Source organism: Lissotriton helveticus, chromosome 1_1, assembly GCF_964261635.1.
Source record: "Lissotriton helveticus chromosome 1_1, aLisHel1.1, whole genome shotgun sequence".
In the NCBI taxonomy this organism is placed as follows: Eukaryota; Metazoa; Chordata; class Amphibia; order Caudata; family Salamandridae; genus Lissotriton; species Lissotriton helveticus.
Genome location: NC_136057.1, coordinates 1,216,225,950 through 1,216,514,307, shown reverse-complemented (window position 1 = coordinate 1,216,514,307; position 288,358 = coordinate 1,216,225,950). Strand labels below are relative to the sequence as shown.

Genomic DNA, 288,358 nt, shown 5'->3' with positions numbered 1-288,358 from the left:
CCAAATCGGTAGCAGGCCAGGAGTGGTGTCCTACATCACATGTGCAACAGAACTTCATGACGCATACCTATTTACACACATCTGTGTGGACACATTCTGTGAAGATATACGACATTGCTCTACATGGTCAGAGGTTGGACACCATACTCACATTGTTGGAGTCACGTAAGTGCCCATGTCAGCCAGCACTTATCTAAAAAAAATGTTTGGCTCACAGAGGTTGAGCTTCAAATGGGACACCCCAATAGCACATGCGTCAGTCAGTTCCTCACTGTGTAGGGACAATGCTCATTGTGGCACATGAGTGGACAATGAACTCAACAAACCTCATATTTAGACACCAGTGAGATGGGATAGACTTTATTGGCATGTGCATGTCAGTACGGACGAGGCAACAGCCACAACAGGCAGGGACATGCTTCAGACACCTACACATAGAATGGGTACATGTTGATGTTCAGAAAATGTTGGTGCAAACATGGTCAACAATAATCATGGATGGCAGCACTCCCAGCCCACCTTGCCTTGCTGGATGAGTCATGTGTTGTTTGGCATCTGCCCATTGCCCCGTGTGAGGGTACATGACTCACTGCCCATGGGATCTGATAGTGCTCTTCCACCAGAGTGCACCAATTGTCTGCTCTGCTGACAGTGATCAAGTGAAGGGGTCCGACAGGTTCACATGTCGTGCTACATTGCCATGTGTGTGCTCTACCCCAGCAGTGTGTCCGAATTGGCAACGTTGCCACACAATGTTGTGTTGCTCCAACCATGGACCTGCATCACCTTGCACAAGTGTGTGTACACACACCTTGTTCCACGCACATGCATCCAGAGTCCCTACAATGGCAGGCGCTGTTGTGGTGGGATATGTGAGCAATCCCCATGATGCAACAGATTGTTGGGACCTGTGCTGTGGGTCACAATCGGATGTGGCTGCAGGAACATAGTTACTCTTCCATGAATGCCCACACAGCTTCATGTGCAATGTGTTCCAATAGTATGTCGTTGTCGTGTTCAATGAACACCAGGGTGAGCCAATCCATTAACTGGTCCGGGCAGGTGTGCTCAGCCCATGCCATTTCACCAATCTGCAACACAGCCCAATAGGGGAGCTCCTCGGTGTGGTCACTGCACATGAGGAATTGTGCAATCTCCCATGCACAACTGGCAATACATACGCAGTATATCAAGGCATCCCATGAACGGCTGTCCAACATGGGGGCAGACACAAGTCATAGTCCAAATCATCTACGGTTGCATTGGATAGGCAAACATCCATGGGACACTCAAATGTGCATGTTCGGCAGTGGAACCAGGGCTGGACTCAGGTGACGTAGGTAATGCAGAAGCTGAGGCAGTAGCTGATCCGCAGCACTGCCAGTGGTACTGTGCCCAGTAAATGCATCATATGTGCATAGTGGTGTTCCACGTAACGGGGGTTGTGCCCGGTATGGCTTGCCATTGCCTTGGTGCATCTCGTGGAGCCGACACTCTTCTGTACTGCGGCAGTTGCGTGGAGGATAGGCCACAGTATTGAGCAATGATTCGAATGTGTGTGCAATGTTGGGCTGAATGGGTTGCTGTTTCCTTGAGTGTCAAGGGCATCCCATGCAGGGGTACCTCAGGCAGGGGCTTCTGTGTGTGGGTTGTGGATAAGTCGGATAGTTCATTTGTGCAATGTGTGGTGTGGGAGTCGTTCCCATCTGCCATGGCATCTCCCCCAGGGTGTTCCAGGCGCGTTCTGGACGAAGGTCATAGGTGCAGGTGTCCTTCCGCCTTCTGCATTGGAACAATGGAGGATTCATCCCTGATGTTTGTCTGACCACTACTTGCGTTTTTGAAATGTGATGTGGCTTTGGCGCTGAGACTGGGACACAGCCTTGGGCTCATGGTGTACGGATGGCAATGCACACACACATGTTGGCATGGTGCCCTGCAAGGCCTTGCGCTGCTTGTGCAATATCACTCCATCTCTCTCTTTCGCTCTCATCCTCTTTTTCCTTTGTTGGGCGCATGGCACACTTTCTTCTTTTGGATTTAGTCTTCCAGGCTGTGTCTTACGTATTGTCCAGCGAGGACCCGCTAGGACTCATCCAAATGGTTGTTTTGGCTTTTGTTTGTATGGTGTTTTGTGTTGATGATTGCATTGCGACTGATTCTCCATTTTCTGGCCAAACATGTATATTGACGTGCCTACTTACGGAACATCAGGCAAAATATTTCTTATGGGATTTGTGGTGTTGGTGTGCAGTTTCTTAGTCTGGGGTTTGGGGATGGGCTCGGGGGGGGTGTTGCGGGTCTGGCTGTGGTGTCAGTGGGTGTTTTGGTCCTCTTGGGTGTCCGTGCTGCATGTTCAGTTGCTCGGGGGCATCTGTTGTTCTTCATGTGTGGCTCTGGGTTGTGCTTCCTTTTGTGGTGCAGACTGTCGTCTGACTTTACACCAGGTCTGAGAAGGTGTTAATTTCCTGCTGCTAACGTGCCCTATTGCAAGTTTTGTGTTCTTATCACCGATCTGGCTGGTCGTTGTGAATGTTGAGGTGTCGTGTTGTTGCGGGTTTTTGCACGTGAACGCCTACTCTGCATCTCATTAGCGATAGTTGCGGTAGTGCTCTGTGGCGATGTTTTTTGTGGCTGCTAGCATGGGTAAACTGGTGCTGTGGGCTGTTAGCACCAGCTTGTGAATGGGGTGGTAAATTTATCGCTACTTTGGCTGCGATAAAGTGCCATTGATTCAGCAATAGCTCCTTGTGACTATGCCCCATAGAAGTTACAAAACAGCATTTAAAGATTGCACTATGGTGCAAGGGTGCCTGTGCTGGTGCTAGGCAGTTAAGATTAGCTCCAGCACAGGGGCAAATGCAGGGCTGCACAACATTCCAGTAAATATGGTGCAGCCCTCAGTTTCTAAAGTGACAAATCATGTTGTTAACCTTTTTGGCTTAACAACATGCTTTGCCACTTTATTGTAAATATGCCCCTTAATTTCTAAGCGATCTGAATATAAGGTGTTACTACTGTATAATTTGATCAATGTTCACTTTGCTGACCTTTCAAAGATACAAGGCTTTGTTTTTCTCACTGAGCTTCATGGGTCCTAAAGCAGGCATGGAAAATGTTGTGCAGGGAAACCCAGACATAAATGAAACCCAGACATAAATGGTATGTTGTGTGCCACTCACGCCCCCTGTCTACGGTGCCACCTGAAGCAGTAATGATGACCCGTAGAGCTACCTTGGTCAAAAGATGCCCTGGCTATATGTACTTTGGATCAACAAAACGTGAGATTCTGCAGAGAGCCAAGGGAGCCTACAGGAAACAGAAACACTGTTTTAAACTTTTAACTATAACGTTATTGTGGGTGTTTTGAGTAATGCAACATGTATTAGCTAAAAGGCTTAACGTGGCCTGTTTCCCTTTAACACACTGCAGTGCTGAGTGTTAAAGGGAAAGGTCAGAATACTGTTCGCCGTCGGATTGAAAATGGGATATTACACAGCTGGAAATCTCATTGCCTTCTCTGATCGATCCTTTCACCTCCAGAGTCACCGAAGGAGCGCGAGGGTGCATAAAAAAGAGCATTCCCCATTCCCCCAGTTGTTTCTTCTTTCACATATACATCGCTGGGCTTTTCCTTTCGCCAGACACATATTTTATTTTTTAGCATTTAAATGTTTGTAACATAAGCGATAAGTGAGAGAAAGGGTATTGTATTCAAAATTAGAACGATTGAGTTGCAAATGGATTTCACCCATGTAGTACACCAGAATGTTTTGTTTTTTTGCATGCCAGTATTTGGACTTTTACTGTGGGCGAGTGTCATTACCTTAGTCTCACTCATGATATTTGAATGGTAATTAGACAGCACATGTTTACCACCAGTGTCTGTCTTTTTGGATAAGGCACTGCGACACAGATAGAGTAAGGGTATTGGACTAGTTTCACATAAACTTGTGTGCACACGGGCCAAGTATGTGTGCGCACTGCACATGAGAGACTACACTGCGTGCAGTGTGGTAGCTGCACACAGTTATCCTTCCTGTGGCAGTTTTTAACTGCAAATTCTGCCTGTCATAATAACCCTTTTGACAGGCATCAACCTCCTTTCTAAATATTAATGTCACCCATATTTATTTTGCCATAAAGGAAAGGTGCATGATATTTAAAAGTAAAGCATTTAGGAATTAATGTTGAATATGTCTTTCTAGTGAAATATCCCCAAAACGATTCAGATTGGTAGCAGATAGATAAATACTTATTTAACTCACTCTAACTGTAGCTTACCATCCTCTTCCTTGGTATGGTCGGATTTATTTTTAAGAAAAGTCACTTTTAGAAAGTGGGCATTTTACTGACTAAAGTTTCTGAGGCCTTACTGTGAGTGGTTGCATGGCCTGATGATGACTCTCCACCTGGGAAATGTGTATAGCAGCCAGACAGTGAACAAAAGGGTCCTGGGTGTAGAGGGAGTGGGTCTTCCTGACATGTTGGCTGGGGAGCAGTTTTTCCCTGAACTAATTACACTTCAAAGGAACATGCGGCCAGCACACACAAAGCAACCTGACACCAGTCCCTCTTTTGCCTTTGTTTTACTAGCTAGGCTAGAGCCAAACTGAGCAGAAAAGGGAGAAACTGACTAGCCTTAGCGTTAAGGTTAATACAAAGGAGAGCCCCCCCCCACAGACTGGAAAAGGAATAAAAGTGGCATCCAAAAAAGATGACGGCAAGCAAGACCCTGGATTTGAACTGCGAAGGAGGCAACACCATGGACAGGTGAGAGCACAAGCCCTTTGATGCTGACTCTGAGGACTAGCGGGTCTCTAGTGAAGATGCCCCCCCCCCCAGTAGACCTCCTGAGGACCAGCTGAATGGAGACCTGGATTTCTGTGCCCCAGCAGGAGGAGAGGAGCTCCAAGAGCCAGAAAATGGGGAAAAGCTGGTGCAGGCAGCCAGTGAAACCATCTCTTTCACTGCACCCTTTTTGAGGACAGGAAGCCTGGAAAATCTGCTCCAGGTTGCTAGGGCTTGCCACCAGGAACAAATGGACCCACGATTGTTAAAATCAGCCCAACGGGGCCTGAGATATGCATGAGGAAAGAATTTGACCTTTGACTATTGCTCAAGCGGAGCGCATGGGGCTTCGCCACAAGTTCCAAGGAAACTTTCAGGGCGAGTCATTTCTTAGTGCAATTTTGGCTTCAATATTTCATGGGGAGAGGAGTGAGTGTGAATCCCCACTCCTCATTCACACACCCATCTACCTAAGGGCTGGACCATTGTTTTAGTTACAGTCCAAGGAGCCCATTCTTCAAACTGGCCAGTGCCCAGTAAGACTCGGTGTGTTGTCTCCCCCTGTGCCCATGTTTGGAGATAGGTCTCGCAGGCCCTCAGCTGCCCTGCCAACGCACCTCATTAGCAGGGAAACAAGAATGCTCTTGCTGAGGGTGAGACCTAGGACCAAAGCTGCTCCTGCCGGTGAAAGCAGAGAATGATGCAGCCAGCTCTTGCTCCCAAGGTGGAGTGTGTCAGGTGAGCCAGCTGGAGCTGGAGCTGCAGGGGCTTGGAGCTCCCCCGCAGCCTTCACAATGAAATCTGCCCAAGGGTGTCCTGGCAGAGGCCAGTTCCCCCATTTAAAAAAAAGGAAAAGCAAAAGAAACATTGCACTGCAAAGCAGCTTACTGAGAGAAAGCCACCTATAAAGCATTTACCTCCTGCAGCTGGGGAGAGCCCCATAGTGCCCCAAGTAGGCTATTTCCAATATGTTCTTCTGTTCGTGGTGGACCTATGTTGGCAGGAACCCCATCAATATAAATATTAAATAATGTAGGTGCTGCAGAGAGTGCAGCTGCCTCCTTTAGAATGGATTTATAGATTAACTTTATGTCTCCAAGCAACACAATACATGACTTGGGTAGAATGTATCTTACTTCTCAAGCATTTCCTAGGCTGACGATTTTGATCCTTAGGTTGGAAGTACAGGAAACTCAAGTGGTTGGTCCTATAGCTAAATTCGAAGTGGTTTAAAGACAAAAAAGTAAAATTCATGCCCATGTTACTTTGGTTTTCAACGTTTTATCAATAATATGTTGCCGACAGTGAATTTTGATAAACATTGCAAAACATTTATTGACATGAATGATTGAATTTAAACATGATTACTGATTTCTGTTACATGATGTTTATTGTTAATAGGTGGTAATTAGTCTCATAATATACGTGACCCCTTGACAAAACCAAAAGGTTTACCTTATTTTATTAGCATGATGATCCCTGGAGAAAGCCAGTAGGTCTGCTTAAATATATGTTGATACACCTTTTATATTGCAATGTTCTATCTAGCATAGGTGGGGCATTTTGGGATGGGCCCAGTAAAGGTCAAATGTGATTTCAGATGCCACCAAGAGTAATTGTATCTGCTTGATTTTTACATTTGTAAATTAATGTGTAGTATTTAGTAGTGTGTATGCAATAACTGCACTTTTCATTTTCAAACATAAATCACTGACTGGGCAATCTTTTATTGAGCTTAATTATTGCGTGCCAGCGCATGGAAATTACTGGCACACACCATTTCCCCTGAGTAGGCTTGGACTACCCTGTTCGCTACCATGAGGGAGTCAAATGCTACAGAGCTAAAAGTGTTTCCACTACGGAGGCAATGGTGGACCTATTACGTGTGCAGGCTTCACATCCTGCACAACCAAAACCCACATTTCTTACAGAGGGGTGTACAGATAAAGGCAGGTGCAACCACAAATAAATGTCCCCAACATTTGTATTTGTGTGCTGAAGTAAATGCTACTATATGTTACATGGCAATAGAATGTATAATGTATTATCGTTATTAGTTGTGATAGTCAGACTGCCTGTACATTTATTTTGTGTTTGCAATTATCAATTGTGTGATGACACCATACTGGTTTCATGTTGATATGTTGCATGACTGGTGGTGAGATAGTGGTTGGCTTTGTTTTTGTTGATCTCGTAAATGTGATTTGTGACAGTTGTGGCCTACCTCAATGTTGCTGTATGTTTTTTCAAACAATGGGACCTATTCACAAACTATATTTTATAATGTACCTTGGACTGACCACTGGCCTTGCTGTTTTCCGCTTGCCTGTGCAGCTTCTCATGGACATATTCTGCATGTTGTGCCTTGCTCTTCTCTACTCTTGTTGCCTATCTGTGCAATATGTGAATAAAGACAGTTGCTCCTGATGTCTGTTTTGTCAGTGTCCTTACTGAATAATGTGTTTTCTCTGTGTATATGGTTTACTGTGCCATATGCTCTGTGTGACACTTTAACATTGCCAATGTTTTGACTTATTCTATTTTTTACAGGGGTGACAGGGACTTCAGTTCTTCCTGACTCTGATACTTGTGGGTGCAATGATGTAATTTGTATATGGAATGCCGTTATCATGTTCATAATTTGTTCATATTGGCTATATTGTACACATGTCAGGTTGGGGGGCACTGCCAGCAAAGAGTGGGATTCTATCCACAGCTTTGCATGCAGGCTGGTCGGGGTCATCATGTATGTGTGTTCTTACTTCATGTGTGACCAGCAGTATAGGTGTATGGTCATCTTGTGATGGCCAGTCATCCTAGTCACATGGGTTACTTTCAATGTGTGCACTTGGGTGGTCAAGAAGTGTGCAGTGTGAAGGGGTGACTTTGTTGGGAGTGTTGATGTGTGTGTGCCCCTGCATTGTCAACTACACACATGTTTCACCCAGGAGTAAAATGCCTGTTGTTTGGATTGTTCACCCCTGTGGATGTGGTTGTATGCACATGTGTGAGTTGTATGTTGTGCACTATGCAGTGTGTTGGTGTGTCCTTGCAGTTCTGGCTGACTCCTACTTGTTGTTTTTGTCAATTGTGAGTATACAGAGTGTGTGACTGGCAAGTCAGTGTTGTGTTTTATTGATCATCCATGTGTCTTGATACTATTTGTGGAGACTGTGCAGACCTGCTGATCCACACTGCCAATGTGATTGTGTTTTCTCATGCATTGACGTCACATGGTGCTTTATTGCCTGCAATATGGCATGTTGTGTGTGGTGTCATAGCATCCCCTATCTGTACTTCAGATGCCTACCCATTGTGAGTCTGAACTCCCTCTATTTGTGTATGGTACACTCCTGCCATATCCACTACTGACGTGCACAACACTTCACTTTGATGTCAGCTGTCCCCTTGGTTTGCATGTGTGCGTGCCTCCCCATCACTTCATTTGTGACACAGTTCTTTGTGGTGCAGTTATTTGCCCAGGAGCAATGTGCCACTCATGACATTTCCCCAATTGGTTATATGTGATTATACTGCGTGTTATGCATGCAGTGCTGTGGGTGTATTTTGCCTTGTTATTGCCTGGTATGCGTCCCCTAATGTCCTGCTGTGTTTGTTATGTGATTTTTTTTGCCTGTGCATCTGTTGTTTGTTTGATGTGGCTGTGTTTTTCTGTGATGGTGCACTTTTTGCCTGTTTTGTGGTATGTTGTCTGTTCATTGTTCCTGACTCATGAGGTTCTTCACTCCTGTTGCGTGTTCCTCTGCAGCCACTCCTGTTGTGGCTGTCTCCCTAGTTGTTTGGTGTGTGGTGCAGGGTGTGGATTCTCCTGGCTTGTTGTTGTGCTTGGGGGTGCACAGAAGGGGCACATGGCATGTCCCTTCACAGGAGGGCTAGTGTGTGGAGGGTGGAGGTGTGGCCCTGTGATCTGTGTGCCCTGCCCATGCCTGGTGCTGGCCCTGCCTTTGTTAAATATTAGATTATGATATGAAAATTACCGGCGCCATCTTGTCCCGCTTAGGCCTTTGCGAGCGCGTAAGCGGCAGCCATTTTAGACTCTATGGCCAGTTCATAACATTGCTGATCGCCTGCACTTCTCCCCGACCTCGCAATCATCCTCCACGACCTGGCAGCCCCCAAACGCACATGCTAGAATCATAAAGCATCCTCAGCGTGACCCTGCCTCGGAGCCTCTTCCCGTGCCGAGCCCACATACCCTTTCATCCCTTGCAGACGAACAGGCCCTTCGACAATCTCCTCCCCTGCACCTGGCTGCTCGATCCGATCCCAGGCCATAACCAACCCCTGCGGATACAGTTTATTGCCCCATACAGTAGGATTCCGCCTCTCATCAAAGGAGCCAGAATTAATCAATGCCACAACCCCATGAGATCCAACCGATTGTGCGTATTTCAGCTCCTGCCGGAATGCCCAGCTGCGCGATAGCAATCACCTACTGAGACCGGGGGTGGGGGTACAGTACTGTCGATACGTGTGGGAACGGGCCTGAAGCGGGGATTCCAAAGATGGTTTATAATGCAAGAAATATCAGGAATGTGTTACACTGTAATAAGAAATAAACCTGTGTATAAAAGGCCAGGCCACAGAGATGCAGTTAGAGCACCTCGAAACGACGTCCTGTTCGTCGGTCCTGACGTGTTTTCCTTTGAAGAATAAATCCGTTTCCTGCTTTCCAATTCCCAGCGCCCGCCTCTTTATTTGATAATCACGATTGAACTAGAGGCGACTAATGCCAAGCAGTGTTTGAAGATATCCGGGGAAAATCTGCTTCGTTTGTCACCTTCTGCATGTTGCACAAATATTCCCTTGTCTTCACTGGTGCAGTGATGTGACCGGGACATTAATGCAAGATCACGGAAAATATGTGACCTGGATACGGAGGGGTGACTTGGTGGCAGGTAGGACATGTGTGGGTACACTTGTCGATGTGTTCCTGTCCCCACCAGGGTGTCTGATGTGCATAGGGACCATGTATCAGCCCATTAGTTGTGTGTTGTGGTTGTGTGCGGGGTTGTGTTATTACGTATCTGCGGCGGCCTCCGTGACTGTCCATGAGTTGCTGGTGATGTATCAGGTACAGCACTAGAAATAAGTGTAGGGCTAGGTCCATTACGGTCGTAACCGGGTGGAAGGGACCGGGATTCTTGTTTCACGCTCCCCTGTTGAGCTTTCGAAGTCTCTGGTTAGGCGTTTTCTCCGCTGCAGTGCGACTGGTTGTTTGTGGCATCCAAATTTGTGGAGCAGAGCAGACGTAATTCCCCACAATGATGAGTCTCCATTGGTTCACACGGCCGTGGTGGCGGGCGCACTTTGATGGCCGTTTGCGTCGCACCACGGCATACGGGAAATGGGCTTTGTTTGGCCATACTAATATGGTGGACGTGAGGACCCCAGCCGGCATGCTGTAAAAGGCATTTTCCGCCACTGCATGCTACCCGATGGTGCCACCGCCCACCATACTAATAGGCCCTACATTCCCAAAAACATAACAGCCAACAATTTAATGTAATTTGAAATAAAAACATATAACACAATTAACATATTAAGTAATAAATAAAACACTTACTAATGAATGAATACATCATTTCAAAACTTCCTACCCTATTTTCCTACAAATACAATAACACACACCAAATACAACATAAACAACTTAAACAATCAAATAAATACATAATTAACTAAACTATCAACAAATTAAATATTTCAATAACAATTATTAGGTAATTAGAAATGAATTATTACTTGTTTAACTTCCCATCCTACTCCTCTACAATCTAAACAGCCCACACCTAAAATGTAACTTAAGAATATGATAATCCCACAATTTACATAAGTTATCGATTACATATTTAATAACAAATTCATAATTATCAATAAATAATTTCTTAATTAACTTCCCAACCTGAGCCCAGAAAAACCCAACAGACACAACAAAAATATAGCGTAAAAAATAAAAGAATTGCACAATTTACACAATTAAGTATCAATGAAACAATAATACATCAATAACTATTTTTTAATTAATCATATTTAATTAGCTTCCCACCCTTTACTCCTACAAACCCAAAAACTGGCACCTAAAATATAACTTAAAAATATAGTAATTATACAATTTACATAGTCAATTATTATCAATTATTCAAACCATTTATAACATATACAATTAAAATGTAAACTAAACTATATAAAGATAAATAAAAAGCAATATTTTTGCAACTGTATTTTTATGAACAATATTAACAATACAGATATTTTGACAATGATATTACTTGCCTCAAAAATCGATGTTTTTGTAAACGATATTTCTGCAGCACAACATTTCTGTATTACGATATTAAAAACTTGGGGGCATATTAACAAGGGCCGGCGATAAATATCGCAAAGCACGCTTGCATATTCATCGCCGGCTATCTCTGGAATTAATCGCCCGGTTAGCACGTTATCAACAACGCACATCGCTGAGGCGATAAAAATTCCAGAGATAGTGTGGATATCGCCGTTTTCCATGGTGGAAAACTGAGGTTCCTTAATTTTGATTCCATTTTACATTCAAACTCCATTTTGTGTTGCCTTTACACAGGCTGCATGATTCACAAAGTGTTTTTGCCTTTTGGACTGCAACGTGTTGAAAAACCCCTCTGTCCTTGTTTTGTAACTCATCTCAGACACCAGCTGGCCTAACTCATTCTTGTCTGGACCACCTAATCCCTGTATCAACTATCTGTTCGCCTTTAGCATTCTTCTCGTGCTGTATCTTATCTTTTGGCCTTCGCTATTCTCTCCCTGTGTTTTCCTATTCCACAACCTTTTCCTTTGAAGCACGCAAACATGTTCTGCCATTACTGAATGACCTGTAGGTGCTGTCATTGATTGACTTATGGGGTTGGGCAGAAACACGACTCAAGGGGGATGTTCTGGTTACATGATGCCTTCATCTGAATGTTTTCCTATTCGCTAATATTTGGCAGATCTTGTATGACCATATTAGGTATTTTGCATGCTTGCACAAGCTAGGACTGCCCCTTTCTTTTATGCTGAGTTTGTAACCCTAAGCATATAAAAGGCCTCCGTGTTCTGTACTCTTTAGACTACCTCATTCAGTTGCTTCGGCTTCTGTGTGACATGGCCTCACTTATACGTTTAATAAAGATGTCTTTTCATATTTCAGCTTCTGTGCCAAGTTCTTCTTTCTATTAGTGAGTATTCCCTGAGAATGAAGATTTCAGTTTCTTCAAAACGGCGATATCCTAGATGATAGGGCCTGTGGTCTTAGCCACAGAATCCACCACCCATGTTCAGTATGCCTTAGTCAGGAATTTAACAGACATTAAATTCCTGCGTTAAGGCATACTTAACGCGATTTAAATAATCGCCACCCTTCCTTGTTAATATCGCGAAGCTGCCTTTGTGATATTTTCCCTGGTTGGTTTCAAAGCCACGCCTACTTTGCATCTCATTAGGGATGCAAAGTTAGGCGTGCTGGAAACGGGCGCCTCGTCAGCAAAACATGAGATAGCATGTCTTTGCTGATAAGGCGATAGAATTATCGCTGTTTTTCGGCCGAAAACAGCCGCAAAAGCGGCGATAATTTTATAGCGCCGTCTTGTTAATATGCCCCTTGATATTTGTTTGACTCGTATATAACTCGATATTTTATCTAGGTATCTTTTCTTCTCTAAACGTAAGGCCCCTGAAATAGAATATGAAATGCTGAGTAGTCGAACCACGAATAAGGGTAATATACTCCAGGATAACATAGGCATTCAATTTGTTCAAGAATCTCGAATCTTCACAACAGAGACCCTTCATGTAATATGGAAATATTCAAAAACAGCTGAGCCAATGTTTCTTTTTAAACTACTCTTTGCCGATTGGGGGATTAGGGGCTATAAAAAGGAGATCAAAAATATCCTAATGTTCTGGCATCACACAAAAAAAAACGTGCACTAAAATAGTCATCATTGTGGCCTAAGAGAAACCCAAAAAGCTATCAACAGGTCATGCAACATAAACAATGTGATCTAAATCACAATGGTTGAGAACAACTGTCGACCTTGTCATGTGGGCTTCAATCATGAGAGAAAAAGACTAGGCTGGCTTCCATCATTTCTAGGGTCTGGCATAAGCCAGTACTCCTGAGGCACCAGTTCAAAAAACGGTTCAGAGGTTTATGCATGCCTCAAACTCCATACCAATTCTATGACGAATTTAGAAGGTCTAAAAAGAGACCTCCAAAATATAAACACAAGCTTCTTTTTTTGCATTATTATTTTATTGGAAATTTTATAACCATAATGTGTAATTCGCAAACTGATCACCCCCCACTATCGGTAATGCATGCTGACAAACACCATAGTAGTAAATTCAATCATCTAATTGAATAAATCAATACACACTGCGTTATTACATCCATATAAAAGTCTTCAAAATCGAGTATGCATACATTTCACCCACACATAATAAACTCAATATCCTTTGGTTAGAGTTGCCGATAATGGAGTGTAAAGGGGTATGGAAGACAAACGCTCACCGTTCAAATAGAGTTAAGAAAGGGTGGTTGCTACTAGAAGAAACGGGGAAAAATATGCTCGGAAACAGGTGTTTAGTCCATTAAAATGTAAATGGTTTGTTCATTGAATGTGGAGAAGACCATGTCCTGCATTCATCTATGTGGGAAGGGGCTCCCTTTGTTTCCATCATCTGAGAATAGCTATAATAACCACCCATAGTGCATTGTCTGCCCACCTTCTGTGTGATGGTTTAGATAGGCACCTCCAGAGTGTCATGAAGAAAAATCAATTCTGCTGATGGCAGTAAATTAAGATTATTGCAAGAGTTCATAATGCCTATGACCTGCGTAAAAACATTTGTAATGACGTATAGGACCACACTAAATGCTTGAGTTTACCAGTATGCTAACCACACCAACAGTAGACTAATGTGGGGCTGCCTGCATCTTGAAAAAAGTAAGGGGCATATTTACAATGGCATTGCGGCACCAGAGCATCACTTTTTATGACACTCTGGTGGTGCTATGCCCTTGCTCCATATTTACAAAGCAGCGTTAAACCACTTTGCTTGGCATACTGTCACTTTGTGAATTTTGTAACCTTTTATGCCTGTATCTGCTTAAAAAGGGCATGAATTGGATGTTGCTGTGGGTATTCCACCGCAACACCCATTGCTTTTTGACTCTGCCCCAGATTTACAAGGATGTGTAAATCTGAGGCAACGCCAAAGCTAACACCACTGAATAGCAGGCGATAGAGTGGTGCAACAAGGAAAAATACTATTATTTCTTCTAGATTTTGCTCTTTCTATGTGTGTTGCATTTTGCAGCACACAGAGTAGTAGCAAATCACAGTTAATGATTCTTTATGTGCAGGAATGTATCCCTTCCTGCACATAAGCAATCATCTCTGCAACACAGCCACCCTTGCATCATGGGTCAAGGGTGTCTGAGTTGGCGCTAGGCAACCTTTGTGTTTAGTGATGGTGCAAAGGAAAACACAGGTGTGCTCTGTGTTCTTGTGAATACCATGCATCCCTGCATTTTTTAAATGACACAGCACAGCACTGCTGTCAGACCTGGCACCTTGGGGTGAGTCTCCCTTACATTTTTGCTGTTGCCTCATGTGTTTTTGCTGGTGTTAGCTGCTTTGGGCACTGTGCCACTGCTGTCCAGTGCCACAGTGCAAGTGTTCCCTATTGTAAATTGATGTGTGAATTAGTGATTCCACGATTGGCTGGTTTGGTTTACCTGTCAAATCCTAGTACAGTGCACCAGGAGTGCCCAGGGCTTGTAAACCAAAAACTGCTGGTGAGCTTGCAGCACTGGCTGTGCCACCCACAGAAGCAGCCTGTAAAAGTGTGTCTAAGGCCTGCCATTGCAGAGCCTGTGTGAAATCTGATACTGCCATGTTGACTGAGCATGTGCACCCACTTGCCAGTCCCTAAACCTTCCCTTTTCTGCATATCAGACACCGCTATTGTTGGTCCAAGGGCAGGGTGCATTGTAAGTATAAGCTAGGACAAGCCCTGACGTGTGTGGTATGTCCTAATAGTGAATTACAGCCATTTTCGTTTTTCACTCTTGCAAGGCTATCTATTCCCCATAGGCCAGAATAGGCAGTTAGATGATTACATTTTATAATCCTAACTGATTCAGGGAACATGGTATAAATTTGAGTTTAGTATGCCTGAAATCAGAATGATAAAATACATATTTTAGTAAAGTTGGTTTTAACATTCTGTGTTTGAAAATACCACTTTTAGAAAGTAGGCATTTTCTGGTATAACTATCCAAGCCTGCCTCTGCTAGGTTGTGTATTCACTGTCTGGAGTTTGAGTGAAAGGGGTTGGGGGATTCCAGGAGACAGGGTGAGTCAGTCCAGTGGTGGATAGAGAGATCTGCATCTAGATGAGAGGGAGGAGTTGCACCTGGGACCTGAATAGGGCTGTGCCTTCTCTCCACAATGCTGGCTCCACCTCCTGTTGTGCGTCTGATGTCTCTGCCCTGCACTGTGAAAGGAAAGAAGGAGTTTTGTAAACAGAGTGCTCCAGGACTGACCAGAACTGGTTTGGACTAGGCAAGGCCTCTCTGCCTTCAGAGAACAAAGACAATCTGGGTATAAAAGAGGGGTCCCAAACCACCGAAAATTAGATCACTTTTGGACAACAACAAGAAACCTTTACTGAGGAGAGGAACCAGAAGAAACTGAGGAGAGACTATCCATAAGCTGAAGTGCTGCTTGGGGGATTGGCCTGCAGTGGTTGCCTGACTGCCAAAGAAAGGAGAACGGGTCTTTGTGTACTTTCATCAACGTGTAAGGATCTCCAAGGGCTTGAGAGAAGAGCTTGCCTCCAGCTGAAGTCTCAGAGACAACAGACTTCAACCACCAGCTCCTCAAGAGTTCTTTGGAAGTGCCTGCTGCTGTTTTGGGCCTTCTGAGGGACTGTGTAACGCAAGGAGCTGGAAGCGTGACTCACGAAGAAAAAGCGTGTCGCAGCTGCTGCCGTCGCATCTCTGAACAAGGGTGTCGCTGCTGTAGCTGACGCATTGCACCACATCACAAGAAACGTATGGCAACATCGAAGGAGCATGTTGCCGTTGCAGCCGCTGCATTTCTGAACAAGGATGTCGCTGCTGTAGCTGACGCATTGCACGGCTGAAGCGCCTCTCATCCACGGAGAGGCGTGCCGCCATCGTAGCCGCTATTGTCGCATCTCTGAACCAGAGTGTCACCGCTGCAGCTGTCGCATTGAGCGGAAGCGTCTCACATCGAGGGAGAAGAGTGTCGCTGCCAAAACCGCTGTCATCGCATCTCTGAACAAGGGTGTCGCGCTGCAGCTGACTCATCAAGTCGAGACATCTCGCAAATTCAGAGAAGCGCACCGCATCAAGAAGAAGACGCCATCTTTGTTTCTTTGCAACAGATCTTCAACGCAACACCATCCTTGTGTGCCAGGGACTACCGCATCACCTTTCCTGTAACACTTTCATTGCCCTACGTGTCGCATCTTAAGGTACATTGACTCAAAGTGTCGCATTTTAAGATCTAAAGAGAACTAAGCCAATCCTACCATTTAAGTACAGTATTGTGGATTTTTGTCGTTTGTGGTCTATATAAAGAATACTTATTTTTATATAAAACCTGTGTGGTGTCCATCTGTAGTGTTGTCACTGGATTACTGTATGTGTTCACAAATGCTTTACACACTGCCTCTGAGATAAGCCTGTCTGCTCGTGCTAAGCTACCAAGGGGTTGAGCAGGGGTTATTTTAGGAGTGTGCCCCCTTACCCTGACTAGAGGCAAGGGTCCCTATTTGTCACAAGTACCTACCTGCGCCACCTAGAGACCCCCAAATCTAACAGCTGCTAAATTGCTTGCAGCTTTGCACTGCTCTATATCTTTGCAAATATGACCCTAAGTTTGAGCCTCATTCAATGGGGGCTCCTATCATGTGTGTCCAAGATCTCGAACCAATCTGCATCAGAGCATTCTTTTTGAAAAATCATTTACCATTTATCCTGAAGGTATGTTTAAATGAAAAGGGAATGTAGTTCCTCCAATAACACTTTGTATTATACGAAGATAACTCCTGTAAAGGATCTCCATTTTTGTAGAAAATCGTGTACATCTGATTCAGGTTAGGGAGCTTCCAATGACAGTTTCGCAATTTACATAAATTTCCATTCTTGATGTGCCTCTAGATGGAATTCTTGTTGCAGGGTCTCAAAAGATTTCAGGCCATATACTTGTCATAGTTGTCCCACTGTAAAGATAATTTGAGCGACCCATATTGAGGCTTTATCATGGAGGTAAGCATGTACCTGAAATTACTTTTGTGTTGCTTCCTATGTACAAATAGATTCTCTAAGAACTGGGATCTCCTTCATATTAAACATTGCAAATGTATTGTTGGGTAGGTCATATGTGTTTGTCTATCTCAGAAGATGTTGCTCTATTGGCATCCATTCAGGACGTTTCAGATCTTTAGAAAAGAAATCGGGCAAATGTGCTTGATGGTGCACTCTGTAAATAAAGCATCATGTCAGCTAGGTGGAGGGTTCCTGCTCCTTTGTCAACTTGCAGCTTGCAGTGGCGGCCGGCACGGATCAGGTGTAGTGGGTTGGGGGTGGGGTTGAAGGGTGGTAGTCGGAAGGGGAATGTAAAAATAAAACATTTACCTTATTCATGTGTCCCGTGTCTCTGCTCCATCTTTCTTCCATCGGACGTGGGCCAAACAGCAACCAGGAAGCACACCCAGGCACCCCAGACCAATTACAACACTGCAATGCAGCGTTATGGTTGGTAAACATCCAGGCTCCCTTGACCAATCACAATGCTGCAATGAAGTGTTGTGATTGGCCTGAATAGTTTGATTTGGCGCTCAGCCAGGGAATGGGGGCCTGGGCATGTTCTCCATGCAGGCTGTGATGCAGCCGACATGGAGAACATGCAAAGTGCACATGAATGCTTGGCCGGTCCAAGAGGGCTGGCCAAGCATTCATGCACACTTGGAGTGGGCATAACATTCCTCCCCTCGCCCTGCTTTGAGAGCAGAGGCGCCCTCCCCTCCCGCCCGCAAAACAGCTGGAAACAATAAAATGATAATAACAAGTTATTATAATTTTCTTTTTTCTTTTGTCACACTGCTTAAAAGCAGTGGGGCAATGATCTTCCGCCTTAGCGGAGGAGCCACCACTGGCAGCTTGTTGATTTTTAGTTGTGGCATCAGGCCGTTCCAAACACAGGGGCACTCCAAAGTTGCTTTCATGCATTGAGGGATAGAAGAGAAATTCACTATATTTGCAAGAATATGGAGCATTTCTTCACTCCTTGTGCTGGCACTCGGTGTGCTGCCTCGAGCCAACACAGTCACCTTTGCACCAGAGTACAAAGTTGCCAGTGTTACAGCAGAAAAGTTTTGTGCAAGAATGGAAACCTGCACACAATTAATCATTAGAACAATGTTCACGTCTCTCTGTGTAGTTCAGAATGCAGTACATGTGAAAAAAGGAAATCTTGAAGATGGGGAAGAGGGAGGTCATTAAATAATGAATATTCTTCTAGCAATAGAGACACAACATCATTAGATCACTATACCTCCTTATGAAAGCTCGCAAACTCCTATGCAATTGGTACAGGGTTTTTAAGCAGCTCCTGGGTCATACAAATGATCGAGATGGAGCGGAGGGTCTCCTTCTGTTTCAACTGTAAGGCAATAATGAGTCGGTCTGCCTTTTCTCTGTATTCATAGTGTCATTGTTTTATCCTACCTCGCACTTTCTCTGAAATCGATGTGAACATTGAGTTGAGAGGCATTTTTGCCTGAGGAAGGCATTGAAACTTATCCACCAGATAGATAGATAATATTTATTTGTTTTTTTTAAACCATAAAATATAACACTTTTTAAAATGTTGCTACAATGTATGTTAAAAAACGTATCCACCAATGAGCCACTAGAGGGCTGATATTCTGTTTTAGTTGCTGTCTAGTCTCCGAGCGTTGTCTATGGCAGCGTGAAGATTTCCTCCTGAGTTAACCATGTATACAAGCATTGCCAGTAGACCATATGATCTGAGTAGAGTCCACAGAGCCCTCATTCATCAACATGTATGTTTGTAGATGTCGCTTTAATCTTTGCTTTGCCTCTGGATTCTGTAATCCTGCCATTAAAATAAGTCAATTCTAGTCGCTGCAGTTTGTAGATTCGAATGGAATGAGAACTCTTGGGGGCATATTATCAAGGGGGTTTATCTCCGCTTTTTTGGCTTTAAAATCTCTAGGGTGTAGGAGGTGACACAGATCTGTGACAGCCTGACCCTTTATTAGATCTAAAAGTGTCATACTGTATTTATGTCACTCTATCTCTGGTGGACCTGTTCGATCCTGAATTGAGGCTTGTGCTATATTCCAGTCCCCCCAGTATAACTTTTGTTTGGCCAAATCCCAACAAAACTGAACGCAGTTTGGAAAAGAAGGTACGTTTGGAACCATTAGGGACAGAGATACACTTCCTATTATGAGTATCGATGTTTGAATTTTAAGTTTTTCCAAAATGTAGCCTCCATCTTATTCTGTCCAGTTTTTGCTTATGCGAACCTTCACTTATTCGTGGATCAGTATATCAGTACCTTCCTTCTTATGCTGAAGTCCAACTTCAAAAATCACCCAGTCATTTTGCATTTTGGAAGATTTACTTGATTATAAATGAGTTTCTTTTAGGACGGCCACATATGGATTCTTTGTCACTAAGTAAGCATCATTTTTTCATTTTATATAGTCCGTTAACAATCAATTTTACAATTTTAGACCTTTGGGGGCTGTTGTTCATGGAAGAACGGCTCAAGTGAATCACATAGAGGTATTCTCCAAAAATAGCTATTTGTCTCAGAAAATAAAGACAGTGATTTCTGCATGTATTGACCTTACAAGCTGATGCAATCAGAGCCGATCAGTGTGTTGTAACCTTTAGTCAAGGCCTCAAGGCATCCTCTGACCCGGAACTGCCTAATATCTGATGACGAGCTGAAGCATCGTTCAGATGCAACTTATCTGTCTTTTAGGGTTTTAAAAGTGATCTACATTCATCTCAATCCCTTGGAAATTAAAATGGGTACCCGTGTTGCTCGTCGTGATGTTTTGGGAGTCTTTGGTGTAGGCGTCTCTTGCCTTTTGCAGCTTTATTCATTCACGACCCAATTGTGCGTTTACCGCCAAAAAAGTCTTTGCACTTGTGTACTTCCACTGATGGGATATTCACTACTTATTCTGTATATATTTTCAGGAAGGATTCCAGAGACTTCAGTGTCAGTGAATTCACGTTTTGCGGTCTGCCATACCAATCATTGTGGCTAGGTCCAAAACGCCAAGACGGATGTCTCTGCTTCAGTATCAGCGTTAGAGCAAGAAACGCTTTCCTGATCAGATTTATTGTCGGGGGCGTGGCTTAGGCACCAGTGGGAATGGCGGCTTTTCCGAGAGGCTCCATGACGCCGTAGCCGACCGGATCTTTCCCGGGTGCTACCAGCGACTGCAGGACCTGCCGCACCGCCTCTACTTACGGCGGAATACTTGCTGCATCTTTGAAGCTACCTGCCAGCGTATGGGGTGAGCGGAAACGTACTATTTCGGCATTTTATTATTTCAGAATTCTGCGTTTTAACGCGGCCGCCATTTTGAGATGCTCCTCACCTCACAAGACGCTGCTCTTCCTCATTACTTTGGAATTTGAGCGCCTTTTCACCAGGAGGTATACCTATTTATTCAAAACTCCTCAATGTCTGAACTTTACTTTTCTTCTCTGCACCAGATATGTGAATTATTGGATTTGAAATCTTCTTTTGGTTCCCTTCAGCCCACATAATTACTATGGCTGCCATTTTGAGTTGCTGCTCTCTTCGTGACTCTACAGCTCATCCCCTCTTGTGAATTCTCCTCTCATTTTAACTCAAACAGCCTTTGTAGATTTCTTCATTATTTTTTCCAGCATTTTTTACCTGCGTATTTTTGTAATTCCCCCCTCTTCTCTGGTCATTGTAGTTTGGTGCCACTCTTTTTCTTGTATGGTGATGATTGCGATGTAAGCTTCATTACTCACACCTTTTGGCTCTCAGTTAAGAACGAATTGCGTACCTAGTGCTTTTTACTTCCTTACTGACAATGGCGCGCCAGAACCGCACTCAGCCTCAACCAATTCCACAATCCCTAGCTGATGTTAACCCCTTTAGTGTTTTGCAGGACACTTCTGAAGAAGTCACAAATAATTCTCTTCTCACGAAAAATTCCCCTGTACCTTGTTCTCGCCCAAATGCAAAACCCATTACTAAAGGGTCTTCTATGACGTCCTCTACTGGGAAGAGGGTGAAGGCGAACCCGCCATCACCCACCAACACGTCTTCGTCAATTTCCATGGAACGCTTACTGAAACCTTTCATGGAGGAAATCCACTTTCTTAAACCATATACGGCTGATACCAATACTCGCCTTCAAAACTTGGAAGATAATTGGTCCCATACAGAACAAAAAGTGGATCACTTAGAGCAATCTCTCTCTTCAGTCCAATCTTTTACAGAAGTAGTGCCTGACATGCAGAAGGAAATTCAGACCCTTAAACAACAGGTGGAAAATTTGAAAAATTGAAATAGACGCAATAATCTTCGCATTTATGGTCTTGCTGAAGGACTTCAAGGATCCAATCCTATAACCTTTTTTCAATCCTTTTTGCCTCAGCTTTTGGGCCTTTCGGTCTCTCCACCACTAAACATCCAACGAGCACACCGTTTAGGTCCTCCTTCTCGCATCTCTACTTCGTCATCATCTACCGTAAAACCTAGAGGTGCCATCTTGTATTTTTTGCAATACACAGACTTACTAAAAGTTCTTCAGTCTGCTAAAAAGAAGGGTAAGATCTCCTGGAATGGCTGCAATCTCTTCTTTGCACAAGACTATGCTAAAATTACGGCGGACCGTCGCAAGAAATTTCTGGAGATGAGACCAGCACTTCGCTCCTTGAATGCTCGTTATGGTTTATTCCATCCGTGCTTGTTGAAAGTGATTCACAACAATAAGACGACCACTCACGAAGACCCAGTCCAGCTTCAAAAGTTTCTTGACTCCTGCAGCACCAATTCTATGGACATTCCTCATCAGTAATTACTATGCAGGCTGACTGATATGAAAGCTATACCCTGTTTGTAGAATGTCTCTCACCAAGCCGTTAGCTTCCCATTTTTGTCCCCTTCTGTATCCATTTTGTACCGTTTGTATCCCTTTCTTATACTTATGTGATAGTTTAACAATATTTTCTTTGCTTCCCTCTAGATGTGGCTAATGGTCCCTCTCATTTCTTTTACCTCTTGTCTTCACCTGGAGATTGTTTGGCCCTGCGTGCGTCTCTGTGATCCCTCAGGTTTGGCCCTGTCGTCTTCCCTTATGGCTCCATCCCCCCCACCTCCTTGTTTTCCTGTGGTATGTCTTCTTCTCGTTTTCTTCCAAGTTGCATATCATATTTCTTGTACATTTTTGTTCTCTGTTTCTCCTCCTTCTCCTTTTTTCCTTTTTCCCTTTTCTTCTCTTCTCCTCTTTTCTCATGCTCCCTCTTTCTGGTCTTTGATTACCCTTGTCTCTTTTCTTTCACCCTATACATATCTTCTTTTTTCTTTTTTACCTAATTATACCTCTTCTTCATTTCCTTACTATGTTCTTTCTACTTGATGTTAGTGCTACTGTTTTGCTCTGTTTTATTGTTCTCTTCTACATTTCTTACAATGTAATTCATAGTTCATCTTCATATGTGTTTAGTCAAGTTGCACATATTTTTGCTTCTGATAACAATTTTAGTATTTTAATACTTATACATAAGTACATATCCTACCTTATTATTTTACATTTAGAGTTTTAACTTGGAATGTTAAAGGAGTTAATAGCCCTATAAAACGGCAACGTGTATTAAGTCATTTAGCTAAATTAAATGCTGATATTGTTTTTGTCCAGGAAACTCTTTTATCAGAGAATGAAGCGAATAAATTGAAGAGAGGTTGGGTGAGTCGTGTCTTCTCTTCTCCTGCCCTTGGGAGGAAAAATGGTCTATCCATCCTATGCCACAAAAAACATAATATTACTGTGCTACATCAAGAAAACATCTAGAGGGTCGTTGGGCCATTGTCAAATTACTTATTGATCAAATACCTTTAGTTTTGTTTAATATATATGCTCCTGTTTCTATTGACAATTTGTTTTGGACTTCAATTCCTGATAAGCTTTTTACATTTAACGATGGTTATATCATCTTTGGGGATGATTGCAACCAAGTTTTTGATCCCGTTTTAGATAGATGCTCCACAGTTAAATTCTCCAACACTAGAATGCACTCACAATTTACCTCTACCATTCGTCGCAAAGCCTTGTCTGATATCTGGAGGCTTTGCAATCCTGATTTATAGGAATATACTTTTTATTCTCCCCCTCATAATTCAGAGTCCAGAATAGACTATCTTTTCTTCAGTAAACCTCTATAACAACTTGTCTCACACTCTGAAATTGTTTCTATCCTGATTTCCGACCATGCTCCCGTCTTTGTGGACTTTGATTTGCTCCCCTTCTCTCCTCATTCTGGCAGATGGCGTTTTAATAATACATTACTTTCAGATCCTAACTTCACAGGCCAATTCACTTCCTTTGAGACTGAATTCTTCTCTCTTAACTCTTCCCCAGAATCCTCTCCAGTAATGATATGGGATCCTTTCAAGGTGGCGGCTAGACGTTTTATTATCAACTTCGTTTCGCGGAAAGGAACATTTTTTGAGAAACAAAATAATCGACTGTTAGCTGAAATTAAACAGCTGGAATACTTTTATTACCGTACGAATTCCGACACTTCCTTAAAAAAACTTATTGCAGCCAAAATATCCTTTAATAAATCGTCCACAGAAGCTGCTTCCTCTTACCTTTTGAATAGTAGTGCCCGATACTATGGTGGGCAAAACAAAATGGGCAAATTGCTTGCGAACTATTTAAAAATTCGAAAAGAACGGACAAAAATAGAATCCATTCGTAATAATGATGGTGACTCATTTTTTAAAGATGAGGACATTCTCAATGAATTTGTTTCTTTTTATAAGACCTGATACACACCAGAACAACGCCCTTCTTCTGCTGCGCTCTCCTCATTTTTTGACTCCCTTCTTCCCCCTCCACACTCAGCCTTGGATTTTTCCTCTTTGGATTCTGACGTCTCTTTATCAGAAATTAAAACAGCTGTTTCCAAATTAAAAAGGGGTAAAGCACCTGGTCCTGATGGCTTTACTATTGAATTGTATCATAATTTTTCCTCTTTATTACTTCCTCATCTTCTAATACTCTATCAATATTTTATACAATGTAACTCTTCTTCTGGTTCTTTTAAAAAAGCAGTGATTTGTTTGTACCGCCCAATCTCCTTGGTTAATTTGGTTTATAAGATTTTTGCTAAGATCTTTGCTCTTCGTATTGACCCCATTCTTCCACATAATATTGGACCGGAACAATCGGGTTTTGTAAAAGGTCGTCTGTCTTCAGATAATTCCAGAGTCTTTTTTAATATTCTTAGTAAAGCCTCTTCCCTTGATAATCCCATTGCTGCTATAGCATTAGACGCTGAGAAAGCTTTCAACAGAATTGGATGGAATTTTATGTTTCAGGCTCTTAAATGGATTGGTTTTCCTCCCAAATTGATTTCTTTCATCTCATTACTATATTCAGATCCGAAAGCCTCTATATTTGTTAATGGGAAAACTTCATCTTCCTTTTCTCTATTTCGAGGTGTTCGCCAAGGCTTCCCCCTCTCCCCTCTTTTATTTATAGTTGCCCTAGAACCTTTCTTAACGAAAATCAGACTAGACAATAGAATTTCCGGTTTTAAACTTGGTACTTCTCAAGTTAAATTGTCGTTATACGCTGATGATATTCTTCTTTACTGCTCCAACCCCTCTACTTCTCTTCCGGCTTTCCTCTCCCAAGTCGACATTTTTTCCCAACTCTCTGGGTATCGTCTGAATTCAGACAAATGTGAGGTTCTCCCCTTAAATGTTCTTTGCCTAAAACAAGATTTTATTTCAACTGATTTTTCTTGGAAAACTACTAAGATTAAATACTTAGGCTTATGGTTCTCTTTTTCCATCCCTAACACCCTGAAAGAAAATGTTGATGCTCTTTCCAAATCGTTATCTTCTTCTATTGACCGTTGGCATCCTCTTTTTCTCTCCTGGTGGGGACGCTTAGACTCTATTAAAATGATGCTTTCTCCACTCGTCCTTTATCTCTTATCCATGATTCCAGTTCACATTCCTAATTTTTATTTTAAAAAGATTGATTCTATTTCAAACAAATTTCTTTGGAAAAATAAATCTCCTCGTATTTCTCTTGCTGCTCTTAAGGCTGATAACATTTCTGGTAGTCTTAAATTTCCTCATTTCAAATCCTATCATCTCGCTTTTTCACTTTGCCAAGCCTCTCATTGGATTTCTTCTTCTGATCAAGTTACAGATTCTCATCCTCCTCTTTGGTTGGAAATTGAAAAACATTTCATAGCCCCTTTCCATTTTGATGAATCTCTTGCTTTTACTAAAACCATTGCTTCCTTTCATCCTCAAGTTATTTCCCATACTCGTAAAATACTAATGCCTTTTCTTCCATCCTCTTTCCCTGCTACCTCATCACTGGACCTCCAGCCCATTTGGAACAATAATTTACTACGCATCAAAGGTAGAACCTTTTTACTGGAAAGTATGGAGATCCAGAGGTTTACAATGGATTTCTCAATTGGTATCTAATAATCTTCCTCGTTTTTTTCTAGATCTTCAATCGTCCTTCTCTCTACCTTCCTCTTGTAGATCTCAATATAATTTACTCCTCTCATCCCTTCAGCAATACCTTCTCTCCCTACCTACTAATCCCACTATTCCTAACAAAAGAACAATACTTTTTCCTTTACTATCTTCCTCTACTTCTGCCTCATCACTTTATCATATCTTATTCTTTTCTTCGGATAGACCCAAAAGTAAATGTGAATTGGCCTGGGAAAAAGACCTTGCGGATTATTGGAGTACTCCCTTTTGGGATAAATTATAGTTAAAAATTCATAAGACGTCCAGAACAGCCAGCACTTTATACTTCCTATACAAACGCCTTCTCTTCACTCCGATGAAACTAGCCTCCTTTTCTTCTGACCTTTCCTCTCATTGCTGGTCATGCAAACATCCCTCATCAGATTTAAAACATATGTTGTTTGATTGCCCTTTCCTTTCCCGCTTTTGGCTTTTGATTTGGTCCCAAATGAATAAAATCTTTCACACCCAAATTTCTTTTTCCATCTCTAACATTTTTCTAGGCTCCCTTTCACCCTTATGGCCGTTCCATTCCTCTACTCCCATACTACTAGATTTACTTATCGCAATAGCCTTACACCTAATTACCTCTAATTGGAAACACGCTGAGAAACTCACTTTCAAGGCCTGGTGGAACGCTGTCTGTTTTCATCACAGATTAGACACCAGTAATGTTTCCCCCATTTCTTTAGGTATTAAGAGAGATCTTTTATTGCTTCCTTTATCATCCTACTTATCCTCATCAGCTTTGGCATCCACTTATCTCCTCACCTCAGAAGAGGTTAGGAAACCTCCATGACTTCTAATTTTGGCTATGCTTACATATGTTTTATTATATGCTTTCTGTTATAACTCCCTTTTCCTTATTATGACTATTATACCTTGGATGTTCATTTTCATTTTATTGTTCCATTTGATACCTCTGCTAGACTTGTACTTTGGGTAATATTTCGACCCCTCTTTTCTTCATTTCCCTCTTCTTCCCCCCTCCTTACTCTCCCCCCTCCCTTCTTTTCCTCTCCTTTTCTCTTCTACATATTATGGTTACTATTGATTTCCAATGTAGAGTATGTATTTTATTGCACATTCTTTCTTGTACTGTTTATACTTTCTTCAATAAATTTCAAACTTAAAAAATTATATATTTATTGTCTGGGAAAAACTTGTAGTTTTAGTAATTCGTTTTCCATTATATTGATATGAGCCATTTTGATGGGAAATTCAGATGATAGTTCGAACTTGACTGACTCAAAAAGCATGCCACTATGGGTCTAGAGGTTTCTAAAGAAGCCTCCTGGCATGAACGTAATCTATGCGCCCTTTGAAACTCGAGAGGGGGTGATCAAGTTAAGCTTGTGGATACCCTGGTAACCAGTTTTTATTGAGCTTAAGTTCAGACCCTTGTTCTTCCTCTAAAACTCACATAAACTGGCATTATTGCTAGCTGTGATCTTCCAGGCCTACCAGTTTACATTGGAGATTCTAAATGTCTCTGTCCAATCATCTGATTCACTCGCTGCTCCTTACCAGTCAGCCTACCCTCCACAGACTGTGTCTGAAAGGGGCTTAGATACGTTCAGAGAAACTTCCATGGATGTTTTAAATGTACCATTGTTCCATATGGTAATGGATGATTTTATGGCTTTCAGTTCCAATAATGTCGATTCCTGGCCATCAGATGACATTTCTGGTTCTGGTACCTGTGTAGTGGATTGCTGGCAGCCTGATACTGTCTTAAAAAAAGGTGTCGCACAAGTCCTTTGTCTGGTAAGAATAGTTTAATCTGCTTGTACTGCATAGGTCACTGGGAAGAAGGCTGGTTGATGTGACACCTCCAATCTATGGATGCCCCCCCACCCATGCAGAAATTAGGTTGAGACAATGGAGCACTTCACGTTTTTTCAGAATGCGCACAGTTTTGAGCAACTGTGGAGGTATTTTGTGATATTTCTCATTATAATAAACTATTATGGTTACTGCATTCGGTTGTCCAGTCTGATATTTTGTTTACAATTCATGGTCCTTAGCAGGCATGGTTGGTGAGAGAAGTGGTCAGAAGATCTGCTTGGATAGACTTTGTTACTAGCATAGGTGAACTAAAGGGAGGATTGCTGTGATGAACCAACTATACGGAACGCATTATGGGTGTTTCAGCCATTTAAAATATGGAATCAGACTTTGCTTATGGGGGCTTCACAGAGAGTAGCACTGGCAGACAGAAGTCACAAAGGGGCTTTTCCCTGCAGCTTTCTTAAAAAAGGCACTGTTGATACACTATTATATAGTTTAATCTTGATGCCTTTCAGATTGCCACAAACACATGTTGGTTCTTTATGTATTAATTGTATGATTGAAACTGTATTTCTTTTCACTTATCCCCTGTATCCTCACTCCAATCACGATACACACCATTATTCTCGCTCCCCACCTGGGGCACTACACTGTTTTGATATTTGTCCAAGGATGCTATGAATTGATTTACGCTCAGTGTGATTAAATAACACTGTGTTCAAACCACCTTATGTGTTCTCTATTGTGTTCTTTATCAGTGCAGTTGCAAAAGCACTGCCAGCATTGCTGCGGCTAAAAAGAACACTGCAGTGACTATTTGTGTCTGAAAGAACTGCTTATGCAGATGTGCTTTCACATTAGCTCTGATATATGCCTGACTGCTAGTGCCAAGCTACTACAGAGGTTATCTTAGCTGTGTAATCCCCTTACCCAGAGTAGAAGGAAGGGTCCCTATTTGGACAGGGTGCAGGCCACTGCCAACTAGAGACACCCTTTTCTAACAATTCTGTTATACTTAAAACTCTACTGTTATGACAACATCTCTACGCATCATTCCAAGTCCAAAATTCTTTATTACTTTCTGCACATTTCAGCAAAATTCTTATTTAGGTACCAAACACTATTGTCAGGGTTTTTCTGTTGCCTACATTTATAACAATGACTTTCCACTACGATTTAGCACATTTCAAATGTGTGTCAGGTTTACCATTAGATTCATACTCTTTTCAGAGCATTTAGCATACTATATTAATTATCTTTTCCATTCTAATTTTAGAATCTATTTACTGAATGATTTCTATTTGCTATAGAGTTATTCAATGGACAAAAGTTGCATTTAAAATTGTCTGCACGGTCATAATTTGTGCATCATAACTTTTTACTTAAATGTTTTATTATCAAGTGTTTTTGTGCATCACCTGTTGTTTTGAATGACCTTGACTAACTAGTCAAAGCACTAATAGAGACATCTAAATATGAAAAAAGAGACACACTTTCTCTATCCACCAGCACATCATCCTCATTAAAGAGAAGCCAGGGATATATAATAAAGAGATGGAGATAGATTTCACCTGGAACAACTTGCCAGATAGCAATTAATGGGAACAAGAAGCAGCACAATCTCTAAATAGAATTCAAAATTATTAATAATATGTCAAAGGAAATTTAATTATGCGATGACCTCTTACTTTATTTAAACACATGATAAATAGTTTATCTTAGCAAGCATTGTGCATGCTCATTTTACTTTAAGAAATGGGTGCTGCAGCCAAAGGAATTAAACACATTAATCAAGCAAAAGCCTTTTCTGGTATGAAATCACCGAGTGTAATTGCACAATTTAATTTAATGTCAAAATTGATGAGATTATACAAAGTACCTCAAGATATAATCATCATCATTTCAACAATGTAATTTTTGGGAATGCACTTTTAAGGAGCTTGGTGCATTGCACTGAGAGAACCAATTCTCTTTAAAATAACTCTCATTGTCAACTTTCTAAAATATATGGGAACATGCTCACATTCTGTAATTAAGTTTAATTCTGTCTGTAATCCTTTGCTTTATGCTTGCTTGGATATCTTTTATTAAAAAGCATGATACATTTTATTGAGCTTATTGCTTTCTGTTTTGGTTTAATCATGGCAAATGTTAGCATGGTATAACATTGGCGAACCAGTTGTTATTCCTTCAATGCATTTCATTGTTTTTTACAGTGTTGACCAGCAATCAGGTTTTCTTTCCTACAGTATATTTGGCCCTCTGTTGTTTCAATTTTCTAGAATGGCACACTGTATTTGTTCATGGGGTAGCATGCTTTAAGCAGTACACAGTTTCCTTCAGTTGATGCACCAGCCGGGCACTTAGTGCTCAATGTGTTTTGTTTCAAAAAGTTTTTGGCACTTTGAGATTGCTAACATGCAATACAATGCGTGCTAATACATGTGTTACCACTGAGTGGTAGATTTACAATAAGTGGCGCATCTCTGCATATCAGTAGGGATGCTCTACTTATTGTGCGCCGCGGCTCCAACATCATTGGTGCGCCGCTTTTACAATGCGGCGCACCATCGGGCAAAAACGGCACAGATGCGTGATGCATCTGTGCCATAAAGGCGGCGCATTGCTGGAGTTGCATCGGAAGCGCGACGCAGCTCCAGCAATGCTCTGGGGGCCCTATCTGTCCAATGCTGCATCAATCCTTACGCCTGCTTCAAGCAGGCGCAGGGCTTTGATGCAGCATGGGCACGAAAGTGACTGAGTGAAATCTTATAGATTTCACTCAGCCACTTTTAGGAGGCGTTGCTGCGCCGGAACGCCCCTCCCTGTGCAGGAACGCCTCCTTCTGGCGCAGGGCTTTACAACGTGACGCATCACCCAGATGACAAAATAATTAAGGGGCAACTCTGTTTTTCTGCGAAACTGCATAATAGATCAACTTCAACAATATGGGTTTCCTCAGAGAAAGCTATAAGCATGTGCTTCCTTGGCCCCAGAAATGGCGTCAACATAAATAAAGATACACACAGTTATATTTATTAGTTATACATCATCATCAAATAACTTTATTTTTGATTACAAAGATCTTACAAAGTGTGTGATACAGCTCAGGCTAAGACATTATAACATAAAAATCCATTTAAAAAGTAAATAGAATAACATTAATAAAAAACAATGAAAGGATAAAACAGATTGTTAAGAGCGGACAAAAATTGCATCAATATGAATTAAAAGATATGAAAAAGACAATTCATATAATGCATTTAAAACGTTTGATCCATAATGCATGCCAAAATCTGGTCAATCCAAAGAATACCACCCTGCGGGAGTCAGTGGCTAAAATTCTCAAAACCTTGAGGCAATGGTCAGGTCCGATTAGTTTACACAACGGAACATTCCACTTGACCTTCAGGCTTCTATAATGAGGGCAAAAGAATAACAAGTGGACTATGGATTCAGATCTAGCCTTAAACGCTGGACACTGATCATCAGGGGGAGACTTGCTACACCACTTTTTGCAAAATAGTTTAGAGGAAAGATGTTTATATCGAAATTGTATAAATAATTTGTGTGACATGGGTGGAACAATTTCATCAATAGTTTCCTCATAAAATGGGACCATTTTAAAACTCATAAAATCCTTGCTCTGTGTACCCACTAGTTTGCCTATCTCCTTCTCCTATGTGGTTTCCCAGTATATTTTTTTTATTCCCGCACTTTGGTATAAGGGACAGTCTTTCTGGACTGAACCAGAACTCCTCCATCCCAAGTCTCCTAAATAGATTTTTCAGGGAACTAAACCATGGCATGGAATTTACCTGAGGTCGCTTCAGGAGATAAATCATCACCGCTCGATAAGGGGCAAGCTCTTTCACAGATCACAAATGATGTCAAAACATTAGCAGCTTATAGTCCAACTTATGTCCCCATTGTTTTTGGCCCAAATCAAAAAACATAGGAGCCAAGGGGGTACTAATGGGAAGATTCAAAAGTTATCTTAAAAAGTGGTTTTCTATACTCCACAGTTCAGCCATATAAAGAGCCTCCCCACAGTGCTTTGATATTATAGATTTCCAGTACTGGGGGGCACTTTCCTGGACACTGTATTTCTATGAATATTACTAGCGGTCTGCTGAATTACCGACAATATGGGGAGCCCAATTTAGGTTAAATTTCAGGTGGATGCCCAGATAGTCAAAGGCAAATACTTGCTCTAGGGGGCTACTTCCTGCATACATAGGTCTTTTAGATGATTTAGTATTCCCTTTGGGAAAGATCATGTATTTTGGCCTCATTCAATACCAGGCCATGCCCTTACAAAACCTAATAAACTCATTCAACTGTTGTTGGAGCCCTTGGGGGGATTTGGAGATTAATAGAGTATTGTCCTCAAAAAGTAATGCAGATACTCTTCTTTCGCCTACTTTTAGGGTGTCTCATCATCCCTATCTAGGTAATCTACAACCCCATTGATAAAGAGAGAGAATAAGGTGGGCGCTAAGACGCATCCCTGTCTCACGCAATATTTAATAGAATATCGCTGAGTGAGTTGGTTGTTTTCCCCCACCTAACTTGGGTTGTGTTTTGTGAATGTAATCGAATGAGAATTTCTAGTAAATTATGGAGTAGGCCCATCTCTGCCACCACTCTCCATAATTTAGCTTGTGGTGCTAGATCAAACGTAGTGCGAAGGTCCACAAAGGCAACATATACCTTACCCCCTTTAATACTAACCTCCCTCCAATAAATACACTGAAAGGACATGGTGCTCTGAGATCCAATCCTGTACCCTAGACAACACCTGCTTGCAGAATATTTTCTGCAGTGAATCAATTAGACGTATTGGTCAATAGCTAGCTGGGTTTGCTCTATCACCGTTCTTATAGATAGGGATTATTTACGCAATGTTCCACGAGGGGGGAATGTTCATCCCTGATAAGATGGCATTTGTTAGCATAATAATATAGGGAGCCCAAACAATTACGTCCTCTCTATACAAATCACTTGGAATTTGGTCAGCACCTGGAGCTCTGGCCAGAATACTGGAATGAAACACCACCTGAATTTCTTCCAAAGAGAACTCCAAGTCCTACTTAGCACCCTACAAAGCTTCACCCACGGTTCAATTTGGCCCTCAACCTCAGTACTAATGGTGCATAGGGACCCACAAAGTGGATCACCCACTCTTCTGGTTGTACAGTGAATTCCAATTTAGTATTTCTACGATTAAGTCAAGAAGTCGCTAGTTTCCGGAAAAACTTTGAATCCTTAACTATTAATGGCTTTTGCAGAGAGGACCAAAGGGAGCTTTCCCATTTCTTCTTGGCTGACTCTATTGCTTTCCTATATCTTTTTCTACAAGTCATCAGGTCAGAGTAAACAGTAGATTTTTCACCGCGTACAAGGTCGGCCATGGTTTTCCTATAGTCCTGATTATACCAAACTCCCTGAAGTTCTTGCTTTGGCTGTATCTTATCATGCTCAGATTTCTGCTCCCTACGCGCTTTACCCAACAGATCCCTAATCTCATTAAATAGGGTTAATTGCTGGGTGATCAATTTTTCTGCTGCTTTATCTTCGGAGAGTTTAGACATCTCTTCCACCTCCAGATGTATTTTACCTTTAACTACTTCCAGGGCCTCTGGATGTTCCTCCACCCAGTCCCATCTGATTGTTCTGAAGTTGTTCATAATGGACAATTCACGCAGGTCTGTCCTACCCCTGATATTGGTTTCCTTATCACCCTGGTTTATAAAAGAAATCATCAGATCGTTTTGGGCACTATCTGATTGATTGGCGACTGCCATATCATAAATCAAGGCAACCAGGCAATAGTCAATCCTGCTAGTATAACCAGGTCTGTTGAAGGTTAGGTCTGATTTGTTCTCCCATAGGTGGCTCTCAAGTCATGTTGCAGTGTAAGGGCCAACCCCTGGCTTCCTCTTTTTGTCCATCTAACTGGGGGAAGATCTAACTGTGGGACCTGCCAAGCACTATCCCACTCCTCAATCAAATCTCGGGGGGTCAGGGCAAATGGTTCGAAGGTACGATTAAGGTTCCCAGCTACCAAAACAGGGACACTATCAGTGTATTCAGATAACACATGATCTAACACTTTGATGGTATTAGATCTTCAAAACCCCTAGAAACTCTGTACTAAACATTAAAGAGCCTAATTTTCAGAACACTACATAGATCCAAATCTATGGCTAAAATATCTGGGGAATCTACATGGACCAGCCTAAAATTTGAACCAGGAGCGTTTTTGACCCAATTCGCCAAACCCCCTGATGATCTCCCCTTCTCTTTCCTTGTGGCACTTAAACCATAGGTAGAGAACCCACTTCTATGGGAGGTATGCAGACTCCATGTTTCTTTGAAGCCTACTCCGCTTCTAATGAGAGGAGGTCTGGCAGGATGTTTTTTTTGCACTTTCTCTATTATATGTATGATTCTACATAGATTATCGTGAGTCTGTCGCCCCTTGATGAATCCCGATTGGTCTGGATGAATTTGGTGCAGGTAGTAAATTTTCTAGATGACTGGCCAATATTTTGAAGTACAATTTGTCATCTGGATTTAGAAGGGCACACTTTAGGGTCCTTTCCTGCTTTAGGGATTGTGTTGACGAGAGCCTCCCCATGGTGGCTGATACCTGTTGTGTGGCCACTATGTTGTTGAAGAGGTTTGCCAGGTGAGGAGTTAACTCAGGCGCAAATGTTTGATAGAATTGAGCATTTAGCCTATTGAAGCGCGTTTATTGCCTTTTGAAGCTCTTCTATTGAGATAGGGACTGAGTTCCTCAATACTAGTGGGAGAGACCTGCTGAAGGCCCAGGCCTCAAAGTACCCTATTTGATCATGGAGCAACAGGGCATCAACAGTATAAAGGGTGCGATAAAAATTCCTAAAGGCGTTCACTTTCCCCTCTTCACTAAAATGGGAGACGCCAGCATTATCCACTATGGGTTAAACATATTCTTTTTCTTGTTTTGCCCTGAGCCGACGTGCCAACAGTGTGCCTATTTTGTTTCCCCATTTGTTTCAGCTCTTTTGGTGTATATGGCCTAAAGCTTCCCCTTTAATATTATTCCCTCCAAAGGGCCATCTTTGTGCACTTTTTGGGCCTTCTGCAATTCCCCCTCCAGTAGGAGTCTCTCTCACCTCTGCTGGCTTTTAAGCATGGTGGCCATGGTGATGCAATTGCCTCTTATGACTGCCTTGAAGGCGTCCAATTATTCGCGTAAGATGTAACTGTGGGATCGTTCATGTCGAGGTATTTAAGCGATTTCCTCAGTTCATCCCTGAGGAGGCTGTCTCTGCTAAGGAAATTAGGATAGTACCATCTAACATGCCTTGAGGGAGGGGCTGGTCAGTTAAATACTATCTCGAGGGGGGCATCATCCGAGAGGCAGATCGGGTGAAAGTGGGTCTCTGAGATTGAATAAGCAAGCGATTGACTGATAAAAATATGGTCAATCCTAGAATAAGTTCTATGGGAGTGGGAAAAAAGGTATAGTCTTATGTTGTGCAGTGGAAGCCACTTCATGTGTCTATCAGACCCAAATGTTGTAGGGAAGCCTTACGTTATTTACTGAAGACCCCTCCTGCTGATCTGTGTGGGTGCATCTTGTCGAGTGTTGGGTCCCATATTAAATTAAAGTCTCCTAACAGTATTATATCTCCCTTGGTGAACCCCCCGTGTCAATAGATATATGAGGAGGAAGTCAACTTGCCCTGTATTGGGTGTGAACATCAGGAATCTCCCTGCTTTGTCAGCTGTAGTGGCATGAGGGTGAAAGGGAACCGAGGAGTGGCAAAGGAGGGCTACCCTATTCTACTTAGTGATGGACGAAGAGAGAAAACATTTGTGGGTATGATTTATGTTTCAGGTGCTGCTCTTCCCTTTTTTTCTGGTGGGTTTCTTGTAGGGCTACTACCCTAATGTGATTATCTGCTAAGAATTTCCATAGGTGTTACCTCTTATTGAGGTAATTAAGCTCCCTAACATTCCATGACATGCAATTCACCACAATTTAACATTGGGTCGACAAAACCTCCGCTTGGGAAGGCCAGACAGTGGCTTGCTTCAGAGTCATCTCCCCCCACCCCTCACTCCCCCCCCCCAGTATCCCTACCATAGTAGGCATAATTTGGAACACCATGATAGAAAACATACAGAACAAACACAAACAATAACTTTGAGCTAAGAGGTCCCCCCTCCCAGATGAGAACCTCACTTGAAGTAACTCCAGGGGTGAGCCCACTTCCACTCCTAGAGCCCCGCTTGCAGACCTTCTAAGATGCTCAACGCCTTTCAAGTCTTCATCTTCTAACTTGAAACAAGATTAAATATTACAAGGGAAATTGCACTAAATGTGTTTCCCTATTAAAGTCTCGGCACATGATTCATCGGGTGAAGGGAATCGCCACAGTGTCTGTTATTTTCTGCGCTACCTTACCATGTTGCCGGTAGAGTCAGATCCACGGGAGGAACTGAATTTAGGATGAGGCAAAAGTCCGAAGTCTCCACGGTCAACACTTTGCTTTCTTGTCACCTTGTCCAGTCGTCTGCCAGGGGCATAAGCCGCGTCGCTCTTTTGGTTGATCCAATCTTTCATGCCCTGAGGTTGATGCCTGTCTCAGAGGGGTGATATTGAGTTTCAACAGATCCATGGCTTCAGCTACTTCTGTGCAATGGAGTTGTTTATTATCAAGTAGGAAGGCTATGCCGAAGAGGTAGGTCAACCGATATTTTATGTGGGGTTCTCTCAGGGGCTCAGTGATCGGACGAAACTGCTGCCTTCATGCTAGGGTTGCTTGGGCCATGTCCTGAAAGAGGTTGCACGTAGTTCCGTGGAATGTGATCCTATGCCTTCTTCTCGCTCTTTGGAGGACCATTTCTTTCCCTTTGAAACAGCTGACTTTGGCGAGAATGTCTCTGGGTCGCCTGTTATCACGCCAATAGTTGTGGACCTACTCTGTGGACCAGCTCTAAGCTGAACCTCTGGGCTTCACTCTCCCAAGACAGTGGAAAAGAGTCCCACCATGAATGCCTCTAGGTCAATTCCCACGCAGCACTCCTCCAGGCCCCTTAGCCATATGTTTTCTCTGTGGTAGTGATTTTCAGGATCTTTGCATTTGAGCACAGTGGTGCACAGTTGTGCAAGTAGGTGGAGCTTTCCTCCAGGGGCATCATGCGGTCTTCTAGCTCTTGGCATTTCATTTCAAGGTCTAGTACGTGGGAACCAACCAAGTCTACGTCCGCTTGTAGGGCCAGTAGCTTCACCTCCCTCTATGCACTGAATGCATCAAATGAGGCTCCTATATCTGCTTTGATGTCCTCCTGAAGCTCTTTCTTGAAGTCCCTTGGCAATGCCAGCAAATGCTCTTATGTAAGGGCCATGCGCCTCTAGCCTGCCCTTCTCCCTCCTTGTCCACCCAAGGCCAGATGGGGCAAGGTAGGTGGAGACTCTGTTACTGAGAGCTTTCTTCAGTGGCATAGAGAAGACGGCATTGTACAGCGCAGAGCCGCCCTCCAGCCCACTGGACGTGAGGCCAATGCGGAGCTCCCCGGGGTGCCCCCGTGCTTTACATTGCAGCAGAGGGCAAGGGTGAACGAGGAGCCCTCAGCGAACCACCCAGGGGGCTGAATACGGTGTCAGCACTTTCTGCCACTCACAAGATCTCTCTCCTGTGGTGTGTATATATTGTAGGTGGGTGCCTTCCCTGCTTGAGTACATCGAAGATAGGGTCCTGCCCATGTGTCGACCTGCTCAGTTCTTTGCCTTGGGATATGGATATTATGTGACCTGTGCTATTTTGAAGTCAAGTATTGTCTGTGGAGGTCAGGTGTCTAGACCAGTAGAGCTCAGGGTCTCGCATCAAATGGGCGCCCACAATAGTAGCATTCCCCGTGCCTCCCCTCCACTTGTCTCTCATCTCCCCACCTGGCAGCCGGATCTTCGGTCATTTACTCTACCGCGTCATCTCAAGAGGGCAGGATATCTCTGCCAGGCTCGTTCAATTGGAGTCACTCCTCTGTCCCACCGCCGCCCTCGTTCATCAATCGGGCAAATAGTGAGTCCTAATCTGTGGGTCGCAGCTAGCACCCACACAACCCCTTAGTCCAGGGGAGAGCAATGCCACTCTTTTCTTTCGCGCAGATCGGAGGAAGCCGCCATCTTGGGATGTGCCCTGTCGCACAGGCTCCTCCGATCCAAGCCTCTGCCGATGATTTCTGGGCAGCAGGCAAGAGTGGTAGGTGCCCTCATGATGTCTCCCACTCAGGGCTTCATCATGCCTTGTTTTGGCAGCATTACAGGCTCCCTGGCAGCACCATGCTCAGGGCCTGGAGCGGAGCCGATCAGATTGACGTCCGAGCAGCCATGATGGCTCGCCATGCCCTGGGAGCAAACTTAAGTATAGTTTTACACTCAGTGGTTAATCTGCCTTGCTCAGTATTAAAGAGATTGCCAACCCCCTCTCCTCTTAGGTTCACATTTGAATGCTCACAATTAGCCTTAGTGTTTATGGCCGACCGAGTTATACATTGTCTGTTCATACATGGGCATTCAATAATAAGGTGCTGCTAAAAGCGATACAAGAATTGTGAATAGAGCCAAAGTTAATAAAGGTGGGCTAGTGGTCTTAACAAGAGATAAAGACCTACACTCTAGATTGATAAGAAATACAATTTCTTGAAGAATGACTCAAGAATCAGAGTAAAATTACCGGGCACTACAATGAACGACACTAAATAGTTACATGTGCAAAATCAATCAAGGAGGGAATTAACCTGATGCACATATCACCCCAAAATGACTAATTTAGAAGAATGTATCTCAACATCTTAACATGAATTAGGTATGCCATAAAGGATTTTTGTCAATAGGTGACCCGAAATTCAGGACACAGGTATTGATCTAAGGGTACAACAGTGAAAGTTTCCTGATGAAGACCCTACAAAATATTTGTAAGGGTTGAGACATTGAAACATTCACCTATTGACTGTCAGTCACTTTAGTTTTTGGAAATGTTACTCTAATTTTTTTGTCATTATTCTAGAAATTGTATAGCATAAGCATAGTGCCTTGTATTTCCCAAGCAGGATTTGTATAGTTCATTTGGGATGTAGTGTAAGGAGTTCATTTGGTTCTGAATGCTGGTTGTACTCCTCTCAACACCACAATATTTACACTACTTGAGGGTAGAAGACAATGCACTACTTTGAGTCTTGAATCTCCTACTTGACCAAAGTGTATTATTTTTTGGAAGGTATGCCATGCTAGCAAGGGAGAATGTTGATCTGAAACACGGCAACCGTAAATATTTGTTAACTTGCAAAGGCCAAAAATTAAACTGAGGGGAATTTGGTAAACTGTGCAATCCTAACTTTGCACAAAAAGGACAATCTACATTTTCAAAGTGTTTAAAATTGAGACATGGGTAAATCTTCAGATCTCCTAAAAATAGTAAATGGTGGAGAGCATTGTTTCTTACAAAACTTAAAGGGGGGCTCAAAATGAGGGCTATGATTAGATGATATAAATTGAAGAGTGTTTGATCTCAACTTTGAATCTTTTGGCAAATGTAAAAATTGTTATGTTAATGACAATCTTCATCAAGGTGCAATATAGATTCTACATCTTTTGCAGCAACCTAGGAGCTTTCACCTTCTGAATCTTTGGGCTCTTCTCATGGCATTACAAGGAAGATTGACGTTACTTGTGAAATGTATCGAGTTTTGTAATTGGAGCAATAAGTTCTTGTCCTTCCTTTCCTCCATTCTTCCCCTTGTAATCATAAAACGTATCTGTGCCATAATTTCATCTCACAGTTAGTTCTATTTTCTGTCTTAACACCTGTTTATAATGTAATATTTTAAGTGTCACGTCAATTGGACCAGGTTGATATATTGGATGTTGCTACATAAGTAAAGGATAGCCGAGGATGTTCACTGGCTGTGTGAGAATATTGTAGTAAACCATGGATATTTTAACCCTTTTAAATTAGCAAATTAGTCACCAGGATGTCACTGAAATACTAAAGTTCCTCAAAGCGACTTGTTATGAAGATGAAGTCACACACTCGTCCTTCATCAAAGCTCTCTCTGGGGATGCTCTCTCAACCCTACTCACTATTGGCAATGCCTCCCTCACCTACGGTATCTTCACAGAAGCTCTCAAGAAAAGCAAGATTCCCACTCCCTAAAAATCCTACGTCAAGCCATGATGGCCTCACCAATTACTGGTCCATCACTTACCTACCTCTTATTGGAAACATCACTTTTATTTAAAATCCAAGATCCAAGGACTAACTCTCACCTACAAGACCATCAGTATGGCTTCACATCACTCTGCAGCAAGGAGAAGGCTACCTTACACATAATACCTCTTGATTATACATTAATATTACCCCTGCCTTCTCATATTGCTGGACCACTCTCTTCCTTCTGCAGAGTTGACCATCACACCCTCATATACACCCTGGAGTCTAAATGGAATTCACCAGGAAAGCCCTTCACCTGTTCTCCTATCTTTCCAAACAACAATAGTTTACCCACAGGGGCACTTCCAGGTATCAAAACATCCTTATCACCAGAGGAGTCCCAGGGGTTCCACACAGTCTCCTGGCATCTTCAACCTGTGCAAGGAGTCATTTGGTGGTCTATTGTAAAATAACAGCATAAGAATTCAGCACTATGCTGATAATACACAACTCTACTTAAAAGTCTACTCTGCTTCACAAATCCATTGCCATTAACACTACCTGCACATCATCCAGACTTGAAAGTAAACCTCCTACCTGAAACTCAACTGAACCAAGACAGAATTGAGGTTATTTGCCAAAAAAGCAAACTAGAAACAGTACAAACATGGCTCAATGACATGAACTTTGTATCCTTCCGATGCCAACTTTCACCTAAAGCCAGGTAACTTGGATTCCTCTGGACACCAACCTCACCCTCAAGGAACCCAATCTTAATAACATGACCTGGTGTCGACACTTTTCTCTACTAATGAAATTAAAACCATTTCTTACAGAGAGTGACTTCAGAACTGCTCTTCCCGACCCTGTAGTCTTGAATCTGGATGTTGCAAACTCCACGTTGGCACACGTTAAGGCGATTCTGCACATCTAATCAATTATCTGAAGAAATATGATCACATCACCCCTATCCTGGAGGAAATACATTGGATTCCCTTGCTGGACCACATCATCCTCAAAACCAGCTGTATTATTCACACAGTCAGCAAAACTGCTTATTTTGTAGACAAGCTCATCATTTCTGGTGGTTCTTGTCCCACCTGCAGCCAAGACACCATCACACTAAAGACTAAGAAGTGTAAAAAATGAAAGAAATGCAGCACACTCTTCAATTTAACCACCCTGGAACAACATCTAAGTATCTATCACAACAGCCCCAATGCTGTAGATATCTCCAAAAGTATGTTTTGTATTTTAGGGAGACAGAAGTCCTTGGCAAGGGCCTTATATGATACAAAGGGGTCATCAGTAAGTGCTTCATTTTAGTAATATCTTTCTCCTTCCAAACAATGCCAGTAAGAAAGGGTTTACCATCAATAGTAAAGGCATCATTGTACCACAAAGGGGCTTTGGGAGATAGTAAGCATGCTTCCTTGGGTAACAGATGTGCCACTGTCCAGACAGCTTACATTTAACGCAGGATGAGGTATGGAAGGTCTCTAGAAGCTTTTCAGCCTGCATATAAGACCACGAGACCCTGTGTAGTTCTGTACAAGCACCTCTCTATCTTAGCCTAGAAGGGTGTGTCCTTGTGCAAATTCAAGTGGTAGGTTAATTGCGATATGTGTGATAGGTCATGCACCCCGTAGGAGGTCTGAAGGTAGGGCATTTGTATCCCTCCAGATGTAGTGGCTCCATAGAGCTTAGGGAGGGTAGTCCACGTGGTGTTTGCCCCAACACACATCAACAAACAACAATATCTGCTGGTATCTTGAAGGGAAGCATTTTTTTTAAAAAAAGCTTTATTAAAGCAATTTATTAACATGTAAAGACATCAGCAGAAAGGATAAAACATAAATTCAAGCATAATGTAAAAATAATAATAATAACAATGCTGATATCAATATTAAGACACAAACAGCTTTTTTTTTAAAGATAAAGAAGAGGGAAAGAATGGAGAAAAAGGAGGAGGGGGAGGGGAGAGAAAAATCTGAGTTAACAGTCTATAAACAACAAACTTGAAATAAAAGAGTATTAAATACGGCATATATATATAAATGATATAAAACATTTTAGTACATAATAATCAGTATGAGAATAATGTGACAAGATAATCCTATAAAAGATGACAAGAAAGAAGGGAGAGAGTCAAATCCTTCAAGGAGGCTTAAAGTTTTCTGAGTTAATATGTGCAGTTTTCTGTAACGCCACGTGATCCAAATATGAGGTAAAGGGTAACCAGAAAAGATCAGTGTTACGGATAGGTTTACAGGAAGACGCAAAGGCAACATCCAGTCTGTGAAAATGACATAGACTGTTCCACCAGCCTTGTATGGAGATGTTTGTGAGGGATTTCCAATTAGAGGATATGTGTTGAAATGCAAGAGCAAGCATGAGATCAAAAAGACCGTGTGAATGTGTAGGGAGGTAAAAGAATCAGAAAGGCTTCCTAAAAAGTGAAGAGAGTTAGTATAAGGAACAGTAAGTGAAAAGATATTTGTAAGATATGACCACATCTTTCCCCAGAATTTAGAGACAACAGGACAGAGAAAGAAAAGGTGAAGAAGATCAGCATTAGGAGTGCCACATGTCCAACATTTAGAGTCAGAGGAGGTTGAAAACCATGACAAAGTAAGAGGAGAAAAGTAAAGCCGATGATAAAGATAAAATAAGGATTGGGTGAGAGAAGCGGAGCGAGAGATTTTTAGGGATCTGGACCATAATTTATCCCAATGGGCAACAGACCAGGTACAATCAAAGTCCGCTTCCCAGGAAAGTTCCAATTTAGTTTTTGTACGATCTGGATTGGGAGAAATACAAAATTTATAAATGAGAGATGCTTTAGGAAGGGTACTGAGAATCTTATGTAGAGGAGAGTAAGATATAGGTGTAGTAGAGGATGGAAGAGAATAATAAAGGTCAAGAATTATCGCCATGAGAGTAGTAAACCTCTGTAAAAAGGAACAAGGACAATGAAATAAGAGTTGAAAACGGGGAAAGGAACAAGGTAATACTCCATCGAAGAGTTGGTTAACCCACATGATTCTCCTTAATCTCCAAGCATGCCAAAAAATTGGTCTATTGTTTAGAAGGATCAGTGAAATATACCAAATAGGAGAATTTAGAAAAGTTTCACGTGTGATAGTGAGAGGAGAAACCAGGGGTTGTAAAAGAGTAGAAGTGTGTTTGAATAAGGGAAGGGAGGTATGAGGAACTTTGGCAGAAAGTGTATAACTTCATCAAAGAAAAAGGGTAGCAGCACTGTTTGTTCAATTAAGAGCCAAGGGGGGTAAAAGGGGTGGGTTCTGATGAAAGCCATCTCGATGCGTGGCACAAATAAAAAGACTTATGATAAAGGCGGAAATCTGGAAAGTTGACTCCACCATTAGATTTGGATTTTCGAAGAGCTGCAAGAGAGATTCTAGATTTTTTGCCCTTCCAAAGAAACTTCGTAAGAGAAGAGTCAATATGCTTAAAATAAATTGCCGCAATACGGACAGGCAACATAGAAAAGTTATAGATTAGAATAGGAGCAATCATCATCTTAATTGAATCCAATCGACCCCACCAGGAAAGATAAAGAGGGTTCCAAGCAGAGAAGGATTTATCAATGCGGGACAAAACGGAAGACATATTTAGTTTAATTGAGGAAGGGATAGAATTAGAGAACCAAATACCTAGATATTTAATCTTTGAGCTATTCCATGTAAAACCAGTAGAAGAAAAAAGATGAGGAAAACAAGTTTTGGTTAAAGGAAGGATTTCAGTCTTATCAGAATTAATTTTATATCCCGAGACCTGCGAAAATAAATCAAATTCAGATAATAAAGGGGAAACAGAACGTTCTGGATCAGAAATAAAAAGGGGATTATCGTCCGCATATGCAGAAAGTTTCAGTTGATTATCACCATATGGAAAGCCAAAAATGGAAGAATTATTACGGATGGAGGACAAAAAGGGTTCTAGTGCTAGGACAAAAAGGAGAGGGGATAAAGGACACCCTTGACGTACACCACGCTGTAGAGTAAAGGATGAAGAAATCTGACCATTCACAAGTACCGAAGCTTTGGGTGCTGAATATAAAAGGGAAATAAGGGAAATGAATTTGGAACCAAAGCCATGCCATCGCAAAGAAGCAAGCAAGAAAGACCAATCCACCCTATCAAAAGCCTTCTCTGTGTCAACAGAGATAGCAGCTAAAGGAATTGAAAGAGAGGAGGCTTTATTCTGCCTTTAATAAAGCCACATTGCTCTTTACCAATGAGATGGGGCATGAAGGGATCTAAACGTAATGCAAGTAATTTAGCAAATAGTTTATAGTCCACATTGACTGAAGAAATCGGGCGATAATTTTTTCAAAATTGGGAGTCACAATTAACCCTGGGCGTAGTGTGCGGAGTGGGGCTCCGCGGAGCTACGCGAAGTGGGCGCAAAACTACGCCCACCCGCGCACTCCGCGTAGCCCCACTACGCGCCGCCCGCCTCCCTCCCGCCCTCCCTAAATATTTAAATAAAAGGATAGAAAGCTTTTAAAAACACTGACCTTGTCCGCCGCGTCCCCGGGGCTCCCTCTCGCCGTCCCTGGATTCGCGCCGCCGCCATTTCAGATACTAATGCACATGCGCGGGTGCCCGCGCATGCGCATTTCCCATGAGAAATGCGCATGCGCAGCCGCCCGCGCATGCGCATTAGTATCCGAAATGGCGGCGCGAATCCAGGAACGGCGAGAGGGAGCCCCGGGGACGCGGCGGACAAGGTAAGTGTTTTTAAAAGCTTTCTATCATTTTATTTAAATATTTAGGGAGGGCGGGAGGGAGGCGGGTGGCGGCCGGCTACGCACCGTCTGCGGAGCGCGCGTAGTGCCGCCTGGCTACGCCCGCTACGCAAAATGCGTAGGAGACGGCACTACGGGCACTCCGTGCACGGAGCGTAGCTGGCCGCCCACCCTAAGTCACAACCATCCTTAGGCATAAGACATATGGTAGCGTCTTGAAAGGTGCCTTCCGCTTTACTTGATGAGCAAAATGATTGGAAAAGTATTAAAAGTCTAGGAAGTAAGAGATCGGAAAAGTGTATGTAAAACTCAACTGGGAATCCATCCGGACCAGGTTTTTTTGGCCTTTGTGAGGGATGTCAAAGCTATCGAAAGGTCAAGTAATGAAATATCTAGATCAAGGTCCGGAAAGTTAAGATGAGAAGAAGAGGGTTTAGGAAGCCTATCAAAGTAGGATTGAATGAGAGAAGGGGTAGGAGGAGATTCCGGTGTATACAGCTGTTGGTAAAATAATTGGAATTGATTAAGTATGTGGTTATCCTTATGAAGAAGGATATTATCGGAAGAGAGAGTACGTTCTTTACGGGACTTAAGATAATTAGCTAGAAGTTTCCCTGACTTGTTACAACCACCATAGAAACAAGCACTACTACGAAGAAGTATGGAAGATGCATTATCCGTAGTAGATTTATTGAAGTCCAATTTTGCCTTTAAAAGTTTTTAAGTTCTCCAGGATCATGAAAAGTCCATGTTCGATTTTGGTGAGTCACTTTAAAAGTACATGGATGAAATAAGCCATAGCGAGCTCCAAGAGATCGCAGAGGGGCACGTAGGTTCAGAAATTCTTTTCTTCTCACTGCTGTAGCATTGGAGACGTCTTGAGATAGGAACACTCTTTGGCCTTGCCAAAATATTTGCTGTTTAGATCTGGCTGCAGAAAGAACTGAAAGAAGATCTATGAATTTCAAGAAAAGAATGATGACACCACGCGGCTTAGTTGAAGTAGAGGAGCGCGGGCCGAGCCGATGAGTTCTTTGGATACTGGGAAGAAAAGAGGCAAAAAATGACACCGGATCATCACCCTCCAGGGATTCCGGTAGGCCATAAATACGTAGGATTTTCCTCCTGTTTCTGTTTTCTTAGTTCTCCGTATGTTGTCGGAGAGCAAGAACTGATTTCTCCAGATAAGAGATGCGTTGAGCATTGTCTTGTACACCTGAAATTTGTTGTTCCATAGATGTCACTCTACTGTCCATATTTGACCACTTCTCCTCAAGAAATTGCATTTTATTATTGGTCTCCTCTACAAATGGGCGTAAAGCGCAAATCTCTTCTAAAAGTAGCTCCATAGAGACGAGAGAGGACGTTTTGTCTGGGGAAGGAGGATCCAGTTTCAAGCGTTTAGTCGAATGCATAGGAGAAGAGGTCTTGCTCAAGGTAGGCTGTGTTGAAAAAGAACGATTGGGTGAAGCACCAGCCATTTGGAATGTGTTGGAGGAAGAACCTGATATCGAAGAAACTGAGAGAGACGACCCTGAAATACTTGTGGACGGTGTGAAAACAAATTTTGGTTTACTTATTCTGCCCATAAAAAAAAAAAATTCAAGTGCCTCCAAACAATGGAATGAGTCAAGAATTATGGTATTGAACGAGTAAAAATAACCACTGTAAAACAGGCAGGCAAATGAATGAATACTGCCACAGAGAGCAGTTCCGTAAACGGTCAGAGCCTTCACCACAAGAGAAGAGTAAATACGCAGCTACGATGGAGCCAACATTCTTGAAGGTGATAGGGTAAGTAATGTAGCACCATCGCACGCAGCAAGCGTCAATAATGCCTTCAGATAACTCTGTATGTCATTTTGCTTCCAAATATATAAATATAGTGAAGGAGAATATGCCCGCAGATAACAGGCTACGCTGTAGAAATGGGAAGAGTTCCCAAATAATTGCTGTCACAATGTACTTGAGGCGACATTTCAAGAAGACAGTGTTCTAGATGTAGGTGCCTTCATAGTGATAAACACACAACAAGCGGAGACCTTAATAGGGTTCTTCAGACTCGTGTTTACAGAAAGCTGAAAGTCATGCAACCGGCAAAAACCAGCTCCTAGTAGTACAAAGCCATAGTTTCTTTGTGGCTAGAACTGTGGTAGAAGATGAAAAAATTAGGGCATTTTATGAAGAAATTAAACATTCAGCCTACGTAGGACATCGTCATGTAGGAGCGCTGAATGCCGTGTGGAGAACTTGCGCTCTTAAAATGGCGACCGTTATGACGGAGCGTATGCAGCAGTTCCGATATCTTCGTAAAGCGCGATGGTTAAAGATTGAAAATGCGCTCACCTGATGCTGGAAGTATTCCGATAAGTGGAATTTACATTTTGAAATGGATTGCTGTGGAAAAACCGCAGCGGAGATGATCTCAAAGATCCAGAGCGGCGGAGCAAGCTTCTCAGGCGTCCATCTCGTGCGGCGCCGTAGCCACACCCCCCGAAGGGAAGCATTTTGAAGAGGTAGTTGAAGCTGGGGCTGTAACCATGTTGACAGTTGTAAAGCTGAACTCTTATTAAAGTCAAGGCCAGTTTATTGGTCTCAATATTGGCAGCCAAGTCCAAACGCACAACGATCCCTTAGGTATTTTCATCCTTTAAATTGCATTTTAGGAATCCAGCATTTTGGGAGGTCATTAAGGAAGTGCATGAAGATGTAGGACATCATTGGCAGAAGCTCCATCTTGGTTCAATGTATCTTATAGCCCGAAAAACAGGAGAACCTTTCAATAAGATCCAGTATGGCTGGGATGGAAGAATAGGGTTTACTTAGTGTCTGGAGCACAAAATCCACATAAAGCAGAAGTTTTAATTCACCCGCTGGGGTTATTCTCATCATGTTGGGTAGGGACCTGATAGCAATGACAAAAGGCTCCAAAGCAAGGGGGAAAAGCCAAGGAGATAGTGGGCAAACTGTCTGGTATTACGCTTGATGGGCAGCATTTTCAGGATAAAGCCCTTGCAATTTATCTTCAGTATGTTCTGACTCCCACCAAATATGATTGATTTCTCTCTATGCATAGACACAGATATGCGAAACTCTACCCCTAAGGTCCAGGAAGTTTTTAATATAACTCTGAGACTGAAATAAGGAAGACCTCGAACAAAGAATAAATGGTGTATACTATCTAGAATATATCCCAAACAAGATGATGTTGACTCATGTTTTATTTTAATCAAAAATTGATTAACATCTGGATGCATCAAACGATCATTATATGACTAATCAGGCATCCAGAATATTGATTTCAACAGATTAGTACTGTGTTAAGATTGATGTTGGCGTATATTGTGTCTTCACCCTTTTTGGATTTAGTTTTTTTTTTTAAACAAACATTTTTGTTTTTATTTCTCTAATTGTGGTGGTTTTTTAATGTATTGCACATTGGGGATTTTAAATTGAGATAAAAATTAAGTAGGCAATTATTCTGTGACAATTTTACAGTTACCTGATTTTCAATTGCTATGTGTGGTTGACACATGCAACATTAAAGATCTGACACATTTTAAAGTTCATGTCACTGAACTTTGAGTACAGCTGGAATATTGATGAAAACCATGAATGATTGGTTGAATGTATGCAATTTTATTTGAGTTTTCAAAGGGAAATTTGGTCCCATGTCCCTTTGGTTGTGGTGGGCCCCTCTCTATTCATTGTAGTCAACATCAAATATGGCCAGCATACAAACAATATAATGCCATTCGACACAATTGATTCTATGTTTAGCATCCAGGGAGAGAAGTAACTTTTCATTTCAGTCAGATCTGGTCTGCCAAAGGTGTGCCAATGTGTGCATGTAGGTCCAGGAGGATCGGTGTGACACAAAGCACACTTGATTATTGTGCATTAATAAATGGATCACACTGCCCAGTCTAGTATTATTACCAATATCTTCATGTTGTAATTCAGAGGGAGAAGGGATGGTAACTGTCACAAGTGAGGGCTTCTTTATCAGTCTTGAGGAATAGACAGATATGTTCTCTGTTGAATTCTGAACGCACATATCCAGAGGACGTAACATCCCAGAACATTAAAGTAAGAAGCTGGCCTATTGAGGGCTTCATGGCTTTGTAGAATTCAAGAGGAAGGTGGTCTTTCCCTGGAACCTTCCCTGACACCATGGACCTAATGGTCTCTCTCACCTTCAGATATCAACCTCAAGCTCTTACAGAAGGTGTTCAGGGAGGGTAGGTAAACAGGTACCCGACATACAGAGGTCCTTGTCAATCATACCTGCAGGGTACTCAGAGGAGTACAGTGCAGACTAGAGCAGAATGATGCAAACTCATGCACTTTGACTGTGGGGCACATGAGGATCTCTCCTGAGGCTGTACGAACAGCTGGTATTGTGGATCGGCTTCCCTCTGCTTTAATTGGAACTCCAGCAGTATACTCACTATCTCGCCATGTTCATAAGTCATCTGCTTGATACATTAGAGAGCCTTCACAGCAGTCAAGATGTAAAGGCAACTAAGTTCACATTTGTTTGCCGTCAAGGATGACAAGCTTTCCCGCGGGGGAACTCCTGATATATTGCCTGTAGAGTCTGCACTTCTGCTTCCAAACATGGTACTTACTCTATGCTGCAGATCGAGTGATAGGTTGTCATTGAGTGATAGGTAGTCATTAAAGAGGGACAGCAGTCTCTTCTTTTCCTTTGGCAATTTGAATCTCAGTGTTTTCAATCACCATGTAGGAGCCCTTAGGGTCAACATCTGGAGGTCTACAGTCAATAGGGCTGTCTCATTCATTAAGAACAAGTCAATTTTGAATTCCATGCTGGGGACAAATAAGTAAAAGTCTTATTCAGTAGGTTGCAACAGACACCAGATGTAGAGATGGGAGTGGTCCGGCATAATATCATGTAGGATAGCTCTGTCATTATCCCATCTAGTGTTGTGTAGCCTGTTTTGTCCAGGATAGGGTCAGTGACCATGTTCTAGTCTCCAGATTCAAAATCAGTCAGCAGACCAGTATTCAATTTGTAAAAATATAGGTGCCCGGGCCCAGTGTATTCTATGGCCACTGGCACCACCTACAGCTGATGACACTGCTATCAAATGGTAGTTCCAACTTTACCTTCTAAACATCACACTTAAAGAAGTGTGAAATTGTGGACTACTGCAAGTCACCCTAAGTGGTAGGTATGGACTGGAAGTGAAAGTGTTATCATATTTTGGCATGCTGAATGCTGAACACTCATGGTGTGTTAACAAAAATTAGGCTGAAAATGCTGCCATTTGATGTACACTCGTAACCATGTACTGGTGTTTAAAAAAAGTTGCTGAGCTCTGGCAAAAACGGGCACAAATTAAGCACTGCAGGAGATGGTTGAGGATAGAGAACCCATCTCTTTTGCATCCCACCAGGGCATAGATAGAACCAAGGATTAACATCTGGTCTGATATTTTGACACAAGCAAAGACATAGATGCCCACACTATCCCACCATGTATTTTGCATTTGCTCCACCAGTATAGCTACACCATTTATTCCGGGTGCACATACAGGGGACATCATCCAGGCCTAGGAGTCATCTCAGCCAGTGGAGAATATAACCCTGCTCACTCAGTTGCATTTGAGTTTGGCAGTTTCAACAGCATTAATGTGGATCTCCTGTATCAAGAAGGTTTTTCTGAACCCAGAAAAGTCAGAGTCTTTTTAAGTTTAATAAAATATATCAAAATCGCAGATCAGTTGGGTAGTTTTGGGCCATATGTCTGTGGCAGCAATGTTCAGGTCTCAGGAAGGAGAAAGGTGGGCATCCAGAGAGAAAATAAACTATGCAAAGAATACTTTGCAATATTCACTCCATGCCCTGGGTAGAGCAAGCCAGTTAACTGTCATTGCAAAGAGAGCTTCCACTTAACATAAGAACTGTTTCACAAGAATCCAATATAGTGATAGAATGGTTTAATGGAAAGAATCTACTGGAGGGGTAGTATATCAAGCAAGACAGGTCACACAGGAGCAGTTTATTGTTTGAGGAGAGAGTGTGATTTATCCTGATCTGTAGAGCAGGGGCCCAGTTGGCTGTCTCCTGCGGTGTTTCTTCTATGCCCAAATGCCTCAGAAGTGGTTTTCGATTCCTGGTCAGCTGAAGATTGGGAGACATCCATAGCTGCGTAGTGGGCTTCTATGCCTTCTGAACAGAGCTCCATGTCCGACATATCACAAAATTCTTTAGTATTGTCATTGACACTAATGAGCATCAACACTGGTACCAATAGACCAAATCCCACACCCAATTTATTTCCTAAGCATGGGTTATACTGCCAGAAACTTCCTTTATAGAGCATATGTTTCAGAAGAGAAATTAGCTGAAAAGGAAATCTTACTGTCCTGGTGTGGGCAGTGTTTCTTGACTTCAGAATGGATGTCTCTTGTCTGCGGAAAAGGAAGAGGGCAGGAAATGGTCAGACATGGCATAGTTCTAGATGAAGTGGAGCATGCTATGGTCCTGAAGGCATGCTGTAACTCCAAGGGCAAGGTAAAGGACAGACTCATTAGCTTTGTTATGAAAGTTTGCAAGGAACTTGAAACGTCTTGTGTCTCCTTCATCTCAGCAACAACAAAAATCCATATTTTATTTATATGCCTGCAATCTTCCAATTCTGTAGCCACTTTTGGTGTTGCACAATTCAACGCTTCGGATCACAGGGGCTGATTACGATGGAGGGTGGACTTGTGACTTCCCCCGCATCGATGCAGGGACTGGGACCGCCCGACTCTAAGGCGGCAGTCCCCCACCCCCAATCATGATGTGACCGTCACAATGGTGGTCGCAACCAGCACGTTTAACATTGCTGTGGGTGGTGCTGGCTGCAGCACCCACCGCACTGCTAAACAACCATGTTGTGTGTTTCCCTGCACTACGTGACAGGCACCACGGGGTGCCTGCCACCTGGTGCAGGGAAATTTAGGGCCCAGTGCACCACCACCTCCCCCACAATGGGCCCCTGAATCCAAACCCTGCCAACCTTTCCATGGCGGTTTCACCACCATGGAAAGGCTGGCTTTCAGCAGCATCGTAATTTGGCTGACAGTGGCTGCTAGGCACCTCCACCATTTTATGTATGCTGGCTGGGTCGGTCAAGCAATCGGAACGATTGTCTGTGGCAGACTTTGAGTCCGCCAGCCCGCCACCCTCCATAATATGGGGGGCGGAAAGGTGATTGGCAATGGCAGTGAAACCGCCACTGGCAGCCTGCCGGTGGATGTTTCACCACCATCGTAATTGGCCCCATAGTCTCTTTTTCCTTGTGGTCATGGTCATCTACCCTGTGGTCTGTAGACTTTAGCCTGCATTTTTTGGGTCAGTTCTAGAAATGAACAGAACTCGCGGTGTTTCACTCCATGGAATTTGCTTAGATACTTAAGATCTTTGCAGGATTCCATGGAGTAATGGCAATGGGCAGAAAATAAGCATGTCATGCTGCTCACACAGCAATTTAGCACCAGTAGCGTGAGCAGCACTGAAAAATCAACATAAACAGCACCACGTAGTGTGCAAAAGTGCAGCCACATTAAAGTTGATTTTGCTGCCACTCGGGTACAAAAGCTACTAACTGTGACCACTCATAACAACCCGCAACCGCCTGTGTTAGAAAATAGTGATAGATTGATGTCAAATCTCGCTCGCATTTCTGGAGCTTTCTGTGAAAAAAGCCTCCAAGTGGCGAGTGGCTGAATTTGGCTGGAACTCTACGTAATGCAGAATCACCAAATTCCACAATTCCGTGGACAGAATTAAACATTCTGCCAACCCCTAGTCAGTTCATCCTTGAGCACCTTGAGGTCTCTGTTCATATCCATAGTATTCTGCTCCACTCTAGCCATTGTGGTTTGCATATTGTTTAGTTCTGCCATGATAGAGTTTAAAGTCACATGAGGTTCTACCATGGCAGAGACAGTTAACGGGTCTGAGTTGCACTGGGTGGTCTCCACAAAAGTAAGTTGGCAGGCATTGAAGCTCCCAGGTCCTCTATCAGCACCAAAAACTGGTTAGTGTAAATGTCTCAGCCCCCTTAGGCATGCAATTAGATAGGGCTCATTACATCAAGGTAAGCAGCAGCAGGAATACCCATTAGCATAGTGGCAGGAAATAGAAGGTGGCAGATGTCCTCAATGAAGGTATTGTGAGCGGGAAACATGAGGAAAGAAAACCAGAAGCCCACCGGATCCAGCATAGCACAGTGCACAGTTCGATTCAGGGGGTGATATGTCGCCAGTCAGTGCCAGGCACTGCAAAAAAGTAGGCTAGGTATGCCACCCACAGAACGCCAGGGCCAAGATTTACTAAAATATCACACAATGCAGCGCAGCAGACATAAATGCTGTGCTGCATTGCGTGAGAAGGAGAGAACAGGAGAGCACCATATTTACAGAAATATGGCATTCTCCACTCCTCGCCCTAGTGCCGGCACTGAAATTTGCTGCCATGCCCCACGCACACACCTTTGCCCCATACATAGGTTTTTACTAGAAGGGTACCATTCCACTACAAAATACTATGCTTACACTAACTTTACAACTTCTTCCACTTTGTATGTGTGCTGTACAGTGCAGCACACATACAAATTCAGAAAAAAGGAGAAATGAAAGCATTTCTCTGTGATAGCACCCATTTGAAATTGGTGCTGTTTTTTAACAAAAGCCCCTGTCTATTTTGTTCAGTAAATAGGGTTTTGCAATCACAAACCTAGGGCGGTTTCTTGAAAATGCCCATGCACCACCCAGGGAATGCCCCCATGATGCTAAGTAATGTAATGCAGCGCCAATGGCTGCTTTGAATTACTTTCAATTGATTTTCCAGTGAAAAACAAGTTTTGTGCTGGAAAGTTAGGGGCAAATTTATAAAGAAGTGGCGCAGTGCAGTAAGTCACTTTGCTGCTGTGCACCACGTCACTGGGAAAATGCAAGAATGCATCTATTTAAGACTTATGGCACATTCCTGACTTTTTCTCCTGTGCTGGTGATCAATGGAAATGCCCATGCACCATCCATGGAATGCCTTCTTGACGCTAAGTAAATCAAAGCAGTGCTAAACACTGCTTTGCATTACTTTCAAGGGATTTTCTAGCGAAAAGCAAGTTTTGTGCTAGAAAGTTGGGTGCACATTTTTTACAAAGTGGCGCGGCAAGCCACCGTGCTGCAGTGCACTATGTCACTGGGAAAAGGCAGGAATGCACCTATTTCAGACTTATTCCCCTACGCTGGTGCACAATGGGCTGCTTAGTGCCAATGCAGACACACTTGCTCCACAGTGCAAGGGTGCCTGCGTTGCATGCAAGGGGCACCTTCCTGCACAGGCTAAGAGGCTTTTTCCTCTTTCTATGTGTGCTGCAGAATACAGCACGTATAGAAAGAGGAATTAACGAGGAGAAATGCAAATATTTCTCCTCGTTACACCTCTCCTGGGAAGGCATGTCATTTTGTCATGCATTCCCAGGCTTACAAATATTGCAAATCTGAGAATCCCTCAAACCATGGGAGTTGCATGGGAACCGCTTCTCAGGGCAAAGCAACAAACACCAGCATATTGCACTGAGTTGAATTACTCTAGATTTTTGGAGCCACGCAAAGTGGCGTTGCATGGTTTGCAACATCTGACTCAGAGGTTTGCAGCACTTATGTACCACATATGCCTCTATATTTTGCATTGATTTGTTTCATTTTTGTGACACAAACCACACAAAATCTTAATAAATATAGCTCCAGGTATTTTACGAACGCCAGATGCCATGTGGTAATGCTGGAAGTAAGGTGGGCATACATAGCGGGGAGGACACAGTGGCAGAAGGCTGCTTGCCACGATTGATACAGGTGACAGCACCTCCTGAAAACCAGGTGGGGTCTACGAGCCGTAGTGGAGGAGACTCCCCAAATGCAGAGTACTCCATCAGTGCCCACCATTGCTCCACAGGCCAGGTATGCTGTTTCAGGATAAAGGCTGCAGGCAGTGCATGAGCAGAGTAGCTGAATCCCATGCCCCGTTCCCGTTCGACCTCTCTTCTGCCCCATCAAAGATCTCCGTCCCGAGGGGTATTAGCAGTGGGGCGGCAAGGAACTATTACGCCAAATGATATCTGCACCAGATGATAAGCTGCAGAGCTGTACTAACGAGCCATAATTACCATATCAGTGTAGCTCCACTGCCTCTATATTAAATATATTTTTTAAATATATACAACATACATTCATTTTAATTACATGAAGATCATTTTGTGATTTTATTTAAATAAATGTAGTAAATAAAATTATCTCATCAATGTGTTTGCACTATATTTTTGTTCATAATATTTTGTTAATTCAATGTTATTTTGTGGTAGATGTTTTTTTTAACATTAGATATTTTTTCAAAGCAATGTCTTGGAATCCCTAATTCTGTTATTTAATTACAATATTTTGGTAGTCATTTTTTTACCTCTATATTTTGATTGAGGTGGCAATGCCAGTTACATCCAACCACCTGACTAATTAAATGAGTGTCATTATAACTATATACTTGCATAAATTTCATTTTGTTTTTTAAAAATCAGTTCCTTGTGAACAAATGTATTTTGGCTGATTAGCTGCACTCAGTTCACAGGGACATATGGGTCGCTCTTGTTTTTGTTATAAGTGCGTGAAGTATAAAGCCTGACAGGTGAATAGTTGTGCAGCACGCACGTAGTGGGTGTGGGTGCTGGCAGTGCGTGTGTTTTAAAATAGGAACACCCTGGTTGAATGTAGGAATGCTTCAGTACTGAACAGCACACACAGATTGAGTGTGTTTACTGAATGCATGTGTACAGATAAATGTACAAGGTATAGAAATATTACTGCTGGACAATAAGTGAGCTGAGAATGTACACTGAGTAAATATGTCTGCTATGGTACATTGTATGGAGGGCCCTGGGTTCCATATGGGGAAGCCCAGTCCTGCCTGGTGAAGACATGAGTAGGAGAGGAATCCCCCAGACAGATATGTGTACCGCTTGAACTGCAATTCTAATGTAGATGAAAGAAATCAATACTACTTGCGTAAATTTCATATTGTTTTGACAGAATGAGTTCCTTGTGAACAAATGTTTATTGTACTTCATACAAGCACACATACACCCCACACATATGGTTGCTGCATGCATGCACACTGCACAGCACTACATCTCTCATGTAATGCATTCCTCTCAGGTATACATACACCCGGCACATGCACTTACCACACATGTACTTCACATTACTGCACCATCCTTGTTCTGTACTCTCCCAGGCCTACATACAACCAACGCAGAGTCACCACTCCTGTGTTATTAGCTTTCCACATCTAATTATGTTGGCAAAGTTTGAATTAAGCAAACAACAGCAGGACTTTTAAAAAGGTGAATGAGTCTGTAGGCCTCAGTCCAGTGACACATGGTAAAAACATATTTTTTATTACTACTGGTAAGCTGGCACCATCACGCTTGTAACCTTCCATCACTCTGAGGGTAGTGCTTTGGGCGCCACTTCCGATCAAACAAGACCACAATCTGTGAGACAAACCTATTTCATGGCATGCATGCATGATCGTTGTACACCTATAACGGATAAGCAACAATAGAAATCCATTCAAAAGTACCGTTGGGCAGTCAGGAGTAGGGATGCACGTCTTTTACCCTGCACAGGACTTTTCCGTCACAACAGGAGCATTTTGGCAGGACTACATCTCCCAATGAGCTGTAATTGTTTTTCATTTTATTCACTGAGGAGAGGGAAATATATTTGTAGACGCCTGCTAGGAAGGTGACAAGTAGAAATGTCCTTGTCTGTCATAAGTGCTGAAGGCAGAGGTTTCCACTAACACACACATGAATCCATAGTAAATAGCCAAAGCGTCGAAAGACAAGCATTACCTCAAAAAGCCATACTGCTATCAAATAATCTTCATATTAAAATAAAAGGTGAATGCTGTGGCCAAGGTTTTCTGGGAAGAAATGTCGTCTTGCACGTAGGTCGATAGCCGTTTAACATAGCCACCATTCCAAAACAACTCTGTTCAGCATTGTGAATGAACTAAATTGATTTAAAATCAACGAGGCCAAGAATGGGAATCAAATCAGTTTACCATGGGGATACCATTTAACACATCCGACGTACTGCATTCACTTTCAAAAGCTGAGAAGACTCCTCACAAAGGGGCATATTACCAAGGGCCATTATCGCCGCTTTAGCTGGACTTTTTCCCGCTAAAGCGGCAATAATCATATCGCCCTATTACCAAGCTGTCGCTAACACCAGTTAGCGACAGCTTGTAGGTGATAGCGGGCACTTTGAGGCCGCTTTGCATGTCAGCGATAATTTTCGCTAATGACATGCAAAGTGGACGTGCCAAAATGTCAGCGACTGAAAACAGTCCTGCAATCGCTATCGCCTATGATCAACAGAGGCGTAGTTTTGGAAATATTCGCGCTAATCGCGAATATCTCCAAAAGCTAACGCCTGCCCTGACCAGTTCTTAGCCATGTTATCCAATGAGAGGTGGATAACATGGCTAACAGCATTGTCACGGTAATGGCTGAATATTGCTGTATTGACAGCGATATTCATGCATTTCTCCTGTTTTTTATTGTTCCTGAGATAAACCGTGCTAATAGCAAGGTTTCTCAGCGATAAATACAGGTGAAGGGCGGCGATAGAAATATTCCCGCTAAGCCAACTCAGCGATAATTATCGCTAGTTGTTGGTAATATGCCCCAAAATTCTCTGACTATCTAAAGACGTACTGAATATATACAAACCTAACCACTTAACTCCCGTCTCCCCTGGTTTAAAGCTTACAAATGCAAAAGCTTACATTTTACCAGGCCCTAACAGACCTGCTAGAAGAAAATGATATTGTTGTACATATAAATCAAAGCGTCTCACTCTCTGGGGAAACTGATGACAAAAAATAATTTGTAAATGTTACAGGAGAGCAATATTTTGTTTGGCTCTCCTATTCCTACTTAGCCCCACCTCCTCTCTTATATGTTTGTGCATAATAATAATTATTGTTCAAAATTGATGAATTTAGTAAAAAATGTCTTCAGTCTGACGCTGGCTAGACTGTCGCTATCCAGAATAAAAATGCTCTTAGCTTTAAAAGTAAATAGAAAGATAGGAATGGCCTCCAAAGATAGCATTTCCCAATACATATTTGAAGAAGCATAAAACAAAAGAAAGAAACATGTATTTAGAAGATGTATAGGTGACCTAAGCATTTCATCTGAAAACTCCTATACTGCATTTTCTCCTTTCGTACATTGGATTCCGGGGGGGAGCACAGCACTCTCCCAATTTCCTCTTAGCAAGGGAGGCCTTGCTATGATAATGGTAGTCTCCAGCAACCAAGCAGAGTTTCATCTATGGCCATTTTAGACGATTTTTTTATGACTGGGTGGCAATTTAAATAAGCACATGCTCATTTTTGAAAGTGTATGTACGATATTGATTTTTGCTTATGTTAAACCACAATGGAAATCAATAGACGCTAAACAAACTGGTAAGGTAGAATTCACGGGTTTATATCCCCCGGGGAATTAAAGCGGAAATTAAATTCTGCATACTTTTTTGCTGTATATAAACAGCTACTCCATGTTATGATTACGCCATCTGTTTGAAAGTGAAATTGGATTTCAACGTAAGTACCATGTTTTGAAAAATGCACTTTACAATAGAGGTAGAATATTTCATTTTAGTAATGACATGCTACTAAAGCTAGTAATTTCATAGTTTTTAAGGCCTAGCACAATATCATCTTTCGCTGCTTTGGAATTCAATACAATTCTAAAGGTTTATAATAATAATTAGTATTCACTTACTTTGATAGACAATCAGAATAATGTAATCTCATTGATAAAATGCACCGCTAATGAATAACACTAACTTCATTCATGAGCAAACTATAACATTTCTAGAGAAATAAACATGTCAATTGCCTTTGAATTGCGCTAACTTATCTGAAGACTGCAGATTTACAAAAGTAGATATTACGAAGCTATGACAGAAAAAACAATTTTCACGGTTTAAAAAGGATACTCATATGCAACTGGTATTATCATTAAAACATGCTAGCATGGTAGCACACATTGAGCAATTTAATAAAACTGGAAATCTACAAGCTAATCACAAAAGGAAATTATCTGTACCTATTTTTTCTTCTATACATTTACTACTACACCTAGGTTAGCTTTACTACGTTTGCTATTCTCCTTTTCTCAGCTCAATGTTACTCTTGGGGGTAAGACTTACATGTCTCAGCCATCCTGGTGGGTTCTCCTAAAACTTTTTGCAACTCCTAACTATAACACCACTTTAACCTTTGTTTTTTTCAGTGCTTTTTTTGTTTTTTTAAAACATTAAAGTTTGATCTTAATACCATAAATAACTCGTAATGTACATATGGCAGATATGCCCTGCATCAAACACAATAAGAGATGGCTAAGCCCTCACACCCTCTGTGCACGGAATGCCAATGGGAGACCTCATCGCAAAATAAAGGATTGTCATTTTAAATAAGTCAGATCTACTGGCTTTGACAAGGGGTCAGAACATCAATATATAAATGGCAGGCCTATTAGCTTTATCAAGGGGGACAATACCATTATACAATGTAACCCTATTGGCTTTGTCATGGTGTCACCATATCATTATATTAAGGTAAGCCTACAGCCATTGTTAAAGAGTCACCACATCTTTATATGAAGACAAAACGATTGATTTTATCAGAGGATGACCACATTAACCCCTTCGCTGCTAGGCCTTTTCCCCTCCTGTGCTAAGGCTTTTTTTGGCGTTTTGGGGTAGTGCGTGCTTAGGCCCTTGTAACTTTTTGACCACATAAGGTATCCACGCCAAATTTGCGTCCTTTTCTTCCAACATCATGTGGATTCTAAAGGCACCCAGGGTTTGTGGATTCCCTTGGAGGGGTCCCAGAAATTAACCAAAATATAGTGATATTTTTGTTTTTTTCAGAAAAATGGAAAAAACGGGCTGCAAATGAAAGCCTCTGGGTTTTTCCCTGAAAATGTTATCAAAAAACGGTTTGTGGGGTTGAAATCTCCATATTCTCAGCTTTTAGGGAAAACAGTCTTTTGTCAGAGAACCGACATTTTTCACACAGTTTTGGCATTTTTCTGGGACATAGCCTATTTTTGCTATTTTAGAGCTTTCCACCTCCATCCAGTTAATGGTAGAAATGAGTTTGAAAGCAATAATGGATCCTGAAAAGCTGTACATTTTCGAAAAGTAGACAAAATTCTGAATTCAGAAAAGGGGCATTTGTCTAAATCCATGAAGGTTTCTTTATAGAAACTGACAGTTAAATATTGGAATAATTGAAAATTTGTTGAAAAAAACAGCCTTTTGTCTCAACGTTTTCACCTATAACTTTTTTTAATTTTGAAAACTCTTGGAAAGCAATATACCGTTACATCCGTTAGACCTTCCTGGTTGTGGGGACATATAGGACTTGTAGTTTCACCAAGAACCCAACGAACCCAGATCCAAAAACTGAGCAGCAACTTGCAATGGTATTTTTTCATTTATTGGGTAAAGAGCACTTTGTCTTGGAAAATGTATACATGGAAAAATCTGTATGAAAGACACCTATGTATTTCTGAATTGGGTACAAATTATAGAGTTCAGAAACAGTATATAATTGCACATTTTCAAAATTGGGAATACTCATACTAGCATGAGAATTATTAGTCATTTTTCAAAAAGATTTTTTTTTTACACAATGTCTTTCATTGAAAGGGAGAAAATGCATGAAAGCTCAATTGGTAATAACAGTTGATTTACAAATCTGAATTACCCCAAGTCGCCCGATAAAAACGGTACCTCACTTGTGTGGGTCGGCCTTGTGCCTGCGACAGGAAACGGCCCAAAATGCAACGTGGTCACACCTAAATTTTGCAGTTACAAATTGACCCTTTTTTGGCAAAGTGACTACCTGTAGTTTTTGCACCCTAGCTCTGCCGGCACCAAGGGAAACCTAGCAAACCTATACATTTCTGAAAAGTAGACACCCAGGGGAATTCAGGATGGGGTGACTCGACTGCCTACTACCAGGTTTTGTTACCCAGAATTCCTTGCAAATCTAAGAATTTGACAAAAGAAACACATTTTCCTCACATTTCTGTGGTGGAAAGTTCTGGAATCTGCCTGGATCAACAAATTTCCAGCCACCCAGCGTTCCCCCACGTCTCCCGAAAAAAATGGTACCTCACTTGCGTGGGTAGGCATAGTGTCTGCGACACGAAACAGCACAAAACGCAAAGTGGTCGCATCTCAATTTCCCAGTGAAATCTTGCGCTCTTTGGACAAAGAGACTACCTTTTGTTTTTGTGCCCAAGCTCTGTCAGCACCTAGGGAAACCTAGCAAACCTATATATTTCTGAAAAGTAGACACCCAGGGAAATTCAGGATGGGGTGACTCGACTGCCTACCGCCAGGTTTTGTTAACCAGAATCCCTTGCAAAGCTAACAATTTGTAAAAAAAAACACATTTTCCTCACATTTCTGTGGTGGAAGTTCTGTAATCTGCGTGGATCAACAAATTTTCACCCACCCAGCGTTCCCCCACGTCTCCTGAAAAAAATGGTACCTCACTTGCACGGGTAGGCATAGTGGCTGTGACATGAAACAGCACAAAACGCAACGTGGTCGCACCTCAATTTCCAAGTGAAATCTTGCGCTTTTTGGAGAAAAAGACTACCTTTTGTTTTTGAGCCCTAGCTCTGCCAGCACCTAGGGAAACCTAGCAAACTTATACATTTTTGAAAACTAGACACCCAGGGGAATTCAAGATGGGGTGACTCGTCTGCCTACCCCCAGGTTTTGTTACCCAGAATCCCTTAAAAACCTAAAAATTTGACAAAAAAACACATTTTCCTCACATTTCTGTGGTGGAAAGTTCTGGAATCTGCTTGGATCAACAAATTTCCACCCACCCAGCGTTCCCCCAGGTCTCCCCAAAAAAATGGTACCTCACTTGCGTGGGTAGGGATAGTGGCTGCGACATGAAACAGCGCAAAACGCAACATGGTCGCACCTCAATTTCCCAGTGAAATCTTGCACTTTTTGGACAAAAAAACTACCTTTTGTTTTTGCGCCCTAGCTCTGCCAGCACCTAGGGAAATCTAGCAAACCTATACATTTTTTAAAACTAGACACCCAGGGGAATTTAGGATGGGGTGACTCGTCTGCCTACCCCCAGGTTTTGTTACCCAGAATCCCTTGCAAAGCTAAGATTTTGACAAAAAAACACATTTTCCTCACATTTCTGTGGTGGAAAGTTCTGGAATCTGCGTGGATCAACAAATTTCCACCCACCCAGCGTTTCCCCAGATCTCCCGAAAAAAATGGTACCTCACTTGCGTGCATAGGCATAGTGCCTGCAACAGGAAACGGTTCATATCGTACGGTGGTGAATTTACAATACCCTATTGCAAAACTACCTTGATTTGGGGGGTGGGACCTGAGTTTTTGGCCCAGGGCTCGGTGGCCATCTTTGGAAACTACCAAACCCAAACAGTTCTGAAAACTAGACACCCCGGGTAGTCCAGGGAGGTATGGCATGCGTGGGTCCCCCAATGTTTTCCTACCCAGAATTCCTTGCAAACCTTAAAATTAGGTAACAATATCACTTTTCCAAACTTTTTTGCGTGGGATCTCTGTGCCGGCAAAAATGTCCTACCACCCAGCGTTCCCCTTGTTCTCCCGAGTAAAAGGATACCTCACTTGTGTAGGTGCCCCAAAGCAGAACAGGCTAAAAAATAATTTTTAAAAAAGTCCTATTTAAGTTTGACAAATTAAGCCCCCCTACCTTAGCCACAGGCCTTTGGCCCACCCACACAAGTGAGGTATCATTTAACTCGGGAGAAGAAGGCAAACGCTGGGTGGTAGGACATTTGTGCGGACAGGGAGATCCCACCCAAAAATGTATGGAAAAGTGGGTTTCTTAACCTACATTTAAGGTTTGCAGGGATTTCTGGGTAGGAAAACATTGGGGGACCCACGCATGCCATACCTCCCTGGACTCCCCCTGGTGTCTAGTTCTCAGAACTATTTGGGTTTGGTAGTTTCCAAAGATGCCCGCAAAGCCCCGGGCCAAAAACTCATGGGAACCCCCTTGCAAAACCAAATTGTTTTGAATGAATTAAGTTTTCAGTTGGAGAACGTGCGATTCAGGGGACAATATCGCATGAAAATTGTGACCGACAATTTCAAGTTTGCAAGAGATTGTGGACAAAAAACAACAATAGAATTCACCAGAAAGACATGACCATATACTACCATGAATTAACAATAATATCTAAATTTAGAAAGTTATTTATAGCTATAATATACACCATCACTGAGTTACTCAAAAGACATAGAATCAAGCACGGCTATCTATTCCTCAAAGACACACACATACAGGTTGGATTTGGCACGAGGGCGAGTGATGGTTCAGTACATAAAATTTTATTAACATGATATTTCAAAAAAATGAAATGCTCTGTTAATAAATAAATACATAAAAACCGAACCAGTGACTCGCAACTCGTGAGCTGTAAAGCCACGACAAGGCACCAACCGTTTTACAGGCCATTCACGCACCTTTCATACCTGATACAAACCAGACCACTGACCCCATCTGGAAGGAAAAGCAACACATTACAACAATCACAATAAGGGACAAGGTACACCCTACTGCAGAAAGAGAAAAAAAACAAATATTACTGCACAGCCATCTAATCCGCAAGCACACACACATACTGGTTGGATTTGGCACGAGGGTGAGTGATGATTCAGTACATACAATTATATTTGCAAGTAATTTCACAAAAAATGAAATACACTGCGTATAATTGAAAGTATGATTAACTGAACCACTGACTCACAGCTCGTGAGCTGTAAAACCACGTCAAGGCACCAACCTCTTTACAGGCCATTCATACACCTTTCGTACGTGTGACACATTCAAAACATTCACACCGCCAGCCGCGGACCCATCACATTTCAACACTCACACCAGCAAACAGCGCCATTCAAGGGCCCATCACTTTCACACGCCCACATTTCTGACACTGCAACTAAACAAAATTATGGACTGCGTGGAATGTCACTCAACTAGCAGTGTGTGTACTAACCAACAGAAAGTAACTACTCACACACCGCCAGCCAAGCGCCAGTCCACCCACACCACCATCCAAGCACCAGACCATGCACACCGCCAGCCAAACATTACTCAGCGCACACCGACAGCCAAGCACAACTCCGTGCACAGACAGCCAAGTACCACTCCACACACACCACCAGCCAAGCACAACTCCGTGCACAGACAGCCAAGTACCACTCCACACACACCACCAGCCACGCGCCACTCCACACACACCGCCAGCCAAGCACCACTCCGTACACAGACAGCCAAGCACCCCTCCACACACACCATCCAGCCAAGTACCACTCCACACACACCGCAAGCCAAACACCACTCCACACACACCACCAGCCAAACACCACTCCATGCACAGACAGCCAAGTACCACTCCACGAACACCACCAGACAAGCGCCACTCCACACACACCACCAGCCAAGCAACACTCCGTGCACAGACAGCCAAGTACCACTCCACAAACACCACCAGCAAAGCGCCACTCCACACACACCGCCAGCCAAGCACCACTCCATGCACAGACAGCCAAGTACCACTCCCCGAACTCCACCAGCCAAGCGCCACTCCACACACACCGCCAGCCAAGCACCACTCCATGCACAGACAGCCAAGTACCACTCCACAAACACCACCAGCCAAGCGCCACTCCACACACACCGCCAGCCAAGCACCACTCCGTGCACAGACAGCCAAGTACCACTCCACGAACACCACCAGCCAAGCGCCACTCCACACACCGCCAGCCAAGCACCACTCCGTGCACAGACAGCCAAGTACCACTCCAAGCACACCACCAGCCAAGCGCAACTCCACACACACCGCCAGCCAAGCACAAGCCGGCACACACCACAAACACATTTAGAATTCTTTTTTGAAAATAACACTAAACAAATGGAAATACCTACAAATCAGCTAACACAAATTCTTAAACTAAACACTTTGCACTAATGCCAATCCTTGAAACAAACTAAAAAATGTTACAGAATGCAGACCAGGCAATTCACTTTACAGCTCATTAAAACTCCCAAAACTTATTTTGCGTGTGGTACGATTTAAAACAAGCTGACAGACAATGCAGGCTTAGAAGGACAGTCAGGACAGTATATACGAGACTCCTTCCGCACGCCTCTTCGCCAACAGACTCTGCATCTTTTAGTCGGAAAGTCTCTTGCGGTAGTGGAAGGAATAGATTCAGGAAAGTGGCGATCTTTCAATCTAGCCACTTCCTCCACCACTCCAAATCTAGGAACACTTGCCTGCTCCACAAGTACAAGGCTGCCTATTATAGACTCCTGAAACTTAACAAAAGGCATCTTCTTCTCAGGACAAGACTTCTGGTACATAACAAAAGCATTAAAGGATGCCAAGTGGAACAGATGGATAGCCAACTTCTTGTACCAAACGTAAGCCTTTCGAAGAGCAGCATAAGGTTCCAACCTCTGATCTACTCTGTCAACACCACCCATTAACTTATTGTAAGCTAAAATGCACACAGGTTTGCGCACTTCAGCACCCTGACCCAAACAGGCACAGGTTCTGTACTTTCATCGTGGATAGTAGTCAGCATGTACACATCTCTCTTGTCTGAAAACTTCACAGCTAGAAGCTCCCCACATCGCAATGCCGTAGACTGTCCCCGCACAAGCCTTTTGCAAACAAGTTCCTTTGGGAAACCTTTACGGTTACTGCGCATTGCGGTTGCGAAAAATAATATGTATTTGTACATTTTAAAAATGCTATATTTATATAATTTATCTATTTTAGATAGATATAGTTTGTGGTCATCTTTTATCCATGATTGCTAATATTTGCACACATATATATATATATATATATATATATATATATATATATATATATATAAAAGTGTGGATACACTTTTAGGTTGTACAATGCGAAATTCATTTATTTATGTGACCATCTCAACGATATTGATTCTTAACATCTAGCATGCGGAACGTGTTAAAAACTTGCACTCATTTGACATATTGAATATGGAGAGGCTTGATATGTAATTCCTCCGCTAGTACCGTAGTGTGTTTTTCATGGCTATTGATGTCATCATCGGTCATAAGGTGTGTAAGTTCCCTTTAAATGTTGTTCACTTACGTAGCGTGGTCATGTGATCATGGCCACAGTACGTGGCTGAAACGTGTCACGGGCAGCACAAGCTTGCAATAAACGTTATCTACAAGCACCAGCAAAATCGGAGTCCGTATCTGCTTCGGGCACTACCTGCACTTGGATTGTCAGTGTTCAAATACATACATATAAAAATATATCTGTTCTGCAAACTGCCCAGCTTCGAAAGGTCACACAACAGCACCCCTTGCCCTCCGGCATCTTTCAAACCTCGGTGCAGCCTGCATTTCTCCTATGCCATAATGTGTCTTCATGCCGACGAGTTTCGAGGCTAAACACCTCTTCTTCATGGGCTTCAGAAAGGAGGCATTCAAATTTCACTTTCATGCAAATGCGTTTTTATTGGTAATGCCGCCCTCTGTGGGCTTGGTTTGATTCCGCTTTTATCACAAGGCATTATGGGAATTGTTGTTCATGGAAGTGCATATAATTAAAACCTTCGTAGGTTGAATGTCCCGTTTTCAAAATTAAAAGCATTGTTTATCCCCTATAATAGGGAGGCAAGTTCAAGGCAGGCATCCTTGTGTGAAATGGTGCTCCTTTCCACGGCGGCCTCGAAACGCGTCGGCATGAAGACACATTATGGCATAGGAGAAATGCAGGCAGCACCGAGGTTTGAAAGATGCCAGAGGGCAAGGGGTGCTGTTGTGTGACCTTTCTAAGCTGGGCAGTTTGCAGAACTAATTGTTTACACGGTGGTCCGCCGTGGAAAGGAGCACCATTTCACACGATGGAAGGCTGTGAAGGAAAACGAGTTCTCTTTGCGAAGCACAGCGCTCCTTTTGCAAAAGGATGCCTGCCTTGACCTTGCCTCCCTACTATAGGGGATAAACAATGCTTTTAATTTTGAAAACGGGACATTATATATATTCACTGGAAAAAACGTAGGTTGGACACATGTTATAGTTAGCTGGACATTTCACTCATATAAAACCATTGAAATTCCCCCGTTATAGTTAGTTCAGCTAACTATAACTCGCGCGCCCGCAATGCACTGCTGATGATGTCACATATTACATCACTCATGACATGGTCAGTGACATCACTGATGACATCACTGATGACATCTCAAATGACATCACTGATGACATCACTGATGAAATCATCCATTGAATGGGTGTTTTTCTGAAAATTAAATATGTTTTATATATGTATATCTGAAGGTTGATGGAAGAAGAAATGGGTATATAAGTGTATAAATGGCTGCTTATTTGGTGAAAAATAGATTGTATAACTGACTGATTAGGTGTATCTTAATGAATACATGGGTTAGTGAGTAATGTTTAAATATATACATTTCTGTATCAGTCTCTCACTTTCTGTATAAGTGGCTGCATGTGTTGCTGAGTAGCTATATGAGTGATACAGGAGTGTCTATATAGGTTATTGTTTGTTTGATTATCAGTAGGAGTGTCTGAGTGTTTGAGTGTCTGTATGCTTCGTTGGGAGGTCTTACGTAGTGCATAGATGATTGAATGAGTGACTTACTGCGTGCATGTGTTGAAGGCAGCATAATTGCAGGACTGTATGGGTGGATGAGTGTGTGTGGTGAGTAGCTATATAGGTAATTTTTTTTTTTCTGTAGGTGTGGGTGAGTGTATATATGGGTGTGTTAGTGAATGAATGACTGTTTTAATAGTGTATTTGTGAGTAAGTACATATGTTCTAAACTAGTACATATGAGTTATGTGTGAGTAACTCTATGGATGAGTGTCGGTGTGTAACAGGATGATCAGGATGCATCAGTGTATGAGTACATATGATGAGTGCGTACATGAATGAGTGACTGTATATGTCTGTTGATGAATGAGTGGATGTGTGCATAGATCTTGGAATTACTAAATAGGTGTGTTGTAAGTGGCATTGGTATGTCTATTGTATTGAAAATGTTATTTTCTATTTTTCAAAGTGTGTAATAAAAGTTATATTAGGGTGAGAGAAAATCTGCCACTCTTCCACAAGGATGATGTCATCAGTGATGTCATCAGTGATGTCATTTGAGATGTTATCAGTGATGTCATGAGTGATGTCACTGACCATGTCATGAGTGATGTAATATGTGACGTCATCAGCAGTGCATTGCGGGCGCGCGAGTTATAGTTAGCTGAACTAACTATAACGGGGGAATTTCAATGGTTTTATATGAGTGAAATGTCCAGCTAACTATAACATGTGACCAACCTACGTTTTTTTCAGTGAATTTCAAAGGTTTTGTAAATACTACTTCCTAACTATAACGTGTGTAAAACCTACGGTTTTTCAGTGAATTTCAAAGGTTTTTTAAATGCTAATTCCTAACTATAACGTGTGTAAAACCTACGGTTTTTTCAGTGAATTTCAAAGGTTTTTTAAATGCTAATTCCTAACTATAACGTGGCTGTAACCTATGTTTTTTTCAGTGAATTTCAATGGTTTTGTAAATGGAAATTTTTTTATGTAATAATTGTTATATTTTTTATACTGATTTACTATATTATTATACATTTTTTATTTTTAGATATATTATTTTTTAAATTACACGACATAATTTTAATATAAATTAATAAAAAATGTTTCTACACCTCTCTGCAACGCAGCCCCCTGACGCGTTTGCGAGGGGAAACTAATTCTCCTTGCACACTCGGGGTCCCTGGGGGCCAACTAGCCCACCAGGAACCTCCAGTATTCCCCAGGGGGCTGCATTGCAGAGAGGTGTAATGAGTACACACCCTTTTTTACACCTCTCTGCAGCGCAGCCCACGGGCGCGTTTGCAGAGGGGGAACTAATTCCCCTTGCATACTAGGGGTCCCTGGGAGGCAACTAGCCCACCAGGAGCCTCCAGTATGCGCCAGGGGGCTGCGTTGCTTTGCCCCAGAGGGCGGCGGTCCTCAGTGCAGTGTGGGGGGGATTGGGCACCCCCCACACTTCTTTATCACTATGCCCCCACAATTTGGTCCCGCTGGGGGTTAATTTTTAAATAAACATACCAGGTTTTTTTTTTAAAACATGTTTGGCCTTGGGGGTCCTTGTGGGACCCCATGAGCAGGCCTACGGGGTCAGGGTGCTTCTACCCTGCCCCCTTTTTGTGTTCTACACAATTGTTTTTCTGCTTTCTTGTGCCTCGGTCTACCGAGCACAAGATGGCTGCCAACACTTACTGGTTTGAAGTGTTGAAAGGCAATGAGCATGCAGCTTGTGCTCGTGAAGTTTTAGAACTCAAAAAGGGGGCAGAGTAGAAGCACCCTGACCCCCTAGGCCTGTTCAGGGGTTCCCACAAGGACCCCCAAGGCAAAAATCATGGGGTGCGTACCCTGCGATTTTTCGATTTCTTTTTTTTTTTTCACCTTGGGGGTCCCTGTGGGACCCCCTGAGCAGGCCTAGGGGGTCAGGGTGCTTCTACCCTGCCCCTTTTTTTAAGTTCTACACTTGTTTTTTCTGCTTTCTGGTGCCTCAGTCTACTGAGGCACAAAATGGCTGCCATCCATTTCTGTTTTGGAGTGTTGACAGACAGTGGCAGCCAATCAGCATGAAGCTCGTGCACGGCAAGGTGCGCACACGGTGTGCGCACAGTGCGCGCACGGTGCTCGCTTATAGATATATAATTGATTTCAACTTTAATTTTCTCAGGCACTACTGGAGGGATTTACACTATTCAACCAAAAGCGGGATCTGCGTACCAGACTCTACTATTTTGCCAAGTTTGGTGTAATTCCGTTCAGCGGTTCGGGCTGTAGCCGTGTCTAAAGGTCCTACGGAAATTAACATGGGAAAACACGTTTTGGGACCCCCTTTTTTCTCGGCCCCCGCTTGACGAATCTACCCGAGACTTTTAGGGAAGGAGCGGAGCGGAGCTAGCCAAAATTTTGGAAAATTACATGCAAATTCCTCCACCGGCAACAGAGTTATTCCCAATAGAATGTTGCGGATTTCCTATGGAAACTAGGTCCTAACTATAACTACCTACTGGCGACCGCCAGTAGGTAATACATATATATATATATATATATATATATATTTATTTTATTTATTTATTTATTTTAACGACTTGTAGAGCGCCTGGTGACCCGAAGGCATCCCCGCGCTGTAATGATTTTGATATCCAGATGAGATGGAGGAGAAAGAAAAAAAAAGAAAAGGGGGGGACGTTATTTCGGAAATAGAAGTGTTTTCAATTTTTTTCTGAAAATAAGATAGCTGGGTTCCAGTCTGAGGGTACGGGGTACGGTATATATATATATCCTCGCCACTCCACTCTACGAGCAAGATGCAGGCGCTCTCTCCTCTCGAAAAGAAACGTGGAGCACAGACCCAGGTAAGTTTTTTTAAATTTGCTGGTTTATTGAGCTGTAACTCAGTCGGCCATTACGCGTTTCGGTACTGACGTACCTTGATCACATGACACAGTAAATGGTCACCTGGTTTCTTATATACCAACATTTGACATTTTTTTCTTTTTTCTGTGATGCAATTTAAAGTGACAGTGCTTGGTTTAAACTGTGCAAATAACGCTACAATTTTGACATATTCAACTTAACCTGGATCCATATCAGATTACAATTCACTTGTATGTACATTATTCTAATGTGCAAATAATTACAGGCATTTTTGTGCACATCCGCATATATTGATGTGCAAATTGCGCAATATAGTGCATTTTATCTCGGTATGAATACCATGAAGATACCATCAGAATAAAATATGTACCGTTCTGTGCAAATTTACATATGTTGATGTGCAAATTCCGCAATACAGTGCAATTAGTCTCGGTATGAATACCATAGAGCATAAATATATAAATAAATAAATACAAATTTATCTAAAAACCATTTTTCTCTCTCAAGCTCTATTTCGCATAAATTGCTTATCGGTATCAATACCAGCAGTGCAAAATTGCATGTGCAAATTTCAGCAGTTCTGTATTTGTCTGTTACACATTTTCGGTACCTCTATATGTTAAGCCCAGATATTTATCTCTGACAATTATGTAGCGAAATTCATAATTTTACTTAGAAGCCTCTGGTAAGGATATGTGTTTTAGTGAAAAAAAGAAAAAAAGAAAAATGAACTTATAATGTTATCGTGCAAAAACCTGATAGGTGAGAAAAAGGAAAACTTATTTAAAATGTTACTACCAACAACCAAAGTATCATACACTATGATTGTACCTATATTTAAAAAAAAAAAAAAATTGCGTTTTGTTAAAAATCTTTTTTGTTATTTTTCCGTTTTTTATTATTTAGGCCATTTCTGAATACTTACACTTTCATTTAGCGAGACTACACCAATATTTTTTACTTCTGTACTGTGAGTATGTCAGTAATTCTCATCTATCACTTCAGATTATCTAGTCATCAAGGTTTTATCTTGCCATATGATATTTGACTATTTTCATAGGCCGGTGTATAGATCTTCCGTTAAGTTTAGCCCATAAGGATGTTTGGAATCTAGCTTCAATATGTAACTAGTTTCCAATTTTCTCAGTTTTTCATCCCTATCCCCCCCTCTCTTACTTGGGGGTATGGTGTCAATTAAGTAGTATTTGAGTAGTCTGACATCTCCTTGGTGTTTCTCGTTAAAATGGCGGGCAACCGGGTAGGTTGGGTCTTTATTCTTGATCGCACGTATGTGTTGCAATATTCTTTTATGCCCCTGCAGTTTCGTACTTCCCACATATTTTAATTTACAGGGGCATTCGAGGATATAGACTACATATTCGGTTTTGCACGTTAGCATTTGTTTAATCTGTTGGTCTCCTTTTCCAAATGCTAAGGCAAAACTTTTTGTATTCACTCCATTTAAACACGCCTTGCAAATTTGACACTTATAGAATCCTTTCCTCTGGTTAAACCAGTTCTTTTTGGGGATTTCTACAGGGTTATTTACTACCAGACGATCCCTCATATTTGGTGCTCGTCTATGAGTGACCGTTGGTTTCTTTGGTAAATGTGGACCCAATACTGGGTCATTTTTTACCAGTGGCCAATTCTTTTGGATGATACGTCTGATTTCTCTGTGCTGTTTGTTGTACCTCACAATCATTCTAAAGTCTTCTTCTATTTGTGTAGGTGTTTCTGGTACTTCAGTATTTACTTTTGCTAAGGCTGTTTTTAACAGTGAAGTTCTGTCTACCTCGTTGCTTTTCTTTATTGCTGTTTCAATGCATGATCTGGAATACCCACGTTGTAAGAATCTGATTTTACTTGATTCTTGTGCTTTCATTAATTCTTGTGGTGTGCTGCATATGCGTTTTATCCGTAGCATTTCCCCGTACGGGATGCTTTGTATTAGATGTTTTGGATGATGGCTATTCGCGTGTAAAATGGAGTTCACCGCTGTCGGCTTTCTGTGCATTTTCGTCTCCAAGTTGCCATTTTCTATATATATCTCAACATTTAAAAATGTCACTTTGGTAGGGCTGATATCTGCAGTAAAATGTAGGTTGATATCATTTTGGTTAAGTTTGTCGATGAATAATTCAGCTTCTATTTTTGCGCCCCTCCATATAACGAACAAATCATCGATATATCTCCACCAACATTTCACATGGTCATTTAGTGTGTTATTAAAATTTCTATGGAGGACCAGTTCCTCCCACCACCCCATATGGAGACAGGCGTAACTGGGGGAGAAACTGGCCCCCATAGCTACACCTCGTATTTGTTGGTATAACATGTGCTGGAAAAGAAAAATATTGTTATATAAACAGAAATCCATCATATCTAAAAGCATTCTACTGTGTTCTACATAGATTGCATCTCTTTGTCTAAGATAGAATTCTGTTGCCCGCATGCCATCTCTGTGGCTAATGCTCGTATATAACGAGGTAATGTCCATAGTGATCAACAAGTAATCTGATTGCCATTTTAGGTCCTTTATTTTGGCCAAAAAGTCCCCTGTATCTCTCAGATATGAGGGCAATCTCTGGACATATTCTTGTAAAAAGTGGTCAATATATTGGGACATATGTTCCGTTAGGCTGTTGATTGCGGAGATGATTGGTCGCCCGGGCGGGTTCTGTGGATTCTTGTGGAGCTTAGGTATGAAGTATAGTACTGGTGTTGTTGGTGTGTTATTCTTCAAGAATAAAAATTCTTCCTTATTTATGAGACCTTTGCTCTTCCAGGCTAGTAATTTTGCATATAATTTCTCATTCGTCATCTTCAGTATGCTCTGATCACATCTGCAGTAACAGTCTTTGTCCATTAGTTGTTTTTGGGCTTCTAGTAGATAATCTGATTTTTTCCAAATTACTAAATTGCCACCCTTATCAGCATTTCGTATCACCACTTGTCTATTTTTTGATAACTTGCTCATCAGTTGTTTGTATCTTATTTCCAATTTTCTTTTCTTTCTATTTTTTGGTTTATTTATAGCCATGTTAAGTTCTTTGAGTTCTTTCGTGATCTGTTCATGGTAGATGTCTATTCCATCTCTTGGCAGAATTGGGACAAATTTTGACCGAGGTTTGAAGTTGGTAGTACATCTTCCATTATTTTCATCCCTTGGCATTGTTTCCATCTCAGATTGTATTTCACTACTCTGTGTTTGCGTCGATGCCATTTCTGCCGGTTCGTCGATAAATATTCTTTCTTGAGTACTGAATATTTGATCCACTTCATCTTGACTATTTGTCAATGGCATATCTGATATTGGTTTCTCTTTTTCACCTCTCAGCAAATGGTGTTTTCGCAATTTTCGTTTTCTGATTCCTTTGTAAATATCCATTCGCGTTGATGCATAGTCAAATGTGCTTTCAGGAGCAAAGGATAGTCCCAGGGATCGCAGTTACAACTCCGCTGTATTTAGCGTTATATCTGAAAGATTAGTTACAGTTATTTGTTCATATTTGCCTCTTCGCTTGTATCGGTTGATTTTACTTCCGATTCCACTTGCGATATCTCCTTGCCGGCTCTCCTTTTCCTTGCTCGTCTCCTTTCTCTGCGTTTGCGGGTAGGGTTTTTGATTTTGCCGGTGCCTTTGTTGTTTGGCGTTTTGGTCGGAGAGTTTGTTTCTGTTCCTCCACTAAAAAATCCAGCTCCTCAACTAGCGAGATAGTTGTCGGTACTCGCCCAGCTCTTGTGTCTTCCGATTCACTTTCTATTGCCGAGCTTAGACTAGAGGTGGATGACCCTCCCTGAATATTTTGTCGACTATCCTTGTTTGCATTTTTTATACCACTGAATTTTGAGATTTTCATGTTCTCATATTTTTTAGCAAAGGTGAAAATTCTACCACATTCATAGTCATTCTTATCTCGGTGATACTTGTAAGTTTTGCGTTCTCTTATTTTTTCTTCTTCTTTTTGAAGCCTGTTTGTCATTTCTTGTCTTAATTTGGCTTCTTCTTCTGCTTGTCCCATGGTTTTTATTTCCTCATTCATTTCATCCATCTTTGTTTGTAATTTTGCGCGGTCCGTTTCCGCGTACTTTACCAAAAATGTCATCAACCTCCGAGATGACTCCAGATTTGTTTCCGCCCATTCCTTGAGCATGTTCGGGTCGGGTGTCTCGTAGCTAGGTGCCAGGAGAATACGCAAACCCCTCGGCACCCGGTTCACATCTAGATATCTCTGCAACGATCTCCCCTCCCACCATTTACTTTGCTCTTGTCTGCACACCTTTTCAAGTGCCCGAAATTTGTCCTAAAGTGTATCACATCTTGTGTTTGATGTCCCAGATGCATTCTGGGATTTGTTGTTTACTCGTGGTGTTGCTGCCTCATCAAACATCTCCACCGCTTTGGCCTCCCGATCTCTCAACGTGTCTGCTGACAGCACAACAGCTATTTCTAATTTCCAGTTAAATTAGCGTTTTGTCTCTACTGTACCCGGGTGTTTATTAGAATGCTCAAACACTGCTGGTCGCATGACAACGCTCACTTTACTCGTCACCCAACTTGTAGATGCCGTGCAGTTTGTTCTTGCCTTCAGCTTTACGCCGGCACGCCTCGTGTCCTCCGACCCGGGACCTCCGCTACTCTGCTTACTCCGTAAAAACTTGTGCACGTATAACACCATTGGGGGGCTCTCCGTAGATTTGTAATCCTCCAGGATAATGTCATGGGGTTTAAATCCGTTGCCAGACGCCTCCTCTTTACTACGAAGAAAAGCCCTTTGGTTTCTTCTCCAGGCGAGGGGTCCGTGTAATACCGGAAAAGGAAGGTCACCGGTCATCAATATCCTCGCCACTCCACTCCACGAGCAAGATGCAGGCGCTCTCTCCTCTCGAAAAGAAACGTGGAGCACAGACCCAGGTAAGTTTTTTTTAATTTGCTGGTTTATTGAGCTGTAACTCAGTCGGCCATTACGCGTTTCGGTACTGACGTACCTTGATCACATGACACAGTAAATGGTCACCCGGTTTCTTATATACCAACATTTGACATTTTTTTCTTTTTTTCTGTGATGCAATTTAAAGTGACAGTGCTTTTTTTAAACTGTGCAAATAACGCTACAATTTTGACATATTCAACTTAACCTGGATCCATATCAGATTACAATTCACTTGTATGTACATTATTCTAATGTGCAAATAATTACAGGCATTTTTGTGCACATCCGCATATATTGATGTGCAAATTGCGCAATATAGTGCATTTTATCTCGGTATGAATACCATGAAGATACCATCAGAATAAAATATGTACAGTTCTGTGCAAATTTACATATGTTGATGTGCAAATTCCGCAATACAGTGCAATTAGTCTATAAAACCAGATCTTACTATAACTTGTGTCCCAACCTGCACTGTTTATGACCTCACATATTACATCACTTATGACATATTCTATGATGTAATTATGACATCACTGATTACATCTCATATTGAGCCCCGGGGATCCCATCATGGGGCCAAAAGAATAAAAAAGGGGCTGAGATGTGTACCCCCTCCACAAGCTGTCATAAGCAACAGGGACCCCATCCCTCAGGGACAGTGTTTGTTTAAAAGGGAGGAGGGCTGCTTGGCTCCCCTCCCTGGGTGGTATAAGCCCCCGAGGACCCCACGCCACAGTGTTGTGTTTTTTTTAAAGGGGAGGGGTGCCATGGGGCCTCCCTCTCCGAACCTTATTAGGCCCTGGGTATCCCAACCCCCAAGGGCCTATCTATATTAAAATGGAAAAGGAACCCACAGCATCCTCCTAGAGTCTCATTAGGCCTTCAGGACCCCATCCCCCAAGGCCATATATACATCTTTAAAGGGGAGGGGGCCACGTGTCCTCCTCCCTGGGCCTTTTATTGTGCAAATGACCCTATGCCCAGGGCCCGCATTTTTTAAAGATGGGTTGCCCGATGCTCCCCCAGAGTGCCCACCATGCACAATGTTGGGGGCCACAGCGGAGCCCAAGGGACCCCGTTACCTCAGCCAGCTCTTCACATGCTCAGGAGCCGGAGGAAGCAATTATTTATGCTGCTCCCTCTGGGCGGGAGCAATCTGTTGATCTGTTTCCCAGCCAGCATCAGTGTGGGCAGGGAAACAGACCACAAGTCTGCTCCTAGCTGGGGGCTGCATTTTTCAATCAATCAATTAGGATTTGTGGAGCATGGATGCTTCACCTATGAGGGTGTAGAGGAACTGTGGGATCATGTTGTGGGATTGCGCTGCCTGTTCCTATTGGTTGAACATCCGGTTCTTGAGGATCTTCCTTTACTGCTTGAAGCTCCAGCTAACTGGAAACAGACTTTGTGTTTGCTCCCATTTGGCAGGAGATGAAAAAATGCTCCTGTCAGATGGAAGCAAATACACAAGTTTCACTGTCGACGCCAGTGTGGGTAATGAAAATACAGTGTACCTAGGATGGGCTCCCTGGGACACAGCAAGTGAGCCATGTCTGTACGATGGGGTTCCCGGGGCCATTAAAGGCTCAGGTGGGGGACGACGCAGGCCTTTCCCTTTTAAAAAGTGTGTCAGCTGCAGGTACATTGCAGGCACATTGTATTCCTCCCCTTTTGTGGACATTGCAGCACCGGGGATGGGTTACCCTGCGGTCTATAATTGTTCAGGAAGACCAATTATGGAAGGCAGCCCCAGGATGGGTTCTTAGGGCCTATAATGGCTTGGAGAGGGGGGCTACATGCCCTTCCTTACGCCTCGCTAATCCCTTACATTTAAAAGTAACTATTCCACATTTTCAAGACACTGCCCTAGGTTCCACCCACATTTGCTACAAAAATGTATACCTATGTGTGCAGAGATTTCCACACATGAGGCAGAGACATCCAAATAGAAAAGATAGGAAAGGTGGGGTGGGTGGGGCCACAAAGGCAAATATGATGGATGCAAACTATTTGGGCTCCTGGTCTGAAGCTCTCCTGAATGTGAGATTCAGTGGCCAATCCGGATAGATGAATTTTGAGGAAGGTTTTGGCTTTTTAAGGGAACAAACAAGCCATGAAAGAAAAAAGAGTCAGTAGTGGAGAGGTCTAATGCTGAAGGATCTGTGCTGTCAGGTCTGCATGATGGAAGCCTGCTGCAATCGAAGAACCAGAGTGGAGTGCCCTGGAAGGAAGATGCGATGCAGGAGAGGCTGTGCACATAGAATTAGGCATTGGATGGCAACTATAGGAGTCACAGTATGTGGGCCTGGCTCTCCTTTGACCTGCCCCCTAGTAAATGGTCAAGCTCAGGTCTCTCATGGGAGGACTGCAAGCCATGACAAGAGGAATGTCTGCATCTAAACTGTCGCTATAGTTGTCGCTATAGTTGTCAAGGGGTTGCCTTGGTGGACTGGGATGGTGCAAGACTGGGACAGGAACAACAAAATCCCTCAGTAGAGTTGAGGGACCAAACTGCAAGCTGCATTTTGGTGAGATAACCCTTTGCCTCAATACCCTTTGCCTCAATACTTAGCCCTACAATTCTCCCTTGGTCTGGAGCCCACCTCTTCAACCAGATCTTTGCTCCCACTATGATCATGAAGAGATTGCATGCTTTAGTTCCTGACTGATACACTGGAAGTAACACCTAAATGTATGAAAGGGCCACAGATAAACTGATATTAACCTTACCTGAAGTCAACTTACTGGCGGGTGGACTGATGCCACTAGCTCACATTATCCACATCCCAGTAGTGGTCCATAAAGATTCAATAGATACCTAGGGTGTGGAGCTGGAACTGCTCATGCAGAGCTGCCAATTGTTAAAGGCAAGCAGGTTTGGCAGTAATAAGCCTGATATTTGATATTTATTTGAAATGTATTGATTTATAAAGAACCTGAATCACCCCCGTGGGGTATCTCTGCACTGTTGAACCGATTCGGTCGGCCAGAAAAGGGGAACAAATCAAAACAATGCAGTCTTGAGGAGCCTTCGGAACTGTAAGTGATCCAGGCATTGTCGCAGATGGATGGGTAGTTGGTTCCAGTAGAAAGGGGTTAGGTTAGGTGGAAGAAGGCTTTACCACCTAGTCGAGACTTGCCTGGAAGAAACTCAGACAGTGACCTCTGCCTTATGGACAACATAATAAATGACCTGGCCGCCTCCACACTTCAGATGGCCTGATCTACCATCTAAAGTTTTGTATAGCGCTAGCTAAACCCGTAGGTATCAGAGCGCTTCACATACATATTGTGCAAAGCCGAAGGGCCTTACATTACCTAAAGATTTTAATTAATCAATCAATAAACTTTACTACTACCTAGAAGGCTGACAGTAAGTAAGCAAACCACGGATAAAGAATACAGATTGAACAATAAGTAACTGTGCAGCGGAGGGGGAGGGGAAGAAACAAAGAAAAACAGGGAGATTAGCATAGTCGGTTCACCAACAATCCGTGAATGGGAGTCAACTGGGGTATTGAGGTCTAGGTTAGTTGACGTTGTTCAGGAAGGTATTTGTTAAGGAGATGGAGTTTGAGGTCTCTTTTGAAACAAGAGAAGGAGGGGTTGCATCTGAGGACTCCCGGGAGAGCGTTCCATATCCTGGGAGTTGTAGTCGTCTCTGGGGAAGACTTTAATTTGTTGGCATGCACAGTGAAACATTTGCATGCTCAGGCAAATTTTTTGGTATTTGTTAATTAACTCCTATCAGCGTCTCCAGATCGTAAATAAATACATATATATTAAAACAAATTAGTGTCTGTATCTCTTTACCGGTCATCTTGATAGCTTAAATATATGGGCTGCTTGAAGGAGAGGGAGCATTTTGAAAGAATGGATAGTTGGAAGGTAGTAATATCTTAATTGAGTTACAGAGTGAAAAGATGATTCCTATGTGAGGCATAGGATAGCATGCTAACTGAAGGAGAAAGGTGTACTGTAATGACCTCCCAGGACAAAAATTATGTTTTTTCACCCTTTAGTGAAGGGAAACTTTCTCTCATTTAGTGCTGGATTTTGTCATGATACTTGGTGATGTTATACAAATACTCTGAGTTATTTGCTTGACAGATGTAGATTGTGGTGTCTTTGTGCATCTGAAATTGAAGCATAATCTGGTATTGCACCTGTGACAAGTTTGAAAAATACTTCAACAGTTGTGGGGAGAGAACTTGGTGGACACCAGAGTTAATTCCATTATTGTTACGTTTAAACAGAGAATGTTTTAATCCATTTTACTGCCCTTCCATCTTCTGAATCTTAGGTGAAGAATACTGTCATGTCATAAGCTGCTGAGTTGCCCAGGAGGGTTTAAGTGGCTTATTTGTCCTCATAAATAGTGGGTCATTTGTATGCCAGCCACATCTCACCTTGATATGACCTATTTTTTCATCTGTAGCAATTTGTTCAAGTTCTTTTTATAATTTCGGAAATTGAAGATCAGGCAATAGTGGGCTTACAATTCCATGTTCGCAGGAGCTATAGTTTATATCCTTGACAAAGAGGAATTAATCACTGTGGCCATGTTACTGGCCATGGAGTCTTTTATCATGTTGAATGCAGGATATGGGTCCGCTGGCAGACTAGATGCTTTACTCCTACAGGTTACTAATGTATTTCCTTCACGGGACAGGAATGTATTCTATTGGAAAGGTGTGTGCATTTGTTTAGCATAGATTTTGTTCTGAAAGGTATCCCGTGATTTCTCTTTTTCAATGCCTGCCTCTAGGAAGTATTATTGTTGGCCAAACCCTTGTCTACCATTCTTACTAGATTGGGTTGTGCTTCAAAACCCATGTGTGGTTGCATGGGAATGCCCATGTACTACCCATGGAATGCCCATTGATTCAAAGTAATGGGAAGTAGAGTGAATTTCCCAGCCTGAAAAAAGTTTTGCACTGGGACGTAAATAGTTTATCAAGACTTTGTACCAATTCACTTTTTGTGATTTTTGCACTGGCAGAAACACTTGATAATTCTGCCCAATCTGCAAATCAGAGCAACCACCCATAGGTTTAATGCAAAGTATGTTCTACTAAAATAGTCAGAATTCACTTTGCATCAAAATATAAAGCTTCGTCAAGAATGAACTAATAAGGAATGTTTTATTTTTCCAAACGTGATATGTGACCTGCATATACATACAAAGTGTTAAATGTTAAGTAATTTGTATAGGCATAGGATTTTGTGCTGAAGGTTATGCTGAAGAGGCTCTGCAGGAAGAGAAGGCTGAATGGGGAAAGTGGGCCAAAAAAGTGACTTTTCAAATATCCCTTTGAGCCATTGAGGCAGTCAGAAGGATTCAGGATGCTACAGTGGAGCAGGAGGAGGATAACCCTAAGGATGAAGACATGGACTTGAAGGATGAGGGTCAGGTAGAAAATTGGCTAGCCACAGACTCAGAGCTGCAGCAGGAGGAGAATGACAACTTGCCCACAGGAGTGTGTATGTATTCCTGCTAAGGCAGGGAGCAGTGTATCCTCCTGCAACCTGTCTTCTAAAGAGCTGTAGGACAGGAGGGCTGTGAATGAGTTCAAGCTTAACCTGGCAAAATTGTAACTGGAGGAAAATCCTTTTTGGCTCATGAAGTGAGTCTGTAAGTACAGGCAGTAGCAGCCAGTATGACTCGTGGGTGGAAGGGCTTGGGCGAGCGCAGGGGGGTTGAGGATTGGCGCTGGGGCGCGAGGTAGAGTAAGGTTAAACAAAAATATATATATATGAAACAAACAACCACCTCCCGCAGATGCTCTATGGAAGAAGGCACAGACTCGAGGTGGTTCCGGATTCGCCATCTCTTTATTTATTCAGGTCGCCCTCAATCCCAAGCACAAGGAGAGAAAGAGGCCTTTGCCAATCTAGTTTGGCGCTGTTTTACACCTGTTTTAAGTAGCCTTTCCCACCGGACTGATGAATAAACACAGACAACATACTATAGCGTATGTGATAAACTAACGGATGAAATACAACATGTATATGCTGTCCACAGCTAACAACTCAGCATTAATGCAGATAAGGCATAACTTCATAAATAATACGCACAATGCATGCATTTAGTTTGCTTGAAATACCGAAAATGCTGACCGCATGGTTAATTATACATGTAAATCACCAAACTCGTTTATCACTGTAGGATTAAGGTGGATATTTGAAAAATGCAGGCAAACTGGTAATCCTGTGCTGCCTTAATAAAAATATATAACACATAATTTATAAATGCCACTGCTGTCAAACGTTATTATTCATGTCCGCTGTTATCAGCCAATGACCCGAAAGCTCACCCCAGCTGATTGCAAGTCCGCAACAACATGACCTCTGAACTCAACTTCGAAATCAAAGTGTTTTCCTGCCATAATATCAACAATCCTGATATAAAACAGGCACAGGGACTGGATAGCTGCAGTCTCATCTCGAGGTTGCATATCAGACAATGAGTATACTTGCAACTTTAAATCTACCAAGCATGTGCTCCCAAACCCTCAGGAATCCAAATCCCATAATGCCACAGAATGGTGAACTGTTAGATAGATGATGAACATTTGATATTGTTTCTGCGGGGTCAGTGTCAAATGCGTCTCACACCGGGGCCGACGTATTTATTGTTTTAAAAAAAAAACGATGGCAGTCGGCATGCGATTACTCTCAATATGGCACAACCTCGGTGTTGAGGGGGACTCATCATCAAAATTGATAACGCCAAAACCACCTCACCATATTGGCGTTGGCGTCTGCGGTGCCCAGTCACTAGCTGGTGCCAGTCTTCTGGGCAAGGCCTTTCTTGCTGGTGAAAACAAAGATCCCATGCTGACAGTCGCGAAAACCGCCCCGCTGGGAGACCCTCATCCTCTGCCGCAGTCATCCTCGTTCCTCTTCCTGGCCGCACAGCTGGGGGCTCACCCATTAGCACTCCAGTACCCCTCCACAAAATCGCTCTGAAGGGAGAGCCACAATCAAATGGTGTTCCGTGAAAGCGTGACGACCGCTCACGCTGCATCAAATGAAACAAACAACCACCTCCCACAGATGCTCTATGGAAGAAGGCACGGATTCTATATATATATATATGTATATTTACTTAACGTGTCGCCGAATCCCGCTGCCGCATCTCTGCTCCTTTTTCCTGCTCTCCTCGTGGGACAGGAAGAAAAGCCAGGCTTCTCTTACCAATCACAATGCTGCAATGCAGTGTTGTGATTAATTTTGAGCGTCTTGGTTCGATGCTTAACCAAGGAATGTGAGCCTTGGTTTGTTCTCCATGCAGGCTGTAATGCAGCCAGTATGGAGAACGGGGAAAGTGAGCATGACTGGTTTGGGCAGCCCAAGATGAATGACTAAACAGTCATTCCACACTTAGGAGTGGGAAAACCACTCCTCCCCTGCTCCATGACCAGAGCAGCCCACCCGCAAAGGAAACATATAATGATATTAACTCAAAGTTATTATAATTTTATGCTTCCTTTCCTTTACTGCTCAAAAGCAGTGGGGTGACGCTCCTTTGCCAAAAGCGGAGGGGCCAACACTGAAGACTGGACCTAAAGGTCAAACAACACATAGGGTCCAGCAACAATAGCAGCATCGAAACTCCAGTGTCTAATGGGGATAAGAGAGTTCACATTACTAAAGACCTGGTGCCTATCTGTGTGGTGGTGAATGCTACTGATAAGTGATTTTAGGCCTATGTGGTAGCCCTAAGCATGCATAGGGTCGCAGATGGGCTCTGGTGGGTGAAACTGGAATCCTATGCTTAGAGTAGGGAGGGAAACCCTGCTGACACTAGAAGTAGAGGACCGGATGAGGTATGCTCCTATGAAAGTCAATCTTGTAACCAAATGTGGGCTTCATGAGTGATTGTGAGTGATTATGAGGGGCTGTATCATCTGGTTTTGAGAGAACACATGCTCACTATTTGCTTTACAGTTCTGTGACAACTCCTGATTGACTGTTAGCTCACTTCACCCAAATAGCTTGCAAAAGACACAGACCTCTGGGTTATCACCAGAGTGTTCAAGAAGGTATCTGGAGGTGATCACCAAAAGGAAGACAGGGTCCACATCAGGCAAAAGATGGGGGATAAAAATAAAATCAAAGAGTACTCCAAAATCCGAAATCCGTTCTTGTTCTCAAGGGAAGGATTCCCTGTCCCAGCCCGACCAAAAGAATGATGGTTATCCTGAGAAGAAATCATCAGGACATTTTCACCCATAATTCAATGAGAGCTACAGGTACAAGCATGTTAAAGGGGACTCTTGCTCTCCTTAAAGGCAGCAGCCACCACTGGGAGGCAAACACCAGGGAAGGCCAGTGTAGGGCTTGGGGAGGAGGTTGCCTCAGTCTGTATTTTTGGGAGTGCAGAGGTTTTCCTAGTGTCCCTAGGTGACCGAGATAATGCGCCAAAGGTTCAGATGCAATACTAACGTGTTTAGGCAGTGGGTAACCATCAATGGGCAGTGGGTGGAGGATCTGAAAAACCCAGGAGTTAGTACTTCCCAACGTATTCTACCAGGTGGAAGTAGCTGATGACTAAAAGAGCCACTGCCCCTTGTCTCTGGCTCCCGTAGAATGGGTTGGGGGTCTTGGGTTCGTCAAGTATGTCTGTGAGTCCAGACATGTCTGTGAATTGTCTGCTTGGTAACAACCAAGGTGGCCGATGAGTGGTCTACATTCTACACCCAGAAGGCCACTTCCAGTGTAGGAGGATGCCCTTCGGGTTATAGAATGCCCCAGCAAACTTCAAGAGATTGGACAGCAGGGTCTTGGCTAGGTTGGAAGGCAGGACTGACTATCAAGTCTAGTACGAGGCAGACAGGGTAGTGTTGTGTTTGAGTCAACAGGTCGGAGGAAAGCAAAGTACAGCCCCTCAAACCCCAAATTCAGACCATCCTGTCCCAGCCGGAAGTGAGAAGTGAGCGCATTCTAATGCCTTATGGTATATTACAGTAAATTTGTCAGAAGACATGGCACCATTGTGCTCTCTTGACTGAGCTGGCTTCCGAGAAGTATAAAAGAAGGTTATCTGGACAGTGGCTTGTCAGAAAGCATTTAACATCTTGAAGGAGGCCGTGTGCATGGCACTCATGTTCAAGGCTCCTGACTTCCTAAAGAGTACATTGTTCAGATAGATGCCTTAAAGCATGCCATTTGGGATATCCTGTCACAGCTAAATGAAGAGGGCCCAGACCAACCTGCAGCCTTCATTAGCAACAGATTGCTTCTCACAGAACTAAGGTATGTTAGAAGGAAGCCTTTGCAATGTTCTGGGCACTGAAGAAATTGAGACTCTTCTGTTTTGAGGCTCACTTCTTGGTTCAGACAGACAACAGACCCCTCAGGTGGTTAATGTAAATGAGAGGTGAGAATCCAAACTTGTTGAGGTGGTCAGTCTCCACACAGGGAATCGACTTTATCGCAGAACACCGTCCAGGGACTAACCACCCCTAAAGTGCAGTTTTAAAACTGCCATTTCTTCCTTGCATAATACAACTTTTCCTGTGCCTAAACTTTTTTTTTAAAGCTTATAAGTAACTTTTAAATGAAGCCGTAACAGCTCAATGAGCAGGGTGCACGGCATTGTAAAAATACAAATACATGTGTTCTTAAGTTTTCCATGTCCAAGCAGTGAAAAACTCCTGAAAGCATTTTTCACTGTGGTGATGGACTGTCTCTCTCTATGAGTAACACGGGGCTACCTTATCACATTCGATAAGAGCTCATTTTGGATTAGGAGCAGATCGATTATAATAGTTAGACTCCAATGAATTGAAATTTAATGGAAAAGTCAGATTTTAAGCCACAATTTTGGAAAGCTGGCATTTCTTGTTCTGAACATTTGTGCCTTCTGCCAGTATCCTGGATCACATGACTATTCATGGCTTTGTTGATGGGGTTTGTGTATACCTCTCAGAGAGTGACATAATGGTAACTAGGTGTTGGCAGGATGGGCCACCCTGCCAAAATGGCTGTGGGAGGAGCTGTACCCTGCCCCTTTTATATGTTATGTCAAAGACTTCCCTCAGTACACACAAAGGAACCTGACAACAGCCTTTTGTCACTCCAAACAGTCTGGAGCAGGGGAAGGTGAGAACTTTGCAGAACCAGAAGTTTCAGTACTTTCTCCAAGTGGCCACCACCTGTAGCGCCAAAGCCTTCTCACAGCTCGTAGGTGCAATTTATTTTTAAAGTAACCCACAAAGTCAGTAGAATATATCGATTATAGTAATGTGCAAATTATGTTGATGTTGCAGTCTACTAAATAATTGTTTGAGGTCTGATCTGCCAGGTTCCACTTTGTATTATTTTTAGCAAAATAATTGGGTTTAGGGCTGCCTGCTATGTTTTGTTCTTGGGTTTCGCTTTACCCTGTCAACCACTGTCCATTTCCCAGCCGATTCCATGGACCTGATCGGTCTGACAGGGACCGAGTGAACAGCAGTGTAGCAACCATTGGTGCTGCAGGTGCAATGGCACTTGGGCCCTGAGGAGCTCAATGAACCTTCACAATAATGTATTTTACTACCTCAACAGCAGTCAAAGCAAGCATTTTCCTTATTTGCACCAGGGTCCATGCCATCCTTGATACTCTACTGCAAGTGAACATATCCCACTAAGGATATTACCCCTGCTCTTTTGGGGCTGGTATGGTCAAAGAGGGCAGAAGCACAAACCTCTGGTTTCTTTTTTTTCTTTCAACCTTAAAATGCTCATTCTCTTCAACCTTCCACCTAACAGATTAATCACATTGCTTCCACTGAACTGCTACATTTCTAACACCAGCTAACCACTTTGTTGTTGCCACCTGGTTAATCAATGACTGACTCCCTTGAGCACATGCCTTGGCTGCCTGTATTCAGTACATCTTGTGTTCCTGTTTGTACTCTTCTGTTGCTTTTTGGAGGACCCCATTGAGCATCCACTCAGAGTCCTGTATCTGGTTAACATCTGTAGGTTGTGCCTCTGGCCTTCCTGTATGGAATCTAGAAGATAGCTCTGTGGCTGCCGATATCCAATGCTCAAATATTGGGGTGCTTGTCTGTAGCTCCTCTATGGGTTTTATAGAGTACTTACCCTAGCAGGAAAATATTCAAATCTGTATGTCACTGTTTACCGATGACAATAACAGACATGTAGCTGACTTTTGGGAGCTGGACAATAGTGCACATTTTTGTTTTGTGAATTAACACATTTGTTTCTCTCCTTTGTTCACCTATATTCCCGACTGTGACCTAGGGGCATTGCCACTGAGAACGCTCTTGGTATTCCTTCCAATTCATCTCTGGTCAATGGACCTTTTTAGTAGCCTGAGAGGAAAAGGGGTTAGCAATAATATAAATCTTAATGCACAGTGTGATCATTAGGATTACACAATAAGAATCTGAGTCAGTAATTTTAAGTTAAAAGGTTGATTACAAACTCAAAGCTAGACTAATATAAATGAATTTCAAGAGTATACTATAAAAATGCAGAATTATCAATGGAAATCCAAAGCGGTGTATAATATTGGTCCTCAACAGCCAGGAACATCTAAGAATTGCTGTGGTAGTTATGCAGAAAATGGGGAATAGGATTTCACGATTAGACGAATGGTTTCCATCCTTCGGCCCATACATGGAAAAGAATCACAACGTCTACTAAACCATACAATACACTAAGTTTAGGGGAAACCCCATGAAATCATGGATGTAAGAAAGGTGTCAGCATATGCACATCTGTAGAAGTTCTTTAGGTAAGGAGTCATGTGTAGCACAAAGCCACACGTTCAGAGATGACAACAAAGGTCTGTACTCTCTTAGGGCCTGACTATGAGTTTGCTGGTGGCAAAGCCCCACTTCCACACCACCAAACGCGGCTGCTGACCGCCCGCTAGATTAGGAGTTTTTTCCTGGTCTGGTGGGCGGTGCTTTGGTGGACCTAGGCAGTGACCCTTAGAAAGACACCACAATGGTATTTTTAAACAAGTTTCTGCATGGCATGGACTGTTAAGTCCATGCCGTGCAGGAACTGGGGGTGCATGCATACAGAGGGACACACCATGTGCCCCTTGCATGCATCCACATGGCCCTGAGGCAACAGTATGCCCTGTGGGGCCCCCTTAGTTTCCTCACTGCCACACTTTTCATGGAGGACTCACTGCCATGAAAAGTGTGGAGGACTCAAAACTCGTAATATGCTTGGCGGTGCAGCAGCAGCACCTCCAGCTTATTGTGGCCTTCCGCACCATCACTGAGGAATCACGGATCCCCAGTGGATGTGGCAGTCCAATGGTGGTTTGACCGCCAAAGTCATAATAAGATGGTCTGACCGCCAGTGCAGTGATTGTCGCACCACCAGTGTGGGTTTGGCAGTCCATCGGACTGCCAAACTCATAATCGGGCACTAAGTGTAAAGGGAATCTGAGTAAACCCAATGACCTCATATGCATCATAGTACTTTCTCCAGTTCCCATGAAAGAATTTGGCACCTTGAACAGTACTCCCATATTCCAGTATCTGCTTACAAGGCGTACTGATTCCTTCCTTTGTCTGATAATACCAACTGGTAACACTCCCTCTGTTCTTCATTAAAATTGTTTGACCTTCCTAATTTTTTCTTATCTCACTATCTCTAAAATACAATGCACTTTTTGCTGACTAATAAATGCTTTTAGTCTGCACCTACAGAAGAGAAAGCATGCACAAAAACAACTTTCATGTTAGTATTAATTGTCTCAACTTTAAGCTTAAGCTCCACAATCAGGCTAACTGAACAGTTTACATAAATGCATATTAATTCTACAACCCCACATATAATCCAATAAATGATACTGAATTCTTATATGTGGCACAATAAACGACTAAATATATTATTAACCAAAAACAACAACTTATCACCATTTATATAGGAAGAATTGAATACACATGTGATTCATTCTCACAAATCCCTGGCAAATGCACTGCATTAAATGCATTTTAGCACACCAGTTTACAATTTGAACCTATAGAAAATGAATATCAGCAATCCAAATGTCTCTGAAAAGAAAAAACCTTCATATGCACACACACACACTCATATGTCTCCAACACATAATAAATGCACCTTCTACATATGTTGTGCACCATATTGCAAGGTAAATATGTATCCAGGTGTAGACTATATAGATCACCTGTCATGTCTGTAGGGTGCATCCCTCTCACTCCTGAGTGGACTCTTCAGTTAATTTCGATGCTGCCATTAACAAAAGCGCGCCTGGGCTTGCAGTCTACTGCTTTTAAGTATACGCAAATAATCACATATCATGACTGCCTGCCCTGCAATGGTTCCTCCTGTGTCACTCATTTCAGGGGATCTCCTTTAATTGGCTGTATTCAGGGCAGGCCCTCAGTTGCTTCTGGATGGACTACAAAATGTGTTTACTATGACTGCATTGTAGTCTGCCTAAAAAGCCCATCCAAGAACAGTAACCTTTGATCTGAGTAGGATGGAAGTCAAGCGAATACGCGCACCTATTTTTGAAAATACTTTATTCCACTTCATGCAGAAGTGCAATACCACAACTAAAGAAAATCATCATTATGCACAACACAAAAAGAAGACTCACAAAGCCCTCGCTCAGCAAAAAGACTTTCAAACATAAACAGCTGGGAAATTTACATAAAAGGCATTCCTTCCATCATCCCCTCCACTACACAATTAACTGATATGAACTACATCAGGTAACAAATTCCAATTTGGTCGATCCCATACAAAATCAAAGCACTTCCCACTGTCATGTTTATCTTTGTGCCAGCTTGTATTTTCACCCAGGATGAAGGAAGTGGCCCGTTTAGGGTCAACCGGGTCACTCAGGACTGCCTCTCAGCCTTCTATACCAAATGAAGAGTTGGTCAGACAGTAGAGAATACAAACCAATATATATTTATTGAGATACACTCGAGCGGAGCCAGGTCTGCCCAGTATCTTAGAAGTGCTGCAAAGGGACTGGCATCAGCAAAGATGGAGATAGATAATGTACAATACAGAACTAATGGAGGCACGCCCATAATAAAATAAGGTAGGCTAGCTCAGCTGCTTGGACTGACTGATTAGGGACGTGTGATGTCTCTATGACTGTGCGCAATGTGGTGATAGCATAAGCAGCGATTGTAGTGCCATCTGGTAATTTGAAACAAGAGCCATCTACATATACGGGCACATGCATCAAGCGTTTAAGGAATCACAAACGGTGCGATTCGCAAAAATCGTCCGTTTGCGATTCCTAAATCGCTTCCTGGGATGCATCATCTATTTTAACAGAAATCGCTATTTATTGAGACTTCTTAAAATGCGATTGCATTTAAGGAATCACATTTTTGCGATTCCTTAAATGCAATGCATGAATGTTTCAAGAATTGCGATTTTTTAATTAGAGGGAGCATATTAACACGAAGTTGGACCTCGTGTTAATTTGTGAAAAATTTCAAAAATGCACAAAAATGCATTTTTGAAACTTTCATGTTACACACACACATGTCCTTGGGACATGTGTGTGTGAAACTTGCACTTTCAAATACATTTCAGGGGTGCAGGGGGGTCCTTTGGACCCCCCCTGCACCCTTGAAATGCATTAACAAATTGCGATTCGCAAAAAGAAAATAGCAATTTGTAAATGCCTTCCCCTTGATTCCTATGGGCCTTTTGGCCCATATGAATCAATGGAAAGGTTTTCCTTAATTGGGATTCGCAAAATGTGAATCGCAATTAAGGAAAAATACCGAATCGCAAATAATTATGCAATTTTTTAATGCATAGGCATTTGCGATTCCTTAATTGCGATTCCTTAAAAATCCCAATTAAGGAATCGCAAATGCCGAGAATGATGCATGTGGCCGTAAGTTACCTTTGTGGGTGAGATAAGGGACCATCTGTCAAGTGTGCCCATCCTTTTGTCCCTTCTTCCATTCAGAAAATACAATCATGTTTCTCAGTTTCATCATTTTCAGAAGGGAGGGGCAGTAACGTGGCTGGATTCAGAGTGGCACATCTTTTGATTGTGATGTGTTTAGCAAACTGTGTTAATTCATAGCCCAACAGGCGCACACTGGCGAGGTGCTGTGTCTTAGTCTTATTCAAAAGTGTATCCACAGCATGAGGTACCATGACTGTGAGATCAGTATCTAGCACGAGTCCAGCCAATTGTCTTATCGAGATGGCCATGGCTGCAACCGTTCTTAGACAGCTCGGGAGAGCTCTTATGACAGGGTCAAGAACAGTGGAGAAACAAGCGCACAGCTGTTGCTTATCTCCAAATTTTTGTGTTAAAACAGAAAGCGCACAACCAGCCATCTCATGGGCATACAACACAAACGGCTTGCCATAGGTGGGTGTGCCAAGCACAGGAGCTGAACAAAGTGCAGCCTTTAATTGCTCAAAAGACTGCTGACTTTCAGGTGCTAAGGCAGGGTGGTTAGTGCAAGCAAGGGTTTGGTTAGTAAGGAGTAGTTAGGTATCCACTGCTTACAGGAGGAAGTGATACCTATGAAAGCACGCACATCTTTCTGTGTCTGTAGAATGGACAATGGTACTGATGCGCTCAGGAGACAATCTCCTACACTCCTACGACAGTAGGTGACCTAAATAGTTGACCTCCTGTCAACAATACTGAAATTTGGAAAGGGACACTTTATGTCCGTGCTGTGCCAAATGCTACAACAATTTAACCGTACTATCCCTGCAACCTTTTTCTATATCAGAAGCGATGAGGAGATTCTCATTGTACTGAACCAATAAATTACCTGTAGGAAGTGAAAAGGAATCCAATTGGCTCTTTAAAGCTTGAATATATATACGTGGCTCTTATGATAGGCCTGAGGAGCTTGACGGAATCTAAACCTTCTGCCAGCTGGTGTAGAACCGAACAAATACCTGCTATCTTGATGGATAGGAACACTGAAGAATGCATTTTTCAAGTCAATGGCAGAGTAAAATTTGGCAGTAGAAGGAATCATTGTCAAAAGAGTAGTAATGTCAGGGACCACAGGAAACTGGGGAACCACTATTTTATTAACTTTGACCAAATAAATCACAAAATGATAAACATCAGCATGATCATCAGAGGAACCTGAAGGTGTCCATATTAGAATGGGAGGAATAGGGCTATTACAAATATTAGCTGTCGTCTTCTCAACCACTCATTTCTCAATCAAATCCTGTACAATTTGCAATTAGCATTATCTTTAACTTGGATTGAAACTGGGGATATCTGTATTGGTCCTATATCTGTGTCTCCTGTTACCCACAAAGTGGGCAGCACATCTTTAACGCCTTAACCGCGGCGGCAATTCTGCCGCGGTGTGGGCATTCTAAAGAGTGGGCGGGGCTGCAACGGCCGTTGGCCGTTCGCAGCACCAGGGAGGGAACGGAACGGGTTAAACTCAGCAGGAACGGCTCATCTTTGGACAGACAGTGTTTAGGGTGTACCAAATCCACCCATTGTCACGTAAACACCTGATGGGGAGCAATAAATCGTGGCATGCAATTTCTTCAACAAATCCAAACCCATCACATTTTCTCCACAATTAGATGTCAACAAGAATGGCGAATCCACAGTGAAAGGACCAACAGTCAATGCAAGAGGTCTTACAATGGGGCTTACAAGCGGTACACCAGAGAAACCTACCAAAACATTATTATGGCCAGACAGAGCTGCCCCAGGGACCAAAGAACGAGAAGTCATGAAAATCTGCAGTAACATAAGGACCACGTTGAGCTACAGGTATCGGACCTAGTCCCTCACTCTGTCCCTGGCTGTCCTAGCTGAAGACATTCCTGTCACCTCATCTGTGTCATAATCATCATGATAATACTGTTGGCCCGAGGGTCATCAAAGTAAGTATTATCAGAATGACCTTGCGAGGCCGCAGCATTTTGAGCCTTGTCCGCTCTACTAGCTCCACGACCCCGTCCACAAAAACCTCATCCTCTACGCTATGCAGTGCCCCTCCTTTTTACAATATGCACTCTGATTTGGCCCTAAAGGCATAGTATTCGGCTGCCTGCTAGTGCGTGGAGGCTGTCGGGCCAAACCACCACATCCTCTACCATTCCCTCTGAAAGTCTGCTGCAACAACATCTTTGTCTTCAAATCCTTGTGCTTCTTCTCTGTCCTCTCCTTATCCTCATTTCCCTATGTCATAATACTGTGCTACATTCAAAATAACATCAGATGAAGAGGTGGACCAAGTGCTTTCAAAAACCTGCAATCGAGTTGCAACCTAGGGCAGCAAATTTGAAACAAATCTATTAACAAACAACCGGACAACTCTCTCAGCAGACAAATACTGCCCACTATAATCCAAAAACCAATCTTCAAACCGAGTGAAAAAATAAGACACAATCTCATCTCTCTTCTAATGATGAGCCATTAACTAGTCCCAATCAACCTTCCTCGGTGGAATAAAAGAATGCATATACTTGATAATGCGGCCTGGCAAAGCAGGTATCTCTGCCTTAGGCTTATCACCGGGCTTCCTCTCCTGATCCCATACTTTAATTTGATCCTATGTATCACCCAGTTCCACAACATGATCTTGTTCATACACTTTCCTCGAAATATCAACCGGAACCAGTAAACCAAATAACATTTCAATATCCGCAAGCGTCATTACTGTTGAAGAGGCAGCTTCAGTCAATTCATTATAATATGCAGTAGGATTTTTCCTAGGATCAGGTAATTGAGTCTTAAGAGACAAAACTTCACTCCTTTTCCATGGAGTATAAACCCATTGTTCTTGGAAACAGGCCGTAACACCTGGTCTAGTGACGACACCGTGCTGATCCGTTATCTCTGGTATTTCAGGGTGATATACAGGATGAACCTCCCGCATCGGAAACTGAGATACAGAAGTGGGGCTCTTCTCAAGTAGCCTACCCCGATAAGCAATCAATGTCGTAATACTGCCAAAATCTTGATCGGCCCCCAAATTACTGACATAAACATGATTAATATCATATAAATTCTGTGGTGCTGCATCTTTGAAAAACTACTCCCAAAGACTAATCAGAGTAGCATACGTATGCTTAAGGGCATGCTGTGGTACAAAGGGCTCATAAAGTTTCATGACATTCCACACATCTTCCACACTGTAAATGGGGTTTTGGGCCCACTGCGCAGCCTGGTTAGCCACTGCCTTTTTCTCTGCATCTCCACACATACGAACCCATACAGATCCATGCACTCTTTAACCCCTTCCACGCTCATGACGAGCTGGGCTCGTCATGAGGTAGCCTCCTCGCACGCTCATGACGAGCCCAGCTCGTCATGTAAAGTGCGTTTTAAAAAATCTCAGCGTGCGAGCGGAATTCCGCCCGCACGCATGCGGTTAAACGTTGTCCAATCTCTGTCTCCAAACCCAAGCACAGGCGTCCCATCACTCAAGGAAACCGGGGGATGAACATCAGGGAAGGAGAGGGCTGTGTCACAGGAGAAAAATCTGGTGAGAAAGATGCTGAAACAATGGGCATGAGGGGGTGCTAACAGTCTCAGTTGCTGCAGATGGTAAGAAAGCAGGAGGAAGAGAAAGAAGACAAGGAGCCGATGCCACGCCCGCCAAAAAATCAGCAGTAGATACAGGAACAGAAACAGTAGAAGCAACAGTAAGAGGCAGCTGTGAGGGCAATGGAACAGTGGGATACATCCTTTGTGGGGCGTTCATGGGTGGGAGTCGATTATCTAAAAACTCCTCCATGAAGCAATTTGCACACAAAATCTCCCATCTTCACGTTCAATCCCTATCTCTTGTTTGTCGCTATCACCTGCTACAGCTTTCTGAGTCAATGTTTGTATTCTCACTTTCCGTGCCTCTTTTTCCATCTTTATTTGCCTCTGTTTAGCCTCCGTTTGCTACATTCAAAGAGAATGAAACATAGACCACCTACTTTATTTCGGAAACAATTTTTCCAGTAAAAAACAAATTTTTGTTCATCAAAAGTGCCCATCAACGGCTACTGCAACTACGCATTGTCCCTCGTATATTTGTGCCAAATATGTACTAAACATAATAGGGCCAAGCCCATGTTTCACATACATATTAAAATTAGGAGTGCTTTCTGGAGGCGCCGGCAGAGCTTCTTCCAATCGAGCATCTGCAGAACAACAGTGACAGCACAAAGAAACCAATTTACTTACTCCAGGAATTCTGAAAAGAAAACAAATTCACTATTCTATGCCTGGCAAAACATTTGCAAACTTTTTTATCCAAAAGACGGCTCTTAGACCATACCAAATACAAACTGAAATAGTACCATATCCACAAAGAACAAAAACCTGACAGGTCAAACAAATGTATTCTCCACTGCCGACTCTTCAGACCAAACGGTCAGATCCAAGGGTTTCGCCGTGCAGGACTCCAGTCAGGATGAACACTGGGCGAGGCACTGTCCTGCGGGACAGAAGAGGCAGCTGTAAGTACAGGAACTCTCTCATGCAGGGATCCCTGATCCATCCGTCCAACTCAACAATAGCCTCGAACTCCCCACCTGTCCACGGATGGGGATGGGTCACTCACCCGATGGAGTCCCTGTTCAGGCACCAACTGAAGGAAGTGGCCCGATTAGGGTCACCCGGTTCACTTATGATCACCTCTCAGCCTTCCATACCAAATGAAGAGTCAGTCAGACAGTAGAGAATACAAACCAATATATAGTTTTTTCAGATACACTCGAGCGGAGCCCGGTCTGCCCAGTCTCTTAGGAGTGCTGCAGAGGGACTGACATCCGCATACATGGAGATACATTATGTACAATTCTGAACCAATAAAGGGACGCCCATAATAGATTTTTCCAGGCAGATGCAGCTAAACAAAGAAGTACTAAAGGGTAGGTTTCAATTCTGAGGCCGGGCACTCACTATCTCCTACTCAAGGTCACGCTGTAAGTGCCCGCCACTAGACTAATGTAAGAAGGCCTCTATCGAGTGAGAGGTATGCGCTAAAAAGAACAGTGTATTCATTATAAAAGCAAGGCCCGGCCTTGGAGAAATAAAACTTACCACAACCTGTTTCTAGAAAAGGCAAGGAGTAGTTTTGAACATGGTTCAAAATGGAAGCCAAACATAAAATGATGCCGCAAAGGATGTACGTTGTTACAACGCGTGGTATTACCACGTGTACCGTTACAACGCGTATTTTACAACGCAAGTCGTTACCACGACTTGCGCTGTAGGGGTGCGGACTTAGGAATAGTTTAATGTACTATTCCAACACCAGCCTACGTACAGTAGGGAAGGTGTTGGAATAGTAAATCTACTATTCCTTGTCCTGTAGCGCCCTCCAGCGCAAGTCATGGTTACGACTTGCGTTCTAAAATCCGCATTGTAACGGTACTGCGGGGTAACATCTGCGTCGTAAAGGATGTTCCCCTGCCGCAAATGCTAACTTACATACAATAATGCACAAGCAAAGATAAGGGAAACATTTTTATTCCCACAAGGACTTGCAGCTGTTTTCGGGTTCTGTTCTTTCCTGGGGTTTAGTCTGAACACAGCAGACAAGGTCAAACAGCAATGTCCCTTGTCAATTTGTTTGGTCAGGCACTAGTACCTAGACTCAACACATGAGTGCAGCTGTTGCTTGTGAGCATATGTGCCTTTGTCATATAGGTATGCAGAGTAATATAACAAACATAGAGAGAGAGACTTTCTGAGAGGAGATCACGACTGTACCTGAGATGTAGAACGTCAATGTGTGTGCTAAGGTACATTGTCTGCTACTTATCCCAGAGATGTTTGTTGTATAATCATTCTGCTTATGTGGAAGGGAAGGGGGTTAGGCTAACCTGTCTAATAATATCATAGGGCTTTTCATACTATATGGTTTACTGACTATGCTAACGGTATTTATGTTAAGCACTTGTTTTCTGATTGTATCACAAATACTGCAATCTAGGGCACAATAGTTTAAATAAACAGTTAAGCAAAAGGTTGTGTCCTGTTACTGCGATCCCTAGAGGGTTGGGAGTGTTGTGTTGTGGGGTGTCAATTCACTTGTCTCTCTGGATATGGTTAGGAGGACAAGAGAGACAATGTAGTTAGTCGGATCCTGCCTCATGGGTACTGAGGTGGTATGGTGACTCAGTCCCTACCTACTGATGTTACTATGGTCCCAAGCATAGTTCTGTTCCTGAGCAAAATACCTGCAACATCACAGAAGCCACACTGCAATTCAACAAGCTTCCAACCCAGCATTCCCCAATGGTGATTTGCTCCACCTGTCCTTTAATGTGATTGATCACCTCATCAGGGGTGACAGTATCAAACCTAATGGCATGAAAATGTATTATAGGGGTTAGAGCATGGCTGTGTGCTGGATTGCTTCTGCATTCTGAGCATCTTCCTTTATTCCCATTGTTTGCCCCCTACCAACCTAATTTTTGCACAAGAAACATGCTTTTGGGATAGGAACTAAATAGAAAGGTGATAACCATTGCCACCTGGAGTGGTTGGCTCTACGTTATTTAGTCAGTCTCTCTCCAAAAGGTGTAAAGGTGTAGAGGATGGCAGACAGCACTTAGTAGAAATGAACAGTACTGGATGGCCCAACAGCACATATGAAAGGGGAGGGATGGTGCCTTGCAAGCTGCTTTTAAAGTAAAATTATATGCAATTTCTACTTTGAAATTAAAGTTACTTCCAATGTAGCAAAGTACCTTTTTATATAAGTCACCTCCAAGTTCTACCCTTGTAACTATAAGCAGGAACATTATACATGATGTTTTCTATGCCCTGGCGAGGGGAAAACTGCCCTTTTTATTTTTCGTACAGAGGCTAACATGGGAATACTTTAATAAAGTATAACTATTGATTGAAAGGGGTGGAGCTAAAAATATAATCCAACCCTTAAAAGTATACCTATAATAAATCCAACAATTTGCCATTGTTAGATTTGATATAGATATTAAAAAAAATAAGTTGTGGACATTCATTTTCTTGAGCCAAAATCCATCCTTCCAGGAGCCCTTCTCTGATTGGCCAGCCTCTGCCAGGCTGTGAACTGAAACTACAGAATGCAGCCAGGGGTGGAGGGGCCAAACTGGAATTGAAAGAGGGTATAACAGGTTGGACAGGTCATAGCCTCACCCCCACATCCTGCACCCCCAGCAAGACAGAAGCCCAACTATTTGATTAGTGAGGGGGCTGGAAGGGGGTGTTAGGGAATCATAGCCACACCAGTAGGTTGGCTTAGCCACATCTAAGTCTTCAGGAGAAGCTTTATCCAGTTTGAAGTTTAGAAGAATAGTGCTTTCTGGGACAAGAATATGCCACAATTTGGAAGAAGCGTTTGTCAGGGGTGCCCATCTGCTTGATGGCCACGAACAATGAATAAATATGGGAGAGTTGCCAAGCAACTTAGATCCCTGCATGGAATAATCAAGAAAAGAAGGACGACTGACCTGCTGGACGGGAAACATCCTTTACAATGCAACTTTTACCACGCAGTGCCTTTACGACACAACTTTTACAACGCAAACCATTACAACGCATTGCGCTGGGGGCGCTCTAGGATAGGGAATAGATTTAATTTACTATCCAACACCTTCCCTACTATCCACGGGACCTGGAGTTGGAATAGTAAATCAAACTATTCACTATCCAGCGCCCCAAAGCACTATGCGTTGTAAAGGTATTCGTTGTAAATACCGCGTTGTAAAGGCATGCGTGGTAAAAGCATGCGTTGTAATGTCATACATCCCTTAAGGGCATGTATTTGCTTCAAAAGTGGTAGAAGTGGACTCCCTTAAAGGAACAGGTTAAAAGAGATCCAACTGCATTGTCTCCACCAAGAATAACCCTCCTGTAGTGCGTCCAGCAGATTTTTAAGAATATGGACTAGTGCATTGTGTGAAACATAGTCCCAAAATTTCAAGAACCATCTCAGAGATTCTAGACCCTCTAGAGAGGAGAGAGAAGTAGTCTTTTCCTGTGAAGTTTGAATATCTGGATGTGTTGCCAATGAGCTTCATCTCTGTTGCAAGTTATTGTGGATATCGGCCAATTTACCTTGAAAATAGGATGCAAGTTCATTACAGCGGGCTCCAATTCATAGACTGAGGCCTGCTGACAACTCCCACAAGCTATATATCACTCTGTGGAAAGGCATGGCTATGCAACACCAACAACGTGAAGATGCAACGCAAATATGCACTTTGAAACAGCCCATCACATTAATGGTGTTGCCAGAGGAATGCACAAATGACAAAAATACTTGATGAAATGTAGACACAGATATTTCCATCAGTGGAGATTAAGCTCCAAGTGTCAATAGTGTGTATGTGGCCATTGAGCCATGCACTATACAAATATAGACAAATGACAGCGGAGAGCGACATGGCAGTGGAAACAGTCTCTTCACAGAGAGAAATACTCTAACTATACTAGGACACAAATAATTTGAAAGGCTACGCTTAAGAATTATTATTCATTTCACATTTGTACTACATCAGTCATGTTTATAAACACAGCTTGGTAGCTGCTTCTTCCACTTACATTCATGCTACTCATGGTCTGTAATTAAATACTTGAGCAATGTTGCAAACATTAACATTGCACGTCTACATATATACTTCTATGTCAGTTAGCAGAAAAACAATTGTTGGTCACAACACTCATGCATGCACATACTACTGCAGCTTTGTCTTGAGGCATCCTGTCCCATGGGTGGCCATTGAGAATATTTAATGTAACTCTTATCCTCATTCGATTCATCATTGACCTCTTCATTTGGAAGCCTCTCCTCACAGAAATGTTGTCTATCATGGCACATGTAGCTATAATCTTCCAACATGTCTCTGGATCATGTTATAGTGAATCCTCTCCTTTGTGTAGATAGCAGTCTCTGCCTTTCAGTTGTCCAAATATACTTTTTTTAAACTTTATTTTTATTTTCATCTTGCTTACAACATTGCATGGTAATTCACTGCAATCATAAACATGTGTAAAGACAAACAGACATCATATGTGGTCCAAATAAAAGGAAATACAATATTGTGCACAAGCGGGTAATGATCCACTTCGACAGGGTGGCATATAATATACATTGAGACTATCACATCTTACCGACCCGGATCAGTGAACCCACTCCAACCATCACACCTCCACCTTCCATGATGTAATAAACACTAGTAAAAGAGAAAATTGGGTGGGCCAAAAAATTACTCGACTCCCGTAGGGACAATCCTAGCAAGATGTTGTGAAGTAGGGGCTGAACTGGTCTCTACCAGTATATTTTTAAGTGTTTTCCAAATATCCTTTGGGCGAGACACCGGGGTTGTGTCGTGGCATAGAGTTCACAGTTATTGTTGCAATATGTGAGACTGAAGAGCCAGTCTTTCACTGTGGGGGAGGCCCGGCTACCCCATTTGAGAGCTGTTTGCCTCTTAGCAAGTAGCAGTGTGATAGTCGTAAATTTATGCAGCTTCTTTGGTAGCCCTACTACATATCCCAACAAGGCAACTTCAGGCGTTGGGTCCAAGTAAAGATGTGTCATTTGTGCTATGATTCTGAAAATGGATCTCCAGAAGATACTAATTTTAGTACAGTTCCACGTCAGGTGCGCAAAGTCAGCCTGTGGGTGACACACATAAGAAAGGGAGTGCGGCCAATTTGAATCAATGGCGTGAATTCCAGCTGGGGTCATGTAGACCGTCCACAAACTCTTAAAATGCATCAGCTTATGTCTGCTGTTTAAAGAGACCTCTTTAGTTTGTGCACAAAAAAAAGAACCAATGTGAGTCCTAGATTGGGTGCCCCAGATCCCACTCCCATGCCTCCTGTATCTTAGTGTCGCTGCTTGGGACTAGAGACATACCTGATTTATATAGCTTTGAGATCAGGTGTTCTCCACTGGTACTCAAAAATAGGAGCATAAGCTGTGGGAAGGGCTCGGGATCCAATGGATATCTCGAGATCTTAGCTCTGAGCACCCTCCGAATCCTACTGAAGACAAATGGATCCATAAATGTTGCATCACTGAACTTCCCTCCCTCCGTACTAGTGAAAACGTGTCCCCCTGGAAACAAATCCCCAATCTTGTTCATAGAGTATGCAGGGAGTGTGCGCTGCACCAGTTTCTCCTCTGTGATGGGGAGCCAAGGGATATTAATACCTGGGATCTCAGGTGAGCACAGAGCGCCCCCTCCCGTCACTCTCTCCAGCTTTTGCCAGGCCCAGCTAGTGGTGGAAACTTTCTGAATATCCCGGGGATCTCTCGGGAACCCCCATGGCAATACCGTGCAAAGTGGTGCAGGGAGCACCAGATCCGCCTTAGGTCTAGAATAGGGAATCCGTGCATCTGGGTGGTACTAAGAATAAGCAAAACTGCACTGCACAAACAAGTAGTAAACCTGAAAATTAGGGAGCCCAAAAGCACCCCTCTCAACGGGCAATGACATGGTGTCCCAGCTAACTCCAGGTACTCCTCCCCCCAGACCGACCTGATGAGTTGAGACCGCAATGTGAGAAAAAAGGAATTGTGGAGAGTAATGGGGATGTTATGGAATAGATATAAAAATGTTGGGAGCACGATCATCTTCCCGAGTGCTACCCGACTAGCAAGGGAGAGAGGGATTTTCAGCCAGCGCTCAACCTGCTGCTCCAAATTGTGCACCGCTGGGCCTTAATTCAGTCTGATAATTTGCTCAGTATCTCTGTGGACCAGAATACCTAAATATTTGGCCAACTCCTCACACCATGCAAGTGGGAACATACTCTCCCAACGTGCAGTTCTCTGGGTCAAGGGAAAAATCTCAGATTTACCCCAATTTATACCCAACCCTGAAAAAATGCCAAATCGAATAATCTCACGGATGAGCAGTTCCAAATTCTCTCAAGGGTTACGGACGTAAAGAATGATGTCATCCGCATATAGGAAGATAAAGAGCGGCCCCGTTTTCAACTGAAGGCCTCTCTGCTGATGTCTTTCCTGGAAGTGGCGAACCAGGGGGTCTAATGCCAGTACGAAGAACAATTGGGACAGTGGAGAACCCTGTCTGGTGGTAGTCCAAATATATTTTATAATACAGTGCAGGTCTGCTAGTGTGCCGTATTCTACCTTTGTTCTCTTGGCGTGTGTTTAATGAGCTATGGTAAAATGATCTATTGAGGTAGGACACAGACAATGCCTTCTGTAAAATAGAAATTCTGTTTAACAAAATGGCTTGCAGAAACCCTTTTTTAGATTAAATAGGGTGTTCTATTTACTTGACACACCAGGCAACCACCCATCCACCAGGCATCCTCTTGCTGGCATATCACACCACGAACAGTGACTGGAAACAGGAGTTTTGTGTTCTACCTAGAAAAATGCGCCACAAGGTCTATGGTAATGCAGTAGGCAATGCAGACCGCATATATGTTGAATGAGTGCTGATTCTTTTTCCTACATAGGAATTCACTTCTACAGAGAAAAGTGTGCAGATGTAGGTGTCCTCTACACATGAACCTTTGTATCCTGTAATGCTGCCTGGGTACTGGGAAAAGTGATATATGCGTTTGTTGACAGGCAGCCCTGTAAAATGCCACCTGCAGTAATTTCAGTCCCCTGTGTACTTACTGATGCTAGCTAGTAGAGGTTATACAGGACCTGAAGGGGCGTAGGTATTGATTGTCTTCCATGGGTGTGCTTGCTTAATGTGAGCCGTAATTCATCTAAAAGATCAATGGCTACTTAACCTATCTTCACATGTATCTATTATTTAGTTTGTTCAAGTTGTGTACTGTTTGTCTGAATATCTTCTCCCCCTCCTTCTCCTCTGTTGAGCTTCTAGTATGTGCATCTTCCATGCCATTGCATAGAGTGCAGCCATTGTGAAACCTCGCAATGCCTTTTTGGTTTCCATTTATAATTACACCTCGTTACCACGTGCTCTCACTTGATGATATTTTATGAATAGAATTTTCAATTTTTGAAACCATTTGAAATTTGCAAATACTTTGTGCATAGTATATGTGTATCAGTAATTGGCCCTCGCTCTTTTGAATTTTGTATTTCGATTTTGCACAATGCTGCTTTCTAATTCTATTGCTTTGCTGTGAACTTTTGAGAATGCATGTTTCTTAAAGGTCTAGTACATGAATATATGTTAATATAGCTGTTTTAAACCAGTTTGCCATTTGTTTGTGTTTCATAAGCACTTCATACATCAGGTCCCAGACCAGTAGACCTAAATCATAGTCTGGGAAAAGAATATATGAACACAGCGCCACAAGAACCACAATGCAGCCTGGGGGTCAGATGATGCACAGAAACACGTCTCAACAAACATTAGTGCAATTTTTTTCTCAAGACTGTTTCAAACACAGATGAAATAAATTAGCCCAACTCATTTCTAATGTTTTTAAAATGTTACATGGATTACTTCTAAAGCAGCCATTTTAGTTATACATTCATTTTGCACTTCTGCCTCGAATATGGCATTACATGCAAATGTGTTTCGAAAGCAAACTTCTTGGCTTTTGAACTAATACCCATCATCAACTTTCCACAACCCACTTAGATACTCTGTATTAAAGCTTTATAGTGGAGAATCACTTTCAAGTAATATAAAGTGAATTCATGTTGACAAACTAGTCAATTTTGATTCTTTGTAGGATTCAAAGTTATCAGTTTTAATCACAGCTGCCAACTTCTAAGTTGCCCTTCACATCTCACTGGTCAGCTAACCGTAATCAGCACATATTACTCACATAGGGCTCAATCCTAATTACTCCTCTCAGACTTCAATATAAACAGCCAGTGAAGCGTGATCCTCTGCTGACTCATTTTTCACGTTTTTGATTACTTGATGGCTTTATACTCACTATGTAGACTTCTGATTCATCTACTTATATATTCCTCAGCTAAACAGGAATATCCTTATCATCTCTATTTGAAAAAATAAACTACAAACGACATCTACATGGTATATCACTTGACAAAATGGTGAGGTTTATGTGTAACTTGATTCTAAGTACTAAGATGGGTCCATGGGAAAGGTGATCTCACATTTAAATAGAGGCTGATAGATACATTGTGTGGCTGGTCCAACTCAGCAGGCAAACAGGCTTCCAGATGTGTCAGACGGGTTCACAACTCCGGCACCAGAATGCTTACACTTCAGGTTATGTCCCCCCACTGTTTGACAATTGGCTTTTAAGTAGGAACAACCCCAGGTTGCAAACAGTTCTTTGACTACTATGCAGAGCACTCTCTTGCCCTTGTCATTATGGATTTGGATTCGGAACCAAGTGGGGTAGTTTTAGTTTCACTTTTATACACCATTTCTAGACAGAGGATGTGGATTCCCCATCTCAAACTGCAGATCCTGTGTGGGGTGGTTTATCTTTAAAATGCCCAATTCAGGCTCCTGTCCATAAGCAGCGTACACACAGAATGATGCTTTTCACAGCACGCGCATAGTCTCCAACCTGGCACACTCACAACAAAGAAACAATGAGGTGTGAGGTTTTTGCATTTTACTGATATCAGCTCAACTAAAGGAGCGATCCGGAACAGACAAAATGACAGCACTCATCTAGAAATGTCCCTACCTCCCATATGTCCACCCTATCACTCTTACAATCCACCAAATAGCAGTGCTCTGGAAGGCGGATCGGCAGCTCCATGCTCCATGCTCCATGTCTCCATCCTCATAACTTCAGTGAATGGACCTCCTCGCTTCAGCTTCAGGAATGCAGACAATGTGCTTTCACTCTCTGGGACTACAGTCTTCCCTCTCCATGCAATACTTTCCCAATCCGGGAGCTTCCGTAATAGATCCCACATTTCTCCATACTAAGGCCCACTTACAGACAATGTAGGAGAGTAGGGTCTGCTTTCCTATGGTCACCCCATTTTTTGATTTTTGCTTCACTGGTTTTCGACTTAATGTGGCTGTGGGCCTGCTAATCAGACCCACAGCCCTGCTGTTCTCTCTCTAAATTTTACACCATGTACTTTAGGTACATCACCAATTGGGATTTGAGTCACTCTTATGAGCCCCTGTACAGTGTACCATAGGTACCCAGGGCATAGGTGCACCCAAGGCCTACCAGGGGCTGCAGCATATCTTTTGCCACCCCTGGCTGGCCATCCAAACTGACACAACTGGCTGATCACTCAGCTGGGGCAAGGTTGTGTAATCACCCCTTGCTTATATATAGTATTCCTATGTCTAAACCTATGTCTGGACACATATGCACCTATAAGTCACTCCTATGGCAGGCCTTAATATTCCTGAAGGCAGAGTGCTTGGTTTTATGTGAGATGGTGCTCTAGCATGAGCTGAGCCTGTCTGCAGCTTTCGGAACCATGTCCTTATAGCTATTCTAGGATAATGCCATACTATATACTCTTAAGTGCATTATGAACCTCGCGGTTAAATGCTATCTTTGGTTTGGCTTTATCAAAACATGTCGTGTAAGGTTTCATATGCTTTGGAATACTACCGCCTCGCCAATTCTGGCGACGGGGTAGCATTTCACCCTACTAGCGGGAGAAGACATGTTACTTCCATTAATCCCGGTTAAAAGTTAACCAGAGCCTCAGCATCACAAAATGGATGCTGCTGCCACAGACACAAGTCTGAACTCCTGCTGCTGGGAGTCTATCCAGCGAGGGAGGCTTAGAAAATAGGTTTCCTGTCACAGGGAGGTGCTAGCACCACCCCAGACAGGCGATAGTGTATCGGGGCAGGGAGGGCTGAATGAAATGAGACACTGCCTGGGGCACACAAGGTGTCCCATGCATAGGCCAGTTCAAACCGGTGCTGGGGCACTCCAGCCCCAGCTCTGGCGCGAAACTGGACAAAGGGAAAGGGGTGTAACAACCCCCTTCCTGGGTCCCACCCATAGGAGGGACCTAGCAGCTAATCCAGCCCCTAGATTTGGTATATAGGTAGGAGCTGAGTCCCACGACTCTAGTTAATCCTGACTGAAACTCTGATATGAAACTCTGGACCCTTCGACATCCTACTCGACATAGAAGACTGAAGAATCTCACTTGTGGTCAAGGAGTGACCACCCTGTGCAAGCAGGCACCATCAAGCGCTCAATGGTTTGCTTTGTCGTTGCTCCCGCCGGAGCTCGAACACAGAGCCTGACTAGACCTGGACTTCCAGATTTCCTTCAGCCCGATCCACAGCCACAGCAAAGCTGAGACCCGTGGAGGCGACGCAAGATGTGGGACCGGCCATCTTGGAAAGTCAGCGAATTGCTTTCCGTGCAACTTCTGAGGCACCCTCGGAGTTGTGCTTTGGGGATTAAAAACCCCCAGCCCCGAGCACCAACTGCACTGAAGATCAATTCTCCACACTCACCAAGTGCTGCGTGGGGCCCTTTTGCATTTTCCTGCTTGACGCGTCTGTCCAGTCACTTGCCCGTTGGCTAGTGGCCTCTGCGACTACGAAACCTTGAATTTCCAATGCTGGTCTGGTTGCTCCAAACTGGCCCTTGCTGCCCTGAAAAGGAGCAGCCCATCAGACCTTGCTGGTCTCATCCAAAAGCCATCTTTGATTCCTGCGTGGGTTGCTTTTGCCAAGGCCTGTTGATTCTGAATCAAGAACCGACACCGCCAACAGCGAGAGCCTTTGTGGGACAGTCCGTGCCCAGCTCCTGGTTGTCGTCGACAAGAACCGACACCGCCAACAGCGAGAGCCTTCGTGGGACAGTCCGTGCCCAGCTCCTGGTCGTAGTCGACATCTCCTGGTCCACGTGGCTGCGGAGACAAACTTCACGACAGCACCTGATCACTTCCCGACATCGCCTGGTTCCTTCCTGGTTCCATCCTGGTCACTGGCTTGTGACCCAGACTCTGTCCCCTCTGCTTTCAGGTACTCTTCATCCTCGATTCGCCCTTGGATCCAACCAGACTCTTCTCTCCTGGTCGCCTGCAGCATCTTTTCTCCAAGGCTCCATAGAACTCCACGACGAAACCCACCCATAGGAGGGACCTAGCAGGTAATCCAGCCCCTAGATTTGGTATATAGGTAGGAGCTGAGTCCCAAGACTTTAGTTAATCCTGACTGAAACTCTGATATGAAACTCTGGACCCTTCGACATCCTACTCAACGTAGAAGACTGAAGAATCTCCCTTGTGGTCAAGGAGTGACCACCCTGTGCAAGCAGGCACCTTCAAGCGCTCAATGGTTTGCTTTGTCATTGCTCCCGCCGGAGCTCGCACACAGAGCCTGACAAGACCTGGACTTCCAGATTTCTTTCAGCCCGATCCACAGCCACAGCAAAGCTGAGACCCGTGGAGGCGACGCAAGATGTGGGACCGGCCATCTTGGAAAGTCAGCGAATTGCTTTCCGTGCAACTTCTGAGGTACCCTCGAAGTTGTGCATTGGGGATTAAAAAGCCCCAGCCCCGAGCACCAACTGCACTGAAGATCACCTCTCCACACTCACCGAGTGCTGCGTGGGGCCCTTTTGCATTTTCCTGCTTGACGCGTCTGTCCGGTCACTTGCCCGTTGGCTAGTGGCCTCTGCGAATACGAAACCTTGAATTTCCAATGCTGGTCTGGTTGCTCCAGACTGGCCCTTGCTCCCCTGAAAAGGAGCAGCCCATCTGACCTTGCTGGTCTGATCCAGAAGCCATCTTTGATTCCTGCGTGGGATGCATTTGCCAAGGCCTGTTGATTCCGAATCGAGAACCGACACCGCCAACAGCGAGAGCCTTCGTGGGACAGTCCGTGCCCAGCTCCTGGTTGTCGTCGACAAGAGCCGACACCGCCAACAGCGAGAGCCTTCGTGGGACAGTCCGTGCCCAGCTCCTGGTCGTCGTCGACATCTCCTGGTCCACGTGGCAGCGGAGACAAACTTCACGACAGCACCTGATCGCTTCCCGACATCGCCTTGTTCCTTCCTGGTTCCATCCTAGTCACTGGCTAGTGACCCAGACTCTGTCCCCTCTGCTTTCAGGTACTCTTCATCCTCGATCCGCCCTTGGATCCAACCGGACTCTTCTTTCCTGGTCTCCTGCAGCATCTTTTCTCCAAGGCTCCATAGAACTCCACGACGAAACCCGACACACTTTGACACCTATGCACCCGCTTCCTGTGGGTGAGGTAACGCGAGTACTGCGGTGCTCCTGTGAAGGTTTACACTCCTAGTGTCCTAGTTTCAAGTGGTTATTTTCTAGTCCAGTCAGAAGACTCCTAAAAATTTAACTTTCTAACTTTACGCAGCCATTGACTTCTATGTGTGCACGCGTGTGCATTTAGACACTGCACCCGCATCCCGTGGGCCTCCTGCTCCCTAATAACTGTTAGTCCAGTGTAGCCCCAGCGATTCCCAAGGCCCTAGGCCTTACCATTGTTCGTGACGTGGTCCTTATACCACTATTTTAGTATATGGTTCAGCGGGCCACCAGGGCCTATCCATATTTGTGCAACTTTTGTATGTTATATTAAGTTACTTGTTATGCGCTTGTGCTTCTGTGCTCATGAAGAGTTCAGAGGGTTGTTTTAGAAATAAATACATATATATTTTGAATATATAACCTGTGCGGTGTCCTTTCATTTGGTATTAAAAGGTTTGCATATGGTAAAACAGCTGGCTTCACACGCCCTCTTGAGTTTAGCCTAAGACTGCTTTTGTCCATGCTACCCCTAGGATAGCGGGTCTATAAGGTTGACTTTACAACCATCACCATAAGGGTTGTTTGGACTGGTGCAAGGTGCTCACTAGAATAGTGAATATCATATACCAGGCCAACTTCACACAGACACAGCTTATCTCATAGTTGCTTTAGAAATACACAGCATATACACAGGACGCCGTTGAAAGGTTCTAGTAATACTTTTAATATCAAAACTTTAGTTAGGTAGACCTCACTCCATGTGCATCAGATAAATAGGTCTAGTGATGCTACTGATCTGTTCTATAATTAGGGTACACTGCCACCTCTGCTTTATGCCACCACTGCTTTATATGCTATACTCAGGAGAGGGACATGAGGGTATGCTTGGTGTGCCTATCCAGCTAGGTAGACACGTCTCGACCGTCACAATGGCATGCAGAAGCCTAGGCCTCAACACACATGGTTATATTGCCATGATGCCAGGAAGAAAATATAGTGACACCAAGTATGCATGCAGCAGGCTACACAGGATAACAGAAAACACCTGTATATCAAAAAGCGGATACTCCCATATCAATATGCTACATTTCTCACCAAACAAACAGGAAAACAACTTGATGACATCGGCTTGCTCCCATCAGTTCATTGTGGAAGATTTTCTGCAGCGTGGCATATAGAGTTTGTCAATATATGGAGGATGTTGGCATTCCTCTTTAGATAAGAATTGCTCTGCCCATGATATATCTCGAATTGAGAGGATCTGAAAAGTTTGTTATGATTTTATGATGGACAAGGTGTTTGTATTGAGCTCCATAAGTTGCAGATTTATGCTTTTCTGATTTAAATCAGCTTTCACCTGTTGAATGCTATATTGGTAAGTTAGAGAAGTGTAATTCAACCCTGATGCTAATGATAACCATATCACTGTAGTGGGATACGCGTTTTTCTAAAGCAAGGATCAAAAACGCTGCACACTTAAATAAATATGTCATACAAGAAAGCACAATAACTCTTTGCTGTTAAAATATTTTTCCACATTTGGTGCAAATGTTTACAGTGCATTATTCACAAATAGACATTCAATGTAGCCTAAAACATTTCGCCTTTCGTTTTAAGATTTGTTATGCTGAATCGTAAAGTTACATCGCTCAGACATACAGTGGGTTCTACGAAACAGTATGTAGGTGAATGCGCAGAATGAAGACTGAGAAGCATATTGAAGTAGCGTTCACACAGCGCATGGCAGCAAGCCACCTTGCTGCGCTGCGGGGAAAGGGCAAGAATGTACCTAGTTTAACATAATACAACACAATCCTGTCCTTTACTTGTGCTATTGCCTTTTTGGCTGCGTTGCACCATCACAGGCACCTTAGCAACATGGTGCAAGGGTGCCTGTGTCATAAGCAGGCTAGGTTTTGTGCAGGAAGGGGCACCTTCTTGCACACAAACAATTTCCTGAGGCATTTTCCTCTTTCTATATGTGTTACAGCACACATAAAAAGAGAAAGTGTCGAGGAGAAATAAAGATATTTCTACTCATTACACCTCACCTGGGAAGTCATAGCATTTTGGCGCATTCCCTGGTTTACCACTTATGGTAAATCTTGAAATGTACCAAAATCCATGGGTGGATGCATGGGAACACCAACGCTCCACCCATTGAATGCCTCGCTAGGGCAGAGTAATGTAACGCAGTGATTTGCACTGCATTGTGTAATTCTGGATTTGTCAAGCCACTCACGGTCACACAAGGTGGCCTTGTGTGGCTGGATCACTCTAACTTAGTAGTTGTCCTACCCTTGCGCCCATGTGCGGGGCACAAGAGCTATGCGACTACTTGATAAATATGCCCCTCAGTTTATTTCAGTTCAAGATTTGAGTGCATGTAGGGTTGTTTTCTGCTGAATGCATTGCTGGGTATTTTTTTACATAGATCTTTTCTCTGGGAGGTAGAGGTAACAGTATGGAAATCATCATATTATAACAGTTAACCAATACATAAAACGTGCCTCCTAGATTACTTTTTTTTTTAAGTTTGATTTTATTTGAGAAAAAAGAAAATCAGAAAGGAAGGGGGGGGAGAAGAAACAGGAAATGGGATATGAGAACAGTATACATCATGCAGAGAAAACAATTGCAATTGCAAGGGGGGAATGTATAATAAAGAAATATCACTGGGAATAAATTACAATAACAAAGAAATCAATGAGAAAATTTTTACAGCAAGCATAACAAATTCAAATCCAGAAAATAAACAAGCAATGATATAAAATAACAGAATAAGAAAAAAGTTACCTATGATGGGAAAAAAGGCAAAGGGGAAAATTAAGGTGGCTTGCGTACATCAGCTGAAGCAGGGTCTGGGGAAGCAATAGTGGGAGCAGGCGGGGAAAGATAATTTACCAGGGGAAGCCAAAGTAAGTCCCGTTTAATGGCTAGGGAGATGGGGGAAACATAATTAGTATCCAAGCGATGATGGAAACAGACCGCGTTCCACCAAGAGCAATATGAGACATTGGCAGCCTGCTTCCAATTAGAGGTGATGGTATGGAAAGCAACAGATATCAGGAGATTCATGAGGAGATAATGATGGGAAGGGAGGGGGAGATCAGGGGAGAGAGAACCTAGAAAAATGCGTGAAGGTGAAAAGGGTATTTGGAGATGGAGAATGCGTTGGATTTGAGTCCAAACTGAGTTCCAAAACTGGGAAACAGGAGGGCAATCAAATCCCATGTGTTTTAGATCAGCAGAAGGGCAAGGGCAGGACCAGCAAGTAGGGGAGATATCAGGTGAAAAGGATGACAAAATAAGCGGAGTAAATAAAACCCTATTATATATGAAATAAAGAGTTTGAGTGGTATGAGCAGCTCTAGAGGCCTTATGAAGTTTAGTCCAAATTCTATCCCAGAGAGGAACAGGCCAAACCTGACATAGATCGGATTCCCAGGCAAGTTCAACTTTAGTTTTTGATCTACCTCATAGATTACTTTTGAGCACAAAATGTGCTGCATAATTTGGTTTCTCTTTCTACATAATTCAAAGAGCATTGTGCAGAATTTCATACTGTATATCAACATAATTACAGTGACTTCGCCGAAAGATTAAATAGTATAACTGGCAAAGGGGTGATATGTGCTTGAAGTAGAGATCAGTGGTTTAACTTAGTGCAGTGCAATTTTGACTGTAATTTGCAGAACTCTAATCATGGACATTATCTATCAGTAGCCAGGGGTTGGAGCTGTGACCCCTAATGTGCCTTTCTTCACCCCTGGCTAGGCCTGGGCAGAAATATAATGTCATGCTAAATTCTGCCATCCAATGTGGGGAGGAATTCTATTTCTGTGGGATCATGCTGGACTTATTTTGGCAAGCTGGTGGGTGTGATAAGTTTTCCAGGCCACTGGCATGTGCACACAAGAATTGTCTGCAACTATTATGGCTTCCAGTCACAGTGGGGCCTTCCGGTGCCATTGTTGTGATACTGGAGAGTGGCCACATCTCCTTCTTGAGCAGATTCTCTACTCGAGAAGCAGCTAAATTCACTTGAAAATGGGTTGTTGTTTTTTTTTCAACAAGAAAGAAGTGTCCCATGGACTTCAACTTCCTCTTCCTGTCCAACAGGAGCCTCCCAGTGATTTGTCTATTTCCTGGCCACTTTTCATTTGGATTGCGAGGTGAAAGGATTACCCTCCTTGTCTTTAATTCCTGCTGTATATATACCATTGAATTTTAAGGACCTTTTTTTTGTGATATCACAAGTAAGTTAAAAACATTTGTATACAAGTGTTGTTTGTTTGCTAGAGGGCATGTACCAGTATTTATTTGTACTTTTATTTGATTTTTTAATTTGTTTATGGAGTTTCAGTAGGGGCCTAGTTATTGTTTTTTTCATTTAATCTTTCATCTTTTGTAAAGGAAACAAAGGTTGCTCAGCTGAGAACATTTTCTCCATGTTTGTTAAATTTGCACTATTCATGTACTTTACTGTGTGGCCTAGTCTGCCCATTGGATATTCAGTCAGTACTAGTCATGGGTACAAGAAACAACTGATTCTGTGGTATATGTTGTATTAAAACATCATTTATGTCAGAGATGGCATTGGATTAAATGGAAATTGTTGAGTTTTTTTGTATTTTAGCAGGGTAATATTTGATGCCATCGGAGGATTTTTATAGCTCACTTAATTTTAGTTTTTGGCATTGCTGAATTATTGGTAGTGTTTTCTCCATTGTTACCATGCTTCCTTTCTCTGTCCAGTGTATGGTTGATTGTTGCATCCATGCCTCCTTGTTTGTTGTTGCTTGACCATGTAGCCAGTCGGCCATTTTGTGCAGCCAGCCATTGTGCTTTTGGGATTGGACTGCGTGTGTTCTTCTTTTCCCCCATCCATGCCTCCTTGTTTATTGTCAGATAATGTGGATGATGGCCATTTTGTGTAGCTAGCCAGGTTGCTTATGCCATAGGCCTGCATGTGTTACTTGCTGTGTCCATGCCTCCTTGCTAGTTGTTATTGTTAGACCATGTAGCCAGCGACAATTTTGTGCAGCCAGCCAATGTGTAAATCTTTTATTTTTCATTTTTCATGCCATTTTTTAGGGAGATTTATAGAAGTGGGCCATGCCTTTTTGTTTTTGTTCATTTTTACTTTTCCCAGATATCAGTTTTATATGCTCAAGGATCATTGTAGTATATGTACATATGAACAGGGTTTAATACTATATCCATTTTTTCCATTTTACCCATGCAACACTTTGCCTCTCTTGGGTTTCTGAAATAGCCTAGCACACCAGCAATTATTTTAATTCATTTATTATTAAAAAATGTTATTTACATAAAAAAAAATTATCCTATTACTCTTTTTCTTACATTTTCTCCCCCTCCACCCCCTGCCTGCCATAGGCACCTGCCGCACACCAGCATTTAAGTTTTTTAAGCATTATTCCATTTCCCCCTGAACTCCTCTGACTCCCAAAGGGCCATCCTAGAATTCATTGTTTATGGATTAATCCATTTTCTCCTGTATCCCCCTGCCTGCCTGCCATAGGCACACACTCATAAATTTGTTAAGGGTTATTCCATTTCCTCGTGCACCTCCCTGACTACCATAGGTGTCTCTCCTTCGATGCACATAAATGAAACAGTGACATCTGTATATTATTATCCTGATTGAAAATTAAATATTATGTTATGGTAGTGTGGTTTGACTTTCGATTGGATATACTATTGTTGTTAAATATTTAGGATGATAATAACCACATTAAATTATATTGTCTGTACTGTGAATAATTCAAATTTCAACAATGGCATGTTTCTCTAAATGTTTTTGTTGCTCAATTGCTTTTACGTTCACAAGAGAAATCAACCACAGTAGTTCCAGACAGAATTCCGGTACAAAGTGGCACAACAACAGCACGTGAGCCCTCCAGTCCCTTCTGCTTATGCAGCTAAGTGCTACTGCCAACTGACAGGGCTTGAAGATGGCCCCAAAGAAAGATGCTGCCAAGAAAGTGGCCAGTGGGGAAATTAAGAAGCGGAATTCCACCACTGACAGACTGACCCACACCTTTTTCAGGAGATGTGTGCCTGCCGCACCATCCTCTTAGCAGCAAGCTGGAAGCAGTACTCCCTCATAAATGGCACCATCCCAACCTTAGCCCAAGGCAATGTCTTTCAGCAAGGTATCCACTGTAATCATGGTGACAAGCAGTGAGTCTGAATTGGATTCGTCTCAGCTGCAAACTAGTAACCAATCATCACAGGAAACTGAGCAAAGTGGTCAACAGGAGCTGCAGCTAGCAATAGTAGATCTTCCTGAAATAGGAGCAGAGCAGGAGCTTGTGCTTACAGCTGAGCAAGATGCACCTCTCCTTGAACCATTAGCTTCTTGATCTCTAGCAAGACAATGGAACGGTACACAACCATCTTCTCCAAGCCACCCTTCTAATGATCTGGACGTGGACTCGACTGTGGCTGAATCTGAGACCCGCTACGAGACACAATGGAAAAACAAAGTTCCTGAAAGCCTTACAATTATGGAAGGGGATGAGGAGGACAAGCCATTCATTGTCATGGAAGCTGGCTCAGAGTACACCAACATTACCCCTCCTATTCAACCTGCTCTGAGGGATATGGAACTCGTTCCACCACCAGCTTCCATATTTGTAGGTCCCTGCTGAGACCTGCATCCACCACTACCTCAGTCGAAGTATGCACTGCAGAGAGGCAATTGTCGTCACATCTACCTACTCCCAGTTTGGGAATTCTTTATGATTAGCAAGAGGAGGATAACATTTCAATATGCTCCATTTACCATGTGAGTGTTCGCCACACTATGGTGCTGGAGGCTGAAGGACACATGTAAAATACATGGGAGAAGCACCTTAAAAAATTGCCGCAGGCGGTGGTGGTGATGAGCGAGGGGAATCAGCTCTGATCATGGTGGGAGGTGATAAAGAAGAATATTGTGACAGCTTTACACAAAGAAGCCCTGTCCACAGCAGTGCACTAGTATCACCTGCCTCAGCAACCTCAAAATGGCACAGGAGTCAGATGAAGACACCCCAGCATGCACTGACTACACCAAGATGCACATTGAGTCCACCACCTCAATGTGCTTGCTTCAGTGGCACCAGAAAATAAAGCTACTATAACGGGCAAGCTTATATAACGGGCAAGCTTAGGCAGGAGGGTTCCGGCAAACTCAACTACCTACCTGCACATTTGAACAACAGAAAGCTGGCTAAACCTCCTCTCTTTTTCTTGTGTGGGTGGATAGATATTTTTAGAATTTGTAGTGGTCATCTGCCCGAAATGGAAGGTTGTCAGTTGGACCTATTTTGCCAGACTTTCTGTTTCAGCGCCCCATCATGATCTGCTACAATTGGTTGGACAAGCTTTGCAGCAGAGTGCTGTTCACACTATCCACCTGATGACAGACATGTGGACGAACAGTCCAGCAACTGATCACCTGGGTATCACTGCACACCGGATCTCTCTTGTAGGGTTAGGCAACAGCTATCTACAGGTCTCAGTACTGAAGAAAATATTAAGGGCATTCGGTGTCAATCAACAGTAACAATGTTCACCATGGAGAAATCCCATACAGCTGCAAACGTCTTGGAAGACTTTTAACAGCAAGGTGTTCGAATGGCTGTGAACCAGAGATCTCAGAATTGGATTTATTGCAATGAACAATGACAGCAATATAGTTAAGGCCATACCAGATGGTGGCTATTTCAGTGTACTTTGATTGGCGCATTGCATCAACCCTGAATGCGCAGGACTTTCTGAAAAAAATAAGACATAGTCAGCAAACAAATGAGCACCTGCAGGAAAATCTGCACTGTTCAGCTTTTATTTTAAAGCCCAGAAGAAGTTGACAATCTTTCGGTGTGCTTCTAGATTACTAGTTAACTCCCTCATACAGGAGGTGCCAACACTTTGGAACTCAATCTATTACATGTTGCAATGTCTGTTTGAGGAGTACAAACCGGTCAATGATTATGACATTCAAGAAGGAGGAGATGCATCTGGAAAAAGCATGACCATATATGTGGACAAAAGGGGCCTGGTCAAGTGCCTGACACAGATGCTACTTCCTTTTAAGGTTGACACACAGAAAGTCAGGAAGGAGGACAGTACAATGAGCTAAGCTTTCCCATTGTTGCAGCTGCTACAGGACTAGTAAAAAAAGGTGGTTGCAAATTTTCACCGGTGTGAACAGCGACAGAAGTGCATGAGTTGGTTGAGAGCTTAAACCTTTGCTTGGCTGTTAATCCAAGGCTGCTATCAGACTTAGGGCCAGATGTAGGTGGCCAAATACCGGTTGGTAACGGCCAAAAATACTGAATTTCGGCCGTTACCGACGGGTATTTGGCTTTGCAGATGTAGGGGCCCAAAAAAGACCGATTCGGTAAATACGAGTCGGTAATTTACCGAATCGGAATTTACCGAATCGGAAATTACTGAATTGGAAATTACCGAATTCTTATTTACCGATTCATTAAATAAGAAATGGTAAAAAAGGAGTTTCGAGATGTAGGAAACCTCTAAAATACAGAATTTCATAAAATTCAGTATTTAAGAGTCGGTATTTACCATGGATTGAAAGCAGGTGGTAACCAGGTGCAGGCTATAAAAAAGGTCCCAAAATGCGACATTGTGACCAGAATGGCGGCATTCTATGTGATAGCAAGGCGGCTACGGCTACTGGCAACAGGAGAGAGGGTCTGGAGAAGGGAGGAGCAAGTGTACAGACAGAGGATAACGCTCTTTCAACTCACTGAGCCAGAGATACTGCAAAGGTACAGGCTACACCCCCAAACCATCCTGGACTTGATCAGGGACCTCCCTCCACTTTTGGAGCACCCAACCCCAAGGGTGCATGCCATCCCACCCCATGTGCAGGTGCTCTGTAGCCTACACCTGCTTGCATCTGGGAGTTACCAGGGGGTGATTGCTGTGGTAGGTGGTGTGTCACAGACCTGCCTGTCCCGTTTTTTCAGGAAGTTCCTAGAGGCTATGATGCAGAGGATGCATCATTACATCTGCTTCCCTAACACACACACATGGAACTGCTGAACACCACGACTGACTTTGATCAAATTGCACAGTTCCCACACATCATCGGCTGTATTGATGGCACCCACATCCCTATATGCCCACCTGCTGCCACAGAGTACATATACAGAAACAGGAAGTCAACCCACTCTATCAAAGTACAGGTAATCTGTGATGCCAACAACATAATCACAGACATTGTGGCCAAGTTCCCAGGAAGTACCCACGACTCCTACATTTTTCAGAACAGTGGGTTCTACACACGCCTGATAGCGTGGGAATTCGGTGAAGGATACCTGCTAGGTAAAACACTGTGACACACCCTGATAGATATTGCAGATGTATGTGTATGTGTGCATGTGAGTAATGGCTTTCTTATTTACAAATAGGGGATAGTGCATATGCCGTCCGCTCATTCATCCTGACACCCTACCTCAACCCTTCAACCCCCAACCAGAGACGGTACAACGTGGCACACAAATCCACTAGGAACATTGTGGAGCGTACCTTTGGGCTGTTAAAAAGCAGGTTCAGCTGCCTCCACAAAAGTGGAGGGGCACGGCAGTGCTCACCAATCTGCTGTAAGATAATTGCAACTTGTGCAATGTCGCACAACCTTGCTACAAAGAAGGGCACAGAGGTGGAATTGAGCGACTATGAGGACCACGATGATCATCATGCACTGCCCGAACCAAACACATCAGGAGTTGCGACATCAACAGATTGCAGACAGAGACGGGCAGAGATCACAAGGAACTTTTTTTGAGTAAGTAAAAAAACACAGACAGGTGGAGTATGCACCCAACGCAGTTTAATATTTGGCACTACGCAGGTACTCTAAAGCACAAAAGTGCAACACAAATGTCATCCATTTAATAATGGTAGTCCTGGCTCACTTCCCCATTTAAGGTCATGGAGTGTGGACTGTACAAGTCATTTCCGGCCACGCATACCAGTGCCAGATGAAAGTGGCTGGCTGTCTTCACTGGGTGTTTGGGCTGTTGGCTCACCATGGCGCCTGCTGCTCCTCCGTGTCTTAACAACAAGGGGGCTTGTCATGCTACTCCTATAGGTGCTTTCCTCACTTTCTGGTGCATCCAGAGCAGCAGACTGTGCTGTCTGTGCATTAATCACCACCTCTACATCACTGGTCACCCTTGCAAGGCCCCTAGACACCTCATTACTGCTGTGTGTAAGTCCCTCTTGCATGTTGATGCATCGTCTGCATAGAAAGGAAGTGGCTGTGGCCAGGCGGTTCATTGCCTTAGTTTGTTGCTGCGCATACTGCCTGTCCTTGCGCCTTGCTGACCTGTCCTGCTCCAGTTTAGTGCACAGAAGCTGCACCGATTGTGTCATGTCCCGCACTCCTGAGGCCATCTCCCGCATCCCTGCAGCCATCTCCCTCATACCAGATCCCATCTCTTTGTTCTCCTCAACCAGTGCACTGATGCCCTTCCCTATGTTTTCCATATTTGTATTCAGGTGACTCATCTAGCGTTGCACAGACTGGATGGCCTTCCCCTGCATTCTTTGGATCTTTACCATGCTATCCTCCAGCCCACGGAAGACACTGGGACCCTCCACATGCTGTGCAGAACTGCTATCTCTGGGCCTGCGGCGTCTGGTACCTGTACGGGCACCCTCTGCACTGGACTGCTGTGTGGAAAGTGCTTCCTTCCCCAGCCAAGGTTTGAGTGTCATCCCCCTCCATTTCACCTGCTGAAGTTTCCATTTCAACCAGTGGAGCTACTGCATGCCTCCTGCTCTTTTGAGGTGCAGGTGTTGTTTGCGGCAGTGACGCAGGCAGTTCATGTGAGGACAATAGCAGAGGGGATCCTGAACGTTCTGGGGACGCCTGCAAATGTGGAGACATTTCAAGGTCTTGGGATGGTGGCAGTGGTGTTGATGCACCTGTGTCCTCTGTCACATTCTCTGCACTTGTGCCTGCCTCCTGGCTGTCATCCATCTGTGGTGCAGTGCCTTCCTTCTCCCTGGTACGCCTGCGAGATGTCTCGCCTGTGTACATAAAAGCGTACATTAGCTCTGTGCTCCTGATTCACTGCTTCTACAATTAAATTAATCACACTGACACACTGTACGTATTGTCTCAGTTTGATTAAAACTGATATGTTTTGCCTAACTTGTTGCTTGCTGTGCTGTATGACATGGTAGGTCTTTCAATGACTACATGTCCCATAATGCATTGCTCCTGTATAGTGCTACCTCTACTGGAGTGGGGTAAACTTTGCCACATAGGGAAATGGGAAGGTGATGGGGTGGGGGCGATTGCTGTGCATTCATCTTACCTTTTCTGGTGGCAGCTCTGGCTGAGCTGTCTGCATCTCCCAGTCCACAGAGGCTCTCTGGTTCAATGGTGGACCCCACCAGCTCCTCCAGCTCAGTCAGGGGAGGAACACGGTTCTTCCCTCCTCCAGTTTTGTTTGCCTCTTTGTGGAGCTCTGCAATTTTCTTTTTAGTCATGCTCCTGAGGTCATACCACCTCTTTTTCAGGGCATCTATGTCCCTTGGAGTCACTCCTACAGCATTCACTTTTGACTGTATTTCCAGCCAAAACTTTCTTTTGGCAGATTCAGCCACAGTCAGGGACTGCTTTCCACATAATTTCTGGTGTTCTTTAACCACCTCCTCCACGAGGACCTGCAGCTCCATGGTGCTAAATGTTATTTTTCTCTTCCTTTCTGGAAGTTCCTTTTCACTGCTGCTTGCCATTTTCAAACTTTAAAAGCACAATAGTTTTCCTGTGGCTCCGGGACTCAGCTCTGCTTGCACAGCCTCTACAGAAGGTTCTAATTACTTCCAGCTGCCTGGGTGTAGTCACTTCCTGATTGGGAGGGGGTGGGTGTTAGCACCTGATTGGCTGACTATTAAGTTTCACTTTTCTTTCCTTTCCGATTCGGTATTTACTGAATCGGTATTTCCCATTCATTCCTATGGGCCAAAAGGCCCATAGGATTGAATGGGAAGTACCGATTCGGTAAATACCAAATCCGTAAATACAGAATCCGTAAATACCGATTTGGTATTTACCGAATCTGTAAATTCCGAATGGCATATACCGAATTTTACCGAATCGGTAATAATTACAGAATTTTTACCTACATCCCATTTACCGAATCGGTAAAATTCGGTATTTTAGAATCAGTAAATTTAAATTACCAACATCTAGCCCATTGTGTTGTCCATAGAGTACATCTGTGCCACAATACCTGACACACAGTACAAAAATATATTGCCCACTTTCATTCCTTTTTCAGACATGGATTTTTCACTGTTCAAGATGTGGATTGTTGATCAAGCGAGGAACCTGGAAGAACAACGGCTGGAAATCAGTATCCCGATCAGAAGTTCAGGCATGCTGCCTTCAAAATCTAGAGAGGCACTGCTGTTGTCTCACAGCAGCCAGCTCCAGCACCAATAACACCCACAGCAACATCAACAGCCACAGAAAAATCTGACCCAACCTCTGCATTGGCTTTTTTTCAAGTGGCAGGGCTTACGTCAAGTGCAGAGGCAAAGGCAAAAGAGTTTGAGCATTTGGCAGCACCAATGAGCATTGAGAGGCTGAATCAGGACTATCTGGATGACCCAAAACATGTCTACTTGCAGCAAAACCCATTGGTCTATGGGTACGGGAATATATGCCAATGGCCCAAGCTTGTCAGGTAGCCAGTGTGTCTGCTGAGCATGTGTTCCAATCAGCTGGCACAGTTGTCTCAGTGACAATGACCAGTCTCTCACCTCAAAATGTGGAGCGATTGACCATGGTCAAAATCACCAGCACTTCATACCACTTAATTATACTTCCAGAAAAACCACAGGAGGAGGAGGAGGGTGACCGGTCAGACTCTAGTGCATTCGGTGACAAACTTCTGGGTGAACCACCTGAGTTTGAGGACAAACTCTACTTCCTTGTCCGAGTATGTCACCCTAGAAAACTTTAATTATTGTTGAACTGAGTTGCACACCCCAAAAAAAATGTCATTAAGCTAGAGGAACATTATATATTATGTTTGTGTCTGACTTGTACAGCCATACCATGTTAGGCACATCTATTGCAGATTGGAGTAAGACCAGTGTGCAGTGAAGAAGACTCTCCATACCCTTCAAGGACATTGGAAACAATGCCTGCCTCCATGCTATGCATACATTTGGAGCAGTTTTCAATTAAGTCATCATAAAATTTTTCTAAAATTGTTATCCAGGTCTGTCTTCTGGAGAATCTAACATATGGATTACTGTTAGTTCATTTTTGTAAGCCTCTATCTCAATCATAAATAACTAGCTAATTACAGTAGTATGTGTTTTATATTTTTTCATATTTTGTCAGATTCAAATTGAGAATACTTAGATGTTGGCTGCCTCTTACACAGTGACGGTTTTACAAGCATCAATGTGTGTCCAAGGTCTTTGATGGGCAGGCTGCAATTGAGTTTGGTGGGATACTGTTGTTCTGATGAATTTGTTGTAGATAGTTTAGATATGGTTGCTGAAGAATTCAAATAGTTTTATGCAAAGGACTTGCAAGGGGGTGATGCTATTAGTGATAGAGACTGGTGCAGTTAATAATTTGATGATTGCGAAGATCTCTTTGCATATGTTGGTGCTATTGTCTTCGTTTTCTGCTAGGCGCTTCTTTTTGGTTTCTCTGATCTGCTGGTGGTTGTATGTCAGGGTCATTTTGAAGATGTCTTTGCCTGCTTCTTTGCGATTTACTCTCTTCTCTTCTCTCCAGTTGCTTGCAGTGTTGTTTCATTGCTCGTAGTTCATCCGTGTACTAACTTGTTTGCTTCATGGTTCTCTTTTATGTGTTGTTTTTGTCGTTTGCTAGGGAGTACGCACAGTCTGTGATCCATTTGTCCAGTTATTTGATATCGCAATTCAGGTTGCCTGTGGGGTTGGGCTGGTTCATGTGCAAGGTGTGGACTATTTTGATTCTCTGAATAAGTTCCAGTTCTGTCTGACCTCGCTGACGGCAGCAGGTTTTGCTTGACGGGGGAAGTTGATTGGGAAATGGTAATAGGCATGGTCGATCCAGATGAAAGGCATGGTTGCAGTGAATTTGATGTCCTTGAAAGTTGTGAAAATGGGATCCTCCAGGGTGTCCTGGTTAGTGAAGTGTTCAGTTAGTACAACATTTCCAAGGCTTTCGAGGAGTACAATGAAGCTAGGGTTGTTCCAGTTCTCCAGGTGGAAATTCAGGATGGATTGAAGCTTTATCATTGTTAGTGATAGGAGCGACAAAGTGTGTGATGTTGTCAGGGAACCTAGGACAGGGCCGGTTCGGGAGGTAAAAAAGGGTTCAAATTCAGAATGAAGGTTGGCAAGATTTTCAGTTTGAATTGTAGGTATTCTATGTGGATGGTGGCAGTCTCGGTGGCTATAGTGCAGTTGATGGATTCTTTGTAGATGATTGTGATTCATCCACCTGGTTAATGTTGTCAATTCTGCTATGGGGTCTTGTATCGTGTGGCATTGTTGGGTGGCAACGCAGAGATTAGCCATTTTTCCGCTGAGAAGAGTATGCCACTGGCTTTGGTGTCCAGAATGTCTCAGATTCTGAGATTTGTGAGCGAGCAGGTGTTAAGGAGCACGCATGTTAGTTTGTTGGGTTTGCAAGAAGGTGTGGTGTTGTTGCTATGTGTGAGTTGTGTGTATGATCATGGCTATGTTCTTGCATTTAAATGAAAATCAGTGCAAGTGAAAGCTCCTTCTGTGTTGTGCGATGCGGAATGGCAGCAGCGTGGGCACAGGCATTCCTGGGATGAGAGCCCAGAGGGAGACAGAGGAGTACCATTAGGGTGTGGTTGGAGCAGGGTTTATGGCACTGGGCAGTGTTGTGTTAGCTGCATGGCTGCTACAAGTCCATACTGCAACAATCATTTAGTAGGTGCCAAGAGGTGTCAGGAGCATGGGAAGAACACATAAGCACAAGGGGGAGGAGGGAGGGATCACAGGAGGTGGGAGGGTAGAAAAAAGGAAAGCAGAAAGCAAGAGAAAGGGGCAAAATGAGCAAAGGATGGAAGGAAGGGAGCAGAACAGAGTAAACAGAAGAAATGGAAAGTAAGCAGAGACGAGTGAGTTAGAATACATGCAAAACAGAGGAAAAGAGAAGGCAAACAGAGGAAAAAGACTGGGCAAATAGAGTACAAAGTGTGATGCAAAAGGAGTGAAAGAGCCAAAAAAAGTTTGTAAAGTGAGCAAGTGGAAAAATAGACAAAGCAGAGGAAAAGGCAAAACTGAGAAAACAGAGAGATGCACAAGGAATGATAGAGAAAAAAGGGCACAAATGATAAGAGAGGCAGAAAGATAAAGAGTGAGAGTTAAGGAGACAGTAAAAAGAAAGGGTGACAGAGTGAGAGAGTGGAACAGGAGGCAGCAATCGCAGTAGCAGCAGACGTGGGGCTTTTACTTCTTGAACTATTGTTCAAGTTTGTGAAATTCTATGAAATGTTAAACTTACTATTGGGCTGTGTTTAAGATCTGTTTTGAGTTTAAGAATGATGCAACTGCAAGGAGGCAGTTATTGTAAGTGTCCTCTACATAGCAAAGTGTGCATATGATCCTTAAGTTAGCAAATGAAAGTTAACATTAATGCAGTAACATTCTCATTCTCCACTATGTGTACTTTCAAACTGCTTCAAAGATCTGTTTGCTCATTATGGTTGCTTTGCTTTTAACTGTTTAATTTGTTTCTCCATTTTTGATCCCTCTGTTTATTTCAGCATGTCTTCATAGTTGTTTTTCTTTCTATCCAGCAATTTGAGGCACTTTTGAAATTATGTTTAAAAAAGGATAAAAAAAATGACTGAATGCATGAATGAATAGGTTTATTTAGCTCAACAATACAAACTAAAGTGCATCAAAATGATTCTGACATACGGGAATGGATAAATAGTGTTATACCCATAACCAATGATGGTCTTCCTCCAAATGTTCTGCATCCCTCCCCAATTATTTGCTGATCTTGTTTGCCAGCGTGAGGACTCTGCACACTTTACCATGCTAACCAGTGCTAAAGGGAATGTGCTCCCTCCTTAAAACCTGGTAGCATTAGCTCATCCTCAATTGGCTTATTTAATTTACTTATTTTCCACTGGTAAAGTGGTACTTGATGTACCAGCGACTGTAGACCGTCTCTCTCCACATGATTTGGTGTATCTGATGGTTGGGCTTTGTGTATTCCTCCTAGAGAGCCACACACAGCAGGGAACTTAGGTGTGCCTGGATGGGCCATCACTGGAAGGAAGGGAGGGAGGAGCTGAGCACAGCCCCACTTGCACCTACATATGTTGTGTCCTCCCTGCAAACAAAGGCATGCATACCCCCTGTAGTTAGCCAGGAGCCAGGGAAACTTCTAAAAACTTTTCTCTCACTCCCAATGCACAACTGGGTGTAAATACTGGGCCTCAGATGCCAACTCTTCAGTACACTTCTTAACCTGTGGATACTTCTCTAGGAAGGATTGCTGTTCTGCCACCAGGATTGCCACTTTGCTGGACTGCTGCTCTGAAGGAACAAATGCCTCCCTGTTGAGTTGACCTGCTGTCTTCTGCCCTCTTGCCTGGGTGAGAAGGACTGGACCTGCATCTCTTGAACCCAGAGTGACTCGAAGCGCTAGTTGGCCGGTCCCCTGATCAGAAGCTTCAAGGACTGTCTTTTAAAAACCTTGTATCCAGCACCTGGACTCTGCCATCTGTGATAGTTGCCCTCCCAAGTGTTGCCCCCCAATTCCTGGACTCTGAAGGTGCTTCTGCCAAGCCCAGCTGTGGTTCTCCTTGGAACCAATATAAAATGACGCTAAGCCCCGGAAAGCCTTGTCACACAGCTACCAGCCTCATTGAAAACTAAACCAAGCGACGCCAAGCCTCACAAATCCTCGCCGCACAGCTTCTAGCTTATCGGAACTGATGCACAGCTACGCAAAGCCATGTCAAGCTTTGCCTCACAGCTCACCAGAACAAACACAAAGTGACATCAACCCTGCAAAGCCTCGTTGCACAGCTTCCTCAGAACTAATGCGAGACAACATGAAGTCTTGCTAAGCAAAACAGCACAAACTGTGCACCAGGATTTAAGGTACTGTGTTCAAAGGGGCTAGGTGTGTCTCTGTAGCCGGCCAACGCCCCATTGTGGTCAACCTGAACTTGTGACTCTGTCTCAGTCCGGTATAACCAAATAACCACAGTTGGCACTTTTTGCTGTTATGCACTATTTTCACTAAAATTGTTACAAAATCAGGATTCTGGTTCCACTGATTGGTTTTTTTTCTTGTTGGTCTTGTTTTATTTATTAAAAATTACACTTTTTTTCTAATTGTGTTGTGGGCTCCTTTTGTTGTGTCTTCTCACTGTATTACTATTCGAAATGTTGCACAAATACTTTACACATTGCCTCTGAGTTAAGCCTGGCTGCTCTGTGCCAAGGTAACGCCGGGTGTAGTGTGTGTGCATAGCAGGGCTATGCAGAGGTCCACGGAGTTGAAAACAAACTCCATGGAACTCCATGGAACTTTGCTACGCCACCCGCCTCCACCCCCCATTATAGAAGGAAATAAAAAATTATTACAAAATAATTTTAAAACCACTTACCTGGCATGCGGCATCACCTGGCTGCCCTCCTCCTCTTCTTTGCCGTCTCACTAATCCTTGTGAGAACTGCACAACAGTCCTGCACGTCAGATTACAATGCAACAGACACCGTGGCTGTCAAATCGTGCATGTTTAACATTGTGGCAAGTGCTGCTGGCTGCAGCACCTGCCACAATGCTAAACATGCAGGTCGTGCTTTTCACTGCACTACGAGTGGTGGGCCTCCCGCCATCGTTTTCAGGCCCTAAGTATGTTATTTAATAATTATATGTTTTATGTTATATATATTATTTCTGTGTTGTGTTATCAGAGGGGTAGGATGGGGAGTGATTTAAAAAATAATTTCTTACCCATTAATTATTAATTTGATATTAATTCTTTTATGTATTAATTTATATGATAATTCTGGTATAATTTTTAATTTTAATTATTTTTTAATTTGAGGCTGAAAGATATGTGAGAATATAGTGTGGGAATTTAATTAAATCATCAATTAATAGCATTTTGTATTTGATATTATTTTAAATGTATAATCATGTACATTGTTTAATTGTTTTTAAAATATATATGATTTTTACATTATCTGTTTATATTTCTGTTCAATTATTACATATATTTAAATATGCTATGTCTTTGAAGTGAAGTACTTTCCTTACTGCTGCACACTGGAGTGGGAAAAATAACTTTTACCCTTCTTGAGTCCAATGCTTTTGCTAATTTTGCACTGGCTGAAGTGCAAAAAGTAAATGTTATCCCTCCTGAGTCCAACATTTTCCCTACTGTTGCACCAACTGGAGTGGGAATACTAATTTTTACTCTCTCCTGAATCCAATACATTTCCTACTGTTGCACCAACTGGCGTGGGAATAGTAAATTTGATCCGTCCTCGGTCCAAAACTTTCCCTACTGCTGCACAGAGTGTAGTGGGAATAGTACATTTTACCCCTCCTGAGTCCAACACTTTCCCTACTGTTGCACTGACTGAAGTGGGAAGAGTAAATGTATTATTTTTAAAATGATATAGTTGCGTTAATATTGCTTAAATATATATATAATGTGTTTGTGCATTTAATTTTATATTTTTTATATTATTAAATGTATGTTATTTTGAAAACATTTTTTGGAAAATAGGTTATTAATTCTAGCAGGCATACCATACAACATGACGAGTTTTGACCCAGATTGGGTCTTAATCATATGTAAATGTGAGGATAAGTTGCTTTTGAGTTTAAATATAGTGCGTTCTTAAACAGTGAAGAAGGATTCAAATGAAAACCACAAAATGAAAAAATGTCACTCACTTTGATTTAGTTTGTGGCCACTTAGAGTTTTTTTTTTTAACCTATACTAATTTATCACTGGGGTAGTTTAATAGCAATATTCAACTTTGTTTTACTCTGATCCCCAGTGACTTAACCGCATGCGTGCGGGCGGAATTCCGCCCGTACGCTGGGTTTTTAAAAAGCGCACTTTACGTGACGAGCTGGGCTCGTCATGAGCGTGCGAGGAGGCTACGCCATGACGAGCCCAGCTCGTCATGAGCGTCGAAGGGGTTAATTTTGATTAGACTATGCTGTCCATAATGCTTTGCAACAGTTAAACATTATTACCTCCTTCTCTTTTCTTAAAACTGCAATTATATTGTGACTAGGTAGGACAGTATGGGAAACATGCTTCCCCCTTATCTTTTGCCTCAAAGAGATCAATTCAATATAGTGCAAGGCAGTCAATATGTTCCCGATTTACCTCAAGGGCACTTCTTCTTAAGCATTTATACTTGCAAATTTCTATGTAATTGCCCGCTTCTTTTTCCGTTCTGAAAGTGTGTGGGTCAATCAAAATAAGCTATATTCGATTTAACATATAAATCAGAAAATCACAGTTTTTCGAATAGGATTTTTAAAACAAAATCACTTTGGTATTACTTTAATAAAAAGAATATAAATTTGGCATTATAGAAGCCAGATTATTATCTTACATTTTTTCTGAAGTTGATCATTGTTTACAGAAAAATTAGAGATTGGTAAACATTTCATAATGTTAAAATTATAATATTAAATATCATGTGTTAAAAGCCAGGTTCATATTCCACAATGTTTTTTCTAAATGTGATCACACATTTCAAATAGATCAGTAAAGGACTAGTAAACATTTCATAATTTAACAGTTGCAATGTTATAAAAGCTTGGCAATATTGTCTCAGGCCCAGAGTCTTTAAAGTCTTTTTTCTTTTTCTGGGAATTGAATACAATTTACAAAATAAAAGAGTGTGCAAAGTAGACTGTTGAGACAAGCCATAGAATGGGCATAGTCCAAGGACTTTTTTCCAGTCATTCGTGAAAGGAAAGCTAGTAAGTCTGTGGAAAATTCCCAAACGAAAACGAGTTATCAGCATTCTGTCCTAGCCTGCAGATACATACGTAAGGTATGGTTGAATGCCATAGCATGACATTAGTAGTTGGTCTTCCATAACAGTAAGCTTAACAATTTCCTTTGGGAGTCCAATTGACTCTAGATGCATTAAACATTCAGCCTTCAGTTTTTCTCTTGGGATCAGTGTGACAGTACCCGGGTTGGTAAAATATTCGGCATGACTGATGTCTGCCATAAATCTTCTGATGTAATGTAGCCAGGGAATACATAGTTCACTGTGAAGCTTTAGGAAGTCAGTTATAATATCCCGATTGAGAATAGGCTATGTCGTAGCCCAAATTTTATGCCATAATAAAATTGGCTCAATTTTAATTAGGTCAGAGATATATGTTATCCCGAGCTCTGCATGGCAAATATAGGTAGCCGTGCTATTGGGGACTGCCAGTAAATATCTGAAAAAGACATTCTCAATCAATTGCAGGGGCTGAGAGCCTACATATCCCCAGATGCCCGCAACAGACATGGCAATTGTAATCGTCTTTGCCTTGTGAATTTGTACATTTGTATTAGTTCCACAACTGGCCTTCTGCCCAGTTTGATAGCAAAATGGGCAAGGGCAGCAGTAGCTTTGGAAAATAAAATTTTCCTAGCTAAAATTGCATGTGTCCACGTCCCTCTGTGGTCAAAAAGAATACCAAGGTATAGAAATCTATTGGTACACTCAACTTTGGTATTATTAATGCAAATATTGTGGCATTTCGTACTATTCGGACCACATTTCATTATAAAAGTTTTTGAAATGTTCACGTGCAAACCCAAATTTTGCATATATGTGGCAAAGCTAGTCATTACTCTTCGAAGCCCAATCAGAGTACTCGACATTTAGACGCGTTGTCTGCGTAAAATGACACAGGAATTCTGCATTTATCAATACATGGAAGATCCTGGCATTGACTAATTAAAAGTGCAGGGGTCAAATAACCAGCCCTGGCCAGTGCAGGTAAGAGCGGTGTGGCGGTGGGGCTGGGTGAGGGGGGATTTTGACGGGATGATGTTGAAGGAAAATTAATGATTTAATTTTCCCTCGTCAACGTCCGTCGAAATCCCCCCTCACCCGGCCCTATCGCTCTTCCCTGGACAGGCAGCGGCTGCAAATAACCCTTCGCATACCCTGCCTTCGAAGCGTTACATATGTTATGTTATGTTATGTTATATGTTTATTTTTATAGCGCACGGCTACTCCAGGGGAGTGTCCCGGCGCTTTATCAGGCAGCTCAGAATAAAACAACATAACACCGATGCAGAAAACAACAGAAACAAAGAAAAAAAACAAAAAGAAAAGGGACTCCTAAAGATTAAAAAGCCATATACTTGTTATGTTAGTAAATAAAAAATAGAACACCTTATTATAAATTAAAATTAATATTTTTTAATTTAGTTTAAATTATATGTGTATATAATCATACACATTTACATTGATGTGTGTGTGTTTAAATAAGTATATGTTTCTATATATGTTAAAATATTATTTAAACATATTTAATGAATATATTAAGCTTACAAAACTAAATATTTAATATATGTAGCTATAGTTAGGACCTATTTTCCATAGGAATTTTTTTTTTTGATTTGCTAATATCTTTGGTGCCGTTTGACGATTCTCCAGAAATTTTCCAAACTAATTGGGCGCTCAGGTCAGCTCCTGTTTTGAAAGTTTCGGGGTGATTCGTCAAGTGAGAGCTGAGAAAAAGGGGGGTCCCAAAACACATTTCCCCCATGTTAATGTCCACAGGAACTTTAGACATGGCAACAGCCCGAACTGCTGAACGGAATTACATCAAATTTGGCAAAATTGTAGCTCTTGCTCCAGAAAGCGATCTTTTTTTTAAAAGGTGTAAATCCGTTCAGTAGTTGCTGAGAAATAAGAAAAATAAAAATGTATGAATCTGAGCCCGAGGAGGAGTCGCAACTCCTCCTGAGCACAAGCTGACTTCTGATTGGCTGCCAACACTCCAAACCAGGAAGTAACCGGGTCACAAGAAAACAGTCGAAAAAAAGGTTGAAAAACAAGAAAAGGGAGCAGGGTAGAAACACCCTGACCCCCCAGGCCTGCTAAGGGGGTTCCACAAGGACCCCCAATGCCCCAAAAAGTTTTTTTAAAGAATCGGCTGAATTCATGGTGGGTGCACAAATGCAGCTGAGAAAAACACAAGAAAAATGAAGCACGGACTCCCGCGCTTCGCTTTGTATAAGTACCTGGGTGGGCCAGGTTCCGAGGGTAATGTGCAGTTATTTAGTGGGGGCCCCCACATTCCCAGGGACAGCCACCTCCCGGCGGTTTTAATCATTATGTGCAAGGGGCACGCTGCCCCCCACAGCCCAGGGGACCACCACATCCCTGGGGCTTCTAATAAAATGTGGGGGCTCCTCCCCCTTACATTGCCCTGGGGACCGCTACTTCCCTGGTGCATTGATCAATATTTGTTGGGGGCCTTGCACTTCCCCAGAGCTTAAATTAAAATTCTTTAGTGCCCCAGGGACCACCACCTCCCAGGGCACTAAATATTCAAATGTGGGGGTCGTTGCAGACCTCCGGCCCTGCTGACCACCACCTTTCTGGGACTTTACAAATGATGAGAGGGGGCCATATAGCCCCCCTACAGGAGTCCTAGATGGCCCTGGGGACCGCCAACCCCCAGGGTCAGCTCCTGCAATGTCCCGGGGTGCCCGCCTCCGGGATATTGCTGTTTGCTATGGTAGGGCAGGAGCACAGCTCCCGCCCTGTCATAGCAAACTCTGCTTTGGTTTTTAGACGCGAGAGCAGGAAACCTGCTCTTGCCTCCAAAAACCAAAGCATATTGCTTTTGCACAAGGGGAGCTGCATATTAGCAGCTCCCCTTGTTCACAAGCAATGCCGGCTCCCGAAGGAGGCGTAGAGCTGGTAGGAACTGTTAGGGCATTTGCTCTCCCGCCACTGTCCCCATTGCTAAGGGCCGGCCCGGGGTGATGGGGTCCCCGGGGCCAATAGTGGCACCCATTCCCTATAATATATATTTTTTTAAAGCAGAAGGACGGCCCTGGGCGGTGGGGTCCCTGGGGCCGAAATTGGCCACGGGAAGGGGGCCGCGAGCCCCTTTCCTATTTGTTTTGTTTAAAATGTGCAGGCCCTGGGGGATGGGGTGCCTAGGGCCCTAAACATATTGAAAGAAGGGGGCCACACAACCCCCCCTTTAAAGAAATGTGCTTTCTCTTTATAAGCTGGCATCTTGCCTGAGGCCCTGCCCACTCCCTGCATCTGTCAAATTTAATTTGTTGATCAAACATATAGCCAATTCTCTACTTTATATATCCTCTACACCATACTCCTCATTACCTCAACACAATATTCTTCCCATTTTTAGTGCCCAAGTTAGTGCCTCCTCTATTTACAAACTTTTCAGTGCACCAGTTGAACACTGGCCTAAAACTCACACTGAACTCCAGTGGGAATCTGAATTCAACTCTTAATGGTCTACCATACTTTGGGATAAACTACGGTTGAAACTTCACAAGACCTCACGATCAGCCAGCACGACACAAACACTTTTCTATATATACAATTGGCTTATGTTCACACCATTGTCGCTCCATAAATTTCAACCCACACTTTCTTCAGACTGCTGGTCCTGCAAAGCTTCTCACGCAGACTTATTTCATATGCTGTTTTCCTGCCCTTTTACACATCGATTTTGGCTGAAAGTATGGGATCAAATGAATACTATTTGCCATACCCGCTTCCCTTTCTCCTGTGAGGCTATATTTCTAGGTACATTTTCTGATCATTGGCAAACCCTTTCTCATAACATAGACATTGTGGATTTATTACTTGCAATTGTTTTTCAGAAAATAACAAAAAAATGGAAACAATCATCACAACTCTCCTTTCAATCTTGGTGGTGTAGTGTATGTTATAATCATCGGCTAGATTGTGCCTATGTCTCCACTATGTCTCTACTCCTGAAAAGAGAATGTATATGGTCTCCTGTGACTATTTTCCTAGACAATTCTGCACAAAGATCTACCCAACATCATCCTTCATCGGAATAAGTCCCCAAATCACTATGAATGGTTTATAATAATATATTGTTAGATTATATTTGTAATTATATAACTTATCTCTTCCTTTTGTCTTAACAGTTGTCATACTTTGGCTTACAGCAATTACACTTTATACAGTTTAATATCTCTTTATAGTATATTAAGCTTTTCATGTATTTATTTAACCACATTACGAATGATTTCCTTTGCCTCTGTTTTCCTTCCCCCTTTTTTCTTCCACATGTTATTATAACAAAAGGTTTATATGCAACTACTTTCTATTTATTATTTCTTGTTTCTATATTGCATACATTTCAGTTCAATCTATGTTTTAATTATTATCTGATAATTTTTTGATTGCTTGTACTTGGTTGCATTTTTTCAAACATAAAATCTATTTTCAACTTCAAAATGGATTGTTGACATTTTTTGAACTTAACTCAGTTTTATTTGTGAAATTGCCTGCTGCTATGCACAAGACATTACATTTCAGGCAAGTAAAGTTAAACATTACCATTTAAAAATGTTTTATAGTCTAAACAAATGCTTCCCTATTACTGCCTGCCAATGAGAAGATTCTGTTCAGCACACTTACCCTTGGGTCACAGTCTCTGAATGGATGAGGTGGAATATATGGATGATTCTCTTAACCTGTCAGCCAAACCCTGGCTTGCTTTTTTTGGGTAAATTGATTTTCTGGCCTCACTTTGAGTTTGCAATTCCACAGCGCATTGTGAGCTATTGTTGGATCCAGTGGAAGGTCTTAAAAGGGCTCAGGGGTCTGTGTGGGTTTGATGACCATGAGCCAGGGTTCATGACTCTGAGAACGAGGTCTAACAAGGGTTCAGGATCCGTTGTCAGGGGTTCTGAGATCTTGTTGTTGGGTTTGTAAAACTTTCAACCTTTCTGGGATCTGCGAATACAAGGGCAACCTTTTTTGTTTATTTATTTAAAAGGGGCCCTTTAGATTCTCCACCACGTGAACCAGATCATGCATCAAGCCAGCAGCGAACAGCCAACACTACTGCACGTGGTTAATCTATTTAGTGGGGATTGGTGACAGGACCTGGCTCTACATCCAACCTGCATGGACTGCCCACCACTTCTGTGCAATTCCACAGGCCTGGCCTCATTTAAGCCCTGCACACAACCATCTAAGACTGCCCAGTCTTGCAGGCAGTCAACCCCTGCTGTGCATGGTGCCTGGTTAGACCCACTTATTTTCCAATCAAATGTTTATGGTTTTTCAGGGGCAGTCACAAATCCAAGCCCGACTTTATGGCTATGGATTACAAAGCCAAAAAAACATTTCCTGTGCTTGGTTTGAGCCTCTTAAGGAGTCTCTAAACCAGCTTCTCGTTTCAAAGAACCTGAAACAGGACCAACATCAGCACATTAAACTTGTCAGTGATTTGCTACCACCACCGAAGTAGTTTGGATGGTGTTTGCTGCAACCCCTAGCCTGGATTTTTAAATCTCAAGAGCTGTACTGGAGGGCCAAAAAATGCAGCTTGGCCGATAACGCTTGAAATAAGTGAAAGTTAGCCTACAAGGGATTTTATTTCTGGATGAATTTCAAAGATGATATCTCATACAAAAGTATTACTGTTCAATCCTGACTAGTGGTGAACTGTTGATCAATCTAGCATTGAAAGAATGATTTTGCTCAGCAGACTTCTGTCGAAAAATCATAAAGTGTAACAGACTTTACTTCAAACAAAACATATATTTAATATATGAACAATTAAGGATCAGGGAGAATGACATTGAAATCACCAAACATAGTTCTGGAGGTAACATAAATTTGCCTGCAAAGGAACTGTGTGTACATCTCTTCTGTAAGTTAGTAGAGAAAAGCAATCTGATATAACAAATAAAATGTCCTTCAAATCAACAAATGAACATAGAAATAGTTGTTGCAGTCGACATTTTGGTCTTTGTTGGCAATGAGACTTTCAGACCATCTTCAGGATGGAAGGTTGAATAATATCCCTGTATATACAATGTGAACAAACATATAAACATTGTCGGCAAAAGTAATCAGTATGTGCAAGGAAGTGAAAGACGCACCCGTGTAAAAAAAGATATATAGAACCAAACTTTAAAAGCAGGGAAATTACATCTTAACCCGAAGATGTGGGTAGGAGAGGGATCCAAATCACCATGTAAAGTAAAGAATGTTGCTTTTTTCAGAGGAACAATACCTCTTATCAAAATTGAGTACAATAAATATTGCTTACTTTTAATTATAATTATCTTGTGACCGCCAGACTTCCGCAGGCGGTCCACCGTCTGCTGTATTATGACTGTTAAAGTCTTATTGGCAGTGGACCAAGCCTAAGCACAGGGGTTCGAACGCTGTCAGGAGTAAAAACGAAATGACCATCAGTAACAGTCCTGCATCTCCATCTGGAGTACAAAGATTGGTAAACTTATTCTATATACTCACAATGTGGAAAGTATCACACTCTATACTTATAACAAACAAGAATGACAGAATAATCTGCAATAGTATTTATTATCTCCTGGACTGCCTCAAGAGCTGAGAGGGCTTGCTTTGCAACAGTGAATAGATAGAATGCAGCAGATTCATTTTCATATAAAAAAATGGAGGAATGCCTGGGAGTATTTCATTGTTGTCCAATGGAAGCATGTCACAGATCTCCTCCAAATCACAGTCAAAGTACTGAGTCCTATACCTCTAGGAGCACCAGTAAGTTTCCAGGGGGATGTTATAAAGGTGCAGGTGTTCCTAACGCAAATACTTTTACACTTCACTTGTCGTACTAGAGCATTTCCCAACAATCAGGGAAGGGTAGCGTTCATGATCTCTTATTTAGCAGGGGACACTGATCAGTGGGCAGTATCATTGGTATGAAGAGATGATCTGCTCTTATATGATTGGGAGGAATTCCGTAAAAAATTTGAAAAGGTCCTTGACCATAGAGCTACCACCTTTTCTACAGATAGAGAACTGTTGAAATTAAAACAAGGAACAAATGATTTACTGGTATAATTAAAAACATTTCAAAAGTTGGTGTAAGAAACCCAGTGTCCAGAAGAGAAATGAGCAGCCTTGTTCTATCAAGGATTGTGAGAAGAGCTTAGAGATGTTTTAGCGCAGATAGACCCACAACCACTATATGCACTGATTTGATTATTCTGACCTTGCGTTTTGATTATTGTATGAGTGACCACAAGGCGGGTAAAAGAAGAATGGCATCACCAGCACCTTGGATTAAGAGGTAAGGGACACAAGTAAGGGCATTAGGTAATTCTACGTAACCCATGGAAATAGGGTTAAATAGGTTAAATCAGAGCCTCAATCACTCAAAAAGAAGGAGAGAAGTGAAGACAGAATGGTCTTTATATGTACTGTGACAAGAAGGGTCACTACATAAAAGATTCTTTGACGAAACCTAAGAATAGGTCAGGGATGTCCAAAAGTGCCAGTTGTCATTACTAAGAAGAAATCAGAAAACTAGTTAGCGCAAGGAAATTTGAAAGGGTACACCTTGAACATCACTGTATCCATTCATCGAGTGAGCCGGAACATAGAGAACATTTCTTTCTATCCATTCAAGTGAAGACACTGAAAGGATGGAAACCTAAGCAGGCCATGATAGATTCTGGAGTGACATGGATTTTTTTGGATGATATTGTAGCTCAAGGTTTGCATTTGATGTTAGTAAAAAAGAAAAAACGCAACATTGTGTTAGCTGTAGATGGGCGGGATCTTGCCTCTGGCCCCATTAATTATAATTCTGAAGACCTTCAAGTTCATTGTGATGAATTACATCTAGAAACTTTAAGGGTTGATATAATAAAAGCCCTAGAGTACGGTTTATACCAGGATTACCTTGATTAAAACTGCATAATCCTATTATTGACTAGGGTAACAATTCTCTTGTTTTTGAGTCTCCGTTTTGCTGAGTGCATTGTTTTATGACCATGGTCCATCCAGTGAAGGCATTAGCTCAAGGTCACAGCATGCATAGCTACTGTAGTGGAGAAAGACATTGTTCTTCCTGAGCAATTCGGTGAATACCAGGATGTAATTAGTGAAAGATGTTCTGCCCTCACATAGACAATATGACTACCAGATTGATTTGGTTACTGGGTCCCATGGGCTACTGCCCATGAGTCTCATGTAGTAGGGTCTATGTACTCAGACATCCGGAAATTTAACATTTTAAGCTATACATTGACAAATATCTAGCCAATGGGTTTCTATATCCCTCCAAATCACCCTCCTAATAGCCTCTGCATTGTATACCCAAAGCAAGTGGCGAGAGGAGAGCGTGCATAGACTTAAGAGCTCTGAACAATATAACTGTAAACATTTTTTATTCTTTACCTATAATTCTGGTTCTCCTGAATCAGGTAAGAGAAGGCTAATGTATATTGAAAGCTGGATTTAAAAGGGGATTATCACTTGGTATGAATGAGGAAAAGTGATGAATGGAATACTGCCTTCCTAACCCTCTGTGTTCTCTTTGAGTAAATGGTAATGCATTTTGGGTTCTGTAATGCACCAGCTGCCTTTCAATACTTCTTGAATGTTAAGAGAATATTTAGATGTGTTTGTGGTGGTATACACTGGTGATATACTGATATACTCACAGAATACTACAGCTGATCTTGGACATCATGTGTGTTTGGTGTTGCAAGCACTCAGAGAGAAGGGATTGTATTGTAAGCTCAGTTTGTGCAAATTTCACATGCCTAAAGCAAATAAATTAGGACTAAGGGACAAGAAATGGCCTATCGAAAGATTCAGGTAATGAAGGAATAGTCTACTCCTGTGAGGGATATATAATGCTTCATGGGTTTCACTAACTTCTACAGAAGGCTCGTAAATCAGGTTAAAAAAAGGTAGTTCCCATAACTAGGGTTTTATGGAAAGATATACCTTTTGTATGGTCAGAAGTGGCCGAACAATGGTTCAGGCAGTTGAAGCAGGCGTTCACCACTGCTTCTATTTTAGCTCATCCCAATCCTGAAAATTCATACATATTAGATGCTGATGCTGATGCTTCAGAAGTAGCCGTAGGAGCTATTTTATCACAAGGACATGAGATATCAGGACAAATGCACCAGGTGGCATATATGTCTTGAAAGCTGAATAAGGCATAATCACACTATACTATTGCAGAGAAGGAATTGGTTGCCATACAAAAATGATTTCAGTGAGTGGAGGTACTACCAGATGGGGCCCAAACATTTTATACCCATGTATATGGATCACCATAATTTATGGTTTATGAAATCTGCTAGAATATTATCCCCCAAAAAATTAAGGTAGTTGTTATTTTTCTCTGAGTAGAACTGAGAATCGCAAAGCAGATGCATTGACCAGACAACAATCAACAAATATGCCTGAAAAACAGAAAGTACAGTCAATATTGAGCCCAATTCAAGTGATTTATGCTGTACAAAGTATACAATTCTTACACAAAATACCATAATCCATACAAACATCCCAATGGAAACATTGGCTTAGAACTCATCCTAACTGTACCTGCAATATTGAGATGATTTTATATGATATTTATTGTGTTCTTTTGTGGTTATTTTTGCCAACCGAATTAAGATTGTATGACAGACCTAATATAACCAACCATGTCTCCCAAGAAGGAACGGCTAAGTATATATATGTGAACTGTGACCTGGCAATGCCAAGGGGCAGGCTTTTAAATAACCTACTCCTGGACATATGTATATTTTGCCCAGGAATATTGACCCATTTGTTTTGAAGCAGGCCCTCATGGTTACTGATTAGAAACAATGCTTATTCTTAGTGATATCGAGTTTGCATAGCAAATAACATGATATATCACATCTAGATGGGCATTGTTTTGTTGCTCTTTACAAACAAAATAAAATGTATTCTTAATAAATGTATTTTATCATCACAGCCCTCCTTGTGAACACCAAAATAGTATGCCTTGATTCGGATTGCAAAAATATATTATAATGCACGGGTGTTGTTATGTGCTAAAATGAAACACAGCATTCAAGATGTGATCTACACATCAATGAAAGATTAGACTTATGTGCATGTTCCTCTATCGGTAATTTATTTTCTATTAAGTCATACATTTTATTTGTCGTTTTCATCATCATTCTTTGATTAGATAGTGCAGTGTTAACTCTGACCCAGGCCTTCCTTGTGGTAGGTACTGTTTAAGAAACGGAATGAGTGTATTTACTACACTGTCAAAGAGGGCCCTGCTTCCTTGCTATGAAGGATTACAAGTGGACAGTGATTGTTCCAAAGTTTTAGGGTCTGATTCACAAAGTACCTCTGCACTTGTGGTGGAGGCCCTGCTGTCCTGGAGAAGTCTGTGCACTCTGGCGGAAACTCCGCAATGAAATTACTCAGTGGGAAGTTTCCCCAGGAGCTGTGAGACTCCCCCCACGAGGGTGGGGCTTCCGCCACCAGTGGGAACCTCTTTGTAAATCAGGCCCTGTACAGTCTATAGTTCGAAAATACCACCACAGCTCTTCCTCGTTGGAAATGGAGATGAAAATAAATGTTCACACTAGAAAATAAATCTGACTAAAGGGTATGAAACTTGTTCTTGTAGTTGTTTTTAAATGTATCTTTTGGTGTCAATATGTCAGCGAGTGAATAAATGATTGTTTTAAGTTATCTTCTAAAGACATGATTATAATCTTGGTATGATTTTCATCATCTGTGTTGTCTATCAATCCTTTTTTAAGTTTAAAAAACATAAGTTCATTTCAGGAAAAGATCAAAAAATAAAAAATAAAATACTATTACATATTATGATTTAAGAATCTATAATCATACATGAAGTCGTGCTTATAATGTCCATAGGAAGAGGGAGGAAAGGTGAAGGAATGTATAAGGATATAAGCACGGTCTGGTAACATAACTAGATTTTCAACAGTATATCTATTCTAGGCATGCACAAATAATCATAAGTATAACATTGGAATGTCAAGGAGGCTTCAAAACTTATTGTTCTGAAATAGTACATGCACAGGAAAGTCTAGCTTGAAGGGTATTGTAGAGCCAAAGATAAGGGTAATTTGATCCCAAGCACGTTTCCAGAACTTATGGACATGGGGGCAAGTAGAAAAGTAGGTGTTTCAAATTAGCATTGGTTAGGGAACAGGACCAACACGTATCAGATATGTCAGTGTTCATCTTATGTAGGGTTACGGGAGAGAGAAGTAATCAATTATATATAAAGAAAAGTGTCTGTGCAGTATCCGCTGCCCTAGATGTTTTCCTAATCTTGGTCCAGATTTTATTCCATATGTATATAGACCAGTTTGTATCTAAATCTTGTTCTCAGGCCAGGTCTACCTTTGTTTTATCTCTAGTAATATTCCATTTCCGTAAGTGGGCTTAAATGGTTGAGGCTTTGGGGCATGTGCTAAGAAAATTACTAGTTTGATTGGCGTTAGTGGCAGGGAAAGTAAGAACAGAGCTAGCTTGATCAAAAGCAAGATTTAGAGTAGTCTGCAATATTCGGTACTTATTCCGAAAGTAGAAAGGGAAATTAAACAAAGGAAGAGCATGAGAAGAAGATATAACCTTGTTATGGTCAAATTATTGATTAACCCAGTTTAGGCCTTTTTGTTGCAATGTTTCCGAATAAAGGGGTTTAACTTTGATCATTATTAATTTGTTATGCGATAAAGTGAATTTCAAAATGGCTTCGATGTCTTGGGACGGATCTAATAAGATTGTATCTAATAATTTGCTTGTGTGTTTAACAATGGGTGTAGATAATTGTTGGGGTTTTTGAGAAAATGACAGGTATTCTTGAAAGGAGAAAGGGTTAAAGTATGATTGTTTGAGCATTACTCGGAGTGGAGATTCCGGTGTGGATTCTAATAACCATCTAGAAGATTGACAGAGTAAAAATGCTTTGTGATAAATAGGAAAGTCAGGAAAGTTGACTCCTCCTTCTAGTTTTGGATGTGTGAGTTTTAATAATGACATGCAAGCTTTTTTATTGTTTTGGAGAAAGAAAGATAAAAGAGAGTTGGATTTTTTGGAAAACTTTGAGGTATATCAGTTGATGTGCTAGAGCCAGTGTAAAGTACTATGGGGGACAACTTCATCTTGATAGTGTCTAATAGCCCCGACCCGGAAGGAGAGGGTGCCATTTCTCTATCAGAGCTGATATCTTTAGTGAACATTTATCAATATTGATGGAAATCTATGATTTTATTGATGAAGTGAAGTACATACCCTGGATATTTTATATGTTGGGGGTTCCATTTAAAATTGGATAATTTAAAGTCATCCTTAAAAGTAAATTTAGTTAAGAGTAATATCTCACATTTGTCATTGTTTAATCTATAACCAGAAACAGTGAAATAAGCTGTTACTTCTTCTAGAAATTTAGGAATGGAGGAATGTGGTTGTGAAAGAAATAATAAAATATCATCTGTATATGCCAGCAGTTTAATATGTACCTGAGGGGATGCAAAGCCATAAATGTTTAGGTCTTGGCGGATTCTAAATAAAGAAGGTTCTAAGGCTAGACTGAAAATAAAAGGAGACGAGGGACATTCCTGCCAAAGTTTGCTTCCCAATTTTAAGTATGAGATAGTAACACCATTAGCAAACATTGCTGCTTTGGGTTTTGAGTACAGTAGAGAAATTAAATGTATGATATTTGGAACAAAAGCAAACCATTTGAGTGTTGAAAAAATAAAAGGCCAATATACTCTATTTATCGCCTTTTCTGTGTCTAGTGCAATAGCAGCCATAGAGTTGGGTTTATGAGAGGTTTTAGAAAGAATGTCAAAAAATAAACGAGTTACCAGCAAGAAAATGTCCTTTAACAAAACCAGATTGTTCTTTACCCAAACGTTTAGGGAGAAAGGATCCAACCTTAAGGCCGAGGAAACAATGTTGTAATCAATATTTACTAAAGAAATGGGTCTGTAATTTCCACAAAAGTGAGGGTCCTGATCTTCTTTAGTTATGAGACATATTAGAACTTCCAAAAAGGATCCAGAAAAAGCACCTATATGTGAAAAAGAGGCTATAAGAGTATTTAGCTCGGGGAGAAGCAAATGAGAGAAGTGTATGAAAAACTCTACAGTAAAACCAGGTCCTGGGACCTTATCTGTTTTGTGTATGCAGTGCATTGTGTAATTCCTTGGATCAAATATCTAGTTCTAATGGGTCAAAATTAAGCTGCGTATCAAAAGCTTGTTCAATGGAAGAGAGATATTTTGAGATCTCATTGTTTTGTAGAAAAGGACTGTGGTGTGTATAGGGATTCATAGAATCAATAGAATTCTTGTAGAATTTCGGAGTCTTTGTATCTGGGAGACTGCTAATAATCAATGATTGATTCAATGTTGAGTTTGTGGTTTTGACCTTAGGATAGATAGTTAGCTAATAGCTTGCCAGACTTATTCTGCCCACCATAAAACTTTGCACTGGATTTCAACAAATATAATGAACCATTATCAGTAGACTCCTTATTAACCTTAAGTTTAGTTGCTATAAGATTCGATAAACATTCTTTCGAGTTGTTAGCATAATAGGAATGTTTCAATCTACTTATTTCTGCAAAAGATCTGTAGAACGTTTACAGGCAATGTGTTGTTTTCCAGAAACATAGTTAATAATCAAATCACCGGCCGCTGCTTCAAAAGCATCCCATATTGTATGAAAGAATAGGTTTTCTTTTTCATTAAAAAGAAAATATTCTTCAAAAAAGGAGGCAAAGGAGGAGGTGGATATAGGGTCCAGTGGTAGCAAGTTATTGAAACGCCATCTCTTGGAGTTATTTGGTATGTTCAATGAGATATAGACGGGTGCATGGTCAGATATTAATATAGAGCCAATTTCTGCAGATTGTAGGGATTGAGAAATATTGTGAGAAATAAAATATGGTCAATGCCTGATTGTGTCTGATGGGGTGGGGAAAAAATAGGTACATTCTCATAGAGTAGGATTACATATTCTCTAGGCGTCTATTAATTTTCTCCTTGCTGAGTGGATTGCACAAATTATTTATGGGTTTTATTTGATATGAAGGGAGTCAAGGAATTACGATCAATGAAGGGATCTATAATTTGATTGCAATCTCCTGCTAAAATGAGATTATTGTGGGATACCAAAAAAGGGAATCACCAGTAGTTGGTGCGTAGATGTTAAGTAAGGAGAGTGTAACCTTCCCAATCAGTAATTTCGTAAACAGCCAGCGACCCACATTGTCAATTTCGTGAGACACAAGTTTAACACAAAGAGATTTGTGACATAATGTGACAACACCATCTCCAGGAGAGAAGAAGACTGCACCTACCCAATCTCTCCTCAACTTTAAGGATTTGCTTACTGTAAGATGTGCCAGCTATTAGTTCAGCTAAATGTGTTAACACACATTATCTTTTGATTGGAAAGTGTTTATCCTCATGCATTCCAAGAAACAATATTCAATGACATATTCATTATAAAGAAAAAATTAAGTAAACCAGACGCAATATAAAATCGATAAAATGCAAACAGCAACAATACATGGAATAAGAACAACACAACAAATAACATCATGGGGAAGAAAGAGTTACGAAAATTAGAAAAGAATAAAGAAAGTTGGTTCCAAAAGGAAGATAATAAGAGAAGAAAATATATAGAGAACTCAGAGAGAGAAATAGAGAGAAGAAGAAAAAGTAAAACACAAAGAAAATAACATATCTGTATAATTCCCAAAAAGACGGGGGTGAAACCACATGGAAGAATGAAGCATCCAAAACCCGCAGGAGGGGGACACGGACGACTGTATTTGACAAGATGCGAGACAATGACGAGTAAACAAGAGGTGAAGAAGAAGCGAGTTATTAGCTGAAATTTAACATCAACATCAACAATAGAATCTCAATGAAGCAATTGCATTGGAGAATAAGTATACAATGATAATTTAAAAATAAACACAAATTCTAAACATCAGCATGCTTTGGAACGTTTTTAACCAGAATGAGAAGATGAAGCGCCAAATGTGTCCATAGTTTGTAGTTTGCAGGAATTGATTACACTTTTCATTTTAACTGGATCTTTGTGAGTAGTCGTCTTATTTCTGTAGGTAACCTTAAAGAGGCAAGGATGGAAGAGACCATAGCGAGCGTCGAGAGCACGTAGATCCGGCCTCATAATTAGAAATTCTCTGCACCTATCTGCCATACTCTTGGCCTAATCTTGAGATATAAAAAAGCATGACCTAACTAAGATATACGAGTAGCTGTTTTGGATGCAGAAAGAACTTTAAGAAGATTAGCGTACTTAAAAAGTATAAAATGACGCCTCTTGGGCAATTTCAGCTAGAAGCATTAATTTGTTGATGACCCAGTTTGTTTGCAAGATAATTGTTCAAAGAGCTGCCTTTGGGCAGATTTAGCACTTTAGGAAGAAAATGTTTGAAGAAGGTGAGAGGGTCTGGACCCTCCGTATTTTCTAGTAGACCATATAAGCGTAAGTTATTTCTTCTGTTACTGTTTTCCAAGTCTTCAACTTGTTTCTGCAGAGAGGAGACTTGCAATTTAAGAGTACTTACTTTGCTGTCAGTCCTACATTATGAGGAGATATTCTGCTCCACTGCTTGTAGACATTCATCCATTTGAGACCACCACACAATAAGAAATTGTAATTTAGTGTTTGTTTCCTCCATAAAGAGTCGTAAGGCATGAATTGTTTCAAATAAGAGGTTCAACGATACAGGAGGTGGAGATTCTGTTGGAGATGATGGGTCTTCTTTTATATATTTCGTAGAGGCCTTCCCAGATCTCACCGCAGTAGTAGTAGCAGTTGTTGCAGTTGCAGACATGCCATTTTTTGACTGAGGAGTTGAAGAAGATTCCATTGCGGCAAGCTTAAAAAAAACGGTGGAGTTCTTCCTGAATCTACATGCTGGAGAGAAGGTGAAGAAGCTAGACCTTATTAATATTCACATGGGCAGTGCAAGAAATCAATAAAAAAGGAACAACTCTTTAAAAAGGGTGCTGTTATCAAGCAACTTTCCTTTATGATGAATTATATTAAAGTAATTTGAAGAGCGATTCCTTAATGCTATATTGTATTGATATGGAAATTTGAATGTCAACAAAAGTGAACACACATGGATAGGTAAGAGTTCAGTCACTGTTTGCCATTCAACAAAAGATAAACATTAAACCACCATCCGAAGAATTTAGAGTTTCATCCTTATAATTGTTCTTCCAACAATGTAGATGCATTGTAGTGTTCAAACCATATTAAATATGAAACTGAGAGGGTCAAGAATCATCCATTTTAGTAATTATTAACAGGCTGCAGCAGTGGGCACAGATGAGGTAATTATATAATAGCTACTGGACAGTCTTATAGAATATATCAATTCCAAAAAAAAACAGAATCATTTCATAGTTGTATCTCACCAGCATCAGCGCATGCTCTTAGCAGCTGAAGGCATCTTTCCTCTATAATGAATTATGTTAAGATGCTTTCAGGAAAACTCCTCAGTGCTGCAATACATTAATATGGGGCAATTGCATCACAAAATGGCAGCATCTCCTGAGGTGACGGAGATAATTGAAAGAAAAGGACCGCTTCCTCACTTGCTGCAAGCTATACCAATTACTGTATGGGCTCCAAGTGCTTCCACCCGTTCGACACACGCTGGTTCGCAAAATTTCACAGAGTCTGCATGAAAAGAAAAGTCGACCTGCGTGCCCCATGACGGGTCACGAAAAAGCCACCATCTTCTTTGGGCGTCAAGTTTCGCCCCCCCTTGTCTATCCATCCTAATTTGCCATGCGTTGCTTTCATCTACAAACACTTCTTTGTCATTTTACAACGCCACTTTCAGACGGTGTTCTGTTTTTATAGCAAATGCAAAGCACATAACCGTCTCACAAATGCTCATCCAAAGATTAATATGAAGGTAGCTGGTATTTTAAGAAAGGATGCTACTCTGTATCTGATCTAAGACACTCAACGGCACAGATAACAACCACATCTGTGATTATCAGCGAGTTATTTAATGGAGTTTGCAAAAAAAGACATAACCTTAAAATAGGTGTGGTAGTGGAGGATAAACTAATGTGGTATTTCAACGAAATTAAGCCACAGAAACAATGTATATTATGGACACATTAAGTGCTCAAAGCAAAATTATGTGGCATACTCGATGACCAATCTAACACTTGTATATTATTGACAGAAATCGAACCTACTTCTTTATCAAACGAAAACGAATCAAAATAGAGACAAATTAAATGATCCAATACAAGAAAATTCATTATATTACTCCAAAACTAAAGGGTGAAAACTTAATATAAAGTGAGCAAGTGAGTCATATGTTAGAGAAAATATATTTTTACTTGTCACACAATACTTAGATATGAAAAAAGAGGAAAGGGCAAGAATGTAGGAGAAATTAAGAATAGGGCTACTGTAAATGTACTAACAGTTTCCGAAAACATTCCACTTAATTTCAACAGGTAGATCATGAAAGAGTAAATTGTTTCTGCCCTCTAGACTGTCATAAACCACTATCCTGTTCTTTGCTTGCTCCCCAATGGCCCCTTTAGCCTTATATTAGGTGCTGCTTCGATGTCTACAGACTTAGTGGACTCAGCTGCATGGGACCATGTTCCAATCATGAGCATCCAGTTTTATGTGCCTTGTGGCAAGTGGAAGAGTATTGTGCTGACTGTGAATATGGCTGCAACCTAAATGTTGCAATTAGGTTGCAGGTGGCAGCTTTCTGCTTTTTGTGTGATGTTGGTCACACACATGCACATACACTGTTTGTACGACCTGTTCCAGACCACTGTACGTCAATGGTCTTTCACATCATCATAACATTACCTGTAGGCATCTCATAAAATCAGACAGTGTGTGTTGCTCTTTGATCCACAACAGCCAATCCTTTGTGGATTTGAGACCTTGATTATAGCTTATGAGATCTAATGATTTGCTGTTTTTTTCTTCTGCTTCTTCTTCTGCTGCTCATGTGTCCTCACTGCCTCCTTATTCCTACCTTATGATTTCTTCCTGCTGTTGGAGATTCGTGTCCGTTTCCTGCTACCTGACCACAGACCTTGGGATGATTTTTCCTTTCATTTTGACCTTAGATTAGAGTTAATTTGTTCCTGAGTTTGTTCATAGCTTTACCCACTCAATCAATCAATCAATCAATCATAGCATTTGTAAAGCAAACTACTTACCCATGAGGGTCTCAAGACGTAGGGGAGTGGGGAATGCTGCTGCTGCTCGAAAAGCCAGGTATTGAGGAGTCTTCTGAAGGTCAGCAGGTCTTGGGTCTGCCATAGGTGGATGGGGAGGGTGTTCCATGTCTTGGCGGCGAGGTGGAAGAACGATCTACTGCCGGAGGTCAGCCTTTGGATGTGGGGGACTGTGGTGAGGGCGAGGTCAGCCAAGTGGAGCTGGCAGGTGGGGGTGTAGAAGCTGAGTTGTCTGTTGAGGTATGCTGGTCTGGTGTTTGGAGTGCCTTGTGTGCGTGTGTGAGGAGCTTGAAGGCTCTCTTTTTGTTGATGGGTAGCCAGTGTAGGTCTCTCAGGTGGGGTGTGATGTAGCTGCGGCAGGGAATGTCCAGGATCAGGCGTGCAGAGGCATTCTGGATGCATTGGAGCCGTTTCAGGAGTTTGGATGAGGCTCCTGCATAGAGGGTGTTTCTGTAGTCCAGTCTGCTGCTGACGAGGGCCCTAGTGACTGTTTTTCTCGTTTTGATGGGGATCCACTTGTAGATCTTGCAAAGCATGTGGAAGGTGTTGAAGCAGGAGGAAGAGACGGCATTGACCTGCTTTGTCATAGAGAGGGTGGACGCGAGGATGACCCCTAGGTTGCTTGAGTGGTTGGTGGGTGTTGGAGCTGTTCTCAGTGTGGTCGGCCACAAGGAGTCATCCCAGGCCGAGGGGGTGAAGCAGAACATGTGGACTTCCGTCTTGTCCGAGTTTAGCTTCAGTTGGCTGTTCTTCATCCACTCAGCGACGGCTTTCATTCCTTCGTGGAGGTTGGTTTTGGCGGTGTGGGGGTCCTTGGTGAGGGAGAGGATCAGCTGGGTGTCATCGGCGTTGGAGATAATGTTAAGGTCGTGCAGTCTGGCGACGAGGGCGAGCGGTGCCATATAGATGTTAAACAGCGTTGGGCGAGGGATGCGCCCTGGGGTACGCTGCAAACGATCTCGTGGCTTTGGAGACGAAGCGGGGAGGCGGACGCTCTGTGTTCTGCTGGAGAGGAAGGAGGTGGCCCAGTCCAGGGCCTTCTCTTGGATCCAGGTTTTGTGGAGGCGTGTTCGTAGTGTGCGGTGGCAGACCGTGTCGAAGGCAGCTGACAGGTCCAGGAGGATTAGGGCCACAGTTTCTCCGCTGTCTAGCAAGGTCCTGATGTCATCAGTGGCGGCGAAGAGGGCGGTTTTGATGCTGTTCTCCTCGAGGTAGAGCAGGCGGTTGGTGGTCGTGAGGGCGGAGGTCTTAGTGGTTGTCGGGGGGGTCGTGGTGTTGAAGCTGTTGTGGATGTCTGCGATCTTGCGATGGAAGAAGGTGGCCAGTGAGTCGCACAGGTCTTGTCATTGGTGTTAGAGAGTTCCTTCACGTTGTTGAAGAACTCTTTGCTGTTGTGTGCGTTTTTGTCTAGACGGTCTTTGAAGGATGTGATGAGGTAGTGGTGTGTGTGGGTGGCATTCTTGTGAGCCACGTAGCCGTCTGGTGTTCGTTCGCGGAGCCAGTTCTTCTCCAGCTTCCGGCAAGTTTGCTTGGAGGCCTGGGGGTCTTCAGTGAACCAGCTGGCTTTCTTGCTGGTGTGACTGTTGGAGGGTTTTTTAAGTGGGGCAAGGGTGTTGGGGCAGTCTTTGATCCACTGTCTGAAGTTGCGGGTGGCGATGCCAGGGTCGGTGGGGTCAGCGGGTGGGCTCTAGGAGCGGGTGGTGGTTAGCTGGTCTATTGTGACTTTGCTCCAGCAGCGGCAAGGCATCTGTTAGGTGCGGTGGTGCGTGGTGGGTTTCTCGAAGGTGAAGTGGATGCAGTGGTGGTCAGTCCCATGGAGTTCGGTGGTGTGGCTGAAGGAGATGTAGGAGCTTGTGGAGAAGATTGGATCAAGTGTGTGTCTAGCGGAGTGGGTGAGAGTCGTGACGAGTTTTTTGAGTCCGAAGTTGTTAAGCAGGGTGGTGGAGTAGGTGTTGTTGTTGTTCTTGAGGTGGAAGTTCAGGTACCGATGAGGATGTAGTCCGTGGAGGTGAGAACATGTGTGTTGACAAAGTTGGCTATGGAGTCGCTGAACTGTGGTCGGGGTCCGGGGAATGTGTAGATGAGGGTTCCTCTGAGGGTGGTGTTGGGGTCGGTGTGGATCTGGAAGCTCAGGTGTTCGGTGATGCTGAGGGTGTCGTCGGTGTTGGTTGAGACTCTGATGGTGTTCGTGTGGATGATGGCGATTCCACCTCCTGCTCCGTTGGTGCGGTCCCTGCTGGTGATTTTGCAGCCGTCCGGGATGGCTATGGCAATGTCGGGTGCCGAAGAGGGTTTCAGCCAGGTCTCCATCAGGAAGGCGACGTCTGGGGAGGTTGAGTCGAGAAGGTCCCAGAGTTCCACTGCATGTTTGCGGGCAGAGCGGGTGTTGAGAAGAATGCATCTGAGGTGGTTGGGTTCTCTCCTGGTTGGTAGGTTGGCGGGTTGTATGCTGGTGAAGCGGCAGTTCGGGCAGGAGAAGGGTTTTTGGATGCGTTTTGGGGCGGCCAGGCAGCATAGGTGTTTTCGTCCAATGTTGAGTGCGTGGAGGGTGTTGGCATTGTAGCGGTGTTGGGAATCACGGGACCAGGGGTTCTGGTGCTGGGCTTGGTCCAGGCCTGGACAGGCACAGACGGGTTGCCTTTGGCGCACCTTTGGCGCTCAAGCAGTGTGCCCACTGCACGCAGCTGCACAGTGGCCGCCATATGAAGTGGAGGTAGGAGGGAGGGGCAGCTGAGAGGCGAAGCTGGCGAATGGGAGAGCTGGAGGCGGGCCACAGGGTACGCAGCGGCGGGAAAACAGGAGTGGGGAACGGCAAAAAAAGGGAAACAGAGGACAAGGGGGTATGGGGCAAATAAAACAAGCACAATTACAGGGAACAAAATACAGAGCAATACAGAGTGATTGGCAGGAAAACAGTAGAACAAAGTAAAGGTCAGAAGACCAGAAGCAACCAGCGACGGGCCTCGAACTGCAGTCAGAGGGGGCGGCAGCTGAGCACTGAGCACGGGCACAGACAGGTGGAGCTCTGCGGCGTGGGGAGCGACCTGCCTGGAAGCAGGGTCAAGGGTCGCCTGAGAACTTTTCTTCATTATACCAAATCTGGCTACTGTCACATAGACTAAATATGTGTGATCACACAGAGCTGGAACCATCCTATCCAGTCACCTGAACTAAGTAAGGGAACAGCCTTTACAACGTGGACTGAGCCACACAGGCTGTTTCCCCTCAACTGAAACCACACTTGCCATAGTGATGCATATGCCTTAACCATGCATATGCCTTAACCATGCATATGCATGGTTAACCCATTCCGTGCTCGCGTCGGCCAACGCACGACCAACGGCCAACGCAGCCCTGCCCACTGCGTAGAACGCCATCACCGCGGCGGAATGTTCAGCACAGGAAGAGGAAGGATTGGGGGAGAAAGCTCCGGCACGCAGTCTGGTAAGTGGGGCTGGGAAAGGGTTTTGGGGTGTTGTTTTAGGACTGGGTGTAGTTTTTAGGGCTCAAGGGGTGGTCGGGTTGTTTTTAGGGCAGGGGGCTGTGTTTTGGGGCTCAAAGCAGGGGGTGTTGAGGTAATTTTCAGGGGTGGGGGTCAGTTTTTAGGGCTCAGGGAAGAGGGGCTGGTGTCAAGGTCGTTTTTAGGATAGTGGGGGCTACATTTTTTGCTCAGGGTGGGGCAGGGGAAAGGCCACTTTTCAGGGCTGGGGCAGTTTTAGGACTCAGGGCGTGCAGCTTTTTAGATTTTAGGGCTCAGTGCTGAGGTGTGATCTTTACCACGTATATCCATTTACAAATCATGCCTTTACAATTAAATTGCATGGTAAAGGCATGTGTGGTAAAGGAACGTGTGGTTAAGACACATTCGTTGTTGGGGCCGAGTTGTAGAGGCACGTGTAGTTTAGCCATGCTTGCTTCTGTCATACAACCCTGGGTAAATGTTCCCATGCGTTGGTTGAAAGATATTTCTCTAAAGTTATATAAGGTGAAGCAAGATTAATAGGGATTGTTAATAAAAGGAAGGGGAAAGGTGAAAGTTAGAGTGTAACGTGAAGAGACGGTGGTGCTAGTCAACAAATGAAGATGAACGAGAGAATTGAGGGCGTTGAAAATAATAATGCAGTCGTTAAACAGCTGCAACCTTCAAGGGAAAGCATCAGGAGAAATATGAGCATAGAACGAGAATAAGCACATTTTACACCAACATTCTGTTAAGAGGGGGAAATGGAAATAGGTGACAGGGAAAAGAATACTAGCTCCTTTTCTGCTGGGATGGATATTGCGCTGCACGTAGACGCTTTGCTGTTACCCAATGCAATGTTACTCATGGAACGACCTCAGAGTGATGAAAGTTTGAGTTCATTGGCCCTGTTGGTATTTGACCTGATGACCTGCAGGTCACACATAAAGATGTCAGTAGAGATGGCTTTCATCGTCGAGCCATGGTGCTGGAGAAGTTTAAGTCTAGATGGAGCTGCAAGGAGAGGGGAAGAAGAGGATCTTGGTTTAGGATGCTGCTTTTCATTGAAAAGATGATCACTTGCATTCAGTGCTGTAAAGGAGAGGTAACAACAATTAAGCAATATTGCCCAATGATGGAGGTGTTAATATTAGTTAAACTTCAATTGCGGAGGGTGTTAAGCACTGTTACATTTCTCGACTGCAATTATGGGTCCAGTCAAAGGTCCCGACTCTTAATGACGAGTAACACAATGAACAGCTGGTGATGGTAACACCAAATTTCATGTGTAAAACACGGCACTAAATGATCAGCGCCTGTCCACTCATTCTCGCCCAGCCAAGGCAAATGCACACATCGCCCTTGCGCTTCATGTCTCTGCCACTGAAGCGAAAATGCAGTGTTTAGTGGCAGCATTTTGACTGGCTGAACCAATGTCATAATTCCATAGAGAATTCTAGTGTGGTACATGGTACAAATAAAAGTCAAGTACCGGTTACAAATAAAATAACTATTGTGAACTCAGCTATCCCCACAAAACAATACTTTGTCTGTTGCAACTCGAAAAAAATCAATTTATGTTTTTCCTATTGTAGTTATTTATCATAATTGATCTGGTGATAAGTGTCTTCACAACTTCACACTCTCAACATTTTGCATAAGTCATGATAATTACCAAGTTTTTCATGCAAGTACAACATGGGTATGATTCTTTCAGGGTTACCTGCCCATCTTATCATGTGGAATAATACATTGATGGGATGATAGGATTTCTTTTTTCATTATTTATAGTGATATAAAACCCCTGCACATATTTGGTGTTCTGAGTTTAATGTATGTCATTCTTAACAACCCTTGAAAAAATAAGCGCGGACAGTACTTTAGAAATGTTGCATTCACTTGGTTGTTCCACTGATTGAAGGCCGAGTCCAATAACTAGAACACCACATGTTTCTTTCGTTTTCCTTTAAGACACTTCTTCCAAGTAAATGACAAATGCTTCTGATTGCTCAGATACATGTGTGCGCGCAGGTCATCAAAGCATCAGGGGTCAACAGCCATTTCATTTTTTTAAGGAATGGATGGTTGCACCTGTCACCATTTTAATTACACGGAAGCAAGACAATAGCAAACATGTCAAAGGATTCTTATCTTTGTCTTGAGCTCTGTAACAGGCACCAGCAGCACAGGTTATTGCTGGAAGAACTGTTACAGAAATGTGTTTTTGTGTTAACCTTGGATCTGCTGTTACATTTTAAGATCTGGCTGCCATACTCGTTATGTGCCCGTCAAAGCACAGTAAGATGTTAAACGGACCAATTGCGTTTGCTGTAGGATGTGTAAATTGCTTAGCATTAAACTGAGATAGTAGTAAAGTTTGCTATTTACGGCATTCTGGAAAATATCAATGGAGTGCGATCAAGAAATTAAAAAGTATAATAACAATACCAACAAAAGCAACAAAATGATGATATCTTCATCATCATCATGCCAATATTGAACAAATTGTTTGCTTGAATGTAAATTGGCGAGGAACAGTTATCTACCTTAGTGTCACTAACACTGACGTGCACATGAGCATAATCTCTTCAAAGAGTAGCCTTCCAAAGGACCACCCCTGTGAGCTCATATATATCAAAATGTGCACTCTAAATGCACACACCAGTCTGGATACAATATTTTAAGCATATAGGCTGTTTTAAGCAGCCTAGATAATTATTATATTGGCACTAAGTCTCCTACAATTATCTATTATATGTGTGATGTCTTAGAGCTGCTTAAAATAAGTACATTTGAGGTTACAAGTGTTTGTTACGTATGTTATTCATGTCAAATACTTGGCTAGTACTTCTGTTCTCTATATTTTACTTGGGGTGTGTCTGAGTGTATGCTTTAATGCTTTGAATTATTCCTAGATGAAGTATTCAACCTATTAACTGGCTACCAGGCGTTTGGCATGCTGCCGAGCAGGGGGCTGATGTCACTGCAGTGGGGGCAAATTTTTTTGATGGAGACCTGCGTGTGCTTTGAAATAAACAAAGCAAAACAAATTTCGTTCAGTACACGCAGGTCTCCATCAACTAAATCAGTCAGTCCCCAGCTCGGCAGCCAGCCAAAACACCTGGTAGCCAGTCCGGCCCTGCCTGTTAGTCTGCTTTGAACATACTAGTATTCTTATAGCCAATGCTTCAGAACCCCAGGATACCTATTCAACAGCGTCATGGGTGCACTGAGCGGCATACCTAGGAAACATGGTAGGTCACCTCAGAGCAGACCACCTGTCCAATCCCCAAATCCAACTTTGAGCATTTCGACTGAAACATCATTAATATTCTTCTTTGGAGCTGAAACTGCTGTGGCTGCTGGCTCCAGACTTACCCTCAAACTGATCACTGTTCAAGGATTTGGAGTCGAGCCATTTCAATTACAGGGCCTCATGAGTCCTATATTGTTAAGTCATTAGCACTGCATCAGAGTTAGCAGTAGGTAATTTGATCCCATATTGTCATATTTGGATATTGCAGTTGTTTCTCATGCTCCCTCTCTAGAATTGGTCCCCGATTTCATGTTTTTAGTGGTTGCAATCTTGCATAAACGAAGGACCTGATTACGAGTTTGGCAGTCTTCCTCGGCCCGCCAGGCCAGCGCCCTGCAAGAAGCCTGCAAACTCGAAGTCAGACCGACTGCTGGATTACAAATGTAAGAAGGTACATGACATCTATTCTAGCTTAGAGGGGATCACAGACATAATATTGAGGCAAGAAAGATCTACTAACAGAATTATAAAAAATTTAATATCATTTACAATAATATTGAGTCCCTATAGCTAATTTAAAAAGTCAGGAATATTGCACACACAAATACATTTCGACATCAAAAATATCTAAACTTACATATATAGAAAACAAAAACATTGTGACTTATAAGTAACCACATTCTAAGGGCCTTATTATGAGTTTGGCGGTCTGTGATCCGCCGTACCAGTGGTGACGGTGGATCACTCAGTGAGCTCAGTGGTCCAACCACCGTATTATGAGACGGACGGATTGCTTTTACAAAGACCGCTTTCAACCGGCGTCACTGCCAGCCAAATCCAACTCGCTGCCCCAGGAATGGGCCAATGAGGCTGTGGGAGGCTCAGACCACCAGTGAAACTGCTGGCCCAATTATGTGTTGCTTTACAGCTGGAGTGACCGTGGTACTCCTAGCACCACATCTGAGAAGGTGGAAAGGGAGGAATATAAGACCAGAACCCACCTCTACTCGTCTTCTACCATCATGGAGCCCATCAGACATGTTGTGCCGCTGCTGTACCTGCTCAACCACATAAAAAACCTGCTCCTTCGTGGACACAATTGGCATTAAGTCATACAACAACTGGAATCCATAGACACATCTGCCAAAAAATGCCTTGCTATGGGCCAGGCAAGGGAGTTGGGGTCACTAATTTGCACAAATACAGTGACCTTGTCTGGTATTGTTTCATACCAATAATTAAAAAAACATCTGTGGGATGCCCTCCTACACTACAACACTGATACTGCACAGGTACCCTGTATACAAATGGCCATGTCTTTGCCAATTATATTCAGTGGGAGTGATGTGTGCAATTGTTTTGTGTTCCACAATAGCACCTCCCATCAATATCATACCTATTAATGTCTGTGACACAATTATTTTGCCCTTTAACACATGTCTGCCAAGTTACTACTGATCTTCACTGTTCATGCAGCTTACTATATGTCAAGTGTTAATAAAGCGAGTACTTACCAATGTGAACTGTTGTACAGTCACTGCATGCACTGTGAACTCTATGTTATGTCACATGCAATAGGAGCACCATCAAATGAGAGAGTAGTGAGGGTACATCATTCCTCACACAAGCAAGATCAGTTCCCTGTGTGGTTAAAGTGTCTCCCAGATTTAAAGAGAACATGAGTTGATTACTCGTTCCACCCAGCCAACTGTCTGCTCAAAAGGTGAGACTGGGATGTGGACAGAACTATGCTGTGTTCCAGGTCAGAAAGACAATAGCAACAGTACAGCAGTATGCACCTACTACCATACTTAGACTAACAATGACTTATCTTGTGCTAGCCCATGGGCCAACACCAATATGGTGAAATGCCTGTCTGTAACACTCAAATTTGGCAATATGACATGTATGAATCCGGCCAGGACTCACCTTCTTTTGCTGTGGTTGGTTCCTCAACTGACCATCAATGGTTCTCGTAGGCCACCACCAGAATGCGGGCCATCAGGAGGGTCAGGGTCCGGCTCGTGCCGCTATTACTTTGGGAGGATTTCCCCAGTTGGACCTCCGTTATCTTCCATCTGTTTCTGCAAGCGGCACCAGACGGTTGGAGCCCAGCAGGATCCACACCTTCTGGGCAATGGTCTCTAAATGGCCTTCTTCTGGTGGATGTTTACTTGTATGGATGCAATATATATAGAAAGTGATTATAACTGCAAGTTTGAGGATAACTGTCAGCTTGATACATATCACGTCAACATCTAGCACAAGCCTTCATCAAGAGTCAACATATTACAAGTGTCCATGTCACATGTTAAGCACAACTAAAGCATGGATACACACTTATGTGGTCATCTGATGACTAACCTCAACCCTGGTCATTAACCTACAATGTCTAAGGCAGCCCACTATCATCATGCAGGCCAGGGCCATCCTACATGGAATGTGATGTGAGGTACCATGACACATGACACACCATTTAAAAAAATGTAAATCCAGTATTTGTAAAGCGCACAGCTACCCGGAGGCATCCCGGCGCTGGGGGCCGTTGGGAAGATTAAGCAAGCTATTGCCCAGAGTCACATGGTGCTGGGAAGACCCCTGGCGCCGGAGCCGGGGATCGAACCGTGAGCCCCAGCGTCCGGTGTCAGTCACCCTGGCCGCGGCGCCACACCTCTTCCCGTACTAATTGTACATGACTGTCCAGACACCCCTCCTGCCAGGCCTATTGCATTGATGCATATGGTCCAGAAAGGCAAGTACCATATTATACATAATATCCTTAGATTAAGGTCACAATGTAAAGGCTGATATGTGTAACACTGAGAGCTACCTCTATGGTGGCTGTGTGAACATGAGGACTACTTATTTGAATATCCTACTAGGTTGTAAAATGTTTGTGTTGTTTGTACTGCCGTCACAGAACACCCCTTTTGCCATATGTGGCCCTGTAAAAGGTATGATAATCAACACACCATTGTAAGTGTAGTGTGATAGGTCATATTTCAGCCAAGCAGATGATTCACATTTCTAAATCTAGTCAAATGTAGCACACTATCTGCACTGTTCATATCTCAGATGTGCAATAGGCCTTTACAGTGGAAGCAGCACTATTAGAAAAGTGTCAAAAGACCTGTGTGAGTAAGGGGACAGTCATTACAGATAGATACACATTGAGACTATGGGTCGATGGAAAGAAGAATCAGGTCATGGATCACCTCAGTCACCATGCCTCATATTATCCATGTAACAGTTATCAGGGCTACTATTGGTACAGATAACTCTTTTTGGGAACATCCATGGATCAGCAGGTCTACAGGAACATTACTCTGTGCATACGTTCTCCTGCCCCAGTTAGGCCTTGCTGTCTTCAGGCTGAGGCTACTTATCCCACTTGATCTTCACATTTCCACCATTTCAGTACAGAAATGAGATACTTCTGGCCATTTCATATACAGGTGTGTGGCACTCTGAAGGGGTATGTGAAGTATAGCTAACATTAACCTCAAATGCTTATAGCAGTATACAGACATGGCTCAAGGTGTGAAGCCTATGCATAACAATGCATTTTTACCATGATGTGATTTGAGAAGTCATTGCATCTACGATGAACTTGAGCCCTGCATAGAGATGTGCATATAACACAAGTATAAATCACCTATAAATCACCCCTTATCACACATTCAAATGGTGGGATTTTCTCCACAAAGACCATGGTCCCCAATCCATTACATGTGCCCTATGTAGGAGCCACACAATGTATGCAAACAATGTAATACTTGCACTCTGACACGCAGAGGCATATTTTATTCTATGTGAATAGAATGGAAGTAGCGAAATAAAGTTAAACATGTATTTGAGAAACATACCTGTTCCTCTGGAGAGCCGTAGAGCTGAGAATACATGGGAAGAACCTCATCCACCAGGGTATTCAGCTCCTCTAGAGTGAAGGGACGGGAACTCTCCCAAGTAGTGTATGCCATGATTGCTCACAGAGGTGGCAAACAGCAGCTAAAATGGAGGAGGTGTTAATAGCAGCAGCGTCAGAACCGACTTACGCAGTCATCAAATTCAGTGCACAGTCATTGGGCAGCTACCGTCACAATCCCCAAATTTAGCCTATGGCTGTGTCTGCTGGTCATTGTGACTGCACAGTCGACAACCACCAGCAGCGTACGTTCGACATGTCCTATTAATGATGCATGTAAGCAGTTGGGAACACTGTATTGGTGATAGTTAAGTACATCACCACAACTACAAATGAGAGCGTACATGTTTATATTTGAAATGCTCCATTCCCATGTCACAGTCCAGTACAAAACTTTATCTGTGTAGTGCATTACTCTGCATATAGGCAACATGTGTGCAGCACACTGTACATCTCAGTTGACAGCATTTTCACATGATATGTTATGCTACCCTCACTATAGTGGCAATTTACATTTTCTGAAGAGATGATGTGCAAAGTTCTGTTACGGACCTGTGAATGCTACCTTGGGGAGGACCAGTGCATGCTCAAGATTTGGCAATGATGATGTAAAATATGTAATGTTTCATGAAGCATTAATGTTCAGAAACATTACTTTTGTCTTACTCTTCCAATATGTTACTATGCACAGTGTGACCAATATACATAATTTATTTTGTTACTCCTCACATAAGTACACTGGGAGAGGGAGGAGACACCAGGTTTCACTGTACCACACATTTCCAGACCTACAGATAATGGAAGAGCGACATATCTCCCAGACATTCCAATTGAATCATCAAACAATCCTGGGTTTATGTCATGACCTCCTACTTCACATCAATAATCCTACATCAATCCCACCACTTGGTAAACTCCTATTTGTTTTGCATTTTTTGGCCACAGCCTAAATTCAATTCACAGTCGCTATTTCAGGCGGAATGTCACAACCTATGTTCACTCTGGTACACACAGAGGGGCTAGTAGCATTTTTGCGACACAGGTCAAGCTACATCCTGTTCCCTAGACATGAGGATTTAGCCACTGTGAAGGTGGATTTCTATGGATTTGTTCACATCCCACACATGATTAGATTGATTGATGGCACACACATTGCCTCAGTACCACCGCATACCAGCAAACAAGTGTACCACAACAGGAAGCACTTTCATTCTATCAATGTACAAGTTGTCTACTTGGCTCATTCGTACATCTCAAATGTCTGTGCCCAGTTCCAAGGATCTAACCACGATGCCTTCATACTGTGGAACAGCACCATACCCCAATTGATTTCACAACTACTACCTGAGAGAGCCTGCCTTGTAGGTAGGTGTGATCTGTCCTAACTTTGTGTGGGTGATGTCAGGTAGTATGATATGAAAGTATGTATCTCATTGTTGCATTCCTGTCTATCTTCCATCTAGGAGACTCAGCGTATCCCAACCACCATGGTTGTTGGCACCACTGAGGAATCCTAAAACACCAGGAGAAGTCTGCTTCAATGAGGCCCATGGAAGAACATGACATCCAGTTTAACGGGATTTTGGGCTCCTGAAAGCCAGATTCAGATGTCTGAACAAAACTGAGGGAGCTCTCTTCTACTCACCCAGGAAGGTGTGTAAGATCACTGTGGCTTGCTGCATGATCCACAACATTGCCCTGAGATGGAACATTCCTTACATCGCAATAGATGCAGGCTATGAAGAGCCACTGGGTGAGGAACCTGAAATGCCAAATGATGATGATGATAATGGTGAAGAGGAAGGAGCTGAGTTGCGTCAAAATCCCATCCAAAATGACTTCTCCTTGGTGTAAGTATGGTGTGAGATGTGATGACTTTGACTATTATTGCAACTCTTGTTGTGATGTTGTGAGAAGGATGTTAATAATGCTGCATACTAGGAATATATGGGTCCCGATATTTCTGGGGAAAGGTGTTTGTAATATAGGTGTAGCTTTGTTTAGCTGTAAATGTGTTGTCTGCCATGTGTATTATTTCTTTGCTAATCTCTTTGTGGTGGTCTGTTTCAGTTACCTTCACCATGACATCTCCATTTGGTCATTTCAGAGCTGTGACATTAGCAGTTATATGATGCTGTTCAGACATACGGAGTGGGCATGAATTGTTCCTGGAAATGTATGTCACAGAGTTTGAGTGTACAAAAAAGCTGGTACCAGGACAGCTTGCACAGCAATATGATGGAAGTTACTTGGCTTCCATTGGACTTGTTCCCTGTGGTGTGTTGATCCTCATGCAATATATGTGCCATCATGTTATCCAACACAATGTTGTGTTGGGACCAATACATTGTAGTCACAATTCACGTTGCCTGATTCCTCATTGTGTATGAATTGTATGTAGCTGTTGATGTGTCTCCTCATTGTATTTATTTATTTATTTATTTGAAGGTTTTATATAGCGCGAACCAGACTCTTGCGAGTATCAGAGCGCTTTACATGACAGGTAGTAATATATACAGATTATGTAATGATATAATGAGTCACGCAATAATTAAGTACAAGATACATCTAGAACAAGACAATGCGGTGCGATGCTAGTGCAAAGTGGCAAAGATATGATAGAAGAAAAAATATAAGCAAGGAAATGCAAGTAATAAAGTACAGCTAATAGAACAGAGAGTTCACATGGATTGAGCCATGAGGATAGCTTTTACTTCTCTTTTGAAGGAAGCCGGGGAAGGTTTCATTCTAGTTTCTCTGTTGCACTTGCTTGTTGCACATCACTGACATTTGTTTGTGACATTGCACCAGATGCTAGCAACACTAGATTGAAATTACGCTGTGATCAGAAACTGTTTTAGTGATATGTGTATGTTGGTTTAATTAATGAATGATTCCTTTTGTGAGGAAGGCAATATGGCTCCAGCTGGTGATATAAACCTAATTTATTATTGTCTATTGTGGAGTATATTGTCAGATGTATGCCCTCCTTACATGCTGTGAAAGTCTGCAATTAATTATGTGATCACTGATACAAAATAATTGAATCATGTCTTAGTTGCTATGTTTCAGACATCCTGTCAGCCTATGATTTGGACAACGGAATAAAGATGTTTTCAGACCAGACATGAGTATGTTTGTTTTGTTGTGACATGGTAGTATTCCTGATTTGGTGATTGTTTACATATATATATATATGCATACTTCCAGAATTCCAAAGTTTTGACATTGCCAAGTTCACATTGTAGTACATTTACATTGTTACATATGAGAATTACAAAGGAGACAATGCATTGGTGACATTTGTTTTTAATGAAGTGTACAGCATTGGGATCAAGAAATTAGCAGAAAATTACATAGTGAAAAGAAAAAGTGAAGTCTTCAGTCATGGCGGATGAAACCATTGTAGTAGAGTCCAAATTGTCCAACATACTTCTCCCATATAATATGGGAAAGCGGGCAGGAAAATTCCACAATGGGAATGTGTAGCACACACAATATGACATTAGGGGCAAGGTTTCTTACTAGTGGTGGTGGGTGTCTTGCCATCCTGAGCTCCTGGAATTTTGCATGGACATCCCCTCTTTCTGACAGAGGGGGGATACGAAGCTGCTGAGAGAGGGATGTGTGCAGGCGTGTCGTCTTCTGACAGGGACTTCCTTTCTGTGGCACATGTTGACGGTATGGATGTGCGTGGACCACTGGAAGGTGTAGATGCAGGTGGAAATGCCCTGCAGGGGATGGTGTTGATGTACCATAGCACCTCAACAAGGGAGGCCATGTTGGTGCTCATGTCAGCCACTTTGGTGTGGATGCCAGTCACATCAATGTGTATGCCGGCCACCTCCTGGTGTGTGTACTCCTGCAGCTCAATGATTTCCCGGATTTCAGTCAATACCTGACCCATGACACTTTGCCAGTCCTGGTAGATTCCGGGACTTGGGTGATGGCAGCCTGGGCATCGGTGCACCGTGCCCTTGGCACATTCTACTAGGTCCCACTAGGTCCTTGTTCCTCCATGACTATGGGGGTGATAGCTGGCTCAGAATCCAGGTCTGGGGTGCACAGCATGACCCTGTCTGTGCTAGATGCAAAGGTTCTGGGGAAGTGGTTGGCTATGTTGTTGCAGCTGTGGTGGGGGCTGTTGTTGTGGGCACAGTGGTAAATCTACCTTCTGAGAAACAGGGAACATTGTTAATGGTGGAAATGAGGTATCTATATCCACGCTGTTTGTGTCAAAGCAAAAAGGGACCTAGAATGGAACAAAAAAGATAGAGATTAATATTGTCAATTTGGTTGCAGTTGAAGGTAGTACTAGACATTTCAAGGATTCAATAGATGTAGTAGATTTCATCAGCTCATTAGATGCACATATATATGGCATTTCGGCTTGAGGGATGGATATGACATCTCCAAAACTCTTCTACAAACAGTGCAGTCATGTATAGTTGCCCATTCCAAGGCCTAGTTGTGTCCGAAACAGGCAATCACCCAGCTTGGAAGTATATTTAGCATTGTTTATCGTATGAGAATTGCAGAGTCAAGGGGTCACCTGGCCCTGCTAATAAGCTAAGTTTCCTTCATGGCTCACATATATCAGAGGTACACTGTTGTTATGGTGTAATTCATACCAGCAACAGTTTCAGTTGATAAGACCAGGACACAATCAAGCAAAGTATTCTGACGTATATCTTAGAGGGAATGAAAAAAGAACAATTGATGGACAGAATACAGAACAATGTCATATATTCACCCCAGTACAGAGATCCGGGCTTAAATCCATCATCCCTTTCTAGTTTGGACCCAGCCATATGCAAATCAATCTTGACCCTGCACCCAATGGGAACAGTCCAGCCCGAACTGCCAGGCCAGGTCCTCCCTGGACTGGAAACAAGCATCCTAGGACCGGTTTCGGGCTTTCAGCCTTCATCATCCAGGATAGCTTGACTCCAGTGGCATGGAGAGCACAGGGCCCACGTCTGGGCATACTCGTCCCACTCAGGTTTACAAATGCAAAAAGAACATGTGATGGACAGAATGCAGAACAATGTCATACATTCACCCCAGTAGAGAGATCAGACCTAAATCCATCTGTTTTTTTCCTCACCATTGCATTCCAGTTTGGACCTAGCCACATGCAAATAAGGCTTGCCCCTGTGTCCAATGGGAACAGTCCAGCCCGAACTGCCAGGCCAGGTCCTCCCTGGACTGGAAACATTTCCCTTGCTCACTGTGCCACTGAATTCAAGCTAGCCTGGCTGATGAAGGGTAATACCCAGAAACCGTTCCCTGGATGCTTGTTTCCGGTCGAGGAAGGACCTGGCTTGGCAGTTCGGTCTGGACTGTTCCCATGTGTCACAGGGTCAAGAATGATTTGCATATGGCTAGGTCTAAACTGGGGTGGCATGGTGAGCAAAAGAACAATGGATTTAACTCAGATTTATTGATTGGGGGTGAAGGTATGATTTATTCAGCATTACGTCTATCATTTGTTTGTGTAGCACGTATATCTTAGGGGAGCATTGTCCATACATTGCACAGTCCATGATGAGTGAACATCAGTAGTGACATGTCAGAGAAGTGAGAAGGAGCAAAAGGAGTCTATCATCTTTGCTAGAGTTGGAGTGAGAGTGTCTCATGGTAGTTGAAGTCACGTCAATCTCACTTTACCAACACTTGACAAATAGTAGCCTGCATGACTAGTAAACATCACTTGAAATATAGCAGACATGTGAGAAACGGCAAAAAAAGTTCAGTACCTTGGTTAGTGCTGCAGTGACAGGGCCTCCTGGTAGTTGTAGTTACTTCAATCACACTTTACCAACCCTTGGCAAATGGTTAGTGTGTCATACCTGTTGGCAACATGAATTTGGGATGGAACATACATTTGAATATTCCTACATGTCATGGGTCCTGGATTGATATTTTGATGGTAATCCACTTATAGACAACATTGTACGAACTGACATGCCATGGAGCTGGGTACAAGTGGTCTTATAGGCAACAATGCACATTGACACAGAGAAACCAACATCTCTGGTACTTTGAGTATTGCATGTTAGGAAAGTAGATAGAGAGCACAATAGAAAAAGCAGATTTGAGGGCAAACAGGACATTGTGATGTTGTGCCAGCTATTGAAGTGCAACCTGCCAGAGTCCACTCCCCTAGCAATTCCTGACAAGCCCTCAGTATGCACGTTGGCCAAGACATTCGCCTAAAACGAGTGCCGCCGAAACGCGTTGACGCAAATACTCAAGTTAAATCTGTAACAAAACAATTGGTATAACGACAGAATTTTTGTACCAAGCAATGTTCCTATTCACGCACAGATTAACATAATAAGGGTACATTGATGTGGCCTGTTGTAGGTTTCCTTCCCGTTAGTTCATTGCAACACTATGTGAAATTCGCTGCTATGCTATTTTTGTGATGTATTAATTTTATTGTTTTATAACTGTGTTTTCAACACCATTTTTGAAGTGTATTGAATTGTACTGATTGTGATCGATTGATCATTTTTAAATTGCAAATGCCTTGGTAAAGAATAAACTTTGATATATTTTCATATTTTCGACCTTTGGAGTTGCCGCATGAGCTGGATATGTGAATGTCTGGTATGAATGAGTATATGTAATTAAGAATCCTAAGGGTAAATTATTTTTAACCAAGACGTTCTCCTGCCAGGGACAGAATTGTAATGGTCCACTGGGAGGGCCACTGAGCTTCTAGGTGGTGCTTGTTGTACCGGGTACGCATCTTCAGCCTGAGGTCATTCCATCTCTTCTTAGTGTCAGCCTGTGGGTGCAGGGTAGTACCAATAGCATTCCCTCTGTTGACCATTCTGTCCCACATTTCAGTTTTCTCACTTAGGGACATTGGGAACCAAAAATGTGTGCCTCTATTCTAATGATTTTATCCATCATGACTGGCAATTCTTGCTCAATGAGGTTGTTTTTTCATTTTGCAGGCTTGATGAGAAAAATAAATGTGAATGAGTATATGAAAGGAAAAATAAACAATTGATACAGTGAAAAAGGTGAAAAAAAATTGTAGGTGATGTAGAAGTTGAAAATGGGTAGCTGAGAAAAGGGCTGCCTGTCTTGTGGGCTGCAGTTTGGAAGCAAAGGATGCTGGCCATGGATGGGGTGTGGTTTATAGTGTGATTTGTGGGCTTGTTCACTTGCCAAAGCACATTTTCTGTGTAATTTTTATTTCCATCCAATGGTCACTGTTGTGGTGTTTTATTTGCACGTACTGTGGTGGTTTACCGCTGTTGGGTATTTGGTGTTCGTTAACCGCCAATAGGAGACTGAGTTGATAAACACCATTGGAGATCACCATGGTCCCGTCGGTAAGAATGCCATGGCCGCGGTCGGCATTTCAGACAGCACAACTTGTAATACAGTGGGAGGTAGCCCACCGGCACAGCGGTGTCATAGATGACGTGGATGCAGTGTTTGGCCAGTCAGACCGCCAAACCCGTAGGCAGGCCTTCAGTCAAAAATATTAAAATCGACAATATTGACTACATAATTATCATTTAAACAAGAAATAAATAGCAGTACAAATTATGAAAAAGCACATTATTTAAACAAACAAACAATAAATATATCGTACAATAATAATATTTTATTTAACCAAAATATCACATTTAAAGTATATCAACAGAAAAAACTTCTAAATTATACACTACACATATTTACATCCCACTTACATACAGCACATATTTATATTCGCAAACAGTATTATTTTGTTTTTGAAATAAATAAATATAATATTAAATAAATTAAGTTATCTAAAATATGAGCATAAAAAGCTAAACATCCAATAATCTTAAAAAATACAAAACTATACCAAAAAATAATGTATCCAATTAAATAAACAATATAAAAGCCAGAGAAATTACAGCAAAAAATATATTAAAAAATGCTAAATAATTGAAGTGGAGGAAACTCTGCCATATTTTCGCTGCAAAAGACAAACCTGCAACATATACAACCATTTCTCCAAGTAAGTGCCTCATTATGATTTTTGGGGAAAGCCACCCGACAGTTAGTAAGAGACTTTCTGCCTAACATCAGCGGTTTCCGTTCTATCGCTGTATTGCAATATGATACAATCTGAGGGAAACCCACAGGGAATATCACTCTGTTCATGGAGGCCATTAGGGCAGGGGTTGGAAAGGTAATCCACAAATGGCAGCGGAGTCAAACGCTGCTCTGTCGCCGGGATTACAATTTCGCTTTCAACCTGCCCTTTCATGGCAGTCTACCTGCCATGAAAAGGCAGGTGAACATTGAATTGGGAGCCATCGACAACTACATATCAAAAACCACAAAAAACCTAATTATACATTAAAAAAACTGCTTTAAATCTTGTAAAACAGCAACGGTTGAAAGAATGAATTTCCTAAACATACTTTTTCTCTTCCAACTGAAAAAAACACCTGTTTCAAGAAGAAGCTTACCAAAGAAAATGTTTCCAACAATTCAAAACGCCTCTGATCAACATACAAGTACGTTTTATAAAAAATTAGAAAATGTATATTTAACTGCATATTAATAAACACCACCTAATAAATAGACATTGTTCTATATTTATATTTATTACAGTAAATAAAGACATAATGACAGAAGGTGCAACATTTATAAAATCACAGAAGGGGAAACTATTACTCAGTTACATGGGATACACCTACTGTCAAGATAATGCTTCAACTGACTTTTTAATTGGAAATTTACTAAATATTATTCGAATGAATGTTATTGGAGTGCAGCTAAAAAAAAGAACTGTAGTAAATAATGCAAAAGGTCATAACCACCCTCCCGATGTAACAGAAATGGAAGTGAGAGACGTTTTTTGAAAATATAAGAAAAGTAAGCACTAGTGCCCCAGAACCCACGGCACAAATACTGAAAGGTATACTACTCCTTGTACCAGAAACTACAACAGTCCAGTTACCATCAATACCCACCTTAAAATGACTCATAACACAAACTAAAAGGGCTACCAGCTACACCCTAGCTGGTTCTAAATTATACAGGGATACAGACATCCCTTCACACCGTACAATTATCCATAGAGAGGAATCATTCCCTATTAGATGATTATAAAAGTAATGACAAACATATACTAATCTTTGCTACCTTAACAGCTTCCTAGCCCAATGTCAAACATGGACCTACATGGAACTGCTAAATCACATTAAGCAACAGACAAGCAACCACTATCCCCAGAACATTATAATTGTCTTTGAGCAAGCTATGATCCAATCTATCCTAAAAATATATCCCCTTATAGCTATACAGGGATGGTACTACCATTTTAATCAAAATATGACTTCACCTACAGAAATCTGAACTAAGGGCATGATCATGACGTTGGCGGTCTTTGGTCTGGCGTCATGTTGGTGTCAGATTCATAGCACCCTGACCAGGTGGTCCATGCACTATATTACGATGTAGGTAGTTTGCAGAATAGAAGACCTTTGGAGCACAACCACCAACGCCAGCCATTCGCCGACCAATTTGATGTTGGTAGGGGAATTGCAGCTGTCTGAGGGTGGTAGAGAAGTTCTCATTGCCATCCGAATTATAAGTTGGCTTTCATTTCAGACGAGCCAACCATGGCGGTAAGTCTGCATGCTTTGAGTCGGTGGAATCGCAGGAATGGAGGTGCATGCTCACCCATTTCCTTTTATCTTCAATGTCCCACATGGATCCCTTCCTCCAGGCCCCCCTTCACAGCAGCACCTTGAACCTGAAATAAATGACCTTATTGGTGCCAAAATCCAGGTAAGTCTATTTTATGCAATGTACGCATTGACTGGACTGGGCACATATGGCAAAGAATCCAGCTCTCAGGATACTTAGGAAAATTCGTGCTAACACAGCTGTATTGGCCAGTGCAACTACTTATTTTCTGACAGGTTGGCAGCAAAAGAGAACTGGGACTAATACATGGAGGACTGGACACTCAAGATGTCTGCCAGCTGAACTCTTCCTGCAGCATGCTAGTGATTTTTTTTCCAAAAGTGGCTGGTATGTGAAGCATGTGCTGACAAATGAATGTCCACTTCACTTGAGCAAACTGAGAAAAAGGGCCTCTTTGAAATTCCTCTGTCATTAAAGTAATTCAGAGTAGAAGCATCATGGGCTGTCGCCTATTTTCTTCAGCAGCATCTAGATAGGGAGTCTGCCCGCTATAGAAAAAGAATTATCTTATTTTAGAGATTGCTCCCCTGGAAGTGTAGCGTCTCTCTTTCTGAGTCAGCCCATTCTCGCTCTTTGTCAACCCTCTGAATGGGGCTGAGGAGAAGCATACATTAGACACAATCTTGAATAGTGTCTTCTGTAATTATAATTTGTCCTCGCACATTAGAGCAGTTTGCAATGATAAGCATTGGTAAAGTAAAAACAAAAAAAATTAAAAGAATGAGAAAAAGTAAAGTTACTCACCTGAAATTTCTTTTGTGTTGAGATACATACTTGAAGAAAAAAGTTGAAGAGAATATTTGGACAGTCAAGTTTTTAAATATCTAAAAAAAAGGAAAAGAATTGTGCTTACCTGTAGAAGCAATAATCTGCTAGCTCAATGCTGACGGAATTCCTGGGTCACACAGTACTTCCTCTGGAAGGAATAGACAATTGAATATTGATATCTAAAACATTATTTGGTGTTCTAGTATTAATAGGAACCACAAGCAGCAATTCAATGTATGCGAAAGAACGATAAGAGTTTCATAATATGTTGATATTGGTATTGATAGTTGGAGTAAAGTAGGATAATACATAATCTCTAATGTTTTCTTGCAGTTCCATTGCTTCAAGGGAAGGCTCCAAATAGCACCTTATTCATCATAGAAAAGAAAAGCCTTCAAAGGAGGAATCATTGTTTTCAGGCTGTCTCTTCTTTTTCCTCGAAGAAAAACCAAAGGTGATGATGGACGGAGCGTTGACAATACAAACACTCATCCCCAGTCAACTGATCTGGGTTTAATCCATCACCGTTCTTTAGCTCACTCCGCCACCCCAGTTCAGACATGGCCATATGCAAATCAGTCTGACCCTGTGCCTCATGGGAACAGTCCAGCCCGAACTGCCAAGCCATGTCTTCCCTGGACCGGAATCAAGCTTCCCAGGACTGGTTTCTGGCATTACAGCCGTCTTCAGCCGGGCTTGCTTGACTCCAGTGGCAAAGTGAGCAAGGGACTCACGTATGAGCATACCCTGCCAACTTAGGGCGAACAAAGAAAAACCAAAGGTGATGATGGACGGAGTGTTGACAATACAAACACTCACCCTCAGTCAACTGATCTGGGTTTAATCCATCACCGTTCTTTAGCTCACTCCGCCACCCCAGTTCAGACATGGCCATATGCAAATCAGTCTGAACCTGTGCCTCAAAGGAACAGTCCAGCCCGAACTGCCAAGCCATGTCTTCCCTGGACCGGAATCAAGCTTCCCAGGACCGGTTTCTGGCATTACAGCCATCTTCAGCCGGTCTTGCTTGACTCCAGTGGCAAAGTGAGCAAGGGACTCACGTCTGAGCATACCCTGCCAACTTAGGGCGAACAAAGAAAAACCAAAGGTGATGATGGACAGAGCGTTGACAATACAAACACTCACCCCCAGTCAACTGATCTGGGTTTAATCCAGCACCGTTCTTTAGCTCACTCCGCCACCCCAGTTCAGACATGGCCATATGCAAATCAGTCTGACCCTGTGCCTCATGGGAACAGTCCAGCCCGAACTGCCAAGCCATGTCTTCCCTGGACCGGAATCAAGCTTCCCAGGACCGGTTTCTGGCATTACAACTGTCTTAAGCCGGGCTTGCTTGACTCCAGTGGCAAAGTGAGCAAGGGACTCACGTCTGAGCATACCCTGCCAACTTAGGGCGAACAAAGAAAAACCAAAGGTGATGATGGACGGAGCATTGACAATACAAACACTCACCCCCAGTCAACTGATCTGGGTTTAATCCATCACCGTTCTTTAGCTCACTCGGCCACCCCAGTTCTGCCAGAAACCGGTCCTGGGAAGCTTGATTCCGGTCCAGGGAAGACATGGCTTGGCTGTTCGGGCTGGACTGTTCCCATGAGGCACAGGGTCAGACTGATTTGCATTTGGCCATTTCTGAACTGGGGTGGCGGAGTGAGCTAAAGAACGGTGATGGATTAAACCCAGATCAGTTGACTGGGGGTGAGTGTTTGTATTGTCAACGCTCCGTCCATCATCACCTTTGTTTTTTCTTTGTTCGCCCTAAGTTGGCAGGGTATGCTCAGACGTGAGTCCCTTGCTCACTTTGCCACTGGAGTCAAGCAAGCCCGGCTGAAGACGGCTTTAATGACAGAAACCGGTCCTGGGAAGCTTGATTCCGGTCCAGGGAAGTCATGGCTTGGCAGTTCGGGCTGGACTGTTCCCATGAGGCACAGGGTCAGATTGATTTGCATATGGCCATTTCTGAACTGGGGTGGCGGAGTGAGCTAAAGAACGGTGATGGGTTAAACCCAGATCAGTTGACTGGGGTGAGTGTTTGTATTGTCAACGCTCCGTCCATCATCACCTTTGGTTTTTCTTTGTTCGCCCTAAGTTGGCAGGGTATGCTCAGACGTGAGTCCCTTGCTCACTTTGCCACTGGAGTCAAGCAAGCCCAGCTGAAGACGGCCTTAATGCCAGAAACCGGTCCTGGGAAGCTTGATTCCGGTCCAGGGAAGACATGGCTTGGCAGTTCGGGCTGGACTGTTCCCATGAGGCACAGGGTCAGACTGGTTTGCATATGGCCATTTCTGAACTGGGGTGGCGGAGTGAGCTAAACAACGGTGATGGATTAAACCCAGATCAGTTGACTGGGGGTGAGTGTTTGTATTGTCAACGCTCCGTCCATCATCACCTTTGGCTTTTCTTTGTTCGCCCTAAGTTGGCAGGGTATGCTCTGACGTGAGTCCCTTGCTCAGTTTGCCACTGGAGTCAAGCAAGCCCGGCTGAAGACGGCTTTATTGCCAGAAACTGGTCCTGGGAAGCTTGATTCCGGTCCAGGGAAGACATGGCTTGGCAGTTCGGGCTGGACTGTTCCCATGAGGCACAGGGTCAGACTGATTTGCATATGGCCATTTCTGAACTGTGGTGGCGGAGTGAGCTAAAGAACGGTGATGGATTAAACCCAGATCAGTTGACTGGGGGTGAGTGTTTGTACTGTCAACGCTCCGTCCATCTTCACCTTTGGTTTTTCTTTGTTCGCCCTAAGTTGGCAGGGTATGCTCAGATGTGAGTCCCTTGCTCACTTTGCCACTGGAGTCAAGCAAGCCCGGCTGAAGACGGCTATAATGCCAGAAACCGGTCCTGGGAAGCTTGATTCCGGTCCAGGGAAGACATGGCTTGGCAGTTCGGGCTGGACTGTTCCCATGAGGCACAGGGTCAGACTGATTTGCATATGGCCATTTCTGAACTGGGGTGGCGGAGTGAGCTAAAGAACGGTGATGGATTAAACCCAGATCAGTTGAATGGGGGTGAGTGTTTGTATTGTCAACGCTCCGTCCATCATTACCTTTGGTTTTTCTTTTTCTTCTTTTTCCTCCCCATCCCCTTTTCCCCCAATAAACCACATCTGAACTTAGTTTATCAGTACCATTGTGAGCAGTTGGGGTTTTGGGAGGGGAATTGGGAATAGTTGTTGTTCGACTTCTATGCAAGACTGCCATCTGTGGAAACAAAACTCTTGTATTGCCTGACCCTAGCATTCGGAAGTAGGATATTTATTTTCACATGTATCTTGCATATGTGTACATTTACCACTTGTGCAGTCAAAATATACTCACATGATTTGACACATGAAAAAATATACACCGTTGTATGAAACACCGACACTGGCCCTGTGGTGACATTGCAATACAGTGGGTGGGAGACCGCTGACTCAGCGGTCTTCATGGTGTTGCTGGCGCAGCTGTATGGCAGTAGGACTGACAAACTCATAATGAGGTCCTAAGTGTGGAATACAGCACCAACAGCCAAGTTACCTTTGAAGTAAAAAAAATTACTGCATTAGCCTACATCCTTATCACTGTAGTAGTCAACCATTACAACATCCTATTAGTAAGTTCCTATTATCAAAATAATGAAGACAAACGTACTGCCCTAATTGAGTACTTCGCGGACACATGCTTCGGCAGACTGCGTAGGTTAGGACACAGATGCCTACAAAAATTCCAGATACCATGGTGGAATTTCTACAACAGCATCTTGGCACAGGAAGCAAAACCAAACAACACAGGTAAGGATGGCATAATGCCTTCCAATCCACACTGGACAAAACACAGTCTACTCTATAAAAATTACTAGAAGCCTTAGTAAAGGAACAAACCTACCAAGAACTTAAAATAGAACAATCTCTGACAGAAATGTTTCCTAAATCAACCAAACAAAAAAGAAAAAAATATGAAATGTTACAATTCAAAGTAAGACTATTCCTAAAGAGCAAGGGACTAGACTACTTAGAAGCAATACCAAATATTTGCTCTAAACCACATATGCAATCTACCAGGCACCTTAGACAACATATTACACCAAAAAATTTAAATATACTTTTATAAATAATAATAAAATATTATTATTTTATCAGTGACTAAATAATACTTAGGGCCTGATTATGATGGCGGACGGACCGGAATGCATGGTCTCATTGCAAAGAGCAAAGGCGCAGCTAATCCCTACACCTGGTGGCAGGCACCATAAGGTGCCTGCCACCAGGTGCAGGGATCAACAGGGGGCACCATAGGTGACCCTAGGCTGCCATTTGGTGGCCTTGTACCCATAGGGCCCTGCTGGGGGCCCGAAAGACAGATTTCCAATGCCTTTCTGTTTTGGAAAAGCTGGCACAGAAAGGCAGTGGGAATCTGCCATTGTAATCCGTCAGCCAGAGAGAGCCAGCGGGGGAATACTGAAGGCTTTCTGAAAGGCAGACGGGATCTCCGAGCCTGTCGGAAGTTATTCAGACATACGATTCAGATTCCCTTCCGACCAACCCCATCAAAATGGATCGGTCAGAAAGGAATCCAACCAGACGAATACGATGCGGGCTGGAGGGCACCGACCAACGGTCGAAGCCGTTCCAGCCCGCATTGTAATCAGGCACTCAATGTTGCACTACTCACTGAGATAATACAAATATTAATAATAGCACTCAACAAACCATTTCAAAATATTTAAAAAATAAAACTAACTAGCAAAGTTACATACTTTCAAGTAAACAGCATAATAAATATATTAATGTAAAATAATTTTAAATAAAACCCATTTATCACCCACAGTACATTAAAAAATACATTTATGATTTTGTTGCTGCAGATCATTCTCTAAATCAGCATAATTTAAGACAGTAGTCCAACAAAAAAGAGTTTAAATAATAGTAAAAATTCCTCAAAGCCATTCACAGTCTTTAGTTTACATAAGAATCTCCAAAAATGTTTTAAACAAAAGAACCGCTCTAGGAAACATTAAAAACAAGGACATCTGTATATTAAAAATTAGCTTGTGAAAAACAAATCCAAATTTCCTTTAAAAAAATGGAACATCTGCATTCCCTTAGAAATGTCCAGGAACTGGAAACCTGCAACAAATAAATAAAACACCCTTCCTCACAAAACACCACGGGCCTCATTACGATGCCTGTCGGACCCACTGTCTGCCCATCGAGGCACGATCCCAAACGCCGAAGCCACAAACTAATCTCCGATTTATTACTATGCCTACAGGCATGGAGCTTGGCAGTCGGAAAGTACTGGGCATGGAGTGCAGCACTCGCAAATTGCCCAACATGAAGCGCAGCATTTGCAGATCTCCTGCCTTGGTGCACAGCAGTTGCTAAGCTCTGGGCATGGACCACAGCAGTTCCTAAGCTCTGGGTATGAACCATGGCTATCGCAAAGCTTGTCCATTGGATGATTTACAAAATACACAGTTGATGGCTACTGCTAAAGTGGACACACCTACAATTTAAAGTAGAAAATACACCCCATCCCAGACTATGATCCTTTGCCACTACACTCCTGCACAGGAAGACACCTCACATCGTTTGGAGACAAAGCACCTCTGATAACAAAATTCCATCACACACACTCTACACACGTTTTATGCACTTATATCTTTGTCATGCCTTGCTATGATCACATTGACCATTTCCTTCACTATTACTCACTGTTTTTGTTTTGCACAGTGTCACCTGCCAAAAATCTATGTTTTTCAAACACTGAGTTGACAGTGATGGTGGAAGAACTTATTTGAGTAGAGCCACAAATCCAAGGGTCCTAATTCCAACAAACTCCCGTCACCAGAATAAACTAAATGTGGGACAGGTTAGTCAACCAGGTGAATGCTGTTGATACCATCCAGCACACAAAGGAGGACATAAGGAAGAGGTGGCATAACCTAAGCATGAGGGTAAAGAAACTGGCCTCCAGGTACCACCTTGTGGCTCTGATGACTGTCAGTGGTCCTCCCGGACCACCATCGGATCTGAAACATGGGAGGAGAAGGAGAATGTCTTCCTGGGGGATTGGAGTCTGGAAAGTAACATCTTAACAACTTTCACTACATACCTATGTTTAAGTACACACATCACAACTCTTGCCATTGTAATGTCCACCTGGTTTACAAATATGCATTAGCCAATGTACCAGAGATGTGTGATAATCCTTAATAATTAGTAGCTATGCACTGAAGTACCTATCTTCATCACATCCCCCATGTGGAAATGCTGGCTGGAAGTGCATTGTTAGAATAGAAATTATTTTGTTTATGTATTATCATATGTAAATTAGTATTCACTGCACCATTTTCTATTTGGGCACCATTTTGAATTGTGATCGAAACTGATCCTTTGCTATTTCTTAGAAAAGGCCTCTGCTGAGTTGCATTGCTCCAAGACCAAGTTTTGATTTACTAGTGAATACATTGTCTTTATTAGTGCATACCTTTCCCACTAGATAAGGTCTTCTCCCACTAGTCTAGTGGCAGGCACGGGCAGAGGGACCTTGAGTAGTAGATAGTGTGTGCCTGGCCAAAGAATAAAAACTTATTTCCTGTATTTCATTGCTTTGCAGCCCCTGCCTGGAAAATTCCATTATGGGCGTGTTCTAGCCCAGTTCCAAAATGTACATAATGTATCTTTATGCTTGTCGATTTCAGTCCCTCTGCAGCACTCCTAGCGACTGCCAGACCGAACTCAACTTTGAGTGTACTTTGAATAATCAGTTATTGGTTTGTATTCTCTGCTCTCTGACTGACTCTTCATTTTGTATTGAAAGCTGAGAGGTAGTCCATTAGTGACCCAGGTGACCCTAATTTAGCCACTTCCTTCAGCATTAACTTGTAATCACCATCCTAGGACCCTTAGCAAACATAAATATTTTAGTATGGGCCAACACTACTTCATCTTGCAAACTTGCATGCAACACAAATCGACTTTATCTATTGTAAGTATGTTTGAGGAGAAACTACTACAATTACCATAAGGCCCTGTTGCTTCAACACTCAACAAGAGGCACCTGTTCCCTTCCTCCTTAATCACTTGCCGGCCATTTCCCCACTGATGTTCACCTCACATGCAGGCAGCCATTTCTCAAGTCTGGAATATTGGAGACTATAGTAACTACATTGACCTCGAGGCCCTTTTGATTGAACACTAAACATGATGTACTAAGGCTGTTTGCCCATGCTCACTTGTTAGCCATTTTCCAGCTGAAGTTCAGCTCATATGCAGGTAGCCAGTGCTCACGTCGAGAGCATGGGAGACTGAAGTGACCCCATCTACCAAGAGGCACCAGTGTCCTTTCTCAATCAATCAATCAATCATGACATTTGTATAGCTCGCTACTTACCCGGAAGGGTCTCAAGGCGCTGGGGGGTGGGGGTGGGGGGGGAACGTTACTGCACGAACAGCCAGGTCTCGAGTTGCTTCCTGAAGAAAAGATGGTCCTGGGTCAGTCGAAGGTGGATGGGGAGGGAGTTCCAGGTCTTGGCTGCCAGATAGGAGAAGGATCTTCCTCCGGTGGTGGCTCTGCGGATGCGTGGTACGGCGGCGAGGGCGAGGCTGGTCGATCGTAGCTGGCGGGTGGGCGTGTAGAAGGTCAGGCGGTCATTGAGGTACTTGGGTCCCAGTTCGTAGAGACCCTTGTGTGCGTGGGTGAGGAGCCTGAATGTGATCCTCTTGCTGACGGGGAGCCAGTGCAGGTCTCTCAGGTGGCCGGAGATGTGGCTGTGTCGGGGGATGTCCAGGATGAGTCGTGCGGAGGCGTTTTGGATGCGTTGGAGTCTTTTCTGTAGTTTGGCTGTGGTTCCGGCGTAGAGGGTGTTCCCGTAGTCCAGTCGGCTGGTGACGAGTGCCTGGGTGACCGTCTTCCTGGTCTCGGTGGGGCTCCAGCGGAAGATATTACGGAGCATGCGCAGGGTGCTGAAGCATGACGAAGAGACGGCATTGACTTGTCTGGTCATCGAGAGGGAGGAGTCCAGGATGAAGCCCAGGTTGAGTGCGTGGTCCGTTGGCTTGGGAGTGGAGCCCAGGGCAGGGGGCCACCAGGAATCATCCCAGGCAGAGGGCGATGATCCCAGGATGAGGACTTCCGTCTTGTCTGAGTTCAGTTTCAGGCGGCTGTTCTTCATCCATTCGGCGACGTCTTTCATCCCTTCGTGTAGGCTGGTTCTGCCGGTGGCGGGGTCGTTGGTGAGGGAGAGGATCAGCTGCGTGTCGTCGGCGTAGGAGAGGATGTTGAGGTTGTGTTGTCGTGCGATGGCTGCGAGAGGGCTCATGTAGACGTTGAAGAGGGTTGGGCTGAGTGATGATCCTTGTGGTACGCCGCAGATGACTTTGGTGGCCTTGGATCTAAACGGGGGAGGCGGACTCTCTGGGTTCTTCCGGCGAGGAACGAGATGATCCACTCCAGTGCCTTCTCTTGGATTCCGATGTTGCTGAGGCACTGTACTAAGGTGCGGTGGCAGACAGTGTCGAACGCTGCGGAGAGGTCCAGGAGGATGAGGGCTGCTGTTTCCCCATTGTCGAGCAGGGATCTGATGTCATCGGTGGCTGCGATCAGGGCAGTCTCGGTGCTGTGGTTGGCTCGGAAGCCGGACTGCGAGGGGTCGAGGGATCCATTCGTCTCGAGGAAGGCAGCAAGCTGTCTGTTGACGGTCTTCTCGATGACTTTGGCAGGAAAAGGGAGGAGCGAGATGGGGCGAAAGTTCTTGAGGTCGGTGGGGTCCGCTGTTGGTTTCTTCAGGAGGGCGCCGAGCTCGGCGTGCTTCCAGCTCTCCGGGAAGGTGACGGTGTGGAAGGAGGTGTTGATGATGTCCCGTAGATGGGGTGCGATGATGGAGTCGGCCTTGTTGAAGACGTGGTGGGGGCAAGGGTCGGTAGGTGAACCGGAGTGGATGGTGTTCATCGTGCGGGTGGTGTCTTCAATGCTGACCGGGGTCCAGTTGCAGAGGGTGGTGGTGAGGGGCGTTGGTTCGATGGTTGGTTGCGTGGTTGGTGCGCCGAAGCTGTTGTGTATGTCGGCGATCTTGCGGTGGAAGAACGAGGCGAGTGAGTCGCAGAGGTCTTGCAAAGGAGGTATGTCATTGTTTCCGGCGCTGGGGTTGGAGAGCTCTTTGACGATGCTGAAGAGTTCTTTGCTGTCGTGGGCGTTGTTGTCCAGTCGTTCTTTGAATGCTGTTTTCTTGGTGGTGCGGATCAGCTGGTGGTGCTTGCGGGTGGCGTGCTTGAGGGAGATCAAGTTGTCTGTGGTCTGGTCGTGGCGCCAGGCTTTCTCGAGGGTGCGGCAATTCTTCTTGGAGTCCTTGAGTTCGTCGGTGAACCAGGGGGTTTTCTTGCTGCCGGGTCTGATGGGAGGGTTCTTTAGTGGTGCGAGGTCGTCGGTGCAGGCGGTCAGCCACTGTGTGAGGTTGCTGGCTGCTTCGTTGGGGTCCGTTGTGCTGGAGGGCGGGTTCTGGCTGAGGGAGATGGTGAGCTGCTCGGCGGTGATCTTGCTCCAGCTCCGGCGAGGCACCTGTTGTGGGTGGTGGAGGGTCGTGTTTCTCCTGAAGCTGAAGTGGATGCAGCTGTGATCGGTCCAGTGAAGTCCGGTGGAGTGGCTGAAGGAGATGTGCTTGCTGGCGGAGAAGACGGGGTCAAGCGTGTGGACGGCGTAGTGGGTGGGGGTGTTGACCAGTTGCTTGAGTCCGAGGTTGGCGAGGTTGTCCAACAGGGCGGCGGTGTTCCTGTCATTGTTGTTCTCCAGGTTGAAGTTGAGGTCCCCTAGGAGGAAGTAGTCCATGGAGGAGAGGGCGAGCGGGCTGATGAAGTCTGCGATGTCTTCGCTGAATTGTGTGCGTGGTCCCGGGGGTCTGTAGATGAGGGTGCCTCTGAGGGTCGTCTTGGGGTCGGTGTGTATCTGGAAGTGGAGGTGTTCAGCGGCGGTGAGGGTGTCGTTGCAGTTAGTCGAGATGCGGATGGTGTTCCTGTGGACGATGGCGATGCCTCCTCCGGTCTGGTTGATGCGGTCTCTCCGGATGATCTTGTATCCGTCCGGGATGGCTATGGCGATGTCGGGCGCTGAGGAGGCGTTCATCCAGGTTTCTGTGAGGAAGGCGACGTCTGGTGATGTTGTGTCGAGCTGGTTCCAGAGTTCCATGGCGTGTCTGTGGACAGAGCAGGTGTTGAGCAGGATGGTGCACAGACATAATATCGACTCCACAATATCGAATGGACAAAATATCGAGTTTTAAATATCGTTTGGAGAAAATATCGACAGGACAGAATATCGACAGCCAAAATTTCGTTTTTAAGGTAAGTGAGGTAATATCGACTGTAAATAATATCGAAAGTTAAAAATATCTTTTTTTATATAATATGTAATTATTTATAGTGTTTTTATGTTATAATATGTGTGAAAAGTGTCATTTTATGTTATAATTATTTTTAATTAATGATTTTATTTAAATTATTGTGTAATTTTATTCTGTAGCGGGTTGTGGGTTTATAGGGGAATAGGGTGGGAAGTAATTTAATTATAATTAATGAAATATGTAAATTTATTAATTGGTAGTAATAATTAATTAATTGGTAATTAAATATTATATGTTAATTATTTAAAATTTAATTGGTAATTAATTTAATTTAATTGATTAATTGCTAATTATGTAAATTAAAATAATGTATTTCCTGTAGCGGGTTGTGGGTTTATAGGGGAATAGGGTGGGAAGTAATTTAATTATTATTTATTAAATATGTAAATGTATTAATTGGTAGTAATATTTAATTAATTGGTAATTAAATAATATTTGTTAATTAATTAAAATGTAATTGGTAATTAATTTAATTTAATTGATTAATTGCTAATTATGTTAAATTAAAGGGGTATTTTTAGGGTTCAGGGTCAGTTTTTAGTTTTTGGGTAAAGGGGTATTTTTAGGGTTCAGGGTCAGTTTTTAGTTTTTGGGTAAAGGGGTATTTTAAGGGTTCAGGGTCAGTTTTTAGTTTTTGGGTAAAGGGGTATTTTTAGGGTTCAGGGTCAGTTTTTAGTTTTTGGGTAAAGGGGTATTTTAAGGGTTCAGGGTCAGTTTTTAGTTTTTGGGTAAAGGGGTATTTTTAGGGTTCAGGGTCAGTTTTTAGTTTTTGGGTAAAGGGGTATTTTTAGGGTTCAGGGTCAGTTTTTAGTTTTTGGGTAAAGGGGTATTTTAAGGGTTCAGGGTCAGTTTTTAGTTTTTGGGTAAAGGGGTATTTTTAGGGTTCAGGGTCAGTTTTTAGTTTTTGGGTAAAGGGGTTTTTTTAGGGTTCAGGGTCAGTTTTGGGTTTTTGGGTAAAGGTTTTTTTTAGGGTTCAGGGTCAGTTTTGGGGTACAGGGGTACAGTGTAAAAATAAAGTAAAATAAAATTTACATTAATTTAATTTTATGAAATTAAATTAAATTATATTTAAATAATTTTAAATAATTTAAATTAAAAAAAATTATTATATACTTACCAATACTTACGTTGTAATGGTAGTGCGTTGTAAAAGTTGCGTTGTAACGTCATATATCCACTGTTGCACTCTTTGCAGTGGGAATAGTAATTTTTACTCTTTTGTATTTGTACGTTAATAATATTGGCTATTATTTAATTAAATGTTGTTACTATATATATATATGTTTTAAGAAATATGATTAAAAAAATATTATTTTTTTACTTTCATTAATTATTTAATTATTAAAAGTTATTTTAAGTATTGTTAATTATATTTTAGTAATTAATTTTTTATATTAATGTAATTAAACATTGTTTTTATTAAAGTCGATATTTTTTACAACTATATTTTTGTTAACGATATTTTGTACTCGATATTTTTGTACTTACCTGTTTGTACATACAAACTCGATATTTTGGTTGTAGATATTTTCTCGTCGATATTTTGGGTAGTCGATATTTTGGTAGTCGATATTATTTCAGTGATCCGAGCAGGATGCACTTGAGGTGGTTGCTGCTGATGCTCGGCTTGTTGGGTGCGGTGCCGGTCCGGTGGCAGGTGAACTTGCAGGCTTGGAAAGTGAAGGGTCCGTGGGTGCGTTTCGGGGTGGCTCGGTAGCAGGTGGTGTTCGTCCGTTGTTGAGTGCGATGAGGGTGGCGGCGTCGTAGGTCAGTCGTGAGGTCTGGCGTCGTCGGGGGCCAGGGATTCTGGCGCTGCGCGCGGTCCAGTTGCGGACGGGCGCAGACGGGCTTGCCTTTGCCGTGCCTTCGGTGCCCAATCGGCGCGCCCGCTGCGCGTGAACACTGCGGGCGCGCGCATGTCTCACTTGTTCCCCGGGTCATATGGGCATTGCATTCAACACACAATGCTCTGTTCAGACAAATATATGCCTACCCAGCCTTAACTTCTCCTGGTCACCATACATGAAAAGAATGAGGCCGTGAGAGGCAACATATCAGATGTGTGAACGTCAAAAATCATAAACGCATCATGGTGACACATCTGATATAATTTTCATGGTGACCCAATGAAAAAGCACAGCACTCATGAGTACCAATGCTAAAAAAACAACCACATTGTGTATATGCCTGTATTGTACACAGCCAGGAATTTGATTTTACATATACATGCTACTCCTACATGCTGTTCTGTGAAATTCATTTGGAGATGGCATGTCCATCCTTCATTTCTGCAGGAAGAACATCTGTACAGTAAAATATCTGGCCAATCCCACCTCATGAAAATAATTTCTCCCAAAGTCTAGAAATGGGTCAGACACAAAGGGGAGAGCTCTCAATGTTAACCTACATCCCACATTTTATCACAGGCCTAAACTCACTGTGTCAATAATGATGTGCATGTACAAAACACACATACAACAATAATAATATACTCTTTATTTGAACAGGTGGATCTGGTACAACGTCTGCCCAGACTTCACCTTTACCCCTGAATCAAGCCTTCAGTGATGCAGAATCTCCTTTAGAAGTGGACATGGAGGACCTACATGGCCCATCTGGTAGGCCTGGACAGACAGCAACATTGAGTCTCACCATGCCCATAACCCCACCTCCCACTCAAGCTGCAACATCTGTGCTGAACTCAGACCCATCAACATGTGCACCTAGCACAGTCAGTGACATCTCCTGCCTCCCACTCCCACCTCAAGATATGAGGATTATGAACCCTGTAACTGAGGACGTAGGAGGCAGCCTGTGTTAAGGAAACAGGCTTGTGGGGCAGGGGTCGCGGGAGGGTAAAAGTGGGCCGGGAAAGTAAAGCCACTGGTGCTAATGATGCTGAGGCCAAAATTGTCTGACTCCTGGGCATCTAGGAAGAGTGAGGGGCCAAGAACTTGATAAACTCTGGGAGATGTAGCAGTCCATAGATCAGCAGCTTGACACACACAATGACAGCAAGGGCCAGCTGATTGGGGTGCTGATGGACATAAACACTGTACTCTGTAGGGATTTTCCACCGAAAGCTACCCCTGCCTGTGTTACAACTATATTTCGCCCTTCTACATCTGTGGCAGCCACAGGAAGGGAGGCCCTGCCAGATGAAAGTTCCTCAGACACCCCAGACCCTGCAGCAGTGAATTCCCCCACCCATCGCAGGCCGGGACAGTCAAGGAAATTTCTAAGAGGTTCGGATGGCAAGGAACCGACCATCGCCAGTAGGAAGAGTTGCTCCTGATTTCACCCTTTGTGTGCAACACGTTCACTTTGTTGACACTTCCTGTAGACTGTCCATTTCTGATGGGAGGAGTCTGTTGGACATTAAACTAGAGACAATGTGGCTCCCACAATAATGGATTCATCCATCAACACTGGCTTCTACACTCCTATATTTTCACTAATTGTATGTTAAATCCTGTTTTGTTGTTTCACCATGTGCATTGCAATAACTTCACTGCTTGCAATTTCTTTAGCTCCTGTAGGATCATTTACATCTAGCAAGGTATGAAGTAATTCACATGTAAATAACCATATCTAACTATGACCAACTTGTGTAGGCATCAAGATGTGGATTGCCCACAATGTGCACATGAGTATCACAACCATTTAATACCAACACAGCTATACAAGTGTATAGTCTCATCCCAAGTTTATTCCAAACATCTAAATTCAGGCTGGCATGATGAAAGAAACAGAGACAAAAATTCAACAGTGAATTAACAGTGTCAGGCACAATAAATGTTGTGTCCATACCTGAACTAGATGGTAGGAGGGCATACATCTGACAATGCCAAAATGTTTAGGGAAATGCCAGTTTGTTCATGTCATCAGATGGTGCCATATCAACTAACTCACACTAGAAATCTCACATCAGTGAAAAATAAAAAAAATCACAGTACTACAGTTCCTCTACACAGATTCTTTCTTATCCCGTGTAACTGCCTCTGGTGGACTGTCACACGCAAAAGTCTTTTGTGTGCCACATGAACTGTGGCTCACAATGATGAGACACATCAACAGCTACATCGACTGCATATACATTGAGGATTTCGCCATTGTGAATGAGACTAGCATGATTTGGCCCAACAACATTGTTTTTAAGCACATGCTGGCACACATATGGCAATAGGACCACCACACAACAGAAAACTAGTTCCATGGATTCTTGCAACTTCCATCCTATCACAATGGTATTTGGTAGGGTACAAGTTGAGAGCCCTAGGCCAGAGACTACTGTCCGTGGGCACATTTTGTCACTCTGTGTCATTTCCTTAACACAGGTCCTTTATTTCCACATGCCTTGGAGCTTACTGACATATGAATGGTGGTACTATTCTACAGGAACATTGTTAATGAGAGAAATTGTCACGTCAGATAGTTGCTTACAACTGAAGTGCAGTTCTGCATTCTGAAGTGGATCACCTGCTTTGTAATAATGTGCAATTATGTAGGATGTTGATGTCATCCCATAAACACTGCCACATATGGCATACAGTGTATTCTGTGATGTCAGGACTTAACCCACAGGCACACACAGATATAGTCTGAAGTTCAAATCAGTAATCAACATGTTGACTGATTCACAAAGTGGGCATTATCATTTACATGAATTTTTTGTGATCCCAAACTTGGGATGTACTCAGTGCAATTGTAGTAGTGATGTTTTAGCCAGGTTCATTCTAGCCATTTGTCCAGACAGTTTAGGTCTCTGTACATTGCTGCAATACTACTGTAGCCTTCAGGAGGACTGTGTTATGTGATAAAACCCGTTTACAGCACATGGGGTGTGGGACAGGGGTACATGATTTCTGGGGTCTGGTGTAGTGAATGTAGGCATGATCAGAATGCAGGGTAGTCCTCAAGGGACATTAAAATTGTGCAGCAATGTATTTTCTGTTGCTCAGTGTGTGCGCTTCAAACATTTAAACATTAGGCCTGGGCGGAAAACTACGCTATGCTAGCGTAGTTTGCGCAACTACGCACTACGCGAATTGCACATAGCACAGTGCAAAAGCATGTAGAGGGCATTTTTTGCTAGGTCGCGCTCCTCAACATCAAGTTGGCGACCATGAGCGAGCAAAATGACATCCCGGCGAGACTATTTCCTCGTTCGTCGTCAGCAACATCAAGTTGCCGATCCCGAGCGAGGAAAATAAACCTCCCAGCGAGATTCACAACGTGGAGAGGTCAGGTTTCTCATTGTGAGTGGTCACGTATGCTCGGGACCGCTCGCGATGAGAAACTACCAGTCCACGTTGAGAAAACTGCCACTCGAGTACAAATCTACTCGAGTAGCAGAAAACAGCCGCTTGCACTGTGCAAGATGCTGTTTGCAATGATTGCACAGTGTGAAGAAGCATCCAGCACTGTGCAATCGTTGCAAACAGCATTTCCTACCTCACTACGGAGATCGCGTAGTGCTACGCGCAGTGCAAGTGCATTTCCCATAGCTATACGTAGCGATACTATGCAAACTACGCCCAGGGCTAGTAAACATGTAATGTGTGCAATGTTGTTAGATGTATTTGCTAGCTGTGTACTACCTTTATGTCACCCTAGCTGATAACCTTTATCTTGCAGGTCCACTCAGTCTCTTCATCTATTTCATCCCTACAGGTCCACACCTATAAGGTATCCACGTGGAAAGTCATCGCTCAGAAAGTGCGGACTCTGGGGGTCTTTCGTTGACATAGTTTTCACTGCAGGAAAAGGTGGAAGGAACTGAGATGCGGACCCAGAAGATCATGGAGATTCAGCTGGTGCTGTCCTCCTCAGGCAGAAGGGGCACTCACCAAACTCTGACCCCCCTAATGTCCCGCATGCAGGTGGTGGCATAGCTGGACCTGATGGAATGGAGGCTTGTAGATGACTCATGTCCCATGCAGTAGGAAAGTTGTTGCATGTCTAGATGTGGTAGTTGGAGCATGGTCTTCACCTTTTTATACTGCGCATGTGACCAGAAACTAAGCATGCCAAAGTCAAACATCTGTTCCCGTTGTTGAGAAGCCTCTTGTCTGCATATTGGCTCATGTCAAAGTCCTAAAATGGATTGGCACTTTTCTGTCAAACCGAACGCAACAAGTTCACACTCCCCCTTTCACCTCCACACCCAGGCCACTAAAATGGGGCGTCCCACAGGGCTCGTCATTAAGCCCTCTTCATTTTAATGTGTATTTTTCCCCGCTAGCTGATTTGATCTCTAAATCCGGCATTAAAACTACATCTTATGCCGATGATATTCAGCTGCTTTAAACTTTTGAAGAGCCATCCCCTCTCACTTTTGACCCTCTTAAATCTTGCATCAGAGACATTGCTAAATGGATGGACCTTAACTTTTTAAGACTGAATGCCACGAAAACCGAAGTGCTTTTCTTTAACCAGCCTTCCCCACTAAATTCAAACATTTGGTGGCGGAAGATCTGAGTCAAGCCCCCTTCCCCAAGGACACAGTAAGGAATCTTGGAATCCGTTGGGATCAACAGTTGTCACTAGGATGTCAGGTCCAATCTGTTTCGTCAGCTTGTTTTTCTAAGATCAAAACCTTAAAAAAACGTATTAATTATCTGCCCTGTGCCAACAGGAAAACGATTGTCCACGCATTGATTATTTCCCATTTGGACTATGCGAATGGACTCTATTTAGGATTACCCTCTGGCCTCTGCCACAAACTTCAAACGGTCCAAAATGCTGCGGCTTGCTTGATTGGTGGCCTATTGCGCAGACAGCATATTTCCCCATACCTCCGCAAATTGCATTGGCTGCCTATGATCAAACGTATTGAGTTTAAAGCCATGACTTTAGCCTATCGCTCCACTCAGGGCAATGGGTCCGCCCATCTTAGATCCATTCTTCGTCCTTACTGCAATTCGAGATCACTTCGTTCAAATTGTAAATGTCTACTGGTTACACCCAGATTAAAAAAATCCCGTTCTGGAGGCAGAACATTTGAACTAGGTGCCTCCCAACGATGGAATAAGCTGTCTCTTAATCTGCGCATGATTAAAACTGAATTGGAATTCCGCCGCGCTTTGAAAACCTTTCTTTTCTGCCGGTAACTCTTTGTCTTCAGGGACCTTATTCTAATCAATTAACGCCGGGACACCCCGTTGGGGTAGCTGCGCGCTCTATAAAAGACACAATAATAATGTTAGATTTGGGGGTCTCTAGTTGGCACAGGTAGGTACGTGCGCCAAATAGGGACCCTCTCCTCTAGTCAGGATAAGGCGATTACACTCCGAAAACAATCCCTGCTCACCCCCTTGGTAGCTTGGCACGAGCAGCAAGGCCTTATCTCAGAGGCGTTGTAAGTTAAGCAGTTGTGACCACATACAGTAACCAAGTGACAACACTACAAATGGACACCACACCTTTTTTATATAAAAAATAATTAGACTTTATATAGAGTTACCACAAGACTATAAACAACATAAATACACAATACTTGTTAATTTAAGATGGTAGATTAAGCTTTGGTCAGTTCAGTTCTTAGATGTGACACTTTGCGTCACTGTACCTTAGGTTGTGTTGCACTTCCACGACAAGCAATGTCGCAGCAAGGGAAATGAGGCAAAGTTCAGGTGCAAAGAAATAAAGACGTGAAGATCTTCTAGATGCGGCATGCTTCTTGGGGATGCGAGAAGTTCTCAGTTCGATGTGTGGACTGTAGCAGCGACACCCTGACGATGCGACGGCAGCAGCTCCAGCAACGACACTCTTCTTCCATGAAGCTTGAAGCTTCCGCTCGATGCGACAACTACAGCGGTGACATCCAAGATGCGACGGCAACACCTCCGACGGCGGCGAGATCCTTGGGGATGCGAGGTGCTCTTGATTGATGTGGTGCAGTGCGACAGTTCCAGCCGAGACACCCTACTTCGGTGTTGCGTCGGCAGGCACAGCGATGGAAACACGCTCCGACCTCGTTGCGAGAGTCTTCTCCTGATGCGGTGCAGTGTGACAACTACATCGGCGACACCCTCCTTCGGAGTTGCAACGGCATTAGCAGCGGCTGCGACACGCTTCCTCTTCGTTGTGGCACGCTTCTCTCCAATGCGGTGCAGTGTGACAGGTCCAGCGGCGACACCCTCCTTCGGAGTTGTGACGGCAGGCACAGCAACGGCGACACGCTTCTTCTCGTTGAGTTGCGCTTCTAGCTCCTTGCGACACGCAGCTCCTCAGAAAGCCAAAAACAGCAGCAGGTACTTCCAAAGAACTCTGGGAAGCTGGGGGGTGACGTCTGTTGTCCCTGAGACTTCAGCAGGAGGCAAGCTCTTTTCCAAAGTTCCTTTCTCCTTCCTTTGGCAGTAAGGCAACCACTGCAGGCCAATACCCCAAGCAGCACTACAGTTTGAGAATAGTCTCTCCTCAGTTCTTTCAGGTTTCTTCTTGTAGTCCAAAGTGATCTAATTTCATGGGATCAGGGTCCCAATATTTATACTCCAAAATCCTTTTTTCTCTGAGGGGAGAGGAGCCTTTGCCCATTCCAAACCAGTGCTGTAGCACTCTGTTTACCAGACTTCTCCTTTCCTTTCACAGTGCAGGGCGCACTTTGGTTCTCTTCTTTCAATGTGCAGGGCAGTGACATCAGCCGCTCCCCAGGGGGTGGAGCCAGCATTGGGGAAGGCAGGCACAGCTCTATTCAAGGTTCAGGTGCAACTCCTCCCTCCCATCTAGATGCAGATATCTCTATTCACCACTGGGTGACTCAGCCTGTCTCTTGGAATTCCTCAGCCTGTCACTCACAAAACCAGACATAGGAATACACAACCTAGCAGAGGCAGGTTTGAATGGTTAGACAAGCAAATACCTACTTTCTAAAAGTGGTATTTACAAACACAGAATATTAAAATTAACTTCACTAACAGATGTATTTTATTATTCTGAGTTCAGGCATACCAAACTTGAATTTCTACCATGTTCTCTGAGACAGGATTATACAATGTAATAACTATACAGCCCATTCTGGCCTATGGAGAAGAGGAAGCCTTGCAATAGTGAAAACGAAAATGGCTGTAATTCGCTATTAGGACATGCCACTCACATCAGGGCTTGTCCTACCTTATACTTACAATGCACCCTGCCCTTGGGTCTACCATAGGGGTGACTGATATGAAGAAAAGGGAAGGCTTAGGGACTGGGAAGTGGGTGCACTTGCCCAGTCAGCATGACAGTACCAGACTGCACGCAGGCTCTGCAATGGCAGACCTTAGACACACTTTACAAGAATGCTTCTGTGGGTGGCACAACCAGTGCTGCAGCCCACCAGCAGCATTTGGATTTACACGCCCTGGGCACACACAGTGCACTAGACTAAGGTCTGACAAGTAAACCAAAAAGCCAAACATGTAACCACTGATTAGTACATCAATTTACAGTAGGGAGCACTTGCACTGTGGCACTGGATAGCAGTGGCACAGTGCCTAAAGCATCAAACACCAGCAAAAATACATGAGGCAACAGCAAAAAATGGAAGGGAGACCCACGCCAATGGTGCCAGGTCTAACACCTGTCCCCTCCAGCTGAAAAGTGGGGAGAACTACCCTAACTCCTGGGAGTTCTCTTCACTAAGGCGGAAAAATATGGAGAGACCATCAGCGTTGGCGTGTTCTGTACCAGGGCGGTGTTCCACCGTAAATTCCATACCCTGTAGGGAAATAGACCACCTCAACAGCTTTGGATTATCACCCCTCATCTGCATCAACCATCTGAGTTCCTGTGGTCTGTCTGAACGCGGAAGTGAGTCCCAAACAGGTATGGTCTCAGCTTCTTCAGTACCCAGACCACAGCAAATGCCTCACGCTCAATAGCACTCCACCTCTGGTCCGATGGAAGTAACCTTCTACTGAGAAAGGCTACAGGTTGATCTAGGACCTCCTTATTCATCTGTGACAGAACAGCCCCCACACCATGCTCTGAAGTGTCTGTTTGGACGATATACTCTCTTGAGAAATTGGGTGCCAGGAGCACGGGCACCGTGCATATGGCAGCTTTCAGGGCCTCAAAAGCTTTCTGACAGGTGTCAGTCCAGATCACCTTATTGGGCTGCTTCCTGGAAATCAGCTCTGTCAAGGGTGCAACAATGTTGCCATACCCCTTGATAATCTTCCTGTAATACCCGGTGAGACCTAAAAAGGCTCTCACCTCTGTCTGGGTTTTGGGTGGCTCCCAAGACAGGATGGTTTCAATCTTGGGTTGTAGGGGCGCCACCTGGCCGCTCCCAACTTGGTGTCCCAAGTACACCACGGAACCCTGCCCGATCTGGCACTTACTCGCCTTGATCGTGAGGCCTGCTTCCCGCAGCGCCATCAACACTTCCCAGACGTGACGCAGATGTTCTTCCCAACTGGCACTGAACACTGCGATGTCATCCAGGTAGGCAGCACTGAACTCATCCAGTCCAACCAACACCTGGTTGACTAACCTCTGAAAGGTGGCAGGGGCATTCTTCATCCCAAAGGGCATTACAAGGAACTGGAAATGCCCATCTGGTGTGGAGAATGCTGACCTCTCCTTTGCCCCATCAGTCAAGGGGATCTGCTAGTACCCAGACATTAAGTCAAACGTGCTGAGGTACTGTGCAGCCCGTAGCCGATCAATGAGCTCATCAGCTCTGGGGATGGGGTGCATGTCAGTCTTTGTGACTGAATTGAGCCCTCTGTAGTCCACACAGAACCAAAGTTCGAGTGTGGTACCCGGCGCTGTCACCTTCGGGACCAAGACCACTGGTCTGGCCCAAGGACTGCTCGATGACTCAATCACCCCTAGCGCAAGCATCTTTGAGCATCTTTGAGACCTCCTCTTTGATGCAAGCCCTCACCCTGTCAGTTACACTGTAAGACTTGTGCTTCACAGGTAAGCTGTCTCCTGTGTCCACATCATGGATGCACCAATCAGTGACACCAGGAACCAGGGAGAACAGATCAGAAAACTGTCCCAGCAACTGGTGGCAGTCATTCTGTTGCTCATGGGTCAGGGTGGAAGAGAGGTTAACACCATCCACTGACCCATCTTGCTCTGAGGCTGCCAGGAGGTTAGGAAGAGGCTCAGTCTCCTCCTCCATTCAGCATCTGTTGCCAAGAGCATGCCCACAGTGGGGCTTAAGGCGGCTGACATGTAGGACCCTCAACGGGTTTATGGAGACCGCAAGTCCACCAAGTAGGTAACTGGACTCTTGCGCTCCACACCCTCAAATTGTCCGGTCCACTTATCTTGGAGCGCGCAGGGCTCCACTGGGGCCATGTCCCACACTTTCTGGCCATGTTGAAGCTCTACCAGAGTGGCATTCTGGGCATACCAGCGCTTCATCTCATCCTGGCTGGCCTCCAGATTCTCCTCAGTGAGTTGCCTGAAACGCCTAGTCAGGTTCCTGAAGGCTAGCATGTAGCTATATACATCCTGGGGAGCTTTCCTGGGTGATTGCTCCCAGCCTTCTTTGACCTGGCTCAGAGGTCCTCTGACTGGGTTTCCATAGAGAAGCTCAAAGGGACTGAACCCCAGAGATTTCTGTGGCACCTCACGGTATGCAAACAGTAGGCATGGTAACAGGACGTCCCACTTACGCCCCATGGGTTCCTCAAGACCCATTATCATGCCCTTCAGGGTCCAGTTGAAAATACATGAGGCAACAGCAAAAAATGGAAGGGAGACCCACGCCAATGATGCCAGGTCTAACTGCTCAGATGAACTACAACAACTTTAGAAGTAATGTGTGACAGTGTGTCTGGAGTGATGCTCGCTCACAATTGTGTTTCATTTGATGGTGGACCACTTACTTACAGCATGTGACAAAATGCACTCTGGATGCAAACACTGAGCACTTTATCCCCTTGGTAAGTGGGAAATGTAAAGTAACCTGAGTTGGTGAACACCACTAGTGCCATATATTTTGTTGGCTCCATGCTGGAAAGTGTACATTTACATGTTGTGTTGTCACAATTACAATTGTTCCATACATGATCATGAGAGTCTGCAAGTTTTTCAAACTTGATCCTTCATATCTCTCTTTGTTGGCCAATGTGTTCACGACAATGTAAAACAGTGAAGGGTATAGCGAGCAGGTGTAACCATATACTGTGGCATTTAGTCATGGGTGGGTGAGTTATAGGAGTAGGCAGAATTTGTGTAGTCATGTTACGCGAAGTTCAGCGCCACAGTAAAAAATCTCGCTTGTTTCACTTGTCCCAACTGCTCGCGAGGAGTGTTTCCTGTACACGACCGCGGATGTCCGATAGCGCGTCTGAATGATATGTTTGAAATTGTACACTCTCGTGGGATCGCACGGCAGGCTACCAAAATCTCGTGGTGCACAGGAACAGCTAGGAAAACTTGTCGGCAAACACAGGGATCCCAGTAAGTCGCTACCGCGGGCGCAAACACACATTTTGAAAACGCAAACAAGGATAAAAAAATCCTCTGGCTGGTGATTTACATCAGGGAATAATTTCCTGACATGTTAGGGTCATATGTGTGTGTCACCACTCAGTACTACATCTGTATTTGTGATAGCAAAACATGAAATATACAGTGAATTCACTACCCTTATGGACTCATTGTCAGTGAAATTGCTCTCCCCCCTCGCAGCTCCACCATTAAGTGAGGCCTTCCCTCGAACCCCTGCACTCTCGAGGTAAGGTGTTCGAGGCCCTCCTCCACCTGCAGGTTTCACCTGCACCTCATCACTGTTGGTCCAGTGGACCTCTGTCTTCATTCTCTTGCTCTGCCTTTTCTAGCATTTTTTACTTGTTTTCTCCCTCACTTCTATCTCCCCCTTCTCTATCCTTCTGGGTCTTTACCTCCATTTTCTGTTATTTTCCCCTCATTTCAAGCTCCCCCTTCACTTTTCTGTGTCTTTCCTCTATTTTCACTCATTTTTTACCCTCATCTTAATCTCCCCCTTTCACCCTCCTGTGTCTTTCCTCCACTCTTTCTTGCACTTTTGCTGCCTTATTTGCACTTTCCTCTCGTTTTGCCTTTTTCCTTTTTTAGCCTGTTTTTCCCAGCTACACCCCCCCGCGGCCCCTTTCCCCAGCACAACCAGTGCGACTGGCCCAATCCAGCTTCCCTCCCCACACCCGCCTCCCAGCTGTCCAGCTCTCCCCGACCCCTACTTAATAGCGGCCACTGGGCCGGGGAGCCAAAGGCAAGTCCATCTGCGCACGTCTGTGACTCGACTGCGACCAGTGCCAGGAACCCTGTATTTCTGCACCACCAATGCTATGACCTAGTGGCACTCTATGTTCTCAACCCAGGCCGCAACAACAACTGCAAGCTAGCATCACCAGCCGACACCCACGGACATTTCAGCTGTCACCACTGCCGGCACACCTGCAGCACTGCCAAGACCACTGACTCAGCACAAGCCGCCTGCAAGAACACAACCGAACCGAAGACCCTGCAATGGATTCTCCTCAATGTCCGATCCCTCCACAAACATGCCACCGAAATCTGGGACCTCCTTGACAGCGCTACCCCGACGTAGCATTCTTTAACGAAACCTGGACCAACACCACCTCGGGACCGGACATCGCTATCGCCGTTCCCCAAGGATACAAGATCTCCAGGAAGGGACGCCCCACCCGCTCTGGAGGAAGAATCACCATCGTCCACAAATCCACCCTCTGCCTGAGCTCACTCCCTGATGAGCACACAGACCTGATTGAACACCTTCACTTGAAGATACTGGCCATCCCTACCTCCAACCTCATCTACTGACCCCCTGGACCCCGCAGACTTTTCGCCAACTCCATCATGGACATCATCTCCCCGCATGCCTTCGCGTCCACGAACTACACCCTACTGGGAGACCTCAACTTCCACCTCGACAATCAACTGGACCCCAGCACCACATCCCTCCTGGACAACCTACACAACATTGGCCTGATCGTGACGAACCCACACACTCAGCAGGACACACCCTCGACCCCCTCTTCACAATGGGAAACTCCATCACCTTCAGCCACACCACCGAACTCTCATGGACTGACCATCAATGCGTCCACTTCACCTTCAGAACACCCACCATCCACAGACACCAGCACCTGCTCCGATGAAGAAACCGGACCAGAATCACCGATGACCAGCTAACCTCATCACTCAGCAACTCCACCCCAACCATCGCGGAAAACAACAACGCCAGCACCGCAGCCCGAACCCTGCACAGATTGATCCCTGACAACGCCAACATCATAGCCCCCCTCAAGAAATACAACAACACCCATGCCAAGAAAGCTAGATGGTTCACCACCGAACTTCGAGAGTCCAGACACACTTGCCGCCCAGTAGCGGTCGGTAGTAGGAGTTACTGCAGGGCGGTGACGTGGGCAGGGGGAGGGGCAGGGTGGGGGGTAGTAATGTATGGATTACGGAGTTTTACAGGTAAGTAAACATTTAAATAAATAAAATGAATTTCGTTGCGCGCACTGCATCACATTTGGGGATAGCGATTATTTATCGTGACCATTTCAAAATACAGCTTAAAACGATTTCTACTCTTCCAGCGAAAGCAATGGATTTCCACATTAAACTAAATAACCTTCAAATCTTCCAAGGGATACTAATTTACCGTCCGCTTTTTCTCAAGCTCTCTTGACGTTCCTAGAACTTTATACAGACCCGCTCCCTCTTACGATCCTTGGCGACTTCAACTACCATCTAGAAGCAAATAGCAATGCAGACACTGTTAGGCTACTAGATAATCTTGAGGCTTTTAACCTCAGACAATTGGTAAGTGGATCTACCCATCTGGCAGGTCACACGCTGGATGGGATTTTCACAAGTGACCCTGACATTGCTGTCTCCAATTTACAAATCTTACCATGGACAGACCATAAGGCCATTCATTTCAAACTTAAACTCACTCAGATACAATCAGGAGCCCAAGTTAATGTCTCAAAGGCATTAATCAGACGATGGGTCAAAACCAAGGTTGGAGACTTTGAGTCAGCACTAAACCCTTCTCTGAATATCCTAGAGTCTGATAAGAACAAGGCATCTCAGCAGTTTAATGACAGGCTAATATTAGCAGCTGACAAGGTCGCACCTAGGAAGTTAACAACAGTAAAATGAGTCAAAATGTCATCGCCTTGGTACACCCCTGAGCTTAAAAGCTTAAAAGTTAACTGTAGGAGAGCAGGGCGCCAATGGTGACAAAACTATGATAGCGACATGAAAGCCCTCTACAACCATAACACTCTAATATATATAGAAGCAATCACCGCCACAAAAAAAGTTTTTTACCATAAAAATAAAAGAGGCAGGCAATTCGACCAGGGAACTGTTTAAAACAGTTAACATGCTGGCTAAACCACAGCAAGATAAAGGGTTTAAGCCAGATCAGCCTCTATGTAATAAAGTGACAAACTACTTCCAAGAGAAGGTGAGAGAAATATACAACAATTTTACAAGTCCTGCCAGATCACTGGACCCGATAATGTTCGACTCTAGTCCCCAATGTAAACTGACCTGTTTTCAGCCAATCAATAACGAAATGGTTGAAAAACTCTTATTCTCTATAAAGTCACCCACTGATCCCTGCCCCCCGTATCATGCATCAAGCAGCTTCCAAGATATGCAAAAATCTGACCCCTATAATGAACCAAGTCCTAGCCACAGGCCGCTATCCTGCAACTTGCAAAATGGCAGCGATCATGCCCCTTCTAAAAAAACAAACTTTGATCCTAAGAACTACCACCCCATAGCCGGTCTCCCTATTGCCACAAAAGTACTAGAAAAACAACTTAACAGAGTGCTTACAGAATACCTTGATAAAAACAATCTGCTGGATCCATCACAGCATGGCTTTCGTCCGCATCACTCGACGGAATCGGTATTAATTGTCACTGTTGAAGAAATCCGCAGAACTGTAGATGCAGGAGGTAGGGCGGTCCTCATACTCCTTGACCTATCAGTCGCTGTTGATACCGTGAACCATGCAGTTCTGGTACAGAGGCTGAGGGAAATAGGAGTCAAAGGGACCTCCCTGTCTCTACTGTCCTCCTTCTTGGAGGCAAGTAAGCAACATATATTTTGGGACGGCATGCAGTCTAAAAGCTTTCATCTTCCTCGTGGAGTTCCGCAGGGATCAGCACTATCTCCGACCCTTTTTAATCTTTACATCACCCCTCTGGTTTAGTAGTAAGAAGACATGGCTTTGGATTGGTCTCGTGTGCTGATGATTCTCAGCTCATCATTTCCATCACCAACCAACCAGAGACCACAGCAATTAGGTTCCACTCCTGCCTTAGCGACATCATGACCTGGATGTGTCAGAGCTATCTAAAGATTAACACAGAGAAGACAGAGGTGATGGAATTCGGATCAGGCCCACCTCTATGGAACCAGACCTGGTGGCCACCTGAAGCCGGAGAATGTCCCTGTCCTGTGGAAAACGTCAGAAATTTAGGGATCATGTTTGACAACAAGCTGAATTTTGGTGCGCAGGTGAATAATCTCATCTCTTCATGTTTCCTTCTTTTGAAGATTTTGAGGAAAATATTCCCATTTATACCCAAAGAGCTCCAAAAAACAGTGATGGTTGCGTTACTCCTGTCAAAACTGAAATACTCGAATGCACTGTTTTTGGGAATTGATAAATTCCAATTGCAAAGGTGACAATCTCTGCAAAATGCGGCAGCTAGACTCCTTTTAGGGCTACACAGAGGACAGCCAATGTCAGCAGGAATTAGATCACTGCAATGGCTGCCCATTAGACAGCGCATTGAATTTAAATCTTTAACCGTAGTCTATAAGGCAATAAACGGAGGGAGCGCCGAGGACTTTAAAAAACTGTTCATACCATATGTTCCCGCTAGCGCCCTTAGATCGGCCAGCCAAGGTCTTGTAGAAACCGTGAAGTACAAACGAGCCAGATGGGGTGGGCGAGCTATTACATACAGCGCGGTCAAGCTCTGGAACAAACTGCCTCTGTCCCTGAGACATCAGCCGAATCTTCAGTGTTTTAGAAAGAACTTAAACACCTGGGGGCATATTATCAAGAGGGTTTATCTCCGCTTTTTTGGCTTTAAAAGCCAAGAAAGCGGAGATAAAATTATCTCCCTATTACCTAGCTGTCGCTAACACCAGTTAGCGACAGCTAGTAGGAGATAGCGACCATCTTGGGCCCCACTTTGCATGTCAGTGATATTTATCACTAATGACATGCAAAGTGGGCGTGCCAAGATGTTAGCGACTGGAAACAGTCGCTAACATCGCTATCTCCTATTACCAACTTTTGGAGATATTCGCGCAAAGCGCAAATATCTCCAAAAACTAACACCTGCCCTGAGCAGTTCTTAGCCATGTTATCCAATGGGAGGTGGATAACATGGCTAAGAGCATTAGCTCGGTAATGCATGAATATTGCTGACTTTTCAGCGATATTCATGCATTGCGGCCGTTTTTTATCGCATTTGCGATAAACCTTGATAATAGCAAGGTTTATCTGCGATAATTTCTGACGATGCTTAGCGTTAAAAAATTTGTTGCTAAGCATTGTTAGCGATAAATATCGCTTAACGTTGGTAACATGCCCCCTGGATCTTTACAACTACATAGGCTATGCTCCCACTATGGTCCCAGCTTCCTCTTTTTCTTTTTCTACCCCTACATCCCAGCGCCAAGACGCCTCGCCATTTGAGCGCTTTACAAGCATCCAAACATAAACGCCATCGCACCCATGCTCTGCCACACCATCAACCGCTCCCTGGCAACCGCCACGTTCCCTGATGACTGGAAACACTCTGAGATCAACCCACTCCTGAAGAAACCCTCGGCAGACCCCACTGACCTCAAAAACTACAGACCCATCTCCCTGCTCCAGTTCCCAGTGAAACTCATCGAGAAAGCCATCAACAGCCAACTCGCCACATTCATCAAAGAGCACAACATCATCGACTCCTCCCAATCTGGCTTCAGAAAAAAACACAGTACGGAAACCGCCCTCCTTGCCACAACAGACGACATCCGTACCTTACTGGACAAAGGAGAAACAGCAGCCCTCATCCTCCTCAACCTCTAAGTGGCGTTCAACACAGTCTCTCACCGCACCCTGATACGCAGACTCCATGACGCAGGGATCTAAGACAAGGCCGTCGACTGGATCTGCTCCTTCCTCTCCAGCAGAATGCAGCAGGTCAGACTCTCCCCTTTCCTCTCAGACCCTACACCTACCACCTGCGGAGTCCCCCAGGGGTCCTCCCTCAGCCTTACCCTCTTCAACGTCTACATGGCTCCGCTCACCCCATCGTCGGAACCTACGGACTCAACATTGCGTCATACGCAGACAACACGCAACTCATCCTCTCCCTATCCAACGAACCCAACACCGCCAGACACAACTTTCAAGAAGGCATGGAAGCCGTCGCCAAATGGATGAAAAACAGCTGCCTGCAACTAAACACAAACAAAATGTAAGTACTCATCATGGGCCCAAACCCAGATGCCTGGAACGACACCTGGTGGCCCCCGCCCTCGGAAGCCCACCCACCCCCACGGATCACGCACGCATCCTTGACTCAGAGCTCAAAATTGACCACCAGATCAACTCTGTCTCGTCCTACTGCTTCCACACCCTCTGCCTCCTACGTAAGATCAGAATTGGCGGCCGTTCTTTTGGTGTTCTGGCAGCAAAACTTTGGAACTCACTCCCTGTTAACATCCGTTCCATTCCCGACCTGCTGCCTTTCAGGAAAGCCGTGAAGACATTTCTCTTCACCTTGGTTTAATAGTATTCTGTTTCTGGTATGGTCCTCCACTGTGTTGTGTTGTTTTGTCCACCATAGCGCTGGGACGCCGCTTGGCTGTGGCAGCTACGCGCTTTACAAATAAAAATAACATAACATAACATAACCTTCAAATGGAACCCCTTGAACACAGAAAGACCGTCACTCACGCCCTGGTCACCAGCAGGCTCAACTCAGGCAATGCACTCTATGCCTGAATAAACAAAAACCTCACCGCAAGCTACAGAACATCCAAAACGCTGCCGCAAGACTGGTCCTTAACCTGCCAAGCCACTGCCACATCTCCCAGCACCTGCGCACACTCCACTGGCTCCCCATTGAAGCTAGGGTCCCCTTCAAGATGCTAACCCACGCTCACAAGGCCCTCCACGACACTGAACCAGCATACCTGAGCAGCCGACTCAAATTCCACGTACCCCAAAAGACCCTACGATCAGCCCAGCTTCCCTCCGCCGTGGTCCCCCCGCACCAGAAAGACTAGATCGGGATGCCGTTCCTTCTCCTTCCACGCGACCAGTGCCTGGAACGATCTCCCGCTCCACCTCAGACAGATAACATCGCTCCCCATCTTCTCAAGAAACCTCAAAACCTGGCTCTTCGACAGACCCCCTTCTTGATGGACTGGAACCTGCGAACACCCCCACACCCTCGGCGCCTTGAGACCCTTTTGGGTGAGTAGTTGTGCTTAACAAACATCTGATTTGATTTGATTGATTTTTTTACATGAATGCAACCTATTTATGCCCGGGCCATTTTCTATACCTAATGTACTTTCAATGCACTAATGGCATTGAGATTTTCTAATTGAAAAAGGTGTGCTCACATGGCACAATCTAAACATGGGCTGTCCCTAGGCAGACTCATGTACACTAGTAGCTTTCCTGCAATCTACCACAAATTGTACCCACATTGTCTGCATTCTACTCATCTGTACTACTTGTGACACCTAGCTAGGCTACTCATGTGAATCTATGAACTCTGTTATCTGGCAGTGGACAGAAGTATAAGTGTCACTTTTGAAGTTAGCACATTGTGGAATGGCCACTTTCATGTCAACTGATTGGTGTTAGGCACATTATACTGCTACTTCTCTGTACAGATGCCCAGCAGTTCTAGATGTAGTGTGCTTGGGAAACCTGACCATTTGCTACTTGCAGGCCCTTGTGTGGATGGGTAGTCATGCATTTCATGTGGACATCCCATTTGATAACATCAGGTAACTATGGTATGCTCCAAGCACCTAGGTTGACAGGGTGATGACATCTCCTGATACACTCATCCGGGTGGAATTGGGATATGGTCACACATGCAGTTGGAGCAGACTGTATAAATGACAACCTTATGTGTTATTGTGCACAGGCCATGTACAATTCAAGCATTTTCTGATGAAAATGTTGGAGGCAATTTAGTAATCCTTGAATAATTTGGGTTTTCTGCTAATGTGTTATGTGTTGTGTTATGATATGCTTCCCTAGTGTGTTTACGCAATTGCAATTAACATATTACTCACCTTATTTCAGCATCTCCCAGGGGCAGCAAAGGATCCAGGGCCAAGACTGCTAGGGAAGCAGCTGGCCACAGTGGTTCCCTTTACCGCAGAGGGCGCCAGTGGTCCAGAGGGTCGTAGGAGTGCCATGAAGGAGCGAAACAACAAATCTGCATCACTGTCAGGCTCCAATTGATGCTCCCTGGTGGTGGACCCATCTGGACCTGAGTACACTACATCCATGTCTGCCACCCCCGTTCCATCGCCTCTAGTGTAGTTCCTATATTCCCAATAGGCTCTGCACATTGGAATAATATATCCTATAGATGTGACGTAGGACTTAAGTCGACTAGGTCTCTAACCAATATATTAGACTTAATTGTGAGTGCCAGCTAGCTCAGAGATCACTAGAAACTTTCTCAAATACACAAGAAGGGATTCGTTTCTGACAACCGCATAAACATGACAACTTTGTTTCCCCAAGAATAAAACTGATCTTCAGAGTCGTGGAAACAATAGATAGATATTTTACTAAGTCAATCGTGCATGCTTCATTTCACCAGCGGTGCAGAGAAATAGAGAGACGGGAGTTTTCAATAAAATTATTTATTGAACAGTCTTTTTTCTCATGCAGAAGAAATGAACTGCTACAATCGTAATACTTATAAAGTATAATGCGTACAGCAAGAAGAGTATTATGAAATAATACTGTAAAAGCATGGCATGGTTTCCAAGCCATAAAAAACATACGTAAATAACAAAGACTAAAAGTACTCAACTGGTGTTTCTAAAATACGCCTACCCTAATGTACCTAACCTAAGTCTAGTACGAGGGAAGAAGTACGTATGTGTTTAGGTTCTTTGCCAAGAATCTATCCAAGATTTCTCTTAGGGTCGGTCTATTCAGCTCCGTACCTTGGTTTAGAATGAAGGAGGTCTGGTATCTCTGTCTCCGGACTTGATTTCCCAACACCCCGCAAGGGGAACTTGGAAACACTGGAGCTGGATTCTCAGCGAGAGAAAGGCAACCTCTCTGTCAGTTTCTCAGCTGGAGGGTCAGCTTCATTCGCCACTTGCTGTAGCGAGGTGTGTCGGGTAAGAAGATGGTCGAACTGCTCCAAACCACCTTGTGTTTGCTAGGGCAAGTGTAGGCATATTTATACCTTCAAGGTGCCTGGATTGACGTTACGTCGTACACAATAATGTCACCAAAGAACAGTAGTTATTTGAAAACGCCATGATTTCTAGGACAAATCAATATTCAAGAAAGGGGATGTCCCTTACTGCTGAAGCCGAGTTTTCCAAGAAATCGTTGTGGCTTTTTGGAGCTAATGGAAGTAGCCATGCCGTATTTGGACTGCTTGGGCTATGTCTAAATATGGGTATGATTTCAATGCCTATATAAGGGTAATATGAATTATACCTATATAAGGGCATGAATCGGGAAATTTACACTAGGGTCCTAAAATGCTATATAACACCCACTTCACTTTATTATGTTTGACATTACTAAATACTAAGCAAAAACATATCTAATGAATGTGTTTACAATACCACTAAAAATACATAAAACGCATTCGTAATGGATGTACACGAAAATGAGCATTTGTGCTGTACACATGTAAAAAAGCATTATTTTCATTCAAGGCCATTTAGTGGGACATTGAAAAAAGCTTATCAGAATGAATCATGAAATCACATTTATGAAAGGGCTCTGAAATACAGAAGAAAGGTCAAGACTATTTCCTGACAGAATATATAAACTGTTTTGGTTGTGAAAGAGGTCAAATATTGTCTCTTGGAAGTGTTCAAAGAATTCCAGTTCTCTAACAATAGTTCTACTTTAAGCTGATTACTTTGTGCCTCCAAAAAAATTCCATTTGCGAAAAGTTAATTCGAAGAAAATAGAGTTCTGACGTTAGAAGTTTTGTTTTGAAAAGTGAAGGTCGAATTCAGAGTTCATCAGAACGCTGTGTGCCAACTTCAAAGGTCACTCTCGCTGTAGGGAGAAAACATCAACTCTTCTAAGTTTGAAAGTAATTTGTCAACTACTGCAGGTGAAAGTTGGACTACCTCGTTAGGCAGATGAGAAACATCGCCGTCAGTGTCAGTCGCATTAGCAATGTTCGCAGTAGATGGTACCTGTGAGCCTGTCAGTCCACATATCTCACCATCAGCTGGTTGTGCTTGTGAGACCTCCATGAATGCCATCATCAGGATTGATAGCCACTGGGGATAACACAATGCATGAGCTGTTACCGAACCAAGCAAAGCGTCAACATCCGTTGGCAGTGCTGATGGAAGTGTTAGACAGACGTCTAGCACGCGTTCTTCTCCACATAGCAGGCATCGTAGAACAGGTAAGATGCAATCTTGCCAGATTGGTCTGAATGAAAGAAACCACGTGGTATTCAGAACTCTCAAACAAGCCAAGCCCAAAATTTGGATTATGCGCTCATGACACTTCATTGCCAGGAGAGTGTTCTCGGTGGTAACCTGGGCGTCGTTGGTGGATTGGCTTGCCATATCGAAGCAGAAGTAGCAAAAATAAAATCCCTGCTGCTAGTCCCAAAACGAGAGGCAGTCCGCCAAACACCGAGTGGACAAAGTTTGCAAATATGCTCAGGACTGCTTCAAAGGGTGTTAACAGTCCCGAAAAAAATCGTCTTAAATACATGTACAATACCATTGGTATCGGACATGTTTAAGATACGACCTAACATTTCTGCGAAAGGTATGGGGCAGTTTGTTGATAATAAGGCATGTATCTCCGCAGAGGACCTTGCAACTTGCAGATCATACGTCGCTTTAGACGAGGTCAGTGGCACAGTTTTTTGTAAAAGAATGGCTTTCATTCTGCTTAATGTATCAATTTGAATAGAAGAGATGTTCAGTGAAGGCCATAATGGCGACTCCCCGTCTGTCTAGCTTTTAGGAAACAATACTTGCATACAACAAGTGCACTTGCCTGACACACTTACGAGATAGGCAATTCCTGGCATCATTCCACAACAGATGTGATCATTCAACATTATGTAGCTCCCATTGGAAAGCTGCCTAACAATTGGATCTATCACTGCTGCCGGAGAACCTTGCAGGTGGCAGGATAAGTTGGTCGAAGAACCATCACAGGCTCCATGTAAATTAATACCCTGACATAAAAGCGTCCCGCTTAGTGCGCTGTTACATTGTGTGCCACTAAGAAATACTTCTTTTCCCCCACTCCAACATTTGTGTGTGTATGGTAAAACCCAGGTTGACTTAATGTATTCTTTACCCAACCTTTCATACAGGCCTGCATATATATGTTTCAAGCAATACTGAAACTGGAAAATCGTCACTGGCAACATAATGGTGCCACGTATTATCCATTCTGTGGCTGGTTTCTCAGAATCAGTTAATGGTAATCTTTCCTGTTTTTCTATGCTCCCCTATGTGCCAACGATATTTGTTTATCTGTAAGGTTAGGTCCAGTAAACAATGATGTGGTGTTAATTAGATGCCAAGGCACATAGCCAGAACGAAGATTTTGAAACCTCCAGCCTAGCAGCATTATACAACGCAATTGAGACTGTCCCTGTTGTAACATGTGCAAGTCCTGTTCCATTATGTCTATGGCAGAGGATACAATGCTGTCCAAAGAATAAATTCTGGATGACAGAGTTGTTAACCCATTATCAACTACAGAGAAAGCTTTCTCTAAATTAATAAGATCAATTTCTGGTATTCGTTCTGCAGTTTCCATTTGTGTGACTTTCCATGTTTCATTATAAGCAGCATAAATACCGGCGTATATGAAACGTTTATGACGTGGTTTATGAGGCCCTAATAAGAAGTCCCTCCAATCAACGCCATCTTTAATTAAAGTTAAGTGATGTTTAACCTCTGTAAGTGTTGATTGTTGTAGCCATTCGAGGCATTGTTCTCCTACATTGTAAGTTTTTACTATCCCTGGATGTTGTCTCTGGAAATATCTTGGGTCTGGCCTAGTTACTGTAAACCCTTGTGTCTTGTTCAGGAATCTATCTTGACAGTTATTCGTGTCTGTGGGCCAGATTAACCATTTTTCCAATCAGGATCAGTTCTGTTTTTTAGTAAAATAGTTTTTACATCGACCCCTCCCTCTGAAGTGTTTTTACTATCAGTTGTAGGTACAGGTATGGACAGTTTGTTTAAATCTTTTATCTTGGCTAGTCCAAGACAGGATGTTTGTTGAACAGTGTCATGCAAAAACATTATTTGCTCAGGAATAATGCAGGCTCGGAATAGGGCTTCTATTCCCTGCACTGCCAGTCTTTTGAACCCCAGACAGTTTTCGTTTATATGTTGTTTCTCCAAAAGTCGAAACCTAATGAGGACAACTGGGCATAAAAGGCTGCAGAATAAATTTGCTTTGCATTTGTCAACATACTTTTAATTCTTGTCTTATTAGCATTTTTAAAGTAAAATGTTTCCGGATTTGTGAGAAGTATGGAAATTTGTGATATAACATTTTTTTTAGCTACCTTTTGGTGTCGTTGGACAATGTTACCATTGATTTAAAGTGTAAACATTTCTAGGGCTTGCAGATTTGTGCAAGCAATGGTGACCAACATTATTATAACAATACATTTGTGCATAATCTGATGAATCTTCTAAGTATTCATGTTTTGTAAATTTTGCAGACATTTCTAAATCTGACATCATGTTATTAACAGTCTCATAGTCTCAATTATCAGAAAATGTGCTGGGTCAAACAAAGTCATTCAGGTAAACCTTGAATTGATGTAGAATCTTCAGCAGCTCGGTCGGACCATAAATGTCATAATCAGTTCTGTTCCATGCTATACCACCTGGTATAGGAATGGCTGTGATGTTTACTCATGACACGTCTCTTTGTTCATGATGAGATGATTTGTGTGGTTTCAGGAGCAAGTTAATATTCTTACTTGCTGTGTACATTTTACTATATTTTCCATCTATCAGCTTTCCCAAACTTAAAACAAGAATGAGCCAAAGTAGGAGAAAAAGTACACCTAACACAATCCAAAATTCATCCCATGGTGAAACCAGATAAGTCTTTTCTAGTTGCTGAAAAAGTGCAGTTATTTTGTCTTTAAACGTTTTGTTTGCTGGCATTGTTTTGGGCTCAATGGGATCCTCAGAAAATGTATGAAAGTTGATGAAATAGCCAGAGGCAGTTCTGTCAATTGTTGGTATTGCATCCAGATTACTTGAAATCGCTGGAGCTACTGGATCTCTTGCCATGTTAGTATAGTCCGAGGCTACGTCATTGTAAACAGGAGTGTATTGACAAACTGTTATTTGGGTTTCAAGAGGCACAAGTTCCATTGCTTTGTTGCATAGTCCTTCTTTTCTTACTGCAGATTCTTCAAAGGTGATGAGTCTCTCAGTTTGAACCTCTTGGATAGTAGCCAGATTTGGTCTTCTGCTACATCTTTGGAGTCCACTGGGCCTACTACTTATTATCGGCCACACGGTGTGGTTTTACCAGGTCAATTGATACGAACCGGTACTCCTCTCTTCCAGCAAGGGGCGGCAGTAACATCCTTCTTGATCCGTGGATTGCTAGCACAGGTACTGTTTTTCTATATTAAGGCCCAAATTCCTTCTTATCCGCGATCTTTTCTCTGACTAGATCCCCAATCTTTGGAACCCAGACAGGCCTTACTGGGACAGGTGTTTTTTCTTCAGTGGTCGTTGGCTTCTGTATTACCCTGGGCGAAGCACTACGCTACGCTCGCGGAGTTTGCGAAGTTTTCGCAACTTCGCACTACGCGAGCTGCACGTAGCACAGTGCGAACATGCATAGTGCAGCGAAGCGTACTGCAGCGGTCATTTTTTGCTTGTTCGCGGTCCTGAACGTCATGTTCGCGACCGCGAGCAAGCAAAATGACATCCCGGCGAGATTCTTAACGCGAGGAGGTCAGGTTTCTCATTGTGAGTGGTTGCGCATGCTCGCGACCGCTCTCAATGAGAAACTACCTGTTCTCGTTGAGAAAGCTGCCGCTCGAGTAATAATCTACTCGAGCAGCAAAAAACTACAGCTCGCACTGTGCAAGATGCCGTTTTCAATGCTTGCACAGTGCCGGATGCTTGTCCGCACTGTGCAATCATTGAAAACGCATCTTGCACAGTACGAACATGCTACTATGCAGCTCGCGTAGTGCTACGTGAAGTTCGCGTAGTGCGAAGTGCACTTCGCGTAGCTTTGCGTAGCGCTACTTCGCAAACTACGCCCACCCTTACGTTCTGTAATGTGTCGCTTAGACTTCTTTTTGTTTCATTTAAGTCCTGCAAAAGAGCCGGTCTTTGATATCAAAGGGTTTTTGTTCTACCACTGAAGTACGACGATCAAGGTCTTTGACAAACATTCTAGTACCAAAAAGGATTTCATATGGAGTGATTCCACCCAGAGAATTTCTTGGCAGATTGTTAAGACTACGTTGGACACTTAATAGATGTTTGACCCACCCGTCACCCAAGCCTAGTACCCTAGCTGTTATAGATTGCTTTATGTCATGTTTTTTTCTTTCCACAACTGAATTTCCCTCAGGATGGAATGGACTTGAGTACCGCAATGCAATGCCCAAGCTGGCCATGGCCTCCTTGTAAGCTCGAGAGCTAAACGCAGGACCTTGGTCAGAATGTAGCGTGCCGATTGTGTATATGCCGATAAAGACTCGCAAATCTTTTCTAACAGTTCGGGAATCAGCCGAGCGCTGAGGCCACATCCAAATGAATCTTGAGCATGAATCCACTGTGACCATGATATATTTATAGTTGCCATCTCTCTGTAAGGGACCACAGTGGTCCAGATAAACACATGCTAATGGTTTATCTGTGTCAAGATCGGCGCTCTGTGGTGCCGCTGTCCGCGAGATGCGTGGTATAGACAGCCCATAAAACCCAAAGACTACGTTACCCAGGAACCTTAGCGGTAGCGCTGCGTGGTGACGTGAGCTCCGCTGATGCAGGAATTAAATACCGGTGGCAGTAGACAGACGGTGCCGATAATTCTTGCTGTGTGATTTGATTTGGTCGATAAGAAGGGGCTTAGCAGGAGAAATCGTGAGTACAATCTCTGTGTTCTTGTTGGCACGCGCTCTCGGAGTGGACCGAGTGCGTGTCAGATTTCCTGCTTTCAGAGTACACACGGCTGCGTGTAGACTTTTGGTGTGTTTGGATTCCCTGCTCTTCAGCGTGATCGTTTGTTTTCCCCTGTTGGAAGAGAAAGGCTCGCTTTCTCATTGCAGGAGGAAACCGATATTTCCCGGCCAAAACAAACATTGGGAGATGAACTATTGATTTGTATTCTATTAATTATAGTCTCACTTCATTCGCCTGTTGGATTTCATTGGCAATTTGGGTTCACTTTGCCGGGCGAGTTTCTCGCAGGGTACTTCAAGAAGTGTAAAGACTATAACACATTTACAATGTGAACATTATTCTTTGTTTATGAAAGGAGTGTGGTATGGTGAATTAACCTCACGTATTTCTTATGATTTACTTGCACAACGTTATTACATTATTTCCTTCAGTTTAGAGGAGACTCAACAGGGGGTACTTGATCAGAGGGTGCATGTGACCAAGACTAGCACACAGAACTATTGTGGTATGTACGTTATGATAACCAGTGCATACATCTCTCTCACAAAACAAGGTATAGGTTCATGGTGTGTTGTTCCTTGTTTTCTTCTAGCTGGTGACAGCCCCTGGTAAACCCCTGTGCCTGTGCTCCTGTATTTAAAGACCTTATACTTTTCCTTTTCAGGTAGGGGGATATAAATACACTCATACGAGCTTAGAGGAATAGAGCAAAGTTATCCGTGTAGAGACAAAAAGGGGGGGTTGTTCTAAATATCTGTCTTTGTCGCTTCAGATCTCCTTCCCCGCTGTTCCCTTCCTTTCCCGCGCTCACGGGACTTTTCTGGGGTCTGTGTTTTATTCCCAGGCTTCAGGGTCGTCGTGTGGGTGAGGGTATAGGACTTTCTTCACGGTCCCGAGGAGTATCGGAAACGGAGCCTGACAATCTGAAATTAGAAGGGGCGTAAGGCGCCGGGTGTTTCACAGTCGAAACCTTCATTTTTTGGCAGATTTTTCATTCCAAAACAAAGTTTCTGGACTGTTTTAGTAACAACACTGTGGCAGAAACACCTGCGTGTACAGAGGCAAGCTCTTCATGTGCTGCTAAGATTAGTCATAATCTTTGTTCCATGTTTGGAATTACTCTATCCCCCACTCCAGTTATATAGGAGTACTTGAGTGGAAATCCTTTTGGTAGCGTTTTACAGCTGTCTTTATTGGAAGCGGCGACAGCCTACATTATTTCGCTGTCTATTTTTGTTTTTGAACGAGTGATTGCAGCTACGGAAGCAGTTTGCACAGCTGCCTTTGCGACTTCATCAGCCAATGAATTCCCTTCACCTTGAACACCATCACGCTGATGACTCAGTGTATGGATCACGTGAGTCTTTTGTAGTTCTTTCTGGAATTGAACTACTTGTTCCCAGAGCAACTCATGCTTCATTGTGCCACCTTTTGCATCTTTGAAGCCGTTTTGAACCCAGTTCTGCAAGTATTCTTTGTAAGATTGGATGCAGTAATATGAATCGTACACTATGAGTGTGGGGAATTCGCGATTGGTATTTTCAAGCGCCATCTTGAAAGCCTGTAGTTCAGTTCGCTGAGCTGTACAGTCCCTGAGAGATTGTGTTTTTGTGACCATAGGTCGGAATTTACCATCGCACCAGCGATCTTTAACAATCGCGCAAGCAGCACTATAAGCTTGTTTACACCCAATTGCGGGCTGTGCTGATCCGTCTGTATGAATTATACATTCGTACTGTTCTAGAGGGACAATTTCAGTTGGCAGAGGACATTGTTGTTCATATTGTAAAAATTCTTGAGTTTTCATGTAGAGGTCAAAAACGTATTCAAAGTATGTTGCAGCAAGAGAGTTAATCCATTGTATCCATCTTGGATGTAAAGCCTTTGCATTCGGAATGGTTGCTTTTGTCACTGCCTCTAAGGCAGGTATAGGAGTAACAACTTTTATTCGTTTTCCCTTTGCGAGAGCTCTCTCTTTTGCTACTGCAGTTTGAACCGCTGTCAGAATCTTTTCTGTTGAAGTGAATTTCATTTCAGCTTGTGTGTACAAGTGTGACTTGTAAGCAATTGGTAGTTTTTCACCTTCATGAAAGGTTAAGTACGTGAATCCGCATCTTCCTGGGATGATTCGGATTACAAGGTTGCGTATGTTTTCGCGTGCCTGTAAATGTGTTGTTGCTAACATGTCTTTTTGCACTGAACGCAAAATTTCCATGTGTTTTTGAGTCCAATTAGTTGGTTTGAAATCAGGTTTGATTAATTCGTAGAGATGTTTAACCCTTTCTGCGTAATTTAGAATGTAAGTTCTTCAGAAATTTAGGAAACCTAGAATTAACTGTAAGTTTTTCAGCGTTTTTGGAGGTTGGAGCAGCGCACATTTCTCTAAAAAGTTTGCTGCCAGGCTTTTGCCTTCACTTGAAAGTTCGTATCCTAAGAATAGGACGTTGAGGTGGGCAATTCTTGATTTTTTCAAGTTGAAAATGTACCCTTCAGATGCGAAACCAAGTATGGTGTTCAGCCTATTCTAGTGCCTGTCCAAGTCATCGTCTGTAAGATAGATTTCATCGACATAAGATAATGCATCATCATCATACGTTTGTAGTAACTCTGTTACTCTGGCTGAAAATTACCCTAGACTATTCTTGAATCCCTGGGGAAGACGACAGAAGAGTACATTGTGTCACCATAATTGAGAAAGCGGTCAAGTACTTGCTTTCAGGTGCAATATTTTGACAGAAGAAACCGTTTGAAATATTTAATGTAGTTTTATACTTTTTGCGCACAATGTTATTCATCAGTGCTGCACTGCCTGCATTTTTTACTGCAAATGCTTTGCAACAAGAGTTTAAATGTCTATAGTCCAACACTAGACGATATGTATTGTCTAGTTTGGACACAGGAAATAAAGGATTGTTCATGGACAAGGTGCATGTTTCAATCACCCCTTGTTAATCAAGTTGATCTAAGATCTTCCTGACCTGCTTTTTAGCTTCTTGCTTAACTGGATACTGCCTCTGAGCAGTTGGTTGATTTTTTAACTGGATTTTATGGTGAGGAGAATCTTCATCCCATTCTACATGATTTTCATAGAATGCTGGAACCTGGGCTACAGCCCATTTTCTGGCATAAGTATATTTTTTATGAATCGGAATATGATTGGAGAAGGCTGGCATAATGATCTCTTCACCATGTGGGCACTCCCTGACACATTTTGGTGGCCATTCTTTTACAGCTAGTAGAATGTCATAACTCTTAGAGAGCTTCTCCCAAAAGAGTGCTCTTATTTTCCTAGTTATGTCCCCCTCCATCTGGAGTATTACTTCATATAACTTATGGGGTACACTAACCCTGGTATCAGCAGTTTCAACTTGAATATACTTATTCAAGTCCACTGTCTTCAGATGATCCTTCAGAATCTTGCGAGCTATGGTGACTTCTGCTTCGAAGTCCAGCATTGTCTGGGCCCACTCTCCGTTCTTGAGTTGAGTCCTCAAGATCCTCGGCATGTCTGATTTTTAGACCTGCTACCTCCTTTTAGGTTTATTGGGTTTTCTTATTTTTGGGAACGTGTTAATCGTCTTTGGACTTCATGCTTTCTTTCTTTTCGTCCTGACCGTCCTCTTCTTTCCGACTTCTGATATGAACTCTGAAAGGTACAAGATTAACGTGTATCAGTATCTTGATATCTATCAGGTTTTCTCACATTATCCCTATTCCTGAGGTTATACCTCTTTTCAGAGGGCTCCCTTTGAGGAGACCTACCTCTGGATTGAGAACGCTTCTCTTTAGGGAGTGTCTGTCTAGTATTTTCCCACTTCTTTTTAGGAGTAGTGAGAGTTTTTTTAATAAAAACCTTTTCAGGTTTTCTGTTAGTTGGGGCTTTACTGGTCTTCCACCCAAACTATCTCTACCTGGTTCTTCATAGGATTTTTCAATTATTCTTGCTAGTTTATATGATTGCTCAGTTACATCAAGTTCTTTTAATTTTTGCCGGTTCGCCATGGATGCTGCTTCACCTTTAATATTAGCTAATATTATAGCTGAGACCTGTTTGAAATCTTTAAGTAATTTCATACCTAGATTCAAAGCAGGCTCTGGCCCGTATTCATTTTGAATCTGTTTCAGGACGTCTGGTATCACCGCCATAGTCAGAACACCATGAGTTTTTGTGTAGATTGCAGCAAAGACTGTAGCCCAAGTGTCGCAGTCCTCTAGATGTGGTGCGATCCCCATTGGTAAACAGATTGTTAAAATTCTGTGTTTCTCATGAGGTGTACTGTCAGGAAATACTGCCTCGATTTGAGTGATTTTTTGAGCTAACCAGAATGGAATTTGTTCCCGTTTTGCTGGCAATTTACCAATGACTGACTGTATAGTCTGTGGTGTAATTTTATTTGTGTTTCCCTGATGTGGGGTTTGCTGTGGAATCCTGATAGCTGGTTGGACTGTTAGAGTCTGCATGACATATTGAACCAATTGTCTATGTATTTTGATTAATTGTTTTAGTTGAACTAATAGTTCTGGACCTGACATTTCTCCAATGGCAGGATGTGGTGTATAGCTGGTTAGTACCGGCCATGTTGCTCCTCGTGGACCGAGCCTGGTATTGTGATTTTGATGTTGTAGGGCACCTATAAACCAGAGCTGAGGCTCTCTGTAAGTTAGAGGAATTTCAATGTCTTCGAAAGGAACTTATTCCGTTGGAGGTTCCACTACTTTGTAGAAGTGGAACACATGTGTTACTGGATTTGCTTCAGGGAAGACAATCCATGAATAGAATACCTCTGTCTGCCGATATTCATGTGCCTCTATGACAAAGATGACCCTACCACCTCTCGATGAAAGGCTATTTGTTATAAGCTTTATAGTGATAGTTTTCCTTAAATTTTCCAGGATGATTACAGCATCATGGTCATTTTGTTGGAAACCTGTAATGTCTAAACCCGTTGGGTGCCATGTAGTGTAGTTCCTATGTTCCCAATAGGCTCTGCGCATTGGAATAATATATCCTATAGATGTGACGTAGGACTTAAGTGGACTAGGTCTCTATCGAATATATTAGACTTAATTGTGAGTGCAAGCTAGCTTAGAGGTCACTAGAAACTTTCTCGAATACACAAGAAGGTATTCGTTTCTGACAACCACATAAACATGACAACTTTGTTTCCCCAAGAATAAAACTGATCTTCGGAGTCGTGGAAACAACAGATAGATATTTTACTCAGTCAACCATGCATGCTTCATTTCACCAGAGGTTCAGAGAAATAGAGAGACAGGCGTTTTCAATAAAAGTATTTATTGAACAGTCTTCTTTCTCATGCAGAAGAAATGAACTGCTACAATCGTAATACTGGCTGTAAAGTACAATGCGTACAGCAAGAAGAGTATTATGAAATAATGCTGTAAAAGCATGGTATGTTTTCTAAGCCATAAAATACATATATAAATAACAAAGACTAAAAGTACTCAACTGGTGTTTCTAAAATACGCCTACCCCGAGGCACTAACCTAAGTCTAGTATGAGGGAAGAAGTAAGTATGTTTTTAGTTTCTTTGCCAAGAATCTATCCAAGATTTCTCTTAGGGTCTAATCAGCTCCGTACCTTGGTTTAGAATGAAGGAGGTCTGGTTTCTCTGTCTCCAGACTCGAGTTCCCAACACCCCACAAGGGGAGCTTGGAAACACTGGAGCTGAATTCTCAGCGAGAGAAAGGCAACCTCTCTGTCAGTGCATCAGCTGGAGGGTCGGCTTCCTTCGGCACTTGCTGTAGCGAGGTGCATCTGGCAAGTAGATAGTCAAACTGCTCCAAAGCACGGTGTGTTTGCTAGGGCAAGGGTAGGCATATTTATACCTTGAAGGTGCCTGGATTGACGTAAGGTCGGACATACTAACGTCACCAAAGAATGGTAGTTCTTTGAAAACGCCATGATTTCTAGGACAAATCAATATTCAAGGAAGGGGATGTCCCTGACTGCTTAATCCGAGTTTTCCAAGAAATCGTTGTGGCTTTTTGGAACTAGTGGAAGTAGCCATGTCTTATTTGGACTGCATAGGCTATGTCTAAATATGAGTATGATTTCTATGCCTTTATAAGGGTAATGTGAATTATACCTATATAAGGGCATGAATCAGGAAAATTACACTAGGGTCCTAAAATGCTATACAACACGCCACCCTCTCTGCTTCTCCCCAACCAGCTGTCTGGACCCGTTTCTCTAAGCAGGGAAGAGTCTCCTTCCCACCATGCACCTCACCCATTGCCTCTGTCTCCCCTGCTGCCCTGAGTGTGGAGGCTATTGACCTCCTGAGGCAGATCTGTATTGGTTAGACAACAGAGTTGGATGCCTGCCAGGTGCAACACCCCAGCTAAATCTGATGATGTCCTGTCTGGAAGGCATTTATGCTTACATGTCTTGCCTACAGAGATCTTTTCAAGCTCTGGCTTCCACTCTCACAGCAGCCTTTCAACATTTGCAGCTTTCCACCCCACCTCCTGCCTCTTCCCCATTATCCCATCGCCCTCCATTCCAAAAGCACACACACATCATTAAACATCCACCTCAACAGCCACACACAGCACATGCAAAGACAAAAATAAAAGCAGAAAGACAGCACGGGCAGTCATCACCGCCCACCACATCCACTGACATACACTCAGTCAACACTAAACTACAACCTGCCACTTATGGCATCACACACCCCACCACTACAACCCCACCACCAGCCACAGCCACTACTGACGTCACACAGCTAGACCCCATAGCCACAACACCAGCCACAGACATTACTGAAGTCACACAGCCAGACCCCACAGCCACACCACCAGCCACCAACACTACTGATGTCACACAGTCAGACACCACAGCCACACCACCAATCACAGACACATCACACATCCCAAGCAGGCTAAACAACACTGTTCCTGAGTCCTGGAGAGGTGCTATCATTCATCCCGTGTACAAGAGGGGAAGAGAAACAACCCCAGTAACTATCGAATGATAGCACTCTTAGATGTCAAGGCTAAATACCATGCCAGCAACTTGTTAGAAGAGCTGCTGGCTTGGGTCAACGAAACAAAGCACCTCCCCTTCAATCAGGCGGGTTTCGTAGCCAACTCTGACACAACAACGAACCTACCAACCCTGTATGTTTTGATAGAGAAAGCATCAGTCCAACAAACCCAACTGCACTGCTGTTTCATTGATTTTAAAGTGGCTTCTACCGAGTACCCCGGGGCTTACTGTGGCAATGTCATGGGGCATACCCCGGCCTTTGCTACTCACAATAGTTCAACTCCATTCTGGCACATGGATTAGAATCAAGCTTGTTGAAGGCTCCCATGTCTTTTATTATTATTATTATTATTATTATTTATTTTTATAAAGCGCGATAGTCACCCGGAGGTATCCCAGCGCTAAAGAACCATGAATTCACCAGGTCGAAGGGGGAGAACTAAGCAGAGAAAAAAAGGGAGGGGGAGTACAGATTTAGGGAAAAAGATGGGTTTTTAACAGTTTCCTGAAGCGCAGGTATTGAGGTTCAAGACGTAAATTACGGGGAAGTGAGTTCCAAAGGCGGGAGGCTTGTACTGAGAAACGTCTACCTCCTGCTCGGGTTTTCCTGAATCTAGGGATGTTGGAAAAATTTTCTGCATTGGAGCGGAGGGACCTAGAGTTCCTATAGGGAGTGATGATGTTACTGAGAACAGGAGGGCCTTGATTCTGCAGCGTTTTATGAACAAGACATAGGGCTTTGAATTTGACTCTCTCCCTTATGGGGAGCCAATGGAGGAGTTTAAGAGCGGGCTTGGCAGATGATCTAGCCGGGGTGTTAGTGATGATCCGGGCAGCCGTGTTCTGAATTATCTGCAGTCTGGTGAGGGTCGCTTCGGGGGCACCCATGTAAATCACATTGCTATAGTCCAATCTCGATATGATGAGACCTTGGACTAAAAGTTTTTGGGATTTAGGGGGAAGAAGGGGCAGAACTTTCCTCAGAGATTTTAGGAGGCCGAAGCAGGTCCCTGCCACCTTCTTTGATTGTGAGGTAAAGGAGAGAGCGGAATCGATCCACACACCCAAACTTTTCACCTCTTTTTTTGGATCAGGGGGTGGACCCAAACAGGCTGGCCAGCTGTCCAGGGGAAGTGAGGCTCCTTCCGGGCCTAGTATAAGGACCTCGGTTTTTGTCCCGTTGAGTTTTAAGGCTGATCTGTTCATCCAATGATGGACCTGCATAAGGCAGTTGAACAGATCAGCTTTCTGTTGCTTGGGATGGGATAGAGACACCACAAGTTGAGTGTCGTCGGCGTAGCTGACGACGCTCACTCCGAAAGAGATGATAACCTCCTCCAATGTGGACATATAGATATTAAATAAAGTGGGACTCAGGGAGGAGCCCTGAGGCACACCACATTGGAGGGGCATTTCGGAGGAGCGGGCGTTCTTTTCCCAGATCTGGTAGGACCGTTGGGCCAGGAAGGATGAAAGCCAGGATAGGGCTGTACCTTTCACTCCCACCCCAGCCAATCTTTTGATAAGAAGTTGGTGGTCAACTGTATCGAACGCTGCACTAAGGTCGAGGAGGATCACTGCCACTGATCCTCCCCCATCCAATAGTGCTCTTGCCTCCTCTACAGCAGCCAAAAGGGCGATATCCGTGCCCTGTCCAGGTCGGAAACCTGTCTGGGAGCTTTTTAATTTATTATTGGCCTCTAGGAACTGAGAAAGTCTCCTATTGACCAATTTTTTGGGAGATCGAGACGAGTAGCGGTGTTAAACAAGGCTGCGTGCTGGCTCCACTCCTTTTTAACCTGTTTAAATTGAATCTCTTGTAAATTCTTGACAGAGTTAATTGCCACCCACCTCAATTAGATGGAGTACATATCAGCAACCTCCTATTTGCTGACGATCTGGTGCTGCTTAGCCATACGAAAGTGGGCCTACAGAGGCTACTTGATGAACTGCTCCCCTATACTACAAGCAACTTCTTAGAGTTGAACTTCTCAAAAACAAAAACAATGTCATTTGGGAAGCTAAAGAAGTCGCGTGGAGGGTGGCACTTTAACAAAGTACAAATGGACTCAACCCCACACTACAAATACCTGGGAATATTTCTTGACACCAGAAACTCATTTGTCAAACAGAAAGAAGCACCGAGGATTAAAGCCTTGGCCATAAAAGTCGCCTCCACAAAATTGTTTAATTCCAATATTCATAGTGATGAAGGTGAAGATAACTAACACATTGACATATGGCCCTGAGACCATGAGGGGTACCACAAATACTCTTTTAAATAAACTAATATACAACATTTTTAAACGTGCATTTCATCTGCCGAAGTCAGCATCGTCAGCACAAGTTCGCTTCTTACTAGGTCTATTTGACCATCACAGCATAAAGGCCAGCGCATTTATAAAGTTGTGCAACAGATGGCGCAATCCCCGGTAGAGTTCCTTGAAGGCCAGAGTCTGGCAAGATATCCAGAAAAGTCACGCCAGTCACAAATATCAGCTTCACCTGAATCATAGTTCACGACTACTCGGTGTCAAGGAATTTTGGGGAACAAATCCCTCCCAGGTGACATTGAAAGCAGTCATCAAGAAGAGTGTCAGGTTGTGGTCCTTTCATTCGGATAGGGAAATATTGTCAAAAAGGAAACACGCTTGGGCCGTGATAGCAAATTTTAAACCAGGAGTTGTACCCTTTTATTTATCTAGCATGTTAGCACTTTATTGGAAAAGAAAGTTCCTGACTCTAAGAATGGGTCAATAGCCTTTTTTAAAGAACCTCCAAGAAAGGCGCCAACCAGATAATCCCTCTCAATGCAGGCTGTGTGGCTACCATACTGAAGGAATGAAAAACATAGTTTGCCTATGTCCCGCAATGCTCAAAGTCAGACGACTTCTACTGCGAGATGAATGGATTAGGCTCAGAATTTTATCATGCCGCCAAACTGTAACAGCAGCCTTAAACCCAGACAACACAAAGCTGAATATCAGTTTAACAAACCTTGTCACCAAGGCGCAAAATCTGCTAGAAGTCATTGGTGCGCCCAACCACTCCTCATTATGGCAGTGCAGCATTCCATCCCTGGGTCAAGTAATTGCTTTCCAACCACCACCAATCTGCTGACCCCAACCTGGTACCCAAGTTGATCACTGACTGCCAAGAAGCTCCACAGAGTTTTAAGTAAAACGTTAACTTTGTACCTTTTTGCAATTTTATACTGTGCTTTTTTTTAAGAATATGCTGCAAGTGTTTTTATATTGTAAGGGATTTAATTAACCAACAATAAAAGTTCTTATACCCACTCCCAAGCTCCACAAACATTCTACAGCCAAACAGACATCAGTCACACTGAGACATGTATGCACAGCATGCACATAAACACCTCAGACCTCACATCCCTCTACCTCCAACACCCAAAGTCCTTGCCATTCTTCCTCCCCAGTCTCCCAAAACACTTACTCTTTGTTGCCCTTGATATTTTCCCTGCCACAGCTTCTCTCTCAAAAACCCAAATGACTGGTTTCAAAAACCCTACTCTATACCTCCATGTCAACACCCAAAAATATACCCCCTTACTTAAAAACTCCCAAAGTGTGTAAGAAACATAAACCCACCTGTCATGATGCCGACCCACCCCTCCCAAAACCCAAAGGACCTCTTCTCCAACCCACCTCAGACCTTCTAAGCAGAAGAGAGATAAACCTGTTCCCACCCTCCCTATACCCATCTCTGCCATAAAAGGCTACAAGTTAGCCCTCCCAGATCTGGGACATGCCCTCCCATACCCCAAGCCAGACCTCCCAATCCATTCACCAGCCCACCCAAATAACTTTTCCGAGGTGGCTGTACTGCTCATTAGATGCTCCTTTCCTGGAGTGGTTTCCCTTGAAGTAATTTGGTTGGCAAGTTATGTGGCACAACGGAGTGATGGACCACATCACCATTTTTGGACTGGCCATTGGCCTTTGTTTGCAAACATTGGTAATGTTTCTGAATAAAGACTTTAGTTTAGATTAACCTTTGGCTTGCCTTTGCTACTGATGCTATTTCTTGTTATTGAACATTTTGTGAGGTGTGACAACTGTTGGGTTTGTTTCCCCATGATGGCTGATCCATTTGCTGTGTTAAGTAGACTCAAACCTTGGGACAAGTTTTGGAGTGACAGAGGACAAGGGTCAATGTCCAATGGTTTTATGAGTGGGATGAGGTCCAATTGTGGCATACATTGCTTTGTGTGTTATCTGCTATAGTAAGTATAGCATCTAGCCTTGTCTAATGTACACATCTTCATGCTTGCAGCACTACCTGACATGAGTGGAGGATATTTGTTACATATGTGCTAAGTAGTTATTTTTCTTACACCACACATGGGGAGTGTAGTCTTGTGATAGCTACTTGGTACTTTGGAGGCACATGTAAGCATTTTCATGTGTGTTTGTGATCACTCCAATGTTGACACCAGCGAATGTCCTGACAACTCTAACATGGCTGCTGCTCTGCCCTGGACAGGAAACGGACATCCCATTCTAGCGGGGCAAGTACAACTCAGAAGTCTCCAGATGTCAGTGCGGGATCATGTGGGTGAGGCCTGGAATGCTGTAAAGACGCTGACAGCAGGAACACCAAGAGAGGAGGAGATCAAGAGAAAAGCCAAGATGGAGGATCAGGTGAAGGAGGACAACATGCTGTGGAAGGATGGACACTGAAGGAAGAAGTTGACGTGTTTCAGGAGGAAGTGGAAAAACCAGGACTGCCCGAGGGTTTGCCGTGAGAGAAGGACCACCAAGGAACAAGAGACCGCTGTGAGAGCAACCAGCAAGAGTCCAGTGCTCCAAGGAGGGGAATAGACACTGATACTCCCCTCCCCATGGCCCTGGAGGGTTGTGGGCTCAGGCAAGTGCCTAGCACGCATATATTTTCATTTAAGGGGAAGTTTGCAGACTACACCACCCTGATTCACCAATGTAACCTGCACTTAGGCACCTCACTATAAGGAGCCCATTAGGATCGCAGACGGACTTGAGTCCGTCCGCGACCCTTGAGGAGGAGGGAACGTCCGCATGGGCTGCGGCGTTCGCTCCTCTGCAATTAGGATGTGACCGCCACCCTGGCGGTCACATCCTCTATTTTTAACATTGTGGCGGGTAATTTGTAATTTGTAATTTGTAACTGTGTTTTGTATCGCGCCAACTCACCGACAGGTCTCAAAGCGCTACTGACCAAGTACAGCAACAAAGATGGAATAAAAAATACGGGGGTGTCTGATCTAATAGCCGATTATTGGGATGGAAAAGCGTCCCTGAAGAGTAAGGTTTTCAGGGACTTTCTAAAGTGAAGGAGGTTTGGTTCCAAGCGGTAACTTGTTCCAGATGGTTGGTGCCTGAACTGAGAAAGATCTGCCTCCTTTAGTTGTTAACTTGAAGCGTGGACAGGATAACAGGAAAGATCCGGACGATCGCAGGGCACGCTTTGGTTCGTATAGCTTGAGCCTTTCTTTTACATAGGCTGGCGCCTGTCCGTGGACTGCTTTGTGACAGATACACATACTCTTGAATTCGACTCTCTGCGCTATAGGCAGCCAGTGTAGCCTATAGAGCAGAGGGGAGGCATGAGACCTCCTCGGCAATCCAAAGATCAAGCGTGCTGCATCATTCAGGATAACCTGAAGACGGTTGATGGAACTCTTTGGGAGGCCGAGGTACAAAGCGTTGCCATAGTCTATTCTAGACACTATGGTGGCTGATACAATGGTTCGCAGCATGTTTCTCGAGAGCAAGGGGGCAAGTTTTCGTAGTTGTCTGATCAGGTTGGTGCAGGAGCCAACTACGGTGGATACTTGGTTGACCATCGAGAGTTCCTGGTCAATTTTCATGCCAAGGCTCTTAACACTAGGGCAGGGCTTTGGGGTAGGTCCTAACTCTTGTGGCCAAAACAAATCATTCCAGGGGGAAGTAGAGGTGGAAACTACAAGCACTTCCGTCTTGTCTGGATTGATTTTCAGCAAATTGGACAACATCCAATTCACTGTAAATCGTAGAATGTCTTGGGCCAGGGACTGAGCCGATGGAGTATTGTCGATGCTCAGCAACAGCTGAGTATCGTCGGCGTAGTTAAAGACTTTGCAATTCATGTTTGCCAGGGACTCAATCAATGGTTGTAAGTACATGTTAAATAAAAGCGGAGAGAGTGCCGATCCCTGCGGGACTCCACAGGCCAGCATGCCCACATCTGAGACCTGGTCTGCCAACTGGATCTTCTGCGTCCTTCCTGTCAGAAAAGCTGTTAGCCATTTAAAGGCTTGCTCTCCTATCCCACATCTAGCCAGTCTGTCCAGGAGCAATGTATGGCTGACGGTATCAAACGCCGCTGAGAGATCTAATAAAATCAGGGCGCTTGGCTTTTTACCGTCAGCCATGCATCTTAGCTCGTCTAGTACCGACAGCATTACTAGTTCTGTGCTATGGTGGGCACAAAAACCAGCTTGCCGCTCCTGGAGAAGATGGTGAGATTCCAGGAGGGATGACAGTGATTTTAGTACATGCTGTTCTAGTACTTTTGACAGAAATGGCAGCTGGGAGATTGGCCTGTAGTTCTTTAAGTTAGTGGGATCTGTTCCGGGCTTCTTCAACAGGGGTCTGACGCGTGCTTCTTTGAAGGAAGATGGCAAAGTTCCCATGGCTAATGAGGTATTTAGAAGGTCTAAGATTTGATCTTCTAGGAGCGGTATTGCCAGCCGAAGGATGTCAGGTGGGCAGGGGTCGGCGGGGGAGCCTGATTTGGTGGATGATACAAGTTGTCTCAGGGTGGTGGAATCGATTTCAGGGAAGCTAGTGAGGACAGGGGATGGAGGGTGTGAAGGAAGTTCGGTAGAGGAGGCTGGGTTGTCCTTCTTGATATCGGACAGGATGGTCGCTACTTTTTCCAGGAAATAACCCTGAAAGGTCTCACACTCAATCAGAATATCAGCCTTTCCTTCCTTCTTACTCAGCTCTTTTAGGATTTGGAAGGTCACTCTCTGGATGTTGGTAGCCTTATTGATGCGTATCTCATAGTAATCCTTCTTGGCTGATATAATGAGCTTTTTGTAAGATTGAAACAATAATCTAAATGATTCCCTGTCAGTATCCGTTTTGGATTTCCTCCAACATCTTTCGAGGTAACGAAGTTTCCTTTTTTGTTCACGTAAGCCTTCGGTGAACCAGGGGGCTCCTTTCCCTGCACCTTTTACTTTTTGTGTTTTTTCAGGGGCTAGCTCATCGATTGATTGCCTAAGGGTGGTTATTATTGCACCATACTTTGAGTCTAAGTCGGAGCTATCAGCAAGGATAAAGGAGTTCTGTTTGTATTTAGGCAGGGCTTTAGTTAAGGTCTCAGAAGTTACTTTCTTCCCTTGGCGTACTCTTTTTGTTTTTAACGGCAGTTTGGCCTGGTAGTTATTGTCCGGTAGATCATATGATATAAGATAGTGATCCGACCAAATACAAGGTGAAATACTTGTAATGTCTGTTCTTGGTATCGAAGACCAAATGAGATCTAGGATATGGCCTTTTATGTGGGTTGGAGTTTCCACAAGTTGTATTAATCCAAGGGCAGTCATGGTGGTCTGTAATGTCTGGAGCGGCTTCAAGCTGCACCCGCCGCAATGGTAAAAAAGCACGCATTGCATTTATATGCAGAAAGCTGCAGGCACCGTGCGGTGCCTGCTGCTGTCTGCATGTAAATGCAGGGGGTACCATAGGTACCCCCCATGTGCACCCCCCACCCCCTTCACCCTGGGGGCGCGCAACGGGCCCCCAAAGTGCACATCCGTATGCTTTTCCAGGGCAGAGAACCCGCCGCGGAAAAGCATATCTGATACGCAATCCTAATATGGCTGGCGGTGTCTGAGAGACACCGCCACCACATAAGAGCTTTTCTGCCGCAGTTGTAAGCCGACCGCGGTGGAAAAGCGGCGGACATAAACCAAGACCCACCAGCCATCCTAATTTGGCGGTGGGTCTTTGGAGGCTCCGCTGCGGTTTTCCCGCATCCTCCAGGCCGGCGGTGGCTTCCGCCGGAGGATGCGGGAAAACCGCGATCGTAATGTGCCCCTAAGTTAGGGCACTGGTGAAGGGAGCACTACTCCACATTAAGACATTGGGACAGCAGCTTGACCCCTGTTTATACCTGTTTTTGTTCCCTCATGAGGAGCCATCCCGACAGTGACCAACAGCCAGGGACAAGGCGAAGAACAAAACAAAAAAGCTGGCTGTCCCCCCCTCTTGTATTTAAGACTGTTTTGTTCTCCTAATTCCTACTCAAGACAGTATAGCCGAAACCCAAGGCTGCTAAAGCATATCCAAGGACTGTTGGGGTCCTGGAGAGAGCAAAGAGTGTAAATAAACCATCCTACCCAGAACCAAGAAGGCCTAAGCATGCACTGTCGTTATGGAGGGGTGGTTGGGTAACCTGATGTGGGCATACCACTTCAGTATTCTTTCAACACACTTCTCATAGATGTCTGACTACTGCTGTTGCTGTAGTGTTGTTTTTAGGACTTACACCTACATATCAGCCACATGAGCATGCCACTATGTTCCAACATAGGTTGTCCTAATTATACACCAAGCCGCAGGTCCTATGCACATGGTGACATTGATGCAAGTGCAATCTGGACTGCATCCTTGGCCTGTTGCCTTTCAATAGACCACTTCGTTTGGATACCCACACCTACAGTGAGTCTTTATAGTATGGTCTTTACACATTTAAGATTTTTTGGGAATCCCATTTACCGGGCATTTCCTATTCATGTGGGTGATGAATGATGGGACAGTATAGAGCTTTTGCAGTGGATTTGTTTATTTGCCTGAGACACCCATAAAGTTGTACTTCTGATGTCGCAAAAGGAGCTAACTTATGAAAAATCTGAGGTCGACACAGAAGATGATCGCTATATCATTTGTGAGGAGGTGTTGTTTTGTGACACTGTTTATTGCACTGTTCTTTACACCAGCTTCTGAGAGGTCCACACATGTAGATTTTGTGAGTGTGTGCCTGTACATTGTCACTGATCTAGACAAGAGGGTAACCATTCAGAATTGATGGGAACATACTTTCAGTGAATGTTGAATACAGGGACCCACTAGATATGTTTAGACCAAGGATCAGCACCCCTAGACTTAGCCATGGTGTTGTGTCTCAAGAGCATGTATGTTGTGTATGAAACCCAATATTTATGGATAGTGTGGGTCAAAGTTGGCTAGGAGTGCTTTCAGGGATATTTGACCTACACACACTAACAGATGCACACCCTCTCTTTCTCCTCTGTTGTGGTGGACTTGTACAGTTTTGAGAAATTTTGAATGTGTTTTTAGTGTCCTCCACAACAGGACTTTGAATGAGATGATAGTGCATGGGGTCTCTCACAGGTGCGTGGCTGACGTACATGAGAGTGTGGTGTACAAACCTATAAGCTGCACATATGTGTTTGCCATACTATCCCACACAGTCCATATATTTGTTCTTTCGACATAGCACAACATCAAGGTATATGTTAACATCAGTTAAATTGCATCTACAAGGAATCAGTACTGTTGGACTTGCCAATGGTCGTTACTTGCATTAGTTATAGGAGTTACTACTCAGACTTAATTGCATGATAATTAGGGGGATGCTTCTGATCTGACCTAACAACACTGGGAATGGACTTTTACGGGTCTCTTGGCTACACTATCTGCAATAATGGTAGGTGGTACTGCTACAGAGTTGACTACCTTGTGCACCCTGAGGGTGAGGACAAATATTGAGAGTCCATTGGGACCCTACTCTGCATTAGCTTTTACGAACTGCCGGTGATGAGTATCAACAGACCCCGGAACACTTCTACAGAGCTCTCACTACTTGCTCTTTCCAAAGTCCCTTCAGACCCCTCATTTCCAGCTTTTCATTGAATTTGTATAGGCTATATGTTGCAGCGTGTTGATTTGGGAACATGTTGCTCACACCCCCCAATTCATACAGACAAAGGTACAACCCAGCTTTTCCAAAGCTGTGCATCAATTTTGATGGTGACCATGTGTAGACGGGTAGGTGTGCCACTTACAGGCAGTTCCTAACGTGTCCATAAATGTCTACGAAACCAAACTGTCCATGAATGATCAGTCCAGGTATGGGATGAATCCTTTTTTTAGTTCAAGGAAAAGTTTATTAAGATAAGCAGGTAATGGCAGTACAATAAACAAAGAGAAAACAGCAGGGATAGCATGGATAATAACTGAGAACATCATAAAAGTGTGATAGAATAAAATGAGGGAAGGGACAAAAAGGGAGGGAGGAGAGGGGAGAGAGAAAGGAAAGGGATATAGCTATGAGGCGTAAATTTTAAAAATTACAATCATTGAATCTACAAAACATTAGAGGCAATGCACAAATATGCATATAAATAAACAGTAATGAATAAGAGGGAACAAAAGGTTATTCAAGGGGGCTTCGAAACTTCTTGTTGAATTGGGGATAAAGGAAAGGAGCGCTTGGCACATGCATCTAGGTAAAGGGTAACGGGGAGCCATAACGCAAGCCTTTTCGGAGCTAGGGAAGTGGGATAAACAAATGCAGTATCTAGTCTGTGATTATAACATACATTGAACCACCAAGCTTTAAAAGTAATGCACTTGGAGTCTTTCCAGTTAACAGTAATTTGCTGAAATGCAACAGCCAATAATAAATCAACGATATGAACATTTGCTTCAACATCAATCCAATAAGAGGAAAGTGAACCAAGGAAAATTTCAGTAATAGAAAAGGGAATGGAGGTGCAGAAGATAGAATTGATTTGATTCCAGACTTTAATCCAGAAAGCATGCGTGGGAGGACATGTGAAAAGCATATGAAAGAGTGTGGCATTGGGAGTGGAGCAAGACCAACAAAGGTCCAAAGTCAGGGGATAACGCTGGTGGAGGAGAGATGGCGTGTAAAGAAGTCGGTTGTAGAGGAAAAAAAGGGTTTGCGTGAGAGAGGCTGCCCTGGAAGATTTGCGAAGTTTGGTCCATATTCTGTCCCACAGGGATGTGGGCCACGAGATAGCGAGATCAGATTCCCATTGCTCTTCAACTTTGGATTTAGGCCTAGGTGACGGAGGATCGTGAAAGGAATGGTATATAGAGGATGCCGATGGGTTAGAACGTAGTTGAGTGTGCAGAGAAGAGACGGGAGTAATAGAGGTTACAGTTGAATTAGAGTTAGAAAGAGAGTCATAGGCAGACATGACTGCATGTTTGAGTAGGGTGTATTTATGAGCAAAGGAGGCAGGGAGAGAGAAGAGGCGACGAAGAATCGGAAAAGGGGTGAAGACAGATCCAGTGAAAAGTTGGGAAACCCAGATTAAACCACGTTGCCGCCAAGTTTTCCAGTAAAAGGGTTTCAATTTGATAAGAATGCAGTTATTATACCAAATCGTGGTGGCGAGAAGTTCTGTAATAGAAGAGGGAGGAGCCGGATTAACGGCTAAAAGTAATTTCGCGGTATATTTGTGAATCGGACTGGACAGGAATTGGGGCTTGCGAGAAAAGGATAAGTACTCAGCAAAGGTAAAAGGAGAAAGAGAAAGGCGTTCAAGTTCAGCCCATAAAGGAAGAGGGTCATCCGGATCTTTAAGCCAAACGGTTGCTTGTTTCAGGAGGAAGGCTTTATGATAAGCAGGAAAATTTGGGAAGTTAACCCCGCCCTCCGATTTGGGGAGGCGGAGGCGCGATAAGGACATACGCGGTTTCTTACCAGACCATAAAAATACGGAAAGTATGGAATTGATTTTAGTGAAAAATTTGGCAGGGATGGAAATCGGTAGATTAGAAATGACATAAAGGACAATTGGGGAGAGCATCATCTTAATAGTGTCAAGGCGACCCCACCAAGAGAGGTACAGGGGGTGCCATCTAGAAGTAAGGTCAGACAATTTTTGAGAACATTTAGTAAGGCATAACGAGATAGTATCTGGAACAGAAGGAGTAATGTGCAATCTGAGGTATTTGATGTGAGCTGGACTCCAAGTGAAAGTGGATGCAGCAAAATCGGGTTTAAAGGTGAATTTGGTGAGAGGCAGGATTTCGCACTTATCACTATTGAGCTTATAACCAGAGAGATGGGAATAGGTGTGAACTTCAGCGAGGAAGGCGGGAATGGAGACAGACGGATTCGAAAGGAACAGTAAAATGTCATCTGCATAGGCAGCTAATTTAATTTGCGAGTGAGCAAGAGGAAAGCCATGAATGTTCGGGTTTTGACGAATTCTGGATAAGAAAGGTTCCAGGGCAAGATTAAAAAGAAAAGGGGAGAGAGGGCAGCCTTGCCGAACGCCTCTACCGAGACGGAAGAATGAAGAAATGAGACCATTAGCACAAACCGCTGCTCTAGGATTTGCATAGAGGAGGGATATAAGGGAAATGAAATTAGGGCCGAATCCAAACCATTTTAACACGGAAAAAAGAAATGACCATTCTACCCTGTCAAATGCCTTCTCGGCGTCCAAGGCAATTGCAGCCAAGGAAGCATTGAATCGTGGGGACTTAGATAAAACATTAAAGAGGAGCCTGGTATTGTCGGAGATGAAACGACCTTTAACAAAACCTGATTGTTCAGGGCCAAGGAGATCTGAGAGAAAAGGATCCAGTCTAATGGCTAAGGATTTAGCATAAATTTTATAGTCAATGTTGACAAGGGAGATTGGTCTGTAGTTCTTGCAATGTTGATGATCCTTGCCCTCTTTCGGTATGATGCAGATGTAAGCATCCGAAAAAGTGCCTAAGGAGGCATCGCTGGTCTTGAAGGAATCAAGAAGGCGGAATAGTTTGGGTAGGAGAAGGTTTGCAAAGTGTTGGTAAAATTCGACGGTGAAACCATCTGGACCGGGAGCTTTGTCCTTTTTAAGTGAATGAAGTGCAGTGCGGAGTTCGGGAATGGTAAGGGGAGTCTCAAGGGAGGTCAAATCAATGGGAAAGGTGGAAAGAGGATGTATGCTGGATAAGAAAGTGGAAATAGAGTGATCAGAGGGTTCAGTGCCAGAAGAATAAAGTGTAGAGTAGAAATGAGAAAATACCTCCAAGATGTCAGCATCTTTATGTTGTAGCATTAAATTGACATCAAAAACAGACTCAACATTCAACTTGTTTTGTTTGACCTTTAAATAATTGGCAAGAATTTTTCCCGCCTTGTTTTTCCCACCATAAAATTTCGAACTGGACTTCAGGAGGTACAGGGAAGCATCATCAGTGGATTGTTTATTATAAGTCATTTTTGCAGTAATGAGAGCTGTCAGAGTCTCCTGAGTATGAGAGGTATAATAGGAATGCTCTAGGATTTTAATCTGAGATAGAAGATCATTAGTGCGTTGACGAGCAAGTTTACGTTTTGCCGCAACATGTCTGATGATATAATCTCTGGCTGCCGCTTTAAAGGCGTCCCAGATAGTGTGAGCAGGCAGGGATGGAGTCTCATTAATAACAAAGAATTCATTAGTGAATTCAATAAAGGAGGCGGTAAATTTGGGATCAGTGAGTAGGGTATTGTTGAAGCGCCATCTCCTAGGACCATTGGATCTAGGTAAAAAATCAATGTTGACCAGGACAGGGGCGTGATCAGAAAATACAATGGGACCAATCTCCGCCTGGGTAAGGGATTGGAAGATGTGGTGAGAAAGAAATATATAATCAATGCGGGATTGGGAGTGATGGACCGGAGAGTAGAACGTAAATTCTTTGTCGGTTGGATGACAAAGTCGCCATGCATCAATTAATTTGTGCTGGGAGATGGCGTGGGCAAAAAGTTTATGGGATTTATTAGGAACAAATGAAGATTTAGAGCATCTATCCAAAAAGGGATCCAATGGTAGGTTACAGTCACCTGCTAAAATGAAATTATCATCCATGCAATCAGTAATTCGAGAAACAAACGCATTCCAAAAAATAGGATTCCCACCTGTGGGGGCATAGACATTAAGCAAGGAGAAGGGGACACCTTTGGAAGAAAGTTTGACAAATAACCACCTGCCCTCAGGGTCAAAGTCAAAATGAAGTACTGAATGAGTGAAAGATTTGCGAATTAACAAAACCACACCATTTCTTTTGCCATCACCAGGAGCGGAAAAAACCTTACCCACCCAACCTCTTTGGAGCTTAGCAGCCTCACTATCAGATAGGTGGGTTTCCTGCAAAAAGGCAATGTCAACATTAAATTTAGCTAAATGAGAAAGTATCTTTTGCCTCTTAATGGGCGAATGTAAACCTTTGACGTTCCAAGAGACAATACGGACTGACATCAAGAGGAAAGAAAGGGGGATAGTGCAGAGCAAAGGTGAAAGTAAGCCTCAAAAAGTGCGAGAAAGAAACAATGAGAAAAGGAGTGGAAATGGGAAAGTGTGAGGAAGAAAAGAGACAGAGAAGTGCGAAAAGGAGATAGCATGAGATAGAAAAATTCGATGAGAAAAGAAAAAAATTGTGGTAGGAAAGTAATAGGAAGTTGTGCATGAGAAAAAACAGTAAATAAAGGAGGGGACATAATAGAAGGGAAAGATGATATGTGGAAATGACCGGAAAAGGAGCAGAAAGGTAATAGAAATGATGTCTGAAAGGAAAGGAGAAGGGAGGATAAAAAAAGAAGAAGAATGAGAAAAGACAGTGGACTGATAGGAAAGGAATTTGAGAAGAGAAATGAAAAGCAAAGCAAGAGCGATCTAAAGAAGATAGAGCGCATAAGAACCAGGAATAACAGGGAGACAGTGAAAACAACAACTAGCGGAAAAGCAGGGGTCATGTCAACAATGGAGAGAGAAAACATGGGGAAGTACTTACAAAAAATGATGAGGGATGGGTGTGTTCAAAGGACAGGAAACAGAAGGGAAGCAATGGAGACGGGAGGAGGGAGGAAAGGCCAACCAACGGAGGACAAGCAAACGGGGTCACGGGACGTCCCACCGGAGAGACATGGCGGAGCACAATGAGACGATCTATGAGAAAAAGAAAAACAGTGAGGTTAGAACAAGCAAACGATTAAATAACAGAAAAAGGCGTAGGATTAAACAATCGGAGAATAAGAATGAGAATAAGCCAGAACAAGCTGAGACCAAAGAGGTCATGCAATAACTGAGGAACCTGTGGAGAAAAGAACATAACATTATAAGAGCAACAGAGTATCATAAATTCCAGGAAAACCAGTATATACTAGCAACAAAGTCACGGTGGAAATGAAGAGGAAGGACCAGAGAATTCCATATCAGCCGGACCACAGGAATTGAGGAAACTGCGAAGTCGGAGAGGATCTTCAAAAGTCATTGTCTTGTTGTTATAAGTGACTTTGAATAAACAAGGGTGAAAAAGTCCATACTTGGCTCCAATGGACCGTAGTTCCGCTCTCATGTCAAGAAATGCTTTGCGGCGAGAAGCAGTAGCTTTGGCGTAATCCTGGGCAATAAACAAGGTGGAATCCGACCATTTCAGATGAGGTATTGCTTTAGCTGCGAAAAGAACCTTCAGCAGATCTGTATACTCAAGAAAGTACATGATGACGCCTCTTGGTTTCGTCTCAGGAGAGGCATTGGATGGAGCCCTGCCAAGCCGATGTGCGCGCTGTATGTTAAGAGAGGTGCCTTCAGGAAGATGTAGGAGCTTGGGCAAGAAGGACTTGAAGAAGGCGATGGCGTCATTCCCCTCGCAACCTTCCTTCAGGCCGTACAGGCGTAAATTATTGCGCCTATTCCTGTTTTCAAGGTCCTCCACCTGCTTCTGGAGGGTAGTCAGTCTCACATCCATATTTACCGACTTGGTGGCAGTTTCCTGGAGAGTTGATACAGTCTTTTCCACCTTAGAGACTCTGGTGTCCATTTACGACCAGTTGTCAGTCAGAACTTGCAGTTTTGAATTGGTCTCCTCCATAAATGGGCGTAATGCCCGTATTTCCTCAAGGAGAAGCTCCATGGAGATAGCAGACGGTGATTTTGGGGGAGACGGAGGATTATGTTTCAGTCTCTTAGGAGTAGTTTTCACTCCTGGCACGTGGGGACGGCTTCCATGTTGAGAGAGGATTCGCAGCTGGAGGAGCCTGCAGAGGCTTCTAATTGAGCCAATGCAGTAAATAGCTTTGAATTTTTAACAAAGTTGCGCTTAGAGGTTTTGCCAGGACCCTCCGCCATGGAAGCGACAGTGAAGGGAAGTCTCCAGGAACAGATAGAGCAGATATGCACCACAGGAATGAAGAAAGACCAACAGAGTCAGTTATATGAGGAGGTGAAGTAAAGTCCAGGACAAGCCAAGAAAAAATGAGAGAGAAATGAGCACAGCCGGAGCAATACCCAGTGAATAGCAAAGATGAAAAATCAATAAAGTTAATACAAGGCTCAAAATGGCCGCCAAAGCTGAGGAGAGGGCTGAAAATCGAATAAAAACGAAAAAAAATAATTCCATAGGTAAAATAAAGTCACCTTTTGAAGTATGAGCGAAGCGCCGTCATTTCCTGTAATTTTGGGCTGTTTTGGTGAAATGCGCCGACTGCTGTATGTGAAATGCGCGACAAGCGCGCTCCTCAGGCAGGCGCCGGCAAAGGCATCAAGATGGCGGTCGCGGCGGTGGCAGAGCCGCGACCGAAGCAAAACTGAAGCTGCCGGGTGAGAGCGAGGAGCCAGAGATCGCCGAGGGATTATGCAGGTGCTTGGAGCATTCCGCTATCGTTTGCGGAGAAGCATGGTGACAGGGGAAGGCTAGAACCGCCGAAAGTCTTCGGTGGAGACGGAGCCTCACCCCGATGCGTCCATCCGTCTTGGGCGCTTAGCCACGCCCCCCGTATGGGATGAATCCTGCATCACAGTCTTGTCACGTGAAATGGGGAAATGAACCAGCTTTTAAACTGCATTCATGAAAACTTACTGCACTTTATTTTCCTTGCTAAGGCAGTGCGAACTTCAGGAACACCCTTCAACTTTTAACTCCATCTCTCTTAAACAATATAATGCCAATACGGGCGTATAATTTTTTTATATTAAAGTCTGTTTTAAAGTTTGAAATTATTTTTTTCATAAAATGCTGTTCATACATTTGTTGATAGAATTAATAACAGGACTATCATCCTCCCCGCTGATCATAAATTCCTGTTATATTTTCGGGCGTGACCTGGATGTGTTTAGCAGAAAGCATGGACTTCCAAAGTCATTTAACACTTCACCCAAAAGAAATGAATTAGGTGTACCTACCTGCTCTGCTCTAACAGAATTTTGCCTATATTCATAAAATAGGATAAACATTCTATTCAACAATGAAAACATTTTTGTTAGCTTGTGATTTGTCTTCTAATCATTGTCTTCCTCTAAACAAATGGATCCTCATATAAAGTTAAGGTTTTTCATCTAAGATCCTATTGCTTTTGTAGTTTCTTATTATGTGTTCTATATGGAAACATTTATCTAAAAGCCAGAGTTCGAGTTTTTTTATAAATTATATTGTACCTTGCAGACGCTTTCCAACGTACAAGATCAGTAAAAGTACCCTATGGAGTGATACGCCCTACTTGACAGTGGATGTGGAGTTATAAGGTGAGGCATAGATATACGACACTGAACATCGCTCAGTAAGGTCATACCACAGCCTCAGTGTGCTCTCCTCACATATAATTTTGTGATTTAGGGACTCGTTGAGCTGTTCGTTACTTTTTCTTAGGTATTCTACAACTGACCCCTTAACTACCATATACATGCTGCGATTCATGAGATATTTTTGTAGCATCTTAGGGTCTCGTGTGTCTTTTTCATCATTTGGTCATATAGTCAGTCTAATCTTGACTACGGATCGACGCAATTAGAGACGTTATTATAATTCTTCAATTATCTCATTCACAGTACGCCTCGTTGTTAATCTGCATATGGCATTTTGGATTGAAACTCTGCCTGTACGACCTTCTACACACTGGTTCTTTGTGGGCCGTGTTTAAATATATGGTGAGTAGTTATTTCTTGATAGCAACCCAAATGTACAGCTTATATGACTAAGCATGGGTTATTGGGTTACCATTAGGCGACTCAGGCTAAAAATTGTATTTATCTTGAAATTTGTATAGTTCTTAATCTTTTGGGCCAGGTCCAGATGCTGCAGTCGGGAAGGCAGTTTTTTTCCTTCTTTGATCTCGGTTCTTTCAGTACAATTTTGCCATGGACAATTCCTTCTGGCAGTCTTGCTTTTAATCGTATGCGCAACAAATAGAGATAGATCATGCCTATTGGCATAGTATTAATTACGATTGTTTCTCCCACTATTGGTTTAGTACACTTTAGATTGTTTCTCCTCCCCTTCCTCTAACTTATGCTTTATCCTTCCATTTTTTCTCCTTTCTAAAGCTCTCCGGTACAGCGAACCTATTATCTATTGTATCTGTTTCTGTAAAAACGGTTTTAAATTGTATATATAGATAAATATTAAGTGAATGTTGTACATATGTAAGGGTCAGTGTGATTAGGCTGGTGAAATACGCACACATTCTTTGTATGTCGTTTTCCCCTTTTTTTATGAAAATAATTTTGGTTTTTCTTTAACACTTGCATCCTATGTTGTAAATACTTTGTGTAATGTTGATTTACATGTCTGTCGTGATCTTAATATGTATGTAATTTGTGTTTTTTATGGTCATTTTCAGCCCTGACGAAGTTACATATTGTAACGAAACGCGTTGGCTGTTTTATCCTGTATAGTTACCGAAATAAAGAAGAGAACCTTTGGAATAATAATATTGCCTCCTTGATCTTTCTGAGTGCGCCTCCTACCTTTTGTTTAAACATTCTATTCAACTATGAAAACATTTTTGTTAGCTTGTGATTTGTCTTCTAATCATTGTCTTCCTCTAATCAAATGGATCCTCATATAAAGTTAAGATTTTTCAGCCAAGATCCTATTACTTTTGTAGTTTCTTATTATGTGTCCTACATGGAAACATTTATCTAAAAGCCAGAGTTCGAGTTTGTCAGTCTCATCACTGCACTACCATGTAGGTGGTCCCAAGAAGACTCTTTCGCACGCCCTATTAAGTTGTATGCAGCCTGAACTGCTGACCGCTGTCAAGGGAGTTGTTCCTGCCTGGGCCAAGGTGGACTGCAATATATATATATATATATTTTTTTTTTTAGATTTCTAAAGCGCGTAGGTACCCTGGGGCGTCCCAGCGCTGACATACAACCTATTATTCCAGAGGGGGAGGGGGAGAGCTAGCTTTATGGAAAGAGCCAAGTTTTTAGTTGCCTGCGGAAAGTTTATTATTTATTAAAAATATTGGTGGCGCGTACTCCAATGCCATCTGGGTTGCGGTTTCCCACAGAGCTGGTTACGAAAAAACAGTTGTACTAGCGGTCCTTTAGGTACTGATCCCCAAACACAGCCCGTTGGATGGATACAAAAACATCGCTGATATCCATTGGCCAAGTGGACACACCTGCAAATGACACTATAAAGCACATCCCATCCCAGACCTATGCCTTAGCGTTTTCTTGCAGCATGGAAGAGATTGTGTCCGGTCAGAGCCTGTACATGGTGCTGTGCAGCTTGGCGCAGTCCCTGACTATTACTAGCAGAAGCTTTTCCCTCTGTTACGATGTAGTGGGTCTAAGGCACCGAATGTTGCATCCTGCATCCTTCCAGAATGTGGTTTTAGTGGGCACTTCCAGCCAGGCTCCCCACTGGCTGACATGGTGTCACACGAGGCGATGAGTGTGCATGAGAACGTGCTGGCATGAATACACAACACAAGCTACTACTAGGCACCGGTAAACTGCGCCACGCAGTGATAGGTGTCGTTTTTGCCAAGCTCCGCGCTCCATGCGGAACAGCAGGAGTTTGCCGCCCACCGCTATGAATAACGGTATAAATATAACTTTATTGTACTGGTTCTAGGCAATTTTTCACTGGCCATTGGCACTTTTCTACAGGTCCTACGCAAGCGCACTGGGCAATTTAGTACTGGTGCCAAACATTTTGGCAGTAACTTTACACCAATAATCAATTTTTAAAATTCAATTTGCACAGATCAAATGTCAGTTCACAATTGCCCGGCCTCCATGTAAATTTACAATTTACCTGATCTTGCCCTTCAAGTGTGTTTTACAAAACAACTTTGGGCCAGATGTATCGAAGGGTTTTGCCCATTCTGTGTCTATGGAGAAATGTGTTGATACATATGGTCCAAAGTGATTACCTTTGGAAATAGTTTTTCATTCAATCAATAAAATTATGAAATGATGGACAGTGTGCACATTTTTCATCTTACATTTTACATAGTTTAAAGCCTTACTACAATTCCCAGTGGAAAGCAGCATTTTTGTTAATGTCGCTTGTGAACAGCAGGTCAAAGGAGCTCCAATTATGTATCATCGCAAAACGAGAAGCTCCATGCTGCTGCCTAAAACCCCACTTACCTCTGTCAAGCATATGATTGTCTCCACAAATTTGTAAACTGTGTTTTACACATTTAATATTGATTACATGTTCATTTTTTAATGTGCTACCAATGCTGGGTCCAAACCAATTATTCTAAATAGTCAGAGCGTAAATGTTATACATTAGTTTCATCAGGAGGTAAAGAATTGTGTAAACGCTCTCTTTTCTGTCTAGCTGAGCCCTCGTTCTTCTTAAGACGCTGCAGATTGGGGCACTCTGTATTTTCCAGCCGGATGGAGGAAAGTGCAGGTAACAGACACTCATTACGAGCTTGTCTGATTTAATTAATCTTTAATTATTGTGCAAAGCAAATGAAGGGATAGCTTCGATCAGCAAATTTGTTAGCAGCATTTATCAAGCAGCTGATCTTTATCACCCACCCCAATGACAGTAAATCAAATGCATCCCCCCTTTCAATCCCAGGAACAAATGATTAACGTGTCTATAAAAGTCCCCTATCTACGAAATCTAATTGTCTGTGAATGATCAGTCCAGGTATGTGATGAATGCTGCATCACAGTCTTGCCACGTAAAAGGAGGGAAATTAACTAGCTTTTAAACTGCATTAATGAAACCTTAAAGCACTTTATTTTTCTCGTCAAGGCAATGTGAACTTCAGGGGCACCTATGAGCTTTTAACTCAAACTCGCTAAACATATAAAACGGCATAGCGGGCGTATAATGTCCTTTTTTTAAAATAATAAAGTGCGTTTTAAAGCTTGACATAATTTAATTTTATAAAGTACTGGTCAGAAATTCGTTGATATAATTAATCATAGGATTATCATCCTCTCTGCTGATCTTTACTTCCTGTCATATTTTGGTAAGACACCCGGGTGACTCAGGAGTCATTTAGTGCTCACCCAAACTAAATGAATTAGGTGAACCTGCTTGCTCTGCTCTAATAGAAGTTTGCCTATATTCAGAAAATAAGTTAAGCATTCTAGTCGACAATGAAAACATGTTAGCTTGATTTGCCTTGTGATCATTTTCTGCTTCTAATCAAATAGATCCTCATATAAAGTTAATATTTTTCATCTAAGATCTAACTGCTGTTGTAGTTTCTTATTGTATGTTCTACATGCACCGAAAGATTGGGGCCCGATTAGGATTTCAACAGTCTCACCACCGTACGGCCGCATCTGTGGTCAAAAGAGGACCTCTGAGCTGGCGGTTTTCTCCCCGCCATATTACGTTGCATGCAGCCTGAACTGCCGACCGCTGTTGACGGAGTAGTTTCTGCCTGGGCTGGGCCGTGGCGGACTGCAATGTTGGTGATGCGTACTCCGATGCCATCAGCATTGCAGTTTCCCACCACGCTGATTACGAGAAAACACAGCTGTATTGGCAGTCGCCTAGTGGCAGTTCCGAAACAGGGCCCATTGGATGGCTACAAAAACAACACAGAAGATATCCACAGGCCAAGTGGACACACCTAAAAATAACACTTTAGAACACACCCCATCCCAGATCATAATCCTTTGTCTCTCCACTACAGCACAGCAAGACAGAGCATCACTGTGAGTCTCATAAGGCTTTCCTTTTTTCCCTACCTCATTTAACACACTCCACATATGTGTTTTGCATTTTTTACTATTATCTCTTGGTGTTGTTTATTAGCCATTGTCACCCACATTAAGTTAGTGAGGGGAGAGGTGTGGCGCCGCGGCCAGGGCGACTGACGCTGGAATCTGGGGATCAGGGTTCGATCCCCGGCTCCGGCGGCAGGTTAGCCCAGCACCATGTGACTCTGGGCAATAGCTTGCTTAATCTTCCCGACGGCCCCCGGCGCCTAGAGACCCTTACGGGTGATTGTGCGCTTTACAAATGTGGATTATTAGTAATGTTATGTCAAAGAAATCCATGTTTTTCAGAAGCTGGGTTGTCAGGCATGGTGGATGCAATTATAAGAGAAGAGTCGCAATTGTTTGGACCCAAGACCAATTCTTCTGTAGGAAAATGGATATGTGGTTCAGGATAGTTAACAAATTGCACGCTATAGGTACCACCCTGTGCACAAAGGAGGAAATTAGCAACAGGTGACATAACATGAGGGCAAAAGTGCATTCCGTGTCCTACAAACACCACCTGGAGGCCCAGAAGACTGGCCGTGCTCCTCCCAGTGCCCCATTACAACTCTTTCTCCGGGAGGAGGTCACGGCCATCCTGTATTCTGGGGCTTGAAAGGAGTACCTGGGGGATTGGAGTCTTGTAAGTTACACCTCACTGTCACAACACTTCAATGTCCTGTTTGCTCTCATCTCAGCTTTTGGTATTGTCTTCTCTCCTAACATGCAGTGCTCAAAGTATCAGAGATATTTGACTGTCTGTTTCAATGTGTAATGTTGCATATAAGATCAGATTTATCAATCTCCATTACATGCCACGTTTTGCAATGATGTCTGTAAGTGTACTACTATGAAATTATCATCCTGGGACCCATTGTAGGTGTCAATATGTAAATGTATGGTCCTGCCCAACTGCATGTTGGCAACAGGTATGTAAAACTAACCATTTTCATGTGTTGGCAAATACCATGATACCCTTTTCTCAAAGACTAAGCAAGATGCAGTAGGGAGTTTTCCCATTTACACTTATCTCACATGTCACAATTGATTTCCTATACTCATGGACTTAACCATTTTTAAATTGTTGGCAAGTTGAGATTGAAATGACTACAACTACCATGACACCCTGTTTGTGTAACTCAAAACAAGATCCAATAGTAATTCACCGATTCTCACTTGTCTGCCATGTTACAACTACTATTCCTTTCTCTTGGAGTTAACCATTTGTGTTGGCAAGTATATATTGAAATGACTATAACAACCAAGAGGCCCTGTTTCTTTAACCGAAAACAAGATGCTAAAGTGTGTTTGCCCATTTTTGCTTGCCTCACAAGTTACAACTTACAACTCAATTCAACTCAATTCATGAAGCTTTATTCGGTACATATAAAATGACCATAAAAGCACAAGGAAAAAACCCAAGAAATAACAAATATTATGAATTTCAGATAAAAGAAATACCAAAAGGATACAGACATAATTCTTAAAATAAAATGCTTTTCCGGGCATTAATAGACTGGTTTAAAAATGTAGCAGTATAAAAACAGATATCGGCAGATTTCAGAATAAATAATAAACTCATAGCCTGATTAACTGTACGTACACCATATTTAACAAACATAGGTTTCAAATAGGCAATACGAAAGTTCATATACAGTTTACAGAATAATAAAAAGTGCAAGGTGCTCTGTTTAGATACGCCATCACATAAGCACGGCCCTGTTGGATGTTTCTTAAGGTTCGGTAGAGCCACTAAGTGATGTGCTATTCCAAACCTCAGTCTGGTTAGCACAAACTTATGGGATGGCCTGGTCACCATAACTAGATAAAAAGGAAAACCTTTAGTAATGGTATATCTACTGTAAAACATGACAGTGGACATAGATCCATTTGCTAAAGCCCGCTTCCTAGCTCTACTAGCCAAATATTTAGTTTTCAGCTCTGCTTTGGGTATCAGAGATGCGGCACTTGGGTCAATCAGAACGTTTAGGTTAAATATTTCAGAGAAACAATCAGCAACGTATTTTAACCAGGGAATTTTTTGATGTTTATCCAATAATAGACAATCCTCAATTATAGATCTATTAAAAGACTTTTCAACCTGAAGCCAAATGGAACGCCAAATCATAAGTGGCCTTAAGGATAATAGATCAATTAAGAAATTGATATCCAATTCCCGGTGAATCAGCTCAGTGGGTACGGTAGGGGGTAAACACAAGAGCTTTTTAAAAAATGAAATTTCCACTAGCTGCAGATTTTGTTCACATCTATATCCCCAAACACCAGCCCCATACAATGCTATTGTAACACATCTTGCTAGGTAGATTTAAAGCATATCCTTGGTACGTCTGACCCCAATTTTTGCTGCAAATCTAAAAACACCATGGGCGTTTTTAGCCATTTTATTGCTGATATTATTAAATTCATTGGTCCATTTTCTATCTTTTGAGAAGGTTATACCGAGATAGCCGAATTTATCTACTTGTTGCACCTTTTCACAATCAATAAAAAAAAGTATTGGAAGATTTGCTTTTTACCCCATATGTCATAGTGTGCGTTTTTCCCTTGTTAATGATCAGTTTTCTATCCTTGATAAAGGTAGAAAATCTGTCAATCAGACGCTGTAATCCAAGGGGAGTTCTTGAAAGCATATAATAACACCGACACAGGGACACCATTGATCTGGGGGGCATCAGCTTTTAAATTTTTAAAAATTACGTCAATTTCGCTGAGGAATAATAGAAAATTAGGGGGGGCCAGTACACTGCCCTGTCTAATCCCTCGTTTGACACTAAATTTTGGGGTACCTTCGCCTTTAGTGCCATAGCGCACACATGTTTGTAACTTTTCGTACAGTCTGGCAAGAAAAAAGATTATACCCTCAGGAGCTCCTAGCTGTAACAGGATTGGCCATAATATAGTATGGTCAACCATATCAAAGGCACTACTTAAATCTGCAAAGCAGAGATATAATGAGCCGTATTTGGCTTTAGTGTATTTACGAATCAATAAATCGCGATTTATACACTGGTCGAGTGTACCCCGGCCCTTCCTGAATCCATACTGGCTATCAGCCAACATGTCCTCTTGTTCAACCCACTCTTCTAGTCTGACCAGCATAACTCTACTCATGATCTTGACTGAGGAGTCTAGAAGGGAGATGGTGGGATATTTTTTTTTTTTATGTATCGGGATAATGATAGATTCTCCCCAGGTTTTTTGGGGCCTCGGTACATACTGCTACATTAAATACAATAGCCAGAAGAGGGCTCCACATCTCTGGGGCTGCTTTGTAAACATCAATAGGGACCCCATCAGGTCCCTGGGCTTTCCCCGCCTTACTTGCACGTATGCCAAGCTCAACCTCATTGACAGTGATATCCAGTGGTAGAACGGTCCACCTAATAGGGTTGGTATCTGCACAACTATCTGAGCCAAAAATGTTAGAGAAATGTGAGACCCAGCCATCGCTAGGGACATTAGAAGTTAACTCAGGTATGTTTTCCTCCTTGAGAAAAGGGGAGTTTACCGTAGCCCAAAATAGTGTGTTATTAGATAGCTCAGCGGCTTGGTTAAGAGAGTCCCAGGCCTGCTGCTGTAATTCACCCTTCCTATGTTTCAAGGCTTTCTTGTACTCTAATCTTAGTTTAATTATTAGATTAGTGTCCCTAGGCTTTTTGGCAAGTGCATATTTTAACTCAGTTCATAGGGTAGTACACGTATGATCAAACTAACCCGGTCCATTTCTACGGTGTACTCTTTTAGATCTGGTGAACCTGGCATTGATAGATTTGTTATTGGCATTAAAAGCAGATAAAACCGGTTCGGAATTAGTATTATTTTCAAGGATGAGGGTGATATCTATCAGACATTCTTTAACAATAGAACTTGTTAATTCTTTAGCTTTCTCCCCTGTCCATCTTAGTCTGACACCATTTGGTCTGTGTGGTTCCACATTGGTAACAATAGTTCCCACTCCAGCAGAACTTTCACCCCAGAAGATACATTCTAAAATAATACAATATGATCACTTAAAGAAGTGACTTCAATCCTGGGGGAAGCACAATAGGGGATGATATTGGAAGAAACAATCACATGATCAATGACTGAACTGGTCTACCGGTTCTTAAAAGTAGGGATCGTCTGACCATTTTCATCTTTGGAGAAGCCCATGATTTCCAAATCATAACAGCCCATAAATGTATGTAATATTTCTCCATAGCTGTTATGTCTAAAGTGCAGGTCATCCATGCCAGCATTATTTATGACCCCACAGACTTTTTGGGTTGACAGTTCACATAATGGAATATTAAAATCACCCACCCAGATAAAATCAAAAGAAACATTTATTTCAACATTTAAATTGTCAACGACGCTAGCCAAGTCACTTACTACTGACGTCCTAGAATTATCAAAGACATTGTTGTAGTAGTTTACTAATAATATATTGCGATCTTGGTCCTCATGGAGCCAAAGAATCTGCGCATGTGCTCCCACAGTCAAATACCTTTTTACTACAATTCGCTGATTGATAGAAACTAATATCAGAAGGCCACCTTTAGCTCTCCCTGATGTGGAACCTTGCGCCAACAAATTATAAGAAACAAACCCCTCATAATTAACATCTTCCCTACACCATGTTTCCTGGAAACAAAGAATATCATGGGTATTAATAAAGTTCTTTCAGCCCAGAACATTCCCCTTAGATTTCAATCCGGCAATGTTCCAGCTAACAATTGTTATTCCTTTAGTACCCCTTATTCTATTACTATCCGGTATAATGATTTCATTTAGGTCATCTCCCACATTGGGATTTCCATTAAATATATCCCCACTGTCATTAATCAAATTTAATTCGGCCATCAAAGTTAGCTCCGGGTCTATATGTTTCTCGCTTAGTTCAATCATCTGGCTATTTAGAGTCACACACAGGGGAGACCCACAAATCTGAGTATGTCAATCATTTGAATCCAGGGAACTTAGGGCTTGATATCTGTTTTGCGTTGAAACCTCAAAAACTGGGCGGTGAATAGGTGTAAAAGGTCTACTTCTATTGTTATGAAGGGGTGCTTTAATAAGGTGACTATAGAAGTAGCCAAGTGGGCGCACACATATATTATTCTCATCATTAGTTAGGGAAGCTGCTCTTAACAGGACAGTTGCGACGTGTTGAGGATGTTTAAAATTAACAATAACACAATCGCCCCTACAGGTCTTTCTGGAATTGCCAATCCAATTTACCCTTCTAGTGGTTAATATTTGATCAGAATAGGCAATTTGAAACCCACATTGCTTATGCAACCATGAGACTGTTTTATTTTTAAGGGATTCATGTGATTCATGTGATTCCTGTTGATACTGGGTCGGATATTTTTCAAAAGATGGTACATTAGTTAGAACGGCCACATAAGGTGCACAGTCGGGGGGAAGATTAATGAAACCTCTTTTCTTCACTTCTATCGACCCTGTCTTGCTCTCTGGTACTATTAATGCCTGTTTTTTCTGACATACTATTGGCAGGGGGTCGGGCGTAGTTACTTCGGTTACGATTAACCCCCCATTAGGTGGCTTTGATACGTCTTGGCTAACTCTAGAACCCTTATCAACGGCCCTAGATCTTCCAGCCAGATCAATGTGGGTGTCCAGAGGCCTCCTAGTCTTAATACTTCTGCTGAAATCAGATCAAGTTTAGCCACTAGGGGTTTAATAATCTTTTCCATCTTGGCATCTATAATACTGACTAGAAGATCAAATTGCTCAGTATTCATTTTAACTGTGCCTTTCTTATCCACTGGCTACGCATCACCAGCGGTACTTTTGGGTGGTATTTCTGCTCTTTTAATATTACGATTTCCCCCACGTTTCATTTGTACTTTTCTACATGCCCTCAGTGCTCTAGGGACTGGGGTGCGCTGTACTAAAGTATCATAGGGTGCATCCAGTGGATCCTGGTTGGACGCTAATTGGGCTGTCACTTCCGTTATTAAAACATCAGGGTTACCAAATTCACAGCTATCGTCTAATGGTAATACGGCCAATGGGGTAGACGGTGTAGGGGGTATAACAGGAGGACTCCCCCGGCCTAACGATAAACGCCGTTCTTTATTAATTTTATTCACCACTTTCACTAGGTAGTTGTCCAGGGTGGCTGACACTGGCGGGGTTTTTACAGCTTTCTGTTTAGACATTGTTAACACTAGCGACAGATCCTAAAATATTTAAGTTAAAAGAATAAAGCTATCATGAGTTCCACGTTACAATAAAAATACAATTTTATATCAGCTCAAGTTCAATTAATGCTCATACACGCTCAAGGGGTTCACAAGTCTCACTTGGCGGGTGTTTTTGTGGCCTCTGCTACGATGACCTAGACCTGTGGCCCAGCCCAGCTTCGGACTGCCACAGACTGTCCCGCCCTTGTCCCGGGCTTCTCCCGGCGACGCCAGCGCACGTCCCGCGACGCGGGGGCTGTGCTGCGATTTGAAGCGCCTCCAGGCGCGTGATTGGCGGTGGCGGCTGCTGCCACTAGGGAGCCTGGGACGGGTAGTCCAACTCCTCCTCACAGCAGCCGCAGAGGTGGTGTAGCGGCGGCGGGAGGGAGGACCGAGAGACCCAGCCTCTGAGCAGAAGCAAGGTGAAGTTGATGGCAGCCCTCACACGAGTCAGGAATGATTTCCACTTCTCATGAACTTAACCGTTTGTCAAGTAAAATATTAAATAATATAGAAGCTTATAAAGCGCCTGGTTACGCACACCGGCGTGTCCCCGAGCTATGGTGAGTAGAAGCCGCGTGCGCCCCCCTAAACTTCAGCGCCCCAGTTATTGAAGAAACAGATATGTTTTGAGCTTTCCTCTGAACCTGACCTCCGAAGGTTCTAGACGAAGCTCAAGCGGGAGTTTATTCCAGCTCCTCGCTGCCAGGAGCCGGAAAGATCTGCCACCCATGCGGGCCTTTTTAACTTTAGGGATTACTAACTGGCCCGTCCCGGTAGATCTCAGAGAGCGCCCTGGCACGTAGAGTGTGATCAGGTTTTGCATGGGCCTGGGTCCTGTACCTCCAATAATGCGATGACAAGTGCATAAGGCCTTAAACATAATTCTTTTCCTGACCGGGAGCCAGTGAAGAGCCTCCAGGGAGGTCTTTGAGGCAGCTCTTCTGGGAAGCCTCAAAATCAGCCGTGTTGCAGCATTTTGCAGCACCTGCAACCGGTCAAGGCTTTTAGCGGTGGCACCTAGGTACAACAGGTTGCCATAGTCCGGTCGTGAGGTAACCAGGGTGTGTAGCAGTGTCCGTCTGGCCTCAGTAGGGAGAAGGTCCATGATTTTGCGTAGACCTTTCAAAACCCCAAAGCACGCCCCGACCACCCGACTGATCTGTGGCGCGAAGGTAATGTCCGAATCAACCCAAACGCCCAGGTTCTTTGCCTGTTGACATGGTGTGGGGATCGGTCCTAGACAGGGAGGCCACCATGCCGATGACCACACAGACGGCCCACCCCCCACCATGAGCACCTCTGTCTTGCCACCATTCAACTTCAGGTAGTTGTTAGTCATCCAGGAGGCAAGCTCCTGCATGGAGGCTCTGAAGTTGGGTGCCGCAAGATTCGGTGCCCGCGATAGCGAGATGACCAGCTGCGTGTCATCGGCATATGACACAATAAGCATTCCGTGGCCCTCGACTATGTTAGCCACTGGGGAGACGTAGACGTTAAACAAAGTCGGACTCAGGGCCGAGCCCTGGGGCACACCCTGATCAACTTAACCGCTTTAGAATAGTATTCCCCCTGTCTCACCTGGAATACGCGATTTGTCAAAAAGGATTGAATCCACTTCAATGCCGCCCCTGAGACACCGCCCCTATTCAGACACTGCAGCAGAGTAACATGCGCTACAGTGTCAAAGGCGGCGATCAGGTCCAGGACGATGAGGGCCATAGTCTATCCTTCTTCCACACCCTGTCTGATCGTCTCAAAGGCCATCAGCAGAGCAGACTCAGTTGAGTGGAGTGACCTAAACCCAAACTGAGTAGGGTGGAGCAGACTAGCTTCCTCCACATAGGTTATAAATTGACTGTTAACCACCTTTTCTGCTACCTTGGCCATATAGGGCAGTAGCGAGATGGGGCGTAGGTTATCCAGTTTCTCTGGACTAACATTGGGTATTTTCTGCAGGGGGAGTACCACCGCCTGCTTCCAACCATCCGGCACCGTATGGGTCCTGAATGATAGATCCAAAGGATGACTAATGTAGGGCTCAAGGATATCTAAGCTTTCTACGAACAATTTAGGCAGGGGGGGTTCCCTTGGAGACCCTGATTTTATAGAGCTGCAGATCTTTCGTAGCAGCTCGGGAGGAGGGGTGGTAAAGTGATCCAGATTGTAACATCCCAAATCTTCGCACTTGGCCTCCACAAACTCAGACCCCCCTTTTGTTGCTCCAGGAAAGGAGGAGTATATTGTGGCCACCTTATCTGCAAAGAAGCCCGCAATACGATCACAGGATTCCTCTGAGCTTTCTGTGGGCATGACAGATAATTTAAGCGAGGAAATTTCCTTATAGACCTTAAATAATTCCTTAGTGGAATTTCCTGCTTCTCCAATTCTCCCTGAATAATAGGAAGTCTTAGCTCTTCTAATGAGCCCATGTTAGACCCTACGTTTTGCTATGTAATCCAGTTTAGCCTGGCTAAGGTACGATATCCTCCATTGCCTTTCAAGGTGTTTACACTCCGTCTTAGCTAAATGCAATTCGGCACTATACCAGGGAGGCGACTTTTGAGGCCTACCACGTAAATTATTTGCACGTAGTGGAGCCGGACTATCCAGGGCTTCACTAATGCGCTTGTCCAGGTTACGGCATGCTAATTCTATATCCGTGCCCCCCGGCCGCCCTCCTTTAGCCAGAGCTGCCTTAAACTTTGCCTGGGAGAAACCGACCCATTTACGGCTCGGAAGCTTCGAAGTCTCCTGTTCCTGGGTTTAAGTTCAGGAATTATTATCATTATGGGCACAAAAAAGTGATCTGACCAGGGAATGGGAATGGGTGTTTTTACTTCAGCTCCCCCCCAATTGGCAAAAACTGGGTCCAATAAATGGCCCAGCTGATGGGTAGGGGCCTTCGAATTAAGGTTAAATTGGAGTGCCTGCTGCCCCTGATATAAATCTGCAGCCCCCCTGTCATGGGAGTCCTCAAAGTGCATATTAAGATCACCTAGCAGGAGGAATTTATCCCTGCGTAGGGCAGATTACATAATGCCTTCCAGCAGACTTGTGGCAAACCGCTTATAAGGACCAGGCGGTCTATAGACCAAAAGGCCTTTTATTGTGACGCACGGGCTAATCTTGATTGTGAAAGCGCCCGACTCACTCTCAGCTACCTTCAATGGTTCTAGTTGACAGCCTAACGGGTGTTTAAAAACAATAGCTATCCCGCCCCCTCTACCGGATATTCTATCCAGCCTCACCATCATATAGCCCTTGGGGAGCGCCTCGATTATGTCTGGCTCTGAATCGGAGTCCAGCCACGTTTACGTGAGGAAAAGGAGGTCAAGTCTATTTTAAGTGAGGAGATCAAAGATATCTAACTTATGGCTTACACATAGACCTCACATTCAGCAGACCACATGCAAGCGTAGTATCCCCCTGCCTCCGCTTATCTGCCATACTGAAAGCAAACTGACACTCCTTACAGCCCAAATCCTCCTCCACCTTCACACTATGGTAACATACCATCGGGCTTTAAGGGCAGAGTCCACGAAGTTGTTCCGCGGTCCACCGCACTCTTACCCCATTTTGTCCAGTGGTTGTGGCCCCGGTCCCTGCCCGGCCGCGGACGGGCGCAGACGGGCTTGCCTTTGGCACGCCGCCGGCACGCCAACTGTGCGCATCCGCTGCGCGGCCGGTTAGGCATCCGCCTTTTAACCCTCCCAGGGTCTGGATCTCCTGATCACTTGACCGCTGACCGCCCCCCGAGCACCGGAAGTGGCTGCCTCTGACCTTCCTCGCCCTCCGCGTAACGGTGCTTGTCACCGTGTTGGACCAGGGCGGGATGGAGGAGAACGAGAGCAGCCCCCGGAATAGTGCAGCATCCCTTCAGGTGAGCCGAGTAAAGTGCTTAGCTCAATTCAAAAATTATAAAAAATTCTATGTTTAAAAGAGGAAGCCAAAACGCTCTCCTCACAGTGCCTCAAATAACTGTTTAAAAAGCAGCTGGTTAAAATAGCTGACAGCGCCGTATCCAGCGGCTAGGACACTGCCACTGCCCACTCACCACATCGCGGCCCGGATTCCAGTGCCTTTTAACCCTCCCAGCGTCTAGATCTCCTGATCACTAGACCGCTTACCCCCCCCGCGCAGTGGAAGTGGCTGCCTCTGACCTTCCTCGCCCTCCGCGCAACGGTGCTTGTCACCGCGTCGGACCAGGGCGGGAAGGAGGAGAACGAGAGCAGCCCCCGGAATAGTGCAGCGTCCCTTCAGGTGAGCCAAGTAAAGTGCTTAGCTCAATTAAAAAATTATAAAAAATTCTATGTTTAAAAGACGAAGCCAAAACACTCTCCTCACAGTGCCTCAAATAACTGTTTAAAATGCATCTGGTTAAAATAGCTGACAGCGCCGTATCCAGCGGCTAGGACACTGCCACTGCCCACTCAAGTAGTGATTGAAATGACTACAAAAATCACGTGGCCCTGTTTCTGTAACTCAAAACTAGAAGCAATAGTGATCGCAACCAATTTCATTTCTGTGACATATAACAACTGATGTTCATGTCTCATGGACTGAGCAATCTACATACAAGGCTCTACTCAGAGACATGTCTACCTAGTTAGCTTGATGTTTTCCCGATCTCCTCAACTGGAACTATTGATGCCATTAGTGACACAATACTGAGGGCCCGATGTAGGTCGGTCGGTAACGGCCGAAAATCGGTATTTTCGGCCGTTACCGACCGGTATTTAGTAAATGGTATGTAGGGCCCAGAATTTTACAGATTCGGTAAATTTACCGATCGGTAAATTTACCGAATCTGTAAAATACCGAATCGGTATTTATACCTATTCGGTATATTTGATATGTAGGTGGGACTCTTCTGAGTCCCACAAGCCTTACAGAATCGGTATTTTACCATGAAATCCAACTTCATGGTAAAAAACCGATTCCGGTGTGCATGCACATGTGTGCATGCACACCTGTGCCATATGACAGGCAGACCTGCCCTTAGGGCAGGTATGCCTGCCACATGGCCCCCGAATCTTTTTTGGGGGTGCTAGAGGGTGTCAAAGTGACACCCCCTGCACCCTTGTCAAAATCGGTATTTACCGATTCGGTAAATACCGACCGGTAATGCCCCATTCATTCCTATGGGCTTCAAAGCCCATAGGAATGAATGGGGCATTACCGGTCGGTATTTACCGAATCGGTAAATACAGATATTTACCGATTCGGTAAAAGGAACATCTGGATGTTCCTACATATCCACCCCTTAGATTTACCGATTTTTAATTACCGAATCGGTAGGATTCGGTAATTAAAAATCGGTAAATCTATTTTACCTACATCTGGGCCTGAGTGTGTACCTCAAAAATTTCTAAGGCATTATGGTAACACAACTATCAGCAACATATCAGCACATCTAATGAGCTGCTCAATTCTAGTACATGTATTGAATGTCTCCAAATGTCTTATTAACAAGTTTCTTGTTAGAATTAAACACAGCAAGCACTCGATGTGGAAGAGCTGGTTTATTCACGTCTTCGTCTCTCGCACTGCGCCCGCCTCACACCAACGTTCTATCTCAGACGCCTCACTAACATTCCATCGGTCTGATAACACGGGAAAGGGGAGGGGGTGATGGAACATACCATTTTAGATTAACAGTAAAAGGAGATTACAACACATCTCCCTCTGTACAGGAAATAAAAACAGTTTAGGAACAGTCCTCTGGGGGAGGAGAAGATGCTAAGCAGCCTTAAGTTACATAGTCTTTTTGCCAACTTGGAGGCTGGCGCACCCTGGTTCCTCTGGTCTCTTGAATGTCCGGCAAATTGACATCCTGGTTGTCCTCGCCATTGGCCATTGGAACACACACATCGGGGCAGGCACTTACACTGTCTATGCTCCATGTGCTCCCATCTTCCAGCACCAGTGAGTTATTGTTCACTCTCTGTATTCTTGCAGGTTTGGAGAAAGATGACACTTTTGCACGTCCAATCACTGGTCTTTTGACTACCACCCATTGTCCAACCTGGAACTTCCTGATAGTGGTGCCCCATTTCTGGTCGTACCTGGTTTTGTAATCCACTTGATGTTGTTCCACCTTGTCTCTTACAGACTTCCTGTCCACCCACACCGGACTACCTCCGTTCAACCAGTTGGGGTTGAGCTTAGACCCCGGATTCCTCCCTTTGAGGGATACGAACGGGGATACTCCTGTCACAGCATTTGGAGAGGAATGATATGACCATAGTGTTTTCCTAATAACTTCCTCTATCGGTTCATGCACAGAAACAGCCATTTGAATTGAGTTCTTCAACATCCTGTTTGCCCTTTCCACCATACCATTTGCTTTGGGACAGTAAAAAGGTGTTCTTATATGTGAGATGGCTAACTCTGACAAGAACTTTTTCATTGTGTCTGACGTAAATTGAACGCCATTATCTGTCACCAGAGTGCTCGGAATACCTTCAGTAGCAAACACCTCCTTAAAAAACTCTATCAAGTCTTGTGTAGTTATTGTGGGGACAAACTTGGTACTGATCCAATGCGAGTGGTAATCTATAATTACAAACATAAATCTCTGGTTTGTATTAAGTACGTTCATGGGACCTATTATGTCAATTCCAAACTTGTCCCATGGTTTACTCGGTACTTCTACTGGAATGAGTGGAGCCTTATGTATCACTTTGGATTTGTCACTTCTACCACACGCTTCACAGTCTTTTACCATGCTTTCCACCAACCCATCCATCCTAGGGAACCTATAGTGTTGTCTGACCTTACTCTTCGTCATGCTTCTTCCCGGATGACCGTCATGTGCTAACACTATGATCCTATCTTTCATGCCACCCGGAGGAATGACTTTGCTCCCTCTCCATATCTGACCATGTTGGATAATTCGTTTCAGGTTTAAGGTTTTCAGCTAACTCACTGTCATGTTCTGGCCACCCTTCCTCAATCAACTTCCCCAGTTCCATTAACACCGGGTCATTTTGGGATTCATTCTCCCACTCCTCCTTACTGATTGCCGGGTGTTCAACTACGAGGATAGCTTCCTCTGGTGGACCAACCACATTGTCTTCTCCCTGTATAGGCAACCTTGACATGCAGTCTGCTATGGTATTTTTTTCACCAGCCACATAACACATGGTGAAATTGTAACCTTGCAATGCCAGTATCCATTTAGCAATGCGTGGTGTGGCCCTCTCAATGTTTTTAGTAGAGAATAAGGGAATTAACGGTTTATGGTCAGACCTCAGAGTAAAGGGGATTCCCCAAAGGAAGAATTTAAAGTGATTTATTGCCCAATAACACGCTAGGGCTTCCCTTTCGATGGTGGAGTAATTAGACTCTGGGTCCTTCAGTGCCCTGGAAGCGAAAGCAATTACTCTCTCGCATCCATCAATCCTTTCAGTGAGGGACGCCCCTAGTCCCTTGCTACTGGCATCCGTTGTAAGTGTGTTTTTTTCATTTGGGTCAAACATGCCTAATGTGGGTGCTTTTGCAATGGCTGCCTTAACATATTTGAATTCCTTTTTGCACTCACCATTCCAAACATAGGTACTGTTTTTTTTCAAAAGTTCCCTCATGTTGCTTGTGTGGCTAGAAAAGTTTTCAATGAACTTAGTCATGTATTATACCAATCCCAGGAAGGATCTGAGCTCCTCCTTGTTAATGGGAGCGGGTGCTAACATTACTGCATCTACTAGGCTGGTTTTAGGCTTAATTCCTTCACCTGATATGGTGTGCCCTAGGAAACCAGCTTTACTCAATTTGCACAAGACTTCTCTTAAGTTCAGGTTGTGCTCATCCTCTGAGTCTCCATAAATTAGTATGTCATCTTGAAAGCACAGGATTTGACTTAGGCCTTCCAGGATGTGCTGCATAATGCGTTGGAAGACCGCCGCCGCGGACGCCAACCCAAATGGCATACGGTTATATTGGTATGCCCCAAATGGCGTAATGAAAGAAGTCAGGCTTTTAGACTCTGGATGTAGGGCAACCTGATGATACGCCGCCGAGAGGTCCAAAACATTGAAGAATTTGGCCCCCTTCAACACACTAAGCATCTCATTTATTCTAGGGAGAGGATGCCTCTCTACCCAGATGTTGGCATTGAGGTCCCTGAGATCCACACACAACCGAATCCCTTTGCCACCTCCCTTTCAAGCTACCACAATGGGGGCGAGCCACTCAGAGCTCTCAATCTTTTCAATTACCCCAATGGATTCCAACTTCTCCAGTTCTTTTTTTAAAGAGTCTCTCACCACCAACGGCACGGATCTAGCTTTATGTACCGTAGGCTTGTAATGCTTTTTCAGCTTTATTTTATGGAGTAACCCTTTCAATAATCCCAACTCACTAGAAAATACCTCAGGGAACTCCTCACACACCTCACTACCAATGCTAGGTTGTTCTACCAGGTACACTGGTTCGGGAACATTAGGGTCTAATTTGATGCCTAGGTCTTTTTGATGTTTCCATCCCAGTAAACACAAACCTTTCTCAGTTAAATACACCTTTCCCACAGTGACTCTGTCCTTGAATCTGATGTGCATAATGACCATTCCTACCAGGGGTATAGTATCACAAATGTATCCTCCTGGGTTGATGTCTGGGGGCAACAATTCATATACTTTGTCAACAGACCTGGTTTTAAATGTAGTTTCATTTATAAGTGTGTAAGGTGAACAATAATCTGCATATACATTGTAGGGCACATTGTCAAGCATGATCTCACACTCTGGGTAACTACAGTCTGAACTCTCAAGCAATTCGTTAACCAGGAATACAATGTCCCCTCTGGGCTCCTCATCATCCAAAATAACATGGGTCACCTCTTTTTTTATGTCATGACATACCTTGGTAAAGTGTCCCCTTTTGTTGCACTTCCTACACATAGCACCCCTAGCTGGACACTTTACACTATTAGCTAGGTGATTAGGATTTCCACAACGGAAACATTTCAACTTTTGTGACTCATCCCTCAGGAAGGAACTCCCTTTTTGTACATATTTGCCTTTGTCATGCCTGTTGGACACTTTCATTACTTCCTCTTCACATACATGTTTCACTTCAACAGCCTTCTTCATCTCATTCATGCAGAAAGCCGTGTGTCCGATGCTTTTTGCTATGTCCACAGCCTGTTTCAAATCTGGGGCACCTGCAAGCAATTTTTCTTGTATTTTCCTATCTGAAGTACACCTAACCAATTGGTCTCTAATCAGAGAATCAGTGAGGTTACCAAAATCACAAGTGGAAGACAACCCTCTAAGGACCGCTATGTAATTCACTACTCTCTCTTACTTCCCTTGAGACCTTAAAAATAATTTGTGTTGCTCCAACACTACATTAATCTTCTTTCCAAACTGTGCATCTAATTTCTTCAAAGCAATTTGGTATACATCTGGTGGAGCATCGCCTTCCCCACCTCCACCACTGCCTTCATTCTCAATTTCAGGTAAATTATCATAAATCTCTCTAGCGTGTTTACCCAAATTATGTAACAAAATGTGTAACTTCCTAACCGATGAGAACCTGTTGCCTCCTATAGCTATTAAATAAGACTCAAAAATCCTTTCCCAATTTTTCCATGGAGTGAGGGGTTCACCGTCCTCATTTAGGAAGGGAGGTGGTTGTCACATTGACATTGCTGTAGCCATTTACGAATCAGGTTATGACTATGTACCAAGTACAGTGGCTAGGTTTACTTTTCTACCACTACTCACCCACGTACACTACCTTAACTAATTTCCTAACACATGAGTATGCATAAAAGCTATGGTTATGAGTAGGGTACACACTACCTATATCTCTCCACTTTCACTGAATAAGACTCATCTAAGTTGACAATTCAGCATTCAGATACCAGTAACATTTTTCTACCCACAGTTTTCAATGTCAATAGGCACCTCAATCTTTACTGCTTTAAGAGTCTAATAATAGCTGTGCCCATCAGCGTGATAAGCGAGATGAGGATCCTGACAAGATTCCCAGATGTAAGCTGTGCCTGTCAGCGTGATTACAAAAATTACTATTTCCAGTGTCAATAGGCACCTCAATCTTTGCTGCTTTAAGAGTCTTATAATAGCTGTGCCTATCAGCGTGATTAGCGAGATGAGGATCCTGACAAGCTTCCCAGATGTAAGCTGTGCTTGTCAGCGCGATTATCAAAATTGCTTCATCCACGCTTCATCACCAATAGGCTTCATATCAACTGTGTCTATTACTGTATAGGCTAGTTGGCAAAACTCAGGCTCCTTTAAGGAGGGAACTGCCGCCCAACCAGGTGCTATGATGTCACTCCTGCGCCTCGGCTCACACACTGGGCGCCCTCTCGTGACCAGAGAACCTCCTCACCGTCCACGGCTAAACTGCACATCTGACAAACGCCGGAGCGCTTAACCTGCAGGAATAGCTGACTGACTGTAGATGGCGTCAAAGCTGTACCTCTACAGCTGACAGTTCTCCTCTGAAAACTTCTCCATCAAGTCTCTCACACGACTCGTCATAAAAGGAGAAGATAGACGGCTGCACAATCACACTGGCACCGTAACACTTTATTACTCAGCATCCGAGCTAACTTCGGCAAAATCGCCGATCATCCGTTAACGAGTCTCACAGAGTCAGTGGATACTTGTGATGCGTCACCCCTTGACAGTTCACGGAGCGGGGAAAGACCGATACGTCAGTTTTGCGCTGGCCTCAATTTATCAAAAACTCCTTCCGCATATGTCATTAGGTAACACCTCAAGGAACCAAGATCACTATTATGCGGAGCAGTCCTTCATCGCGCACCGTTCACCGACAATCTTTACTCCGCTTACCAATGTTTAAACTGCGGTTACATTCATAGATGACTCGCGGTTACTTCTCGGGTTGGTGTCGTGGCTCACGGCAGTGAAGAATTAACGGGGGAAGACCAGGACCTGCCCCCCGCGCAGCCTCGTCGCCAAATTGTTAGAATTAAACACAGCAAGCACTCGATGTGGAAGAGCTGGTTTATTCACGTCTTGGTCTCTCGCACTGCGCCCGGCTCACACCAACGTTCTATCTCAGACGCCTCACTAACATTCCATCGGTCTGATAACACGGGAAAGGGGAGGGGGTGATGGAACATACCATTTTAGATTAACAGTAAAAGGAGATTACAACATTTCTACCACAGAAATATTTCACTATAGTAATCTCTACCTTTTTTATTTTTCCTAGGTCTCTACTTACTGTGACACAAAACATTTGGATATTGATACCACACTTCAAACAATAACAATGTTCTCTATTTCACAACAGGTCAATCTGGCACAGCACCTGGGCAGAACTTGGCCATGGAACAGACTCCCACCCCACCCCCGGATAAAGCTCTCAGTGATGACAACACTCCTGGACATGTGGACGTGGATGACAGTCCTGGCAAATCTAGCCAGCTTCGGCAGACTGCAAAAGTAAGTCTCACTCTGCCCACAACAACACCTCCCACCTCAGCTACAATACCTCACCCAGCCCCTTTGCCCCCACCCTGTGTAATTAGCACAGTCAACACCACCCTGTGCCCCCAGTACTGTATCCTGATGGGACAATCACTAGCCCAGTAACAGAGGAACAGGGAATCAATGGGAGAGTGCATCCTGGGACAAGAGCACAGGCCTGTGGGGGTAGGGTTCATGGGAGGGTAACTGTGGGCCCGCTGAGAGAGGCCACTTGGGCCACTCACACCCAGGCAACCATCGACCAATTCTTAGGAGCCTATCAGGACTACCAAGACGTGATGGGCCAGCTATTGACAGAAATCCATGAGATGAAGCAGCTGCAGAGGGACATACACACGGAGCTGGCCACCCACAACACCCACACTAGCAAGCTCATTTACTGTGCTGCAGGACATCAACACAACCCTCTGCAGGGCTTTTCCACCACCATCTACCTCTTCCTGTGGTCCAACTATATCTGACCCATCTACATCTGCAGCAGCCACAGGATGGAAGGCCTTGCCAGAGGAAAACATGTATGCAGACACCCTGTCTCAGCAGCAGTGGATCCCCCATTCCCTGGAGGAGGGGACGTCTATGCAATGGTCCAGGAGGTGCATACTGCAAGACACCCGCAGTCACTGCCATCAGTAAGAAACCTCAACCTTAATTTCCTCCAGTGAGTGCAACGCATTCACTTTGTGGACTATTTCTGGACACTTTTCCCTTTCTGATGGGAGTAGTTTTTGGACTTTGGAATCCAAACAGGTTGGCATCTACAACTATGATTTCATTCACCATGACTGGCTTCTACCCTTTTGGTTTTCCCTGTTTCATTTTGCATAATGTTTATTTTCTCCTTGTTCACTGCAATAAATACACTAGCCAGATACTCATTTGCATATCTTACATCTAGCAATGTATATATGTACTCCCATGTGAACTTTACAATGCCAAAACAAGCTACTTGGTAAGCATGGATATGTTGCATGTACAGAGTGTTTTGCTCAGGATCACAACCGTGTCACACCAACACATACATACAAGTGTCTTGTCTTATAATTAGGCTTTCCTGTTTTCAGTTTCTATTTTTGGTAAATTCTGGTGGGGTTTTTTCAGTGTTTTCAAGTTATTTCGATACCTTAAATAACAGTGGTTATCAGTGGTTACACATTTTCATGCCTTAACAAACAACAGAAACAGTGTTTTTCCGGTGTTTATGGAACCTTTTCCTTTTAATATTGCTTGCTTTCTGCACTGATAGCGCATATATATAGACAGTGTATGTATAGTGTATATGACATCAAAATAGATTTTTGCAAATTAAACTTATTGTAGTAACCACACAATACTTCTTCAGTGAGTCTTTGGCCATGTGTACTCGCTCCTTCCTTCCCATGTAAACTTCTGTGAAAAGGCCCTCTCAACATTGGCACTTGAGACAGGCAACACGGCCAGTATGCAATTTGTTAACTCTGGCCACTGACATAGCTTTCCATGCCAATACTGCTGCACTTGAAGATGGCGATTCTCAGGGCATGTTCTGCAACAATTGCGTTGAGCTGGGCGCTTATGACCTCAGAGTTATTGAAGTGGTCAAAAATGAAGCAGTACGTTTGAAACTACGGAGGAAATTCCCCTTTACGGAAGGGATCTAGAACTTGTACAGAGTACCACAGTGAGTTTTTATTGACTTCAAATGCCATTGGTGGTGAAGGGACATTTCTACGCATTATTGCAAGCCATTTCTCATACATTGTAAAATAAAAGTTCCTGAATTGCTCTTCAACATTGCTTTGCTTACCAAGTGGCAAGCACCCTAATGCCAAAGTCAGCACCCAACCTACTGTCAAGATGTTACACATCTACACCAATTATTCTGAACACTTGGCAGTCAAGGGTATTTTCAGACTCTATTTTTTTTATAATGTCCACTACAGCAGTTAGGTTTTCCTGTTAAATTCTAAGAATGCAGTCGAGTGTACTTTTTTCACAACACTATCAATATGCGACCAAAGGTCCTCAAATTTCTTGCCTTTGGCATCATCACTCAGAAAACATTCTGTAAATGGTTGCCACATGGATAATATAGCATTCATAGCCCAGTGCTGAGAAACATTAGCTAAGGGACACAGTTGTGATGACTCTTTATTTGATGTCACACAAAGCACAACATTATAAATATTTGTGTTTAATTCCTGTGCGTAAGAAAATAGTGCACCAGAATGGACTACAAAGTCAATAGCATTCCTCATTAACTCTGAAGATTGTAAAGATGCTTTCAGCATACCAACTAACAAGTGGCAAGGATCTCTTACAGGGAAGCACTTCATCTCATGTATCAGTTTTGACAGGTCATCACACAACTTTTTCATATACATAGCTGAATAACTGCAAATATGAAAAATATCACTCCAATCTTTGTTGTACTTGGAAAGAACCTTTTTTGCAGAGCATTCCAAGTGACACTGCGTTCCATGTTTTCCAAAAGTCTGGTGCCATGTTTTCACCACTATGCTAGATGCTTGGTGATAGCGCTCTTTTCATATATACTTGTCACTATACCTTGCATTGAATGTTTAAAGCCTGAGGTGTTGGCGATTCACCTACTATCAATACTGACTCACTAGAAACTGGGGACTGAGGTATTAAGGGTTTTTATTATTATTATTATTATTTAGTCACTTGTAAAGCGCAAACAGCTACCTCCAGCGGGGGTGTCCCGGCGCTGACAGTGTGTGAAGTCCCAGAGGGTCAATCAGAAAGTTCCGTCTGGCTAGATCTGAGAAAAGAACCAGGTTATGAGTTTCCTGCGGAATATAGCCTCAGATGAAAGGAATCTGAGTTCTTCAGGAAGTGAGTTCCACAGTCTGGAAGTGGCCACGGCAAAGGCCCTACTACCTGTGCGAGTCAAACTGAAGCGTGGGCAGAACATAAGGCAAAGATGGTTGGATCTAAGATCCCTTGTTGCATGAGACCTCCTGATTCTGTGCCCTAGGAATGCTGGGCCACGACCATTGAGAGCTCTAAAGGCGAAGACCAGGGCCTTAAACTGAATGCGATATCTCACAGGTAACCAGTGGAGTTTGGCCAGGTGAGGTGAAATCGAGTGGCGATAAGGAATGTTACAAATCAGCCGCGCCGCCGAGTTCTGCACAATTTGCAGACGGTTAATGAGATATGCAGGGGCACCGACATAAAGACTGTTTGAGTAATCCAGATGGGATGTAATTAGAGCATGTACTACTGTTATGCGGGACTCAAAAGGCAAGAAAGGGATGATTTTTTTAATCATTAGGAGTTTTCCGAAGCAGGATGATGAAACCTTATTAATTTGAGTCTTGCAGGACAGAGCTGTGTCGAATTGAAAGCCCAAATTGCGGGCAGCTTGCACAGGCACAGGAGGGGGATTGAGTTGAGATGGCCACCAAATATTGGAGGGAATAACAGATTTTTGATTAAAAAATAGTACCTCCGTCTTGTCAGTATTTAATTTTAAGTTGTTGGTGGACATCCAAGAGGCGATGTTAACCAGACAGTGGCGAAAGCGGGCCAGGGAGCTGTCAGAGTGGTCCTTAAAAGAAAACACAAGCTGAGTGTCATCAGCATAAAAGATCACTCTGACGCCCCAAGATTCAACCAGCTCTGCCAGTGGCCTCAGGTACACATTAAATAAAAGAGGACTGAGGGCAGATCCCTGCGGTATCCCCCATCTCAGTGGGGGGTACCGCAGTTTTTACCCTTTCTCTGTGGGTAAATGTGATGACACATATTATGAAAGATTCTTATGAAACCAGCCATTTTATCTATCAGTGAAAGAATCAAACACAGACAAAAAATCAAATATGATTTTGATATTTCCTGATTCTCTACAGTTTATAAAATAATTAAAGAAGACCTAAACCCTACATCTTTAGACCAAAGACCACAAAACTGAAAAAAGAAAAAGTAAGAATAAACAATATTTTAGTGGCATCCCTCAACAACAAAACTCAAGCAGAATAATGTTAGCCCAGACCTTCTTACTGGTAGCTTGTATAACATAGCAAGACCTATGCGACTCGCTGGCCACCTTCTTCCACTGCAAAATCGCAGACATCCACGACAGCTTCAATGCAACGACCACCCCGAAAACCACTGAGACCTCCGCCACCATGACCGCCTTCTCTCCTGGACCAACATCAACGACGACAACACAGTCAAGATCATGAACACCATCCACTCTGGATCTCCATCAGATTCATGCCCAGACCACATCTTCAACAAAGCCAGCACAGCCATCGCACCCCATCTTCGGAAAGTCATCAACACCTCCTTCGAGAAAGTAATCTTACCAGAGAACTGGAAGCACGCCGAGATCAACGACTTACTCAAGAAACCCAAGGACCTCAAGAACTTCCGGCCCATCTCCCTGCTCCCATTCCCGGCAAAGGTCATCGAGAAGACCGTCAACGAACAACTGACCCGATACCTCGAGGAGAACAATATCCTGGACCCTTCCCAGTCCGAATTCAGCAGCAACCACAGTACCGAGACTGCCCTCATCGCCGCCACTGTTGACATCAAGTCCCTGCTGGACAACGGAGAAATGGCAGCCCTCAACCTCCTGGACCTGTCAGCTGCCTTCGACACGGTCTGCCACCACACACTACGAACACGCCTCCACAACGCCGGGATCCAAGAGAAGGCCCTGGACTGGACCACCTCCTTCCTCTCCGGCAGAACACAGAGCGTCCACCTTTCCCACTTCCGCTCCGAAACCACCAACATCAACTGCATACCCCAGGGTTCACCCCTCAGCCCAACTCTGTTTAACATCTACATGACCTCAACATCATCTCCTACGCCGATGAAACCCAGCTGATCCTCTCCCTAACGAAGGACCCCCACACCGCCAAAAACCAACCTTCATAAAGGAATGAAGGCCATCGTTGAATGGATGAGGAACAGCTGACTGAAGCGGAACTCGGACAAGACGGAGGTCCTCATCCTCAGATCCACCCCTTCGGCCTCGGATAACTCCTGGTGGCCGACCACACTGGGAACAGCTACAACCCCCAACGACCACACACGCAACCTAGGGGTCATCCTCGACTCCACCCTCTACATGACTAAACAGGTCAATGCCATCTCCTCCTCCTGCTTCAACACCCTCCGCAGGATCGTCAAGTGGATCCCCACTGAAACGAGAAGAACGGTCACCCAGGCCCTCGTCAGCAGGCGGTTGGACTACAGAAACACTCTCTATGCAGGAGCCTCGGCCAAGCTCCTGAGGCGGCTCCAACGCTTCCAGAACGCCGCTGCACGCCTGATCCTCTACATCCTTTGCTGCAGCCACATCACACCCCACCTGAGAGACCTGCACTGGCTCCTGGTCAACAAGAGGATAACCTTTAAGCTCCTCACCCATGCACACAAGGCACTGCACAACACCAGACCAACGTACCTCAACAGACGACTCAGCTTCTACACCCCCACCCCCCAGCTCCGCTCTGCTGACCTTGCCCTCGCCACTGTCCCCCGCTTCTGAAGAGCGACCTCCGGCAGCAGATCGTTCTCCCACCTCGTCGCCAAGACCTGGAAGACCCTCCCCATCCAACTATGGCAGACCCAAGACCTGCTGACCTTCAGAAAACTCCTCAAGACCTCGCTCTTCAAGCAATAGCAGCATTCCCCACCCCAGCGCCTTGAGAACCCTCACGGGTGAGTAGTGCGCTTTACAAATTATATTACAAATTATATACACACACGCAACCACCCATACAGCACTTCACAGATGCACTCTTGAAATCATACACTCAGTGAATCACCCACCTACACATCTATGCACATAGTCACCTACCCCCCACCCACCCACACAGACGCTCAGTCATCCTTACAAATAATCAGACAACCAATCAATAACCCATTTAGAGACTCATATAGCTACTCACCAACCCATGCAGCTGCTTAAACACCAACTGACAAACTGATACAGAAATTCAGACAGTTTAGTCACTAACCTATGAATTCAGTAATACACATGTAATCACTGACTTATACAGTCAGTTACAAACCTACTAAATCATCTATTCAGACACTTATACAGCAACTCATTCATATATATATATATATATATATATATATATATATATATATATATATATATATATATATATATATATATATATATATATGTATATATATTGGGGAGAATTTCGCATAGATTCGTCAAACAACGCCAGTTATTAGCAAATCAAAATATGCTTGGCGGCACTAAGTCATCCCCCCTTGGCGGGAAGCTCGTGTCAGGGGGTGTCGACAATCCGTGAATCACAGCCTGCAAGATAAGATTGTGCGTCATGTGCCCATCAAAGGAGAGAGAGCGAGAAAGAGAGACAGAGTGAGAGAGAGGAAGAGAGAGAGAAAGAAAGGGTGAGAGAGGAAGACAGTGAAAAAGAGAGAGAGTGAGAGAGTGAGAGAGAAAGGAAGAGAGAGAAAGAGTGAGAGAGAAAAGAAGAGAGAGAAAGAGTGAGAGAGAAAAGAAGAGAGAGAGAAAGAGAGAAACAGTGTGAGAGAGAGAGAGCGAGAGAGAAAGAGTGAGAGAGAGACGAAGAGAGAGTGAAAGAGTGTGAGAGAGAGAAAGGAAGAGATGGAGGGGGAGAGTGAGTGCTGACACTGCAGACAAAACCCTCACAGCTCACCTTTCCACCACCGGTGTGTCTCCAACCACATGCCGGGACATACTGAAGCCCTCAAGTTCACTCATCTAAAACATAGTATAGAATCAGTAATGGCAGAGTATATACAACTGCACATACCTTCATCGCTGTCCCGCCCCTGCGCACCCAGAATGATGTACCCCATCCACTCCCACCACCCAGAGGTGTCCGCCCGCCCCTGTGTACCCAGGCTGCTACACACCATCCACTCCCACTGTCCAAAGGTGGCTGTCCGCCCCTGAGCACCCAGGCCTCAACGCTCACTTTTCCGCCACCGATGTGTCTCCAACCACGTGTCAGAACATACTGCAGCCCTCAAGCTCACTCATCTGAAAAATAGTATAGAATCAGTAATGGCAGAGTACATCCAACTGCACATGCCCTGATTGCTGTCCTGCCCCTGCACACCCAGGCCTCACTGCTCACCTTCAACAATCTGCGTGTGGAAAAGAGGGCCCACTCCCTGCCACTTCAAGCCCCAATCCCGGGGCCTACGGACAGGGCACCCTACATATCATGCAGCCCCGCTCCACAGTGAAGCCACACCACGTGGCGGTAGGAACCTGTTGTCCGATGGCTCAGGCCAATGCTGCGATCCAGCAGGGGACACAAAACCTGAGCTGTCCGGACCGCAGGGACGGGGCATCATCGCAGGCTGCACACCTGCTCAGCAGTTACTGTGTCCCTACCTGAGTGCACCGAAAGTCACCATCCTGTGGTGATGTGCCCGTGCCGGCTGCAGTGCATCTGGTGCCACCAAGTGTGTGCACCAAAAGTCATGGACCATGTATGTTTTGGTAACGTTGTGCAGATGTCCTTATGTCACCTTCGGGCCGGCGGAATGTGATTCTGTAGGCCTTTGGAACCCTATGCTCACATGCACACCACACGTATACACCCCAAGAGAGGTCGGAAATGGTGTTGAGCATGTGCCCTCGGCCCTATTTATTGGCAGGTTCATGTGTCCTGTGATGCCTGTGCTACATGGGTGTGGTGTGGGTAAACCAGCCATGAGGGAGCGGCTGTGGCATGCTAACAACTAGACCTGCGACATGTAGTGTTGTCATTCCTCCCTGTCAGCATAAGGAGAGTGGGCTGGCCTGGCGAATGCCAGTCCTACATGAAGAGGTGAACAATGACTCTAGAGCTATGGGTGTGATTCCGTCCTGGGCTGTGTGAGGAATGAACTAATGCGGGTGTCTCTGTGGTAGTGTTAGAACCACGCGAGTCGCAAGCGCCAATGTGTCATCCTGTGACCCAATGTCTACAATATGGCAAACATACTTCCACACATGAAAGATTGCGCACATGACATATCTGTAAGGATATGAATCTTTATTGCGCTTTCAATGGAGTGTTGCCGCTTTAGCAATACAGGACCATGCAAAGCCCAAATTTCCATTTTTGGTACATGTTGGGCAGCCAATTAGAGCCAAGCTCATGCTCTGCGGTTAGTCTCCGCCAACATATCTACTTATCCAATCACTCCACCAATCTCGAAGACCTTATAAATTCACTATACACTCTCCATGCAGTACTCTAATGATCCAGTCTCTACCTAGGTACTTATACAATGACAGAGACAAAGTTACATAACCAAAGTTTTCCCCACTGCCAGAGGTAACATGGTTGCGAGCGCTGTCCACAGCACAATGATTTGTTGTAGGGCTCAGGGGAAGCATCAAGCATAAATAATTAACACACCGACACAGTTAGATAGATAGTGGAACTGAGTACGGGCACGTGCGCTCGGCCCCTATTTATTACCAGGGTCACATGTCCAGTGACGTCTGTGCTGGGTGCATGCGGGGTGAGTGTAAGCCAGCCCTCAGGGAATGGTTGGTGCTTGCAATAAGTACAGCAATAATCATCGGATTACACACAGAGACTCAATCATAAGGGGGCCATAACTTGTGTTGCACTAAGGTAGGGGCACCAGATGTTAAATAATACACAAAAGATTCTATCGTAAAGGGTTCATGACTTGTGGTGCACTGAGGTTGGGGTAGCAGATCTGAAATCATACACAAAAGATTCTATCATAAAGGGTCCATGAGTTGTGGTGCACTGAGGTAGGGGCATCAGAAGCATTCCATGTGTGCACAGCTAGCGATGATGCGTTGTTCGGGAGGGCCGCACTGGTAGCAATTTCTGTTGCTGACTGGACTGTGTCATCTGCTATTGCAACTCGATCTGAATTGTGAACCCCGCTGTCCGCAATGTATATCGAAGGCAGTAGTCAGCACAGACATTGAGGAATGCTTTTTGTCACTTCCTCTTGACAAAATCTGAGGACACAGAGTACAATTCTGTATACAAATATTAAATCAAGACTGAATTCAAATTGTGAGCTCTGCTGACCGCAGTGTGGGCGTATGGAACTAAAGATGAAATATGTATGGACAACATTGTTGAAATATGTAGGTTTCAGGGACGTTATAGTTAGTTGCCTACTGGACTCTGAAATGAAGGAATCAAGACTGAATTTGAAGTGTGAGCCCTTCTGACCACAGTGTAGGCTGGAGGCAGTGGCCAGCAAAGGCCCACAGCCATGTGGTGTTGACTTTAGCTGCACTGATTGGGAGCATTTGGTATTCTTAACTGATTATACTCTCTTACACAATTTGCATCTGTACTAATCTTGAATTGTGAGCCTTGCTGACTGCAGTGTAGGCTGGAGGCAGCAGTCTGGAAGGGCCCACAGACACGTGGTATTGACTTGAGCTGCACAGAGTTAGTGGTACCTGAAGCACTCAGCGTGTGCCCAGCCATCGATGATGCGTGGTCCGGGCGGGCTGCACTGGGAGCAATGCCTGTTGCTGCCTTTTTAAAAAAAATATCTTTAGTGAAATTTTTTTCCCACAATTTTATGCAAGAAGAACAGAACATAGCGGTTGGTAAGAAAAAAAAAACATCAGAAGAGAAATACTTTACAAACAAACAAGACGTTTAGCAAACATTACAAAAGATAGAGTCATTTCTTGTATAAAATCCAAAAAAAAGAATACAGCAAGCATGATTAATTAGTCCAGCACCCCTTGAATCCATTGCATTACCGGAGCCCAAATCTTCATACCCAAGGCTCTTTTTTTCCGACCCTTCGTTCTGTATATAGCAATTTCAATATTATATGTAGCTAAAAGACGGGCTCTCCATGTTTCGAAAGATGGGGGGTCAGGGCTAATCCAATCTTGCGTGATGCACGCCCGAATTAATGCCATAAGAATAAATACTAAATATTTCTTCTCTTCTGATAAAACATCCAAATTTACTCCTATCAAGACTAATTCATCTGTCAGTATAACAGTCGAACCAAACAAAACTGCCCAAAAACTTTGAATTGATGACAAAAATTTAGATAAATGTGAACAGCGATAAAACATATGCGGTGCGTCTGCTGCGTATTCCCCACATCTACTACACGAAGTACCCACAGTTGTCCCCCATTTCGAGATCTTGGAGGGCGTGTAATATAGGTCAAATAAAGCCATATAATGTTGGGACCGTGATCTGCCACTAATCAAAATTCAGTTTGCTAGAGCAATTGATTCCTCAATATGAATTGTATCCCTAGCCAACTTTCCAGCCCATTTATTTTGAATTATTTCAATATCATCTGGACACGAGGAGATTATCAATTTATAGTAATATCCAATCGGTTTTTTACTGAACATACTATCAATAATCTAAATTCTCCGTAAATGAGATGGCATTTGTGTACCAAGAGAGTTGAAAAAGCTATGAATCTGTAGATACTTAAAAAAATCATTTACTGGAATATGAAATGTATCTTGTAATTCAATAAAGGAGATCAAATGATCATTTTGCCACAGATTGCCCACATACTGAATTCCACAATTACGCCACCTATTCATAACTGAATCTTGAAAAATTAATGGGAGGGTGCCTGGTGCTAAGAGAAGTGTGTAAAGCGAGATCTTAGAAATACTAAATTGGCGCTTTATTATTCTCCAAACTGCATAAGCTGCTTTCACGGTCTTAAATTTGTTTTTTTAAAGGAGCTAGGCTCTATGATCTTGATCAAGCATCCCAACACTCTTCCCCTAATGCAAATTCATATATTGAGGGTGAGTGACTCAATGGTATCCGTGCCTTTTCACCAATTACCAGTGGGCAAATAAACTGTATAACAGATGCCAAATAATAATAAAAGAAATGCGGTATACCCCACCCTCCCCTATCCTTTGACAAAATCATTCTTTTATAAGCCCTTCTCTGGCATTTATAGCCCCACAAAAACCTGGCTGACATCCTCTCCAATTGTTTGAAACAACTAGGAGGGAATTCAAGAGGGATAGCACGAAACATATATAAAAACTTGGGGAGTATCAGCATTTTAAGGACATTCGCTCTCCCTACTAAAGATAGATGGAGATGATCTATTCGCTCGAGTGATGAGTTAGCTTTCTTTAAAACTGTATTTAAGTTTAATTCTGGAATAGCAGTAACCGGAGATGTGATTTTGATGCCCAAATATGTAGTTTCTGACATAGTTTTGATTTGCGTCGGGGGTTCTGTCCAATATATAATATTTGCGCCTTAGAAATATTCAGTTTATAGCCAGAAAAAGACCCGAAATGGATCGCTAAGTCTTCAATTTTCGGTAATGCCTTCTGAATATCTGTTGTCACCACTTCGATATCATAATCTTAGGCAAGGGCTCTATAATTCATGCGTGAGACTTGCACCGGTGTTATATCCTCTGTCTGGTTTAATTTGTTTAAGAAAATATTGATATAAAGAGCGAACAACAGAGGAGAGCACGGACATCCCTGTCTAGTGCCGCGAAAAATTGAAAAAGGGATAGATTTCTGTCCTGCTAGTCTGATACATGATGTTGGAGAAGCATAAAGAGCTTTTATAGCTGAAATCATCTGAGAACCAAATCCTTTCAGATTCAGCAAATCCCATGGGAACGGCCAGGCTACCCTGTTGAATGCCTTCTCGGATCCAACAGGGTAATTCCAAGAGTCGTCTTAGTCGCATGAGCCCAGTCCATTAAGGCAATGAGACGTCGTATATGGTCCGTAGTATCCCTATTAGGTATAAAACCATGTTGAAAGGGTGAGACAATTGATGAGCTTATACCAGAGAGTCGGTTAGCTAAAATCTTTGAGAATATTTTACTATCCGCATTAATTAGGGATATAGGCCTATAAGAGGCAGGCGAGAGAGGTGACTTATCTTTTTTTAGGAAGGCCATGATAATTGATTGCCGCCAAGAAACTGGTGCAACACCTTTCTGTGCATCTTGGAAAGTAAGAAGCAATTCATTCTTTAATAGATGACGAAATATTCTAAAAAATTCCAGAGGGATACCATCTGGTCCCATTGCTTTTCCAAGAGTAGGAGACAGAATAGCAGTTTCCACCTCTTCCCAAGTATTATCTACATCTAGAATTTCTGCCTGAGCTGAAGTTATTTTATAGATGCTCCCACTTCCGCAAAAAATAAAAACATCCTCAGAGGAATTGGTTGTAACTTCTTCATTATACAATTTAATATAATATTGTCGAAAAACCTCTACTACTTCTTCTGGTTTTTCAAAGATTTGTCCATTATCATCCTGTATTCTATTAATACAATTAAAGGTTTCTTTTTGCCTGATCTTTTTGGCTAAAATACGACCTGCATTCTCGCCAACCTCATACACTTGAGAGCGGAAATCTGCTATCTGTTCTGCTAGTTTTTTAGCATAAATTTCGTACAACCTTGATTTATGTATAGCCAGATTTGACTTAATTGATTCGGTATCTTGCTTGAGCGTAATGGCTGTTACTAATCCGGCTTCGCACTCCTGCAATTTCGTATAATAAGTAGCTAGTACTCTCCGAGATTCCCTTTGCTTCCTAATTGAATATGAAAGAGTCTCTCCGCGAATGCCAGCTTTAAAAGCATCCCAGATTACTTGGTTAGAAGCAGAGCCTCGATTAAATAAAAAAAACTCTTTTATCCACTTCCCCATATATTCAATATATAAAGGATCTGCCAGCAGTTTACGCTCGAATGTCCATACATTTCCCTTGGACGAGACATTCGAGGCTATTATCGGGTTATGATCGGAGATAATCTTTGGAAATATCTCATATCTTAAATCCCTGCTGAGACGGGAGGAAGTGAAAAAGTAATCAAGGCGAACACATTTCTGATGCTGGGCAGAAAAAAAAGTATACCCTGGAGCGGTAGTGCGTTTAGCAAACCCAACATCCACCAAGCCAAATTCCTTTACTAAGCCTTTTATGGCTTTATAAATCTTCTTTTTTCCCCCCTAAGGCAAATCATCCCTTATATCAAAATTAGCGTTGATGCGAATGTTGCAATCTCCACATACTACAAGAGGATCTGGCCACCCCGCAAGCTCCAAACTAAGAAAGTGCAAAATTTCGGGATCGTCCAGATTAGGACCGTAGATCGAGCAAATAGTGAAGGAACTTCCCGCCAAGAGGATTTTACATATTATCCATCTGCCATATTCATCAGTTTTAATACGCTTACAGCTACCCACTCCTCTTTTCATCAAAATTGCTACTCCCCTTGTAGTAGTACCTTGACGGGTACAGCCCACCATTTGCAAACCCATATTCTGAAGTATCTGTGATGCTATCCCTCTTTTCTTTCTATTATTCAGCCCACAGATGTTCCCTGAACATATCCTTAATTTACCCATCTTAATATCTTAGAAAGATTAGTATGTGATAGATCGGGAACTGCAGCTTTCTCACCCTTGACCATTGGAGTCTTCATACCAACCAAAACAAAATGAGAAAATCGGGAAAAAAATATTTACTCAGCATATTACAGCATTTTCTTGTATTGATACAACCAGTTCTGTTCTTACTTGCCCCACCACCCTTCCACCCCTACCCCCCACCAGTGCCCCCCCTCCCCCAACCCAAACCACCCCAGAACCCACCCAAATAGGGCAGAGGGGCTGAAAAGCCCCTGTATATGATAAAATGAGAAGCGTAGTGCGTCGCGCTGTTCACTGTTCGCCTCCCACTGCTATAGAATTTTTACCCTGAACAGGTTTATCATACAGGAAAGAGAGAAAAAAATTAAATGAATAAGAACAAGAGAGAAAAGAAAACCCCAAAAGCCTGCAGCAAATCTAAACAATAGGATCTATGACCAATGATCAATGATCAATTGTCAATAAGATCTATGACCAATGATCAATGATCAATAATATCAGTTCAACGTTATCTACTAGAAACAGAAATTATAGAACATTTCTTAAATAGAAATCAAGAGATCTTTTGCTGCTCTCTCAGTTGTCAAAAAAAAAAGTTTTCTCTTTATGAATTATCTTCAACTTTTACCGGTTAAGTAGAAATGCTTGCGCTCCTTTGGCCTGGAAAGAGGGTATAAGTTGACGAAATTGCCAGCGTTGTTGAACTGTAGCATGGCAATAGTCCGGACGGAGGAAAAATATCCATACCCTTCGCCTTTCGCTTTCTGTCAGGCCTGGCCAGATCATACAATTCTTCACGAGCAAGGAAGTTATTTAGACAAATTAATATAGCTCTTGGTTTTATATTTGCTGCTCCCTTAACATTTTTCTGCTGAAAAGGAAACCGGTGAGCTCTTTGTAGTTCTGTATCCCACTGCCACTGGGTTAATTCCGGAAAAGCTTCTGTAAAGAGCTCAGCAATATACTGCCTAATGTTAGACCCTTCACTTCCTTCTGGTATGCCCAAAACGCGTAAATTGTTCCGCCTGGACCTATTTTCTAAATCCACCAGCTTCCAGTTTACATCTTCACGCAGTGACTCTAAGGAGGAAATCTGAGTTTTATGTTGCTTGACTTCATCTTCAATTGCAGAAATTCTTCCTTCTGCCTCTCCTACTCTGGCTGCTATTACAGGATTTAACTACTCTCCGGACGTTGTTTTGAAGCCTTCGCACTGGTCCTTGTGTGAGCAAGTTCTCAGCTTTAGTCTCTTCGCGATGTTGAAGCATGACTTGGTAGATGGTACCTAATGTAATTTCCGGAGTTTGGTTCTCATCGCCCGGGTCTACTTCACTTTGAGCAGAAAGGGCTAATACAGGGGAGCCTTGTATACTTGTAACACTTCCATCTGTCTGTAAATGAGTGGGGCTGGTGCCAATCACTGGAACCTTAACAGTTTTACGCACTGTGCCTTCTACTATACCCCACTCTGTTCTCCTAGAATCATTCTCACCATCTTCAACCCCTCCTTCCTCTAGATGAGCTGGATAGGCTGGCTTCACTTAGATCATCTCTCCATTCCCCCTCCAGGCTTTCTAAATCCAGAGGATTAGATAAGTCAGACATCGAGTAAAAGTTCCCCGCTGAGTCGATCGAGTCAGTATCTTTAACAGTGTCTTTAACCGGCTCAAGAGTGTCTAGATTTAAATTCAGAGCAGAGCTAGGGTGATTCAATACAGCTTCTTGTGTTGTAGTAATAATAGAAGTATGTCCTCCCCAGCCCTGCTCCGGTTGAAACACTGCCCTTACCACTTCAGCCCCCTCCTGAGCAACCGTCGGTACCTTCTCAGCTACTTTGGTCAGTATATCAATGCTCCTTATGCCATTAGAGTTCGGCCCCTGCAGAGGAGTCATATCATCAGAAGAGCAGTGTTCAATAGTTGTGGCATTTATATATATTTTTTTATTAAACATCCCCGGTATCTTCGGGACGGCTCCAGTCCTACAGATCCCAGAATTCACTGCTGGTTTTACAAGGGGGGATGCTACAATGTTGCCGGGATTAGTCAACTCTGCTTCAGGGACAGTAGTCGGCGTCCCGCTTGTATTTTGTAATCCTGTTCTGTCTGCGGATCCTTCCATTGCCGCCGTAGTTGCTCGGGTCTGTGGTTTCGACCCCTTCGCCTGCGAGGTTGCACTTGGGTTTATAGGAGCCATCGCCAAGCTGTGGCTCCGAGTCCAGATCTTCTGCCCGGTCAGCCCTCGCCTCTCCGGCGGCGCCTTCTCACCACCTGATTGCTCCGAGAACCTGCCCACGAGCCGCTCCACTCCACCGATCCCAGCAGGAGAACGCCAGCCAACAAGGAGCAATCGCCGACAGTAGCGGTGTATATCGAACAGCATTCCAGCCCGTAAAGTCCCTGCAATCTTCCTCAATCCGAGCGGCAACAATCTAATCTGTAAATGAGCGAGGTAAGATTTTCCCCGCCAAACAATGCAAGCAGAAACAATGTCTGTTGCCTCCACAGTGTAGGCTGGAGGCAGCAGTCAGCAAGGGCCAACAGTCACATGGCGTTCACTTGAGTTGCACAGTTAGTGGCACCTGAAGCACTCAGTGTGTGTACAGCCAGCGATGATGTGTGGTCCGGGCGGGCCACACTGGGAGCAATGTCTGTTGCCTACTTCACTGTGTAATCTGCAATCACGACTCGATCTGAATTGTGAGCCCTGCTGTCCACAGTGTAGATCGAAGTCAGTAGTGCAAGATGAATTTGGACATTGTACTAAAGTTAAAACTGATATAAAACAAGTTCTTGAAGCAAGGATACTAAAAGGATATTATGTAGGTTTTAGGAACCTTATACTTAGTTGCCTACTGGACTCTGCAATTAATGAATTAAGACTCAATTTTAATTGTGAGCCCTGGTGACCAAAGTGTAGGCCGGAGGCAATGGTCAGCAAGGGCTCACAGCCATGTTGCGTTGAGTTGAACTGCACAGTTAGTGTCACCTGAAGCAACCAGCGTGTGCATAGAATGCAATGATGGGTGGCCTGGGTGGGCCGCACTGGTAGCAATGTATTTTGTCTAATTAATTCTGCCTTAAAAAGGCTACATGGAGATGGCTTGTGGTGCACTAAGTTAGTGGCACCTGAAGGACTCAGCGTTTGCACAGCCTGCGATGATGCTTGTGATGCGTGGTCCAGACAGGCCGCACTGCGAGCAATGTCTGTTGCTTACTGAAATGCGTCACCTGCAATTGCGACTCAATCTGAATTGTGAGACCTGCTGTCCGCAGAGTACATCGAAGGCAGTAGTCTGCACAGACATAACTCTGTGGTGCTGTGCCGCTGGGTTCCCAGGGGGCCTGTGTCAAGGAGGCAGGCGGTCAAGGCGGTGGCCTCTCCGGCGGCGCCTTCTCACCACCTGATTGCGCCGAGAACCAGCCCACGAGCCGCTCCACTCCACCGATCCCAGCAGGAGAACACCAGCCAACAAGGAGCAACCGCCAACAGTAGCGGTGTATATCGAACAGCATTCCAGCCCCTAAAGTCCCCGCAATCTTCCTCAATCCGAGCAGCAACAATCTAATCTGTAAATGAGTGAGGTAAGAGTTTCCCCGCCAAACAATGCAAAAGCGATGGGAAGCAGAAACAATGTCTGTTGCCTCCACAGTGTAGGCTGGAGGCAGCGGTCAGCAAGGGCCAACAGTCACATGGCGTTCACTTGAGTTGCATAGTTAGTGGAACCTGAAGCACTCAGTGTGTGCACAGCCAGCGATGATGTGTGGTCCGGGCGGGCCACACTGGGAGCAATGTCTGTTTCCTACTTCACTGTGTAATCTGCAATCACGACTCGATCTGAATTGTGAGCCCTGCTGTCCACAGTGTAGATCGAAGTCAGTAATGCAAAATGAATTTGGACATTGTACTAAAGTTAAAACTGATATAAAACAAGTTCTTGAAGCAAGGATACTAAAAGGATATTATGTAGGTTTTAGGAACCTTATACTTAGGTGTCTACTGGACTCTGCAATTAATGAATTAAGACTCAATTTTAATTGTGAGCCCTGGTGACCAAAGTGTAGGCCGGAGGCAATGGTCAGCAAGGGCTCACAGCCATGTTGCGTTGAGTTGAACTGCACAGTTAGTGGCACCTGAAGCAACCAGCGTGTGCCGAGAATGCGATGATGGGTGGCCTGGGTGGGCCGCACTGGTAGCAATGTCTTTTGTCTAATTAATTCTGCCTTAAAAAGGCTAAATGGATATGACTTGTGGTGCACTAAGTTAGTGGCACCTGAAGCACTCAGCGTTTGCACAGCCTGCGATGATGCATGTGATGCGTGGTCCAGACAGGCCGCACTGCGAGCAATGTCTGTTGCTTACTGAAATGCGTCACCTGCAATTGCGACTCAATCTGAATTGTGAGCCCTGCTGTCCGCAGAGTACATCGAAGGCAGTAGTCTGCACAGACATAACTCTGTGGTGCTGTGCCACTGGGTTCCTAGAGGGCCTGTGTCAAGGAGGCAGGCGGTCACATTAGTGGCCCCATGGCAGGGTGAGAGCGGCAGCTGTGGCAGACACATTGGCCTTCCCAGAAGTGAACGACACCCAGAGCCCCAGCCTATTTATTCACACTTCTATGCTGGAGTGGCATACATTGGACCAGCCCACTCCGTTTCCGCTTTCACTTACAGGGTGATATCCTATTCCATCACCCTTCAGCAAGCAAAGGTCTTTTCCAAACCTGCAAATTGAAACCATCTCCACGTGGACAATGCCGTTAACATTCATGGGTATCAGATTTTTGGAGACAGGCCCGCAAATGGAGTGAGCACAGCAGCATAATCATTGGACCGGGGGGAAAAAAAAACCCCGGACAAATTAATTCCATTTAAGTAAATGCCAAAAGGATCTTTTGTTATGGTTACCAGATCTTACCAAATCAAGTTTAGATACTTGTAGGACCGAAGCTTGCCAGTCCAGCATTGTCGGAGGATGATGGTCTTTCCATTTTTTACATATCTCCCTTCTGGCTAATAAAATAGAATAATAAGGAAGATTTTTCGCCGGACTCCGCACTCCATCAGTCACTCCAAAGATTGCAAGAGGGAGATCATTCGAAATTTGAAGGCCCAAAGATACTGTAAGCAGATTACTGATGGAGTTCCAGAAAGCAGAAACAGAAGGACATTCAAAAAACATATGGGCATCGGTGGCACTTATTAACCCACATCTGGCACAGGATACTGAGGAACCTTGGACAAATTTTGACAATCTCTGTGGCGAGTAATATGCTCTGTGGAGTGTATAAAGGTGGTTTCTAGCCATGCGGGCTTCACAATATCCCACAGGGCCTTAAATGAAGCAAACCACCGATCTTTTAGGTTGCAACAGGCTAGAGAAGAGCTCCACAACAACTCGGGTAACTGGAAATCCCCGTCAGACTCATCTTGTATTAAGTTATACCACAAGGATACCTCTTTTTTACCTGATGGTTTGTCTAAGAGTGGAGTCTCAAGCTGGTTGCCACCCCCAACTGGAGCTCTAAGTCGAGCTAAGGCCCGCGAGGTATAAGAATGAGCCCAACTAGTCATCTGGATGTATTTAAATTTGGAAAAGTTTAGCCCTATTTTTCCTTTTAAAACTTCCCATGGCATCAAATTTCCTTCCACAAAGATATCTCCCCATATCTCCAGTCCACCATCCCGCAAGGGAGCAGCCAGACTATCTTCTAGCCACACCGAGTTTCCAGGAGAATCCAACAGCAGGGCCCTGCTCGAGAAAAATCCAAGCTTTATAGAGTTCCTCACCTTAAACCACATTTTTGCCATCCCATGTAATACCTTCAATTTGATTTTCTTAAAGAACTTTGGGTTTCCAAATTTAAACAAAAAACCTGACTGTGCTACTGCTCCCCCCTTCAGCATAGCTGAAAACATACTGCCAACCCCATGATCTACGGCATCTTCAACAACATTCGAGCATGACAGAGTTGGAACGCCCATGCGTACATTTGCAGATCAGGGGCTGCTAAGCCACCCTTCTCCCTACGGTGCCTAAGCTTTTTCCATGCAATCCTTGGAATATGTTTGTCCCAAATAAAAGATGTTATATCCCCCTGCAACTTGGATATAGCGGACGAGTCAAAAAGAAGGGGAATGTTATTAAAAAGAAATGAGATCTGAGGCAAAATCGTCATCTTAACTAAATTGACTCGTCTCAACAAAGATAAAGGAAGATGAGACCATGATTGCATGAGTTTGCGGCATTCCCTTGCAACTGAAGCAAAATTGGTTTCAACAATATTGTTGATGTTTTTAGTGATGGTCAGACCCAGGTAACGTAAACTTGGAGTGAGTTGAAATTCCGTACCGCAGTCCCTATCATTCCAAACCATTACCTCGGTCTTTGAGGCATTGACCTCATATCCTGATATTTTCCCAAACTCTAGAGCCAGTTTGATAGAAGCTGGGAAGGCTGTATGCATGTCTGAGGAAAATAACAAAATATCGTTGGCATATAATGCCACTTTTCTTTCCCACCCTTCATAAATAAATGGTTTAATGGACTCCTCCTCCCTTAACAACTGGGCGAAGGGCTCTATATATAGGTCGAATAATAAGGGGGAAAGAGGGCAGCCCTCACGGGTTCCCCTTGTGATAGGAAAAGGGTCAGATAATTTGCCATTCACTAACACTCTGGCTGATGGACTGGAATATAAGAGTCTAACTGCTCGATGAAAGCTCTACCCAATATTAAACTTATCCAAGACCCCCGACAGGTACGTCCAATTCACCCTGTCGAAGGCCTTGGTAGCATCAAGCGTTAGAACTGCCAGTGGAAGTGAATGAGTTGTCGCCATATCTATGCCCCCTATCAGATCATACGTCAATTCGTACAATTGTCGGCCTTTCACAAACTCCTTTTGGTCTTGATGTAGAATACCTGACGCTACTGAGGATAGCCTCTTCGCCAGGACCGAGGCAAAGATCTTATAATCCACGTTCAGGATGGATACGGGCCGATATGACCCACAGGACAGTGCTGCCTTCTCTGGCTTTAAGATTAAAGTAATTGAGGCACTATCCCAGGAAACCGGAGGAGCTAGTCCATCCTGCAGAATTTGGTTGAAAAGCATAGTTAGGAAGGGTACAATCACTTGTTCCAAGGCCCTATAGATCTCGGCTGGGAGGCCATCTGGACCAGCCGCCTTCCCCTTTTTGCTGTTTAGGATAGCTGCTTTAACCTCCTTTTCCGTAATGATATTATTCAAAGAAGCTCGTTGCTCCGCGGATAGGGAGGGGAGAGACAACTTTTCCAGCCAATTCTCAATATATTGCTGGTCCAAGATTTTTACTTCCTGATAAATTGTTTGGAAGCAATCTCTAAAGATTTTCCTAATATCACAATCTGATGAATATAGAACATCATTTTGAGCTATAGACGCTATCTTATTATTGGGCTATCTTACTAGCTTCTCATTTCTCCAACAGACGTTGATTAAGTACCGAACCAACTGACCCTTTAAGAACACTAGATTGTTGGAAAGTGCTTGTGTAGTAGGCCCAGGTAAGGCTTGGTCGATCTTGGATTGGGTTACCTGCTTCTCAGCTTCTATGGATGCTACTTCTGCCCTATGTCGCTTTCTTCCAAATGAGACCTTGTTGGTGATAAGGCCTCTTAGAAAGGCCTTATAAGAGTCCCACACAATTCCAGAAGTAACTGACCCCAGATTGAACTGTATAAAATAATGGGTTTCCTTAATTAGGAAAGTTATGTCGTCAGCGACTGAGAGGAGAGAACAGTCAAATGTCCAGGATCTAACAACCTTAGGGAATCCCTCAAGTTCCATGAATACTGCAAGAATGATCTGATAGGTGGGATGGTAGGTAACGGATAGTTTTCACGAAGTCGACCAATCTATGATTAATTAAAACAAAATCAATTCTTGATTGATGATGATATTTCTGGTTGTGATAAGAGACCCCCTGCTTTTTGCCGGCTTTTTCCCTCCAAATATCAACAAGCCCATACTGCTTCATAGATCTAAGTAAGAAGACCCTAGTCTTGGAAAGAGCTAAAGGTCGACTATTAGGGATTTTGTCTAAAACTGGACCCAGACAATATTAAAATCCCCCGCCAGAATTGTAGGTTCTGGGAAAGACAGTAAATGGGAAAATATGGATTTTAATGTTGAGGGGTCATCTATATTGGGCCCATAATAGCCCACTATCGCAGTTCGTTCACCGGCAATTAGTACTGTCGCGATGACCCATCTGCCACCTGGGTCCACCATTTTCGAGACTAATCATACTTTAAGTGGTCTTTTAAAAATAATTGACACGCCTCTAGTGTTAGTCGTTTGTGTGGTTGATATAGAAAAATCAATCCATCTGTTTTTCTTTACCAGTGACAGTACTTCAGTCTCCATTAAATGTGTCTCCTGGAGAATGATGACCTGCGGATCAGAATCCCGTAGATATTGCAAGATCTTATCAGCCCTGGGTCTGGTGCGGAGGCCATTCACATTCCAAGAGAGTATTTTCACGCTATTCATAATGGCTCGGTTGAGCGAACCACAGATCACCAAGATCAATCATGGCGGCTAAGTACCAGAAACTCAGCCCTGTTCGTAAAATTACCATACCACAATTCAAGACTCTAGACCAAAAATACTCCAAGCAGAAAATGAGTTTTTTATTTTTGCTCCCCAACCTCCCCTCCCCCTGTGCCCAGGAACCCCCCCCCCGCCCCCTCCCCCCACGGGAAACCCTTGCCCTATCTATCCGGAAACTAGTCCAGAAGATAGTGCCCCAACCCAACACTCCCACTGTGCTGTCTTCAAAAAAACAAAAAATAAAAGTGAAGATGAGTACAAAAAATAGGAGGTACTAATCAGGCCAGACCCTTGTATAAAAGGAGAAATATTCTAACTCTACTTTGTAATCTTTTCTAAATTGTCTCGTATTCCGTCTATTGTGGTTCTTTTATAGTTTTTTTTTCCTTTTGTGGTTTTCTCCTACCCATTCTTTCTTAATTTCCATCCTTAATTAAGTCTTTCTTCTTCTTCATTTTCTTAAAGGAGAGAAAGGTAATAAAATACTAATCAATCAGAATAATGCAAAACAGTAGTCTCAACCAGATGATCCCTTAGCACTTCTCTTAGACCCTGCAAGAGTGAATAATAACTCATCTGCCTCTTGTACCGACCTAATGTTAAACATCTTATTGTTGTGCATTATTCTCAATGAGGCAGGGAACTTAAGTTGGGCCAATGCACCTGCACTTCTAAATGCCTCCAAACACCTACCAAGCTCCCACTGTTTCTCAAGAGTAGCCCTAGATAGGTCTGATCTAATTTGGAAGTTAAAACCCTTCCCTACTAAAGATTTATATTTTAAGGCAGAATTAAGAATACTTTCCTTAAGTGTGTAAGTATGGAAATTTACAAGGATTTTACGGGGCTTATCTCTTTGAGGATTTTTCCTGAAAGGATCCCTATGGACGCGTTGGATGTCTTTAGCCAAATCTTCAGTTAACTCTGCCAGAGTCAGTGATTCTTTTAGAAGGGAGACCACATATTGCCTAATGTCGGAGCCCTCGCTCCCCTCAGGAACATTTAAAATATAGATATTGCTGCGCCTGGCGTTGTTCTCCAAAGTTTCCATCCTTTCGGCCATTAGAAGATCTTCTCTCCTAAGCTTAATGATGTCGCCTTTGGCCTGATCTAGATGTAATGATAGGCCTGCAACAGTCTCTTCAAGCGCTGTTGTTCTAGCATTGAGGCCGTCAATCTTATTATCTAAGGATTCGCAGAAATTCCTTATCTCTAATTGGTTTGCTTTTGAGGCATCAAACGCATTCTTAATGTCTGTGGACAGAGCCAAGAACATGGACTGCAAAGAGGTATCCATAAGGTCATCATTATGTTTTCTTAAAGGCTCTTCTTGTGAGGCCAAATGCTCCTTTTTTACCTCATTTCCCTCTGACTCCGTGCGTATCTATTCCAAACCGGATACTTTCTCAGCTACCTGAGGAGAAGGGCCACTCTCCTTAAGCACTGTGACTATCTTATGGCCGACCTCAGGGGTATGGGAAGGAATAGAAAGAGGGACTGCTTCCATAACACCAGCCATACCAACCCCACTTAAATCATGCAAATAACACTCCGACCGGGCATATTGTAACAGGACTTGATCTTCCGAGAGATGTAATATCTGAGGAATAGCTTTAAAGTAAGAACGCAGTGATGGGGTGATTTTAGACCCAGCACTAGTAACCAGTTTATGGTCTTTTATCGTTTTGCAATTTTTTGCTCACTTAGCTTTAACTTCCGTATTCAGGTAAGAAGAGGTCTTCTTTGCTTTTATGTTTCCAGAGTCTGGACTTATAAACATTTTTAAGTTCAGAGAGAGGGGTTTAGAGAGCAAATCAACAGGTGATACGGGTATTGATTTTACATTGGTCTCAACAGGACTGGGTTTAGTACTCTTACCCTTAGTGTCCTCAGTGCCCTTCTTCTTGTATGCCCGCTTACCTCTTCTTTTTGGTGTTTTTAGTGTCGATGCTTGTGCCCCTTCAGCGGAAATTACTGCCTCTCCACTCCCCTTACCTGCAGGGTCCCCCGGACCTCTCAACAAACCCTTAGTCTCCTGTGGCAGATCCGCTCCAGCCTCGTTGTCAGCGTCAGCGTTAGCGTTGGCCAGTGTCTCCTCACTGACTCCACCAGGGCCAATACTGCTGTTACTCATGCAAGAAGCGTGCAAAAGGCTCCGGAGCTGCCGCCCTCTCCAAAGCTCCAGGGCGGCCCGAAACCAAAGCCGCAGACCCGGAGGCGTTTGAGGCAGACGGGTCGAGCGAGAGGCAAACACTCCAGCCGCCTGCCGAGGTCCAGGAGGAAAGGTAGGGGAGAAAAGCACCTCCAGACACATAGAGAGCGAAGAAAACAGAAGACGCCGATGATGCTAACAGAACGCCGGTAAACCGGTAAGCCAGTAAGCCCTAGGAGGAACGGGTCCAAAGGGTCACAGAGAGTCACCAAGACTACCGAAGAAACGGTAGTATTCAAGGGGGTCCGTTAATGGGTATACAATAGCCTAAACAAGTCCTTGCATGCGCTGACCCCAGCGCTTCGATCCTCACCAAACTATGCAACACACAACAACAGCTGACAGCGGGAGCATGGAACAGAGCACCGCAGCAGCTCAACTAGCTGCCGCCATGTTTCCCCAGCTAATACTTCAACTCTTAAATACAGTGCCTTTTACATATGTGGTTACTTGGACATGTACCAATGAGACATCCATTTACTCACCAATACACCAACACACACACTCACCGACCCATACAGCTGTATCCACATGCACTCTTGAACCCATACACACAGTGAATCAAACACTCAAACACTCAAACATGTATGCACAGAGTTACACACATTCCACCCACCCACACACACATTCTGGCACCAATACAAATACTCAGGAAACCAATCGATAACCAATATAGACACTCATGTAACTACTGAGCAACCCATGCAGCAGCTTATACAACAACAGACAAAAAAAAAAAAAAGTTGGTGATGGACGGAGCGTTGACAATACAAACACTCACCCCCAGTCAACTGATCTGGGTTTAATCCATCACCGTTCTTTAGCTCACTCCGCCGCCCCAGTTCAGACATGGCCATATGCAAATCAGTCTGACCCTGTGCCTCATGGGAACAGTCCAGCCCAAACTGCAAAGCCATGTCTTCCCTGGACCGGAATCAAGCTTCCCAGGACCGGTTTCTGGCATTACTGCCGTCTTCAGCCAGGCTTGCTTGACTCCCATGGCAAAGTGAGCAAGGGACTCACGTCTGAGCATACCCTGCCAACTTAGGGCGAACAAAGAAAAACCAAAGGTGGTGATGGACGGAGCATTGACAATACAAACACTCACCCCCAGTCAACTGATTTGGGTTTCATCCATCACCGTTCTTTAGCTCACTCCGCCACCCCAGTTCAGACATGGCCATATGCAAATCAGTCTGACCCTGTGCCTCATGGGAACAGTCCAGCCCAAACTGCCAAGCCATGTCTTCCCTGGACCGGAATCAAGCTTCCCAGGACCGGTTTCTGGCATTACAGCTGTCTTCAGCCGGGCTTGCTTGACTCCAGTGGCAAAGTGAGCAAGGGACTCAAGTCTGAGCATACCCTGCCAACTTAGGGCGAACAAAGAAAAACCAAAGGTGGTGATGGACGGAGCGTTGACAATACAAACACTCACCCCCAGTCAACTGATCTGGGTTTAATCCATCACCGTTCTTTAGCTCACTCCCCCACCTCAGTTCAGACATGGGCATATGCAAATCAGTCTGACCCTGTGCCTCATGGGAACAGTCCAGCCCAAACTGCCAACCCATGTCTTCCCTGGATCGGAATCAAGCTTTCCAGGACCCGTTTCTGGCATTACAGCCGTCTTCAGCCGGGCTTGCTTGATTCCAGTGGCAAAGTGAGTAAGGGACTCAGGTCTGAGCATACCCTGCCAACTTAGGGCGAACAAAGAAAAACCAAAGGTGGTGATGGACGGAGCGTTGACAATACAAACACTCACCCCCCGTCAACTGATCTGGGTTTAATCCATCACCGTTCTTTAGCTCACTCCGCCACCCCAGTTCAGATATGGCCATATGCAAATCGGTCTGACCCTGTGCCTCATGGGAACAGTCCAGCCCAAACTGCCAAGCCATGTCTTCCCTGGACCGGAATCAAGCTTCCCAGGACCGTTTTCTGGCATTACAGTTCCGTTGACTTGCTTGGTCATCATGAGGGAGGAGTCCAGGAAGAAGACCAGGTTGCGTGCATGGTCCGTTGGCTTTGGTGCGGTGCCCAGGGCAGGGGGCCACCAGGAGTGCTCCCAGGCAGAGGGGGATGGTCCCAGGATGAGGAATTCCGTCTTGTCTGAGTTCAGTTTCAGACGGCTGAGCCTCATCCATTCCACGACATCTTTAATTCCTTCCTAGAGGCTGTCTCTGGCGGTGGCAGGGTCGTTGGAGAGGGAGAGGATCAGCTGGGTGTCGTCAGCGTAGGAGATGATGTTTAGGTTGTGTTGGCATGCGATGGCTGCAAGGGGGCGTTGAAGAGAGTGGAGCTGAGGGAGGATCCTTGCGGAACGCCGCAGATGACTTCGGTGGCCGCGGATCGGAACGGGGGGAGGCGGACTCTCTGGGTTCTTCCGGCAAGAAACGAGATGATCCACTCCAAGGTCGTTCCTTGGATTCCGGTGTTGCTGAGGCGCTGTATCAGGGTGCGGTGGCATACGGTGTCGAAGGCTGCTGAGAGGTCAGGGAAGATGAGGGCAGCTGTTTCCCCGTTGTCGAGCAGGGACCAGATGTCGTCAGTATCTGCGATGATGGTGATCTCGGTGCTGTGGTTTGCTCGGAAACCGGACTACGAGGGGTCGAGGGATCCGTTTGTCTCGAGGAAGGCAGAGAGTTGTTTGTTGATGGTATTCTCAATGACTTTGGCAGGAAAAGGGAGGAGCGAGATGGGGCGGAAGTTCTTGAGGTCCGTGGGGTCCGCAGTGGGTTTCTTCAGGAGGGCGCTGAGCTCGGCATGTTTCCAGCTCTCCGGGAAGGTGGCGGATGTGAAGGAGCTGTTAATGATGTCCCGGAGTTGGGGTGCGATGATGGAGTCGGCTTTGTTGAAGATGTGGTGTGGACAGGGGTTGGTTGGGGAGCCGGAGTGGATGGTGTTCATCGTGCGGGTGGTGTCTTCGGTGCTGACCGGGGTCCAGGTGCAGAGGGTGGTGGTGGGGGGTGCTGGTTCGGAGGTTGGGTGCATGGTCTGTGCCCCGAAGCTGTTGTGTATGTCGGCGATCTTGCAGTGAAAGAACGAGGCGAGTGAGTTGCAGAGGTCTTGCGAGGGTGTGATATCGTGTTGCAGGCGCTGGGGTTGGAGAGCTCTTTAACGATGCTGAAGAGTTCCTTGCTGTTGTGGGTGTTGTTGTCCAGTCGTTCTTTGAATGTTGTCCTTTTGGGGGTGCGGATCAGCTGGTGGTGTTTGCGGGTGGCGTTCTTGAGGGTTGTCATGTTTTCTGTTGTCTGGTCGTGGCGCCAGGCTTTCTCGAGGGTGTGGCAGGTTTTCTTGGAGTTTTTGAGGTCTTTGGTGAACCACGAGGCTTTCTTGCTGCCGGGTCTGCTGGGAGGGTTCTTCAGTGGTGCGAGGTCATCGGTGCAGTTGGTGAGTCACTGTGTGAGGTTGCGGGCTGCTTCGTTGGGGTCCGTCATGTTGGTGGGAGGGTTCTGGCTGAGGGAGGTGGTGAGCTGGTCGGCGGTGATCTTGCTCCAGCTTCTGCGGGGAACCTGTTGCGGGTGGTGGTGGGTCGTGGTTCTCCTGAAGTTGAAGTGGACACAGCTGTGATCTGTCCAGTGTAGTCCGGTGGAGTGGCTGAAGGAGATATGCTTGCTGGAGGAGAAGATGGGGTCTAGCGTGTGGCCGGCGTAGTGGGTGGGGGTGTTCACCAGTTGCTTGAGTCCGAGGTTGGCGAGGTTGTCCAGCAGAGCGGTGGTGTTGCTGTCATTGTTGTTCTCCAGGTGGAAGTTGAGGTCCCCTAGGAGGATGTAGTCTGAGGAGGTTAGGGCGTGCTGGCTGACGAAGTCTGCGATGGCTTCGCTGAAATGTGTGCGTGGTCCCGGGGGTCTGTAGATGAGAGTGTCTCTGACTGTGGTCTTGTGGTTGGTGTGTATCTGGAAGTGAAGGTGCTCGGCGGCGGTGAGGGTGTCGTCGGAGTTTGTCATGATTCGGATGGTGTTTCTGTGGACGATGGCGATGCCTCCTCCGGTTTGGTTGACGCGGTCCCTCCGGGTAATCTTGTAGCCATCCGGGATGGCTATGGCGATGCCGGGGGCTGAGGAGGCGTTCATCCAGGTTTATGTGAGGAAGGCGACGTCTGGTGATGTTGTGTCGAGAAGGTTCCAGAGTTCGACGGCGTGTCTGTGGACGGAGTGGGTGTTGAGCAGGATGCACTTGAGATGATTGTTGCTGGTGCCTGGCTTGACGGGTGCGGTGCAGGTTCAGAGGCAGGTGAATTTGCAGGCTTGGCAGGTGAAGGGTCCGTGGGTGCGTTTCGGGATGGCTCGGTAGCAGGCAGTGTTCAGCAGTTGCTTGAGTCCGAGGTTGGCGAGGTTGTCCAGCAGGGCAGCGGTGTTGCTGTCATTGTTGTTCTCCAGGTGGAAGTTGAGGTCCCCTAGGAGGATGTAGTCTGAGGAGGTTAGGGCGTGCTGGCTGACGAAGTCTGCGATGGCTTCGCTGAATTGTGTGCGTGGTCCCGGGGGTCTGTAGATGAGAGTGCCTCTGAGGGTGGTCTTGTGGTTGGTGTGTATCTGGAAGTGAAGGTGCTCGGCGGCGGTGAGGGTGTCGTCGGAGTTTGTCGTGATTCGGATGGTGTTTCTGTGGACGATGGTGATGCCTCCTCCAGTTTGGTTGACGCGGTCCCTCCGGGTGATCTTGTAGCCATCCGGGATGGCTGTGGCGATGTCGTGGGCTGAGGAGGCGTTCATCCAGGTTTATGTGAGGAAGGCGACGTCTGGTGATGTTGTGTCGAGAAGGTTCCAGAGTTCGACGGCGTGTCTGTGAACGGAGTGGGTGTTGAGCAGGATGCACTTGAGGTGATTGTTGCTGGTGCCTGGCTTGACGGGTGCGGTGCAGGTTCGGAGGCAGGTGAATTTGCAGGCTTGGCAGGTGAAGGGTCCGTGGGTGCGTTACGGGATGGCTCGGTAGCAGGCAGTGTTCCGGCCGGCGTTAAGTGTGTGGAGGGTGGCGGCGTCGTAAGTCCGTCGTGTGGGCTGGCATCGTCGGGGGCCAGGGCTCCTGGCGCTGGGCGCAGTCCAGGCACGGACGGGCGCAGACGGGCTTGCCTTAGGCATGCCTTCGGCGCGTCGGTGGCGCTGCCACTGCGCGGCCTCCATTTAAGGGGTAGTGGGAGGGAGGAGCAGCTGGGAGGCAGGAGTGGGGTGGCGAATGGGGCAGTGGGGGGCGGAGCCGCAGGGAGGCAGCGGCGGGAAGGAGGACCGGGGAGGGGGGGTCACAGAAGGACGGGTACAATCACGGGGACACACGGGGCATAGAGCAAAAAACTTACATAATCACAGGGGCATATGGGGTACAGAGGCAAACGGCAACAATCACGGGGGCACACGGGGCACAGAAGCAAAAACAGCCACAATCACGGGGGCACACGGGGCACAGAGGAGAAGGGGGCAACAACAGGGCACAGGACAGAGGCACAAAAGGGCAGGCACAGGAGAGCTTGCCGGGTGGCAGCAGCAGTGAGGGCACAGGCGGGCAGCTGCAAAGGAGGACCATGCGGTGGCTGGGGGGTGACCTACCTGTCGCCCCCCCTGTCTTACACAATTTGCATCTGTACTAATCTCGAATTGTGAGCCCTGCTGACTGCAGTGTGGGCCGGAGGCAGCGGTCTGGAAGGGCCCACAGCCACGTGGTGTTGACTTGAGCTGCACAGAGTTAGTGGCACCTGAAGCACTCAGCGTGTGCGCAGCCATCGATGATGCGTGGTCCGGGCGTGCTGCGCTGGTACCAATGTCTGTTGCCTCCACAGTGTAGGCTGGAGGCAGCGGTCAGCAAGGGCCAACAGTCACATGGCGTTCACTTGAGTTGCACAGTTAGTGGCACCTGAAGCACTCAGTGTGTGCACAGCCAGCGATGATGTGTGGTCCGGGCGGGCCACACTGTGAGCAATGTCTGTTGCCTACTTGTTATGTTATGTTATGTTATGTTATTTATATTTATATAGCGCACAGATGCCCCAGCCAAGGGGCGTCCTGGCGCTCTAGACAGGTACTATAACATAACACACAAAGGGAACGAAAAAACAAGAGGCAGCTACTTGGAAGCAAGAAACAGGAAAGTTTTAATGGCCCGCCTGAAGGTGAATAAATCATTCAGAGCTCGAATGTGTACCGGGAGCGAGTTCCACAGTCCTGCAGCAAGCACCCGGTACGAGCGGCCACCCATTCTGCTAAGTTTAAAACGGGGGCAGACTGCTAGATGAAGAGCCTCTGATCTTAGTGATCTCGGAGGGATGTAGGGAATGAGCAGATTGGCAAGTGCCGGCGGCGAAGAGAGTTTCATAATTTTAAAGGCCAGACAGAGCACCTTAAACTTGATCCGTTGTCTGACCGTTAGCCAATGTAGGGTCGAGATGGTACCCAACACCGAACAATGTCTGGGAAGACCCACAATGGCCCGTGCCGCGGCATTTTGAACCCTTTGGAGCCTAGATGCCTCGGCCTGGTTGACCCCTATCATCAGCGAGCTCCCGTAGTCCAGTCGGGATAGAATTGATGCCTGGACCACGAGCTGCCGGGTCGGGGGGTCAAAGTATTTCAAGACCGGCTTTATGCCACGCAAGATTCCGTAGCAGGTGGCTGCAACCCTCTTCGTGTGGCCTATGAAAGTAAACGCCAAATCCAACCAGATTCCAAAGTTTTTCGCTTCGGAAACTGGGATAGGAATAATGCCCAGCTCTGGAGGCCACCACTGGTTTCCCCATAGCTCAACATGTTTCCCCAAGACCAACACCTCAGTTTTGGTGGCGTTCAACTGAAGGCAATTGGTACGAAGCCAACTCGCTACAGCCACAAGACCCGCTCGGAATCTGGGGGCCTCCACTTCAGGGTCTCCACTAAGTGTCACCGCCAGCTGCGTATCGTCCGCATATGAGGTCATCATCAGACCCCACTGTTTGACGACTGCAGCTAGCGGTTTCACATAGAGGTTGAACAAGGTGGGGCTCAACGAGGATCCCTGTGGGACCCCCAGGTCCAAGGGATAGGTGGTGGATTGGCAAGGTGGTATTGCCACTTTAAAGGTTCGCTCCGAGAGAAAGGATCGAAACCACTGGAGGGCAGTACCTGCTACTCCAGCTTCCTCTAAGCGTTGAATCAGTATCTGGTGGGACAACGTATCGAAGGCAGCGCTCAGATCTAATAGCAGGAGCGCTGCCGTACGTCCGGAGTCAAGCACCAGGCGTAGATGCTCGGTGATGTAAAGCAAAGCAGTCTCGGTACTGTGTCCTGGCCAGAAGCCATTCTGGCTGGGGTCCAGTATCTGATTACGAGCCAGATGTTCTGACAAAATCGAGTTAACATGGGCTTCGGTAACTTTAGCCATCCAAGGCAATAAAGATATGGGGCGATAATTTTCTGGCAATAGTGGGTCGGAATTTGCCTTTTTTAAAATAGGGGTCACTACCGCCTGCTTCCATAAAGCGGGGATCGTTCCAGTTGACAACGACATGTTGATTAGATTTAAAATGGGATCTCGACACAGCGGAGAAAGAGTACTAATAAGAGCTGGCTTCAGCGGGTCCAGAGGAGAGCCTGATTTAACGCTGAGGCTAAGTTTATCAAAAGCCGCAGTAGATAAATCAGGTAAGAAAGTCAAAGTCTCATACCCCAAACAATTAGGGTTGACTAACTCTGGATCCGGCCGACACAGATCAAAACCTCGGTATATTTTCTGTACTTTCTCCAAAAAGAAGGTTGCCAGCTTCTCACAATGGGAGTCTGTGCAGATCTCTGCCGAGGTAGCTCTTTTATTCATAAGGTCTTTCAATACCTTAAATATTAGTTTAGATGGATTGGTGCTGGCTAGGAATTCCTGAGCATAAAATGCGGCACGTGTTCTGCAAATTGCCCTATGATAGAACTTAATTTTGGCAAAGTACAGGGTTTTCAGGGCAGGATCATAAGATCTTCTCCAATCCCTCTCCGCTTTCCGGCAAGTTTTTTTGAGCTCGGCAAGGGACTCATTATACCACGGGCTGGGTGCCTTCGAATAACCTTTCGACCAGCGCAAGGGTATAAGAGAGTCAAGCGCGTCTGAAATCCACGTGCAGAACAGCTGGTACCCATGATCCACATTCAGAAAAGCGCTCAGGGGTTTCTGCTCCAGCAACCTGTAGAACTCTTCAAGTTTGAGCTTGTGCCAGTGCCTTTTCAAAGTCGGCCTATCCACAGAATTAAAAGGTTTATCGTGAATAGGACAAAAGGCTTCCACCAACAGGTGATCCGTCCAACCCATCAACATCGGGTCGGACACCTTTACCCTCGCAAGAGTGGAAAAAAAGAGATCAAGAATATGGCCTCCAATGTGGGTGGGAAGAGTAACAAGCTGAACCAATTGAAGAGCCTCAAGGTCCGCGAGCAAGGTGTTAACGGCTGTGGATGACCTGTTATCAAAATGGATGTTGAGGTCACCCATGATATTAAAATTTGCATAATCAAGCACCAAGGAGCTTACCATATCGGCAAGAGCGGACTTGAAGGCCAAGTACCAAGTTGCCAAAATACCTATTCAGAAGCTACGCGCGGAGATACCCCTTCGGGGCTGATTCAGGCGCGAAATAAGCATATAAATAAATAAATAAATAAATAAATCATTGCCAGGTGGGCGATAAATGAGCATACCGCTGAACGTAAAATGATGACTGAAAGCAACCTTAAAAAGGGCACTTTCACATGCGGGCAGCCGGAGAGCTGTCCATTCAGCAGGAAAGCAAGATTTAACTGCCATGGCAATGCCACCTCCTCTGGTAGTCCAATTTAGCGTAAACATTGTATAGTTAGGAGGGAAAGCAAGATTCAGAATAGCGGCATCCGAATCCTGAAGCCAGGTTTCGGTGAGTAAAAAAAGGTCTGGATCATCTCTTTCAATGAGGTTGTATATCAACTGGTGATGTTTGCCCAGTGACCTCACATTTAAACTCCAGATCCGGAGGCCCTGTTCTGTATTGATGTCGCATTTGATCTGGTTGACGCCTTCCAGAGAGCGGATCATAGTCGGGCTTTCTAGCGACCAACCTTTACATGCGCAGTCATATGGGCCGGACAAAGGGTCCACAGGATGACATGAGCAGACCCTGACCCTGCTCCCAATAGATATCAAATCTGCCCGGGAGTAAATAGGCATTGATGAGGCGTGTCAGATGGAAGTGACAAAGAAGTAAAAGTCGAGCCCTGCCACGTCTCGCGCTTCCTCGTCGCGGACGGGCGCAGACGGGCAGGACTCTGGCACGACTCCGGCTAAGCGAGGGCGTCCCACCTGCGTGTCCCGCTGCGCGGGAGAGGAAAGCTTTAAATAGGCCAACCAATCCCAGCGCGAGCGCGAGGACGCTCCAAAATGGCGCCCGTAGCTGGAAAACTGAGCCCAAGGCAAGATGGCGCCCACAGATGACCACCCTCTGGGCCCGGACCCGCCAAACGGCGGTGATGCTACCTTTTAAATGCGGTAAGAGGGAGGGGGGCGAATCCCAGCCAAGTCCCGCTAAAAGCAGGGGAAAAGTGAGTAAATAAACAGTCAAAATTAGATACAAAATCGGGGCAATTTAAAACCAGAAGCGCCAGCAGCAGCGCGTGCGCAGCAGTGCTAATACCTGTCAGGCTGCCTGAAGGGTAGATCCGCCTTAAATAGGCCAACCAATCCCAGCGCGAGCGCGAGGACGCTCCAAAATGGCGCCCGTAGCTGGAAAACTGAGCCCAAGGCAAGATGGCGCCCACAGATGACCACCCTCGGGGCCCAGACCCGCCAAACGGCGGTGATGCTACCTTTTAAATGCGGTAAGAGGGAGGGGGGCGAATCCCAGCCAAGTCCCGCTAAAAGCAGGGGAAAAGTGAGTAAATAAACAGTCAAAATTAGATACAAAATCGGGGCAATTTAAAACCAGAAGCGCCAGCAGCAGCGCGTGCGCAGCAGTGCTAATACCTGTCAGGCTGCCTGAAGGGTAGATCCGCCTTAAATAGGCCAACCAATCCCAGCGCGAGGACGCTCCAAAATGGCGCCCGTAGCTGGAAAACTGAGCCCAAGGCAAGATGGCGCCCACAGATGACCACCCTCGGGGCCCGGACCCGCCAAACGGCGGTGATGCTACCTTTTAAATGCGGTAAGAGGGAGGGGGGCGAATCCCAGCCAAGTCCCGCTAAAAGCAGGGGAAAAGTGAGTAAATAAACAGTCAAAATTAGATACAAAATCGGGGCAATTTAAAACCAGAAGCGCCAGCAGCAGCGCGTGCGCAGCAGTGCTAATACCTGTCAGGCTGCCTGAAGGGTAGATCTGCCTTAAATAGGCCAACCAATCCCAGCACGAGCGCGAGGACGCTCCAAAATGGCGCCCGTAGCTGGAAAACTGAGCCCAAGGCAAGATGGCGCCCACAGATGACCACCCTCGGGGCCCGGACCCGCCAAACGGCGGTGATGCTACCTTTTAAATGCGGTAAGAGGGAGGGGGGCGAATCCCAGCCAAGTCCCGCTAAAGGCAGGGGAAAAGTGAGTAAATAAACAGTCAAAATCAGATACAAAATCGGGGCAATTTAAAACCAGAAGCGCCAGCAGCAGCGCGTGCGCAGCAGTGCTAATACCTGTCACTTTACTGTGTAATCTGTAATCATGACTCAATCTGAATTGTAAGCCCTGCTGTCCACAGTGTAGATCGAAGTCAGTAGTGCAAGATGAATTTGGACATTGTACTAAAGCTAAAACTGATATAAAACAAGTTCTTGAAGCAAGGATACTAAAAGGATATTATATAGGTTTTAGGAACCTTATACTTAGTTGCCTACTGGACGATGCAATTAATGAATAAAGACTCAATTTTAATTGTGAGCCCTGGTGACCACAGTGTAGGCCGGGGGCAATGGTCAGCAAGGGCCCACAGCCATGTTGCGTTGAGTTGAACTGCACAGTTAGTGGCACCTGAAGCAACCAGCGTGTGCCGAGACTGCGAAGATGGGTGGCCTGGGCGGGCCGCACTGGTAGCAATGTCTTTTGTCTACTGAATTCTGCCTTAAAAAGGCTACATGGAGATGTCTTGTGGTGCACTAAGTTAGTAGCACCTGAAGCACTCAGCGTGTGCACAGCCTGTGATGATGCGTGTGATGCGTGGTCCAGACAGGCCGTACTGCGAGCAATGTCTGTTGCTTACTGAAATGCATCAACTGCAATTGCGACTCAATCTGAATTGTGAGCCCTGCTGTCCGCAGAGTACATCGAAGGCAGTAGTCTGCACAGACATAACTCTGTGGTGCTGTGCCGCTGGGTACCCAGGGGGCCTGTGTCAAGGAGGCCGGCGGTCACGGCGGTGGCCCCATGGCAGGGTGAGAGCCGCAGCTGTGGCAGACACATTGGCCTTCCCAGAAGTGAACGACACCCAGAGCTCCAGCCTATTTATTCACACTTCTATGCTGGAGTGGCGTACACTGGACCAGCCCACTCCGTTTTCGCTTTCACTTACAGGGGGGGATGACACAGCTACATGACCGAGATCTTCCACACTGCCTGAGGTAACATGGTTGCGTCCACTGTCCACAACACTACAAGCACCAGCAATATAAGCACACATGGAGAGGTCTGTGCTCTACATAGTGAGGTCTGTCGAGAACATCCCACAACACTTGGCATTGTGTACATTGTTATTGATGGGTGACTTGCATCCTTCACAGATACTTGGTTGCCACATATCCCAACATTCAGTTATTGTGTGGCTGAGTAGCCATGCCTTTTTGGGAAGGCCACCTGTCCTGTTCTGGGCTGACTCTGTGGTATTGGGGGGATCTGGGGGGGAGGCCCTAGGGGTGGTGGCAGTGGGTGTTGTAGCCTTCTTGGGTGGTGGAGCTGTATGATCAGTAGCTCTATGACATGTGTTGGTCTTCAGATGTGGCTCTGGGCTGGGCTCCCTTTCATACTGTATGTAGTCGTCTTGCTTTACACCAATAAAAGGCAGAGGTTAAATTCTTACTGCTAACGCTGCTTTTCACCTGTTTTTGGATTGCATCGCAGATTTAGCTGGTCGTTGAAAATATTGGGAAGCGGTGTTCTTGTGTTATTTTTGCACGGGAATGCCTACTCTGCATATCATTAGCATTAGTTGTCACTTCCATTTGTGGCGATTTTTTGTGGAAGCTGTCTCTGGAAAACTGGCGATATCTGCAGTTTTCACCAGGTTGAGAATGGGATGATAATTTAAAATCACAGAAAATATTATAAGTTTAATAACCATTATAATTAGAAATTAGCATTTAAAAAACCTTAGAAGTTCATTGAAAAAAACATAGGTTTTAGGGACGTTAGAGTTAGTTGGACATTCTTCTCGTACAAAACTATAGAAATTCTCTCATTATAGTTAGTTCAGATAACTATAACTCGCGCACCCGCAATGCACTGCTGATGAAATCACATATTACATCATTCATGACATGGTCAGTGACATCACTGATGACATCACTGATGATATCTCAAATGACATCACACTCTAATATCATCTTACCCACTTTAAATACAGACTACCATTTTCGAAACCATTGACACACCAATACCAGTTACTACATACGTACTCACTGATTCCTAGGTCTATACACACATCCACTCATTCATCCATACAAACACACCTACATGCAATCACTCATCAATACTACACTATCATAAGCACTCATACATCTATAAATCCACTCACACACCACCACTCATCCAGAGTTACTCACACACATAGTCAGTCATGCAAAAAATCACACTTCCATTTACTGATCAATACAATAATATACACACCACATTACTTATTCAAAACGAAATAAAAGCATACATACTCCCTTATACAATCACTCATACAAGTACACACTCATCCATACAGCCACACTCATAATCAATGACTCTCACGTATAGTCATTTCTATACTTCAACTCTTAAATGCACTGCCTTTTACATATGTAGTTACTTGGACATGTACCAATGAGACATCCATTTACTCACCAATACACCAATACACACACTCACCCACCCATACAGCTGTATCCACATGCACTCTTGAACCCATAC

The 288,358-nt window shown here is 43.9% G+C and overlaps 1 pseudogene; it reads left to right on the top strand.

The window, feature by feature from the left end:
• The first annotated feature begins 249,606 nt into the window (after positions 1–249,606).
• Positions 249,607–251,773, top strand: LOC144763729 (uncharacterized; annotated as a pseudogene).
• Positions 251,774–288,358: the final 36,585 nt, after the last annotated feature.